Consider the following 288,358-nt stretch of genomic DNA (forward strand, 5'->3'; position numbering starts at 1 on the left):
CAAAGAACTAAAGGAATATGTGGAGAGAGTAAAAAAATAACGTATGAATAAAATAGAACTATCAGTGAAGAGGCAGAAAATGTAAGAAGAAGCTAAAAAGATATTCTGGAGATGAAAAATACAATTACTGAAATGAAAAATTTCATTAGAGAAATTAAAGGGCAGATTAAACAAGGCAGAATAAGGAGTCAACATCTTGGGCAACACCAACACAGCTAATAAACAGATACAAAAAATACTGAAGAAATGTTAACAGAGCCTAAGCTCTATTTGCCAAGACACACTTTGTAGTTCTGGCAATCTTTTGTAGTTTTTATTTTTCTGGTAGTCCAGTGGGACCCCATTAAGCACATTGATATAAACATTGTGATAGATCCAGAAGAATAAAAAGAGGAAAGAACAGAGAGACTATTTATTTTTAAGATTTCATTTAGTTATTCATGAGAGACAGAGAGAGACACAGAGAAACACAGGCAGAGGGAGAAGCAGGAACTATGCGGGAAGCCCCACATGGGACTCGATCCTAAGTCTCCAGGATCATGCCCTGGGTTGAAGATGGTGCTAAACCGCTGAACCACCAGGGCTGCTCAACAGAGAGACTATTTAAAGGAATAATGACTGAAAACTCCCCAGATGTGATGATGGGCATGAACATGAACATTCAAGGAAGTAAGATGAACTCAGAGACCCACACCCAAGCACATTATAATCAAACTTCAGAAAAGACAAAAGGAATATTGAAAGAAACAACAGAGAAGTGACTTGTCATATATAAAGAGATCCTTAGGGCAGCCCCGGTGGCTCAGCGGTTTAGCGCTGCCTTCAGCCCAAGGCCTGATCCTGGAGACCCGGGATTGAGTCCCATCAGGCTCCCTGCATGGAGCCTGCTTCTCCCTCTGTGTCTCTCATGAATAATAATAATAATAAATCTTTAAAAGAAATTTAAAAATTAAAGGGATCCTTAAAAAAAATTATCAGCATATTTCTCATCAGAACTTTTGAAGATCAGAAGTCAGTGGGCTGATATATTCAAAGTGCTTAAATGATGTTCCACTCCCTCTTGACCTCCATGGCTTCTAGTTGACTCACTGATCCTGCCCATGCAATGTTCTTGGGGTGTCCACTAGTGTTTATTGTCCTTGATATTTGTTAAGCATCTTTTATCAGTACATTTTTTCCATTAACTTGGAAAATATTAAAAATTTAGTCTTAATAAAAAAAAAAAAAACTTAGTCTTCAAATATTTGTTCTGCTGTAATTAATTCTTTCCCCAGATATTTCAGTCATACACCTATTTGGGAAAAATTCTTTCCATACTGGGTGTGGAGGCAATGAGAGGCTCAAAGTCATGACCCTGAAATCAAGACCGGAGCTGAGATCAAGAGTCAGATGCTTACCTGACTGAGCCACTCAGGTGCCTCCACCTATTAAAATACTTGACATTATCTAACAGGTTTCAGCTTCATGCTTTTTTAACCTTATTTTCTCTGTTCCTCGTAATTTCTACTATTCTCTCTTCCAATTCAATTACTCTTTTCTTTGTCTTCTCAACTTGGCTATACATCCAGTGAATTTTCTTTTTCAATTTCACATAACACTTCTATTTACTGGCTATGTTTATTTTCTCTTTCATTATGAGTATATTTTCTCATACTTCATTTAAGACAGTTATAAAAGCTGTTTTCAAATCCTTGAGTGCTCTTCTCAATATCTAGTTCATCTCAGGGTTGAACTTGGTTGATTTCTTTTCCTTTGAGAATATGCTATGGTTTTTGTTTTGCTTTTTCCTATGTTGTACAATTTGGGGTTTTATCCTGGATATTATGTATGTGAAGTGGCAGATACCTTGGATTCTGTTATTTTTCCTCTGAGTATAGTTTCTTTTGTTTTTCCTAGAAATTATATTGACTGGATTTGAATTATTCACACTATTTCAGAGGCAGCTGTTCTGTTTTTTAGTTCAGATCTTTTGTTTTTAGTTGTACTTCTTTATATCTATTTCACAAATTTTTGGCACAGGAGTCAGATATGTGCATAAAATAGAATTGATGATCTCTCTAGCTCTTCCCCTCCTGGAATTCTGTTACCCCCTTCAGTTGGCATGGTTTCCACCAGAGTTCTGCCACACTGTTCACACCACATTCACTGTGCTTTGTTCTACCTTAAAACTACAAAAACTAGAAAATTTTTTTTAGTTCTTCAACTCCTCTCTACTCCTCCATGCATACTTTCCCCATCAGTACCTTTCTCTTCTGTTCACTACCCATGGCTTCAAAATTTCCTTGTTGCACCGTGTCCAGGCTTTACATTGTTCCTGGCTTGGAAGAGTCTTATATTAACTTCCAGTCATTTATTCACAGGGTCAGAAATTCCGTTTTAGATTATTTTTGAAGGAATTAAACATTTCTAATCTAAGTAAAGACCTCTGAATAACACTACTCAATAATATTGTCTTCTATCATCTCCTAAATTTTATTTATTTTTGTTACATACATAATAAATATATCATATAAATGCACCTATAATAGGTATATAAATACAGATTTTGTGTGTTACAAAAACACACAAAATTATATTGTTACAAAAATAATATTATACCGTATAGACATTCATCTTTTTTTACTCAATATTGTTTTGAGACCTATATCTTGGTAGTTCTAGTTTATTACAATGGGTATATTATATATTATCTTGTGTAAGTATTTTAGAAATGTATTTTTTCAGTTGATAAGCATTGATGTATTTACACTCTCCCTTTAAAAAAAATACAAAATCTTCTAGTCATGGTTCTCCAAAGAAACAGAATCAATACTGTGTGTGTACATCTATCTATCTATCTATCTATCTATCTATCTATCTATCTATCTCTCTATCTATCTATTATCATCTATTATCTATCTATCCTATAGCACTTGGATTGGTCTTTTGGATATACACATACACACATAAATACACATACATCATCTCATACACACACACACACACACATACACACACACACGATGTAGTTTAAGTCCCAGCCCATGGGCAAGAGAAAACCAATGTCTCAGCTCAAGTAGTCAGGCAGAATGTGAATTCTCTTTCTCTCTGCCTTTTTGCTCAAGTACTCAACAGACTGCATGATATGCCCTCCCTACACTGGGGAGACTTATCTGCTTTATTTAAGCAACTGATTCAAATACTAATCTCATTCTGAAACATCCACACAGACACACCCAGAAATAATGTTTAGCAAAATATCTAGGCACACCGCATGGTCAAGTAAGACACATGAAATTAACCACCACACCAATAGTGCTAGAATATTCTTGTATTGTCTTCTTAACTAGGAATGTACTTTCAGGTAGAATTGCTACGTGGAAGTGTATGTCCATCTTCAGCTTTAGTAACTATTGCCTCATTGCTATCCAAAGTGGTTAACCCAACTTATACTCATCAACAACATATGGAAGTTCTATGTGGTTCTCCACACACTTTGTAGTCTTGGCAATCTTTTATTGTTTCTATTTTTCTGGTGACTTATGGGAATATAAGTAGGACCACAGTTTTTTCTGGGGTGTTTAGCTGAAGTAGAGTAGTTATTGTCTAAACATCTCCTGCTCTGGAGTGCCTGGCTGGCTCAGTCTCTAGAGCATGTGACTCTTGATTTGGGGACTGTGAGTTCAAGTCCTGTGTTGGGTGTAAAGATTAAAACAAAGTCTTAAAAAATAAATAAAAATTAAAAAATAAAAGTCTTCTGCACTGCTAGGCTACCCCATTCCTAACCCTCTAGCTAAGGAGAGCAGACTTTTTATAAGACTTTAAAAAAATCCGTCTGTACCCATTGATATTTCTAGGCTGAAAGTTTCTTTATCACCCTGTCCAAGAGATATTAGGCAAAAAGAAAAACTCCAGAAACACATACCATATGGTTCATGAGGTCCTATGTTCCTAGCTGGTCTATCTTCTCTACCTTTCACATTTTTTAAAAAAAAATGTTTGTCTTATCTATCATCTACAGGATTTTGTGTTGTATTTAGTGGAAGAAACAGAGAGAGATGCATGTACTCCATTTTGCGTTCTTTCATATGAATTGGTTACATTTAAAATTGGTTATCTGTTGTAAAAAATCCCATTGTAATTTTGATTGAAATCACTTTGAAGTATTGATTTAGGTCTTTACTTTTATGTTCCCAAAGTGCTTCATGATTTGTCCATAAAGTTCTTGTACATATTTTGTCAGATATAATCCTTTATACCTTTTTACTTTTTTTCTTAGTAGCTCTTTTTATCTTCTAATTGGTTATTTCTAGTATATAGAACATTGATGACTTTGGTGAATATGTGTCCTATCTTAAACCATGTTGAACTCTCTAACTAATGCTAAAGTTTATCTGTAAATTCTCTTGGAGTTGGTAAGTGGATTATCATATAATCTGCAAATAAGGAATGTTCTGTCTCTTCTTTTTCAATTTTTTTTTTTCTTTTTAATCTTATTTTCTGGACCCCTGGGTGGCTCAGCGGTTTGGCGCCTGCCTGCCTTTGGCCCAGGGTGCGATCCTGGAGTCCCAGAATCAAGTCCCACATCGGGCTCCCGGCATGGAGCCTGCTTCTCCCTCCTCCTGTGTCTCTGCCTCTCTCTCTCTTTCTCTCTCTCTATGTCGATAATAAATAAATAAATAAATAAATAAATAAATAAATAAACAAATAAATCTTATTTTCTAAGATACCCAGTAGTTGATTTGAGGACACCTTTGTCTTACACTTGATTTAGAAACACACTTTATTATTTTATAAAAAACATCTTTCATTAATTAGTGCTTATTTTTCTTCCTCTTAATGTTACTACATGAGATTATAATGCACACATCTAGAAACATTTCAAAAATCATTTAAAGAAAAATATATAATGTTACAGACAATGTAATGAAGGTCACCTAAAGGCACATTATTATAAAATCAGTCTATCACTTTACAGAATAAAGGAATTTAAATTAATTTTAGCTCTAGTCTGTTTTTTTCCTTGAGGGAAGTGATCAAACTCAGCACTCTTCACAGGTAATTACCAGAGCTGTTATCAGATAGACCAGGTGTTAGTAACTAAAATGACGGTAAATCCATATTAATCACCTTCCTGTACTCTTATGTATATAGACTGTATAGCTTTATTTGGAATATTCATATGTATACCTCAAATAGGTAAAATTTATTTATTTTTTAACATTTTTATTTATTTTTTTTATTTTTTTTAAATTTTTATTTATTTATGATAGTCACAGAGAGAGAGAGAGAGAGAGAGAGAGATACATAGGCAGAGGGAGAAGCAGGCTCCATGCACTGGGAGCCCTACGTGGGATTCGATCCCGGGTCTCCAGGATCGCGCCCTGGGCCAAAGGCAGGCGCCAAACCGCTGCGCCACCCAGGGATCCCCCAAATAGGTAAAATTTAATTTTTTGTTGTAAAAAAGAAACATTTTCTGTCCATAGTTTTTAATAGGATGAAGTAGCAACATGTTTTCATTCAACTCAATTTAACTGAGATAGCAAGTGGGGTCTTCTTGACCTTCAGATTGTGGTAGAAATTATTCTATTATTCTAGAATAATTATTGAATTTTTCTACAGGAATTCAACACCTGAGAACTTGCCAAGATTTCTGCTAATCTCTGGTGTTAAAGCATGGTTCAGTTTCTTCATCTTCGCTTGACAGTATATTTTCCCACCAAGTCAAAATTAGCATGAATGCCAGTCTTTCAACTTGGACAGGAGGATTCATTACACCAAAAATTCCATAAATTAGTTGAGGAGTTCAGATCATATCAAATTCCACACTGAATTCCATTGATGTGCACACCTACCCACCACTTTTCCCCTATTTTTACTCCTCATCCCATGCAGGGTTGTTGTAACTACACCAAGTCTCTTCTATGTCTCAGCACTTACCCTGCTTTATATTTTAAAGTCATTTTTTAAAATAACAAAATTACCTATCTCACTTCTCTCATATAAAATATGCATCACTTTGTAAAAATTGATAACTGTTTCCAAGTTAACAGAGGATATTTATAAATTTTTTACATGTGCATCTTCCATCAGTTCTCTTGAACCAATTCAGTTTTGTGGTAATTTCCTAGTCACAGTTTTCAAGTTGCTTAGTACTACTAGAATTAAATCTTTTGACTTCCATAAAACTTTATCATATCCAAAGAATGTGACTCATTAAAACCTCACTGTAAATCATATTTTCAGAACATTAACCTAGAGAAGAACATGGCAGAAAATCAATAGTGTATGCAGCTTGATGCCTTTTCATATATTGATTTACATGTCGTTTGTCTGCAATTATTGTTTAAATACAATTCACTCTTTGCTAATAGGACACTATTATCTCTATTGCATACAAGGATCAGACTTCCATGAAAATGGTCTAAACCTAAGCCCAAGATTATTGTTGTTTTCACTTGAAATATTAGAGTATTTTAATGCAAATAAAACACATATATATTTGAACACTGCAGTCATCTGCATTGAACTCTATAATTCATCTAAGATGTTCTTATATGTAAGATTCTTATATTCCCTTCAAGAAGAAGGGAATTCTGATGGCCTGAAGGCCCCCACTTATGCAGTTTCTGTCCATTGCACTGTTTGTACATAGGATTACTATAACAAAGAGGCTAAATATGATTTCCTACTTTGAAAAATCAAACATTTCACTTGTCTTATTGAAAATAAATTAAAGAGGAATCTCAAATCAGACCATAGATCCTTTTCTCCAGGATTTCTCCCCTTAAATAACCCTACATGGGATGGAGATGTTCATTCATTTTGCTTCATTCTGTATCTTCACACTGGAAGCAGTAATCAGATGCAATTATTGGAAGTCCTGACTTCATCACTTCTACCCAAGGAAATGGCCTAGGGTCAGTGCTTCCAATTAAGCTGGGTGGCCCAGAAATGGACACACTGATTTATACGTGGCTATCCTTGGTTCTATCCCAAAGGCCCCAGAGATGCCTGGAGGAGAAGCTGAATCTCCCTATCAAGTGGCTCTCAGCTCTGTCACTAGCCACAGAGTTAAAAAGAAGGCTGAATTTGGAAAAGAGATTTTTTTCTTTTTTTAATATGGTTCATTCTTAAATCACTCTGACATTAATATGAAAATTCCATAGGCACACTTGCATGTCCTCATTAAAAGGTAGAAATTAAAGAAGTGACAGAGTAATCACTATACCAACTACAGAGGAAATGCCCACAGGAATAACAGACGTAGTCCACATTTTAAGTAGTTCAGTATGAAAATTTCAAAATGCAAATTCTTTTTAGGGAACTGTTATCAAAAGCATGCTAAGCCACAGACAACACATCTCATGCTGTTTTGATCAATTGAAATTATTCTCCTTAAATTTGGTCTTTTCAAACTGTTTGCTGCAGAATTATTTTCTTTGACAATCTTATGAAGGAGTCAATATATAAAAGAGTACAACAAAATAAACTTATGTTGCTCTATTACTGGGTGGAAAGTAGAGCCCTATTTGTGCCCTGGCTCCATTCTGAAGCCCCCTACACACACACCTCTTCAAGGTACTATATATGGAAGTGGACCTTTAAAACTACTCCTTGTCATTTTTGACATAGTGCAGAATCTGGAACTGCATAATATAAAACCTACACCAAAACAAAACAAAACTCATCTACTTTTTTTTTATTTTCAAAGACATCAGTTCTTTTCACATAAAAGATGGAGGCATAAAATGTAAATGCTCTTAGTCCACAGCATGAGAAGTCCCAAATCCTTTTTGAAACCAACCATAAACAATCCTGGCAAAAAGCAAGAAATAAATATCTATATTCAAGTGAATATTTACATGATTTTTAGACCCTATCTGATTAGACTTCTGTTTTTGATGCAAAGCAAAATAATACCAATTTTCCAGAGAGAATCCTTAATGTGAATAAGAGGATGAGGAAATTTAGAGAGAGAATAAGAAATTTATAATGTCTGACTTGTGTAGCAAACAAGAATGTAAAGGAAGCCCTGCATTCCACAATGGAGATGTGATTTACTATCTAAAAACAGAATTTTAAGAGAAAGTGGTGCAGGAAAATTTTTCTCTTACATCCCATCACCTCGATAGCCCTACCTCCAATTTATCCTTAGTAAAAGTATCCATCCACCATAACAAGGGATGCAGAAGAAAGATACTGAACATTTAAGGTGTATAATAAAATTATATTATGCTGCAGGCTTGCACCTGTCATCCTTATCAGGTAGTGAAAATCTTTCCTTTCTTGAGAAAGAGTGTCTCCTATAAAACTATTCCAGAGTAAATATTTTGAAAATGTAAAGTAATCACAAACCTAGAAAACATCCAAAGAGGGTAAGATTCAGGAAGTAGTGTGCAAACTTTGTTTTGGAATAAACCTCAGAATCTAGATTTTTAATTTTAAATAAAAGAAAAACAGCACACTTAATTAAATATGCCATTTCTCATTTTTTGTACTTAAAAAATGTATTTCAATATCATCATCAACTAGTAACATTTAAAACAAGGAACTGGTGCAGCCACTCTGGAAAACTGTGTGGAGGTTCCTCAAAGAGTTAAAAATAGACCTGCCCTACGACCCAGCAATTGCACTGTTGGGGATTTACCCCAAAGATTCAGATGCAATGAAACGCCGGGACACCTGCACCCCGATGTTTATAGCAGCAATGACCACGATAGCCAAACTGTGGAAGGAGCCTCGGTGTCCAACGAAAATGAATGGATAAAGAAGATGTGGTTTATGTATACAATGGAATATTACTCAGCTATTAGAAATGACAAATACCCACCATTTGCTTCAACGTGGATGGAACTGGAGGGTATTATGCTGAGTGAAGTAAGTCAGTCGGAGAAGGACAAACATTATATGTTCTCATTCATTTGGGGAATATAAATAATAGTGAAAGGGAATAGAAGGGAAGGGAGAAGAAATGTGTGGGAAATATCAGAAAGGGAGACAGAACGTAAAGACTCCTAACTCTGGGAAACGAACTAGGGGTGGTAGAAGGGGAGGAGGGCGGGGGGTGGGAGTGAATGGGTGACGGGCACTGGGGGTCATTCTGTATGTTAGTTAATTGAACACCAATAAAAAATAAATTAAAAAAGAAAAAAAAGGAAAAAGAAAAAAAAAAAAAAACAAGGATCTAGAAATTGTCATTGAAAACACCTGCCGAAGATAAGGAGGCGGGTAGGAAAAGTATAGTGCACTGTAGAGGCTATTCTGAAATTCAGTTCAACTGTGTACTCAGCCATCTACAAGATGCAGCTGAGGGAGCTGAAAGGGCTTAGTTTTTATGCACATGAAGTAATTTAAGAACTAAGTATATGTATTATGGCATTAATTATTAGAAGAGCATTAATTATTAGAAGAGCTCTGAGAGGGGTGCCTTAATGGCTCAGACAGTTGGGCATCTGACTTTTGATTTTGGTTCAGGTCATGATCTCACATTCCTGGGATAAAGCCCCCATGTTGAACCCTTCCCGTCCTACCCACTGTGTCAGGCTCAGAGCTCAGCATGGAGTTCACTTCAGATTCTTTCTCCTTTCCCTTCTGCCCCTCCCCACTTGTGTGTGTGTGCACGTACTCTCCCTCTCTCTCTCTCTCAAAATCTTTTTTTTTTTTTTAAGAGCTCTGAGAAAGAAAATATCCAAAGAAATAATTGACATCTGAGAACGTTTTATGGAGAAGGAGGAACGTAAACTAACTGACCTAAAGATAAGTCAAATTTCAATCAGCTAGTAGGAGAGAGGTAAGAATGCATTCTAGATGGGAGAACAGCTCAAAGAGAAAGAAATTACTATTACCTATTTGGGGCACAAGATTGGGCAGGATAGGTAATAATAGATAAGGCTTACTTTAGTGTGTGAGGAGAGATTAGATAGAAGTATGAAAAATCATCGAGTATATTTAGTTTAAATGCTTTATACATAACCTCAAAAACTGTAATAAACCTGTGAGACTGATTGTATTAAACACTTAACTAGCATTATTCCATGCAATCCAAATACCAATTCTAGAAAAACAGGTAGTGATATCATCCCCATCTTACATATGAGGAAACTGAGGCTTAAAGTAGCTAACTAATATGATTTATATCACAGATACTATTTTATTGCCTGATAATAATTTTATATAATACATATCCCTGGTTTCCAAAAATTTTTGAGGAAGAAAAAGCATTGCATTGATTATAATCATATATGTATATGAAACAACGTCAAATGTTGTCTCATGTTAAATGTAGGTAGAAGGAGGGGCAAAAGAATTTGTAGAATAATTAATCAGTTGGAGCTACAAGCAAGAAATAGCTCATGAGTGGCACAGGGTCTTATAAGCCAGGTCAAGGAGTCTAGACATCATCAGGAAGGTAATGGGAAAGCCATTAGAGCATTGACAACATCAGACATGTGCTTAAAAACATGGTCTGGTTACAGTAAAGAGAATAATTCGGTGAAAATGGTGGCATGGTACTAGCCTGAAAATGGTGGCTAGCTATTGAAGGAATGCAAGTGCGAGGTAAAGGTGGCCTAACTTCAGAGACAGAAACAATAGGCCTTGGTGATTGAGTCAAAATGGTATCTAGGTGTGAGACATGGACAATGGGAGGAGAGTAATTGTACTCACAGTCAGAAAACGATAGGGATAAATGAGTTCCATCTGAAACTTAATGAGTCTGAAATGCTTTTGTGGTATTTAAGTGGCAATGTCTAATGGTTAGAGAGAAGGATCTAATACTCAGAAGTGAGGGTGGCCTGGATATAAACATTTGTGATTACAGGGATGGGAATAAGCAAGATTACTAAAGATGAGTGTTTAGAGAAAGAAAGGAAAAGGGAGTCAGGATAGAACCCTGAAGAACAACTACCTTTCAATTATAAAGGAAGACGAAATTACAGAAGGGAGTGAGAAAAAAATGACTCCACAGAAGAAACTCCAAGGAGTATGTGGAGTATTTGAAACTGAAGGTGGGGAGTTCTTCCAAGATGAAGGAGTGATCCCTTGTATCAAATGCTGAGGAGAGCTCCAGTTACACAAAGGAGACAAGTAACCACTGAGCCAGCAACTGAAGACTCGTTACTCGTTACGGATCCTGAGAGGATCAGAGACCAAATTATAGTGAATTGAGGACTGAGTAGTAGTTAATTAAAAAACGAGAAAGAAGAAAAAGAAAGAGAAAGAAAGAAAGAAAGAAAGAAAGAAAGAAGAAAGAAAGAAAGAAAGAAAGAAAGAAAGAAAGAAAGAAGAAAAGAAAAAAGAAAAAAAGAAAAGAAAAGAAGAAAGAAAAGAAAAGAAAAGAAAAGAAAAGAAAAGAAAAGAAAAGAAAAGAAAAGAAAAGACAAAACCAGTGTAAGAAAGAAAAGAGAAGAAAGAAAAAAACCAGTGTGTAGATTAGTGATTTCCAAAGATCGGTGCTGATGCCTTATCCAGTTTCCACAGATCAGAGACAAATCCAAGAAACTAAAACAAAACAAAACAAAAAACATTAATTTAGCTTCGTTACACAAACAAGCTGTAGTCTATAAAACTGTTACACTGGGTTAATATCCTCATTTTTTATGCTAAAATACATTTCTTTTATGAAACTATGGTGATAGAAGATAATAGTTGTTTTCAAATATTATTGCTAGTTCAATCTATATCCTATCTCAAATTGAGCAGCCTGCCGTTGGCTGCTAGCTCTCAACTGTCTGATTCTGAAGGAATGGGTGTCCAAAAGAATGTTTCAGCGGTCCTTGGTGGATAGAAGGGAGGTAAAATAAAGGGGAATGCCACTTGTCTGGCACAGGCACTTACTTCTTTCTAAGTACAGAGTGCAGTTCTGAAGGGTCAGTAGAGAAGTATTTGCAGTTTGTCTTTGGCAGTTTCATTATGTTGTCAATTATTACACTCCAATGTTCTAATAGGAGTTTCATCATGCATTCAAATTGGAGAGAGGATTCATTTAGCCGCCACAACAAATTGAGCTCAGCAGGCTTCATTTCAGGAACTTCTGTGGTGTCAAGTGGTCAGTCCTTCAGTTTTAATTTCTAAATATATGAGATGCAAATTGCATGATCTTTTCTCCTCTGATAGTCAAAGCAAATGGCTCCAATTACATTCTAACATACCCTTAACTGGGAGGTAAATAACATTATCAGCTTGGGATGCGGTAGGATGAATCACAAAGAAAAGATTAATTATCTTGTAAAGGTATTGTATTATCTTAATTGTTCACATCATTCAAGCTTTTCTAATTAGAAAAGTAAATACCAGCCTAGGCAGGTTTTGCCCTTGCACAGTGAAAAAAAGGCTAAACATTTACATGAATTATACCTTTTCAAATATTTAAACTTGATAAAGCCAACCATCAGTTTATACCAGTTTTACTGTCATCAGACTTCTCAAAGGTCAATTGTAATTCTTCCATAAAAAGTTAAAAGAATAACAGTCTACTATTAAATAACATAAATATTTTAATGTATTGATTTCCTCCAAGTGAGTCTACCAATCCACACCATATATATAGTCTACAATTGGAGGTTTTCAAAATCTAAGATGCTTTTCTCTATCAAATCTCTTCTACGTGTCCTTTGAGCCCAGTGGTCCAATTGAAAACACGAGATTATGCACAAGCCCTCTTTTCTTCCTTCAAGCAGCAGCTGCCATTTCTTATACAGAACATTTCCCATTCCATCTCCCTAATAAATGCTTTTTTGTCCCTGGATAAATTTAGTACCATTAAACAATCAGAATCAGATCCTGTCTCCTAGAACTCTATCTTACCTGAGAGAAGTGCATCCGACACTCCTATCAATTGAATCCCACCATGAGCCATGTTCTAGACAGGCTACAGCGACAGTACTCCTACCATTATGAATATCTTTCTTGATTGAGCACCCAGCATATAGTAGGCCCTCCTGAAGTGTTGCTGCCTTCAGACCCATTCCCTCTGTGTTGGTTTCTGGCCTTCAGTTTGAAGCAGTATAGTTTAGTGTATGAAGAACAAGGGCTTTGAAGGGATACAGATCTACATTTGAATATGGTTGTAAAACTAGTTCTATAATCTTGGGCAGGGTGTTAGGCATCTTTCCTCTTCTACAAAAGGAGATAAAAATAATACCAACCTGTTAGGGTGATTTCAAGGGATTAAATGATACCATGCATGATATATACTTAGCTCAGTGCCAGGCACTTAAATACTGAGTAGTTCTTGGCTATATTCTATTTTATTACCATAATTTATAGCCTCTCTACCAAAACTCCGTTTGAAAGCTGTTTCTGAGGTCGGAAGTGAAAAATTCCTGTCATTTAAAAAGGTCACCTGAACTTGCCCACATACCAATTGCTTCTCTGGGTCCTACTTCAGATGTGTCTCTCTCATTCTTACATCTTCAAAGTGGGGATATTTTCAGAGGTCTGATGAGCTGTATCACTGTTTCTGTAGCTGGTTTACCAACCCACTGATCTGCAGCATTTCACTTAGGGCTGTTCTCTTTCTGACAGGAAGGCTGGGGGGAGATGATGATCTTAAATGCTAGAAGGATTTCCTACATGGGCACAGGGGAAGAACATTGCAAGCATCTAGGCATGGCATGCAGAGCAGATTTTGAAGGTTGTGAAACTCCACTTATGTGTTCAGTTAATGAATCCTTGGGCGTGAGCACAACATACTGTAGAAGGGAAAAGGGGTTAATTCATCAGGAGTTTGATTTGTGGAACGAATTCTTCAGTCTCATTTATATTTACATTAGCAGGACATCTTTAACAGTGAGGGGGCTATGACATTGGATGAGATTATGTTAGAGTTTTGGGGTATGATCTCTTTGTATTCTCCAGTTGCCTGGAAGCAACAAACAAATAAGAAAATGGATCCCGGGATCCCTGGGTGGCACATCCTGGTTTAGCGCCTGCCTTTGGCCCAGGGCGCGATCCTGGAGACCCGGGATCAAATCCCACATCGGGCTCCCGGTGCATGGAGCCTGCTTCTCCCTCTGCCTATGTCTCTACCTCTCTCTCTCTCTCTCTCTCTCTCTCTCTGTGAATATCATAAATAAATAAAAATTTAAAAAGAAAAAAAAAAAAGAAAATGGATCCCTATTTGCCCTGATAGGTCTATTCCTCTAGTGTGGCCAAGAATTTCTCCCTCCATTTGTCTCAGTCCTCACTTTAATGCAAAAACTTCTATCTAATCCGAATCATCCAATAGCCTTCCTTAATTTTCTCACCTATCCCTTCCCTACTTGTGACAAAAATTATTTCACTCCTTTGGAAACCAGGAGCAGTGTCTTAGGAGCTTTGCTTATTTCTGACCAGTTGTTCACAGTTAACTTTAAAATCAGGTCTGAAGTATATGAAGTTGATGCTATCAAACCAGTTGTTATGACCCTGAACAAATCACCTAACTTCTGTAGGCCTTAGCTAGCCCTTCAGTAAAATGGGAATAATAACTTACACATTGTATGATTGATTTTAGAAAATCATCTATATGAAGTCCTTGGTGTGGGTTCCTTAATCAATGTGTCTTATTATATGTGTGAGTCCAAACCTCTGAGATGATGCCAGAGAGAATGGTTCAAGAACCTAGATTTCTTGAAACATAGTCTTAACAAAAAAAGAAAGCTGAAAAAACACAAAAAGAAAGATGAAACTTTACCTAATCTTTGGTTTCTATTTCCTAAAGTTTCTTCCTAAGCTCCAGTCCAGGGGCAATTTAGAAGTGAGACAATCTAGAAAAATAGTTGCATGATTTAATCCCCCATACTGACTTCAGAATACTAAGAAAAACAGCAATTGTTAAGTACCAGGAATATTCCTCTAGTGTTTAGGCTTACATTAACATGTGTATATCCAAGTATTATTTTCTCTTAATGACCTCATTCTTAGCCTACATTCTAAGTTTTCCAAAACTTTCCTAAAAGGTAGAGCAAGATGTATCCACACCCAAAATTGCTGTTTACTCTACCTGCTTGTGTTTTTCTCATTATGATATTATTTCCATAAAGTGATATCCTATTTTCAGGCCAACCAGGAATGGAGTATGCTTAGTCTAGCTGTGTCAATAGTGCCTTGTTCTTCTTCATCAAATTCCTTGTGAGTTCTTGGCTACATTTATTCTTACAGTTGAAAGGAAGCAAACCATTCCAAAGTACTGTTTCTAATCTCTTCATGTTTCCCATCTTTCCCTCCAAAGGACTGGGAGGTGGAAGGACTTCTTCCAAAATTATTATATAACTTCTATAGGTTCAACCGCTAATCTTTATGCCTCTCTACCCTCTCTGTACAATAAAGATTCATTCATCAGTACTTCTCACTCAACATTTAGCATAATACCTGACACCCAGCATGCTTTTAATAAAGGACAGACAGGATTACTATTGCCATTCTGTTCCAGACACTATTCCAGGCATTGCTACTATCAGAGTGAAAACCATAGTTCTTACTTGCAGAGAGTTCATCTTCCTTTTGAATTTGTGTTTAATTCACATTTCTGTTAATGACAGAGACTTTTACCTAAGAACTCTTTTTTTCCCAATGTCCCTCAGATACAATGACAAGCATAACACAATGAGTGACTTCTGCTGTTAAGATGATACTCATAACCTACAAATTGAGCTCCAGCAGTGAAACTTTTTAAGAACTCCAACCAGGGGATCCCTGGGTGGCTGAGCAGTTTAGTGCCTGCCTTTGGCCCAGGGCGTGATCCTGGCGTCCCAGGATCGAGTTCCAGGATTGAGTCCCACATTGGGTTTCCTGCATGGAGCCTGCTTCTCCCTCTGTCTGTGTCTCTGCCTCTCTCTCTCTCTCTGTCTCTCATGAACAAATAAATAAAATCTTAAAAAAAAAAGAACTCCAATCAATATTTCTCTTCTTAGATCAAAGTAAGTTAAATACTATTTACAAATCAAGGAAGTAGCATCCAGTATAAACCATCAAACAAGGGAGTCCACGGAGCTGAGGGGCAATGCGCTCAAAAGACCAGTCATATTCCTTCCAACAGACCAATCTTTGTTACACTTTTCTATAAGAAGATAACTATAGCTTAAAATAAATATTCAAGTGTTGCAAAGTCAATTTCTTACATAAGAAATATTCTTTAAAGTTTAAAAATGGTCTTTTTTCCACTCAAGATGAATGGCATTTAGCCTAGGAAATAAGTTTGACTCTTATCACTGGACTGAAATGTCCTTGAGAGGGAGAGTCATGTCTACCTTGCTTATTGTTTCAACTCCATTGTCTTACACAATGCCTGACACAGAATCTAGGCTCAATAAATATTTATTGAATGAATAAATTCATTTTGCTATTAATTTACTACCTAGGCAAAAACAGGTGGGTAGCAAGGAAATTTAAAAGCAATAGGAAATTTGCAAGATTAATGAAAGCTATTCTGAACACAATAGAAAAATAAAATATTAAATGCAACATAACAATAAACTCATACAGCCACCCTCCATAAATTCATATTTTTTGTCTCCAATTGATGGTATCCCCCACTCCCTCCCCAATTTACAGGTATTACCAATGAAGAGAAAGAACTAACATGCTGACTTGAAAGATATCGAAAAGTTGGGGGAGTTACTCTGCCTTAGTTCTTTAAGTTAATGAAATCTTGTTCAAACCCATCCACCATCCCTTCATTCAAATGTCACTTTCCTGATTGCTTTTGTTACGTGCCATTGAGTCATGGAGATTTCACGGCTGACTCATACAGTGGCAAGGTGATAAATCATAACCACCAAATAACGTCACGGAAATTACAAATGATAGACGGCATTTCAGAGGACTGCCTGTAGGAAACCAGGTATTTATTTTAACTTTGTACCAATTTCTAAATAGCCTACACTTGGCAATGAGCGTTGTCAGAAAAGTAAGAAGCTATTGCTAGCTCATTGCTATTCAAGTACATAGGAAGGACTTGTTAAAAGTAGAAAATTTAGCTCTTTTGTTCTAGCATATTAAAATTGAAGTTGAGTATACATTTGAAGAGAAAGCAAAAACAATATGAAATTCAGGCGTTTGGTGTGGAACACTAACTGTTGCCTCTTTTTTTTTTTTTTAAGAGATGCTCCATATATTTTCTTCAGCAAAATGAGGGGGAAAAATGGAATAAAATAGAAGCTTTTGTTTCTATGATAAAAGCTATGCTTTTTATGAATCATCACTTTCTTTTTTTTTCTCCTACATCTTCTCATTTTATTTAGAGCTGTCAGGATATGTTGGAGGTTGCAGGGCAATTCCAGCTTCTCTCATCCCGGAGGAGCCGGAGCCACAGCCAGATCCCCAGCCTCCCCGGGGCCCTCACACCAGCGCCTGGAAAACCTCCACCTTCTCCCGGTACAGGTGGTGGAACTGCTTGGCCAGGCAGTGAAAGGGGGCTTCGTAGTTCTCCATCTCCTTCTTGCAGACATACCCCCATGTCCACTGCAGCATCATCCACAATAGCTCAGTCTATCTGAATATTAGATCACTACAGTCTGAGAATTGTACATAGATTCTGAAACAGCATTCAAGTAAGACACAAATATTTGACACAAACACCAGCTTTTAAATGTCCAATTTAGATAATTAACTCTTATGTCTCTAATGAGCACTTGGCTATATGTTTTGTGTAGTAACTAAGCCTATAGCCATGGTCTCTTAAATACAATTTTGGAAGCTCTAGATGAACATTGATAAAATTATTCTATTTAAGGGAAAATGCTGTGCTTTCCAAGAAAAGAAATTCTAAAATTTCTAAAATTCCAAAATTCTACTGATTGCCTTCTATAACTTGGTATTATGAATGCATTTAAGCACCTTAGGTATCAAGGGACAAGGGAATTTCAAGGAGAACAAACAAGCAGATCTGTGAATCTTTACAATACCTTTATCCTCATATAATTTCAGAGAGCTGGGCTTATATGTATTTTAAAACAAAGAAAATTTGAGTTCATCATTGATTTTGTTGTTGTTTATTGGATTTTCCCCAAGTCTGCTTTTTGTTTCTAACATAAAGTTTTAGAAATTTAAATGATGTGTGAAAGTAACACATTTTTCACCTAGAAATCATATGCACTGCAGATTCTCATCTTTGAAAACACTGGGCAGGAAAAGTCTAAGTAGGAAGTTTGAAGTACAATCTATGCCATTTCACCTTCTGCCAAACTCATCACCTTTTGGGAAGAGAGGAAAACAAGGAAGAGGTGAGCTATTTACTAACTAAGAATATCTAATTAAAGCCACTTGAAGCTTTTACAGGAATATAACTATCTCTGGTGGACATTTAGAAGAATACAGGCTTATACATATTCCCATTCTCTTAAAGAATTGTGCCAAGAAAGAAAAGCTGAGAAGGCATCTTCTTCAAAATTCTGAAGGGAAACTAGCCTTTAAGTAGGCACTTTTGGTGCACTATGCATTAAAGTGTTTTAATAGCATCCATTTATCATTTTAACAGCAAGCATTTACTAAAAGGTGTATGACCAGGTGCAAAGAAAAAAGCACATAATGTATCCTGAGGCTTAAATTTTCAAAAGACAATGTGAACTCATGTCAGAAATGGGAAATGCTGTCCTTTTCCTTTTATTTGCCTAAAGCACGTGATTTTCAAGCCCTAGCTCTATGGGTTACAAAACTTTTGATCAGAGTACTATGGATGTTCTTTTGTATGAGGAAATGATCGAAATAAAACCCAATCACTTCAAGTTAATTCAAGGTTATACGGAAAAGTTTCTGTTAGCCATGACGACATAGTAAATGCACTGATGATAATAATAGGTGCAATTGGGAAAAATCAGAGTTTAGTTACTGCTTTAAAGCACTTGCATTATCTGAGGCAGTTCCCCTAATAACCCTGTATATACAGACCCAACCTCCATTTGACACAGGCAACCTACAGAAAGCTAAACTAATGTGCTGCCCACTTGGTATATAGAACATAACTTAAACGGTCCCACCTCAGCAAACAAAATCACTAAAAAACCATTGAAACCTGTGGTCCTTCAAGAAATAGAAAGACATAATCCCATTGATAAATTTCATCAAAACATAAAAAAAAACTTCTCAAAATCTGCTTTCCTCCCAAGCCCCAATGCATTGAGTATTTTATATACCATGCACGACTGTTCCTGAACAAATAGTCTTTCTTTTCCTCAATCACACACACACACACACACACACACACAAACATGCACCCCATAAAAGTATATTACTGTCATGCTTTCAACAGGTCTTCTGCTTCCAGCCAATAACAGTCATTCTTGTAAATATTTTATATGCTGGTGAAGAGTTTTTACTCATGTATCAACACTCATTAGATCTATGACTGGCCCCTCTGCACATATATAAGAATGTCACATTATATTGTGAAATGCAAGGTTTGTAGCAACTCAGAGTTTTCAAGAAAATGGTGGAAGAATAAATAGTAAATATCTTCAGACAGGAATTGATAGAAACAAAAAATATAAAACATCTCATTAAGCACTAACTGAGTCTAGGAGAGTTGACCAATATTTAATTTGGTGATTAATGTAAGAAAAGGAAACTAGAAATTGTGTGTGACTCCAGAGCTACTACCAATAAGAAGCACTACAAATACATTTTTGCATTTTCCATATGTCCTCTGGTCATAATACAATTCTTAGGAGGCCTTTGTGGGTTTCCATTTGCTGATCCCAATGTATTATGTAAAACAACATAGCTACTCTGGATTTTTTAAAGCAAGGGCTACAAACTTTTTTTTTTTTTTTTGAAGAACTGATAGTAAATAATTTAGACTTGTGAGCCAGATCTCTGTTGTAGTTGTTCAACTGCCATTGCAGGAGGAAAGCAACAAAGGCCATACCTAAATAAACAGGTGTAGCTGTGTTCCAATAAAACTTTATTACCATACAGAAGTACTGGAAACTCTTGCTTTAGATTATGATTGGTAGTGTTGTTTTGGTTTGTTTTCTCTCTGTGATGTTCCCTGCCCAGAATCTGTACAGTAAAGCAGTTCCTGTACTTTTCCCATTTCTTTTTCCTTCAGGTGAGTCAGGTAAGAACAGGTGGATCTCAAATATTGCATAATAGCTTGTCTTTTGTCACTTCCTTTCATGGTTGAATGACCTGCTATATACACTCTTAGATTCTATACATGGATCTCTGATTTCAAGACTCATGTTCTTCCCTTTGGGCATGTAAAATTTATTTTTGGAGGCCTCTGCAACTTTCTTGTTCTTGGAGCTTCTGCGACTGCAGATAACCTATTTAATGGTCCCTTGAGACAGTTCTGGCTATAGGTCAACTAATTTGTATAAAGGAGTTAATAAATGTTATCATTTGGTGTTACATATGTGAGCCTATTTTCTTATCCAAAGGAGACTTCCAAGACTAAAAAGTCTTGAATAAACAGAGGAGGACATCTCTGTATTTTGAATATACCATGTCAGGCATTAGACAAGAGTGTCCAGGAGAAGGATGCTTATCCAGTCACACTTTGTAAGCCTTCATTACCTACTCACAGGCAATGTTTGAAAACATTTTTATCCTCTTTTCTATCATATTTTAGTTTCTGGGGCTGACACAATGTAACCGTGTGTCATTCCACTGTCTCCACTGCCTTTGGAAATTGGAGGCTGTCATTAAGGATCTCTGACTCAGCACTGGAGAACGTTAGTGACTCTTTTCATGACTCAGGCATAAAAGAAAGTACATATCCTCCCTCTACCCCTAGTCTAGCCCTGCCCCGATCTTTGTCTCTAAGATTCCAACTTACAAAACTCTGATCTTCTTATGAAATGTCCAATATCAGAAGGGGAAAAAAGCAATATGGAAAGCAGTACAGAGATTGGTTTATTTATTCTCTGGTCTGACTACATGGTGCTAAGAATGGAAAATTTTATAGAAGAGAGGGAAAAGTGACAATGGAAGATACCAGCATCATATTGATAACTCTGGTTGCTTCAAAACTGTGGATACAGGAGATAAAAAAGAAATGTATGTTTCTGTTAAGTACTGTTAACTCAAATGTATAATTCACACATCCAAATGCTGCTTCTTGGCTGGAAAAGTAGAAGTCAAAATGCATGTATCAAGACAACTAAAGGGTCCAGGAATTTAAAGCCACCAAAAAAAAAAAAGAAAGAAAGAAAGAAATGAAAAGAAAGAAAAAGATCCTTACATATTCTACTCTTACACATTCAGAAACAGATGTGCACCTCTCTGCAGTCCATGTTTTTAAACACAAATAAGAAAGCTGCCAGACAAGGACACAGACCCAAACTAAAAAGTCATTTCCCAGCAAGTGACGCAGCAATCTCTACTTTGACTTTGACTTCAGCTCCACAGCTGTGGTGAAACTCACATTATGGCTGCGGGAAGGAAATTGTTCCCAGGTGAGAAGTAAATTATCTGGCTTGGCACAAACATGTTGAAAAGGCAAATTCCACCTGCTTTTCTCTAGGCAGGATATTTTTGTTCAAATATCTCCCTGCCACCTAGTCAAGCACATGTCCGATTTACATCCTAATTCTGGAAATGATTCCAGTTTTGCAATCTGTATACACATAGTATGTTTGTGTGTGGAAATATACAGGGAACACATGCTTTCTAATTCACTAAACAGAGTTTTAAGAAAACTCAAATATGGTTATCTTGATTTATTGATGGATCATTCATTCAATTCATTCATTCATTCATTTTTTTTTTCATCAATGACAATGAGCAAGTAAATAACAAATCAATTAGACATATGCATTCCTTATTCATTTCACACTTAGCTGGTATGCAGCATTTGAGAAAATATTGTTCTAAGGCCCTGTGATAATAAAAAAGAGATGAGAAAGAGTGTATTATGACTTCTGCCCTAAAGAAACATAGAATTTTATGCGAGTGGCAAGCATTCAAGCCATACACTATAATATTAAACATAACTTTTTAAGTTCTATAATAAAGATACAATAGAAATGGTGGACACTAAGAAAAGAGCCAGTACCCTGACAAATAATAGGAAAAAGCATTTCACATACAGAGAAATATTGTAAAAAGATGATGATGATGATGATGATGACAGATAATAGTCCATGCAGTGCTCACTTCCTGTCATGCATTGTTATAGCTACTCTACATATGTGAACTCTTTCAATCCTGTTACCCTGAAAGATTAACATTTTCCTATCCTAATCATATATACAGTCACTGCAGCATGCAGATATTCAATAAATCACTCAAGGTCACAGATATAGTGTGTATGGGGAGCCAGGATTTTAAACTAGGTAGATTGGATTTGGAGTCCATGTTTTTATACACACAGTTCACTGTGGTCTTTCACAGTAAAAGAAATTTGGAAAAAAATAATCCAGCCTTTTAACACAGTATAACCAAAGGCACAAAAGTTTGAAGATTCTAAACATGTTGGAGAAGAGGGAGTTGGATACCTGGATGGATAACAGAAATGAGAGGAATGTAGTGGAATTTAAGGCTGGAAAAGAAGGAACTGTGGAATTAAGGAAGGCCTCGCAAAGTAATTTTATTATTTGGGTTGGCAATGGGTAATGACCGCAAGTATCTGACGATGAAAACACAATGCTACTATTAAGAAGAGTATTATCATGATATATACTTATTACATCCTGATCCCTGTGCTAAGTGTTTTATGTATATTATTTCTAGTCCTCATAAAATGGTACAAACTATTGGCACAACTTGTAGATGAGAAAACTAAAGCTTATTGCTGATATGAGACAAGGCTAGGATGTGAATCCATACAATTTAGACTACCACATCATTCCCTTTAATTCCTATAAATTCTAGATTTGTAGTGGTTTGGGAAAGGTAAAGAAAACACTGAGAGACTGAAGGCAAGGAGACCAAAAGTGCACTTATAACTCTGTATTATGTTATTTGAGGGGTTTTTAAAGGTTCATTATTAAATATCAATAGTATACCTACATTGTTCCTTCAATGACACTTCCATCTCTTTTGAAGCCATAGAATTGGTTAGTCCAATTGCTGGGACTTTAAGGTCCTGTGAATCTGGTAGTATCATTCATTCTTTTTGCTATCATTCATTTCTTTTTAGTTACTCTTTGTCACACACTGTGCTAGGGAATCCTGTGGGTTTTGTCACAGACCCAGTCTTTCTCATTGTGGAGAATATAGCGTAGTGACGAAGACAGGTGAAGATAACAACAAAGTGGGATACTAGTGATAATAGGGGAAAGCAGAAGGTGATATGGTCCCTCACACCACAGTTATCCAACCTGGTGAAAGATGAGGTTTAAAAAGTGGAGGTGAAGCAGAAGGGAGAGAAAGGGGGACAAAAATTTTCATGGAGAATAAGTAGCCATTAACAAGAATATTTGTAAGAAAGACATATCTATTTCTGGGAAATAGAATAAAGGAAAAGGGGAAGAGCAGACAAGGGCTCAGACTGTGGAGTTAGATCTAGCTTAGAATCTTGGCTTCATACTAGCTAAATAATCTTGGGCAAATTATTTAACCTCTTTGAGTTTTCATTTTCCTATCAACAAGATAATATTATCGTGCACTCACTCCTTGCAGGATTATTATGAAGGTACATGAAATAGTGCCTATAAAGTGCCTGGTACAGCACTCACCACGTAAGTATTATGTAGAAAACTGTATCAAAGTTTAAATAAAGAATGAAATACAAGTATTTTTTTTTTCAATGGCCAGTAAGATTCTTCATGATTGGGGATCCCTGAGTGGCTCAGCGGTTTGGAACCTGCCTTTGGCCCAGGGTGTGATCCTGGAGTCCCGCGTCAGGCTCCTGGGATGGAGCCTGCTTCTCCCTCTGTCTGTGTCTCTGCCTCACCCCCTCTCTATGTCTATCATGAAAATAAATAAATAATATTAAAAAAAAAAGATTCTTCATGATTTAGTCCCTGTTCATCTCCCTGACTCCATCTTGTATCAAACTCCACTGAGTCCATTTATGATCACTATGCTCCAAACTCTATGACTTTCTTTCCATTTTTTAAAATCGCCCTGTGTCAAGGCTATCATATTTGTTCTTTCATCCAGGAAGATCCTTTCCTCAAAATATTGCATGGTTACTTCCTTCTGTCATTCAGATAATTTATCTCCTTGGGGAGGACTTTTCAAAATCAACCTTTTATCTCAAGGACCCTGCTCCGCCCAATAATTCTTTATCATTTTTTATTTGCAGTCTTTCTAACAATTCTTTCTATTTATAATTATCTTCATTATGGATTCATTTGCTTTTTCATTATATGGTTCCCCCACATGAGTGTGAAATGCCTAAGACCATGATCTTTTCTCTGTCATATTCCTCAAAGAATGCCAGACCAATAGTTAGCCTTTTGTACATGCTTGAAGGATAGATAGATAAATATGTATTTCTATATATCTAATGAGAGTGAAGCAAAACAAAGGAAAAGAAAAGGAAAGATTTTAAAAGCACAGCATATGAAATTGCATTTCTGTGGGAGAATAAGACTGACATTTACCTGCTGTCCCAGATTGGAAGGATGCAACAGAAAAGGAACCGGGTGAGTGTTCTCTGTTAGCTGCGGGGGGCTTGCACTGAAGACAGATTTACCCCATGCTGCAAGTGAAATCATAAGTCACCTTGGTCTTTTCTCTGTTGCTCTTTATTCTTTCCCTCAGGTTTTATGAATGTGTGACCTAGGGATTATCTCTCTTCCTTTCACTTCTGGTCTTTTGGGTTTAACTCTAGATATCTGGCTGGATGTCTCTCAGTCAAGAAAAACTGTCTTCCTTTTCCAGGAAGTAGTATTTCAAGTCTCATAAAACAAATGCATTGTACATGCAAATCATTCCTCCAAAAAAACAAAACAATTCTAAAAATTACCCAACTTGCATAAAAATAAATGTTAAATTCATTAGATTGACTATTTTTACTTTTCTGGTCTTTTCACTGGAGCTATCTGGCAATTGAAAATTCATCAGTGTATAAATGAATCCACGAGCTTGTGTAAGAAGCTTCTAATTAGCACATACAGTGAATTGTGAGAGTTTTCCAAACAACGTTCTCTGGCTGAGGTTTTAAACCAAGGTCTGTCCTCTGAAATATGTGGACAGCTGCTATGCACTTTAAAAAAATAATAAAAGGAAAGGAAATAAGTTGTTAACTTGAGACTGTGGCATGGAACTTGACTGTATTTCCAGAACAGATGTTTCAGGTCAGGGACGTTTTGCATGGAGTCATTAGAGACTTCATATCCAAAGTCTCCCAGGAGCTGTCTGTTTTGTTTAGTTAATAGATCTCTTTACAACTCTAAAAACAGAGAGGTCAGGTATAGGTATGTAATATTGCTTTTCCACCCGAAAACCCATTGTGTTTGCCCCAGGTGGCACTGGAGTGATCACCAAGCTTCCCTAGGTCTCAGTTTCCCTATCCTTAACTGAAGAGGATATGAATCCTGCTCTGTTTCACAGGGATATGTCAGAGGACCTGAACTAATGAAGTATACCGGTTGTGTGCTTCCTGACAACCCATTTTTTTTTAATACTTAATGCTTTATTTTTCTTTAAAATCATTATGAATTCAGGCTATTGTAATTTGGGAGATTAGAGCCAAATGACATTCTCACAATTGTTTATGGCACTAAAGAATTTATATTTTTCATCATTTGTGTTCAAACATTCAACAACAAATTTAGTATTAAGCAATTTCATAATAGCTTCAAAGAAAGAAAGAAAGAAAGAAAGAAAGAAAGAAAGAAAGAAAGAAAGAAAGAAAGAAGGAAAGAAAGAAAAGATAAAGAGACTTTCCTCACCTGTGCTCACTGCGCATCTTTGATTCATAAGCCTGGACATTTGGAATACTGAGGAAGTGAATATGAAATCCACAGTAGTGTGTTTTGCACAACAGCTAAAAAGGTACCTTTCTTCCTGTTTTGTTGATTTACAAAGTGACCGATGATAAGCAACATCACTAAGCTCCATGCCTAGCAAAGTACCACTCTCTAGCTATTAAGAGGATATTGTTTTAATATTGACAAGGAAATTAAAATGTTTCCCTGAGTGGTGGTTGCATGTTTTCTTCCTGGTAGAATATGATTTCCTAGTGTCCTTGGGAGGAGAACATTTTCCCCCACATCCTCACCCCACTGGAAAATATCTCCACTCTCTTTGCTTCCTCAAAGGAAGAGACTTCCTATTCACTTAGTTTAGTTCCCTAGAGACCTGAAGTCATTTCACCTATAGAAGACAGATGACTTCAACCCTCAGTGTTGAGCTTGACTTGCAATACAAACTAAATTAGATAAAATAAATCAATAATACCCTTGCAGGCCAAATTCACTTAAGTAACATTTACAGTACAATTGCCCACTTTGTCCATATACTTTAATCCATTAACACTCTACATCTGGTACCTGAATAAATACATTACCCCAACTGAATATAAATGAAGTAAGATTCCATCATTATTTTGTGTTGAGTGAAAGGTTAGTAAATGTTCATTTCTTTTACAAAAATGATTTCGAAATGAAACAAAAAGCTGGTATACTGTGAAGCCCTAAGATTCTGAGTAGCTACTGCAGTACCTTCCAAGTTCATTGATGGTTTATAAGTTTATATTGAGTTTATGGATCATTGCATTCATATATTACATTATGATTCCCCAAATACAAATATGGCCCGATACATTTATATTTGGATACTAACTTAGAAAGTAGACCTTAGACAAGAAACAATAGACATACATGCTGAACTTTGGCATAGAAAATCTCAAAGTGGGTTTTGGGCTGACATAATTAATAAGATACCTGAACATAACTGTGGCAAACATGGACATAACTGAAAGATATCGGTTAGTTTAACTTGTTCCAGTTTTATGTAAATTACAAGTAAATTAGTCCCTCTAATTCCCAAAATACTGGTGAAGTATAGTGTGCTACACTGTGGGTAAGATTTTTAATTAGTCATTGGGTTCAACTTGGGGAGAGCTGTCAAACAATTTTTTTAAACCATTATCAGAGCCATCGTAATGTCAGAACTTGCTCTAAGCTAGAAAGGTGACATTGGAAACCTAGTCCCAGGGGTTTAAGAATTAGAATGAAAAGCAATCAAGGTGTATGGTTAGGCAGATAGATGTAAGACCACTACAGTTACAAGATTGTTAGTGACATAATTCTTACAGAATGTACTTTTCCAGGTGCTAGGCTACCTTATGTTTTTGGCTTTTTTTTTTTTTTTTTAAACCTTACACACTGGTGAGGCAGACTACTCATGGGCATGTTTTATATCATAGCACAGGTGCTAAAATAAAAAGCTTTAGTGTTGTTAGGAAGCTGGATTCAAAAGCTGACACTGCTACTTACTTTCTGAATGACCGTGGGAGTGTCATTAAACCTTATTTAAATTTATTTGTCAAAGACCTAAAGCCTAACTCTTAAAGATTGATAGTGAGAATTAAACAAGAGAGATAAGGATGGAAATACAAAAGGAGGAGGAGACGATGAAGGACAATTTACGTAGGAATTATGTCTGCCTACCATTGCCCTCAAGGCAGGTAGGTCTGGAATGGAAGGGAGATGGTAAATGGGAGACTTGACTCTTGTCTCCTCAGGTAGTCTAAATACATAAGCCTCTCGTATTACTGGCCTACATCACCACTCTGAGTATGATCTTAATATTTGGGAGGATATATAGTTTTGGTCATGATGACCAGTGAACATACTAATATTTTCCCTTGTGCTCAATCAAAAACAAGCAATCTTTCCTGTAATTAGGAGAAAAATCGTGTTATATTGAAATGGATTTTTGGTGGTTAAATGACTTGACTAATCTTCATCCTATGTGATGACTTTAAAATCTTACCCAGAATAACAGAGAATCCACCTCTCTGGGCCAGACCAAACTCTAAAATGTGCCCTAGAATGTTCATGGATCAGAGCAAACAAACTGGCACATACTGGAGATTAAGTGACTCAGAGACCAACAAATGGGCATATCAGAGTTTTGAGAAATGGCTCCTCCATTTAACTGGGTTCTGGAGTTCTCTCATACTTAAAATTGAGTTGTTGATTCAATAGGGAAAGCCCATAATTCAGAGATAACTCACAGTACTTATCTAGCAAATTGTGTTGATAAAAAGGGAAAAATTAACCGCAGAAAGAGAGAAAGTATTTGTGCCACAGCTTAAATCACATGAAAAACAATTTACAAAATGAGCATTTTAATAGACAAAACAGAATGTTTTTACTGGTTAAAAATGCTGCAAAATGTTGGCAACAATAGTTTGCATTCAAATAGTCAAACCTAATTGTTTGTGAATGCAACATAATTGAGTCTTCATTGTAAGAGCTTTAAGAAAAGCAAGTAATACAACATAGGTTTTATGACATTAAAAACAAATAATTTGTGCAGAGTTATTATGTTTGAAGAAACACACACTCACCAATCCATTAGATTCATTAGAGACATACACAAATTGTTCAATGTTTTGTTTTATATCTGCTTTGAACTTCACAAAAGATGAGACTCATTTCTTTGAAACATTTTCTATTCTATATCCCTAGAAATAAACTTTCAAGGTATGCATTAAAATAAAGCCACACTTAAAGTAAACACAGCTCCCATATTGACTAGTAGGTGTTAATTCTATTAATCAACTCTCAGGAGCATTCACAATACTATCAAAATCTCTACAACCAAAATCACTGCCCAACAAACGCTCAGAAAATTTTGCCCTTATTGACATAAGCGCAAATTTATACTATTAATGAAGATACCTCTTTAGTCAAGAAACAGAAGGAGGGATTTGAAATAACCCAGATGAGAGCAAATAGAGTAACATATCAAAAAATAAAGTAAAAGCAACAAATTTAAGCAACTTTCAGGAACTTCAAAATGATTCGTAGCTTCTGCCTTTGTTGAGCCCTGTTGCACATATAACACTGAAGTGAGAAAGAATTAAACAGAGAAGCAAGTTATGGATCACACGCTCTGGTGTAATCAAACTCCAGCAGTTACCGCAAGAACAAAATGTCAACTCTAACTAACTACCTTATTGAATTCCCCAAATCTATGACCCACAAGATAGCCATATTAATTTGGTCATGCCCAGAGCCTAAGGGAAATCAGTCAGGGAATAAAGAATATTTGACAGGGACCAAATGAAATGCAAGGTAGTCTAGCTTCTAAAATAGGCACAGAATCATTTGACCGTAATGACCAATTTGTCCAGGTTTGCCTGGAACTTCCCTGGTTGTTAGCTCCAAAAGTCCAGCATCCCAGAAAACCTCAAAGTCCCAGAAAAACCAGGAGATTTGGTCCCCCTCCCACTTATTATTTTTTTAGAGGTTTTATTTTTTCATGAGAGACACAGAGAGAGAGAGAGGCAAAGAAACGGGCAGGGGGAGAAGCAGGCTCCACGCAGGGAGCCTAATGTGGGACTTGATCCTGGGACTCCAGGATCACGCCCTGAGCCAAAGGCAGGCGCTAAACCACTGAGCCACCCAGGCATCCCCCTCCTGTTTAATCTGAGAATCTCACTACTGCTGACTTACTCACCTGAACTTACATTTGACTAAACAATATAGAGAGTGGTGTTGTCAGACTTTACAGTACATAAGCATCACCTGGAGAGTATTAAAACACTGTGTGTCCTGGGCCCCACCCCTTAGATTCTGATTCCGTAAACTAAAGTGGGGCCAATGAATATGCAGTTCTACCAAACTCACAGGTGATATGAATGCTCTTGATTCAAGCATCACATTTTGAATAACACTGGTTCTAACTTCATATACCTCCTTCATTTCCCCAATTTTTCTTCCCGTGTCCTTGAGTTTAGTTTTCAAGGGTATATATATTATGCAGAAACAGATTGCACAGGTCTTTTAGAAACAGAAATATCTTGTCTCAGCATAAATAATGCCCATATAATTAATGGAAAACTCAACTAATAAAGTGGTTATTATACAACATTAATAGATGTGATGATTTTATTTATATGAGTTCAATTGGTTATTTCACTTGTAAAGTTTTACCAAAAAGCTAATTCACTTTGGGAAAATAATAGAAATAATAGGAAAACAGAGATAAGCCTTGACCATAGACAAGTTTTATACAACTATAAAACTGGAATAACCATAAACTATTTGAAGAAGCTCAGTAAGGAAAATCTCAACTAAGTTATATTAGCAGGCTATGACTTCCCAACACCAACTGAGTATCAAACAATTAAATTCTGACATTGTCAGGATTTAATTCATACTCCAGAGATTAAGGGCTCAGTCGCACAAGACTGCCTTCACTTTAGATGCCAGTCTCAAAAGTCCCACCTGTACTTCTGACCTACCAGCTACAAATTTGGCATGATTCCTTCCTCAGATTCTATAGTTGCTAGAATGACTCACAGAAACCAGGAAAATACTTTATGTACATTTACTGGTTTATTATAAAGGATATAACTCAGAAACAGCCAAATGGAAAAGAGGCATGGGACAAGGTCTTGGGAGAGTGGGCATACAGAGCTTCCATTTCCTCTCCAGGTATACCACTTTCCTTGAACCACTTTGAAGGATTCATTACCTGGAATCTCCCCAAACTTCATCATTTAGGGGGTTTTATTGAAGTTTCATTACATAAACATGACATTAAATCATTGGCCATTTGTGATTTAACCTAATCTCCTCTCCTGAAGGGTATAGGGGCTGCAAAAAGCTCTAACCCATGTTCTAATCATTTGGTTGGTGTTTCTGCTGATCAGCACAGGCTCTCCACCCACCATGGACATGTCACTCACATACAAAAAAGAGTAAATTCCCAGCATCTTAGGAGTTGTGTGCCAGGAACCTGGAACAAAGAGCATATATTTATTTTTTTACACTATAGTAGGACTTTATTTTGCATTTATCTTCCCCAAAGATAAGATACAAGTCACAGGAGAAAAAAGCTGTCACCAGGGATGCAGTTTCAAAAGTTACAGCTTAATCTCTAACACCTTTAAACATAGTTTGAGCCAAAGACCATGAGTGTCCACACCCATGACACAAGGTTATTATGCTACATCTACTCTAGTTACAATGGTAAGAAAGTCAGTGAACACATTTTACAGACTTTTCAATAGTTGAAGCCAAAGCTGAAAGAAATTCTCACGATAAATCCATTTAACTAGAATGTCATACTTCATGAGCATTTCAATTTATTGAATGTTGAATGTGCTATTTGTTTAAAGATAATCTTTACAAATTCAACATCTTTTTATAAATGTTAACATTCATGAAGAACCTCCACCTTATTCATTTGACATTTCTCATATAATAAATTAGAAACCGAGTGCATACACACTCACATTCACATGCACTGTCTGGTCTTCACAGATTGTATATGGAAATAAGCTCCTGATCTTTCCTCTTAAGCTGAAAATATTGCCCAATCCCTTGTCATAGTCGTGTTTTTCTTTTAATCCACATTAATATAGTGGTAAATTTCCATAGTCTTCTCTAAAGTAATCAAAGCAACAACAATCATATCAGCAACGATTTCATATTATTTAATGTTACCTATGCTACTGGCCCTCAGCTGTATAATTTATTTTAATTATTATTATTTTTTAAAGATGTTATTTATTTATTCATAAGAGACACACAGAGAGAGAAGCAGAGACATAGGCAGAGGGACAAGCAGGCTCCATGCAGGGAGCCTGATGTGGGACTCAATCCCAGGACCCCAGGATCACACCCTGAGCCAAAGGTGGACACTCAACTGCTGAGCCACCCAGGCATCCCTAACTATTATTGTTAATCCTCATCAGGATCAAGTCTAAGGTGGGGTGAATGAAGCTCTTGCCTCGAGTGCAAAGTCTGAGGGGCCATCAAAAACTCAGCAATCAAGATAAATAATATTTCAATGCACTATTTTTCAAAAACGAATATTAATAAAATATCCATAATGAACAGAATATGAAAATTTTAAATAAACAATAGATCAGCATCACTGATTTTTGTCTTTTGCCTCAGGTTCTGATATGGCTTAGCACAGAACTGTTGACTTCTCATAACAACCCTATGAAGTACAAAACAGTATTACTTTGATTTTATGAATAGAAACAGAGAAGTGAATTTACTTGTTCAAGATCACATAGTTGGTTAATGGCAGAGCCAGTGTATCTGACTTCAAGGCTCTTAGACCATGATGTTTACTGAGTGTTTTGTATATTTGTGATGTTAGGGGATACAGTAGTGCCCAACCTCAGGTCAATGGTTCCTTAGAAGAGCTAATAATTCACACTCATGGTTATATTTTATGACAGCAAGAGGATACAGATAAGAGTCAGCCAAGGGAAAAGATGCATGGGGGCAAAGTCCAAGAAGTTTCCAAATGTGGAGCTTCTAATTAACCTCTCCCAGTAAAGTCACAGACCAAATGACCTCTCCCAGCAATGGTGTCTGACAATATGCACAGAGTATAGCCAACGAGGAAAGCTCACCAGGCCTCGATGTTCAGTTTTTCCTGGAACTCATTCATGTAGACACAGATGACTGCCTATGTGCCTGACCTTTAGTCTCCAGACCCTCCAGAAGTAGAGAAGATATCGTGTGACCCAAAGTCTTTATCACTAATCACATTGTTAGACTGACTTGTATGGCCTAAGGTCTCAAGGTAAACAAAGGCATTCTCAACAGGCAGGACATTCCAACAGCCTAGAGATCACTTCCCAGGGACCAAAGACAAAGGCCACACCTCTCTTTGGAAAATGTCAATTATTTGCTACACCATGTGCCACCACAAGGAGCAGGAGAGAAGCAGGGCTATGAAAAAGAATATAGACTCTTCTTATTTGGAAAAGAAGATGTAAGTCTTAAGTAAATAGGGTAATATAATCCCATATTTATGAATCAGCAACACTGCCTATATCTTTAGGGGAATGAATGCATTTGGAAAGGAAATATGACCTCACAAATGGCTTTCCATCTCAGTTTCAAGACTGCCAACAGGAAAAAGAGCACTTAGTCTTTAAGCACAGCCTGATTTACTTCCTAAATCCACCTCTCTACTTTGGTGAAAGAAGATGCCTTCCTATAAAAATAATCGGTACTAAAATCAAGAGATTAAAAAGATGCATATGCATCCATATAGTATTTAAAATAACATCCACTACAGACCATTGCTGCTCCACAGATCCTTAATACACTTCCTTATCACCTATAGAACAGTATCTCTTTTGTCCCAACTTGATAACGAGAAGATGTTTAAGAGGCGGGAAGGACACATCCATGTGAGATAATTTAGATGTTATTTAAAAAAACTGGTTTTAATATTAATAACTATTTTTTATTTAATGTATAGCAGAAAATTCTATTACATGCAATTAGAAACATGCCAAAGTATTTATGCTTTTAAAAAATTATCAATTTAAAGAAAAACATTAAGTAACTTGAAAATGAACACAAGCTATACTTGGATATGACAAAAGGAAGGAAGGAAAGGAAATATCCGAAGTTTAGAACACTATACATGATAAGCAGACCTTATCCCATCTCCTTAAATAAAAGGGTTTTAATTCTAAGACTGTTAAAAAACAAGTTTCTGAAACGGAAATCTAGCCATGTTCAATTTAAGTATTTATTCAAAATGCTCTAAATTGAGGAATTACCTCAAACTTCCTTCTTTTGCTAGAGATCAATTTTGAAAAGAGAGGGGGAGCTTAATTCTTTCTAACTGGTCATTCGGAGATATTTTTAGTCCTGAATCAACTAGCAGATAAAAAATTTCTTTTGTATTACAGTTTCCCCCAGTGCTAACCATCATCCTCAAATTCTACAATCTGTCTTTACTATGCCTGCTGACTGGTTCTCTTTACTAGAAAATCACCAGGAGATCTGAGATGGAGGCAGGTGGGCCTGGTGGGAAGGGTACCAGTTCCCCAGGGTTCCTCTCCCACCACAGTATGACCTTTAGAAAAGTGTTCCTACTCCAAATACCTCACTTGCACCATTTGGAAGGGATGGGATGGTGACCTTCTCAGCACATGGTGAAAGGAAGGAGTCCCTGTCTGCTGGCACCCTGAAACTCTTGAAATGCAAAGAGGGAGGAGGTGAAGGAACAGCAGGGTTTCTGGCTGTGTCTGTGATCACATAGAATGAACAGAGCAGGTGGCTAGTTGATGGAATGCAAGGGCCCAGTTCTGAATATGGAGGAAGCTACCGGCTGTACTTGGAACCTCCACACTCCTTTGTTGTAATAGAGCATGATTAAAATGAATGAGCAAATGTTAAACTAGAGGGTGAAACCATTTTCCAGATTTTTTTTTTCTTTTCGTGTTTGGTTTACTTATTTGTTTAAAATGGACTAGGAAAAAAATAGTGTTCTTCAACACTGGATTTTAAGACTCATAAACTAGAAAGGGAGAATAGCATAGTGATTATAGCAGCTTTCAATTGTCAGATCTGGTTCTCCGTCTACTACTTCCTGTGTGACATTGAGGAAATAACCTCTCTGTGTCCTCAGCAGCAAAGTGAATATAGTAACAGTAGCAGCCTCTTGTTTTATTTGAGAGAATTAAATGAGATAATGCAGTGAAGCATATAATGTTTGGCACATAATTCTGCCTCTGCTGTTGTTGTTGTTATTATTAGTTTAATGTAACCTCTCAACATTGCATTTGCTCATCTATAAAATGCTAACAATAAATACTTTGTGCCCACTGTATTATGTTAATTATGTTGTGAGAAAATCAAAAGAGATAATGGAAGTAAAGTTATATATAACCTGACATGACTTGAGGGCCTTCCTGTCCCTTGAAGATTTAAGTAAAATTGGGTGGAATGCTCTAAATTTTAAGATTTAGTGTGTTTACTAACACATGCACACACACACACACACGCACCCCACACAAACACAATTCTGCAAACTTCCCTTACTTTCTCTTCATCCCCCTATCTCCAGGCCTGTTTTCATGGGCATTCCCTGGAACTCCAGCACCAAATCTGGACAAAAGTTCTATTCTCATTTTATTCTCTTAAGAAATCTCACCACTTTGAGTATCCACAATCTCGGTAACTTTACTGAAGATAATGAAATACAGTCTCTTATTACTGTACTCATTCTACCTTATGTTTTGTGCCACACCTCATCAGTGTCAGCCTCCCTAAAGCCTGTCCCACCACATGCCGTCTGCCATCTGGGGAAGGTAATCTAATGCCCCTTAACTGCAACTGCTTTACTAAAGGGACTCCTCCACCACCTTCCCTCAAAATGTCTTTTCTTGTAAATGAAAAAGTAATTCTAAAGTATCAAAACATGCAAATTGTAAGAAAATTGGAATTTTAATTCCAAGTCAATTCAAGATATATTTATTGATGTTCATCCTATGCTACAGGTTATGCTGGTTTCTAAGAATGTGGTAATAATTAAAACATATTTCCCAAAAGCTGTCAACCAGGAGCAAAAAGAGCCAGGAAAATTATACTTTCAGGACAGCTTCATCAGCGAAGGGAAGAGTTCAGGGGAGACAAGGAAACAACAGGTGAAGGCCCCACTTCTGGAGAAGGTGAAAAAGTCACAGTAGGGTAGTGAGATCTTGTACAATGAAGACAAAATCCTGCAAAAAAAGAAAAAAAGAAAGAAAGGGAAGAGGGTGGGAGGAAGGAAGGAAGGAAGGAAGGAAGGAAGGAAGGAAGGAAGGAAGGAAGGAAGGAAAAAAGGAAAATGAAACTCATTTCAGGTAGAGGAAAAGCCACAGCACAAAAAAAAAAAAAAAAAAAAAAGCAAAAAATTAGAAGCAAGATATTTTTTTTAAAAGATTTTATTTATTTATTTATGAAAGACACAGAGAGGAAGAGAGGCAGAGACACAGGCAGAGGGAGTAGCAGGCTCCATGCAGGGAGCCTGATGTGGGACTTGATCCTGGGACTCCAGGATGGCACCCTGGGCCAAAGGCAGGCACTAAACTATTGAGCCACCCAAGGATCCCATAAAAGCAAGATATTTTAGAGGAACATAAAATATTATTTATTGAAGTTAGAGCCCAGTTTAGACACTGAGATTAGATCTCTACTCCATTATGTAAATTATTTCTAAAAACAAAACAAAATTTTAAGTACTATTTCAATAAAAGTTATGGTTAAGTATAGTTCAGAATTATTAATTGGAATAAAAGTAAGTCCCCAAATTTCAGGCTTATTGTCATATTTCTTATAATAAATAGTCTGAATCAATGATTATATGAGTTTTATGAAATCTTGGCATCTGTAGAGGTGACACATAAAAACATCTGTAGAGCTCAGAATTATTAATTGGAGTTAAAGCAAGCCCCCAAATGTCAGGCTTATTGTAATAATATATCTTACAATAAATAGACAGAATCAATGATTATATGAGCTTTATGAAATCTTGACATCTGTAGAGGTAAAAAAAGCGTGTATCTTTCATACTCTGTGCAAGAACCACAATCTATAGGCCCTTCTAGGGCATATGTAGATGCAGCCTTGGATACTAAAATGAGAGACAAACCAAAAATATATCACTTATTACATTGTCCACTTTGGAGGCAAATTTTTTTTTATTCTCTATTATTACCACTCACTCACTTCAATAAAAATAGAATTTTACCAAAATTCCCACTTGAACTATAGAAAAGGATATTATCATAAAGAGAAAAAAGACAGCATGAGGTTGGAAACTACCAAGTCTAAAAAGAACTTAGACTTAACAACACAGAACTCAGAGAAGACCCATGTAACAAGTATAGATTTGGTATACTGCCTTGGAGAGATGAGAACTATCATATGCTTTTCCTAATTATTTCAAATATAACTTAGGTCCTAATTTCTAGGTTTAAGAAGAAATCTAGACTTGTTTGAATCCCCATATTTATTCATTCAAAAAAAATTCAAGCAATGGCCTCTGGTTTTCGGGTATCCCTGGCCTATATGCCCACCCCTACTCCTTTTATTCAAGTTCGGGTGCAAGGATTTTAATTTTTTTTTCCACTAGATCAGCAGCAACTGTATGATGAGCATTTATTTAAAATAACTTTCGTCTACACTATAAGAGTAGTTGAACAACATTTGAAGTACCCTAATCAGAAATCCATACTCCAGGTGTTTCATTAGCACCTAAAGGTTCTTAATCAGTTGTATACACTCCAGAGGTGGCTGCATTAGTACTTCAAACATTACTATATAAATTTGTCAGTGTTTTTTAGCTAACATAAAGGAAAATAAAAATTAGTTTTTATTGTTGAAAAGCCACAAAAGTGGCTTTGTGGAGAACACTGTATTGATAAGCTTAAACTGATGTTGATAAGCTCACCACTGAATGCTTTTGGGTTATTACTCTAGATATGGAAGTGCTTTGAGAAGTTTATTTCCCTGAAAATGGAAGAATTTGTGGACTGATCCAATCAGTAGTCTTGCTGATCTCCCTGCATGCATCCCGTGTAAATAAATCTTTCACACAGTGGGATTTTTTTGAAGGGTCTAAAAGAATGAAAAGTCCTTTCTGAGCATTATTAACAATGTCTGTGTGCCAGATTTTGACTTCAGACTGGATATAATTATAACATAACACCTGAAAGTACTGCTGGGCTAGGTGAAGACATATAGCTCCTACTTGCCTCTAATGGTTGGAAGCAACCAATATATACCAAAAGAACTTGAATTATTGTGAATGCTAAATGATCTTTGCCTGGACTTCAAATTCCATAGATAATACACACTTGAAGGCATCCCTTATCATTAAAGTCCTACCTCTTTAGCTCTGTGGTGATTTTACTCCTCAGGCATTTTTTGGCAATGTCTGGAGATATTTGGTTGTCACAATTGGAGATAGGAGGGCTACCAGCCTCTGATGGTTAGGGGCCAGGGACTCTGCTAAACATGCTGCAGTGGATACAGCACAGCACACATACCTCCAACAAAGAATTACCTAGTCCCAAATGTGAATAGTGCCAATGTTGACAAACCCTATACCAAAAAATATAATTGTAAAAGATAAAAATATAAAATATGGTAACTGTAATCATTAATACTGGATTATCTGGTGAAGTTTTAAATCCTCTAGATTACATGTGTAGATTGCCACAGCACAACTTGTAATGATTTGATCACTTATTGTTTATCCTTATTCTGAAACAGATTTGTTTCTTACCTGTTTTTGCTTGTTTTCTTTATAAGTAATGGTCTTCTAAACTTAAGGAAGAAATCAATTTTACATAGTAAATGTTTAGGAAAAAATATTAAAACTAGCTAAATGAAGGATACTGGGTAGCAAACATTTTATATTCTGTAAGAGAACAAAGACATTTTGTCACTATTCTGAGGCCATGAACTGGGAGGGAAAAAGTTGGCTACTAAATAATGCTCCAATGGATTGTGACATGAGACAGATCATAAAATTGAGATATAAACTGGAAAAGACCAAATAAGGCAATGAAAATTAACTTAGACAGTCAGAAACTAAAACTGAAAAGGCAAGGAAATGAAACTTACAGAGGAAATACAAAACCACAGTATGAAGAACTGCTCCTTTGGATATTAGCATGGTGGAAACTGAGCTCCTAAGTGCTCTATCAATAAACAGAGCCATCATTAATCTTTTGTGACAAGATACTTTGGAGTAACCAAATTGTGATGGTCATAGGCCCTGAATATCCTGTATTATCCTCAGGATTGAAGATGACTTCTATATACAGTAATTGTTATATCATGTTTCTCCACTGCAGTAAATTTTAACAGAAATGGCTTTCAAAAGCTGTCTTAATAAAAAGTGATTTAGGGAAAAAAGAAAGAGTACCCAACTCTAGTTATTCCAGTTATTTCTTTTACAGTGTTAACTTAGATATATTTGATTTTGAACTTCTTTTTAGAGGGGCAGAGCTACTGTGTCATTTAAAGTTGAAGTAAGTAGCAGAAGGTTTGCAGCTGGTTTGGATTTTCTAACACAAGACATGCCCCCACCCCGACTTTATAGTTAGAGCGATAAATCTCATCTGATGACATTTATGCTCTTATTGGGAGAGATTTTCAGAGAGATGTTAAGGTCAAAGTTGGACAAATCCAAATCTAAATTATTATTTCTCAGAGAAAAGCCAGAATCTATATATATGAAAAGGCTTTCCTTAGCACTTGAAAGAGAGAAAGAGGATCTTCATATTTGCTACAACAATTATTGAGCCTTACAGGAAGATGACAAATGGGTAAATAATAATAAGACCAAAATCAGGCCCCCCTACAATGTGCTTCCCTTAGTCAAAGAAGAATCACATTACTGGGAGTACAGATTTAGAGATCACCCATGTTTCATCTCAACTCTAGTTCTTTTCAGTATGATCTTGAGCAAATCATCTAATCTTTCTGAGTCTCAGTTACACCATCTGTTAAGTGTAGATAATAACAGTACCTATTTCATTATTTGTTTTGAAAATCAAATAGTTGAGGTAGAAATGCTTAGTAACTGGTACCTGTCACATGTTCACAATAGAGTAGGAGCTTTTAGTGGATTGAATGGTACCCTTCTTCCAAACATATCCATGTCCTGGATTCTATGAATGTGACTTTATTTGGAAAAAGAGTCTTTGCAGATGTGACTAAGGATCTCAAAATGAGACCACCTGGATTATCCAAGTAGTCCCAAAATGAAATATAATGCCCTTGTAAGAGATAGAAGAGGAGAAAACACATAGAGGAAGAGATAATGTAATGATGGAAGCAAGGATTGGTATGATGCAGCCATAAGCCAAGGAATGACAGGAGGCATCAGAAGCTAGAAAACAGCAAGGAAAGATTCTCCCCTGCACTCTCAAAGAGAGCACAATCCTACTGACATCTTAATTTCAGACTTCTGGTCTCCAAACTGCAAGACAGTAAATTTCCGTTGTTTGAAGCTACGTAGTATATGTCATAATTTATTACGAAAGCCCTAGAAAACTAATACTGAGTTACTTTTTAAACAGCTTTTACTAAAATATAATTCACATATCCTATAATTCATCCATTTAAAGGTTATAATTCAGTGGTTTGGGGGCATATTACATCATTAAATTTTTTATATTGTCATACAATATATATAATTTTTAAACCATTTTTAAGTATACAATTCAGTGGCATTAATTATATTCACAATGTTGTGCAACTATCACTACTGTCTGTTTCCCAAATTTTCATCACTCAAAATGGACACTCTATACCCATTAAGTAATAATTCCACATTTTCCCCTCCTTCCAGCCCCTGGTAACCTCTAATCTACTTTCTGTAATGCAGGGCTTTTTATTACTATTTCAATTACTATTACTTCCACCATAGTAAAATATTTGGAAATATGACAGTGCCTCCCCTGTTACTAGATTGAGGCTATTTCATCAAAATCTAATTGCCAGACAGTGGCCTAAAAATGAAAATATCTGCCAATTCCCCATTTCTGTGCTATATGAGGAACCAATCAGCGGCCAAAGAAAGCTGACAAGGCTCTGAAGGCAATTACACAGGAAGAGCTGCCTTCCTATCCAACACAAATTTCTATAGCCTGATATAGCTTTGCTTTATCACTGAATTTAACCCTCTGTCCTCCTAGGTATACTTGGCAGGCAATTGTGATCTCCAGAAGCCTTACCTATAAAACATAGACTCTGCTATATTGAGAGTGGGACAGGATTTCTAGTTCACTCTCCTCTCAATATTATAAAAATTGCCTGTATTTTATCCATTACTCCACTTACAATTTTCTTTTCCATTTGTAATATGATTTTCTAGAGAGATATTAAATAGTATTTGTTTTATTTATTCATTAATTCAACAAATTTTAATTAGGGGAAATGACACACTATTCTAGGTGCTATAAAGGAGATAAGTATTAGTAATTTACTTGTCTGTACTTTTATTTATCATCATAACTGCTGCCTACCAGGCTTTGGAGCATGTATGAACCATAGAAAATTCTTTCACTGACTGTTTTAAAGACAAAATAGTCGGGGCTTAAGTCATAGAGGATCATATTTTACAGTATTTACCAGGAAAAAAATTCTGTCCCTTAGAAAATGTGATGTCCTTTTTGAGCCAAGATATTCCATTTAAGGTATAGTGCCTAGAGAGATAGTTGTATATGGGTCCAAGTTCTGCTAGTAATAGCAGAGAGCGCTTAGGCAAGATACTTAACCACTCCAGGATCTAATTTTCCTCATTCTTAACAAAGGATAATGCTTGAATCTACTTCTTACAATTGTGAGAATTAAATGAGATAAATTGTTATAAGCTATTAGCATAATGTCTTATACATGAGTGTTTCAGAAATGATACCCTAAGTAATGAGGTTACAAGGCTAGAAGATCTAATACAGATATTATGTAGCCAATTTCAGAAGGTTTCCTTCCTCTGTAAGATGTCTACCATTATTTGTAAGGACATTTTCCTAAGAGTTCTTTTTTATTTTAATGTTAAAGATAAGAATTCTGTTGTTTGAGATTAGGCCTAGATTGAACAGCTAGTTCCCTTAGAAAAATGCTTCCCTCCTTATTTGTTGGTCCGCTGAACATTTATTAAACACTTACCATTCCCAGGGTACCATGTTCCATGTTATATCCCAGAAGTTTATGGTATAGTGGTACCTAGACATATAAGCAAATTATTAAATGATTAAATAAAAGTTATATTAGCAAGGCATGTAGAGTAGTAGAAGAAGTACTCTCTCTCTCTCTCTCTCTCTCTCTCTATATATATATATATATAGGCACTTAACTCCACACTGCAAAGTCAGAAGAAGTGACATTTAAGAAGAATCTGGAATCATATGACAAGTAGGAAGAAAGGGAAGATAAGGTTCAAAGCACAGGAGAGAGCACAGCATGGTTGGGGGACTTGTACTTTTGGTTTATATGCAAGAGCCAGATACTCATGTGAGCATGGCAGGAGATAAGATTGGCAATAGCCAATCGAGGTCTATGGTCCTTGGCTTCTCTCAAGATAATTGAGGAGCAATATCTCAGAGATAATGAAGAGAAATTATACTTTTAAATAGTTAGAAATCTGAATCATATTTCCTCCCTTACTTCATTCTTTCCACAAATACCTATAGGGTATCCATTTTGTGTCAGGTGCTTTGTCTGATGAATGATAGAGCCCTGGCTCTCAAAGCATTCATATTCAAATGAAGAGTGGGTGGATATGGATGTCAGCACACTGTGATACACTAAGTACTGTTAGAGAAGTAAGTAGAAGGTACTCTGTGAGGTGCAAAAAGGTGCCTAACCAAGTCTTGCAAGGTCAAATACTCCAGGAGTATTCTCTAAACCAAGCCTTGAAAGATCAGCAGAGTAAAACATTAAGGAAATATGGATAGAAAAATTCGCCAGGCAGAAGAAATAGCACATACAAATCTATTGTACCAAGGCAAGAGAGAACAATGGAATTCAAGGCACCAAAGGTAGTTCATTTTGACTAGAGCTTAGAGAAGAAAGTTGGAGATGGGGGATGGGAAGTGACTGGGATGAAGAGAAAGATGGAGACATCTTGTGAAGGGCTCTCTAAGCCATGTTAGGTATGTAATTCTGAAGCCAATGCACATATAAGAAAAGATCTGGGCATAAAAGTAGCACAATCATATCTGTACCTTAGAAAGATCACTCAGGTACTTGAGAGATTAAACTGGAAATAAAGAGACCAGATAGAAGGCTGCTGCACTAATCCTGGTAAAAGATACGAGTTTCTTAAATAGGTACTGGGTATAGTTTGGAAAGATATTTAGGAGATAGAACTGACTGGACCTACTGATGTGAGAAGTGAGGTATAAGGAGAAATTAAGGATAATGCCAAGATTTCTGTCTTGGCAGTCAAAGGCTGATTATATTTTCATTCTGATGGGGATCTTAGAAGGAGGAGTTGTGCTTTGGAAGAAAACAAGAGCTCAGTTTGAATGTGTTATACTGGAAGAAACATTCCTATGGAATCTTTAAATAGAGATAGATAAAGAATCTAGGATGGAGCTGATATTCAATATGTTCTGGAAATACAAATTTGGAATTTACCTGAGAAGAGGTGGTCACAGAAGCCTAAGGAGTATTAGATTGCCCAAGGTAGAAGAAATAGAATGAAAGGAAAATATATATGTAGACAGAGACTTTGAAATAGCAACATCTAGAGAATTGGCAAATACAGAGGAGCATACAAAAAGACATGCCAGGGACAGTCAGAGAGTTAAGAAGAAAACGGAAGAGAATATTATTGCATTCTGATGGGGATTTCAGAAAGAGGAGTTGTGCTTCGGAAGGAGTAAAAGGAAGAGAAAGAAATCAATAGTATCATGAGTTACAGATAGTTTAAAATAAGGACTAAAAAAACCATTTAAAATGAATAACTAGACACATGATTAAGAAACTATCAAGAATAAATGTAAGAAAATCAATTATCAAACTGATGCAATTGTTCAAGCAAGAGATGATGAGATCTGAGCTAGTTCAATAGTAATAGTATTATTATTAGCCAGGGGAAGATATATACATCTGGACATATTTGAGAATTACAGATGACAAGACTAGAAATGAAGGATAAGGGGGAAAACAGAGTCCCGGAGAAGAGGGATGGTTCATTTAATCAGGGAATTGTTAAAATTGAGGAATGATTGAAATTTCCAAGTAGAACACTAAGTGAAGAAAAATGATCTTCAGCTCAGAGGAAAAGTAAAAAAAAAAAAAAAAAAGAGAGATCTAGTGCTGAATCACCAATTATCACTGTGAGTGAGGACTATATGCAGAAGGAGAGGAGAAAGACAAGAGGATTTGGGGACCACCATCCGGTGAAGAAGCAGAAGGAGTGCCTGGAAGAGCATTCAGGAAACAGACTCACAAGAATGGTATTGTCCAAATTAGGAAAAACAAAAAGAGAGGTATCCACAACATCAAATGCTACAGAAAGTTTCAGTTACATGAGATGGTTCTGCTGGATGACTCAAAGAATTCTAGTTCTTATTTTATTTTGAAGATTTTATTTATTTATTTGAGAGAGTACAAGCAGGGGGAGGGGCTGAGAGAGAGGAAGAAGCAGACTCCCCCCTGAGCAGGGATCCCGATGCGGGGCTTGATGTGGGCTCTATCCCAGGCCCCCGGAATCATGACCTGAGCTGAAGGCAGATGCCTAGCCGACTGAGCCACCCAGCCATCCCAGAAATCTAGTTCTTATCCTAGTTACTTACAGTGTGAAGTTACAAGAAAAGAATAGCCTGCAGATACCCAGGACTTAGATTAATGAATTAATAGATGTATATAAATGTGACTATGAAATGGATACAAGTATCTGGCAGAAGTTTAGGATTTTAGTTTTGGTAAAGTTCATTGTCAACAAGCGATTCCTTAATGACATGGTAAGAGCTGGGGTAATGAACTGATGGACAAAAATGAGGGAAAAAAATCTCTAAGCAACAATCTGAAGAGAGCACAATATGAAAGGTTATCTCAAATATTATATGGTCATTCTCTAAAATCCCATGGATTTGCTCAGCTGCTTGTCGAAGCCAGATTATACTTAGGAAGCCAACATCCAGCATCCTTTAAGACTATTACATATACCAGAAATGCCATTTATTCCAAAAAAAATAGACATTTTAATGACAGCAACAGATTCTAATTGAATATAAGTTCAAAATAGATACTCCAGAAAAAGTTGAAAATGTTTAAACAACTGTAAATAAGAACTCGATAATGTAAACCAGGAAAAGAGAGCAGGCTTGAATTCCGAGACTATTCTGAAAACCGCAGACATCGTAAGCCACATTAGCGAGATAGTTTGGTTGAACTCAAATGCCTTAAATTAGATAATGATTATATTAATGGATAAATACATTGACCATAATATAGGCTTATCTTCTTCCATACACAAGCAGTTTTCTTTCATGTTAGCTCATTTGTTTTCATATATAATTAAATTGGTAGGTCTAATAAAATAAATGCTCCATAATAAATGCTAGGTTGAATATAAATATATTATAAGTTATCTTGATGTACAATGACTACAATAAGAATTCGGTATATCTCGGTGCACTGGCTCTATGCCCTGGAATGCTACCAGGTTTCTACCCCTCCCCCAGCTTACTCCACTCTCACACCTCTCAGCTGTTTTTGCACTGAAAAACCCAGGATTGTTTGCAGTTCAGTAAGTCCTTACATTATGAATTCAGACAGCCTGAAATCACTTGATATCCAGATTTAACATTCTCCTAGCCTATAATAAACCCACGAATGGAATTTATAAGCAACAGAAACAATAATAGAACATTTTGTTCTTTTAAACTAAAGTTCTGGACAAGTGGCTAGCTTAGTGGACAGAAAAGTTATGTTTTGGCTCCAGACCATTGTAAATGCCACTTAAGGATTCAATAATAAAAATAGAATCTCTAGCTTTGAGAGTAAACTGCCACATTCTGATCTAATAGAGGAGCCATATTTATTAATATCCATATCATCATTTTAATATCCTACTTTATCTTTCCAGGAGAGTGCATAGAGCGCAATGAAAGCCACATTTTACAAGCCAATTTTAAATGCCTTTTAATGATGATTCACAGTGCTCTAATACAGATTTCTCATCAATATCACCATCCTAGAGGCATGCATTAAAGCTGCAAATCATTTCTTGGGTGGTGTTACTGTCAGATTCCAAATGTACTACAGACATAACTCAGAGGTCTAAGTTAAGAATCACCCTTGGATTCAATGGGTATAATCTGATTTCTGCAAACTGGAAATAATGCCAGTCATGCCAGAGACTGATTTAAGTGCCCTTTTTTGGAAGATAAGCCTGAGTCTCTCTCTTTCTCTCTAGAACAGTCAGACACTTTTGAATTCAGAACCACCCTCGACCCCTCCCAAAAGAAACCATGAGTTGAACATCTAAGTTTCTACAATTTGTAAATTGTTTGATTATTTAAACCTTTTTTCCCCTACTAAATGTTAATCAGCATTCCTGCTGGTGGTCCTTAGGGTTGTTACCAGGGAACTTGTAAATTATTTTAAAGATGTAGCTTAGATAAAGGGGGACACCTGTAGATGAGTTCTTTCCATTATCATTAGCATAAACCCTTACAGGCCAATTTCTGCAACATTGTGATAAACTGCTGGAAACAGAAATGCTTGATATAAAACATGGTAGAAAGGCTTAAATTGTTCTGGGTCTTTAGCATATTTTCACATTGGTATTAAGAATGTTAGAAATAATTTAATCATTGCCTGATTATAGCGATGTTAGAAGTAATGAAATCCTTGCCTTATTACATATGGACTCATTCAGAGCCTCATTATTTATTTGGCAAGCATTAAGCATCAAATCAATTTAGTCAGATACTTGAAAATGGGAAATTCAAGATGAAAGTTAAAGTGAAGATTAAGAGGTAAAATTAAAACTATTTATTTCTAACAGGCACAGAGCAATTTCCTTTGCAAGACACCTAGCCCAAGAGAGTTAAATGAGAAGGGCAAATGGTAGAGTCCATCCCAAAGAAGGGAACTGAAAATTAAGAATAGTTGGCAAAGCATTCTCTACTTACATTTGCCTGGGTCAAATGACATAGGAAGAAAAGGGTGATAACTTTGATTTGTAGCTATAGAATATACTCTGTGCTTTTATGCATCTGATTATTATTGGAATGGTTTCCATTTCCAGCTCAATAGAAATGGGAAGAAAGGAAGTGCATGCTAATCATTTGGGAATTTGTAGTTTCATTTTGCGTATGAAGAGCTACTGACATTAGTAGGATGCAATAAATGTATTCAGTAGTGTTTTGGTTTGGGACTTAGAGCAGTGGCCACATCAATGATACATATTTTCACACTTCAATGTATATGGGAAAGTATCCCACCCACACTAGATTGAGGCTGGAGATAATGCCCTTGTAAGCAGTTCTCTGGTTGTTCCTTGTAAGGGAATTTTTTAACGTATTGATCCATGACAATAATTAGTGGATTGGGTCGCAGGAAGCTGATCAAGCTCATTGCGTAATGGGGAATAATTGCCAATAAAGTCACACAGGAAGCCTTAAGGAAAAAAATAACTTCTTCCTTTTGAGCACAGAGGTAATTAGAAGTAGAGCCAAAACTATCATAGGGCAGTATGTGGATTTGTTACCCTGGTTCTAACACACCAGATAGCAATACATATGATCACACACAGAACCAGTGGCAGATGGGAGAAGTTGGACTTAATTCTAGTCTTTCTGAATAAGGTGAGAAGCTAGACATTTAGACTGAATGTAGAAAGTAGGCCAAAGCATTAACTACAGAAAGAAAGAGCCATGTTACTACTGAAAGGGATTAGTATTTAGCATAGGAACAGAAGGAATATATATTTTGTATTAAGGAAATGGAACAAAAAATACAAGAAAATGAAAATCAACAGTCTTTTTTAAGATATATTTATTTATTTGAGAGAAGGGGAGAAAGAGAGAGAGAGAGAGAGAGAGAATGCGAACAGTGGGGAGGGGCAGAGGGAGAAAGAAAGAATTTTAAGCAGACTCCCAGCTGAGGACAGAGCCCAATTCAGGGTTTGATCTCATCACTCTCGATCATGACCAGAGTCAAAATCAGCAGTTGGAGGCTTAACCAACTGAGCCACACAGGTGTCCTGATAATCAAAATTCTTATGCACCAGGCACTGGGTTATAAGCCTCATGTAGAGTATTTTATGTGATCCTGCTAATAACCCTTCAAACTAAAGACGATTCAACTTTAATAGATGAGAAAACAGAATTAGGCAAATTATGTCACTATTCCTGATTATAATTGTTGGAAATGACTGACCTGGATATAAAACCAGCTGTCTGACTCTAAAGCAGCTAAAACATTAAAAAAAAAAAAAAATGTACTTTGATTTACCAGCATGTACCATCAGGTAAAATACACTAACTCCCCCAAAATATCACTCAATTGTAGACCCTATCTTGGCATTTTCCACATTTCTTTCTGTCAGCTAGAGAAGACCTAAGGTCAAACAGCTTCTGTGAAGTGACCCCAAATTCAATAAACAGTCGTTTAATCTGCTGAAGTGGTGAAAGTGACTTTAGTCTCAGTCAGGAGTGGATCAATTCATCCCCATTGGATTTTTTTTTTAAATGCTTAGATTTTACTAGTCAGCTCACTAGAGAGTCAGGGGGAGGGTAAAAGGAGGAAATCCTTTTAAAATCTGCTTTTGTTTCACTTAGGTTTGTTTGAAAATTTTATGTAAAAAGAGACAATATTAATATAAAGAGGAGAAACTAATGAGCTCTTTTGCTGGTATTACCTTTGGAGTAATATTGCCACCCACTGCCAGTCTCTACACTATTTTCAGGAAATACCTATTTGTTTTTCATATGACTTATCATTACTGGATTGCAATATTCTCTTTATCATATCAAGGTTTACTCTGTTTACGTCCTGTCTAATAACATGTAGCCATCCAAGTATAATCAAAAATAATAGTCAGTGTATTAGAAATGCTCTTTGCTCTTTGTAGGAGCCAATTAGTATTTTCAATGCCTTTATGAATAATTCTTTCATTTTTAAGAAGTTTAGTTTCCCTTCTTTAAAGAAAATTTAACGCCCTAGTATTTCATGAATTCATAATTGTTCATGTGATTAAGATAAAAATAGGCTTGCTGCCTGATAAGATTTTCTGTCCCATGTGGTCATTATAACCAAGTCTACAATTGTTTTGTTTTTTAAAATAAAGATTCTTTGCAAATAAGAGACATCTCATTGCCAATGCTACTGAACCTTTCTAAGTAATAAAGGGAAACAGTGTTGTGAATATACTGGAGAAGAAAGATGAAATGCGGTATCTTTCCAAATATTACATTGAGGGATATGCATGGGAAATAATATAAACACAGGTTAAAATTAGAGTCAAAAAATTTGACCACAGGAGGCCCTAGCAAAGAGTCTTAAACTATTCCAAATAGAGATACATTTTTATTTTTGGATTATAAAAGTTGGGAGGAGATGTCAGAAATTTTGCAATGTTTAAATATCACCCAGTCAATGTTAAGAACTGTTAAAGCATTGAGTGCATGTAAATTCAAAGTAGTGAGGGAACAGAGGATGTACTGGCACCAATTAAGGAGGTTATTTTAACTATATTTCTAAATTAATGATTAATTATCAGCTTTATTTCAAGATTCAATCTTCAGTAAAGCAGGTTTGTCTACTTTGGGTTTTTTTCTGCTTTGGAATATTTTAAACTATTTTTTACATCTTTTCAAATATACAGAAATGTAAATACAGTAGTATATTAAACTTCTGTGTTCTCAAAAACTGGTTTTAGGGGCTCCTGGGTTGCTCAATGGTTGATTACCTGCCTTTTTGGCTCAGGGTGTGATCCCGGGGTGCTGGGATTGAATCCCACTTTGGGTTCCCTACGCGGAGTCTGCTTCTCCCCTTGCCTATGTCTCTGCCTCTCTCTCTCTGTGTCTCTCATGAATAAATAAATAAAATCTTAAAAAAAACTGGTTTTAACAATTATCAGTTTATGGCCAGTTTATGTTTTATGTCTATTACACCATACAATTCTATCAATCATACTCAATACAAGATTGGTTTCAGGAAAATCCAGATGCCATATCATTTTGTCTGTACATAATCTGAAGATACTAATTTTTTTCACTTTTCCTTAGCCATAGTACCATTAATACAGAAGCAAAAAGAATAATTGATAATTCTTCAAAACATTGTTCAAACTACCCTGATTATGTAAATACAGAGATAGATGCATATGTCTACATGTGCACTTTTTAGGTGTATATACATTTTATGTATATGTATGTTTTAAGAATATATATTTATGTAAAGGTAAATACATATATTTCATATATGCATGTATATATACTTGTATGTATTATTATTGTTTATATATGTGGGCTCATATACAATTTTTATGTATATATTTTTAATGTATATGTATTTGTGAATGTATATACAATAAACAAATCTGAATACTTGAGGAATTATAGATCTTCTGGATCACTATTGGAATTCTAGGAAAAATTATCAAATTTAGTTCTTATAATGAAATAAAAGGTGTTTTCCACAGGTAAAATGTGGCCAGTAGTAGGATGCTTGTAATTGGTTCAAAGGCTTACCATTCAGATAATTTTAAAAGGTCCAAGGACTATAGATTGGCTTTAACTTCTATCAACACAAGGATCTTGTCCATTTTGTTTACCACTGAATACTGCAGTGTCTGACATATGGCAAATGTTTAATGGATATTTTTTATTGTTGAATGAATATGAAATCATATTCTGACATCTTATTCTACTTGCTGCCTGTCCTTCATAGCCAAGAAGGATATCTATCTGTAGATCAGTGACCTCAACCATGAACTTTTTATTTTTCTCTAGTAATTCCTGCTTTAACTTTCTAGTGAATGGCATAGAACAAACTATTAATATTAGAATTATGTATTAAATTTATTTATTTTAGTACAGCTCAAATTATAGTGAGAACCACAGAAATATTTGTACATTTAAGAAATATGTATTTTCTTGATGTTTATTCAAGCATTTCATATATTCTCTGGCTTCTTAGTATCTGAATGGCTGCCAGAAGTCTGTATCTGTCTCAGATAGGTAGCCCAGTTTGTGTTATCATCAGAGACAGGTTGAACTGACAAACCATGAACACTTACCCTGCAACCTGCCGACAAATGCTTTACAGCTGTTAAATGTCTTGGAATCCAGATTGAGTGACAGTAAACATTGATTTCGACAATTCCCAATTCAACAGGTGAAATTATATTATGTGGTATCTATTGTATAGCACCTTGCTTCTTCACAACAGAATGAGATGAGGTTCAACATAATTGTGTACAAGACGATGGGTTGGATTTGCTGGTAACTCAGGAGCAACTGAATCTGTCCAGCTCATTTCTGGCATTTTGTCACAGGCTTTTCCACCTGTGTATATTTTGTTCCCCTTCACATCATATATTCCCTTTCCTTTTTTTAGGGAAGGAAATAGTAGTAAATTCTAGATCCCCTCTACATTACTTTTACATGTCATTTGTGATGAAGTAATTACAATATTGATAAACTCTTCTGTTATTGCTACAGAGAGGGAGAAACCCAGGCACCTAGATTTACCAGTTTTTTCTTTCCCAAAATCATCTTGTGAAGTCAACTTTAGAAGAGTATGTTAATTTTAAATTAGTTTTCAATTAGTTTAAAAGCAGTAACATGAATAACTAAACTAAAATTTCATTAGGAACTTGCAAAAGCAGAAGCTTACTTTACAATGTTAAAAGGCATCTTTGTAGGTAGAGCTCTGGACTATAAGCTAGGAGGTCTGGTTTATCTGCCTTGCTAGACCATTATCTAACCTGAGACTGTGGATAAGATTCTTGAACAGTGTGTATTTCATTTTATAGTTGAATAGCAATGATATTATACATATGCTCATAGTTTTATATGAAAAGTAAGTTCTTCTAATATATGGAAAAATGCCTAGGAAAGTATTGTGCAGTGTACAAATATTCTTTTATGTACACACAGATTCTTTTATGTACACAGAACATTGTGCTATATTTGATGCAGAAGTGACTCAGGCAGATGAAATCATCAGGGCTAGTCAATGTCCCTTTCCCTTATAAATCCTGTTACCATGCACCAAAGAGCAAAGAATGGCTTATATAATTTCAGCTTCTAGTTGCTGAGTATGTCAAAGACCTGAAAGAGGAAAAACTAATTGAAATTTAGTGCTTTAATTGAAAAGAATGGGAGAAGTGACTCAAGATATATATTGAATATTAAATATAATACTGTCCCTTGAAATCATGGAGTTTAGTATTTAGCATTTTTCATAGAACTAGAACAAAGAATTCTAAAATTTGTATGGAACCACAAGAGACCCCAGATAGCCAAAGCAATCTGGAAAAAGAAAAGCAAATCTGGAGGCATCACAATTCTTGACTTCAAATTATATTGCACAGCTGTGATAATCAAAACAGTATGGTACTGGAACAAAAACAGACACGTAATTAATGGAACAGAATAGAAAAACCAGAAATAAACCCACAAGTATATGGTCAATTAATCTTCAACAAAGAAGGAAAGAATATCCAATGGGAAAGACACAGTCTCTTCAACAATTGGTGTTGGGAAAACTGGACAGCAACATGCAAAAGAATGAAACTGAACCACTTTCTTACACCATATACAATAATCAATTTAAAATGGATTAAAGACCTAAATGTGAGATAGGAAACCATACAAATCCTAGAAGAGAGAATAGGCAGTATGCTATCATCATAGCAACTTCTTTCTAGATATGTCTCCTGAGTCAAGGGAAACAAAGGCAAAAATAAACTATTGGATCTACATCAAAATAAGAAGCTTTTGCACAGCAAAGGAAATAACTAACAAAATTAAGACAACCTACTGAATTGAGTGAGATATTTGCAAATGACATATCTGATAAAGATGGCTATATCTTTAACTATAGAAAACAAACTGATGGTTACCAGAGGGGAGATGGGTGGGAGGATGGATGAAATAGGTGAAGGAGATGAAGGTGTACATTTGTCATGATGAGTACTAGGTGATTAAAATAAAAATATAAAGAGAATATAGCAATTACAAATATATATACACCCAACATTAAAGAAACTAAACATCAAAAAAACTATTAATGGAACTGAAAGAAGAAATAGATATTAATACAATAAAAGTAGGACATTTCAGTACTCACTTTAACACTGTATAAATCATTCAGACAGAAAATTAATAAGGAAAAATGAGGACTATCCATCAAATGGACCTAAAACACATGTGTAGAACATTCTATCTAGCAGTACTAGACTACACATGCTTCTCAAGCACAAAGAACATTCTCCAGGAAAGGTCACATTGTGGGCCACAGAGCAAACTTGACAAACTTAAGAGAGAAATCATATCTGGTATTTTTTCCAACCACAATGGTATGAAGTTAGAAATCCATAACAGGTAGAAAACTGAAAAGTTCACAAATAACTGGAAATTAAACAAGACACTGCTGAACAACAAATGAGTCAAAGAAGAAGAAAAGTAGGAAATCAGAAAGTACCTTGACAAAAAAGAAAATACAACATATCAAAACAAAACTTATAAGATAATGCAAAAGCAGTTTTAAGAGGGAATTTTACAATGAAAAATGCCTACATTAAGGAAAAGGACATCTCAAATAAATAACCTAACTTTACACCTGAAAGAAATACAAAAGGAAGCCTAAACTAAGCCAAAAATAAGCAGATGAAATAAAGAATAATGTAGAAATGAATGAAATAGAGATTACAAAGAAAATAGAAAAGATCAATATAATTATTGATTGTTTCTTGAATAAATAAAATTGACAAACTTTTAGCTACACTAACCAAGATGAAAAGAGGCAGTACTCAAATAAACAAAATTATGAATGAGAAAGGAGACATAACTGACACCACAGAAATACAAAGGATCACAAGAGACTAGGAACTATTATGCACTAGCAAATTAGGTAATCTAGAAGAAACGGAAAGATTCCTAGAAACATACAACCTACCAAGACTGAATAATGAAGAACCAGAAAATCTGACAGACCAATTTCTTCAGTAAGAAGCTGAAGCCATAATCAAAAAGCTCCTAACAGAAAAGCCCAAGTCCAGACTGGTTCATCAATTAACTCTACCAAATATTGAAAGAAGAATTAACGACGAACAAACTTTTCAAACTCTTCCAAAAATCAAAAAGGAGAAAATACTTGCAAGCTCATTCTTTAAAGCCAACATTATCCTGATGTCAAACCAGATAGGACACCATAAGAATATCAGGCCAATATCCCTGATGAACATAGATGCTAGAATTCTAAAGAAAAAAAATCTAGAAAACTAAATTCAATTGCACATTAAAAGGATCATACACTATGATCAATTGGGATTCATCTCTGGGATGCAAGGATGGTTCAAAATACACAACCCAATTCATGTTATATTTCACATTAATAGACTGAAGGATAAACATCATATCCTTTCAATAGATGCAGAAAAAGCATTTGAAAAAAATTCAACATCCTTTCCTGATAAAAACTCTCAACAAATTCAGTATAGAAAAACACATGTCAACATAACAAATGCCATGTACGCTAAGCACAAAGCTAACATCATATTCAATAGTGAAAAGTTAAAAGCTTTTCCTCTTTAGAGACAAGACAAGGGTGTCTACTCCCACCATTCTCATTCAACATAGTACTGGAAATGCAAGTGAGAGCAGTCAGACAAAAAAGAAAAAAAGAGAAGAGGAGAAGAGGAGAAGAGGGAAGAGGGGAGAGGAGAGAAAGGGAGGGAGTAGAGCAGAAAAAGGAAAGAAAAGACATCAAAATTAGAAAGGACGATAGAAAATTTTCTGTTTACAGATGACGTGATCTTATACATAAAGGAAGCCTAAAAACTCCGCCAAAAAAACTGTTAAAACTAAGAAATGAATATTGAATTTCATAAGGTGGCAGGATACAAAATCGACATACAAAAATTAGTTTTGTTTCGATTCACTAACAATGAAATATCTGAAGGAAAAATAAAACCCGCATTTACAATAGCATAAAAAGATAATACTTAGGATAATTTAACCACAGATGTGAAAAATCTGTACACTGAAAGGTGTAAGACATGAACGAAAAAAATTGAAGAAGGTGCAAGTAAGTGGAAAGACATTCCATGTTTGTAAATCAGAAGTACTAATATTGTTAAAATGTCCATATTATCTCCCCGAAGCCACCCACATTTTCAATGCAATCCCCATCAAAATTCCAATAGCATTCTGCACAGAACCAGGAAATGCAATCCTAAAATTCATATGGAACCACAAATGATACTAAACAGCTAAAACAATCTTGAGAAAAAAACAAAACTGTATGCATCATACTTTCTGATTTCAAACTATACTATAAAGCTACAGTAATCAAAACTGTATGGTACTGGCATAAAAACAGAAAGACACAAAGATCAATGAACAGAATAGAAAGCCCAGAAATAAGCCAAGCATATATGGTCAACTAGCATTTGATAAGCAAGCCAAGAATACTCAATCGGGAGAAGATAAATTTTCAATAAATGGGGCTGGGAAACTGTATATTAACAAGCAAAAGAGTGAAACCAGGTCATACCTTATACCACTTATAAAAATGAAGTAGAAAAGGATGAAAGATCTAAATGTAAGACATGAAACCATAAAACTCTAAGACGTAAATCCAAGAAACCCTCCTTGACATTGGTCTTGGCAATATTTCAGATATGATACCAATAGCAGAGTCAAGAAAAGCAAACAAGTGGGATTACATCAAACTAAAAAGTTTCTGCACAGAAGGAGAAACAATCAATAATATAAATGAAGAAACAACCATAACTGACACCACAGAAATGGTGCAGAATGGGAGAAAATATTTGTAAGATACACATCAAAGGGTTAATATCCAAAATGTATAAGGAACTCATACAACTCAATAGCAAAAACAAAAAAACAAAGAACAAAAACAACACGGATTTAAAATGGGCAAAGGACCTGAATAGATATTTTTCCAAGGAAGACATCCAAATGGCCGATAGGTACATTAAAAAGATGCTCAACATGACTAATCATCAGGGAAATGCAAATCAAAACCATAATGAGATATCACCTCACACCTGAAAAATGGAACCCCTGTGCCGTGTTGATGGGAATATAAACTGGTTCAGCCCCCTCCATCCCCAACCAGTCCCACTTTCCTGAAATGGAATCTCTCGACTATGGTACCTATCCAGTGTTTAGTACTACCCTCTAGTCATCTAATACATATATTTTCACTCTCCCTCAGCAACTCCCAATCCGTCACTTCCTCAAATCAATCAATCACCAGATATATTTAATTCTACTCAATAAATAATACTGGAATTGGAATCTGTCCAGTCTTCTCCAGTCCCACTTCTACTTCTCTAATTCAATCACTTATTCAAAAGAAAACAACAGAGGTGTATGGGTAGCTCAGTTAAGCATCTGCCTTTGCCTCAGGACATGATCCTAGGGTCCTGGGATTGAGCCTTGCATAAGGCTCCCTGCTCAGTGAGGAGGTCTGCTTCTCCCTCTGCTCCTCCCCCTGTTTGTGCTCCCTTCCCCTCCCTCTCTCTCTTAAATAAATAAATAAAATCGTAAAACAAACAAACAAAAATATCTCTTAAATGCCGAGGCCATGTTAGGCATTATACTACAATATAGGCACTGGGGAAATCAAGCCAGATATTATTTGAGGCTTCACAGAGCCCTTATCACCATTCATGAATCGGTACCATAGCTTCATCATTTGTATCCTTTTCTTCAGATATATCAGCTTCCAAATAATTTTGTCATAGAGGCCAGATATTTTTTTCCTAAAATAAAATTTCAGATATGATACTCCTCATCATAAACTTTTCAGTGGATCTCTAATGCTCTAAAACAAAGCCTAGGCTCCATAACATGGCCTACAAGATCCAGCCTGATTAGGCCCCAATTCATGTTTTTGGACTTATGTCACTAATATTGCCTCCCCCCACCCCAGTTTCCTCTTTACTTTGAACAACATGATCCAACCACACTTCTAATTTCCAGAAACCACAATACTATTTCTACCAGAACATACTACTTTCTTTTCATGAAATAACCATACACCCTCTTGATCTAGCTTTTCACTCCTAGCAAGTATGGCATGACACATCTGCTCATTAATTCCAGGCTCATGGATGGGAAAAACAAATTTTATTAAAAAGTTTATATTACCCAAAGCAATCTACACATTTAATGCAATCCCTATCAAAATACCACCAGCATTTTTCACAGAACTAGAACAACCCTAGAGTTTGTATGGAACACAAAAGACCCCCCAGATAGTCAAAGCAATCTTAAAAAAGAATAGCAAAGCTGGAGGCATCATAATTCTGGACTTCAAGTTATATTACAAAGCTGTAGTGATCAAGACAGTATGGTACTGGCACAAAAACAGACACTAGATCAGCAGAACAGAGAGAAAACCCAGAAATGGAGCTACAACTATATGGTCAACTAATCTTCAACAGAGCAGGAAAGAATTTCCAATGGGAAAAACAAACAGTTTCTTCAACAAATGGTGTTGGGAAAACTGGACAGCAACACGTAAAATAATGAAACTGGGGCCTCTCTTACCATATATAAAAATAAGTTCACAATGGATGGAAGACCTAAATGTGAGACAGGATACCATTAAAACCCTAGAAGAGAAAACAGGATGTAAATTAGTTGACATTGGCTGCAGCAGCTTCTTCTTAGATATGTCTCCTGAGGCAACAAAAAACAAAATAAAAATAATTATTGGGATTTCAGCAAAATAAAAAGCTTCTGCACAATGAAGAAAACAAACCTAAAAGGCAACCCATGGAATGGGAGAGGATATTTGCAAATGGCATATCTTATAAAAGGTTAGTATCCAAAATACATAAAGAATTTATAAAACTTAACACCCAAAAAACATATAATTCAATTAAAAATGAGTAGAAGACATGAACAGACATTTTTCCAAAGACTTACAGATGGCCAAAATACACATGAAAAGATGTTCAACATCGCTCATTATCAGGGAAGTGCAAATCAAAATCACTATCAGACATTACCTCACACCTGTCAGAATGGCTAAAATCAACAATACAGGAGACAACAGGTGTTGGCAAGGATGCAGAGAAAGGGGAACCTTCTTGCACTGTTGGTGAGAATGCAAACTGGTGCAGGCACTCTGGAAAACAGTAAGGAGTTTCCTCACAAAGTTAAAAATAGAACTACCCTGTAATCCAGCAATTGTTCTACTAGGTATTTACTCAGAGGATACAAAAATACTGTTTTAAAGGAATGCACGCACCCAGATGTTTAGCAGCGTTATCTACAATAGTCAAATTATGGAAAGAACCCAAGTGTCCATCTACTAATAAAGGGCTAAAGAAGTGGTATAGATATATACAATAGAATGCTACTCAGCCATAAAAAGGAATGAAATCTTTTTTGCATTAAATTGTCCTTTGCAACGATGTGGATAGAGCTAAAGAGTATTATGCTAAGCAAAATAAGTCATTCAGAGAAAGCCAAATACCAGATGATTTCGCTCATATGTGGTATTTAAGAAACAAAACAAATGAGTAAATGGAGAAAAAAGAGAGACAAACCAAGAAACAGATTCTTAACTATAGAGAAAAAACTGATGATTGCTAGAGGGGAGGTGGGCAGGGGCAATGGGTTAAACAGGTAATGGGTAACAAAGAGGGCACTTGTGATGAGCACTAAGTGTGGATAAGTGATGAAGCACTAAATTCTACACCTGAAACTAAAACAAACAAACAAACAAACAAAACAAAAAGAATTGAGGGAAGAAAAAAGAAATATTAATAATTAATTGGAATTATAGTTTGAAGTAAAATCTGTGATTCTTACTGTAATTTCTTACAGGATTCATCCTATTTCTCAGCCTACAGAAAATTGTTTAGAACATATACAATGGAGGAGAGAGGGTCAGGCATGAAAGACATGAACGTTTAGATACTCTTGAGAAAGGAAAAAACAAACAGGATGGTGTGAAGGAAAATTTCTGTAAAATGAAGGGGGAAGTGTTGGAGGTAACAGGAGAGGGAAAACCAGATAAACAAGAAATTTAATAGGGTGTAATAGATAGGAGGGAGTCCAGAATGAGAGAGTTTTTAGCTACTATAACTTTAAGTTCAGTTATATTAATGTATAACAAGCCTCGTAACTGAAGACATAGTACTGGGTTTTGATATAGTATCATGGCAGAAATTTTCCTAACTGGTCTTATTGAAGAGGAGAGAGGAGGCAAATAAATACTTTCAAGTCAGTTAAATCAAAAACAGTATTTCCAAATAGGAAATAAGGAATTTAAGACAATTTTGAGAATTTTTGAGTTTTTAAAATGTCATTATAATGAGTTTAATAAATTAATACTAAGGCCTTTCAGCCCTATATTTTTATTGTCATTGTAAAATCTTTTTTTTTTTTTTTTGATAAATGGCATTACCTGTGAGCGAATAAATGCTCTTCTTTTTTGAGAGGAACTGGATATTTTATGGAAATATCCACGATTTTTATTTATCCAAAACATTACATATGAAACTTCAATAGGTCCAAAGCAATGTATAAATAGGAGTAACCAGAGTTTTAAAATATACTTAGAGGGTCACTAATTGTACACCTGATACTAAATATGGCACTGTATGTTAACTAACTAGAATTCAAATAAAAACTTTAAAAAAGAAACTACAATAAATAAATATATATATATATTTATTTATAAGAGCCCCATTTAATAAATATCCCTTTATTGTCCATTATTTCACAAATATTTTGAAAGCTTGAATAGGTTCATTTGAATATACAGTTCTCTGCTAGAATCTGTGTAACTTTGCTGTCACCAACAGGTTGCTACGTGAATTAAATGTTTTTATCTCCGTATGTTTTTATTGTATCTAACAGTTAAAAATCAAGGAATAAGCTCCACTGTTATTTTTCTTAAACTTGAGATGCTCTGTAGAGTGCAATTAAGCATTAACGTATTACATCTGGGAAAGTAATTATTATTTTTTGATTTGCCCGAAGAGGATAGTGTGGACATATATCAGCCAAAGAACCATTTGTATTTTTTTTCTCTAGCAGTAGATTTATTTCTCCATTAAATGTAGAAAGATCATCAATATCCACTACATGGCTTCAATTAACTGAACATTTTGTCAACCACTGCTATTCTCCAGCTGCCAGATATACCATATGAAATAATAGAGAACCTGTCCTGTTTTCTCATCTTCCTTCTCAATTAAACAAAAGAAAATAGAATAATAAGAGAACATTAAAACTAAGGCTATCTTTTAGTTGGCATCTGCTCACTTACAAAAAAAATTATAAAAAGTTGTGTAAAGGAAGAACCAATGTAAAAGCAAGAACACAAATATTACTTCCCTTCCCCCTACATCATCCCATTTTCAATCACCTTGGTTCTTATGCTTCCCAAAAAGTCTCAGCATCACCAAAATATGAAAGAGAGGGATTCAGATCCTTTTGGATCCTCTGACCATGACAGAAATACCCAAGAAAACTACTGGCCAATCATGAATAATACAAATAGTTTATTCATGTAATTCCACATTACAACAAACTGTTATTCTTTTATTTTTTAGCAATCCAGACTGTTTTATTATTATTTTTCAAGATTTCATAAACCTAAAGTATCCCAGACAGAAAGTACTAAAGCATGTATTCAACTTAGGTTCATTTCTTTTCATTTTTTTAAAAGATTTTATTTATTTATTTATTTATTTATTTATTTATTTATTTATTTATTTGAGAGAGAGAAAGAGAGAACACAAGCAGGGGGAGCAGCAGAGGGAGAAAGAAAAGCAGGCTCCCCACCAAGCAAAGAACCCAACATGGGGCTTCATTCCAGGACCCAGGGATCATGACCTGAGCTGAAGGCACACACTTTACTGACGGAGCCACCCTGTCATCCCTAGGTTTATTTCTTTTTATTAAGGATTAAAAGAATTTAGGATCATATACATGACAACATGAAAGTAAGAACATAAATTATTCTTACTCTGTCACTTTCAAGTGTAGCCCATATGGACAGATTGATTTGGAGTATCTAAAAGAAGTGCTCTATTTTTCATATCCATATTCATTTATTCAACCACCTACAACATGCCTGGTAAAATTCTGGACAACTGGGATGCAGATCTTCCACTTTAAGGCTACTGTCCAGTTAAGAGTGGGTCAAGATCCAAGCCAATACTTATAATACAGTGTGACAAATGCAATAATATATGTGTGTGTGTGTGCTGTGTGTGTGTGTGTAAAAGGGAAAGTTTATATGAATTGGGAATAAGAGGGAAATGGTCATGGAAGCCTTTCTAGAGACAAAACTAATTTGAAATGAGTTTCCCAGAATTTAGTTAGGACACTTCAGGATAAAAAGCTTTTGGGATCAAGACATGAAGATATTTCCTTCTTATTTCTATTGTAATTGAGCAACTATAAATCAGACCTTATGCTACATGCTTTAAGGAGGACATCTACTTTAATCCTCCCAACCAACTGTGAGGCATTTACTATTAACAGCTTTATATAAAGGGTAAAAAGTAGACAATCTGCCCAAAGTAAAACATACTAGATTTTATCTCAGAAAGTCTGATTCCAGAGCCCATTTGGTATAACACTAGAGATAGCATGACATTTTCTAGAAACATCCTATTTTTCTCCATGATTAAGAATTTGTAGTATTTGGAAGTGGAGGGAGCTATAAGAGGTGACACAAATCAGAAATGAAGGTGTGAATAAGATGCTCTTCTTATATGAAAATACTGTGTTGGGACTTTATCCCGTCGACTATACAGTATCACAGTAGGATTTAAAGAAAGGATAGATAAAATTATGTACTAGTTTTATAGTAGCTAATTATTTATTAATTTTATAATAACCAGTACAGTAGATAGAAGTAATCATGAGAATTAGTTGCGAGTTATCTCTATCTCTATCTCTAGCTTATATCTATCTCTAACTTAAGAAACTATGGCAATATTTCAAGTAGGAGGTAGTAATTTGGACAAAATGAGTGGGAGTTGAAGAAAAATGACAAATTTGGGAGATATTTAGGAAGGATAATCCACAGGGCTTTTTTTTTTTTTAATAGATTGGATGTGTGGAGGGGGCAGAAAAAGGAGGAACCTGGAGTGACTCTCACATGTCTAGCTTGAGTAATAATTGGAGTCTAGTGGCTTCTGCTGATAGAAAATATAGAGAGAAAACATATTTAGGAGTAGAACGAGGGAGGGACACCTGAGTGGCTCAGCGGTTTGGTGCCTGCCTTTGGCCAGGGCGTGATCTTGGAGACCTGGGATCAAGTCCCGTGTCAGGCTCCCTGCATGGAGCCTGCTTCTCCTTCTGCCTGTGTCTCTGCCTCTCTCTCTCTCTTTGGAGAATGACATCACTGAAATACCTCTAGACAGTACCATGGCAGCTGAATACAATGATCTTAGATGCAGAGAGAGGTTGAGGCCAAATGTGTATCTGTGTGTAACTAATTTATAGACTATTGAACTTGTGTCAGTTGACAAGATCAATCAGGAGGATAAATTGAAGTAGAAGATAAATTGGCTTAGATATAAGGAAAAACAGGGTCCCATGAGAGAGGTTAAAAAAAAAAAAATGCCAGTAAAGAGAGACAGAAGCAGAAAAAATCCGTGGAAGGGATGATTTTAGAGTAAAGGCAATGTCATCAGTGTTAATTAAATAATACAGTATAAGTTAAAGAAGGACCCAAATGTGTAGCTTCTGAAGGATCAAATTTGGTTGCACTGTAGGGCAGAAGTTAGACTACCATTAGAAGGGAAAGAGATTTGAGTGTCTAGGCAATAGAGGGGCAGAACTGATGCATCGTGAGGTCTACAGGGACTAAAGAAGAAATTACAGTCAGGTAGAGCCTAGGAACTGGAGGTTATGATGAAGAACAGAAGTTATACATCATCAAAGTACTAAGGAAACTGAAAGCTGGATGGTTATGTTGAAAATAGATGCCTCTAACTTTTACGATTCCGGAGATAAGACATCCCCAAGCAATTATATCATCTGAGCATCCTGCCACAGACTGAAAACAGAGAATGTAAATTAGTCATTGGAGAAGAAAAGTTCAGAAATTTGGGTAAATGACCACGCAAATGTTCAAAGTACGTGACAGCAGTTGGAATAGAAGGTGAAACTAAGGCAGAAACCATTCACAAAATATCAAAGATTAGGGAAACAGGGTTGGATAAGAGACCAGCCAGATACCATGAGCCTCATGTGACAATGGCTTTCCCCAAAAGGTGAATAAACACTAGGTAAGGCAGTGGAAGTGAGGAATTGAAGAAGGTCAGCATCTCCTACCAGCTTCAAGTTATGCAGACTATGGAAAATCAGGGTATCGCCATCAAAGAGAACAACGGAATAGAAATTAACTTCCTCCTATAAGCACCTGGTAAACCACAAACTCACCACATAGCAATCAGAATTTCCTTTTGCATAATAATCACTGTACTTGTGATTACAACAGCATATTTGTCTTTGTCACATATGACTTCTGTCAGAGTTATATGATATGTGTGTTAGATTATCACACAATTCATTACATGCTCATTGCACTTTCCATGGAAAAGCCATACACATAACCTTCTAGGAAGTACTGTGTGAATGAAGGGATGGGTAGGTATGCTGATCAGAAATGCTCCTGTGTCTTTTCCAATCGATTAACATAAGAACAACAAAAAATGATATCTCTCCCCCACGTTTGTAACAACACATTTGCATTGTTACTTATATCATCAGTAAGCAAGCCAACTAGGGCTTTGAGGTATTTATTCCAGCCTGAATGATTATCCAACCCACTATATATTTTGACCAAATTAATTGGTAATACGGCAATAATCCTACTTCAATTTATGTTGTGCATAAACAGTCACAGAGATGAACAAACCACACTAATTAACTTTGAAAAAAATCTAGATACCAAAAAACACATTTATGAAAAGAGAAAAAATCAGAGGTAATATTGCCAAAGATGCATTAAATATTCTAGTTTTGACTTCAGGCTCCCAATTTAATTCTCTTTAATCCGTCTCACTTTTACATTTCCTGATGATGCTTCGACTTGCAGTTTCAGAATCTGAAAATTACAACACCAAGGACAGCATCAGAATACTCAACCCTCCGAGTGACTTGTAACAAGCAAGGCTACAGGTTCAGTCACTGTTTCAGTTAAAGGATCAATATTTGTATCTTGTCCAAAGTCCGCTATCTTTCCTTGACAATAACTTCTACCATTCCCTTGAGGAATAACCTGTAAATGGCTGCAATTTTGTATCTAAAGTCCTCCTTTCTCTCTCACTAACGTTGTCTTGGCAAAACACTTTTCTTTCTCACTACTTCAGAGACTGCCCTTAACATTCTCTCATCCAATCTGGCATTGGCACTACTACTACTGGACAGAAGAGCAGCAGTCGGTAGCAGCTCACCTTAAAGAGGCCAGGTAGTCAAACTAATATTTAGACTTTTATACATCAGCTAGTGTTCATCACAGTAAGTGCCCTCCTTATCCCCATCACCTGTTAAACCCGTCCTCCCACCCAACCCTCTTCTGGTAACCACCAGTTTGTTCCCTATAGTTAAGAGTCTATTTCTTGGTTTGTCTCTCTTTTTTACCCTGTTTGCCCATTTTTTTTTTTTCTTAAATACCACATGAGTGAAATCATCTGGTATTTGGCTTTCTCTGAATGACTTATTTTGCTTAGCATAATACTCTCTAGCTCTATCCACATCATTGCAAAGGACAATTTAATGCAAAAAAGATTTCATTCCTTTTTATGGCTGAGTAACATTCTATTGTATATATCTATACCACTTCTTTAGCCCTTCATTAGTAGATGGACAGTTGGGTTCTTTCCATAATTTGACTATTGTAGATAATGCTACTAAACATCTGGGTGCATTGCCTTTTAGTTTTGTTTTCTTCACTGGGCAGAAGCTTTTTTATTTTGCTGAAATCCCAATAGTTTATTTTTATTTTGTTTTTGTTGCCTCAGGAGACATATCTAAGAAGAAGCTGCTGCAGCCAATGTCAACAAATTTACATCCTGTTTTCTCTTCTAGGGTTTTAATGGTATCCTGTCTCACATTTAGGTCTTCAATCCATTGTGAACTTGTTTTTGTGTATGGTGTAGGGTCCAGTTTCATTATTTTGCATGTGGCTCTCCAGTTTTCCCAACACCATTTGGTTGAAGCGGCTGTCTTTTCTCATTGGAAAGTCTTTCTTGCTTTTTTGTTAATTAATTGATCACTGGATTTTCTTTATTATTTTTTAATGGACTTTCTTTTTTTTTTTTTTTTTTGGATTTTCTTTAAAGGTATCAGTTTTATTAACTCAAATCCAATAGCTGAAACAGCCGATCTTTCCTATCAATTATGAAATCACATAAGTAAAAGGTAGGATTGATTTCCTTTGATAAAGCAGAGTTCATAATAATGGCTGACACCTGCTTTATAGCTTATAAAGGATTTTTTAGGATTTATTTTTTTATTTGAGAGAGACAGTGTGTGAGTGGGGGGAAGGGGCAGAGAGAGACTCTCAAGCAGACCCCCACTCAGTATAGGGCCCACATGGGGCTTGATCACCTGACCCATGAAATCATGACCCATTAGATCATGTCTTGAGCCGAACCAAAAGGTTTAATGCTTAACTGACTGAGGCACCCAGGCCAAGGCTTTAAAAACAAATGTGATAAAAAGATAAACATCATATATCTGTTTTTATCAGGAACTTCATAATATTTAAATAATACATTCCTTCAGTTTGATTTTTAAATATGAATTATTGAGAGCTGGCAAGGAAGAAGAATCATTAAATGCAGAAGAAAGCACATAGTAGCAGAAAACAACTGGGATTAAAAGATAAGATCCTTGGATTCTGGCCCTGCTCTTTTTCTCTGCTTGTTTGACCGTAGGCAAGTTATTTTGTCTGTGTTTCTTTGCTTCTTCATTTGTAAAATGAGGGATATAAATCATATCCTTCTCAGTTTACTTCCTACTTGTGACTCAAATGAAAGTGTACAAAATATTATACTGTTAGCGATATCACACAGCAAATGCTTCTCTAACTACCTACCAAGATCTATCTTCCAAATATTTTACTCCAAAGCTTTCTCCAAAAGATATCAAATTCTAATCATTTTAAAGAATAATCTATGGAAAGATGTTGAGAAATACATTTAAGCTTTCCTATATATTGCAAGACTTGTCTTTTCATAGATACTTTGTCAAAACAAAAGATGCTGAAACTCTTGTCACATAATTATAGTTTTCTAAATAATGTCATCAAGTATAAGCCAATTAATGAGAGATTTACTAATACATTCAGTGCTAAACTTCAGGGATCTTTCAAGTGCTCTGTCAAGGTCAAAATCAAAAAACTGTTTTAGAAATCATGCATGCTGTCACTGGGTTTTCAGGCATGTATTACAGCATCCAATTAGCTAAGCCAAAATCTATGTCATTCTCCATATTAGTATATTTTCAGTGATTGGCACCAGATAAATTCAATACAGATATTTCATGTACCACACTTTGGGAAAAAAAAATATATGATTGAGTGAACAGATAAAAAATTATAAGCTAGGACTATATACTAGGTATGTTTCATGCATGATTTCATTTGATCTTCACAAAACTCAAAAGCTGCCTATTATTATTATTATCTTTCCCAGTAAAAGCAGACTTAAAGATAAATAGCTTGTTAAGGAGAGAGTAGGAAAGAAAAAAAGTGAGTCCATGAAACCCATCTTCAGAGCCTACACACTTCACCACTAAGTTGCTACAACTACATCATAAAAAATAGTTGGCATTTCATTACATAATGCATGGAAAGTGGTTAGTAGAGTGTGTGGTACATGATATGAAATAGAAGAGGTAGCAGTGAAGAGTGTGGAGGGAGTCAGGTGCAAGAATGCAGGATTCAAATCCTAACTCTGCCACTGACTAGTTGTAAGACCATGGGTAAATCATTTAACCTCTTTGTGCCCTAATATGCAAAGATGTAAAATAGGAAATAGCAAAAGCACCCATTTCATATGGTTGTTGTGAAGATCAAATGAATCAATACATGCAAAGCCCTAACACAATGCCTAGTCCATAAGAACTGTAATTATAATTATTACAATAAATGTAAGCTAGTATCATTTCCACATTTAAAAATAACAAAGTATTTTGTACAGCACTCCAGAGATAACAAAGAATCTACTCAGAGAATCTTTCGTTGTTCTTCATTTTATTATAATCATTATTTCCATTTTGCTGTTGAGGACTTTAAGAATCTGAAATATAAAGTTAGTTTTCGAAGTCACATAAGTAAGAAGTGCCTCAAACTCAGTACTTTATATTCCAAAGCCATTTACTATAGTATATGTCTTATTGCTTTGGCCAAGAATCAAAACCAGGTCCCCCAAAAAAAAAAAAAAAAAAAAAAAAAAAAAAAGACCAGGTCCCTCCCAAGAGAGGTAAGAATTTTTTTACTTGACATATAACATGACCTACAATATCCTAGTAGTTTCAGGTATACATCATAGTGATTCAATAATTTTATACATCATGAAATGATCCTGATACAGTTATTACGATATTATTGGCTCTATTCCCTATGCCATTCATTATACTCTCATGAATTATTTATTTTATAACTTGAAGTTTGTACTTCTTAATCCTGTTCACCTATTTTGCTTGCCCGCAGCTCCTTCCCTCTCTAATAACCAACAGTTTGTTTCCTGTATCTATGAGTCTGTTTCTGTTCCATTTGGTTTGTCCATCTGTTTTGTTTTTTAGATTTCATATGTAAGTGAAATGATATTTGTATTTCTCTGCCTGGCTTATCTCACTGCATCTATTCATGTGTCTGTCAGCCATCTGAAGGTCTACTTTGGAAAACTGTCTATTCAAGTCCTCTGCCCATTTTTCACTGAGGGATTTTTTCATATTAAATTGTGTAAATTCTTTATATATTTTGGATAATAACCCTGTATTGGGTATATGATTTGCAAATATCATTTCTCATTCAGTAGGTTGCCTTTTTGTTTTGTTGATGCTTTCTTTTGCTGTGTGAGAGCACATTAACTTGTTGTAATCCCATTTGTTTATTTTAGTTTTTGTTGCCCTCCCCTGAGGAGACTGGCCCAAAAAATATCATGAAGACCAAAGCCCAAGAGCTTACTATTTATGTTTTCTTCTAGGAATTTTATGGTTTCAAGTCCTACATGCAAGTATTTAATCCATTTTGAATTTATTTTTGTATATGGTATAAGATAATGGCCCACTTCCATTCTTTTGCATGTAGCTGTTCAGTTTTCCCAACGCCATTTATGGAAGAGACTATATTTACCCCATTGTATATTCCTGCCACCTTTGTGATAGATTGATTATATGTGCATAGGTTTATTTCTGAGCTCTCTATTCTATTACATTGATGTATGTATCTGTTTTCCATCAGTACCGTACTGTTCTGATTACTACAACTTTGTAGTATAGTTTGAAATCAGGGAGCATGATGCCTCCAGCTTTGTTCTTCTTTCTCAAGATTACTTTGAGTATTCAGGATTTCTGTAAGGGGTTTTTTGTTGTTGTTTAGAAGGAAGGTAGACAGTCTGTGGTTCCATACATATTTAAGACAAACCATATAAATGGAAAGATATTATGTACACACTGATTTGAAGAATTAATATAATTAAAACATCTATCTTACCCAAAGCAATCCATATATTCAATGCAATCTTCATCAGAATACCAGTGGCATTTTTCACACAACTAGAACAAAACATCCTAAAAATTTTAAGGGAGGTAAGAACTTAGATACCAATTCTTTTTTTTTTTTAAGATTTTATTTATTTATTCATGAGAGACACAGAGAGAGAGGCAGAGACACCGGCAGAGGGAGAAACAGGCTCCATTCAGGGAGCCCGACGCGGAACTCGATCCTGGGTCTCCAGGATCATGCCCTGGGCTGAAGGCCGCGCTAAACCGCTGAGCCACCTGGGCTGCCCCTTATCTACCAATTCTTACTCTAAACACCATTAGAAAGAAATATGGGTAGCATCTTGATATAAACAAATAAATTAACAAATAAAATAAATCAACCAATCAATCCAATGAATTAAAATTGAAAATTTGACTTCTCTTGTAGAAATCAAAGAGTGCTTAGAAGAGCAATGTAGGTGTATGCAAACTATAGACTGTGGTACAAATCCAGACAGCTACCTAGTTTTGTAAAGCCCATGAGCTAAGAATAGTTTTCACATTTTTAAATGGGGAAAAAATCAAAAAAAGAATATCCTGTGCTATGTATATATATTACCAGAAATTCCAAATTAATGATCCATAAATAAACTTTTCTTGAAAGACAGCCTTGTCCATTAGTTTACATACTATGGCCACTTTGCACTACAACAGAGTTAAGTATCTGTGACAGAGACTGTAATGGCCCACAAAGTCTAAGACAGTTACTTTCTAGCTTTTGTAAAGAAAAAATGTTTATTGCTTTCCTTGCCTCTACATCTTAGTGTTAGTGGTGCTGGACTACCCAGAAGAAATGCTGAAACAAATGTCTTCTGCTCCTCTCATACACTCAGCCAATTCCCTATAATAATGTTTGACTATGCTATGCTATGCTATGTTATACTAGGTTTCTGAATGAGGTTACTTGGAGTTACTGGAATACAATATTGAAATACTCACTTTTTGATTACAGATTTTTATACCATGTCTGGTTTTAACAAGTTCTCATATGAAAGTCTGATGAAAGTCAGCCCACAATGTTTTGGGTTTTTTTTTTTGTTTGTTTGTTTTTTGTTTTTGTTTTTGTTTTTTCACAGAGAAAAGAAGATAAAGGCGATGACTTGGGTTCACACCTAAGCCAAAAACTAACATCCTGCCATGTGCCTAGGATGCTTATTGAGCATGGCATTATAAGATGGAGAAAAGGACTGGTGTATCCTAGAAAAAAGGATGGCATACTAACCCTAGACTCCCATTGTAGAATCGGCTGACTTTCTCACTGAGGGCTAAGGAGCCCCAAAATGGTCAAATGTTCAGAACCCTGGGACTGATAAATGATTGGATTTGGTATCAGCTCAGGCAATGGTGTTCTGTGGTTTAGCATTTCTAATGACCTTTTGAAACTATAAGCTCAACATACTTTTTAATGAATTTCCTTCGTCCTATTCAGGAGCCCTCAGCACTCCTTGGTTACACTTGGGTGACTCATAATTAGTTCTGCAATACAAACACAGATTACAATTTTTAAAAAGAGAGTAAAAACAAATATGCTTTCAATCACAGCAGAGAGGGACAAAAGGAATTGTAGCAAACTGTGTTGGTATTGCAAATTACCTAGTTTTATTATTTGTTCTCTTATCAATCTATTTACTTATTTATTTTATTTAAGATTCTAGGGTCCTTTAACTCAGTCCTATTCTTTCAATGACATTTTGTTTTCTAAGTTTTGAAGAAGAGATTTTAAAAATATTCTTCAATGTTTGTAACAGTTTGCCTAGATAAGCCACACTGGTCATTAAATTTGATCTTCAAGTAAACAGTAGAGTGACTGCTACATGGCACATCTAAGAATCATAGACTTGAGTATCCAGGAGCATCATAGGAGAGGCTATATTGGGTTAAAATTATGGAATATTGGGCCTGAGAAATCCTGGCTTGAAACATATTCTTGCTATTCACTAATTTGTAATCTCAAGCAATTTATTTCAATTCTCTAAGCCTTGGTTTCAAAGGACTTGTCCTCATAGAATTGTGGTCCAGTGAAATCTAGTAATTCATGCAAGGTACCCAGCACAGAAAGTGCTCATTAAACATACTTATTCTTATTCTATTATAACACAGTCTGACAACCCTGTACCCTACTGAATCAATGCACGGCAGTAAATGCATGAGTGTTCTATAGTGTCCCTGAAGGCCTTCTGGCTGTGCAGTGTCTACCTGAACTTAATAGACACCCATTTTTGTTTCACATGCTCAAATTACCATGATTCTTCTTATATTTGTCTTCAATCATTGTCTCTCCTTAGTCCTACTCAGCTTCCTAGAACTACACAAAATTAATCTGTCCTTTGATCATGCACATAAGTTTTCTCTTCCTCAAACTAATTAACCCAAGCTATCTCAACAGCTTCTCATATTTTATCAATGGTTCTCAACACTAGCGGCACATAACACTCATATGGAACTTCTAAAAAAGTCTGATGCACAAAAAAACATCAGAAAAATTAAACCAGAATCCCTGAGACCAAAGCATTGGTATTTTAAAAGCTCCCCAAGCAGATTAAGGAATGCACTTTGATGAGCACTGGGTGTTGTATGCAACTGTTGGATCACTATATTGTACACCTGAAACTAATATTACACTGTATGTTAAATAACCAGAATTTAAATAAAAACTTAAACATAAAAAAAAGCTCCCCAGGCTGTTCTAGTAAAACAGCCATGGTTGAGAGCCACTGTATATACATTTTTAAATTATTTCATTATACTGATTACTTTATTCCTAAGTAACTTCAGTTTCTAACAACACTGCCTAAATTATCAGTCTCAGATAAACAATGTGCTCTTGATGGCCTGCAGTGGATCACCATCATTTTCCCTTTTCTCAGTGCAAGAAACATTTCACCTTATTTAAGCAAATGCAGCCTAATACTTCTCAGACATTACTGTGCATAAGATTAACTTGGGGATTTCGTTAAACTATAGGTCATGATTCAGATTATCTAGGATGGCACCCAAGATCCTGCACTTCTAGGAAGCCCTTTCTTTGCTGATGTTGCTGAACCAAGGACCATACTTTGAGTCATAAATGTCTACCTGCTGATAGAATCACATTAGTGACATGCTAGTACTGAGAGAGAAAGAGAACAAATACTGTCTTGGTCATATCATATGTCATTCAATTCATTCTTTTATCATCTGTATTTGATGAGTTTATAAATTGGTTGACAAGCTGCCTGTCTCAAATACTGGCTATTTTCTCAGATATTCATTTTGGTGCCCAGTTTGGAAATCAACATCCATTTGTCTTTGTGGCAGCTGTGATGGTGAACTTAGCTAGGTAGAGGAATTCACAGAAATATTAATTTTGTACTTCTAATTTTCTAAAATAAAATTTCTTAAACATTTATATAATTTGAGAAAATAAACATCTCTGAGTAAAAGAATTATGTCTTTTCTTAATAATGTCTCTTATTACACTCAGTGTCTTCAACAGGATAGACATAAAGAAGATGCTAAATGAATACTGGTATGTTAATGGTTTGATGAGACATACTGAACAATAAAACATGCTTTTTATGACCATGGAATAACTAAGGAGGGAGAGACTATGCAAAAAAAATGATCAGTTGCACAGCATAAACAGTAAATGTAGTTTGGCTAATAAATGGGAAAATTGAAGGGTTGAAACAAGGCTTTGAAAAGACTGATAATCCGTAAAAAGGTAGAGAAAGAGCACAGGGAAAAGATATTTCAACCTTTAATATGTATAGTTTTACATCCAGAATCAACATCATGCTTGACTTAGGATATCTAATGAGACTGCAGACCTAAATGGTGTACTTGTAGGACCTTCTGTCACATAATGTCAGGGATAATATATTAAGCCAAGGAACATGTGAATTATATTACAACTGCAAGGGAATAAAAATTAAAACCCCTTCATGTGGAAATAGACATAATCGTGCTACATTTCCCTGTAGAAGAGCATACAGTGGCAATTTTTCTTCATATAATATTACATTAGTTTTAATTCTTATTAATAAGATACAAGAGTCATTAACACTATTAAAAATCTAATTATGTTAGCAATTTTCCATCATGTCATATTTGAGCAGTTAAGTATTGGTATTTGTTTTTCCTAATGGGATTCAGAAGTCTAATTAATAGGCTTTCTTTTGTGGTTAAGTGGAATGAATCTCTATGAGAAGCAAGCCATTTTTAATATCTGCAGGCAGCTTATTTTCTCATATAGTATACTAGCAAGTCATCTGCCCATCTGTGGTATAAATAACTAGATGCAAATTATGAGATTATCCTATGAAATTGAACAATGCTTCTCATTATATGTGATGTTACAGCTACTACATTCTAAAAATGTTGGTATATTTAGTAGACAAGAATTGTAGAAAAAGAGTATGCAGTAGATTATTATTTAAGAAATTTGTGGAAACCAAAGATGGCATATTGAATGGGTCAATGCTGTTTCTGTTTGAGCTGGTATTTGGGGGCAGTGCACATCTAAATAACTAACAGTTATGTATCTTAATTCCAATCTTGTTTAATTTAATCTAAAGTTAATGTCTTACTGAGAAACATTTTTGTATGAACTATGGCACTTTATTATTTAGTAGTATGCTAGCGTGTGTGTATAGTATATGATATAATATGATATATATCCTATAGAACATATAGTATAAAATATATAAATAGTATAAGTAATACATATACTTCAGTATATGTATTATATATAGTATATATAATATCACAGGCAATATACATATATTATACATAGCATATATGTAATGTAATAATATATGTAATATAATATGATATACTTATAATATGTATTATACATATAAGCATAGTACCAAGGAATAAATAATACTTATAAAGGTAGCTCTATATTAGTGGCTTTTATTATTAAAAATGTTTCTGTGATATGCTAGTCATTTTTTATTGATTATAGAGTCACAGGAATTAAACCATTGTCTTTTTCCCTTCAGATAGTTAATTATAATTGTTTTATTAAGACTTTATTTTTTACAGCAGTTTTATGTTCACAGCAACATTTGTGGGAAGGTACAACACAAATGCATAGCCTCACCATCATCAACATCCCCTACCAGAGTGGTACATGTGTTCCAATTCATGAATGTACATGGATACATCATAATCACCCAAAGTCCATAGTTTACATATGGCTCATTCTTGGTGTTCTACATTCTGTGGGTTTGGACAAATGTAGAATGACATGTATCCATTATTATGGTATCATACAGAGTATTTTCACTGCCTTAGAAGTTCTTTGTGCTCTGCCTATTCATCTCTTCCCACCATCCAACCACTAGCAACCACATATCTTTTTACTGTCTTTATACTTTTGCCTTTTCTAGAATGTCATATAGTTGGAATCATATAGTATGTAGACTTTTCGGACTGACTTCTTTTACTTAGTAATAGGTACTTAAGCTTCCCACATGTTTTTCCTGGTTTGACTGCTCATTTCTTTTTTTAGCACTGAATAATATTCCATTGTCTGAATATACTACAGTTTATGCAATCACCTACTGAAAGGCATCTTGGTTACTTTCAAGTTTTAGTAATTATGAATAAAGCAGTTATAAACATCTATGTGTAGGCTTCTGTGTAGAGTAAATTTTCAGATCTTTTGGGTAAATTCCAAATTTTATAAAAATTAGTAACTATCTTCCAAAGTGGCTGTACCATTTTTGTATCCTTGCCAGCAATTTTTTTTATAGTTTTGTGTTTTGCATTTATGTCATGGCCCATTTTGAGTTAATTTTTGTGAACAGTGTACTCTCTATATCTAGATTCTTTTTTTTTCCATGTGAATGATCAGATATTCTAGCACCATTTGTTGAAAAAGATTTCTTGGCTCCACTGTATTGCCCTTGTTCCTGCCTCAAAAACCAGCTGACTTTATCTATCTGGGTCTATTTCTGAGCTCTCTATTCTGTTCCATTCATCTATTTGTCTGTTATTTCACAAATACCACATTGTCTTGATAACTATAGTTATAGAGCAAATCTTAAAGTCAAATAGTGTCAATCCTCCAACTTTGTCCTTCTCTTTCAATGTTGTCTTGCCTATTCTGGGTCATTTGCCTCTCCATATAAACTTTAGAATCAGTTTGTTAGGATGCCTGGGTGGCTCAGCAGTTGAGCACCTGCCTTCAGCCCAGGGAGTGATCCCAGAGTCCCGGGATTGAGTCCCACATCTAGTTCCCTGCATGGAGCCTGCTTCTCTCTCTGTCTGTGTCTCTGCCTCTCTCTCTCTCTCTCTCTTTGTCTCTCATGAATAAATAAAATCTTTTTTTTTTTTTAAAGAATCAGTTTGTCAATATCCATGAAATAACTCACTGAGGTTTTGATTGGGATTGTATTGAATCTATATATCATTCTAGAATCTATTTCTTTCTTTTTTTTTAAGATTTTATTTATTTGAGAGAGAGAGCATGAGCGGGGAGGGGGGGCGGGCAGAGGGAGAAACAGACTCCCTGCTGAGTGGGGAGCCTGATGTGCACTAGGTCCAGGACACAACCTAAGCCTGAAGCAGACACTTAAAAAAATGAGCCACCTAGGCACCCCTCTATCTTTCATCCTTTAGCGAGACTTGATACTACTCTATCTCATATTATAATTATGTATATACTTATTCTAGTAGTCCTAGTAAACTGTAAATTCTTTAAGATTATGGGTAATTTGCTTAGTTATTTTTGAAAATTGCTTTTGTTTGGAGTATATAAGATGTACTCTCAGCCCAGTGGAGCTTTTTAGAAATATAAGGAAAAGGATGGGATTTGTTAACATATTAACATACACAGTATTTAAATATATAAAGTAGGATTAATTATATCCATGCCTCATCCCCCTAAAACAGACCATCTCTACCTTAGATATCTATTTTGTATCCTAATCTTCTGTATTTTTTAAAGGGCTTTATAACTTCAAAAAGATTCAAAAATCAAGGTTGAGATTTGCAGGTAAGATGGTAGATTGCATACACACTTTTATTTCTGTTCCCTTTCCAAAAACCAAGAGAACAACAACAACAAATGATTTTTAATGCCTAAAACCATGAAGATAAAATGAAAAAAGAGAAAGCAGCCCTAATTTTGAGAACTAGAAGGCAGGTAGATGAGTGCTAAGTGGCAAAGAAATCATTGATTACTAAGCAATCATGGAGGAAATCTAGGAAGCACCTATACTTCACAACTACGAAAGCTCAGGAACTGGTTATACCACTACTCCTGGAAGTGGGGATAAAGGTGGCATTAAAAATAGGAGGCTGGTTATGAAGCAGTTAACTGCCAAATCTCTCCTAAACCAGCATGAGTCTAGAGGGCTACCCTCTTTTGAGAGGAAAAAAAAGTCTTTCTAAAGAACACTAAGTACAGTTGGGTGTGTAGTATCATACTGAGAAAAGGAGGAGGAGGGAAAGTGAGGCAAATATTTATACCCAGAAAATCAGGTCCCCTAGCTTTTTTCTCACATAAAACTTCCAGAATGTTTGCATTTTAGGGAGGAGTTAGAAGAGATCACTCTGAACATTCCAAATAAGAAAGAGAGAATATAACAACACTGACATTTTATGTTCACCAATATAACTGCCCAGCAATTTACCTTATGTTAAAATCTCATTTGATAAATCCCCGAAAATTCAGAATCTCAGATCAGCTCTTCTGTTTCCCACTGTTGAAATCAGCAGAAAGCCAAGGATCACCAGATATGACAAAATTTTTGTAATGAAACACAGAAATAAAACAGGCATGCAAAAAATACGAAAGAATTAGAATCACATAGAGAAATTTTTAAAAGTAGAAAGTCAGTAACATATTTGGAAAGATAAATGAATATATTTGTTAGATAAAACAATAACAGATTGCTATAAAAGAGGAATGTTCATAAAATAAGGAAAAAATCTTGTAATAACTATGATAGCAGAAATATCAGATTCATCAGAAGTGTTAATAGTAGAACCAAACACACAAAAAGATGGAAAAATAGCATTAAAAATATAAGAAAATTAGAAAACTAGAACAAGAGGTTCAATACCTGTACACTTGGAGTTCTACAAAGAAATAACAGAGAAAGGGGAGAAGAAAGATTTTAAAAATCAAAAAAATTTCAAGGAACTTGAATTTTGAGATTATACAGATCCACTGAGTAACCAGCCTAATGGGGACAATACACCAGCACTAATGGCAGATATTCACTATAATATCATCACAAAATTTTATAACACCAGGAATTGAGAGAAGATGCTCCAAACATCCTTATGGAGAGAATGAACAGAGTTCTGATAATAGGAAGAGTCAAAATGACATCGGAGTTTTCAGCAGCCATGTTACATGACAAAGCCAGAATACCTTCAAAATTCTGAAAGAAATATATTTTCTATTTTTGGACCTGGCTGAACTAAAATTAAGTATAAAGGGAGAAGAATGGTTTCTACAGATATGCTATAACCAAGTTAATTAATTAAGAAGAAAAAAAACACTTCTCATTAGCTCATTCTCTGAAAACTACGAGTGTGGGCTTCTCCCAGAATGAATAATTCAAGAAAGAGGAAGGCAAGGAATCCAGGAAACAGAAGGTCCAACTCAAAAAGAGAGAAAAAAAAAGAATCAGTCCCCAGGAAATCATGAATAAAACACTTAAGCTCACAGCTGAGTAGATGCTTGGAAAACAAGTCTAAGCGGGAACACGTGAAGGACCAGGAGAAGCTGCTTTTACAGTGAGACAGATAAATTACCTGATGTTCCATATTAAGAAAAAACACACATAACTAGGGGAAGAATTTGTAGTTGAATTTGTGATACCTTCATGGAGAGCTAAGCAAATAAACAGCAATGAAAAATTAATTCCAGGGAAACAAAAATTTGCCAGAAAGGACAATTAACTATTACCTTGCTCAACCGAGAATAGCATTTGTGTAGTCAAATAATGTAAATGCTTAATAATGATCTAAAGAAAATTATGACATAGCTGTTTGGGGAAGCCAGGAGGATTGGAAATCTGCTTGGAAAGGGGGAATATATGTGTAAGTGTGTAGGCATGTAGGTAGAACAGGTTGGAGGATAGAAAAAGGAACAGATGAAATGCTAATATTTAGAGGAAACTCAATAGAGTTTAAAATGGGAAACACAGCATATATTATTTAGAAATATGATTGAACAGATGGAAAATAATTACCTTGAAGAGCAGAAAATAATTGAGTGAATTAGGTGAGGGGACAGTTATTTTCCATAAAATTGCATATACTTGATAAAATTACATATATATTTAAATACTTTAAAGTATATGTATATCCTTTCATAAACACAAGAACTAATTTTAAATATCTAAAGTCAAAATCAGTAATAAAATCAGTTTCCTAATGTCTAAAATATGGAGTGTCTTCAATAAATACTGTGATTTAAATAGCCTGAACTAAACTCCATTTAACTGAAGATACTGCAGTAGAACATAATATACCACATAAGGATGACAAAAGAATTTCTAAACTCATGCCATCTTTGATCAAAAGTAGTTGTTTACACAATGATGTGTTGAATAGGATTTTGAAACCAAATGTAGGATTAGTGGAAAAGAATACTATGATTAGCTATGTCTGTTATGGGTAGAAGAGAGGAGAATAAAGCATTTTCTAACCTCAGTTAATGAGACAACAGTAAGTTCTAAAGAATTTTCTACACTGTTCAGTGTGTGGTTTTATCCTGATCAGCAGTATTATAAATGAAATGATCATACAGTCTATCAAACAAAGAGAGGTATTTTTCAAAGTAAAATAAAGGGGTTGGGGTGGCCATTAATAATTATCCTGGGACAATAGGTATAAATGGGGACTATCCCAGGCAAACCAGGGCAATCTCCATTTACACCTGTTGTCCCGGTGTAATTATTTATGCTCACACCATGTATAACCTATAATATGAATAGAAAAGATCAGTTTGGTGCTGAAGTTATGATTCAGAATTATTCTTAAATTGTTGTTAAGAAGGTATTGATATGATGAGACATCTAGAAGTCCTAGAAATGGCATAATACACAAGCTTGGAGAGCATGGATGAAGAACAGTGGTATTAAAGGACATTTCTCTGTCTGAAATATATAATATTATGTGTGTATATATTTTTTAGTTTATTTGTAACCATAAATCTGGTAAGATCTAAAAAAGAAAATACTAATATTTGACTTTCAAGTTGCAAATAACAACATAAATGAAAATATTATAATGGCTATAACATATTCTTTCCATCTTAAAGCAGAGAAAAGTTCTGAGATGGAAAATGTGACTTCTTATCTGTTTTATCACTTATTATCTGTTTTATTTTACCTGTTTAAGTAGATCTGTTCTTAGTATTTTATAACTAAAGAAGTTTGAGATTTTTCTCCATGCTTTTTGCTCTTTCCTTTTGAGAAAAATTGTTTATTTCACATTTACTTGCATATGTATTATTTCTCTACATCTTATTTTGCTTTTCTATTTGTTTTATCTTTAGTTAATGGTTTCTTCATATTATAGTTTTTGACTAATTAATTTTGGCTCTTGTACTTATTGCTTTCTTTGGCTTTCTCTGTGATATCTTATTTATTTCCTAAATTCTTAAATTAAATATTTAATTTATCTTAATTGAATCTATTTTATTTCTTATGTTAATGTGTGTTTAAGGCTGTGAATTTTTATCTGAGCATGGCTTTTGTCATTTCTCATGTGGCATCTTCATTATTTCTTTTTAATTCAAGTTAGTTACTATATGGTGTAATATTCGTTTCAGGAATAGAATTTAGCAATTCATCACTTACATATAACACCCAGAGATCATCCCAAGCTCATCCCAACAAGTGCCGTCCTTAATGTCCATCGCCCAGTTACCCCATTCCATCACCTATCTCCCCTCTGGCAACCCTCAGTTTGTTCTCTACAGTTAGCGTTTCTTAGGGTTTGCCTCCCTCTCTGTTTTTATTTTCCCTTCCCTTCCCCTATGTTCATCTGTTTTGTTTCTTAAATTCCACATATGAGTGAAATCATATGATATTTGTCTTTCTCTGACTGATATTCTGTAATCTTGGCTTCAATTGCTTCTGTGACTCAAAAATGTTTGATTTTTCATTTTCTTAATTTTCATCTGTTAAGTAAAGGTGTTACTTTTTGTTGTATTCCAACATTGATCAGAGAATGTTGTATTTTTTTAAACACCCTTTTCTTTGAGGCCTAATATAAAATCAATTTTCATGATTGCTTTCTTGCACATTTGAAAAGACAGTATGTTTTTAGATTTCTGGGTATAAAAACCAATAAATATCAATTAGATCTGTATTATTAAATTTTATGTGATTTAGGGCTCTCATACCCTTACTTATTTTTTGGCCATTTGTATGTCAAAGAGTGGGAGAAGCAAATTAAAATGACTATAATCTTAATATGTTCCTGACTATTCTTTGTACTTTCTGTATCTTTGGTTAAATCAATGTCAATGCTTTGGTATTGTATATGTAGATGTTTACAAGTGATAAATCTCTATTTTGTTTTTTCTGTGAGAGGAGGGATGTCTCTTTTTTAAGATTTTATTTATTTATTTGACAGAGAGAGAGAAAGAGGAAGAGAGAGAGGACCACAAGTAGGTGGAGCAGCAGGCAGAGGGAGAGGGAGAAGCATGCTCCCTGCTGAGCAGGGAGCCAGATGTTAATCCCAGGACCCTGGGATCAGTTTGGTATGATCATGATGATCAGGATCATGACCTGAGCCCAAGGCAGATGCTTAAGCAACTGAGCCTCCCAGGCACCCAAAAAGGGATAAATCCTAATTCAGTTTGTTTGATAATAATATCATGACACTGTTTTCTCTGGCTTGCCTTGATTAGGTGTATCTGTCATTACTTCTTTTAATCTTTTTGAGTCAGTTGTTTTATATTTCTTATACTTAGTTTACAGGTTAATTTTCTTTTATGTAATTGGAGAGTATCTTTTCAAGTTAAAAAGTTTATGAAGCTACAGTTTTTGATAGGACATATGTATCAGTAAAATTTATGTCAAATGCTTTCCATTTTCATGAATATTTTGTTAATATTTGTTTCATAATAAAATATTTTATTTATTCTAATGATTTTTAAAGTTTATAGTTAAAGTTTATAACTAGAAAGCATTAATGCTTACTTTTACAAGTATAGCTTTACATCATATTAAGTATAGACAATATTTACTATTTTTAATATTTACTACTTCCTTATATATATAGTGAGGAATCTACTATTTTTCCAAATTATTTTGTACCATTTTAGTAGATAATATTTTTTTCATGTTTACATTTATATTTTTTAGTATACTTATAGCTCCATTCTTTGATACTTGGTTTCAAATTTTATTTCTATCATTTTCTCTGCTACCCCCTCTATAAAAATTAAAGATATTAGTATTCTGATGACCATTTTCTCCATCATTCCCTTCCCAGATAACATTTGTTAAGCTCACTTTCTATCTTGTTAGGGTTTATAATGTTCTGTTTGTAACTATAATCTTCACACTTCTTTACAATTTGTCCTAAAATTGAATGGACAAATCAATTCTAACCAGCAGTCATTTTATTATAGTTGCTTCGTTAATTTTATCTTTGGCTTAAATTTTTCCTTGGGAATTTATTTCTTAATAAATGCTCATGAAATAAATAGTCCCTGAGTTGTTAAATATTCAAGTTAGTTTTAAATTATCTTTATATTTGAGTGATATTTTAAATGGATACAAAATTATTCAGTCACATTTTGCTTTTAGACATTATACCTCTGATTTCTGTCATTAAGACCTGCAAATGAGGTGATATCTCGTTGTATTTTTAATTTGCAGTTTCCTGATAAGTAATGTTAAGCATCTTTTCATGTGTTTCTTAGCCATCTGTAGGTCTTTTTTTGGGAAAATGTCTGTTCATGTATTCTGCTCATTTCTTAATTGAATTATGAGATAACACCTCACAGCTATCAGAATGACTAAAGTCAACAACACAGGAAACAACAAGGGTTGGTGAGGATGCAGAGAAAAGGGAACCCTCTTACACTGTTGGTGAGAGTATAAACTGGTGCAGGCACTCTGGAGAACATTATAGAGCTTCCTCAAAAAGTTAAAAATAAAACTACCCTAAGATCCAGCAACTGCACTACTAAGCATTTATCCAAAGGACACAAAAATACAGATTCAATTGGCACTTGGGTGGCTCAGTCAGTTAAGTGTCTGCCTTTGGCTCAGGTCATGATCCCAGGGATCTGGGATGGAACCCTGAGTCATGCTCCTTGTTCAGTAAGGAGTCTGCTTCTCCCCCTTTGTCTGCCCCTCCCCTCCACTTATTCTCTCTCTCTCTGTCAAGCAAATAAATAAAACATTTTATTAAAAAATACAGATTTGAAGGGACACATGCACCCCAATGTTTACGGCAGCATTATCAACAATAGCCAAATTATGGCAAAAGCCCAAATGTCCATCAGCTGACAAACAGATAAAAAAGAAGTGGTAGATATATACAATGGAATACTACTCAGCCATAAAAAAGAATGGAATCTTGCCATTTGCAGCGACATGGATAGAACTAGAGAGTGTTATGCTAAGCGAAATAAGTCCGTCAGAAAAAGACAAATACCATATGATGTCATTTATATGTGGAATTTAAGAGATAAAACAGAAGTACATGGCGGAAAAAGAGAACAAACCATAAAATAGACTCTTAACTATAGAGAACTGAGGATTGTTGGATGGGAGGTTGCCAAAGGAATGGGTTAAATGGGTGATGGGTATTAAAGAAGGTACTTGTGATGAGCAGTGGGTGCTGTATGTAAGTGATGAATCACAAAATCCTACATTTGAAACTAATATTACACTGTATGTTAACTAATTGGAATTTCAATTAAACTTGGAAAAAAAGAAAAAGATCTGTGATTAGTAGTATGGGGCTCATCTGATTACTCACTACCCCCATATATGACTTGATCATTACCTGTTTGCCTAACAGATTTTTCCTCATTGAAATCCAACAGGTATTAGTATTAGTCTTCCTACATAAATACCTTCTCAAACACATTTTACTCTTTCAAACTATAAAGTGAAGTCCTCTTTTATTTATAGAACATTTTCATGTAATATCTATGTATTTTTCCTACCCCATTACTTTTACTCACTTCTTCGAGAACACCAATTATAAAAATGTCATATCTCCCTTTATAGAGTTTCAGCAGTATCTCCTTTACCTTGTTTTCAAACTGCATTTATCTGTTTGTTTTTTTCTCCTTCCCTTTATTTCCTTAGCTTTGAAAGCTTACATTTTAACTCCTTCTATTATCTTGATACATTTTATCTTAATTCTTGAAACTCTAGTTGGGGTATTTATTTTATACCATTGACTGATCCCATAAATTTTTAAATATATTTCTTCACAATTCTTACATGCCCCATTGCAATATGTTTATGAAGAATATTCTTCATGTCATTTTTTCTCTTACTTTCTTCATGGTTCCTTATATTATTTTCATATAGACAACTTTTATTTATACTAAAGTTTCATTATTATGATTTCTTTTGGTGAGATGACTTCTTGGGGCATCTACTTAAAGGAGATCCACTGGGAAAGATGACCAGGGATATGTTACAGACTAGCAGCAGATCTTATGTACTAAGACAGTAAATACTCTGAGTTCCTTTAATATTTCCCAACAACTCCATATATCCAGTTAGCACTTCTCACAGTCCAAGATTTCTCTCCTTCCCTCCTCTGTTACTGATATACTACTTCTTACAAAACTCTTGTTCACTCAGCTTCTGGGGATGCCAGGCTAAGAGGGCGTTCTAAAATGATTCCATCATGTCCTTCCTGTTCCTAATGGATCTTGTCCTTATAGGAAATGCACTTTACTTTGGAGTACAGTCCACTTCTGGCTTTTTCTGAGTTCTTCATCCATTTTCCTCTTTTCTCATCATTATCCCAGTGCTATCTGTGAGACTTACTGCATCTGGCAGTATTTCCTGAAATATTCAAATATTGTTCATGGCTGCTTTCACTGAAGATACACTTATCTTTTCTTTCTCTTCTAAAAATGTTTGTATAAAAAGTGGGGTGGGATCTCTTGGTGGCTCAGTGGTTTAGCACTTCCTTCTGCCCAGGGCATGATCCTGGAGTCCTGGGATGGAGTCCCACATCAGGCTCCCTGCATGGAGCCTCCCTCTGCCTGTGTCTCTGCCTGTGTCTCTGCCTCTCTCTCTCTCTCTCTCTCTCTCTCTGTGTGTCTCTTATAAATAAATTTTAAAAATATAAAAAAAAGAAAAAAGGGGAACTGTCAGTCTTTATTTCAATATGTTAAAACTAGATGTGAGAATAGAATTATTTTTAAGTCTTAGGCAGTAAAAAAATACCTTCCTCTTCAAGAGATTAGCAATGTAGAATTAGCATTAGGATTCAAGGAGTATGTGTTTATCTCATCATTTGCCCTATCTAGTAGTGTACTATTAGACTTGGAAGAGTTTTATAAATGTGAAGAAACCTCAGAGAAGCATTTGTCTTTTCTCTATCTGATTTTAGGATCCAAGATAAGTATCTTAACAGTATATGAGAAAAAGATTTAAAAAATACTTATTCCTAAAAATGAAGTATTTATAGAATTCTTCCTTGCCTTTTATGTAACCTTGCTATTTTAATTTTAAAAAACAACTGGCAAATGGAAATACAATTTTAAAACACTTTTATATAATGCAAACCTCAATTCCATTTCTATGAATACTCCTAAATATATGAGTTTAAGATGTAATTTTAATCTTACAATGAAATTATTAGAAGGATGCCTGGGTGGCTCAGTCGGTTGTTGATGAAGCCAACATAATACTCATAGCAAAACCTGATAAAGATATGACAAAAAAGAAAAGCATCCCCCCAAAACAAATATACAAATATAACTTAAAAAAATGTCAAACTGCTTTCAGCAATACATAAAAATAATACATCATTAGTAAACAGGGTTATCAGGGTATCCAAGGTTGGTTTGACATTTGAAAACCTAATACATAATTTACTATGTTCACACTAAAAACCAATATTCACATGATCTCAAGAGATGTAGAATAAGCATTTGAAAACAATATCACACTCCATCATAACTAAAACCATCAGCCAAGTAGGACAGTATCTTCCTTCATCAGATATAGGGAGCCTATGAAAAACAAGGAACTGACATCATTCATAATTGGAAAATATTGAGCACCTTCTCATTAAATAAATAAAGACTAAGACCAAAATGTCAATTCTCACTACTTCTATCCTAGTGGTGATCCTAGCTATTACAATAAGGCTTCTCCCTCTGCCTACTGCTCCCCCTGCTTGTGCTGCAGATTACTATACTAGTAACAAATACATATTAAAGCAAAAATTAAAAAAAAATTTTTTTAAAAAATTAAAAAGTAAAAAAATAAAGCAAAAATTACTGGAGAGCTTCACCACATTATGGAAAAAGTATAAATTCACCAGGAAGATTTAAAATTTTAGATTTATATGAACCTGGTATCATAATCTAAGAATTCATAACACAAAAATTGACAGACCTACAATAAATTCACAGTTAACATTATGAGGTTTTAATATTCGTTTCTTAATAATTGCTAGAAGCAGCCACAAAAGATAAGCAGAAATAGAAAAAAATTTGATTATTATTAACACTCTTGATTTACAGATAAGCATATGGCTTCCAACCACAGTAGAATGTAAATAATTGTCAAGGACAGATGTGATATTTTTAAAAACTTTTGTATGTTGACTTGTAAAACAACTCTCAAAAATTTTCAAAAACTTGAATTATACAGAGCATAATCTCTAACCACAATATTCCCTTAACCATAACTGTTAAAAGTTAACCCAAAAATAACTAGAAATTCCTCATATGTTTGAAGTTAAGAAATAAACTGAGTAATCCACAAGTTAAAGAAAAAAATAAAACGGAGATTAGAAAACACTTGGACCCAATGATAATAAAAACATTGCATATCAACACATATGGGATGCAGCTAAAACTGTACTTGAAGAAAATGTATAGCTCTAAATATATATAATAGAAAAAGGAAGGAAGGCCTAAGATTAAGAAATCAAACATCATCTCAGAAACAAAGAAAAGAATGGCATAATAAATCCAATGAAATTAGAAGAAAAGAATTTTATTTTTTTGGTATGTAAATTTTAATTGAAAAGTGTATTTTATGTATGGAAGAGTATTTTATTTATTTTAATTCCAGTGTAGTTAACATACAGTATTATATTCATTTCAGGTGTACAAAACAGTGATTAAACAGTACCATATATTACTTAGTGCTCATGAGGATAAATGCATGCTTAATCTCCTTCACCTTTTTTCTCCCGCCCTCCTACACCCTCCATTCTGGTACCCATATGCTGCCTGCTTCTTGGCTTTTCTCTCTTTTTTTTAACCTTTGTTCGTTTGTTTTGTTCCTTAAATTCCACATATGAGTGACATCTTTCTCTGACTTATTTCACTTAGCATCTATCCATGTCATTGCAACTGGCAAGATTTCATTCTTTTTTATGGCTGAGTAATATTCCATTGTAGTTTGTATAATATATATATTATATATATCACTTCTTTATCACTTCTTCTTTATTCATTCATCTATCTATGGAGGCTTGGGCTACTTGCATAATTTAGATATTGTAAATAATGTTGCAATAAACATAAGGATGCACGTATCCCTTCAAATTAACGTTTCTGTATTTTGGAGTTAAACACCCAGTAGTGCAATTCCTGGGTCATTGCAGAGTTCTATTTCTAATTTTTTGAGGAACCTCCATACTGTTTTGCACAATGGCTACACCAATTTGCATTGCCACCAACAGTGCAAGAGGGTTCCTTTTTCTCCACATCCTCCGCAACACTTGTTGTTTCTTGTGTTGTTGATTTTAGCCATTCTAACAGGTGTACAGTGGTATCTCATTGTAGCTTTGATTTGCATTTCCCTGGTAATTAGTGATATTGAGCATCTTTTCATGTTGGACATCTTCTTCCAGATGTCTTCTTCGAAAAAATGTCTCTTCATATCTTCTGCCTATTTTTAATTGGATCGTTTGTTTTTTGGGTGTTGAATTTTATGTTCTTTAAATATTTTGGATACTATCTCTTTATTTGATACGTCATTTGCAAATATCTACTCCCATTCAGTAGTTTGTGTTTTAGTTTTGTTGATTGTTTCTTTTGTTGTGCAGAGCTTTTTATTTTATTTTATTTTTTTTTATTTTTTTTTAGAGCTTTTTATTTTAAATACCTATAGTTTATTTTTGCTTTTGTCTTCTTTGCCTCAGGAGACATAACTAGAAAAATGTTACCATAGCTGATGTCAAGAGAGAATACTGCCTGTGTCCTCTTCTAGGATTTTAATGGTTTTTTAATGTCTTTAATCTGTTGTGAATTTATTTTTGTGTATGGTGAAAGAAAGTGGTCCAGTTTCATTCTTTTGCATGTTACTGTCGAGTTTTCCCAATACCTTTTTGTAGGCCCTACCCTTTTCCGATTACATATTCATTCTTCCATGGTAGAAGGTTAATTGATCATGTAATTGTGAGTTTATTTCCAGGTTTTCTGTTCTATTCCATTGATCTGTGTGTGTATTTGTATGCCAGTACCATACTGTTTCAATTACTAATGCTTTGTAATATAACTTGAAATCTGGAACTGTGATACATCCAGTTTTATTTTTCTTTTTCAAGATTGCTTTGTACCAGGGGCTTTTGTGGTTTCATACAAATTTTAGGATTGTTTGTTTTAGCCCTGCAGAAAAATACTGTTGGTATGCTGACAGTGATTGCGTTAAACCTGGAGATTGCTTTTTCTAGTATGGCATTTTTCTTCTAATCCATGAGCATGAAGTGTCTTTTCAATTCTTTGTGTCCATCTTGAATTTCTTTCATAAGTATTTTATAGTTTTCAGAGTACAGATCTTTCATCTCTTTGGTTAAGTTTACTCCTAGGTATTTTATGGTTTTGGTGCAATTGTAAATGAGACTTTCTTAATTTCTCTTTCTGCTCCTTCACTATCAGTGTTTAGGAATGCCACACATTTCAGTACATTGATTTTGTATCTTGCAATCTTACTGAATTCATTTATCAGTTCTAATAATATTTTGGTGGAGTCTTTCCAGTTTTCTATATAGAATATCATCTCATCTGCAAATAGTGACAGTTTTACTTCTTCATTACCAATTTAAGGAATTCTTTATCACTGTCTGATTCTAGTATCATGTTGAATAAAAGCAATAAGAATGGAAATCTTTGTCTTGTTCCCGACCATAGGGGAAAAGCTTTCAGTTTTTTCCAATGAGTATGATGTTAGTTGTAGGTTTTTCATTTATGGCTTTTATTATATTGAGGTATGTTCCTTCTAAACCTATTTTTGTTGAGGGTTTTCATCATGAATGGATGTTGTACTTTGTCAAATACTTTTTCTGTATTTATTAAAATGATTGTATGGTTTTTATCCTTTCCTTATTAATGTATAACAATTGATTTGTGAATATTGAATCAACCTTGCATCCCAGGAATAAACCCACTTGATCATGATGAATGATTCTTTTTACTGTATTGCTGAGTTCAGTTTGCAAAATTTTGTTGAGGTTTTTAACATCTATTTTCATCAGAGATATTGGCCTGTACCTCTTTTTTTTTTTTTTTTTTTTTTTTTTTTTTTTTTTTTTTGGTATTATCTTTATCTGATTTGGGAATCAGGGTAATGTTAGTCTCATGGAATAAATTTGGAAGTTTCTTTTCTTCTATTTTTTGGAGTATTTTGAAAAGAATAGATATTAACTCTATTTTAAATGTTTGGTAGAATTTGCCTGTGAAGTTTATTGGGAGTTTTTGATTACTGATTAAATTTTGTTGCTGGTAATCAGTCTGTTCAAATTTTCTATTTTTCAATTTTCAATTTCAAATTTTTCTATTTTTTCCTGCTTCAGTTTAGGGATGTTATATGTTTCTAGGAATTTATTCTTTCTTGTCTGTTGTCTAGTTTGTTGGTATATAATTTTTGGATGAGTCTGGCTAGAAGTTTATCAATTTTGTTGACCTTTTCAAAGAAGCAGCTCCTGGTTTCATTAATCTATTCTATTACCTTTTTTTCAGTTTCTATATAATTTTCTGTTCTAATCTCTATTATTTCCTTCCTTCTGCTAGTTTGGGGGTTTTATCTGTTTTTTTCCTAGTTCCTTTAGGCATAAGATTAAGTTGTTTACTTGAGATTTTTCTTGCTTCTTGAGGTAGGCCCATCTTGCTATAATCCTTCCTCTTAGAACTACTTTTGCTGCATCCCAAATATTTTGGATTGTTGTTTTTATTTTCATTTGTCTCCATGTATTTTAATTTCCACTTTGATTTCTTGGCTTACCCATTCATTGTTTAGTAGCATGTTACTTAACTTCCATGTAGCTGTGTTCTTTCCAGATTTTTTTCTTGTGGGTGATTTCTAGTTTCATTGCACTGTGGTCAGAAAAGATGCATGGTATAAATTCGATCTTTTTGAAATTGTTGATACTAGTTTTGTGACCTAAAATGCAATCTATTCTGGAGAAAGTTCCATGTGCACTTGAAAAGAATATATATTCTGTTGTTTTAGGATTAAATTGTTATGAATATATCTATTAAATCCATCTGGTCTAGTGTCATTTAAAGGCACCATTTTGAGTTGCCTGAGTGGCTCAGTGGTTGAGTGTCTGCCTTTGGCTCAGGGCATGATCCTAGAGTCACAGGATCAAGTCCCACATCAGGCTTCCTGCATGGAGCCTGCTTCTCTCTCTCTGCCTATGTCTCTGCCTCTCTTTCTCTCTCTCTCTCTCTCTCTCTCATGAATAAATAAATAAAATATTTTTAAAAAATAAATAAAAGCACTGTTTCCTCTTTCATGTCCTATTCAAATGATCAGTCCATTGATGTAAGTGGTGTGTTAAAGTCCTCTACTATTATTGTATTATTATTGATTAGTTCCTTTAAGTTTGTTACATTTGCTATTAACTGTTTTATACATTTGAGTACTCCCATATTAGGTGCATAAATATTTATAATAGCTACAATATTTGTTATGTCTTCTTATGCATTGTCCCCTTAATGATTATATAGTGTCTGTTTCTTGTTACAGCTTTTGTTTTAAAGTCTATTTTGTCTGATACTAAGTATTGCTACTCCAGCCTTCTTTTCACATTTATTTGTATAATAAATGTTTCTCTATCCCCTAGCTTTCAATTTGCATAGCTCATAGGTCTGAAATGAGTCTCTTGTTGGCAGCATATAGATGGGTCTTTTTCTTTTTTTAAATCCATTCTGTCACCATATGTCTTTCGACTGGAGCATTTAGTCCATTTTACCTTCAAAGTAATTATTGATAGGGGCACCTGGGCAGCCAGTTGGTTAAGTGTCTGCCTTTGCCTCAGGGCATGATCTCAAGATCCTGGGATCAAGCCCCTCATGGGGATCCTGCTCAGTGGGGAACCTCCTTCTCCCTTTCCCTCTGCTGCCACTCCCCCTGCTTGTGTGCTCTCTCTGTCAAATAAATAAAAAATAAAAAATAAAATAATTATTGATAGTATGTACTTATTGCCATTTTGTTATGTGTTTGGAGTTTGTGTGGATCTTCTCCATTCTGCACTTGCTCTCTTCTCTCACCATAAGGTGGCTTTCTTTAGTGATATATTAGATTTTTTTCTTTATTTTTTGCATTTTTATTACTGTTTTTTGATTTGTGATTACCATTAGGTTATGTATATAACATCTTATGAATATGTTCAAACATCTGAGGTTTGAACCCATTCTTTATTCCTCTCCTCCTCCCATTTTAGGTATGTGGTATCATACTCTACATTCTTTTGTGAGTTTCTTGACTGATTTTTACAGATACATTTATTTTTATCACTTTTGCGCTTCCTATTTTTCTTACTTAGGATATTTCCTTCCACTTAGAGTGGCCTTTAACATTTCTTGCAGGGCTAGTTTAGTGGTTATGAACTCCCTTAACTTTTGTGTGTCTGGGAAACTCTTTATTTCTCCTCCTATTCTGAATAATAGCCTTGCTCAATAGAATATCCTTGGCTGCAGATTTTTCCCTTTCAGCACTTAGTTATCCTGCCACTCCCATCTAGCCTGCAAAATTTCTGTTAAAAAATCTGCTGATAGCTTTATGAGGTTTCTCTTGTATGTAACTGTTTTATCTCTTGCTGCTTTTATTTATTTATTTATTTATTTATTTATTTATTTATTTATTTATTTAAAATATTATTTGTTTATTCATGAGAGACACATAGAGAGAGGGGAGAAAGAGGCAGAGACACAGGCAGAGAGAGAAGTAGGCTCCATGCAGGGAGCCTGATATGGGGCTCAATCCTAGGACTCCAGGATCATGCCCTGGGCCAAAGGCAGGTGCTAAATCGATAAGCCACCCAGGGATCCCCCTCTTGCTGCTTTTTAAATTCTTTCTTCATCACTGCTTTTTGTTATTTTAATTATAATGTGTCTTAGTGTCGACCTCCTTGGGTTGATTTTCTTGGGGAATATATCTGTGCCTCCTGGAGCTGAATTTCAGTTAAAGGAAGGATATTTTGCTTTTCTTTTTTTTTTAAGATTTATACATTTATTTTAGAGAGAGAGAGGGAGCAGGGGAAGGGGTAGAGGGAAAGAGAATCCCAAGCAGACTCCTTGCTGAGTGCAGAGCCCAATTTAAGGCTCAATCTCATGAACCATGTGATGATGACTGAGGCAAAATGAAGAAACAGATGCTTAACTAACTCAGCCACCCAAGCACCCCAAGAAAGAACATTTTAAAAACAATTAAAATTGACAACTGTACTGTTTTAGGTACAGTTGGATAAATAAATTCAAAATGAAAAAAAGAGTTGATCAAAGCTGTCCTTTTTCTTCCTTTGTGAACAAATTAATTTCAAAAGGACTGCCTCATAATTCAAAGTAATAATAAAACTCTTGATATTCATACTGCCTGTATCTCGATATTATGATGATTTGGCTTCTTCTAATTCTGTTAAATTGCAGAAGTAAAACAAGAAAGATTGTCTTCTGAAATTGAAAGTATAGAGCCAATATTCAATAAATCAACTAATAACATCACCTTTAAGATACTGACGGGTTCTCAGGCTTACAAAAAATTGAATATAACTGGATTGAAGATGACAAAGTATGTCAAGAGAGACTTTGGAACAAAAGAGAGCTTGAACAGTCATGTAAACCTTAGAAAAGATATATCTCAAAACCAAACACTTGGGAATGTATACATGGAAACCTGTTGAGGGAAAAGGATTCCTTGCCAGGCAGAGTGGTCCTGTCTGCCCTGGAAGGTGCACCTTATGATGTCAGAATCATTAAACATTTACCTTTTCTATCTTCCTTTTTCCTGATTCTAGGCTTGTCAAGAAATCCTTGAAGAACTTGTTTTCACTTGCAGTCACCTATTTTATGGGTTTTTGACTTCAGGATTTAAAGAAAGCTCTGGCCCACTCCACAAGGGAAAAAAAGAAAGCGCACATGTATACATGCAATTTTTCGTGTGATTTTTGGGGGTGACTGTGAAGACCATCCTGATATTTCAAGTCCTAATTGGGAGAAAATGCTAAATCAGAACACTATCTGGACCTTGTGATGGTTCCATTTCCAAAAGTAAATTAATAAACCAGCATTCTGGTTTGACACTTCAGTCTCTTGGGGGCCTATTCAAAAGAAATCAATATCTACAAGTCTGAAAAACTCTGAGAAACTGAAGAAACTAGGATTCTGTGTCATCAATGGCCAGACAGAAGCAGCTGGATTTAGTATCTTACAGACAACATTTGAACTTATCCAGTTTGGATAGAGGGATTTCAGTTATCAAAATGACTTAGAAAAATAGGAATACACCCTACATTACCTGCATCCCAGGCAGGTAAACATCAAGCAGCAAGACCAATTTGAGTGAACAGTTTAAAAACAATTTTCATCTTTAAATTCAACTTTTGTTACATCTAAAACTAACAATAAGAGATTCATTCATATGATTCTGGACATTTCTCTTACTTGTTAATTCACACACAAACTTAGATTTGTAGCCAGACAGCTTAGAAATGGAAGTGAAACCAAAAATACAGATTGTTAGGTAATAATTTGTTGGGAGTTCTTGAGAAAAGAGTGAAAAATTGAGTGAATGATACTATATATATATGAAGAATATTAAACAAAAGGGTGAACAAAGGCTTCTCACACAAATATTTTTAACTTAATTAACTAATCAAGTTTCAAGGATCTCAATGAATATTAATAGTGAAAGTTTAATGCCAATGCATAATAAATAATCTTTAAAAATCACTGTTGTGTACTCTGAAATAGCAAGGGCAAAGAAAGGAAAAGGTAACAAGTAAATCAGCAAACTGAAAGAAAACGAAGTGAGAGTGACCTAATCAAAGCTATTAGTTTTTCTTTTTTTCTCCCTACAAAAAAAAAAAAAAAAAAGATGTAATAGGACTAGATTTGCCCAAATTTGCCAAACCATCATATAAATTAAACAGTACATAGATTTCTTGAAAGAACAGTAGATATGGGAATGTTCTTCCTTCATGCTTGCTGTGGCATTTGTAAGATATGAATGATCAAATACACCTCTAACTTCAAAAGTTTAGCCTATATTTAAAATAATCTAAGTAAAGGAATTGATTTATCATTTTTCTCAACATTTTTATTCACTCATATAGAATGAACACATTCTCATAAAAGTTAGTTCAAGGCCCAAGACATGTCTCTACATTGGGACCCTCAAGATGCACACTTCAACAACAAATCATTTATTTGTTGTTGGTTGTGATCTACTTGGAACTTAATGAAAGAAAACTGTAATATAAGTTCTTGGGTACCTATAGGGAGGTGTTCCCTGTGGAACAAATATTCTTTTGAAAGTAAAATTCAGAGCTTGAACTACTGATAATCGATATGCTGGTGACATTTCACATTATAAAAGGCTATCATCTAGGTTTGCATCAAAGTTCTCAAATATAAATGCAAATCTCCAAATATTTAGTATTCTACTCAAAACTATTTTAAACTAAAACATGTAACAAAATTCTCAAGAAAACTAAAAATAATAAACATAATCTTTAAAAAGTTGTCTATACTTACAATTTCTTCAACTCTTGCACTTTCTTTTACTTATTATACTCCAGATTACACTTCTACTAAATTTTTATGGATGTGCCACCTCACTCCCATTACAGTTAATTCTAATAGACTTTTTTTAGTCCTTTCCATACTTTACTTCTAGATAATATTTGATACTGCAGACCTCTTATTTTCTGAAACAGTCTCTCACTTTTCTTTTCCTTCTGTTTTTGAATCTTTTCTTCTCCAGCTCATCTCTAAATGTTGATGTTCTTCAAGGATTAAGACAAAGGTCTCTTCTCTTCCCACTCTAGACCCTCCACCTACATGATCTCACTCATGCTGCTGATTTCCAACCTATGTCTACAACCAAAATTTTTTATCTGAGCCTCATATCAATATATCTACATATCTAATGAACTCTGAGGTCCCTCTAATGTCCTATAAGCCCATAAATTACAATTAGCCTAAGGTGAAACTTATCACCTTCCCCACAAATTTACTCTTCCAGTAATATTTTTTTAAGATTTATTTTTGTTTTTTTTATTTGAGAGAGAGACAGAGCCAGGGGCCGAGGCACAGAGGGAGAGAAGGAATCTCAAGTAGACCCCTCGCTGAGCACAGATTCCCCACACTTCCCCCCTCTCCCACTGCCTAATATGGGGCTCAATGTCATGACTCTGAAACCAATGACTTGAGCCAAAATCAAGAATTGGATGCTTAGCTTAACCGAATGAACCACATAGGCACCCCTTGCAGTTATGTTAGGTAATGGGACTTCTAATCAGTTGTTCACAGCAGAAATTTGGATTAATAACAAGTCTCAGATTTCTCCAACAGAATCCCTAACATAATTAAAGCCTCCATAGTAACTTTCTGAAGTGTGTATTATGATCCTACCTTCTTAAAAACCCATTTGTGAATCTCCACTGCCCAGGAAGATGGCTCACTTTAACATCACATTCAAAACCCTTCACTGACTTGAAACTAAGTTTCCAGTCTTGCCTCCTTTCTTCTTCTCAACTCCTGTGCTCTCATCATGCTGAACTACCTACCACCTTCCAAATATGCCAAGAATTTTTACACCTTTATGAATTTCATTTCTATTCTCTCTGCTTAAAACACAGGTATAACCCCATCACAGTTTTATTCATTCTTTAAGACTGAGATAAAACATAGAAGCCACAGACAGAGCTAATTCTGTTCTCCCATATGATTCCAAAGCACTCTGCTCAATTCTACATTCAGCACTTCTGTATATGGTGTGCTAATATATCTGCTTCATAAGCTGGAATACAAGCTCCAGGAGTGTAGGTCCTCTGACACCTATATCCTTAACACTGCACCATTTTGCAAAAATTCTTGATACCCTCAATTAACTTAACAAATACAGAATTTCAGTAGTAGCCTCCAGTTCATGTAAACATAGGCCTATCATGCTAGCAACAATCACATGTCAGTGTTGACCCTAAAGTAAGCACTCGGGTTCTGTTCTTGTTTCTCATTCGTGAGTTCAAGTTGTATGTATCTCACTGGACTTTTTGAAATAGAATATTTTTATTATAGAAACCCTATTTTCAGGGAAGCAATGACTCCACCTTAAGCTGATTTATGTGGCTTCAGGGAGGCAGGGCTTACAGAAGAGTTCTAATGGCACTTTTTGCTCACTCATACCACATGTATCATTCAGCCATGGCTCACAATGCTATAAAAATGTCTCTGCTTGGATGATGAAACATATCTATCCCAAGGTATGCCAGAGATTTGAAAATAAAAAGTAAATCTCCTCCTTGGGTGGGATCCACATTATCATGCAATTTGTGAGCTTGCCCACGTGAGCCCATTTCAGGCACTTTTAGATCAGTAGAGCTGCTATTAAAGTGCCATCAAAGCATTTTTGACTCCATAGAATTAATCATGAAATCTGTTCCTGCCAGCTCACTTATCATATTCGAAATATTAATTTAGAGAAAAATTAAATCGGACACCCACCGACAGCAACATTTTGCCCTTCAGAACTCCCCTTCATATTGATTTATTAATGGCTGCCAGAACAGTGTACTAGAACAATTTATTACTTCTTTCTGGATGTTTCTATATGCTTACAAATAGTCCTTGGGAATGAGAAGTGTTATCTGACAGTTTTTTGACAGGGGTATTTTTCAATTTGCATAATATTTGGGGTATATATTGAAATTTAAGGAAGAAATTTCATCTTAGTATCAGTGGCAATGGATGATTTGCTTCAAGAAGTTTTAAAGCCAGGGTGGTCATTTGACTGTGGTACAAGTCAGAGATAATATAAAACTTAGTGCATCATGGAATCCACTCTGCCCTGTGATGAGGAGCTGTAAAATGCACAAAGAAGCACAGGGTATCCTTTTATGAACTATGTAAATATTCTTTTTACTTTTGCTATTAAGATCTTAAATACTCACATCAGCACTTGAGTTCCATGAAAGTTTAAATGATCAACTGTGACAGTATATATTCCAGGCAGTAAAAATAAATAATTCTCTAATCCTGAGACAACTTTACTCCCTGGACCTTAGAGAAGAATCACATCGAGCAGAGCCACTGAACAACTCTTACAAGGCCCAAATTTGCCATCTAATTTGTATAAATCATATCACCAACTCAGATACAAATAAGAGATAATCTTGTTTGAACAATAGGCTTCATCCTTCATTTGCATTCTTTAATGGTGACCTTTATTCTGAATCCTTCATCCTGTGGCAAATATTTATGGATTTTTTTTTTCTTGATCTCTGTGGCTAGAGAAATACATGGAGCAAAACCACAGGGGACTCCAGAGGTCCATGTGTGGTCCAAAAGAGGAGAGCATGGCACTGGTATTGGTCTCATAATGCTAGTGATTAGTACTGAAACCAGAAATGTCCCTTTTCTGTACCACAGAGTTCTGGGAACGACACCAGAGCTCTGCCTCTTATTTCCCTGAAACACATCTAAGCCTTAGGCTACCTGAGATGTACACTGTTCCAATGCACTGAATGCTTTTTTGGAGCTTTGTGCCTTTGAACTTGCTGATTTCTCTGACTGGAACATCCTTCTTTTCTCTGACAATGTTCGTTGATCTTTAGAATTGTTCAAAAGTCACTCTCTCTAAGAAGCTGCATTAGTTCCCTAATACTGCTGCAGAAAATTACTTAAAACAATAGAAATTTATTACCTCACAGTTCTAAAAGTGAGAAGTCCAGAACTGGTCTGCAGACTCTAGAGAAGAATCCCTTTCCTCTCTTTTTCTAGCTTTTTGATACCACACACATTCTTTGTCTCTTAGCACTTTCTACCATCTTAAAAGCCACGAAGGTACATCTTCTCATCTCTTTCTCTTCCATCATTACATTGCCTTCTCCTCTGTGATCTCTGCCTCTGTTTTATAAAGTACTTTTCTATTATATCAGGCCCACCCAATGTAAACCAGACTAAACTTCCCATCTCAAAAATCTTTAACTTAATCACACATGCAACGCTCCTTTTGCAATATATAGTAATATATTCATGGGTCCTGGGAATTAGAACATGAACATCTTTGGGGAGGAAGGGATTATTCTGTATACCACAGAAGTCTTCACAAATTTCCTGCCATCAAGTAAAACTCTGACACCCTCTGGGTACAGAAGAACCTTAGCTATGCACTCCCCTGAGTCAGGTACTGATGATTACCCAGGACACTGATATATATAACATGTTAGAACACATTGCAAATGTAGTAAATTGGAGGAAATTGTGTTTGCCAGAAAACCTCCCAGAAAAGAAATTTGTTTAGTTAGAAGGAGTACTTCAATAAGCTACTTAACAGGGGAGAGAGGATGGTGGGGCTCCAAAGGAATATACCTGCCATCACTTTGCTTTCTAAGGAGGATTCTTATTTATGGAGTGGGGTCTGGGACACCAAGGCCATCCTTCTCTGCCTCGTCCAACCATAAACTCAAACCCCTTTCTAGGGATCCCTGGGTGGCACAGCGGTTTAGCGCCTGCCTTTGGCCCAGGGCGCAATCCTGGAGACCCGGGATCGAATCCCACGTCAGGCTCCGGGTGCATGGAGCCTGCTTCTCCCTCTGCCTATGTCTCTGCCTCTCTCTCTCTGTGTGTGTGACTATCATAAATAAATAAAATTTTTTTTAAAAAAGTTAAAAAAAAAACCTCTTTCTAAATTAAAATAAAACAAGAATACACATTTAAACAATATTTGTTGGAAAGGAAACCAAATTATCAGCCAATGTGAAGGGGCAACATATCCCAGACAGAGACCTATCCGTATTTTAGTGCTTACCACTTTGTTATAAGTGTCTTCATCTATAAAATGGGGATAAAAACTTTCACATGTTGTTGGGAAGATTAAATATGTAAAATTTTCAGAACAGGGCCATATAAATAGTGAAAACTTAATGATCTTTAACTATCCTTGTCAAGCATTACTGTGCTTACATGATAGCCCCCTGGTTTAATAGGCTGTATATTCTTCAAACCCCAATATTCATAACTTCTGCAATGGCTAAAGCTTCACTGTCCAATACAACAGCAAGCAGCCACATTTGGTTTTTTGCATTTACATTTATATTAATTAAAATTTCATAAAAAGTAAAAATCCAGATCTTCAATCACACTAGCCATATTTCAAGTGTTCTTTGCCACATGTAGCTAGTGATTACCTTATTGGACAGCAGAAAAAAGATCACTTTCATCATCACAGAAAACACTACTGCATTCAGTGCATACCTCAGTATCAAAGAGTATTATAGGATTGGGGGGTGGTTGGTAGAGGAAAGTTTAATGTCTCACAGAATCATACATATGTGGCAGTCATAGTTTCTTTCATGGTAAATCTTAAAGACATAATATAGCTGAAATCAAATAAACGCAGCATTTTTTAAACTTTAAGATGAATACATAGTCTGGGCTTCTGATACTGGGAAAATGACATCTTTTTTTGGTATCCACTCTCTAGCACCAGCCAGCCAAAAACTATTAACCTTCTTGTAATGACACCATTTTCCCACAGTTTTTAAAACTTTGGCTAGATTAGAGGAACCAAGAAAAGAGGACACTTACAATTCAGACCATCTACACATTATCAAGGATGAACAATATGCTCCAATGTTCTGGCTCTCAACATATCACCTGTCACTACTCTAACATTTTTTAATATTCCACTCATATTTTCTGTAACTGGTCCCAATAGTAGTACAGAATTTATTCTTATCGTGAGTTCTCAGTATGTAGAGTTCAAAATGTAGGCTAAAGTAAGAGTGGCAAGTATGTCATTGTTCCAAAATTCTTTGCCCACAGCAAACACTGTTAATCAACCTATAATATTCTCCCCATTGGCCTGAATATAGCATCAGAATCCTTCTCAACACAAGTTTCTAGGTAGCATCCATCAAATGTTTGATACTGGTATTTGAATTGAAACCTACCTTTCATTCCTGGGTCAAAAGGTGGCTTAATGGACAAAAAGAATCAAAGAAGAAGAGGAAAGTCAATTGTCTTATTTAAATAATGCTTTCTTTAAGGTGCAATCAAGCTTCATTTCTTTTCTTTTTTTTTTAGTATAAGAGAAATGGTCTTTAACCAAGAACTCAGTGGAGCAACAGTGCCACCCAATGGTTGGTTAGGTTAGTTTTGCATTTAGCTGTTCCCATTTTAACAGACACTGTCTTCCACAGATAAAAATGGGAACTGGAATTGTCTATTAGCTGCTTGAGCTTCTATTCACCGTTTTTCTAAATGATAGATACACAAAAGGTAGGAGGCATCCTGAGAAATGGAATTGTCTTAAAACAAAACCCTCAGCACGTTTCTGCTATCAAATCAAACAGCTCAACAACAAAAAAGGCTCCGTGTGAATTGATAAATGAACAGGATGGATTTTCACCTCTCATTTATAAGTGGGTGGAATGGGCAGCAGTTCCCCAACACCTCCCCCCACCCTCAGGTGAACATGGTTCTTTTTTCCTATTTTCTAATAAATCAGTGTGCTAAACATAGCCTACTAGAAACATTAGAGTAGGTGTATGTATTACAGCATTTTATATGCAGAAAAGGTATAGAAAGTCTATGACAAGTGTTATAAATAGAACTATTATTTAGTTTAAAGGGAAGCAGAATTTACATTTCCCAAATCGGAGACCACTCAAGCTTTGAGATTCAAGTAAGCAAAATAAATCTGAGCTTTTTGCAGTGTGAAATCGAAGTTCTAACTCTATTAATAGAAGAGGTGAGTAATAGATTTCCCTGGTTGGATGGTGGTGGATTTTTATTACCCAATCTTCGTGATCTGCATAGTTCACCAAATACTTTCAACATGAGGTGACACAGAGTCCCCAGGCACTGAGGTTGCATGTTGTAAGTGCTAGAGTTTTTCTCCCTTGGAGGGACTTATTTGAAGATCTAGAGACATCCCCACAGGACATAAGCCCAAGGAAAGGAAAAACCCTGCTCTTCTTTTAAACTCCCAATCAACCAGACAGCTCATAAAGTCTTTTTTAAACTAACTGATATTCTTTAAAAAATATTCAACAAAGAGAAGGAGTTTGGGCTGTGATGATCCGATCTTCATTTAATGCGGAAAGAGGTGACATGCAAATGTGCATTACTGTTTACTAATGATTGCTATGATTAATCACTTTTGAAAACCAAATCCCCAATCTGGCATCCATCCATTTGTGGCCAAAGGGCTTTTGTTCAGAACTCTTTTATTCAACCTTTGTCCTCTTATTTCATTTCATTTTTATTTTGGTGACTTGGGCTGTGTTTTGCTGATAAATATGATTAAATGGAAAGTGACTCTGGCTTTGAAAATGAAATGTATAGCCTGAACAGAGGCACACAGGAAATACTGTAAGCAAAGACGAAAACTATACCCCTAGTGAATCTGTGAAGAATATTCAATTAAGTTCATGTTTCTTCACTGAGTCAGGCAGGAAGTTCAACTGAAAGAAGTTCCATGGATTATTTTAGGGTTTCCTTTGAATAATCATAATTTGCCCTTAAAGCCATGAAAGTGTAGAAGTTAATTCAATGCGAGGCAGGTTAATATGAGCTGTGAAGGTGTGAGATTTTACATCAAATGACCTGTGCTTGAATTCCAGTTCAGCCACAAATTACCTATGTGAATTGAGTAAATTACTTAATGTCTGTGGGTCTCAATTCCATATGTAATCTGTTAAATGGAAACATCAATAGCACAAATCCATAATATTGTTATGAGGATTAATGAGCACTGTCTACTGCAAAGGGATGAAATAATCAGAGACCCTCGAGTCCTCCAAGGTAAACTGCAGGGGCAACAGATGTGAGGGGAGAAAAAAAAAACTGAAATTAGAAAGTGGTCTTAAAATATAATGTAACTTGAGCAGCATCCTAGAAAGTAGTCTCTGAATAAAATCAGAGGCAAAGAAGGAAAACAAGGAAGATTGTGGGCTATGGGGTCAAGTCACCTAAATTTTAAGATAATTTGGATGCCTGGGTGGCTCAGCGGTTGAGCGTCTGCCTTTGACTCAGGGCGTGATTCTGGGTCTGGGGATAGAGTCCCACATCGGGCTTCCCGGCATGGAGCCTGCTTCTCCCTCTGCCTATGTCTTTGCCTCTCTCTCTCTCTCTCTCTCTGTGTCTCTTATGAATAAGTAAAATCTTTAAAAATGAATAAATAAATAAATAAAAATAAATAAATTTTAAGACGATTTCACCACTTTCTAGCATCATAATCACACATCTCCCAATCTCTATGTGTAACATGGGAATAATAATAATATCTCTCAAGAAACTATAGGGGGTAAACTCAGGTAAGACATACATGGCTTTTATACTACATAGCTCAGAGTAAACATTTAACACATGGGATCCAAAAGCAAAATTAATCTTCACTATAGTTGAAGTGATAACATATATGGTTGTGTCTGTGCTTATTTTCACCAAAGGAGTCAGAGTTTAGAAATTGTCAAGTCATGCAAAGTCAAATAAGCTTTGTAGGAAATAGGACAAAAGGGAGCATAATCTATAGAATTTATATAGTAAGTTCCTGAAATTCCTAACTCTTTAACCTATTGATTCTGTAGTACAAAGGCTGCTACGTTCACCTTTTCCAGAGAGAAACCATCAGGGAGACAACCTTTGCCTTAAAGGAGCAGGAATTCTAGTGCAGGAGACAGAATATTTATATATTAAAGGTCAAGTAAGGGGATCCCATAACAAAGACTTAGAGAGACTTTTGCACTGTGCTTAAGACTATAGACTCTAATCCAGACTGCCTGGGTTTGATTACTGATATTACCTACTGGTGCCACTCAGAAACCGTGTGACCTTGGGCAAGTTACCTAACTTCACTATGCCTTACTTTTCACACCTATAAAAGAAGGTAATAATAATAATACTTACCCAATAGGATTGTTGTACAGAATAATGCAGTTAAAATATGTAAAGCATATGAAGCATATTTACTGTTAAATAACTATTTACTACTACTACTTCTACTAGTAGCAAGAAAGACCCATTAATAAAGGCCCTATTGGAGCCAGATGTGTTTCATAACTTTTCCTATATTAGAAAGATAACATGGTATGAACCTGATATATTACACAACTATCCCAGTGGGATCTCTGACAACACTCATATTCAAAAGCATTGTTATAAGTACAGTCTGAATTTACACAACTGTTAGCTAAGTAAACACCTATAGATTTACATTCAGCAAAGTCAAATTTTCTAATAAAAGAATTCAAATCTGGTAAAATTTTATTACCAGACAAGTTTTTAAAAGCTTTTAGTTTCCAGAGCTTTTTGAGTTCTGGCTTCATGGATCTGCAAGGCTAGGAACATTTGAGACAAATTGAGGAGTCTTCATAGATGGGCATTTCTTCCCAACTGGTAAATAAGGATAGAGTTGCCAGCACAGGGAATTTGTGACAAACTCAAGCAGGATCCCCCATGGGGGGGGGGGGGCAGAGGGCGAGTGAGGCTGAGTTATATCACCTGATCCCCAATACTGGCAAAGATCAGACAGGACTAAACTGTTAAAATCCAAAATGTTAATTCTTTTGGAATAGACACACATATTTAGGCTAGAGTGTGTGGCCAGAGACTGCAAACCAATAGGTCTGGACACCAGTGGTGGCTTTACAGATTTGTTTTGTTTGGTGGCACAGTGCTTGGTTTGAGGAATGTGGAAACTTCAAGGAGGGCATAGACTTGCCATTTGCCACAGATGGTCTATTTCATCACTCTCTAATGTCTTCACCCAAATGGATTTTCTTCTTTCTATCTCCCTAGTCACTCCTGGCGCTGGAATTTTTGACTCCTCGTGGCAAATAAAAGAAAAAAACTCTTTGAAATAAGTCCTTAGATTTCAAATGATCAATTATGTGATGAACTCATCTTATGGTCTCTATGCAGATTGGCAGAGAGGTTTCATCCTAGAAGCCAGCTTTCTTGATTTGGCAGTGACTGCCCCAAATGCTGTGTTATAAAGATGTTTTAGGATGCTGTCAGGCTCAATGTTATAGAGGAGGAGAAAGCATCAATCTGTCCTGTGTCCTAAATTACTTTTCTCAAAATATAATCCAGTGAATAACCCAATTAAGTAACATGGACGTTCCTTACCTGTACTGTTCAATATCATAGTCACTAGCCACATGTGGCAACCGAGCACTGGAAATGTGATTAGTCCAAGTTGAAATCTACTTGTATGAATAAAACATACACCAAATTTCAAAGGCTTTGTACAGAAAACAATGTAAAATACTCCATTAATAACTTTTAATATTGGGGTATCTAGGTGGTGCAGTAGGTTAAGCATTCCACTCTTGGTTTTGGCTCAGGTCATGACCTCCTGGCCGTGAGACTGAGCCTCATGTCAGGCTCCACTTGGGACTTTATCCAACTCTCCCTCTGCCCCTGCTCCCCAACCACTTGCTCGCTCACTCTCTCTCAAATAAATAAATCTTTAAAAAATAATAACAAATTTTAATTTTGATTACACAGTATAATAATATTTTTATACTGAGTTCAATAAAACACATCATTCAAGTTAAGTTTACTTTTTTTGCAGTAGGCTCCATGCCCAATGTGGGACTTGAACACAAGACCCTGAGATCAAGAGTTGCATGCTCTACCAACTGAGCCAGTCAGGCACCTCTTTTTGTTTTGCTTTTTTAATGTGGCTGCTAGAAAATCTCAAACACATGTGTCTCATAAGACATTTCTGTTAGATATCACTATTTTATATTATACATATTAATGTTGTACTAGTATTAAAAGTGATTTCTGACTGTCATTTATATAATTTGTCTAAGTTTTAATAAACTATAAACCCCACCAAACTGTTGTTCTGGGTAAAGAAGGATTTCTGGTTAACTCTTATTAGGAAAAAATGAGTTTCCAGTACAGAATCTCTCAACATTTATCATCCAATGAACTTCCCAAAGTTCCTCCCCCATCACACACATGCACCAGTTCAGAATCATAGCTCTAGAACAGCCTATGGACCAATTATACCAGCCACATACATATTTGTATATTGTCTATGGTTCCCTTTGCACTAAATGGGAGGGTTGAGTTATGGTTAGAGAGAGTCCATTCTGGAACAGCAATTCCAAATGGGCATTTCTAAATGAATCCTCATAATGGATATCTAGATCAGTTTACAGATAGAAAAGATGGCTTAGGAAGAAGAAGTCTGAATCATCACTGCTACAAACCACTAATACATTCAGAAACAAAACACTATTTTCCAGCTTTAAAAATATTCAAAAACAGGGGATCCCTCGGTGGCTCAGCAGTTTTGTGCTGCCTTCAGCCCAGGGCGTGATCCTGGAGTCCTGGAAGTCCCACATCGGGCTCCCTGCCTGGAGCCTGCTTCTCCCTCTGCCTGTGTCTCTGCCTCTCTCTCTCTGTGTGTGTCTCTCATGAATAAATAAATAAAATCTTTAAAAAATATATTCAAAAACAGTTTTTGAAACCATGCTTTAAAAAATGAGATGGTGGGGGCAGTACTAAGAGATAGGTTATTTGAGGCTGAAATAAGCAAATGATAAGGGGGGGACTACTTCTTTTCATTTGCTCTGCCAAAGATTCCAAAGAACTTCATGCTTTGCTCTCATGTTTCCTACCTTAGAATGGACTTCTGAACTAATGGCAAATAACCAGGAATTTCCTTACGTTGATCATAAGCATCCTAAGCTTTGGGCTGCTTAGCTAATAGGTATTTTCCTAAGTTTCCATGACAAATTAAGGATATCCTATTACTAACCTTTGTCATAACATGTCATTTTTATTTCCTATAAGTTCAATCTCAATCTCCTGGTTTTTAGAACCTATCAGGGAAAACTTCCAGTTCATGCCTAATGGGTCATCATACAAAAAGTACAGAGCTCCTATGTCAAAACTGGCATTACGCTTATTAGCAAAATAACCTCTGGAGGTTGATAAGGCATTGTTTCACCCTTCTAAAGCCTAGATACCATATTAAAGGTTGCAGATATTCATCTCCCAATTTTATTAGTTTTCTTCACAATTGGTTAAAAATGGAAAGAAAAGAAATTACAATTCTAATTGTGACTCTACTTAACTAGTTCAAACTGATTTAAGTCTGAACATCTGAGAAGTCTGAAAACTCAGCAGCCATTTAAAAGTCTATTTGAGCAGTAGATCACAATTCCTTAGAGAAATGGAAAGGTGCTTTATAGTCTAATGCTTCCTTTTGAACTGTATATCACTTTTTCTATTTAGAATTCATTTGAATGCAGAAATCGAGTTAGGTTCCTTTCGTTGGAGACACTCCAAATATTTTGACAGTTATTTGAATACCATATTGACAAGCCCATTATATTTACTGGTCCTAAAACAAATAATTTCCACATATTCTAAGCTTTAAAACCCTTTAGTACAAATTATTAAAAGATTATAAAGTGTTTGTCTGTGCATTTTTAAAGGGAGGGATTTGTGACTTCTTAAAAACGGAAAATATTTGAATAGCAGCTATAATTCTAGTATATTCACAAATCAGTCATTAAAATGCATGGAGCAGAGTTGTTGCAGCTGTATACAGCTTTTATTATTCAGACTGCTAAATGGGTGAAACATATATTTTAATTTAATGTATAATGCACAACTCAGAATGAACAGAATGATTCTTCCTCCCCTCCCTTTCCTAAGGAGAAGCCAGAGATCCTTCAAAGGGCTGGTGATAATTTCTCCTGGACAGCAGCCAGCTAAGATTTATTGAATATGCCAGCATCTCTTCATAAAACATAGCAAAAGCTGGCAGAAGTTTAGTCAAAAAATCAGCCCATAACATTTCTACTTTTATTCATATATTTTCATGGGGGATTTAATTGCTAAGCCTTCAACTCTGGTTAGCAATTATGGCCCAATGGGAACTTCAGTTCCTATAGAAAGTTAATAAAGGAGTGTCTTCCCATATCATTATTACAGGAATAAAAGACTTGAGTTCGAGGCGGAGGAACACTTAAAGTCTGGACTAAAGGAAACTACGAAGCACTGTCTCAATACTATTGATAAAGGGGAGGAAGAGATGGGTAGGGGGTGTTTATTCTCATTTAGTGACTGTAGTAAGTCGGTGAAGGTATGTTTGAAAGCAAAAGAAATTACATGACATGACGATATTGAAAGGGTGTTGTGATTCCTCCATTTTAAACAGGCCGGACTCCTGTCTGGAGAGTTCAAACCTGGAGAATCCTATTGTCTACTGAATGGTTGAACTTTCTCTCAAGCCCTTAGAATGTTATTTTGAGCCTCCCTGCAAAACAAAGGCCCTCCCCTTACATTTTCAGAACAAAAAAATCCCATTTATAGCTTCTCTTGTCTCTATAAATACTTGTAGTCTATTTTATTTCTTTGCAGAAATGTAAGGCTCTCTCCAACGCAATTTCTTTCTTTCTTAAGATCTCCAACAAGCTCTCACTGGAGTTCTGAACTATACTTCTACAGCACAAATCTCTATGGTAGCACTTAACTAATTTATTGTGTTTAATCAGAGACTCTGAAAAATAATTTTCTTATGTCTTTCCATGTCTAGAGATTTATACTGGTACTTAGTCTCTTAGAAAGGACAGTGCTAAACTTCATGTCAGTTATGTTGGCTTTTGGATTTAGTCAATTCATGACCATATCAAGGGGGGATTGTATCTTTTAGCATTATGGGTAATTTCATCATGGAGAGGAGCAAATTAGGGCTGAGAGTTTAATGGTCTTAGGAGATTCTGTACTTGGCTTACTGAATTGCTGAAGCAAACCATGACACACAAAAGGCTTCAAAGCTGTGAATGCCACAGGATTTTTCTGTGCCCAACTAGTATTTTTCTGTGCCCACTGCTCTGTGGCAGATGCCTCCCAGAATCTAAAGGCTGTTACTCATCTTCAAGAAGCTATCCAGACTGTACACAGAGGCCTTATAGTAACCCCTCAATATTTCATCATTTTTAAATAATCAGTAATATGACCCTATCTCTCTCATAACTGAATTATTTTGAAAACATCTTCAGTATTTACTCATGGTTCATTTGCTAATTTATAAAAGAGTTTGAGGTGTCCTTATAATAAGGGAGATAAATCTTATAATTTTAATAAAATATTAAAGGAATGCAAGACCATGGATTGGTAGAATATGTAAATATGCTATCTCTTGGGGCTTACATAATTGAAATTGTACTTAACACATGACTTGATGCTTCTTCCTGACAGTACAAGAAGAACACAAGCCATGATCTATGCTGTTTTGGTTTTTGTTTTTGCTCACTTCTAAAACATATTTATCCTTGTCATTCAAATGTGGATGACTCTGTAGACCAGTTGCCTTATATGTTCAAAGTTTATGATTTCATCACATCAATTTTATCACAAAAGAAACAATGAAAGAACAGGGGAGGTCGGTAAGATTACTCTTACTAACATTTTCATTCATTTTCCTGTATTTATTAGAGAAAAATCTGATCCTAATGTCTTTCTAAGTCCTTGCCTGACACGTGTGCTACTGGTTTTATTCTACTTCCCCCGAAGCCTTCTTCATCCATTAGCTACTTTGTCTTGCAACCTAGCTTCCCAACTCCCTTGCATCTCTTCTTTTCTGTCTAGAAATATCACAAGTCTCCCCTATGAGGAAAAGATTGCTTCCAATCAGCCTCAAGTTTTCTTTCTGGGGATACCCAAATAACTGGCCTCTGTCTAACCTCTCTCAGAGCACTGATGAATATGGCATACTAGAGCCATCTGGGACCAGTAAGAACAGTGATGACGGTTTGGTCTGGCAGTCACTGTGCCTACTCCCTCGGCTCAGTACAGACTGAGCAGGAAAATAAAATAAATTGATTTAAAAAACAAACAAACAAACAAACAAAAAAACCTGGCTCATAGCTTCTTCCCTAAGGAGGGGAAAGAGTAGAGCATCCAATGACCCAAGTTATCTGAGAGCTGCCTCAATTGGCTTCAATCTTGCTTATTTAAGAGTGCTAAAGGGCTCCAGCAAAGTTTAGAAGGCTGGGGCCACTAAGAACAAGGAAAGCAGACTGGACAAGCAAAAAGGTTTGAAGCCCCAGAATCTCTGGCCAGGCTAATAGCTGAGGGTCTTCTCCTACATGAGGCAAGCCCACAAAGACCAGAAGTGACTATTTTGTATGACACACACACCAACATGGAGTCAAAGAAAGTGAAGAAATAGGGAAATTGTTTTAAACAAAGGAACAAAATAAGTTTCGAGAAACTGACCCTAAAAAATAGAAATATATTATGTATTTCACAGAGAATTCAAAATGATCATCATTAAGATGATCACTGAGATCAGAAGAACAATACAAGTTTGCAAAGAAAATTTACATGAATTATTTACCTGAAGAATACAAGCCCCTTCCAATCACATCTGAGTGTATGTTAATGATGTCACTTTTGGAAATTCTCTAAGAATGGGAGCATGTTGCCAGAGGAATTAACTATATGATTCGAGCATTGGCTCTTTCAGCCCTGCCCCCCAATCTCCAGGAAAGAAAAAAGGTCTAGAAGTTGATTTAATCACCTGAGCCAATAATTAAATCAATCGTGTTTGTTTAATGACACCTCTATAAAAATCGAAAAAGATGGGGTTTAGATAGCTTTGTATTGTACACAGGTGGAGGTGCTCGGACGGTAGCACACCTGAAGAAAGCATGGATACTCTACACTCCTTTCCCCATATCATACCCTACGCATCTCTTCCATTATGGCTGTTCCTGAATTATATCCTTTCAACATAAATGAGTAATCTGGTAATAAACTGTTTCCTGAGTTATGTGAGCCACTATAGCAAATTAATCAAACCAGAGGAGGGAATCATGGGAACCTCCAATTTATAGCTAGTTGGTGAAAAGCACAGATAACTTGGATTTGTGATGGGCATCTGAAGTGGGAGGGAGCAGGTTTGTAGGACAGAGACCTTAACCTGTGGGATCTGATGCTAACTCCAGGTAGATAGTGGCAAAATTGAGTCAATTGTAGGACACCCAACTAGTATCAAGAAGTGGTTGGTGTGAGGAACCCACACCTCAACACATATACACATTTGCAGTACAGAGTATTCCATAACTAGACAAAAAAAATTGTTTTTCCTGTACATTTTGGCATCAGAATATACACAAAACTTTCCATCCTACAGCAGTAAAATATAAAAATATACACTCTTTTCAAGTGAGCACAGAACATTCTTCAGGACTGATCACGTTAGGTTACAAAGTAAATCTTTACAAATTTAAGAAGACTATAATCAGAGCACTTGGGTGGCTTGGTCGGTTAAGCATCTGACTCTTGATCTCAGTTCAGGTCTTGATCTCAGGGTTGTGGGTTCGAGCTGTACCCAGTAAGGAGCCTACTTTAAAAAAAAAAAAAAAAAAGAGAGAGAGAGAGAGACTGCAACCATTCCAAGTATCTTTCCCAACCACAATGGATTAAACTAGAAATCAGTAGCAGGAGGAAAACTGTGGAAAATTCACAAATATGTGAAAATTAACACACTTTTTGAACAACCAATGGGTCAAAGGAGAAATAAAAAGGAAAATTAGAAACATTTTGAGATCAAACGAAAAAGAGTATACAACATATAAACACTTACACAATGAAGCAAATGTAGTACTAAGAGGGAAGTTTATAGTGATAAATTTGCCTATATTAGAAAAGAAAGATCTCAAACAACCTAATTTTACTTCCCAAAGAACTAAAAAAAGAATAAACTAATTAGTAAAGGAAAACTTAGCAGAAGGAAAAAAATAATAAAAATTATAATAGAGATAAATGAAATACAGAATAGAAAAACAAGAGAAAAATCAACAAAATAAAAAGCTAGATATTTGAAAAGATACACAATATTGACAGACTTTTAGTTAGACTAAGAATAAAAGAGAGAAGATCCAAATAAATAAAATCAGAAATGAAAGAGTAAACATTGCAACTGATGCCACAGAAATAAAATTAATTAATTAATTAAATATAAAAAGATCTCGAGAGATTACTCTGAACAATTATATTCCAAAAAACTGGATAACCTGAAAGAAAAAAATAAATTCCTAGAAACATACAACCTACTGAGACTGAATCATGAAGAAACAGAAAATCTAAACAGACCAATTACAAGGAGGGAGATTGAATCAGTAATCAAAAACTTCCCAACGAAGAAAAGCCCAGCACCAGATGGCTTCATTGGTGAATTCTACCAAACATTTAAAAAAGAATTAACCCCAATCCTTCTCAAACTCTTCCAAACAATTAAAGAGGAAGGTCCAATTCCAAACTCATTCTCTGAAGCCAGCATTACCCTGTACAAAAGCCAGACAAAGACATCATAAGAAAAGATAATTACAGGCCAATATCCCTGATGAATATAGATACAAAAATCTTCAATATTACCAAATTAAATTCAGCAGCAGGTTAAAAGAATCATATACTATGATCAAGTGTAATTTATCCCTGGAATGCTTGATGGTTCAACATTTATAAATGAATTAATGTGACACACCACATCAACAAAATGAAGGACAAAAATCACATGAATGTTTCAGTAAATTTAGAAAAGGCACTTGACAAATTCAACACTCTTTCATGATACAAAAAAAAAAAAAAAAAAAAAAAAAAACCTCTCTACAAACAAGGTATAGAAGAAATGTTTTCAACATAATAAAGACTATTTATGACAAGCACAACTGTCCAAAGACACACCCATGGCCACAGGTACATGAAAAAATACTCAACATTATCAGTCTTCAGGGAAATATATATCAAAACTACAATGAGATATTTATTATCTCATGCCTGTTAGAATGGCTATCATTAAAAGACAAGAGATATGCTAGTGAGGATATGGACAAAAAAGAACACTGTGTACTTCTGGTGGGAATGCAAAATGGTGTAGCCAGTATGGAAAACAGTATAGAAGTTCCTCAAAAAATTAAAAATAGCATTACCATATGATACAAAAATTCCACTTTTGGATATGTATCCAAAAGAATTGAAATCAGGATCTTGAAGAGATGTTAGTGCCCTAACGTTCACTGTAGCACCATTCTGAATATCCAAGTTGTGGAAATTTCTAAAGAATTACTTGATAATTTCTAAATGTCCACTGATAGATAAATGGATAAAGAAAATGTCATATACCATACAACAGAATATTATTCAACCTTAAAAAAAGGGAAATCTTGCCATATGCAACAACATAGATGAACTTTGAAGACATTATGCTAAGTGCAAGAGCCAGTCACAGAAGGACACATACTACATGATTCCACTTATATGAAGTATTTGAAATAGTTAAACTCACAGAAGCAGAGAGTAAAATGGTAGATTCTATAGGTCTGGGAGGGGAAGGGAGGGTAAAATCGGGAGTTGCTTATCAATGGGCATGAAGTTACAATTATGCAAGATAAATAGGATCTGGAGATCTTCTGAACAACATTGTACCTATAATTAACAAAACTGTGTTGTATACTTAAAAATCTGTTGAGAAGATACGTCTCATGTTAAGTGTTCTTACCACAATAATTTTTTTAAAAATGCTAAAAGAATGGCATTGGTATCATTTTCTTATTAGGAACCCAAGACCTAGTGAGATTAAATACTTTGCCTAAAATTCCATGGCCATTAAGTACTCATGTCCATTAAGCCAGCATATATTGTATACACGTACCCATTTGGCTAAAAAGGAAATGGTAACAACAGAGGACTATTTCTTCTGTTATTTCTCTATTTGTTTTGTTTTGTTTCTTAGCAGGAGCAAGTTGAAGGTGTTTGGGGGAAGACATTGCCTAGCACTGTTTTCTGACATAAAGGTCTGCACTTTTTTTTTTTTTAATTTATTTTTTATTGGTGTTCAATTTACTAACATACAGAATAACACCCAGTGCCCGTCACCCATTCACTCCCACCCCCTGCCCTCCTCCCCTTCTACCACCCCTAGTTCGTTTCCCAGAGTTAGCAGTCTTTACGTTCTGTCTCCCTTTCTGATATTTCCCACACATTTCTTCCCCCTTCCCTTATATTCCCTTTCACTATTATTTATATTCCCCAAATGAATGAGAACATATAATGTTTGTCCTTCTCAGACTGACTTACTTCACTCAGCATAATACCCTCCAGTTCCATCCACGTTGAAGCAAATGGTGGGTATTTGTCATTTGAGGAACCTCCACACAGTTTTCCAGAGTGGCTGCACCAGTTCACATTCCCACCAACAGTGTAAGAGGGTTCCCTTTTCTCCGCATCCTCTCCAACATTTGTTGTTTCCTGCCTTGTTAATTTTCCCCATTCTCACTTGTGTGAGGTGGTATCTCATTGTAGTTTTGATTTGTATTTCCCTGATGGCAAGTGATGCAGAGCATTTTCTCATGTGCATGTTGGCCATGTCTATGTCTTCCTCCGTGAGATTTCTGTTCATGTCTTTTGCCCATTTCATGATTGGATTGTTTGTTTCTTTGGTGTTGAGTTTAATAAGTTCTTTATAGATCTTGGAAACTAGCCCTTTATCTGATACGACATTTGCAAATATCTTCTCCCATTCTGTAGGTTGTCTTTGAGTTTTGTTGACTGTATCCTTTGCTGTGCAAAAGCTTCTTATCTTGATGAAGTCCCAATAGTTCATTTTTGCTTTTGTTTCTTTTGCCTTCGTGGACGTATCTTGCAAGAAGTTACTATGGCCGAGTTCAAAAAGGGTGTTGCCTGTGTTCTTCTCTAGGATTTTGATGGAATCTTGTCTCACATTTAGATCTTTCATCCATTTTGAGTTTATCTTTGTGTATGGTGAAAGAGAGTGGTCTAGTTTCATTCTTCTGCATGTGGATGTCCAATTTTCCCAGCACCATTTATTGAAGAGACTTTCTTCCAATGGATAGTCTTTCCTCCTTTATCGAATATTAGTTGCCCATAAAGTTCAGGGCCCACTTCTGGATTCTCTATTCTGTTCCACTGATCTATGTGTCTGTTTTTGTGCCAGTACCACACTGTCTTGATGACCACAGCTTTGTAGTACAACCTGAAATCTGGCATTGTGATGCCCCCAGATATGGTTTTCTTTTTTAAAATTCCCCTGGCTATTCGGGGTCTTTTCTGATTCCACACAAATCTTAAAATAATTTGTTCTAACTCTCTGAAGAAAGTCCATGGTATTTTGATAGGGATTGTATTAAACGTGTATATTGCCCTGGGTAACATTGACATTTTCACAATATTAATTCTGCCAATCCATGAGCATGGAATATTTTTCCATCTCTTTGTGTGCTAGAACTCATACAGCAATTCGGTAGCATGGCAGGATACAAAATCAATGCCCAGAAGTCAGTGGCATTTCTATACACTAACAATGAGACTGAAGAAAGAGAAATTAAAGGTCTGCACTTGTAGTTGACCAAAGAAGGGTGGAAGGCACTGACTATGAAAAGGAAGGAATTTGAAAGCATCTCCAATCTTTATACACATGGTGTGGAGTTTTTCCTACTCAGATTCCAACTGAAAGCATTGAGACTAGGTTTCATTTTTTAAATTTGTCTCTTTTTAACTCTATACTGTACAAGTACCTACTTTGGTGTCATGCTTAATGTTTTGTTATAATTACTAATAAAGTAGACAAATCAGAACCTTGAGATTTAGATTCTCTACTCCATTGTCTCTTCTCTCAGCCCGGTTGAAATTATCCTCATTATCTTTCTGCAATTAATTCCTTATTCCTCAGGCTCGTTCCTGTTATCCCAAGGGATGAACCTTCTGGAATAAGGACTTCATCGAGATGATTAGGTCACACTGCATTTACCAATTAAACATTAGTTAGCTATGGATTTCTGCTGAGAGATGCAATCCTTTACAAAGACAGCTGTCATTCTAGGAGGTTACCATTTTATAGTTCTATTTCTAAAGAATTACTTGGTATTTTCTTAAGGTCAATTGGGATACCATAGCGCTAACTACTTAAGAGGATAAATCTATAACTTATCACCATTACAGAGTGTTCTCATGGCTACTGCTGAAGCTCATATTATAGACACAAATGTTAAACATTTTTCCTGTATGAACCATGTGATATTACAAACAAAAGTACATCATAATCTCTTCTCATTTTCCTGTCTTTAAGGCCTCATTAGAGATTTATCTCTGTCTCTATCACACACACACGTACATATATGTATATGTGTATACATATATATACATATGTATGTTATGTTTTCTCTATATGAACTATATTTCATGGGCAAATACTCTTATGTTCTCAGGACCAAAGTGTCTAATCAATCTATAGGGAAAATTATTTCTGAATAGATGAGCAATATGAATATACATTGACCTTAATAATAAACGGCTATAATTAGTATGACTTTATTTATGGCACATTTCTTTCTCTCACTGTCTCTTAATATATATTCCTAGTTTTGCATAATACTGGAAATAGTTTGGGGTTGGATTTGAAGCTTCAAGCAAATGGCACAGAACTGTAAATAAATGTGGTATATATAATACTGGCAGAATGTGAGGGAATTTAAGGTAATACCAGACAACTGTTTTTATAAGGTTATATATATATATATATATATATATATATATATATATATTTCATGTACAATGATAAAAATATGTAAAGCACAAAACATTCATGACTTTATATCTATAAATGCTCAATATAAAGCTAAATAAAAATTGAATTTAAGGAAATATTGTAGGTATGCAAAAAACATTGTAAAAGCAGTAAAAATATATATATATGATATAATATATATATATTAGTGATATAATAGTGATATAATATATATATATATATATATATATATATATATATATATATATTAGGGATAGATACCAGAATGGAAAACAGATTTCATTCAGGAAGAGAGTACCAATAATAGTTAACATGTATGTAACACTTCCTATGTGTCAAGTACTATTTAGGGGGCCTTATGCCATTAATTTATTTAGTATCTGCAACAAATCTAAAAAATACATACCATTAATGTTTTCATTTTCTAGATGAGGAAACTGAGGCACACATTTCATCTAAATGACTGGTCGAAGGTCACACTGGAAATATGGCTCCAGATTTCTCATTTTTAACTTCTAGATTATACTCTTTTAGTTTTTAGTAATAGTCAATGCATTGGGGAAGTATAAAAAATTGTAAAATTTAATGCCTAATCATAAAAAAGAAGAGAAACAATAAGACAACAGAGGAGACATTACTGGGTCCCCCGTGCTCCATACATTCTTTTCATTCCTTATTTGATCTAAATATTGAACAGATGGAACCCTGCCCCTAGAGTGCTTATATTATTCTGTAATTTTCAGAGACAGTTAGGAATACATTAGGGAAAATGGCCCTTTGTGGACATACTCTTTGTTCTTAAGACCAAAATGTGTCTAATCAACCTAAAGAGGAAACTATTTCTGAATTCATAAACAATATGAATGTGATTGTCCCAAGCTATAAAGGACTATCATTATTATGACTTCCATCTACTGTGCACTTGTTATACAAATCCTTTATGTGCATAATTGTCTCTCCTTCTCACAAAAAGTAAGTGGATATTATAGTCCCATTCTATAGAAAAAGATTTGGAGGCTCTGAAAAGATTCCACATATGAGAAGTGGGTGGGCTCAGAATCTGAACTTGGGCTACCTGATTCTAACTTATATTTAAACAATAATAACTTTGCCGCATACCTTCAGAAACAATCACTGCTTATATTACAGTTCAGATCAAAAAAAAATTTTTTGTAGCTATCCAGATGCAAAAGTGTCTCCTTGTAAAGATTTGGTTTTGTGTACCCATAAATTAAGAGCAGCTCTCCAGCCTATTACTAAATTCAAAATTACCTTGTTTAGGCTTTTTAAAACATAATTTTACTAAATCAATTCAACAAATGCCCAAGTGTCTACCAGTTCCTGATGACAAGGAATCTATCATCTTTTTGGGGATAATTAACAGGTACAATGACACAGTTCAAGGCTACATGCTACAGAATAAACTTTGTGGGATAAAAATATAATAATGGCATTTTCTATTAATCCTTCGACAGCAGAAAAAAGATCACTGTGCCTCAGGTAGATAAGAGTAATTATAGTAAAAATTAATTTTCCTCTTAACCATCTTTAGAATTATTTTTCCTCTGTTTTAGCACACAGTTTATATCACAATAGAGTTATCTGGATTGTGTCTCTTTCCCTCTACTATTAGATGGGAATACTTAGGGAATACAGACAAATTCTCACTCATCTTCATATTGCACTTGATAATAATGACTGTTAACTTTCATTGAGTATCGATCATAGCATCTAACACATCTAATTCTTTAAATCTGCATAACCACCCCTTGGGTAGGCACTATGACCATTGCATTCTACAGATGAAGAAAGTAAACCACTTGCTCAAGACACAGACTTAGTAGAGGGCAGAAGTCGGATGTGAGCTCAGACAGGCTGCCTCTCGAAAACAGATGCTCAATAAATGTTCATTACAGTAATTTAAGAAAAATTCGTTTCAAGATGGTACTCAAAGACGAGGTCAGTACCTTGTATTAAATAAATAATTAACCAGTGACATACTCAGGGTTAGGTAGCCTTCCTCTTCATTTCCAACTAATCAAAGTCATGATATGTTGACACAAATATGGCAACAGCAATGTATTCTACAAAGTTAGCACTGAACTCATGTGTCATCATGATATTGTAAGACATCTTTTGCTGTCCCCGACAGGTGCTTGAAGGTATAAGTAAGTATGCTAAAATGGCCATAACAATTGCATGACAGGAAAAGGAAGGAGAGAAAAGGAAAGGAAGGAGCCATTTATTATTGGGCAGCTATATGCATTGTACTCTGAGATAGGCATGTCACATATATTAATTTATAAATCCTACCACATCCCTTCAAATTTTAAAAACTGAGGCTCAGTGACATTGAAATTATCCAGGTCCGTATATCCATCAAGATTGGAAGTTAAGCCTGTCTGAATACTAACCTTTATTCTAGCCACTAAAAACAGAGAAACTATGCTTAGACTATTTCTCAAATCATTAATATATATCCTCCGCTTAAACAGCCACACATATTAAACAGCAAGTATATATAAGATATGAGACTTACTCAACAGCCATCATATTTTCCTGAGAATACCACCAAAATTCTGAGAACATCTATCACTGTTATTAAGCATCTGAGCAGTTTTTTAAAGTGTGGTATCCGATGAAGACTAAGGATGCTTGTTTGTTGACTTATTAGAAAAGAAACCATTCTAATTATTTTGAAATCAAGATGTACTTACTAAATTCAGAAGCAGAATATAGAACACTGTATACATGAAGGATATTTGTGCTGTGACTTACATTAGTCAACCTGCAATGTGCACTATCCAAAAGAGGAAGAAAAGACGATCTTTACTACTGAGATGCTCATTATTTTATTCTGAATTTAAGAAATAGGCACCAACTGCACAAATGCATATTAATTTCCTGAAAGCAATGATTCAGACTATACATGTTATTTTTTATTGAGGAGAAAACAATGTTAGCCCAATGGATAAAAACTTTTAGAGAAGGGAGCACTTTAGTTTGAAAGGGATATAATATAGCATTGTTATCATGAGCTTAGATGTAATATAATAATAATAATAATAAATAATAATAATAATAAAACAACCTGGGTTCAGATCATGTTGGCCTCCCTAGTACACATCTGTGATTACTGGCCTTCCTGTGTCAACTCTCCATTCTTCTGGTAACAGCCTCCCAATCTTGTTTAGATCAGCCCACCTTTATTCTAACTCCTGTGTTAAGAGAAAGGAATGTACCTGACCCCCGCTTCAATGACCCAAGCATAACCCTCTCAGAATATTCTACCCTGTGAATATCAAAGATGGCTGTGTGACTCTAATTGGTCCAGTCAGAGGAAGGCCCAGGACTTTTCAGGAACCTTCCTTTTTAGAAAAGGAAGTTTTCACTTTTACTGGGGATATTGTCCCAGTCTGTCTGTGGCAACCATCATTCTGCGACAGGAGGGACAGTCCGCCTGAGGATGGAGCCAACACAAAGGGAAGCAGTGATAGGTAACACAGAGAAAAAAAGTACTAATGAACATCATCTGGGCTCCTTGAATCAAGCCATTTCCAAACCCAGCAGTGGCTCCTGAGTTTTTGATTATATAAATCAATAAATGACCTTTCTATTTTTGTCCTTAACATAAATTTAACTTACCAAAGCTAATACAGCTAATTACCACTGGCATGTCCTTAGATAAATTATCTATTTCTTCAGATTTTTGTGAGGAGTTTTTATGAAATAATACATATATAAGATTCAGCTGAGGGCCCAGCACAATTTATTGCTGGCTGACTGGGGAAGTATTTGCTGAAGGATAACGAGTTGAACCGAGAGTTCAGAAACCCTCACTAATACCAGTGCCAAACAGGAGTGCTACAGAGGAAGGAGCCAGCAAGTGTGATAACCTTGTTTTCCTACAGCTCCTCTCGTTTCTCAGGCCTGGAGAAACTAGTTTGTGGAGTCTGAAGTGACAAGGTTAACAACAGAGAGGAGAAATGAGTTAGGTCATGTCCATTCACGTCAATCACTTTAACATTCCTAAGTTGAGTATTTCAAATGAAAGGCCTCAGACATACAAAGAAAACAAAATAGATCACTTGGTCCATAGTGAGTCTTTCAGGAAAACTTGTTATGGCACAATCAGGCTAACCTGACTGCATTGTGTAAAGCTAACATATGACTTGAGAATACATTAATGGAAGTGATTTGGGACTTTTCGTTGTAGTTCTATTTTTCACACCTCTCTACTGCAAAGAGAAATTAATAATGACAGAAATTATTCTAATTATTTCCTTCTGGTGCATAATTTCATAACCAGCGATTTAAATAATGTATTTATATCAAAAAATTGTTATATTTAAAGATATTTTTGAAGTTCTATAGAATTTAAATCTCATTCTTACAGGTTTATTTTTCATAAATAAGGTCAATCTCATTACAGAATCAACGTAGAGAGACCAGGAAAAAAGAAAGAAAATTCACTTACATGTTTTTGAATTAAGATTTAGCATATATATTTGAAGGAAAATTTGAAATTGCTGAAATCTAGCTATTAATAGTACTTTGTTTTGTGATTCCTCAAAAAACAAGTGGATATGGTCTCCTTTTTTTATATGTTTGTAATTGACCTAGGAAAATGTAAAACTTTATGTGTGCAATGCCAACAAAAATGTTTCTGGGACTTCAAATACTAGAATTAGTTAAATACACTATAATAATTCTTGTCATTTCTATTTTTGTAAACTTAATTTCAGTAGCATAGCAGGACATTCAAATGGAAACATCACAAGGCACATTTTTAGGTTTGGCCATATCACTTTAAAAAAAAGAAATATGAGTACAAGCAAAATGATTCAGGGATAGTAGGATTTACTTACACCTGCTAAAATAACTTAAAATATGGGGAGAATAAAAGAACAAATTGACGGCATTTCAGTTTAGTAAGTATTTTACAAAGATTATTCTATTAAAGAACTAGGTTGTTTTAAGAAAGATCTTGAATTAATCAAACTAGGACTGTCAAATATTCAGACCTTTAACACACACATAAATACTGACATGTTCGCATACACATGTATGCATTTGTTTCCTGAGTAGCCAGAGATAGATAAGCTGAGAATCCTTTCGTTTTTGTAAACCATTCAACTGTTGTATGATTGACAGACAGAAAGCTGTACATATTTAATGTATACAACTTGACAAGTTTGGGATAAATATATATACAACTGGGATTCTTTTAAATCATGATTTTAGAATTTCCTCTTTAGTCATACAATAGGATTAATTTAGTCTAACTCCCAAATCATTCAGGACTCAAACTTAACCCCAATTGTGACTTTTTGTAACTCATTAAGTATGATAATTTCTAAGCAGCACCCTCCAAGAAAAATATAATACTAGATGTGTAATTTAACAGGTTTTAGTGTTTAGGTTTTTTTAAAGTCAAAAGAAACAGATAAAATTAATTTTAATATATTTTGCATAGTTCAATCTATTCAAAATATTATAATTTCAACATGTAATCAATATAATATTAATGAGATATTTTACTTTTTTAGGTACTGTATTTGAAATGCAGGGATCCCTGGGTGGCGCAGTGGTTTAGCGCCTGCCTTTGGCCCAGGGCGCGATCCTGGAGACCCGGATTCGAACCCCACATCGGGCTCCGGGTGCATGGAGCCTGCTTCTCCCTCTGCCTATGTCTCTGCCTCTCTCTCTCTCTCTGTGTGTGTGACTATCATAAATAAATAAAAATTTCAAAAAAACTTTAAAAAATGAAATGCAGTGTACTACTGTACACTGAGCATATTTCAACTTAGGCCAGCCAAACCATGCTAGTGGATTTTTATTCAACAGTACAGTTCTTTTTTTTTTTTTTTTTAGATTTATTTATTTATTTGAGACAGAGAAATTGTACTCATGAGTAGGGGGAGCAGCAGAAAGGGAGGGAGAGGAAGAGGGAAAGAATTTCACAGATTTTGTGCTATGCGTGGAGCCCAATTGGGACTCGATCTCACAACCTGAGATCACAACCTGAGCCAAAACAAGAGTATGATGTTCAACTGACTGAGCCACCCAGGCACCCCTCAACAATATAGCTCTAAATTCATCAGTGGCTCTTCCTCTGACAATCTCCTTCCTTGAAAATTAGTGTGCTATTGCAAATGCAACATATCTACTCTTGCCCTGCATCCCTTCTCAACTATGCTCAGCATGGAAAGTCATTAAGAGATATCAAAATCTCAAAATTCTAAAATATAATCTGAATCCACAAATCTGAGTATTTGTGGGAATAAAAAGGTCCAACAAATATAGACAACTGAGAGCAAGTGAAATGAGGGTTTCAATCTATATCCAATAATCTACCCAGTCCAGTGACTTGTCACATCAGCAGATTAGTTGCCCTTGCATTTTCACTAAAACATACAAAGCTGTTAGAGGAGGTGTACATTCATTAAATTCTACCAGGCCAAGAAATGCAGGTCTTAACTGAGTTTTATAATAAAGCAATTTGAGTTTCTAATTATAACAGCAGTAATTTTAGGTAATACTTGCTATGGAATAGTTCTAAACTTTTTTAACACATTAGTCCAATATTATATATACATTTAGACTACAAACAAATAGGAGAATGCTGACATAGCCTCTCCTCTCCCCGCCCCTTTCCCATCTGCAAGTTGGAAAAGGTGGTCAAGGAGGCTTTTACAGATGTTTTTCTATCTTGGATTGGAAATAATGATGCTGTTTCAATATCCACGGTCCTGTGTCAAATTGCTTGTAATCCCATGTGGAAAAATCACATAACCAATTACTTGTAATCATAGCAACCGCTCCAATAAACTTACATTATTCTTTCTTTAAAATATTATTTTGTAGATAGTCTTAGTTAATATTCCTTGAACTATCTATTTAAATTTCCTTTTTTTTTTTTTCAGTGCTCTTTGACCCTACCTGTACATCTACCCATGAGAAGCATCAAAGTTCAGTAGGTGTAATGAAACACCGAGGGCTGTGGACAGAGCTGACCTTAGTTCAGAATCTGCCCCTGACATTCATAGTGAGTGACTTAGGGCAAGGTACTTAATTATTCTGATTTGCTTCTTATCTTTAAAATGAGGATGAGATCTAATGGATTCAGAACATCCATCAACAAGTCATGGCACAAATGCTAATTTTGGCTATTTTTACCATTGTTCTTATCAATATTAACCCAATAATCTCATTTCTAAGAGATCTCAAAGTCCTTTGAAGAAAATTATTAAAGGCTTAAAAAATATCTCTGTATTATCTATATAGATATATGGATATACAGATATCTATACATTGATATCTCTATGGAGATATAAAGATAGTGACAGATATTCTCTTTCTCTGTGTCTCTCTCTAACTTCAAAATTGGTCAGTAAATTAGATAGCTATTTCATGTTGCCCCCTCCTACCATATTCTAGGAAAGTAGTTTTTAGGAATTATTCTCTGAGATGTTAATAGTATTTTTTAAATTCTATTTCAGAAAGGTTGGGAAATACATTTTATTTGCATAATTTTTTACTTTCTGGTAAATTTTTCAAAATATTTAATATGATTAAGGACTCCAGAAAAGAGATATGTTATCAGCATTTTCTAAATTTACATGACCACAGATACTTTTATCTCAAAGTATTTTGCAGCACTGCAATTCCATAGGTCATACTTTGGGAAATGTTACTAGCATCTAATACTTTTTTTATCCAACTGAATCATAAAACTGACTCACCATCTTGGTCTGCATATACTTTACAGTTCTTCCACTTTACTCTTCCTTCAAAATCAGAGAAACAAATCCTTTTCTTGCTTCAAATCTTCCTGAAACAATTTTGTGCCAGGTTACAAAATTTTATTACTCCATAGCCTTGTAATGTTCTACTGTGTAAATAGAATTTCAAGTGAAGAAATAGTAATTAGAGACACAAAAGGAAGAAATCTAAGTTTTCAAAAAAAATTCTCAGAGCTTCTAGTTTAAATAAAATCAAATATCTCATGTTTAACTTAAAAGATTAAAAGTTGCTAGTAAAAATTTTAAATGCAAAAATTTAAGTCACATGACAAAACCCATCATATGTAACTGATTATCCACTTTCAATAAAACTTTATATAAAAATATCATTGTTTATTAAGTATTATTATTTAATTACCAATCACTCAAAATCACAATTTTAAAAGGCACCAGTAAACTAAATGTATGCTAACGCATTGAACAGTATTCAAATTACTTGCAAAAGAATATTTTTTCAAATCAATTTTAAGATGCCACACATTTGGAAGATATTTAATTAATTGACTTTTTTCCTAGAAGATACTCAAATGGAATGCAAATAGCCTAATCTACATCTTAGTATGACAGCCTCACTCTTTTAGTGTTTTTGGCTGGGAGAGCAGGGTGGGGGGAAGGGTTGGGTTTTTTTGAGACAGAGAGTGCAAGCAGGGAGCAGGGTAAGGTGAGAGGAAGACAGAGAATTTTAAGAAGACTCCATGGCCAGTGCAGAGCCCGACTTAGGGCTCAATATCACAACCGTGAGATCATGGCCTGAGCCAAAATCAAGAGTTGGATGCTTAACTGGCTGAGCAACCCAGGCGCCTTTCTCTGAGTCATTTTTAGTCTTTCAATAAATATCAATTACTTTCTGAGTCATAAGAGAGCAATCATCACTGGATGAGATAACTCTTGTTCATGCTCTTCTTGGAAACTATGATAAACCCCTGGGTTTTCCAAGGACTTCTTTCTTTCAATCTTTTTAGAAAGAATTACAGTTTTGGAATTCTCATTATGCAAATTATAAATGAACTTAAAATCAGTAAGAGAGAGAAAGAGGAAGACATAAATGATTTGAAGGGAAATTACTCTCCTTTAATCAGGCATTTAAAGAAGAGACTCAAGCTTTTGTTTTAGTATAATACAATCACCAGGAAAGGACTGTAATTTTTCACAATTTAACTAAATTTTGGATATTAGCCTTTTCCTACTCTATACTGTCTGCTTCAACATAAATGCAATGCTAAGTAAGCATGAAAAGATAGGTAAGTAGACAGAGAGCTAGACAGCTATAGAGACATGGGCTTCAAAAATGAATCTATTATTTAATTAATTTAACTATGTTATTTAGAATAGAAATCTGAATGGGATAAGGACAGCAAAATAGTAATCTATAATTTTGTAACAACTATCTCAGAAGACGTCAAAATATTTTTAATCTTTGAAATATATAAGCCCATTTTTCAGATGGCAGATTGAAGGCAAAACATGTATATAATGCCAAAACCCTGTTTGAGATGCCAAAACTTTAATCAATGATTTGTCCACCAAATGCCTGGAAAACCAAATCTAGGAGCCAACCAAATGAATTCACGGATTTATTATTCACTTATTTTAAATTACTAGCTCTTTTAAAAAACTCTCTTATTTTCATATCTTATTTACATGACAAGAATTAGCCAATATTTAATATTATAAAAAGCATGCGATATTCATGTGGAACTGAGCTTCTGACCTAAAAGATAACTCAAAGCTAGTCAAATATATATATATATATATATATATATATATATATATATGAATACATATTTTTTTAAGATTTTTTATTTATTTATTCGTGAGAAACACAGAGAGGGAGAGAGAGAGAGAGAGAGACAGAGACATAGGCAGAGGGAGAAGCAGGCTCCAAGCCCCGGGAGCCCAACGTGGGACTGGATCCTGGGTCTCCAGGATCAGGCCCTGGGCTGAAGGCGGCACTAAACTGCTGAGCCACGTGGGCTGCCCGGAATACATATTTTTAATATATTTTTAATATTCCAAATGGTCAATAGTACCAACATTTTAATTGTCACTAAAAGGAGGCACAGTTCATATTGTGCTGCTTAAAGTTAACAGTTTCAATCTAAGAATCTCTAAAGAGATCCAAACTCAAAAGCTTCTGGCTGCTTCTAGAGTTCAACTGACACATAGTCATGGAAGCTGAGAGATGATTGCCAAAGGTTACTCTGAGCAGCAGTAGGGAAAATCAAATACAGGAGTCCCATGCTCTTATAAGTGTTTTCATCTCAAAAACACCAAGAAAAAAATTCTTTGCTATATGTCGTTCTCAAGTGTATTTATTATTTCAATTTAATAAGTATTCATCTGGGCAGCCCGGTGGCGCAGCGGTTTAGCGCCGCCTGCAGCCCAGGGTGTGATCCTGGAGATCCGGGATTGAGTCCCGCGTCGGGCTCCCTACATGGAGCCTGCTTCTGCCTCAATCTCTCTCTGTGTCTCTCATGAATAAATAAATAAAATCTTAAAATAATAATAATAATAAGTATTCATCTAGTAAGAACCCAAAAGCCCAAATGAAAATAAATGATACTTATTAGTGAATAATGGTTTGTTCCAGTTTCTGGGTCTAAAATAAAGTAACCTCATCAGAAGATAAATACCAGCACTGCCCTTGGAAGTCAGCAGGTAATGGTAAATAAGAACAAATGGAAAGAAACAAGGAAAACAGCTTAGAGAGCTGGGAGATTGATTTTCTTATGTCAATGATATGTTTCATTTGTTTCTAGCTCCTTCATTGGCTAACACAATTACATTAAATATAAGAATTTATCTCCAGTAGATTTTGGTATATTTGAGTCATACATACATGAGGCCTAAAAGAAGAAGAAAAAGAGAGCATTTTCTGATAGGTTTAATTTCTGGGAATGATAAATTATGTATTTCCATTTCTACAGATATTGTGTGACCTTGTACGTAGTTGTAGTTTGGCCATGGCATATCTCTTTCAGAGAAGTTGCTTTCAGGCAATAGGTTGGCCTCAAGCCAAATATATCTTCAGAGAAATGTCAATCAGAAATTTCTAATAGAAATTATATTATAGAATTATATTATATATAATATAAAATTATATTATAATTTCTAATAAAGACATCCTGAGGTCTTGCTCAAGGTGTTTCTAATTGCCTTATTGTCATGTAGCTGAGGAGAAAGATAGACTGCATTTAAAGATATATGATTATCTAATGGAGATGAAGGTCAAGCAATAAGGCTGATTTTCATAAAAGTTGAGAATCAGGAACCAGAGATTAGTCATCCACCTGGTGTCTTCTCTTTTCCTCCCTTCGTGTATCTTGTGTCTGCTTCTATAAATTATTTTCTTCATGAAATGCCTCATCCTGTATAGACTCGTCCTCCCCATACCCTGCAAAATAAAACCTGCTCCAAAAGTCAACAATAATTCCAGAGGTTATGTCATTTCCTAAATCGAGACTAATAACTACAGTAGAAGCTAAATTCTCTTATCTGACCTTGTTCAGTTATGAACATGAGCTAAAAAAGTCAAAGTAGAGAACTAAAAAAATATATGTAACTTATAACCTGTTATATTCATATATAATACACATTCATAAATATGTAATACATAAATATGAAAATATGAATATGCATTATAAATATATGAAATATATAATTCTTAACTTAAAATGATTATATGTAAATCAAGCACATAAGATCTTAAACCTAGGGCAGCCCGGGTGCCTCGGAGGTTTAGCACCGCCTTCGGCCCAGGGTCTGACCCTGGAGACCCGGGGTTGAGTCCAACGTGGGGCTCCCTGCATGGAGCCTGCTTCTCCCTCTGCCTGTGTCTCTTCCTTTCTCTCTGTGTGTCTCTCATGAATAAATAAATAAAATCTTAAAAAAAAATAGATCTTAAAGCTAGAGAGAAGGGGTAAAGCATAGTTTGCACCTCTCCCACCTAGCTGCTGGCTCACCTGCGTGGAATGCTGACGTAGATAAGGGTCCAAGGGTGATATCTCACTTCCTAACTGGACAAAAATATGGTCTGATGTTATACTGGTTGCCATTGCTTCTCTGGGTAGCTTACAGGTAATCTTTGAAGGGTGGGTAGAGGGCCTCCCTTAAGCACAAGTCTCTGACATGGGAGCTCCTATTTCATTTCTTCTTCCTTTCTCAGTCTCCTACTAAGGTAGCCCAACTCAGATTCTTACTGCTGGGGCCATTTCTCCTGACATATAAATATATTTAATGTAGTTTTGGCATAGTAGCTCAAGTCCAACCATCATCTACACAGCTACCTACCACAGGAAGGTTACTACCATTGATCAACAGCATGCGATTGGGGGGATTAGAGGTTGGGATTAAGAGGTGCAAATTTTATTACATCTGCTTTTAGACCATTTAGACTAAGTTTGAGAAATTCTGTCAGTTATTTCCAAGTATATCTTGTTCTACCAGAAGGAAATCACTTAACATTTTGAAGTTACCTCATTCTTATTTGAAACATTTGTGAAAAATAACTTCACATACAGGAAGAGAAAGTAAACAGAGATAAATCATAGAAATTTAATCTGCCACAGATGCAATGAAAACAGAAAAGCTGTGGGGGAGGGGTTGAAGAAACTTGCAAAATATTTCAATCAAATTAACATCAAGCGTAAGTTAGATGAGACTGGGAAGATAATTACCTGCCTAGAAAGGCAATTAGATTAAAGTTTTGTCCTTTTTCTTTCTTTTTTTTTTTTTTTAACAGCATATGCTGTTGTTAGAAAGAAGTAGTGGAAGCATTAATTCTGGAAATATATTTTAAGATTGACTTTTTCTGGAAATACTTATAAATACAAAAATATGAATGTGTGGTGTAAAGGTAGAGCCATGCATAATCAAATATTGTGGAAGCAGTCCAACCTCACAGAGCTATTCCATCTCACTAGATCTTGAGTAGATATTATTATATTACCTGCCCGTAATAAAATGGTTCTTTTGAAACAAGTGTTATCTTCCAACACTTCCTCTGCTTTATTGGAAAAGCAGAATCTGTGAATCCTTTCTTGATAATTTTAGGCTGTTCATCTCAACTGATTATTCATTTTACTTGAGTCCTTCTTCAAGAGGGTGTCAAGGACTTTTATTTTTGTCATAGAAACCATTAATTTGCATTTGAAAGATGGGAAGTTTGAATAAAGTCTTCAACTAATTATAATCAGTGGCTACATCTCTATGCAGAAGGCTGTGCATAGCCACAAAGGATCTAAGAGGACTAATGCATCTGTTTTACTTCTCATTGTTTTCATCAAAATTGTAGAGATTTTTATGTTTCCTCCACATTTCATTTCTCACCATTTCCTCTTATATGTGAAACATGCTTGGCCTTTCAATAGTCAATATTTCTAACTTTCTCCTTTATAATTAATTGTTCTTCTCATGCTATAACTTTGTTGTTTTACTTTGCTTACTGTGAGAAAAAGTATAGGATAAAAGACGTATCTAATGAAGATGATAAAAAAGTATATGTTATAATTTATATTTGGCAGAAAGTGAGATATATTCACTGAATATCTCTACTGAAATAAGCATAGTAAAAGCAGCTAATTAGTATTTGAAATCACAATTAGCTTTTACATCTATTATATCTTTGAAAGAAAACGGTATTTCATATACAGTATTGTTAAAAGATAAACAGAGGTACTTGGTGAAATACCAAAACAAAACATCAAAGATAAGTCATCTATAAAGTAAGAAAATTGAAAGATAATATGAAGGAAAATAATGCAACAATGAACGGAAGCCATACAATTTCCAGTAGAAGAGTGTTGAGTGATGGAAACAATCTAAAATAAAAGTGATTTCAACAGGGTGCCTGGGGGGCTCAGTGGTTTAGCATCTGTCTTTGGCTCAGGTTGTGAACCAAGGGTCCTGGGATTGAGTCCTACATTGGGCTCCCTTCAAGGAGCCTGCTTCTCCCTCTGTCTGTGTCTCTGCCTCTCTCTCCATGTGTCTCTCACGAATAAATAAATAAAATCTTTAAGAATAATTAATTAATTAATTTAAAAAATATTTTTTAAAAAGTGATTTCAACAAAACAGGTTCAAACTTCAAAGGTCAAAAGACAGAGAAAGAAACATCCCCATAACTGATAAACAAAATAAATTAACATAAAGTTTGGTGAAAACGCAAAAAAAAAAAAAAAAAAAAACTGAAAAAATCACAAATGTTCATTCAAATTTAATCATGCCATCTTGAACTCAATCCAGATCTCTATTTTGTATCTTAATAATGTATACAGACGCTTTCTGGATCATAGCAGATTTGAATTTTTGGCACTTTTTAAGAGCAAAGAATAGGGACAATATGATCTTTTAATTAAATTGCCAAGATCAAACTACAACAAACTTCAAGTGAATTCCTGAATGTAAAAATAAGTAGCATTTTAGGGTTGATTTCATATAATAAATCATCCATCAATATATCAGCATACATTTTCATTAAAAATGTACCAAAAGAGACTTTGGATCCAATATCCAAAAATATCTGTGAGATCTGCTCTCAGAATATGCTAGTAGCATTTGACCAATATTTTCACGTCAGAAGTGCCTCTAACTTCATATTTAATTACTATAAAATAAATCTAAATTGATTCCAAACCTTTATGTTTTATAGTCTAATTTTCATTAAATGAAATTTTATTAAATGAAATTAAGAATAAAAAACATTTTTCCTCTTAATCTTCTGGCTCCATAAAGAGTCCCACTGAAATTCATAAGAAAAAAAGCAACTACAAGAGAAGACATGTTCAAACACTGATTGACTTCTTATCTTTGGGATTAGATTGGCAAAGCCAACAGCAAGTGAATTGAGAGAACCACTGCACTAATAGATACTTCAACTGTTTCCCTTGGAAATGCAATGAGACTAATAATAGCCTGCAATAACAATAATGAATCCTATTAGCTTTTCATGATGATGACGATGATGATGATGATTACCCTAGGTTGAAAATAAGATTACAAGAAAGAATATTGTGCAAGATGTTCTCTGAAATTAAAAATGAAATATGTTCTCTTCCATATGTACATTTCTTCCAGACAGTGTGTAAGGTAGTAGCTATTTCTTTGGTACGTAAAAACTGAAAGATCATTACAATCACACAAATTAAATTCTGGTTATTGTTTCTGCGAGGTATATACTAGAAACAGCATATATACTTTCTCTTCTCATATCTGCAATATTACTTCTTATCTGTAAATCAGACAGAAATCCTCTTGCCTCTGTCACAGATAGAAATTAGCTCATACCTGACAATGGATTTAAGCCATCTTAAAATTTCGGGTTTTCCAGGGTAAAATTCAGTATGTTTAATTCTTATCCTCCAATTTGGAGATTATATATATATATATATATATATCCAATTCTAAACCCCCTAATGAGTAATAATTTTGCTCACCTCATGCCATTACATTTGTTTAAAAATAGTAGTCCTCTGTTTTCAATAAAACTGATGTAAACCATGCAATCCCTGAATGTAATTACTTGGTAAAACAGCAGGTGGTTTTACAGCATTATCATAAAAAGTCACTGGTAGAAATATTGATAAAAGTTCTTGTTTCAATAGCATAAGTTATTTTCTTCCAAACTGACATGCACTGTGCATAATTAAGCAGTCTTCAATATTATGAAAGTCTGAAAAACATTATGTATAGCTTTCTATCTTGATTGAACTCCAAAACCAGAGAGTGGATAATGAAAAACAGAAGCCGATGTTAACAGTTTGGGTAACTAATGAGAAATGTGTCACCTAAACTTAAGCCAATATTTGTCCCATAATTTGAAATCTCTTCCTATTAAACGAAATCATTTAATGTAAATAATTGTGGCTTTCCCTATGGTCACATACAAATCTCCCCCATCTATCCACCCTCAACCATTATATACATCTTTCAAATGGTATATAATGAGGCTTGTCTGCCTTTCTCACACATCAGAGGAGGGCCATCCAGTTTAAAATGAAAGGTTGGAACTTGTCTGGGGTAAATAATGATTCCTTCATCCAAAAAATGTCTCTAGGGTGCCATTTCTATTTCAGGCACTTTGTTCTGAGTGCTTATCTCTTCTAGATAGAGCTCAACCCTAAAAGGGCTTATAGACATTTTTTTTAGACCCTTAGAGCTGCCCAGTACTCAGTTTGTAGTCTACAGAGGGTGTGACTGTCTTTTAGATGGTCACGTGAAAGAGAGAAAAAGGAGTGGTACAAAAGGAGATGGACCAGAAATTAGTAAAAATGAATTCAAATCCTGTCTTTGTCTTGAGCTGTATGGTTTTGGGCATATCATTTAACTTACCTGGGCCTCAGTTTCCTCATTTGTTAAACCAGTGAATGAGGAAGATGACCCGTCACCTTTTTTTTTTTTTTTTAGATTTTTTATTTATTCATAGAGACAGAGAGAGAGAGAGAGAGAGAGAGAGGCAGGCAGAGACACAGGCAGAGGGAGAAGCAGGCTCCATACAGGAAGACTGATGTGGGACTCAATCCTGGGTCTCCAGGATCACACTCCAGGCTGCAGGTGCTGCTAAACCGCTGCGCCACCGGGGCTGCCTGACCCCTCACCTTTGAAATTGTAACCTGCTTTTTTTCAATCACTTTTATGCCATCTTGTCTATGATTCTAATTTAAGCCTTTTTCAATGAAAATTTATATAATAGATTTCCAACTAGTCTACATTTTCCATTCCTTCTGCTGCTCACCATTTTGTCTAATGTCCCTATATTTGCTTCCCAAGGCACTGTTTTCACTATGCCTATACCAGTGGTTCTTAATATTCATGATTTCAGGATGGGTGAGCACTTGCTCACATGTAAAGGGTGGGGGTGGGAAGTAGCTGTTATTAGGCTGAAGTCAACCAATGGTTAGCAGACAATAATGTGGACATATTGCTCATTTTTAAAATAACCCAGAAATCTATATTTTAATATGATATCTACTAATTTTAAAATCTTATCAAATGATTTTTACAAAATTGAACACCCTATATGGATCAAATAAAACACATCTTTGAGACAACTATAGCCCCATGGAGTAGATAAGTGCTTGAAATCTCTACTGTAAGGCTCCTAGGGCACATCAGTACGTTCCCAAGAACCCAATGTTTTCACTCTGCATTCTTAGAAGCATCAGCATAAATATAGCAGAAGACTGCAAGTATCCAACTTATCTCACAGACTGGCAGTTAGTTCAATCTACTCATTTTACATGTATGTAAACTGAAATTTAAACCATTGAAATATCTTTTCCCAAGAAAATTGGTAAAAAAAAAAAATTGAAACAAGAATCCAAGTCTCATACTTCACAGTAAACTTTCTGTACCTTCTAGCCTTTGCTCTCATTTTTTCAATATGTCTGACTGATAGAAAAATTCCATGCTTTCAAATTGCAAACACAATTTTCTCATTTAAGGAGCTACCTTTCCTAGGATAATTCTGTACATTATTCATCTTGTTCATTTACATAAAAGTTACCATGGAATATCAAATTATATATAAATTGTACTAAAAAGTTCATTCATGATATATATGCACTCTCTATATATTACATGAAGTTTATTTCATTTCATACACATGCACACATACACACACGCACAATGAGGCTTTTAATAATGTGACTTCTCATAAAATCTTCAACACTGTGCCCACATAGGACAATACCTCTATCATGTTCTCCATTCTTATGAACAACATCTTGCCCTTTCCTAAGTTCTCTGCCTGAAATATGTGGTTACTCCCACTTTGGCACTATTTAAATCGCAGTGAAAGAATGCTAATTCTGAGAGCCCAGTAATTACTTGGATAAGTCAAAACTGACCCATTCTTTCAGATTTCTTATCATTTTTAACCAGTGGTTTGAATTTGACTTCTCAAATACATACCACTTTGAAAAACATAACCAGTTGATGGTTGTCAAAAAGAATGGAGGAAAAAAAATAGCACGGCAACATGAGAACATGAGATGATCTTTATTTTTTCTTGTAGCAACAATGTATTCAGTATTTTTTAAGCCATAGTTATTCAAACACTACAAGAGAAAAGGTATACATGGATCCTCTTAATAGCATTGCTTAACAATAAATAAAAATAATGAATTAAATAAATATTAAAAACAATAAATAAAAAATAATGAATAGTAGAAATGAAAATGAGTATGTCCAAGAACATTCCATTTACTTGAATCCTTGTAATCTCATTAAACCACATGAATGTTCTCAGACCTAGGAGATCTGGAGAGTGTATTCCATTTCTTCTCCTGTTTCTCCTGTAGAAATTACTAAATCAGAGGATGAAAAGTAGGAATCTACAGGCCAAGTCTGGTCTATACACATTGTTGTGTGTCATATGTATGTTCATATTTATTAGTATTTATTATAATATTATTGAGTTATTGTTGAAATTATTAAGTTGCCCACTTGAAATATCAAGAGATTTTACATATGCACTGGATCTTTTCTTAATTAGAAAATCTGGAAACTAAGCTCCTGTCTCCAACCCTGTGCCCAATTCACAGTTGCCTTAAACCCAAACCTCATCACTTATTTACTTTACTTATGAGACATTTGTAAAGATTCATAACTGAATTTTTGCTCTAATGAGTATATGCTTTAATGAAAAGACAATAATTAGGCAGTGTATATAGAATTCCAAAGCCTTTATTTCAATATACAAAAATAAGAGTTCACACCAAATTAAATACTTCTTTAAACAATTTTCCAATCAATTCATTCTAAATGGTAAAGTTAAGTGATAATTCTCCAAGGACCTCTTGCATTTATGCATATTTTATGAGCAAGGCATTGATTGCCCTTTCTGGACAATCACATCAAAATATTTGTACAGTGAATAACTTATGAAGATAGAATATCTTTATCCAGAGCAAAAAATAGTTAGGCTTAATGCCTATTATAAAAGATAAGCGTCCCCCAGCTCAGAGTTTCTGTCTCATAAAACAATCCACTGTGTGTTGTGTGCGCAGATATCAATTTGGGACTATTTATGTTGCTCCTGCCTCAATCTGCAAACATTCATGAAACTGTTGCGGGCTAACTTGTTATCCTATAAATAAGATAAAATCTCAGACCCTTCACAGCTCTTGGCAAATTACACTATTCACTAATTTTTATGGATTATCTAAACTTATATATGCCATATGATTTCAAATGTGTTCATTACTCTTATGTTCATATAAGGAAAAAAATTATAAACTTCCTATAGAGGTGTTCAAAATATTCTGGGTGAAATGTTCATCATCAGAATACTGACACTGTAGAGGTGGTATGCCATGGTGACAATGAACACAGGCTTTCCAAACTAACAGATCAAATTTGAAATCATGGTTCTCCACCTATTTGCAATGTGAACTTTTGACTGTTGCTTCCATTTCTTAAGCCTCAGCCTCCTCATGTATGAAACTGGGCAATAATTCCTATGTCATAATACAGTTGTAAATATTAAATTAAATAATTATAAAACACAGTAGAAAAAATTTTCTTGAGAAATTCATGTAGTAGGATAACTTGTTGACAAGTTTCTTGCTACTAAAGATGTGGTAGGAAGGAACAAAATAGGATGTTTAATTTCCTCCCCCCACCTTGCCCTCATCCTCTCTTCCCTCCAATATTCAGGAGAGTATTCAGGTATATATCACCAAGTTCTAGATTTTCCTCATCTCTAGAGGGTATTTTTTTTTAGTTTTTTTTTTTTAAAGACCAAGAAGTCAAACCCTAGCAGGCCTTTAAGCCGACTGCCAATGGAATGTCATTTAAGGAATCTAAGCTGAAAGAATAGAGGCATCGATTCTGGAACCTGACACTGAGGAACAGCTGAACCAGTCCAAAAGCTCTTTTCTTAAGGTAGCAGATGTAGCAAAGATTTAAATTTGGTGTGGAAATAAAGACAAGAGTATGCAGTCTTGGCATCTTTTTAAAGGGCTTCTGGCAGATTTGTCCTATAGAAACAGATGCACCAGTGGATAAGTCCACCCCTAAATGACCCCATGGCCCAGGAAAAAGAAAAGTTGCCAAAGTGTCAAGTGTGGATTTAAAAACAAAACACTTCCCATTTTCATGTACACAGGAAGAGAAAAGATTACCAGTGGAAAATGGCTGATATGGTCTTCCGACCAATTTTAGAAGTGAGGCCATCAACCTAGATTTGTTGAGTAGAAAAATACTTTAACTTGGCATTTATTTTATTAAGATCATCATAGAGAAATTTAAATCTATTAAGCAAAGTGTCTGAAAAATAGCATGTGCTAAACAAACTGGAGCTTTTATTAGTGTTTTTCTCCTAATCAGTCTAGTCCATTATTGTTCAGATATCTAAATTCTGGAACACATATCTATTTTTTTCTCAGACACTTGGAGTTTTAAATATTCTAAGGAGATGATCAAGACCAACATCTTATTCAAGGTGTCAACTACTTGTATAGCTTCTCTGACAGATGGGTACATAACCTTTGCTGGAATATGTTTGTTGACAGGGACTTCATGGTTTTTAGTAAGTATTCTTTGTTCCCATCCACCTACTTTAAAAAGTATGGAATATTTTCATAAGGGAAGAACATCAATGTCTCAGATGAAGATGGTTTTCATAACTATACTTTGTCCTAAAATATATTGAGTAGTTGTATCTACAAAACAAGAAATCTATAGGAAGAATGAATTTCAGTTCACTTATTAAATGATTTGTATATTGAATCAAAGTATAGGTAAACTTGTTCCTTTTTTTTTAAAGGGGGGTGGGGGGAGGCAGACTCCAGACACAGGACTCAGTATCACAACCCATGAGATTATGACCTGAGTCAAAACCAAGAGTCTAGACACTTAATCAGCTGAGACCCAGCTGCCCCTAAACCTGTTCTTATTTTTAATGTTCCATAGCCACACGTGAGTTTTTATATGCACAGAACTTGGGGTTCTCTCTAAATATAACACTAACTTAAAACATGTTTATTTTTATTTTTTTTTATTTTTTTTTTTATTTTTTTTTTTTCTTAAAACATTTTTAAATCTTAAGTATTATAAAATAGAATGAAACATCATGGTATCTGACAGATCATCCTTGATATAAACTAATAAAAATCTCAGTAATAATTGAGGAGAAGTCTAAAAAAGAACGAAACTATCTAATTTAAAGTTTATTAATTAGCTCCCCCAAAGTGTTCTGTGTCTTGAATCTAATTCAAACTGAATTTGGAACAAGACTTCAGGATAACACATGGGCATATTGGATATGAAGTGGTTTGGAGTACAAATGTTCACCTCCTAGGTCTTGGTGACAGATCCTATCTACTCTATGCTAAATGGTAAAAGAAGTCATATTTAAAACTGAAGGAAGCAGAAATCATTCACATTACATTAACTTAATTCACACATGCTCTACTGAAACCTTGTGAAGTCATTCTATTGGGGAAAGGCTTAAATTATAGGTGGCGTGTTTTCTGTACAATGAACTCAAGTTATTAAAAGCACTAACTAATCTTATCAGCTACCTATTGTTAGCTAAATTGTGAAATCCATTCTATTTTCCCACAGAAAATTTTCAAGCAATTCAACCAAATGAAGTTATTTCAATTCACTTCATTTATTACCTATTTTTACTCTTGCTGAGGCATTATGGGTCATGCACAAATGAGTAAGATTTGGCTCCTCCTTTCCCTCACCTTTAAAGGGTTTTAATCTCTTTAGGTAGAGTTTAGAGGGACTTTCATAGGGACACAAAATACATTAGAAGGTACGATATGGAAAGGACCATTATCTAAGAAACTATAGGTTTCTCCAGGAAAAAAACCCCTTGGTTTCATACACCAATCTATTCTCTTCTCCAAGCATAAGGTCCAATGTGTCTGTTGAATGAAGAATTTTTTATTTAAAACTGGAAAAAAGATGGGATGCCTGGGTGGCTCAGTGGTTGAATGTCTGCCTTTGGCTCAGGGCCTGATCCCAGGTTGGGGGATTGAGCCCACATCGGGCTTCCTGTGGAGAGCCTGCTTCTCCCTCTGCCTATGTCTCTGCCTCTCTGTGTGTGTGTCTCTCATGAATAAATAAATAAAACCTTTTTAAAAAAACTGGAAAAAAAGAAAGATTGACCAAAACTGGGTACAAAGTATAAAATGGGGGAAATGTTTCTAAATGTGACTGAGAAAAAAAATCACACAGTATTTAGGCTGAGTTTTGGAAGAGTAAGGAAGATTTGACAAGTTGTTATTGAGAGAGAGGGTATTTAAGAGAATTCAGCATGAGTGAATTCCTATAATGTGGGGAAGGATAAAACTAAATGCGGTGGGGACTTTACCTAACAGAGGTCTGACCAGCATCCATTTACCGTATTTCAATGAGAGTGTTCTATTCTACTATGTCTGGGAATACCATTTCTCCCTTATATTTGCTTAAAATTTTTGAGGTATAATTTAAATTCAGTATAGCACTAAGTCATTAAATAGTGAATGGTTATACATGTGTAAATGTGTAATTACTATCCAGGTCAATACATCTAGGACCTCAGAAAACTTTCTTATACCCTATGCCTATAAATATTACAACAAAAGACATTATGCTCACCTTTATTACCATATACTCTTTTTGTCCATTTTGAGTATCAGGTAAGTTTAAACTGTTCTTCAACTCAACCTGTCTATGAGCTTCATCCATGTTGTTGCATGCAGCAGTACCTCATTCTTTTTGTATAGTAGTCCATTATATAAATACATCACAACTTACATATATAGTCCACAATTGGTGACCTTTTGGTGATTTTTAGTCTGGACAAATCAAGTTAAATATAGATTTTTATTAGGACTAAATATTCACACACAGAGTGAGGTGATTAACTCCTGCTCTACACCTATTTTTCTATCATAATTATAAAAAGTGGCCCCTTCTATTTTACTCTCAAAAAGTGACATGGTTTATATGATGGATTATATGGTAAACCTATATTAAAAATCAGATGATACAGCTTACAAATACATTATTTTCCGAAATGAAAGACCAAGAATATTCACCACTTATCACAGCAGTTGACTTGATCTGTAAAACAAAATTTAATTCGAAGAAATTCCAAGAATTTCATGTACAGTACGGTCATCTTACATAATCCATTATGATCATGGAAAATTGGCAGTGTTTTATTTGAGAATAACTTTATAACTTTATTACATAGATTTTGATTAAAATTTTAAGACTACAAGAACAATAGTATATAAGTAGAAATCACATTAAGAGCAATAGAACGATTTCTTTTTTTTAATAAATTAATTTTTTATTGGTGTTCAATTTACCAACATACAGAATAACACCCAGTGCTCATCCCATCAAGTGCCCCCCTCAGTGCCTGTCACCCACTCACCCCCACCCCCCGCCCTCCTCCCCTTCCACCACCCCTAGTTCGTTTCCCAGAATTAGGAGTCTTTATGTTCTGTCTCCCTTTCTGATATTTACCACACATTTCTTCTCCCTTCCCTTATACTCCCTTTCACTATTATTTATATTCCCCAAATGAATGAGAACATATAATGTTTGTCCTTCTCCGATTGACTTACTTCACTCAGCATAATACCCTCCAGTTCCATCCACGTTGAAGCAAATGGTGGGTATTTGTCATTTCTAATGGCTGAGTAATATTCCACTGTATACATAAACCACATCTTCTTTATCCATTCATCTTTCGATGGACACCGAGGCTCCTTCCACAGTTTGGCTATTGTGGACATTGCTGCTAGAAACATCGGGGTGCAGGTGTCCCGGCGTTTCATTGCATCTGAATCTTTGGGGTAAATCCCAACAGTGCAATTGCTGGGTCGTAGGGCAGGTCTATTTTTAACTCTTTGAGGAACCTTACGGTTTTCCAGAGTGGCTGCACCAGTTCACATTCCCACCAACAGTGTAAGAGGATTCCCTTTTCTCCGCATCCTCTCCAACATTTGTGGTTTCCTGCCTTGTTAATTTGCCCCATTCTCACTGGTGTGAGGTGGGATCTCATTGTGGTTTTGATTTGTATTTCCCTGATGGCAAGTGATGCAGAGCATTTTCTCATGTGCATGTTGGCCATGTCTATGTCTTCTTCTGTGAGATTTCTCTTCATGTCTTTTGCCCATTTCATGATTGGATTGTTTGCTTCTTTGGTGTTGAGTTTGAGAAGTTCTTTATAGATCTTGGAAACTAGCCCTTTATCTGATATGTCATTTGCAAGTATCTTCTCCCATTCTGTAGGTTGTCTTTGAGTTTTGTTGATGGTATCCTTTGCTGTGCAAAAGCTTCTTATCTTGATGAAGTCCCAATACTTCATTTTTGATTTTATTTCTCCTGCCTTCATGGATGTATCTTGCAAGAAGTTACTGTGGCCAAGTTCAAAAAGGGTGTTGCCTGTGTTCTCCTCTAGGATTTTGATGGAATCTTGTCTCACATTTAGATCTGGATGCATTTTGAGTTTGTCTTTGTGTATGGTGTAAGAGAAAGGTCTAGTTTCATTCTTCTGCATGTGGATGTCCAATTTTCCCAGCACCATTTATTGAAGAGACTGTCTGTCTTCCAATGGATAGTCTTTCCTCCTTTATTGAATATTAGTTGACCATAAAGTTCAGGGTCCACTTCTGGGTTCTCTATTCTATTCCATTGATCTATGTGTCTGTTTTTGTGCCAGTACCACACTGTCATGATGACCACAGCTTTGCAGTACAACCTGAAATCTGGCATTGTGATGCCCCCAGCTATGGTTTTCTTTTTTAAAATTCCCCTGGCTATTCGGGGTCTTTTCTGATTCCACACAAATCTTAAAATAATTTGTTCTAACTCTCTGAAGAAAGTCCATGGTATTTTGATAGGGATTGCATTAAACGTGTATAGTGCCCTGGGTAACATTGACATTTTCACAATATTAATTCTGCCAATCCATGAGCATGGAATATTTTTCCATCTCTTTGTGTCTTCCTCAATTTCTTTCAGAAGTGTTCTATAGTTTTTAGGGTATAGATCCTTTACCTCTTTGGTTAGGTTTATTCCTATGTATCTTATGCTTTTGGGTGCAATTGTAAATGGGATTGACTCCTTAATTTCTCTTTCTTCAGTCTCATTGTTAGTGTATAGAAATGCCACTGATTTCTTGGCATTGATTTTGTATCCTGCCACGCTACCAAATTGCTGTATGAGTTCTAGCAATCTTGGGGTGGAGGCTTTTGGGTTTTCCATGTAGAGTATCATGTCATCAGTGAAGAGGGAGAGTTTGACTTTTTCTTTGCCGATTTGAATGCCTTTAATGTCTTTTTGTTGTCTGATTGCTGAGGCTAGGACTTCTAGTGCTATGTTTAATAGCAGTGGTGAGAGTGGGCATCACTGTCCTGTTCCTGATCTTACGGGAAAGGTTCCCAGTGCTTCCCCATTGAGAATGATATTTGCTGTGGGCTTTTCGTAGATGGCTTTTAAGATGTTGAGGAATGTTCCCTCTATCCCTACACTCTGAAGAGTTTTGATCAGGAATGGATGCTGTATTTTGTCAAATGCCTTCTCTGCATCTAATGAGAGGATCATATGGTTCTTGGTTTTTCTCTTGCTGATATGATGAATCACATTGATTATTTTATGGGTGTTGAACCAGCCTTGTGTCCCAGGGATAAATCCTACTTGGTCATGGTGAATAATTTTCTTAATGTACTGTTGGATCCTATTGGCTAGTATCTTGTTGAGAATTTTTGCATCCATGTTCATCAGGGATATTGGTCTGTAATTCACCTTTTTGGTGGGGTCTTTGTCTGGTTTTGGAATTAAGGTGATGCTGGCCTCATAGAACGAATTTGGAAGTACTCCATCTCTTTCTATCTTTCCAAACAGCTTTAGTAGAATAGGTATGATTTCTTCTTTAAACGTTTGATAGAATTCCCCTGGGAAGCCATCTGGCCCTGGACTCTTGTGTCTTGGGAGGTTTTTGATGACTGCTTCAATTTCCTCCCTGGTTATTGGCCTGTTCAGGTTTTCTATTTCTTCCTGTTCCAGTTTTAATAGAACAATTTCTTAACCAAAGCCTTTTTTTAAGAAGTTCTGAGGGTGAATCACATTTCTGAAACTTTTATTAAGTAGGCTCCATGCCCAGCACATAGCCCAATGCAGGGCTTGAACTCACAATACTGAGATGAAGACCTGAGCTGAGATCAAGAGTCAGATGCTGGAACACCTGGGTGGCTCAGCATTTGGACATCTGCCTTTGGCTCAGAGTGTGATCCTGGAGTTCTGGGATTGAGTTCCACATCAGGCTCCCTGCATGGAGCCTTCTTCTTCCTCTGCCTATCTCTGCCTCTCTGTCTCTGTGTCTCTCATGAATAAATAAATAAAATCTTAAAAAAAGAGAGAGAGAGAGAGAGAGAGAGATCCTTAACCAACTAAGACACCCAGGTACCCCGGAAGAATCACATTTCTAATTTTCTTTCCCTGTGACCTTTTCATTTCACATATACATACTTCAGACCCAAGAGAACAGAGCCCACATCACAATATTTCACTGAAATCAACAGCAACATCTACATGTTTACTTTTTTTTCTTCATAAAGTTCTATTTACTTTGGAACATCTCACAACTAGACTTGATTTGGCTATTTTCCTTTTATTCAATGCATTTATTATTGATGCTGTTTTAAATTATTGATTGTGCCATTTATTTGGTATTCCCAAGACACTAAAATAAAAGGATTTCCTCCCTAAGTAACTCACATTTAACTTCATCTCTATCTCCCCTCTAAGCACTACTTTAATCAATTATTTCTATATACATTATGTATTTCATTCATCACCAATGAACTGTGTACTGAAATATCTGTGTTTAATATTTTCTTAAATATATTATATATCCTGGATCCCAAACTTAAGTGTTGATGATTTTTACTGTTATACAGGAGTGTCACAGATATAATTTGTTACCATTAAAATCATATTACTAAGGATTACTTTTCAATCAGTTTGTGAAATTTGGCCTATACACACCAGAAGGCATGAAAAATTGGCAAATAGTAAAAGCTTGATGGTCTTACTTAACAAGGTGTTAGTGTGCATTCAGAGCAAAGGTATTAAATGGATTTAGTGCTTCAAAGAGGTGTTCAAAAGAGGCCACAGATAAAAGCAGGAAGACTAGTTAGACATAAAATTATGAATGATATCTTCCTGTCTTCTGATGAAAGAAAAATAATTTGTAAAAGTCTTAAACCAACAATGGAAAGGAAAAGGTGCTATCTAAATTTAAGTCACTCCTTGAATTCATAGTAGTCAAGTAGGAAAACTGGTGGTAAGATTTGCAAAAGCAACAACAAAGAAACCTTCTGATCTCTGTTAGGAAGACACTCTCCTGAAAAGATGTATGTTCTAAAGAAGAACTTTGCCTTTAGCATAGTGCCACATCATATTTATAGATAAGAATAAACACCATCTCATAGTATCTGTTTATGCATTTATTATGGAATTATTTGGAGATCATTTTTCTTTATTGTTTGCTGTTGCTTCTGCTCTTTTCTACCTTGCAACAAAAGTAACCTTGTAGTATCTCCAACTTCAAAGAATAAAAATGTACAATTTGGTCACTGCCAGACTTCAGAGCATCTAGAGACAAAATTATTCTTTCCTTGTGGGTTTTTACAAAAAAAGCAATGTGCCTATGTTCTGCAGTTTGAATTTCATTAATGTCATTTTGCCCAACACTCTTTTAAGTTAATCCAATTGATCAAGCTTCCAATGATGGATCTGGAAAATAAACTGTCACCTGCATCTTAAGGTATTCTGTCCAGGAAATTTTCAGACAACCATGGTCAAAATGCTGAGGTTTTATAGAATACATCTGGAGTCCTCACTACAGATAAACTTGTAGGCCCCATCTGTGCTTAACTTCAATCAACAATATTTCTAGACCTGCTAATGGCTATTAAAAAACACTGCAAAATTCCAAGGTGTTTTTTTTCATAGGAATATTCTGACATAGGTAACTAAATCAAACCCTACCTCTCTTCAAAACATGAGCATCATCTAGATTGTCTCCATCCATGAATGCTTGCTCTTGGCCATTCAAACATTACTTTTTTTAAGGGGTCAAGGAATGCTTTATTTTTTTTTTAATTTTATTTAAATTCAATTTGCCAACATATAGTATAACATCCAGGGCTCATCTCATCGTGTACTCTCCTTAATGCCAGTCACTGCTTACCTTATTCTCCCACCCACCGCCCCTTCTGCAACCCTTTCTTTGTCTCCCAGAGTTAGGAGTCTCTCATTCAAATATGTCTTTGGGCATTTCAAAGCCCTCCTCTCAAACTCTCTTTAGAAGACTCAGTCATTCCTGATGTTTACTGATTGATTTCATTAGTCAGAATCCTTTCCTGACTGAACTATGACTAACCTACATTTTTTCCCCACAGGGAGAATAGCTTTACTTTCTAGAAGTTCCTCCAAAATGTTTACAGTGTTTGCTGGAAAGCACATATTTAACAATAAGCCACACTAAAACAATAAGGAATAGGACCTTCATTCACTGTTCGTAAGAATGGAAAGCACATGCAGCAACTTTGGAAAACAATCAGGCAGTTCTTCAAGAAGTTTAATACATAATTACTATATGAATCAGCAATTCCATTCCTAAGAATAAATCTAAAAGAAATAAAAACATGCATCTACCCAAAATCTTGTATGTGAGTGCATTATTTACTACACCCAAAAAAGCAGAAACAATCCAAATGTCCATCAACTGAGAATGGATAAATAAAATGGAGCATATCCATACAATGAAATATTATTTGGCCATAAAAAAAGAATGAAGTGTTAATTGCGTACTATAACTGGGATGAAACTTGCAAATACTATACTAAATGCAAGAAGCTTATTGCAACTGACAACATATTGTATAATTTCATTTATATGAAATATCCAGAATAGGAAGATTTACAGGATCAGAGAGTAGATTAGTGGTTGCCTAGAAAAGGGGGACAAGGCGGGGGAAGGAATGAGAAGTATCTGCTAAAGAAAAGGAGTTTCTTTTTGGAATAATGAAAATGTCCTAAAATTGATTGTTGTGACAGCTGTACAAGTTTGTGAAGATATTTGAATTGTATACATTAAAACTAAGAGAATTACATGATAGCTGAATTATATGTTAAGTTGTTATACTTTTAAAAAGAGTATAATTAGCATGAGATATATATGTGCATATGATATATATATATAGATATATATAGATTCTATATGCCCAAAATAACCAGATTGAACAAACATTAATTGAGCACCTAGAAAAACAAGAAGAAATACTAAACATAAAAAAAGTAGAAATAATAAAGGAAATAATGAAGTTTTAAAAAATGAAGTAAATAAAATCCAAGCAAATCTAGAGAGTAGATATAGGGTGGATCTTAGGCCAAATTTTTGCTCTATCAGTTAACAGCATGGTAACCTCAAACTGGACACTTAACCTCCCTCAGCCAAAGGCTACCTGCCTCAGCTACCTGCCCATCTGCACAGCAAAAACAGATTGTTCTAACCTGTCTTCCATTCTAGAACATTTGAGTTATTTTTAATGTTTCTGACAATTAGTTTTTTAAAAATAACAGAACTTTTAGAAATTAAATTTAACCCATTTCATTAGTCTATATATTTTTAAAATAGAAAAAGGAAGAATATATAAAATATTTGCCATACCCGTGTGTCTACTACAGTGGAAAAAAATAAGTGCTTATAGCAGAACAAGATATAGTGTCAAATTTCTGAGTTGCATTTCTAATTTTGTTCTTATTACCAATGTTTTAAGTAAGATATTTTACTTCCTGACCCTGTCCTGATGAATAACATTTATAAGTCAAATTTGTTTTTTTCCCCAAGAGTGTTTGAATTCAACAATTTTCATATTTTTGGTCAGGTGACTTCATTTTCAATTCACAAAGCAAGCACAATTTGCAGAGAGCCATGCTCTAGAATTCAACAGACCTCTGCAAAGCCCAGGTCTGCCTTCTTGTCATTTGTCTTGTGACTCTGGCAAGTTACTTTATTTTAGTTAGTCTCGGTTTCAGTGGCAAATGCTATAAGGAGCCTTCTCAGTATCTGTTCTCCCCTGTTCTCAGCTATAAATGCCAATTAGTTTCAGGTATTGACGTTACCAGTTAATACTCAACTTTAGCTTTTGTCATTGAGAAGAGGAAGTGTCAGTGTGGGACTTCCAAGAGAGCTTTGAAATAGAGGCCCAAGTCAGCTAGCATTCCATTCTGGTCCTGTTTTTCACCCTTCTCCTGTGTAGCTTACTTAGAATACACACAATACTCAGAGTAGCAGCCATATTGTGCATGAGGAAGCACATCATACACTGAGGATGGCAAAGCAGGAAGATCAAAGGACTTCTTATAAGACCGTATAGCAAATGCATCAGCTCTGGACACATACACATAAACTACACCTCACTTGTTTGAGCTTCTGTTTTCTGGGTTTACCACTGCTTGCAGCCAAACACATTCTAATAGTTTGATCTTCTGATACTATTTGAAGACAATAATTGTACCAATCCCTATGTTTTTTGATTAGCACAATGCTTAGTACATGGTAAGTGCTGGAAAATGTTTACTATTAATGTTATTAGCAGGAATTCTATCATAAAACCTAACTGATAGACATTTCTGAGATATCTGATATCTGAGGCAAGTAATGAGTGGGACAGAGATATGTAATATGTGAAACCAAACACAGAGATGTATATTTTAAAATCTGATTGGTTTCTAGGTACTTTCATTCAGCTAGGGAAGGCTTCTCTATAGTTTACACTTAACCTTGGAGCTACTGCCATTTTCCCATGGTCTCAAAGAAGTCAATAAGTAATTGATAAATTTTCTGTCACTGTGAGCAATTAATAGGAGTTACACAGCATCGGTTACATCAATTTTCCTGTATTTGAGGAGCAAAAAATTGATTTCACAAACTTACTAGTGCATATTGATTCAATGCCTATCCCTAGGCCATTTCTATTTAACGCTTTTGTGCAGTCATTGAAAAAAGTCTCAGGACTGTCAAATAAAATCTAGTTCTGTGGAGTTTTTATCTATTACTCTGCTTTGCAAGTATTTTTGGTATCATAATGCTTTTAGGCTGGGGATGTGGATATTCTCTCCTTTAAAATATTTTCATATCTTGAAAATAAAATACTTAATAACTAAAAATTACTCATTAAGTCTGTAATCTCAGGTGACACATTCACAAAGGTATTACAGTATGGGGGCTCTGTTTTTTTTAAGTAATAGGATTTGTGTGTTTTAAGCCTCCCTCTTCAGTTTAAGGAATACAAATATATTTCCAACACTTTGAGGCTACTGTGCTAACTCATCTTCCCAAGGAGACTTGGAATGGCATCCAAAGAGAAGGAAGGTATACAAACATTTATCTGAATATATGTTATATTCAGTAACAATAGACTTTAGGAGATATTCTATAAATGTCTTTATTCAAATATTTCCCTGTGAATAAAGGTGGAAAAAGTGTCCATTCTGTGTCAGGTGCATCCTGGGTCTTGAGAACAATAGTATAAATAAGACAGACAAAATTCCTGCCCTCATATAGTTTATATTCAAAAGATGTACAGATAAATGGAAAGATAGAAAAGAAATAAGCAAGCAACATAATTTCAAATAGCATTAATGCTGTGAGGAACAGCAATGGAATCTAGCAATGAAAGAGACAGTTTAAGTGGTGGGAATTTGACATCTAAATAGAATGGTTAAAAAAAAATGATTTCAGAGCAGATGACACTTGAGCTAAACCCTGAATGATAAGAAGGGAGGTATACAAAAACTGGGTGCAGAACATTCTAGAAAGAAAGAATAGCTTGTGCAAAGCCCGTAAGAAAGGAAAAGGCTTGTGTTGTTCAAGGATCAAGCAGAAAAGCTAATGGCTAAAGTGAACAAGCAGTTAATGGTAAAGGGTAAAATGAGAGCTATCAACAAGTGTCAGACCATGAAAATCTCACACTTATAGACTGATTTAAAAAAAAAACAAAAAACAAAAACAAAAAACATGTGGATGGGGTACCTGAGTGGCTCAGTTGGTTAAGCATCTGCCTTCAGCTCAGGCCATGATCCTGGGATCCTGGGATCCTGGGATCAAGGCCTAAGTGCTAGCTCCCTGCTCAGCAGGGAGTCTGCTTCTCTCTGTCCCTCTGTCCCTCCCCCCACTCATGCTCTCTCTCTCTCAAATAAGTAAAAATAATTTTTTTAATGTGAATTTTATTTTATGTGACATAAGTAGCCACTACAGGGTACTAGGCAGGGGAGTTAGTGGACCTGACTCATATTTTGTTTCCATTCTAATGGCCTTAATTAGTCCTTTATCCATAGGAATTAGTTAAAATGATTTAAAAATATAAAGAATGTAATTGTTAGTTATATCCTTCAAAATTCAAAAACTGTTAACCTTTTCTGTAAAATAGTGGTTCTCGGGGGGGGGTACGGAGGGGGTAAAGGGGGGGGTGGGTGGCAGGGATTTTGTCCCTAGGGACATTTGGCAATATCTGGAGATATTTTTAGTTGTTGCAGTTGCAGGGTACCGGCAACAGGACAGAGGCCAAGGATGCTTCTAAACATCATACAATGCACAGCCACCCCCGCAGAAATACCTCATTTGGCCCAAATGCCAATAGTGCCAATGTTGAGAAAAACCCTGCTTACTGTAAATAATTCAAAAAACACTCATAGCATTTTTGTCTAATATGTAAGAAGTGCTTTTTGTTTGGACTTAATATTGGTCTCAGTTTTACTCAATGTCTGAACATCTCTCTTATACCTAAATACATACACAGAAACTGAACAAAAGCAATCAATTCTTGGTGTTATAGCCTGAATTGTGTGCCCCCAAATTCATATGCTGAAGCTCTAACTCCCAATATGACCATATCAGAAGACAGAATCTTTAGAAAATAACTGAGGTTAACCAAAGTCATAAGAATGGAGTCCTAATTTGATAGGACTGTGGCTTTATAAGAAAAGAGAAAGACATCCCTCTTAGACGCCTTCCATCCCTTTCTCTCCCCTATATGAAGGCATAGCAAGAAGGCAAGCCAGGAAGAGAAAAACCTTGATATTGGACTTTTCATCCTTCAATATTGTGAGAAACTAAATTTCTGTTGCTTAACCTAAATAGTCTGTGGTATTTCTTATACAGTCCAAGCTTGCTAAGATATCTGGATATAAGCTTTTCAAACTGTGATCAACATGGAGAGAGAAGAGCTTAAGAAACACTAACCTATGTGACACATTTCAAAGTCATAGTGACTTATCAAAACATTCAATTGGATAGATCATCAAGAAATTGTTTTCCAGGGGCACCTGGGTGACTCCATTGGTTAAGTGTTTGCCTTTGGCTCAGGTCATGATCCTGGGGTCCTGCAATTGATCCCCATGTCAGGCTCCCTGCTCAGTGGGGAGTCTGCTTCTCCTTCTATCCTTTCTCTACCCCCATTTGTGCTCTCTCTCACTCACTCTCTCTCTCAAATAAATAAATCAAATCTTTAAAAGAAAAAGAAATTGCTTTCATAACTTTGCCCTAGGATAAAAAATCTAGTGTATACAACAACAACCCTTGACTTATCCACAGCAGTACTCTCCTGAAACTAGTTATCTCCTTGATGACGAAGTAAACATTCAAACATATGGCTGCATTCAATAAAGTAGCAGTCATGCTAGGTATATTTTCATTTAGAACAATCAAATTTATAGTGTGGGATTTATTCTCTAATTGAAATTTACTATCATTTCTTCCGGAGACATTTTTTCCTAAAGATGTAAAAACATTTTATGTTTCAGCAATTGCAATTTTATTCTTCATAATTAATAACAAAATAGCTGTGTATTTCTCATTTTGATGCATTACAAGAGATTTGACAGTTGGAAGAGTTTGCAAAATGTGTTATGTTGTGCTGCTTAATACCTTACTAGGAAAACTGTCTTGCCTCCAAGTTAGTTCAGCTTGCTACATTACAATGAGACTGTAAGTTACTTTGACAGGGAAACAGGAAAAGGAAGTCTATACTTATAAATAAGAGCCCAGACAAAAGAGAAAATGTAAAATTATTCCATAACTTACATGATGATTGAGAATCCTGATCAACATAAACATAAAATTCAAACACAAGGCTATTTTCTTTTTCTTCTGATATCTTTATGCACATAATCAAGACTTTGATACAGTTCTTACTAGCCAGTATTATAAACACCATTAATGTTTATGAATACACATACACAGGACTCATTTTCATTTTTACATTTATATATCCCTAAAAATAAATGCCCTATAGTTACGCTCAACTTAAATATTGTTAAGAATCTACCAGAACCTATTCTCCTCTGTAAGAATGGTAAAACAAACTTAGTTCATGGGGGCACCTGGGTGGATCATTCCATTAAGCATCCAATTCTTGATTTCAGCTCAGGTCTCGATCTCAGGCTCATGAGTTCAAGCCCCATCTTGGGCTCCACCCTGGCTGTGGAGCCTACATTAAAAAAAAAGAAGAAGAAGAAGAAGAAAGAAGAAAGAAGAAGAAGAAGAAGAAAGAAAGAAAGAGAATAAGAAAGGGGAAAAAACTTATTGCATGGTTATGTGTGATTATTCTAGCGTAAAATATTCATAAAATTGACTGAAATATAGGACTCCCTTCTTCAACACATAGTGTAAAAACATAAAGAGGACAGGGACAGCAAATTGTTGCTCACAATGGAAATTTGTTATTGAACTGAAATAACACAAAGTTCAGCAAAGTATTTTCAAGGCAAGAGAAACAAAACATCCCACTTTCCTGATGAATTGTTATAGTATTAAAGTTAATCAGTTTTGTTTTGTGAGTGCTCTTGTATCACATGTATTTAACATCAATTAATCATCTCTACCCTTGAAAAAGAATCCTTAGTTTCTGCTTCTCCTTTCTCAAAAGAAAGAAAGAAAGGGGGGAGGGAGAAAGAAGGAGGAAAAAAGATTGAGAAAAAGAGGGAGGGAAGGAACCGGGGGGGGGGAAGGAAAAAAGAAAAGGGGCGAATAAAATAAAAAAGAAAAAACTGAGAGGGCTGGGAAGAAGAGTTGGCCATAGGTTGAAAAAAAAAAAAAAAAGCATGTAAGCTTCAGGTTGCTTCAGGAACAAGAAAAGAAATGATGGAGGTCATAAAGTTAGACCGCACACACCCTCCCTTTCAGTAAGGGCCATTGCAACACATGGTTTGTCAAATCTCACACCCCCTTGGAAGCAATAATTACATTAGCCATAATCAGATGTGTGTCCTATGAAGCCAATCTGCTTGGAGAGCTGATAAACCAGGTCTTCGCACTCAGCTTCAGGTAGTTTGGATAGCAAAGTAAAATCTGGCCTGCTTACCTATAAGTGCTTTTTGAATATCTTGCATTGCAGCACAATATGTCACTCTTTAAAGATAAAGACATAATACTATCCAGCAATCATCTTTCATCAATCATTTGGGTCTCAGTAGAAACTAAGTTCAGGATGCCAGTTCCTGGTGTGAATGTTCCTTTGTAAACATACTTGGGCTTCCCGCTGCTTTGTTATGTGGCTACTAACATGATTTATTGCCCCAACACTTGGCCCAGGATTGTAAGAAATCTATGCCCAATGCCTACATTCTGTTCTTTTATTTGGCTGAGCATTTACTTTAAAGAGATAATCTTAATAATTCTGTTCCCACTTTTCTTCAAACTGTTTTTTTAAGTAAACATTTAGTGCCAAAATAAAAAAATAAAAGGAGGACTTTATTCCCCTCTTGACTCTTTGTACTTTACTCATCTTGCCTTAGTCCCCAAGGTAGGCAAAAAGAAAAATCTCATTTATTCATGTTGCACATTGCTTCTTTTAACCACAGGCTGATTTTTGATCTTCATAGTGCAGGCCCCCTTAGAGAACAATATGTGTCTTTTTATAGGGAATTACATTGCTTCAAACATCCCACTTGCATTTCTCAAATATCTGTTCTCTTTTAAAAGTAAAAGTACTACAACTCATTGCCAAAACTTTAAGAATTAAAGGAGAAGCAGGGCACCTGAGTGGCTAAGTAGGTTAGGCTTCTAACTCTTGGTTTTGGCTCAGGTCATGATCTCAGGGTCATGAGATCAGCCTCCAGCATCAGGCTCTGTGCTCAGCAGAGTCTGCATGAGATTCTCTCCTTCTCCTTCTGCCCCTCCTCATGGCACATGCATGTTCTCTCTCTCTCTCTCTCTCTCTCTCTCTCTCTCTCTCTCATAAATAAATAAATAAATAAATAAATAAATAAATAAATAAAATCTTAAAAAATAATTAGAAGAGAAGCCCCAAAATGTATACATAAAGTGGAGTAGGTTTAAAATTGAGATATTGCTAATATATATGTTACTTTGTTCAGTTTGGGCTGCCATAACAAATTTATGATAGACTGGGTGCCTGACGTAACTAACATTTACTTCTCACAGTTTGCAATGCTGGAAGTCCCAGATCAGGATGCCAGCATGGTTGGGTTCTTAGGAAGGGTCCTCTTCCTGGTTTAGATGGTAGTCTTCTTGCTGTGTCCTCATACAGCAGTAGAAGACTTAGCTAGTTCTCTCACGTTTTCTCATAAGAGCATTAATCCCATTCACAAGGGTTCCACCATCATGATTTAATTACCTCCGAAAGCCTTCACCTCCTAATACCATCACACTGGGGTTAAGGTTTCAAGATAAACATTTTGGAGACACAAATATTCTCGATAGATAGATAGACCTTGATTCCAAGTGCAGTGAGGAATAAAGGCAAAATTATGAAATATTGGGCAGCCCTGGTGGCGCAGTGGTTTAGTGCCGCCTGCAGCCTAGGGTGTGATCCTGGATACCCTGGATCGAGTCCCACATCAGGCTCTCTGCATGGAGCCTGCTTCTCCCTCTGCCTGTGTCTCCACCTCTCTCTCTCTCTCTCTCTCTTTCTCTGTCTCTGTCTCTATGAATAAAAAAATAAATAATCTTTAAAAAATTATGAAATATCACCGATATGTTTAATGTCTCATAAAATTTGTAGTCAGTCCTTTGCATGGGCTCTCCACTCCAGCCTTCTCATGTTTATTACTGCTTTAAAGGCATTTAAGAAAACACTTTTAAAAAGTACTGAATCTCACAAATGAATGTCTCTTGGTATAATTCCCGGTATTTGCAAGCTGACAGCAGAGGAGATAAAGTTTTTGTAAGAATCCCATATCTTCTCAACAAAAAGTACATAATTTGAATATCCATTTACACTATCAAAAAACACAAGGCTGAATAGTTATTAAAATGAACTTATACATTTTATACACTCTATATAATTACAGACTGATGCACACTGTTAATGAGATAGGCAAAACGAACTGCTGTTATGTGGCTATTAATGTATCAACACACGTGTGTAACTACTAATGTGAATTCACAGAAGAAAATAGAGCCCATTGTTAATCTTGATTTTCCCCCTAAGATATAAAAAATAACAAGCTATCTTAGAGAGAAATACAATATGCCATAAGTGCCAAATTGTTGGACTTTCTCCAGACATCTGCCACCATGGCACTTTCTATAAAGATAGAAGTGTATGCGCTGGCATAATCAAGATTCTTTAAAAAGCCATCCCTGAAAAAGAAGCAAGAACTACAAGCTTTCTTATCATTCTCTTCCCAGGGAATGAAAACATGACCACTGTGGCATGTTTCAGCAAGATTCCAGGTAAGTGGCAAAACTAGTCCTAAATATACAACTCCACAACAACTTCTCATTTAGTATCCTTCTGAACAAAGATGGCATATCATATGGCATTTTTGCACTTCACCTGCTACTCCCTCTGAAGAGTGGCACTTGACATTCAGTGACAAATCACCTCGCTTAAGGCCCTTAAGTCACCTATCAACTACTGCAGATTTGAAATTTAAGTTCTCTGTGAGAGTATCACTCTCTACTAAGCCCAAAATGTGCTTTCCAGGAATTCCCACCTTCGCTTCCACAGCCCCCTGTAACTGGCTTCCTTGAAGGAGGCCTTTAAAATAAACATAAAATAGTGGTGTTGTTCCCCCTGCCACCCAACCCTGTCTCACAGAAGAATTCAGTCTAAGATAGTCTTTAAATGATATTCGCAAGGGTCTTCTCATAGGGAGAAAATGCATATTATAATATGAATCATCTATATGTTATTTTCTCTTGTAGGAAATGAATCAAAATTAATTAAAACTACAGAATTCTAACATTCTTTCTAAGTGATCAATATAAAATTAAAACTCAAGGTAAATACTTCTCTTTTTAAGGTAAATACTTAGTTCTAGAAAAGAGAGCACCATTAGACATCTTTTTTGCACACGTCTAGTGGTGGAAAGGAAGGAGATACCATAATCTAAACTTTTTCCTCAAATTGCAGTTTGAAATGTAGAAGCACTTAGCAATGTTAAGTATATTCTTTCTAGCATTTTTGTTTTGTTGTTTTTATTAATGTTCCCCATATTCTTCATAGCATGTGGCTCAGTAGACTTTGTGTCTAAACAATTTCAGGGGATCCCTGGGTGGCACAGTGGTTTGATGCCTGCCTTTGGCCCAGGGCGCGATCCTGGAGACCCGGGACCGAGTCCCACATCGGGCTCCCGGTGCATGGAGCCTGCTTCTCCCTCTGCCTGTGTCTCTGCCTCTCTCTCTCTCTCTCTCTCTCTGTGACTATCATAAATAAATAAATTTAAAAAAAAAATCTAAAAAAAAATAAAAAATAAAATAAAATAAACAATTTCATATCAAAACATCCAATCAGTCCAGCAATTCCATTGGTGACATAACACAGATAGGTTGGATAATTTTGTGAGCTTAGAAAAATAAACCAACTAAATATTTTAGGTCATTTACCAAAAAAAGTCAATTAGGGCCTTAGAAACATAACAGATAGGAGTTTCTGACAGGACTTCTGTAGGCCCCACCCTCTAAACAGGCAAAACTAGGAAAACATTTGTATGATAGAGTTCCTAGTCTTTGCATCCTTCTCACAGCTACCACCTTGCTTGATCATCTGTTACAACTTTCTCAAACCAATCTCTTTCTTATTTGTATGTGGAAGGGAGGCATCCCCTAAGGATATATACAAAATTGAGGTATTTTATGGGTGCAGTCAGCATGTAACAGATGACTTATGGCAACCATCTGAATGTAGTAATTTTGCATTTCCTAAGTCCATTTACTATACTCCCGCTATACTTTTGAGACATAACCAAGACCCTAAATGTTTCATCATGTCCGGAAGACACTCAGAGATGAACTTTTTATAAAGTAATAAGTTTCCTTGGCCATATCTGTTGCTTCCAGGTAACCATAACTATGATGGTCATCAATATAGTGGTTGGTAGAAATGTCCTGAATGTCTCAGTTGCAATTAAAATAAATAAAAGGATGCTAGGAGTTGCACACAATCCATCTTAGCCTTTAGGGTAGACCACTGTCAAGATTTGCCTGGCATATTCTGTCATATGTACCTCTGTCTTTGGCAAGATAATTATATGTAATAAAGACAGTTTTTAAAAATAGTTAATCGCAAAATATAAACATTTCACATATAATAGCTGTAGCTACATTAAAATAATGAAATACTATTTCATTAATATCCTACTGTTTGTTGTACCTCTGATAACTTCAGTATTTCATTATTAAATTAATCTTCCTAATGCTTAGGATTTATCACCTCCTACTCAGAATCTAATGTTTCTTCACTAGACACTGGATAAAGTCCAATCTCCTCGCTGAGAACACAAGATTTGACAAGACTACCTACCTCCCTAAATTTATCCTCCATTGCTACACTGGATAAGCTGTCTCAGTTAAATTTTTTTACTTGTTGCAGGAACAAGATGTCACCATTCCCTTGGGAACCCTGCTTACACCATTCTTCCTGCCTCTTCACTCTTCTCTTCTGAGTTCAGAAGCATCACCCTTTCTTCAAGACTTCCACAGATGGTGTCAGAGTTTGGTGATGATAATGATATCAACTTCTCAATAAGTAAAGTTATTCTGCTTATCTACCATATATTGTGCTAGGAATATCCTCATATAAGAATTCTCATCCTCAGCATTAAAACATCAAATTTTAAAATCACTTCAAATTTTCATAATTTTTATTCATTCAGTCTACATATCAGTACCTACAGTGTGGTGATAATAATACTAACAGAGGCTGTTGTGGACCTTGCCCTCATGTAGGGCATTGTGGCAGATGAGGAGGGCAACAAGTAACTAACTACAAAGCAGACATTATTGGAGTGCCTGGGTGGCTCAATTGGTTAGACATGAGACTCTTGATTTCAGCTCAGATCGTGATGTCAGGGTTGTAGAATCAAGCCCCATGTTGAGCTGTGCACAGGGCTCTGTCTCTGCAGGGAGTATGCTTGGGACTCCCTCTCTCTCCCTCCCTCTGCCCCTTCCTCCACTCAAGCTTTGTCCCTATAAAACAAATAAGTAAATCTTTAGAAAAAATAAGGTAGGCATTTTTATTATTCAGTGTTACAGAGGGACAAACTCAGGCCTAGAACAGACAAGTAACTTAGCTAACTCCACACACTAAGCAGAGTTGGATTTCATTGTCCATTTTTCAACTTGTTGCTCATTCCTGTCTAACTCCTTAATCTAAATTCTTACCCTGTTGTGTGCATTCACCATTCATTCAGCATTCACCATGTGTTATTTTGCATTGAATTTAAATTTCCTATGTATATCCTTTCTTCCTAAATAAAGTGTTAAAGCCCTTGAAACTAATGACCTCATCATGTATCTTTTGTAATCTTGAGGCCCAGGGCAGTATCTGACGTGAAAAGCAGACATTCAATAAACTTGATGATAATATGAAGTCTTTCACTTGTAGTTATTCTCAACAGATATTACAGTAAGTTTATAATAGTGGCATTTAACATGTAGCACATATAAAGAATACCTGCTCAGATACACTGCCAGTTTCAAGCATGCTATTTTAAATCATATCAAATGTTCTAAGGCATATAAAATTATTAAAGAATGAAAATTAACAATGATATAAAACTATTATCTAACCTACAGACTTCATTCAGATTTTACCAATTGTCTTATTTGCAACAAAAGAATATCCAGGACAACACTCTGCATTCAGTTGTCATGTCACTTCAGTCTCCTTTAATCTAAGTAGTTACTGAGTCTTTATATTTCAAGACCTTGATATTTTTAAAGAGTACAGTTAATCATTTGTAGAATGTCCCTCAATTTGGATTTCTGTAATGCTTCCTCATTATTATATTCATGCTATGGATTGTTGGAAGGAGAACCTCCCAAGGGGATGTAAAGTTCTTCTTAAAACATGGTATCAGGAGGTATATGCTACTGATTAGTCTCATAACTGGAGCTAGTTGGTTAAAGTGGTGTCTGACAGGATTCTTTACTGCAAAGTTAGTTATTTTATCCTTCGTAATTGATAAGTCTCTTATGAGGAGATAAATACATGTAATACATATATATGTAAATATTCTATTACTCCTTAAACTTTCAACCATTGGTTTTTATTCTATGAATAGTTCTTGTCTGAATAAATTATTATTATTACAATGGCCAAATGATAACTTGCTAATTGTGAGATTTCTCTTTCATTTATTTATTTAGTTAATTACATCAATTTGGATTAATGGGTTCATGTTATTCAATAAGTTAAAATCCTTTACAATCATTCTTTATTTAGATGTTCAAATTATCCAAGATTTGGCTAGTAAGTTGTCTCTTGCTCCTATGTCTTTTGAAAACATCAATCACTGAGTAAATCGTCACTTTTTGCTACATAATATTCCAGGTTCATCTTGTACTTTTTGTATCTGGAATCAGGTATTTCTCTAGAGTCCTGATTTGGTCCTTTTAGTGGAAAATGGTATTTAGAAATCAAGGCAAGGACTATTTTTTGAAATATCAATAGTCAGACTTAGTAAGAGATTCCATATTGAAAATCAAATGATCCTTTCTCAATCTTCATCACACATGCCTCAGCAGGAGTGTGTGACTTAATGATTCACTCACTTGAAATATCCTCCTTACCTGGCTTCATACACAACATTTTCTGAGTTCTCTTTTGACTTCACTAGTGTTCCTTCTATGTCTCCTTTGAAGGTTCCTCCTCATTTTCTGACCTTTGTTTCCTGGATCACACTAAGAAAATTCTTAGAGCTCTAAGTATAGATAGTTCCCAGAGAATCTCACATGGAAAGTATTATATAGCATAATTCTGGAAGTCAGTCTGCCTGAATTACATTCCAACTGCACTACTTACCAAGTGTTAAGTAGATTATACGGAAGATACATAACCTCATGTGCTTCAGCATCCTCATACATAAAATGGAAATATTAATATTATGCCTACCTTGTAAGGTTTTTCTGAGAATCAAAACTATTTCTGGTCCATAGTAAACCCTATGTATCATCAAGTCCCCATCAAGATGGTATTTTAAATACCATCTTTGTACTCTCCAGCATCAACTTCCCCTACACTCAGAAATATTTCATCCAGCTGGTTGTATAATAGTGACTGGGTATCTACTAAACATTTCAAAATTAACATATGCAGTACCAAATACTTAACCTTACCCATAAGAGCTCATACCTATTGTTCTCCCAATCCTCCCCATCTCAGAAAATAAGAGCCAGAGGGATCCATTTAAAAACAGAAATCATATTACCTCTCTATTCAAAACACTCCAGAGGCCCACCTTATTATTAAAAACTAAACCTAAGCTGCTTACCATGACATATGGGACCAATACAGCTTTGCTTCAGATACCTCCACCCAGCCTCACATCTCCTCTTTGCCTCCTGATTCACTTAGCACCTCAGAACTCTGATTTCCCCCTGTCTGAAGCTCTCTCTTCCTGTCCAGATCCAAAGTCTCACTTGCTCACAGTCTATTAATCCAGCTTCTCTAGGAAAACAGAACTAATAGGATGTATATACAATATATACAAATTGCTGACTCAAGACCCAGGAAGAGCCAATATTTCATTTGAGTCTGAAGGCAAAAACAAAACAAAACAAAACAAAAACAGGTCCTGGATCAAAAGGCAATTAGGCATGAGGAATTTCTCCCTACCCATGGAAAAGTCAGCTTTTTGTTTTATTCAGGCCTTCAACTGATTGAATGAGGCCCACCAACATTAGGGAAGGCAATCTGCTTTACTCGGCCTATTAATTCAAATATTAATCTCACCCAAAAATATCCTCACAGAAGCACCCAAAATGATGTTTCACCATGTATCTAGGCACCCCATGGCCCAGTCAGGTTGACACATAAAATTAATCATCACACAGTCTTTCACAGTTTTGCTGAAATATTCGATCAGATAGGACATCTCTAGTGATTCATATAAAGTCACAACCATATTCTGTCTTTATATCCTTTGCTCTAATTTTTCTTTCTAGAACTTTTCACCAACTGATACACTGTATATGTGTCCTCCAATTATTTCCTCTTCCCTCCTACCCCCCACCCCAATACATATGATTAAAAGCTCCATGAAAGCATGGACTGTTTTATTCATTGCTTTATTTCTAGTGCTTAGAACAAAGAAGAAATCATTAAACACTTGCTCTTTGAATAGACAAATACCTTCCTCACCTGCCATATTATTTAAAAGGTAAAATAGCTAGTTCTTTTATCACAAATAGGAGTAATAACCACAGAATTTAGTCATCTGTGTGTGATAACCTAGAGACAACCTCTGTAAGGCAGCCACTGGTGACATGTGGAAATTGCTTTTTGTTTTCGAATATACACATTATGTGAATTATTATCATCACTCTTAAAAAATAGATGCTTACTTCTCAGTATTCACCAAGGTAGAAACAAAATCTTTTGATGAGCTTTTAAGAGATTACTAAATTCAGCATAATTGTGAGAATCATAGAAGTAATGATTTTTATCTTAAAGCTTTTTCATTTAAAAATATAGTTAAATTTCTTAACTGCTCAAATAATAATTTACACCAGATAATTGTCAATGGAAAAGTTGTGATGACTACATTTCTGAGTTAAAATAAGCTAGCACAGTGATCAGTTGACAAAAAGTATATATAATGTGCCTTCAACTCTGATTTCATGTTGTTTATCCTGACAACCATCTCCATTCTGCTGCCTAGACTCATTTTATAGATAAAAGAAAAACATTTTTCTTTTCCATTTTCCTTTTCCCAGTTGCCCTCTTTCTCTTATTTGATCTCATTTCTATTTTTGACTTCTGTTAGGAAATGGAATTTTCTGTATTCAATCTATAATACCCTGTATCTTCGTCAATTTTGCTTCAATGATACACAAATCTAGAAACTGATAACTGCAGCCTGTCAGAAGGCATTTCTATAATAAGGCAGAAATTTCGTTGATTCATTTTTATGGGAGTTTCCTAATGAATTTTTTAAGCATATATTTTTTTTCATTCTTAGCATCAAAGTCTATTATTTTCATAAGCAGTTTTGGGAATGGTATATCCACATGTGAAATTTTGATAACATCCTTTATTATGTTCTTAACAAATGTAGAGCTCAATTATTTCAAATCTGTTCAATTAAAGCTCTACTGCTTTTTCACGCTGGTCAGTCAGTCTTCTAAGCTCTTTGCAGAAATAACAGGAGCTTAAACCACATAATACTTGGTGTTTGAGGAGGGGATATGCTTTGAAAGGCTCAATTCTCTAAGCAAAGTAGTTCTGTGAAAACTGTTTTCATTTCCTTGATGATAATCCATCAATTTCTACAGTCCTTAAAATAATATAAAGTAGTTAAGCCATGGGGTTTCAAGCCTTACCTACCACTGGAAGTAAGCTTAAGTCCTGTTTGGAAAGATGTAAAAACATTTTTACACAAAGAAAAATTAATAACCTCAAGCATTTGGATAAGGACAAAATAATCCATATACTCTAATGTTTTGGTTTACTTGGGGAGCTTTCAAAAGCGTCAAGAAAGGAAAAAAACAAATATCTCAAAGATACTTTGAAAGGAAAATCCTAGAAATTAAATCTATTCCCCCCAGTGACATATGTATTCAATTATTATAAACACAGTTTCAAAGAATCAGAATCAAAATAGAGTGTCCCAGCAAAACGATTCCAAAGAAAAGTTCTTGGTTTGATATTTATAGAAATGATTCAGGAAGGTAGGAAAAGAAGTTGTGATTCTCTTATCATTTCTTAGAAATTTTAACAAAAGTGTGTTTTAAGGCAGCAATAATGACAAGCTCATACAGCAGAGGCAAAGGTCAGCAACCTACAGTCCTGGATCAAATCCAGCTAAAGACATGCTATGGAATGGTCTTTACATTTTTAAAGGGCTGTTTAAAAAAAACGAAAGAAAGAAAGAAAAGGAGAGGATTATGCAAAAGATACTGTATGTAGACAGCAAATGTTAAAATATTTATTACCAGGCACTATACAGAAAAAGTTTGCTGTTCCCTGTTCTGAAGTATAAACTTATATTTATTATTTCTCTTTTCCTTACTAGGAAAGCAGCAAATTAGGACAAGAGAGCTAGAACCAAGAGAAAGTGAAAATGCCATATCTACCACAGAAATTATCCAAGAATATTGATTAAATGCAGAGATGTGCTGGAGCTGGCAACAGTGGTTTCCAAGAATCAATTATTATATTTTCAGGAATTTTTTGAGTTAGTTGGTAAACTGTTGATAGTTTGAAATCAGCCATTTGTGAGGGTATCTAAGCCCACAGAAATTAGAAAGCACTACAAAAGGACTTTTGTGATGCGTTATTTATTTTGGTCTGTTTTCTAACATACCAGTGACTGAATATCTTCTTTACATGAATTTTAAAGTAAGATTTCTGTCAAAGAATCCCAGAGTTGAAATTATCCTGCTCAACCCTTTATATATTTCTAATGAAGTAGCCCTTTGCTTTTTGCATACAATTCTTGTGACTAAGAACTTGTATTTTGTCAAGTAGCCCATTCAGTTTAAGATTATATGACTGCCACCACAGACTAGAACTTCTATAGTACTACTGACTGAAATTCTTCAGTTATAAAGTATGAACTCTAGAAGAAATATAACAAGCAGTCCTTTAAAAGTTTACCTATGTATATATGTTTTCTACTTGCATTTAGTTTTTCCAGGGATAGAAACCAAAGGAAAACTGGAAAGCAGAGAGGGTAGCAAATGAGCTAACTCCACAGAAGATGTACAGAGTGTTTCTGCTCTCATAACCAAGGCCAAGGACTTTGGATTTAATGACCATGATGACACAGAAGAAGAAGAAATATTATCACACAGATTCTCAGATGAAGGCAGGTCATTTAAATAGTTACTAAATCAGTAAAGTGCTATTAAATGAGTTACTACCCCACAAATGACACGAGGAGGTGAGAAGGAAATTTAAGGTTGAATTCTGATGAAAAATAAAAGAAAGTCTTTCTTGAAAATCATAGGCCACAGGTTCAGACTTAAACTATTTACTTGACAATTTACACATTTAATGCAACCCCTATCAAAATACCACCAGCATTTTTCACAGAGCTAGAACAAACTCTTAAAATTTGTATGAAACCACAAAAGATCACAAATAGTCAAAGTAATCCTGAAAAAGAAAAGTAAAGCTGGAGGTATCACAATTCCAAACTTGAAGCTATATTACAAAACTGTAATCATCAAGACAATATGGTACTGGCACAAAACTAGACACATAGATCAATGGAACAGAATAGAAAACCCAAAAATGGACCCACAACTATATGTGGAATGAATTTTTGACAAAGCAGGAAAAAGTTTCCAATGGAAAAAAGTCTCTTCAACAAATGGTGATGGGAAAACTGGATAGCAACATGCAGAAGAATGAAACTGGACCATTTTCTTATACCATATACAAAAAACAAATTCAAAATGAACAAATGACCTAAGTGTGAGGGAAGAATCCATCAAAATTCTAAAGGAGAATGCAGGCAGCAACCTCTTTGACCTTGGCTAATAGCAATTTCTTACTAGACACATCATCAGGGGCAAAGGAAACAAAAGCAAAAATGAACAATTAGGACCTCATCAAGATAAAAAGCTTTTTCACAGCAAAGGAAACAATCAACAAAACTAAAAGGTAGCCTACAGGATGGGAGAAAATATATGCAAATGACATATCTAATAAAGGGTTAGTATCCAAAATCTATAATGAACTTATTAAACTCAACACCCAAAAAACAAATAATTCAGTTAAGAAATGGGCAGAAGACATGAACAGGCATTTTTCCAAAGAAGACATCCAGATAGCTAATGGACACATGAAAAGGCACTCAACATCACTCATCATCAGGGAAGCACAAATTAAAATCACAATGAGAGGGGATCTCTGGGTAGCTCAGCAGTTTAGCACCTGCCTTCAGCCCAGGGCATGATATTGGAGTCCCAGGATCTAGTCCCACATCAGGATCCCTTCATAGATCCTGCTTCTCCCTCTACCTGTGTCTCTGCCTCTCTCTCCCTCTCTGTCTCTCATGAATAAATAAAATATTTTTTAAAAATCACAATGAGATATCACCTCACACCTGTCAGAATGGCTAAAATTAACAACACAGGAGACAACTGGAGTTGAACAGAGGAGACAACAGGTGTTGGTGAGGATGTGGAGAAAGGAGAACTCTCTTGCACTGTTGATGGGAATGCAAACTGGTACAGCCACTCTGGAGAACAGCATGGTGGTTCCTGAGGAAGTAAAAAATAGAACTACCATATAACAGTCGCACTACTAGGTATTTACCCAAAGAACACAAAAATACACATTCAAAGGAGTACATGCACTCTGATGTTTATAGCAGCAATGTCCACAAAAGCCAAACTATGGAAAGAGCCCAAGTACCCATCAACTGAAGAATGAATAAAGAAGATATGGTGTGTGTATATATATATGTATATATGTACATATACATATATATATATATATACATATACATATATGTATATATATAATGGAATACTATTCAGCCATCTAAAAGAATTAAATCTTGCCATTTGCAATTATGTGGATGGAGCTAGAGTGTATTATGCTAAACAAAATAAGTCAATCTGAGAAAGAAAATATCATATGATTTCACTCAATGTGAAATTTAAAAAACAAAATGGATGAACATATGGGAGGGGAGAAGAGAAAGAGAGAGGGAAACAAATCATGAGAGACTCCTAACAATAGAGAACAAACGGTTGATGGAGGAAGGTGGATGGGGGACAGGATAGATGAGTAACAGGTATTAAGGAGGGCACTTGTTATGATATGCACTGGGTGTTATATGTAAATGATGATGCACCATTTAACTCCTGAAGCCAATACTGTACTGTTTGTCAGCTAACTAGAATATAAGTAAAAAAAAAAAAAAAAAAAATTTGTGGGCAGCCCCGGTGGCTCAGCGGTTTAGCACCGTCTTCAGTCTGGGGCCTAATCCTGGAGAGCCAGGATCGAGTCCCACGTCAGGCTCCCTGCACAGAGCCTGCTTCTCCCTCTGCTTGTGTCTCTGCCTCTCTCTCTGTGTGTCTCTCATGAATAAATAAATAAAAATCTTTACAAAATAAAATTTAAAAAATTTTAAAAACCCATTTGCTTGATATGGACCCTACCTAGATGAAATATTAACATCAGAGGGACAATGATAATCATTAAAGGCATTTGGCAGAAGCAAATGCAAATCTCCTTAAAAGACAACCAGAGATAAAGGCCTTCTAACAATAAGACTACATGTAGAACACAAAGTTGTAGAAAAGTCAAGGAAACAACAGACCATAAAGAAAGTAGATTCAAAAAAAAAAAAAAAAAAAAAAAAGAAAGAAAGTAGATTCAATATAATTTTTTAAAAGTAGAACAAAGAAGGCAGAAATCTGGCAAAATTGAAAAAAAATAAAAACAAGCTTCTGAAAATGAAATCACTGTAAACATATTTAGTAAACTGTATAGGTAAAAAAATTAAAAAAATTAACTAGGAGTAAGCACACTTAAATAGAACACTTGAAAGAAAAGTTAAGAAATGTAGAGGATAAAATGAGAAGGTCTAATACATCCTTAATAGGAGTATACAAATAATAGAATCCAAAGAATGGAGAAAGGTGATATACTGAAAATTCCAAATGAGAATTTCTCATAATTGAATAAATGCAATCCTTAGCCTGAGAAATCATACAGAATACAATAGAAAAAAAAAGTAAAACAAAATCCACAGTTAGAGATATTGAATATAAAGACAAAAAACAAGTCTTAAAAGTGGCCAAACAGAAAGAAACAGACCCCCCCAAAAAAAGACAACTATACCTTCCAGTAGCAACAATGAAGTCCAGTAATATTAAAGTATTAAAATAAATTATGGATAATTATTACTATTAACTGCTATTCCAGAATAAGAAAAAAATACTTTATTGCTAAAAATACTAACCATCATCTGAGCATTCAGGGAATCAAAATCTTTTTGCTGGTGGAGGGTCTTACCTTGATTTTGACAGCTGCTGACTGGTCAGGGTGGTGTTTGCTGAAAGCTGGAAGGCTGTGCCAATTTCTTAAAATAAGACAACAATAAAATTTGTCACTTCAATTGACTGTTCCTTTCACAAACCATTTCTCTGTAGTATGCAATGTTGTTTGATAGCACTTACCCATAGTAGAACTTCATTCAAAATTGGAGTCCATTCTCTCAAACTGTCCATGCCTTAACAGTTTATACACACATTAATCTCATTGTACATCTCCATCAGAGCTCTTGGGTGGCCTGGTACATTATCTCTGAGCAGTTATTTGGGAAAGAATCTTTTGTTATGAGAAGCAGATCTCAAAAGTGGGTTTATTTTTTTATTTTTTTTTTAAGATTTTATTTATTTATTCTTGAGAGCCACAGAGAGAGAGAGAGACAGGCAGAGGGAGAAGCAGGCTTCCTATAGGGAGCCCGATGTGGGACTTGATCCCAGGACCCCAGGATCACGCCCTGAGCCAAAGGCAGACATTCAATCACTGAGTCACCCAGGCATCCCTCAAAAGTGGGTTTAAAATACTGAGTAAACCATGTTGTTAACGGATGTGCTGTTATCCAGGCTTTGTTGTTTGATTTATAGAATAGAAGCAAAGTAGATTTAGCATAATTCTTAAGAGCTCCACAATTTTCAGAATGGTAAATGAGCAGTGACTCCAACTTAAAGTCACTCATTTCATTAGCACCTAACAAAAGAGTCGGCCCCCTCTTTGAAAGTCTGAAGCCAGGCATTGACTTCTCTCTGGCTATGAAAGTCCTAGATATCATTTTCTTCCAATATAAGGCTGTTTCATGCACATTGAAAAATCTGCTGTTTAATATAGTCACATTTGTGGACTTCTGGATAACTTGCTGCAGCTTCTACATCAGCACTTGCTGCTTCTCCCTGCATTTTATGTTATGGAGATGGCTCCTTTCTTTAAACCTCATGAACCAACCTCTGCTAGCTTCAAACTTTTCTTCTGCAGCTTCCTCACCTCCCTTAGCCTTCAGAGAACTGAAGAGTTAGGGCCTTTCTCTCACTTATTCTTTGGTCTAAGGGAATGTTGTGACTAGTGTGATCTTCTATCCAGGCCACTAAAACTTTCTTCAGAATAGCAATAATAATAAAGCTGTTTTTCTTTCTTATCATTTGTGTGTTCACCAAAGTAGCACTTTTAATTTTCTTCTAGAATTTTTCCTTTCTATTCACAACTTGGGAAGCTCCTTGGCTTGCAGAAGAACACCCTTTTTCTACATCCTCACATGGTCTTTTTCAGTGTATGCATACTAATGGACTAGACTTGGCCCAGAACACCCAATGCCATTTACAAAAGGAAAACTCAGGGAGCCTGGGTGGCTCAATCAATTGAGTGTCCCACTGTTGATCTTGGCTCAGGTCCTGATTTCACAGTCGAGAGTATGAGCCCCACACTGGGCTCCACGCTGGGTGTGGAGCCTCCTTAAAAATAAATAAATAAATTGGGGATGCCTGGGTGGCTCAGCGGTTAAGCGTCTGCCTTTGACTCAGTGTGTCATTCTGGAGTCCCAGGATCAAGTCCCACATCGGGCTCCCTGCATGGAGCCTGCTTCTCCCTCTGCCTATGTCTCTGCCTCTCTCTCTCTCTGTCTCTCTCATGAATAAATAAAACCTTTTAAATAAATAAACAAACAAAAACAAAATAAAATAAAAGGAAAGGAAAGACTCATGCAACCATATAAAGAAGATACTTGAAAAGTAAGGGTCAGAAAAGAAAACCAGCTGTTAGAGAGAAAAGTGTAATACCATTAGTATGGTCCAGTGAGGCAAATGTATCTCTGAGAAAAATGATTTCCAGAATGGTGGAAAATGGAAGCTGAGATGTTTGTTCAGGAACACCTGGATGCTGACCTTACTACTCTTCCTTATATGATAATATGGATCTAATGACATGGAGCTTATACAGGGGAACTGGATGTGTCTATTTATTTCCAAAAATTAAAATGCCTAGTTGTGTGTGCTCATTTTATGGGAGGGTTCAGAAAAGCAGAAAGTCAAAAAGGCCTGCAGCTTGGCAATCAATAAATTTTCCAAATCCAGCTAACCCCACCAACTCTCCTACCCCACTGCCCCTCCATGCTTGTACATACTTTCCAGTCCACATGAATCAGGATATGCTCATACAGTTTAATATAGGTGTTAAAAATATCGAACATAGCAAGTGTCAACAACATTTTCTGTAAAAGCCCAGATAATAAATATTTTAGGTTTTCGGAACCAAAAGGCAAAATCAGGAACATTATGTAGACAGTAACATGATAAGAGAAAAAAAAAATTCTGCATTTTTTTTTAGAAAATTCAAAATAGAAAAGTCATTGAGTATATTTTTTATAATAGAGGTCTAAAAAAGAAAAGAATAGAATTCTTTTTTTATGGAGCACCTGGGTGGCTCAGTTGGTTAGGTATCTGCCTTGGGCTCATGTCATTATCTCTGGGTCCTGGAATAGAGCCCCACATTGGGCTCACTGCTCAGTAGGGAGTCTGATTATCCTTCTCCCTCTGCCATTCCCCCCACTTGTGCTCTCTCTCTTTTTGTATCTCTGTCAAATTAATTAATTAATTAATTAATTTAAAAATCATTTTTAAAAAAGAAATTCTTTTTTTATGAGAGACAGAGAACATTTCATTTAAGGAACGTTCAAAGTTGGCATCCCTATAATAAAAATCAGTTGCAAAATTTATGCTAATGCTAATATTTTACCAATTTCATCTTTAAGAATGTCTTCTCACAAAGATAGGTATTGTCAAGTACCAATACTAATTCATGAGCATATAATTTTAATTGAGGATATTTGTCATTTGGAAGACATTTACAATTCTATTAGATTCTTCTCTTGGTATTTGTCTTTCAGTATGTCATTGCAATGTAGATTAAATACTCCAAAGAAGGTTTAGTGGAAGTTCTTCAGTTGTACAGTTAAATGGATTTTGCAATATGGAAATTCCCTTGCTTTGAAGTCCAAAAAATTGATACGGATCTTTAGGCTGAGCTTAAAAAGCATATCTACTGTAAATGTGTATGGAACTGTATATCTTACTTCTTGTTTTAACTCAATAGTATAAAGAAGCATGACATCACTTGTGATTCAATGTTCATTATTATCAAGATATACTGTAGCATAAATTTCAAATGTAAGTGCTACTTTGTCCTATAATTTTAATTTTAATTTTTTATACAAATTGTCGTTTCACTAAAAGCAAGTTAATTTCCAATATGTACCCTGTTCCATAACAACTGAAGACAGCTCTTCTTATTCAAAAAAATTTCAATCTCATTCCTAAACTCAAACAATTGCAATGAAATTGTATTCCTGTTTAGTCACTAGCCTAAGCCTCTGAGTGGTGGGGTAAGCCATGATTATATTTAGCTTCTATTTTTGACAAAAATTCACAGAATTCATGATGGGTAAGTCCAGGAGAATAAATAAAGTTCACCACGGACACTACCAGTTCAATAACACATAATAGATTCAAATATTTTCTGCAAATTACCTGCTAACCAATAACATGATGACTAACTATGGGCTTTAAACACTTCATATTTTTATAAGCTTTGTCCAGCTAAATCTACTCCTACTCTACACATTTTTATCCCTTCTGTTATAACACATTTTAGCAGATTCCACTTCAGATGGTACTAGATTAGTGCTTTCTTAAAGTCTTTGAAAGAATTCTTACCTTATAAATGTTCCATACTAATCCTCCAGTGTCTTCAAACTTAGTGCTAGTTGTTCAAATAACTTAGCAATATGGTAACATCTGTCAACTCCCCAATAACAAAAGAAGTCCAATCAAAATTATTTGTCTTGTTTTACAATTGACTATTGATACCATTCCAAATGTCCTCAATTCTTTAAGCAACAGTTCCTGCTTTTAAAAGCTAACAGTTTTATACAAATTTTCTCTGAATTTATTTCTTTGGTTATTTTAATCAAACATAATTTTGTTTAACTATCAGTAGGTGACTTTTTTTGCATAATTAACAAATGGGCCATTTGAAAGTTTACCTTGTTTTCAGCTTCCTGTTTAGTTATTGTTGTGAAGAATTCTGCTGAGATGAGATACACTCATAAATTTTTAAAACCTTCCTGGCTATTGCTTTCTTTTGCATTAGGGATATTGTGACGTGTGCTAATTCTGGTAATATCATCACATATTTTAACAGTGTTTTTAGTATATCTATATTGTCACCGCATAACAAACACAATTCAGGTTATCTATTCAATAATAAAGTATGATATTATGTATTAGTTTCCTGTGGCTGCTGTAACAAAATGACCACCTATTAAGTGGCTTAAAGCAACACAAATTTATTCTCTTATAGTTCTGGGAGTCTAAACTCTGAAATAAGTCTACAGAGTACTAAAATCAAAATATCAGCAGGGTCAGTTCCTTTCGAAGCCTTTTGGGGAAAAATCCATTCCTTGCTTCTTCCAGTTTCTAGACCTGGCAGGAATTTCTTGGCTTGTGGTGTGCAATCTTTCCTTCTGTCATCACTTCACCTTCTATGTCTGACTTTCTTACATCATTCCTATAAGGACCCTCATGATTTCACTGGACACAGCCAGGTAACCCAGGATAATGCCTCCATCTCTAACTTTTTAAGTCGATCTTATCTATAAAATTCCCTTTACCAAACAACATACAGTTTCTGGAATTAGGACACGGACACCTTTGAGATATTTTGCCTACTGCACAAAATCCACTTTTGCCTTCTAGTTTATATATTATTGAGTGTGCACTGATGATAAAAAGTAAATAAGACATATGCATTTTGAGGGACACCTGGGTGGCTCAGCGGTTGAGTGTGTGCCTTCAGCCCAGGGCATGATCCTGGTGACCCAGGATCGAGTCCCACGTTGGGCTCCCTGCAAGGAGCCTGCTTCTCCCTCTGCCTCTGTCTCTCTCTGCTTCTCTCTCTCCCTCTCTGTGTCTCTCATGAATAAATAAATAAAATCTTAAAAATAATATGCATTTTGAAATGCTGTCAAGTTATAACAGCATCATTGCAATTTGTGGTACAATGAACATGACAAGAATATGGTCTATCCTACAAATACTCAACTCTGCTTTTGTAGCATGAAAACAGTCAGAAACTATATGTAAATGTATAATCATGGCTGTATCCCACACTACAAGTTAAATTTCATATAATTTCCACATCACGAAGTATTAATCTTCTTTTGATGATTTCAACCATTAATAAAGTTAAAAAAGTTCCTATCTATCAGGCCAATACAAAATTAAATGACAGGCTGGATTTGGCCCTTAAGCCAAATTTGCTGACTCCTGGCATAAACCAACAGACAATGCAACAACCAGACAAGATCTATGGATATACTTTGGACCAAGTGGTTAAAAAAAATAATAATCTTACATTTAAAATTCAGGAGAATTCACATAAGAATCTTACTTTCTGTCTCCTCTTATGGAATCTGAAGATCTGGCAACACTGGGCACATATGACAAAATTGCCACGATGAAATCATTTCCTACCTTAGATAGAATATGATCTCTTCATTTGGTCTATTTCAATCTTACATTCCTTTGAGTATGTGATCCAGATTTCCTATCCTTCTTTTTTTTTTTTTTTTAAGGATTCATTTATTTATTTGGAGAGAGACAGACAGACAGACAGCAGGGCTAGGGGCAGAAGGAGAGGGAGAAGGAGAGAGACAACCTCAAGCAGACTCTGCTGAGCATGGAGCCTGACATTGGCTCAATACCATAACCCTGAGATCATGACCTGAGCAGAAATCAAGGGTCAGATGTTTAACCAACTGAACAACCCATGTGTCCCACTTATTGAATTTTTTAACAGTTCTTTCTTGGTTGTAATTTTTCAACTTACTGCCATCTCAAATCTTTTCCTTTGTACTAGCTCCATACTCTCCTAAATATAGCACCCAATAGAAACTTAAACACTTAGCACAGACCATAGTAGTAGTGGTTCTTAATTAACCCAGGCTATGTATTAAAATAACCCAAAGATACTTTGGGAGACAATTCCAATACTTGGATCCTACCCAAAACCAATTAAATCAGAAAAGCTGGGACTCGGGCCCCAATGTAAGTATTTCAAACACTCCAGGTGATGTTAATATGAAAGCAAGACCCATACGTAGTGAATTGGAGCAATAACATTGTATTATTTTATCTTATTATGGGGCTTATGTATTCAAATTACTTTTGAGATTTTGAACGTAAAAACAAATGTCCAGTAAACTTCTATTTATCGTGAATAGTTAGAAATTATGGACTATTTCTTTTTAATTTCTTTTTCCATTTTCAATCATTCAGTCTTTCATTCAACAGGAATTTATTAAACACTACTATTTTCTATACAGTTGGCTTGATTAGACAGTTACAGTGAGGATAGCTTGGTAATTCTCACTTAAGTTTTTTGACCTGAACTGAATTCATACTACATCAATAATTACCAGCTTCCATATGTGGCAGACTTTCTACCAGGCACCTCTCCTGGATTTCTTAGTTTCTTCTTATAGCAACACACACTACACAGTACACTCTTACTATCTCCATAATATAATTGTTGATCCTGAGACTTGATGGGGCTACAAACTTCTCCATGATTCCACAGCTAACAATTTGTACACAGAGGAATCTGAACCAAGACTCCAGAGCTAAACTATCTACTCTCCACTAAACTGCCTTACACCATGTGACAAAACACACACTAAATACAATGTAATAGTTTAAGGATATAAAGTGCTTCAGGGAATTCCACTGCTTCAAGTTCAACTCTAAACAAGTAATCATTATTTGCAGGGAGATCATACATTCTAGTTTGCCTGTGATGCACTTGGTTTATGCCTATTTTGGAACAAGGCAAATATATTAATAGACCCAGCTTCACCCTATATAGTGTCCTAGTTTAGACAAATTATATAGTCACCTAGTTTTACAAGACTATACCAAAATACAGTGCCAGTGAACTCTAGGCATTCGAATGCATTGTTAAACAATTAAAAAAATGATGGCAAAGCCAAGAATTTATGTCCTGCCTATGGCTTGACAAGTTTATGTTTAAGGAAAGTCATCCACAGTGGTGTTTATCATGTCCTGCTCTCAAAAATTCAGTAGAGGAGAAGCACCTGGGTGGCTCAGTTGGTTAAGCATGCAACACTTGATATGGACTCAGGTTATGATCTCAAGGGTTGTGAGGCTGAAACCCACATTGGGCTGCATGCTGGGCATGGGGCCTGTTTAAGATTTTTCTCCCTCTCCCTTCTCTTCCGCCCCTCCCTCCCAAAATTCAGTAGAACACTCTAAGTATTTTCATATTCAGAAAAGTAAGGTTTTACAATGAGAAGAGTTGCTTTAGTTATTATGACTACTTCTTTCTGTTGAAATAAAAGTTATTGACTAGCACTAAATTTTAAACATGGCCTGTGAGTAAAGGGCAAAAATTTTTGCCTTTACGCTGTTTTCCATGTGAGAAAAGGAATTTGAGTACATTTCTCCTTTCTCTATAGTAGCCAAGGAGACAACTGAGTAGGGACAGGAATTTTTCTACTTACAAGGGGCCTTCTGTCCTGAGCTATGTCTAATACTTCCATTTTAAAGTGAGATGTAGTCAGGCATAGGGGTGTAAGCTCACAACCATAAGCTAAAGAAATTTCCTATTGATAGCTTTAATCAATCCTCATAATTTATCCTATATGCTACTGGACTACTTATGAAGGTTCACCAAATAAAAATCACTGTCAGTGTACTTTTAAATTCATAAGTAGGTGAGAGAGGAGATGAATCTGCCTATGAGTCTACATCATTCATGCTGCAGGTGTTTGTTATGTAATGAGATGGTGCATTTTTTTCTGAATTCTAATGTCATTGATGCAAATCTTTTCTCACATCATACTTCTTTTTCCAAGATTGTCCATACTCTTATTTGACTTGCATTTTCTACCCTGTGACTATAATTACATTATACATTAAAAAGTAATAAAAAAAGTGTTCCCACTTGAAAAAAAATACAGAAAGTTACGTTTCTCTAGTCACTTCTGATTAGCTCTAATCTGGCTCTCCAGAGGGAAAGGACACGACATTGAACATTGAGTTTCTCTATTCAGAAAGCTGATCCTTAATAGCACTGAGGAAAAAAAAAGATTCTTTTGATCTTGTATTTTAATCTTAAATTTTAATTTGCACTATACAATTTTAATAACTGTCCTCTAGGTTTCAAAGTGAATAGAATTAAGTATTTTGCGCACGTTGCATATTACACATGTAACTTCAGATTCCTTTGTATCTGCAAGAGCTTTGAAGACTGCTTATTAAATTAGTAATGACCACTAGTCAAGGGCTGTCAACCCCTTTTGTACACTCATGAGCCTTGGCCACAAATCAAAAATAGAGGTTGAACTCCTTTTTGTTTCCAAGCATAATACAATGATGTGGCCAGTGATTAATAAATTCCATGTTTCACATGGGATTGTAAATAACCATATCTTTTGCTTTTTCCAGGCTCTTCTTAATACACACAAATGAATAAAGATGTCAATGAATTGCTTATATTTTCCAAAAAACTGATCATCAAATTCTAACACTAACAAAAATAGTACCACTTCTAAGAAGTATGTTTCTATCCTTATGATCCTATATAAGCAAAGTTAATGTTCCAAAATGCAAAGACATCAGTAGTCCTAGTCTATTTAAAAGTGGTTATTTCACTTTTCTCTTTTGGTTTTTGTTTTGTTTTTGAAGATTAGATGGTGTTTAGAATTAGAGAATACATGTTTAAGAAGTTACATCCTATACTCCTTGAATGTATGTGAGAGAATATGAGTCTAAGTTTATATATTTACAATTCCATTTGGAAGCCAACATTAAAAAGACACAAACATGTAATACAACTGGCAAACATTTTATATTTTTTCAAGCGAGCATGTTTTTGTTCATTAGTTCAGTAAAGGAAAATACACTGAAAACTCACTATATATTTCATACTCTACTAGGAGCTGAGGAGATACAAAATTTTATAAAACAATAAGTTTTGTTCACTAATCCGCTATTTATTAGGAAAGATAAATATTGACGTTTAAGTGCCATAGATCAAAGAGGCAGAGTAGTATGCTAGAACAATAGTGACTGGGCTCCGTCTTGAGTGGCAGGAAGCTTCAGTGAGGGCAGAAAGCTTGAGCTGGGTGTTGAAACATAAGGAGGAACTCACCAGACAGGTAAGTGGAGCAAGGGCATTCCAGGCTAACTTCAAGGGAGGATAAGAAACAGAGGCTTGGAATATAAGGCCCATTACAGGGATCCCTGGGTGGCGCAGCGGTTTGGCTCCTGCCTTTGGCCCAGGGCGCGATCCTGGAGACCCGGGATCAAGTCCCACCTCTGGCTCCTTGTGCATGGAGCCTGCTTCTCCCTCTGCCTGTGTCTCTGCCTCTTTCTCTCTCTCTGTGTGACTATCATAAAAAAAATAAAATAAAATATTTAAAAAAAAAGAAAAAAAGAAAATTGCTTTAAAAAAAAAAAGGCCCATTACAGGCTTTTTGAGTATTAGTATTACAAGAGTACAAGGGAAGAAATAGGGGATGATGCTGGACAGGAAATCAGGATACTATTGTGTGAGTATGGAAGTGTGTGGGTGTGCGCAAGCCCATGAGTATGGGTATGCAGTTATATCCTAGCTTCTGAGATTTAAAGTGGCTACCTAAACTATGTGTCTACTTAAAACATACTTAAAATCATGTGGGAAAGAGAGTGATTGCTATTATGTTCTCCTCCAACTCTCAATGCCTCAATGCACCCACTCCCAAAATATACATAAGAATATGTAAAACTGGCCCCCAGAATAAGGTATTCAATGAGTACTATCCATCTCTATTAATGATCTGGTAACATACAAATTATAATAGACTCAAGTCTTTATTACCATGATGATTAACATTAATGTCGACAAATTGTCTCATACACTCGTTTATTGAATTATAATTTAAACATTGTAAAATCAGATCTTCTTACTGTAAGAGTCTATGAGTTTGAAAAAAATCCATAGTTGTATAATTATCCTGTATAATTATCACAATATAGTACATACAATTCCACTACCCCCAAAAATTGTTCTTGAGACCCTTTTAATCAATTCCTTCTCCACCCTGCCCCAGCCCCTAGCTAAGGTCAATAACTAATCTGTTTTCTGTTCCTATAGTCTTTCTTTATCCAGAATGTTGCATAAATAGAATAACACAGATTGCAATATTTGGAGGCTGGCTTCTTTCAGTTAACCTAATGCATGTGAGATTCCTTCACATATGATGTACATTGATGCATGTATCAAGAGGTCATTCTTTGTTGTTGCTGAGTACTTTTCCACTGTATGGATACACCACACAGTTTGTTTATGCATTCATCAGTTTAAAGATACTGGGTTATTTCCAGATTCTGTTGAATACTAGAAAACCCACTACAAACATTACATAAAAGTTTATGGATGAACATTAAGTTTTACCCATACTTTTTAGGTAAGTATTTTGGAGTAGGATTGCTGGGCCATATGTTTTTTAAATTTTTTTAAATTTTTTTTTTTTAATTTATGATAGTCATACAGAGAAAGAGAGAGAGGCAGAGACACAGGCAGAGGGAGAAGCAGGCTCCATGCACCAGGAGCCTGACGTGGGATTCGATCCCGGGTCTCCAGGATCGCGCCCTGGGCCAAAGGCAGGCACCAAACCGCTGCACCACCCAGGGATCCCCATATGTTTTTAACAACATATGTAACTGGCAGTTTTCCAAAGTGTTCCCACCAGCAATGTACGAGAAATCCAATTGCTCTGTTCCTCACCAGCACTGGCTTTTGTTGTATTTAATTATTTAAGCCATTTTAATAGGTACATAGAATCACAATATCATTTTAATTTGCGTTTCCCTAATGACAAATGATATTGAATATCTTTTCATGTCCTTTTTTTACATCTATTTATCCTCTTTGGTGAAGTACCTGGGCAAAACCTCAGCCCATATTTCCAAATGGACTGTTTCTTGGTATCATAATTTGAAGTTCTTCATATATTCTGAATATATATCTTTTATCAGGTATGTGTTTTGTAAAGATTTCTCTCAGCCCATAAATTCTAATTCTCTTAATAGTGTCTTTCACAGAGCAGATATTTCTAATTTTGAGGAAGTCCAATTTATCATTTTTTTCTTTTTTATGACTGTCATTAATGTCATATCTAAGAAATATTTGCCTAATCCCAAATCACTAAGACTTTATCCTATATGTTCTCCTAAATATTTTATAATTAGGTCTAGGAAACATTTTAAGTTACTTTGTATGTAAGATATATAGGTCTGGGTTCAGTTTTTGCAAATGGATCTCCTATTATTCTAGCAGCATTTTTTTGAAAAAATGCTTCCTTCTCCACTGAATTTCCTTTGCACCTTTAACCAAAATTAATTGTCCATATAGAGGGGGCTGTTTTGGAACTCTTTGATAAACTTTTTAAAATAGAACTTACAAAACAATGGAATTTATTATAGTTCTTCTAGGCAAGCTACCTAAAATACACACATGAGAAATGGGAAACCCAAACGAATATGTGAAGAGATGGGAAAGAGAGGCTTGACAGAGCACCAAAGAGCTGCCCTCTACAGTAACACAGAGCCATCCTTCTTTGTTAAATTGCCACTTCCACTGGGACACTTTTCTTGATTAGAAATAACAGGTTGGACTCTTTTCCCATGAATATGCTGACTTAAAATGAAGCGGACTCATTGTCCAGGAAAACAGTAGGGAGAAGGATCTGACCCATGGTGGGTAAGTCCATTAGGAATCAGCACACTGGGGCACCTATGCAGCTCAGTCAGTTAGGCATCTGTCTTGGGCTCCAATCTCTGGATCTTAGGAGGGAGCCCCGCATCAGGCTTCCTGCTCAGCAGGGAGTCTGCTTCTCTCTCTCTCCCTCTGCCCCTCCCCACCATTCATTATCTCTCTGGCTCACTCTCTCAAACAAATAAATAAAATCTTAAAAAAAAAAAAAAAAAAAGATCAGCACACCTCAGTACCATAGGGTATATAAAGAACACTTTCATAGCTGTGCAGAGATCTTGCAAGAGGTTTTTTTTTTTTTCCCCTTTCTTTCTTCTGACTCACTTAACATACATCTATAGCACAGTCTCTCAAAGAGCTATCCACTGAAAGGAGATTTCTCAGATGCAAAGCCTTTGTTCTTAGGCAAAAATTCTTTATGCTATAACTATCCAAATCCAAATCCAAATCCTCAGCCAACTTCTTCCTGTATGCCATGTTCCTTTGTGTGGTAAAAGATGTAATTAATACAAAAGTCATCTCTCTTTTACAGGCTGTAATTCTCCTTTAATTAGAATATAATTAAAACCAAATAAGGAAGCATGCAGATGAATAACTTTGTAACTTTTTATCTTGAAAAATGGTTATCTTTTTCTTTGATAAAGAAAATCAGCCTACAGTTGGAAAATGGTTTTGAGCATTTTGATAGTAAACCACTGGGGCATGTGCATGTGTTTGTGTGTGTGCGTGCATGTGTGTTCCCCTGAAAGGCACTCATACAGAGAGCATTTTAATTTTCCGTGGTATTGCTATTTTGACCTCTGAGACCTTGCAAAGTAAAGTATTTATGATCCTGGGCTTTTTTATGGTATTGTTTCAATATTTTTGTAACATTTGTATTTCTTGCTGATGTTTTTGGCATTAAAAATCACTCAAGCTGTGCTGAAATATAATGGTATTCACTGAACCATACCATGGAAGGATAATTCAGTTCAGTGAGGTTATTCTAGCTCATCATGTACACAAAGGATTGAAAGAAATTGTAGAAGATTCTCAGTTCTCTACATGGGCAGCATTGAGTGGTTTTTTTCCTCTAATAACTTGACATAGAAAAACCTTCACTTGAATATAAAAATATCTAGTTTTAAGTCTTTAGAGCAAACCAAAGGAACAATGCAATGGCCTAAGGTATAAGGAAGCAAAGTACTGGTGAACAGTTGCTCCAGATCACTAATTTCCTTTACCTGTTACCCAGACAAAAATCAAACCGCAACATGCAGCTTTTCATTCCCAGTTTCAACACATCCTTATTAAGCCCACAAAATGATAAATCTCAAACTCAATTAGAGTAGTGGAATGTACAATTACAAGTATAAACCATTGGTGATTTTATTTCCATGTATGTAATGTTCCTAACTATAGATATTCATAGTGTCTGATATTGACTGCTTATGCTTGTACTATTTGTATCTATTTTGCAATTTCTATCCCAACAATAGATATATGCTCTCAGTCTCCTCGCTCAGCTTTAGATGTCAATTACATGGCACCCAATATTATTTGACCTTTTTAATTTTCACTTCTGATTGGCTGGTCATTCAAATTTGGCCTTTATTAATACAACATAAGCTCCTAAGGGATAAAGTACAAAAGCTGACTGGTCAAAACACTAATATTTGCATGTCTAAAGAGAAAGACAGATAATCTCCAATAGGCATGTCTTTTCGTCAATTATACAGGATAAATACATTTTGAATTACAAATGATTGAGACCTTAAATTGAGTGTACACACCTGATAGATGAAAAACAGATCTTCCAATTTTACTCCCTGTACATAAGTAAAGGCAAATATTGTTGCAATATTCAAATGCAGAACACTGCTTAAACAAATGGGCTCTGGAATCTGACAAACCTAAATTCAAACGACGTCCTGTTATTTGTCTGCTGGGGACTTTCAGCAACTTCCTCAGTCCCTCTAAAGCTGTTTTGTCATCTGCAAAATGGGTATCGTAATTGTTTGGTTTCTGGTTCAGTTGCTATAGCACAGACTATAAAATAATACTAACACAAACAAAATAGAAGTTTATTTCTCTTTCAAATGACAAGCGAAGCATTACACTCTAATATAGCAGGTTTATGGTTACTGGGTTGGGGCTCATTCTATAATGTTGCTCTGCCATCCTCAAAACACAGCTTCAATATTTTAGTCAAAAAAATGTCGTTTGTGCTCTTGTTATCATATCCATTTACCAGTCAGTGGAAGTGAATAAAGAGGAGGTACACTACAAGGTACACTATAAAAATAATCACATTGTCTACTCTTCCCTGTGTCTATGTCTCTTCACAAGGTGACTTTGCAGTAACTCCCATAAAATAGTTTATTTTTCCACCCCTTGAATGCATGGGTGTCTTGTGAATTACTTTAACCAAAAGAATGCACCAAAAATGACATATATGAGGTTCTAGATCTAGATCTCTATAGGTCTTAAGCTATTCCATTTACTCTCTTAGTGCCCTGGCAGGCACTGTGTGAACATGCCCAGATTAGCCTGGATGAAGAAAGACGTGTAGCCTCAGGTGATGGTCATCTGCTAACCAATCTGATAGCTAATCATAGATGTAAACTCAGATAACACCACAAGACTCCATAGCTGATGCCAGGTCAAACTGCCAACCTGCAGAATTATGAGTTAAATTAAATTATTGTCGTTTAAACTCACTAAATTTGGGGTGGCTTACTAGGCAACATGTGATAAAAGAAAAAAGAAAACCTTCCTTTTAATGCTATGACCCAGAATCCTCATATATAACTTCTACTCTTATTAGTCATATGGCTATAGTAGCTGCAAGGGAAACTGGGAAATGTAGTCTTTCACTGGATGGTCATGTGTCCAGCTATAGCTAGGTTACTATTACTAAAGGAAAAAAAAAAGGCGGGGTGGGGGGGAATCTAGAGAATTTATACTGGCAGACAACTACTTAGTTAGTTGCTACTTCTACCTTTTTAGCTGGTTGAGAAGATTAAATGTGAAATTAAGTACAACAGTCTTGTCTCAATAAAAAGAACCTCAATAACAAGAAGAGAAAGACCCCAAAGAATGTTTGCTGTCATTTATACTCAGAACCATACATAGACGACATTTGCTTAAAGTGTCCCAAAGAATAGTCAGGAGTATCAAATTCTCTGTACTTATTTTTGGTTTGTCCATTATTTTCCAGCAATCTTTCCCTTGTCCCAAACTAAAGTCAGGAACCACAATGGAAGAAGATCCACAAAGAGAATATAAAGAGTGATATTGAACCACTGCATCTACTGATGTGATGTGGACAAAGCTTAGATTTCTATTAGAAAAGATTAGATAGAACTTATGGCATAAAGCCAGGGGATAGGACTAAAGGAAGTCCTTTCAATTTTATCATCTGTCACTGTAAAATAAATAGAGAATGTCACTGGGCAACTGCCAGAAATCAGAGTGAGAAGGGCTTTTCTGTTTTTCTCTTTTTTTGTGTTGCTGGGAGTTTTGTTAAATAAATTTTTTAAAAAGGGGTAGTGGATGTGGTAGCAAACTCTCTTGGCTCTGAGGAGAGAAATAAAACAGGTGTCCATTTCCTGCAGCCAATTCATGTGTCTCTTTCTAATTTTAATGGAAAAGAAGTTAAAGACAAGAGCAGAATTGGAGATAGGCAGTGGAAAAATGAGAGAAAAGAAATCTAAAAGGCAAGCTTTAGAGTCTGATGGATGTGCACAAAGCCCACTCCCATAAAAGAAGATCATCACTTATTAACCAGCTACATCATTACCTAATGGTAACCGGAGAACAGCAATCATTAAGCAAACTTTAGTTCAGAACACACGTTCCCCTGTATTTTGAAATCTGATGCTTTGAGTTACCCTCAAACTTCTGGGTAACCTCACATTTGGTAAACAGTTATTACTGTTGAAATCCGTGTGGATCATCTCTCTCTCCTTCCAGATTTTCTATCAATTTAGAATTTGTTATTACAAGTCAAATGCTGAAACAACCTGAAAAAGTATAACTAAGGGACCCTGGACAGAAAAAAAGATTAAATAATCAATAAGTAAAGTGACACATGCACAAAGGAATGAGACAGCAGTGAGATGCAGGGCAGGTGTGGGCCGCCGTGTGAGTGGCAGCACTTACAGAATATGTCCAATTGAGACGCAAGGAAGGGCTCAAGGTCAACAACAACTAGAAAAACAGAAAGCCATAACAAAGAAGGCTTTGTCAGAAGCCATATACGGATAAGGTCTAACGGCGGAGAGTAGTGTGTGTGTGCTCAAAGGTGAGCCAGAGAATACAAAGGACATTCCAAAGGAAAGCAACTTCAGAAATGGGAGAAAGATCACAGACCAAGATAATAGCATTGAGAAAAGGAAGATGAGTAGCTCCAAAACATCATCTTTAGAAATATCTGTTTTATTCAAAATGATTAAGAAGCAAATATCCACACCACCTAGAGTAGTTGGTATTTTAAAATATAAGACATTGTCAGATAATTATGAAAGGATTAGGAAATTGTAATATATAGTGTAAGAGGAACCCAATCAAAGATTAAAGTGTGATACCTAAGAGACACTCAAGTCATCATTTCTAGGGAACATTCAAAGGAGTACTAGTCTCTCCTGAGGGTAATCAATATTACATAAAAACAATAAATATGAAAAAGAGCCGGAATACATGTGGTTCTATAAGTTTCTTTCCTGCAGAGAATATTGAAAGCTAATATGCATTGTGATACTCCAAAAGGGAGGTGTGTGATAAATACCTGTCTTTGTTCCCCATCATCACCTGGCCATTTTTCATTTGGGAAGCAAAATAGCTGCTTGTATTGGGATTTTCCACCTTGGAGTGTTCAGGTTATATTCCCCTCCTAAACTATAGTGGACATGTGACCAACCCCAGGCCACTCAGTTTCTTTCTCCTGAAAATGTGCTGCTTAAACAGATGGATACAAAGATTTTTTTTAAAATGGTGCTCTGAAGCATCACTGCTCTATTCCAATGAATGGGCTTCTCCTGACTTGCAAGGTCTGGTGATGCAGGTTTCCTTGGATGTTCTGAGCTTCCCAAATCCTTCTATGAATTCCACTCAGGCTTGGTAGCCAGAGGTCCTTTGTTTGAAACCAACTCACTCCAGGAGGAGCAGTGTTCAACATTTCACAAATACATTTGACTATGGATTTTTTTCTCTTTTTTGGCAAAATAACATACTACACAGGACATACACTGCTGTAGATAATAATGGAGGGCCTGTGGTACATATTAAGGGAACATAAACTATACTCTACGCTTATATTACCCATCATAAATCACCAAGCAACAAGTCACATCCCTCTCAGCTGTTCTCCCACAGAGAGCATTAAAATGGTGATAATTATGGTGAAACCACCACACAAAAATACTATACTGGCACCAAGATAATCAAAGGTCAGGTGACTCCTAGTCTGAGGAGAAACATAATGTCTTCGGCAATATGTAGGATTTACCAGTACATCATATTTAGAAATGACTATTAAAGGGAATCTTGGGCTTACCACAAGGCAGGACCTTCCTGGAGAATAAGCCCTAGTTAACTGAACAACGTCTTTCATTCTCAAGGACTGTGAGGGGTGGGGGAAATACCTCTCACACATCTCCTCCCAAAGCCTAGTATTGTGATAGAATCTCTGTTTTTAAAGAAAACAGATAGCTCTTTAAGATATTCACTAATGGAAAGCAAAATTTCCACTCCTCAAAAAAAAAAAAAAAAAAAAAAACGAAAAGAAAAACTAGTAGGGCACAAAAAGAAATATTCCCAAATAGGAAAATAGAAGGAAGAGAAAGGTCCAAATAGAAAGAAAGAATAAAAAGGTGCTAAAAGAATATATCCAAGTCATATGAACTCTATCTTTCTATTTCTACAATAGGTCCTGAAACAATAATAGTATTCATAAAATTCATGGCTATTTTGGATAACATGATTATTATTCATGACATTATTTGGGTTCTATTCCATATATATTACAAGCCATTATCCTCATTATACAGATAAGAAAAGAATTTGCATTCTATTCTATTTACATTACAAGCCATTATACCATTACAGAGATGAGAAAACTGAGACATGAAGGTAGGCTGTCTAAGAGTCTGCCTCTTTAACCAATTTAACTTCCCCTCAGTTCATTCTCTTGACCTAATTTGTTTTTCTCTCTATCCCACAAAAAAATGCAAATTTAATACAATCCATAGTGATAATGATGATTCAAGGAAATTGCATATAGATTTGTGGGCATATACATATATACAAATATACGTACTCATAAAAATTCTAAGGGATGCATGAGAAGAATAATAGAAGGAATAAATAGCAAATGAAATAAGGCTCTGAACAGGATAAGAAGAAATGAATAGTCTTGAAGAGTACTTAGGAACATATCTTTCTCTGACTAGATAACAGTAGAAATATAAATGTTTTGTGGTAGGTATTAGGAATTTTGAGGAAATTCATGCTTGAAGCAGATCTTAGAGAACTATCATACAGAGTGATTGGGGAAGGAAAAAACATGTTTTCTATCTGTTTATTGAGTATATAGATCAGGACTAGTTTCCCCTTTTCCAGTAACCCATCCTTTATCCACATAGGATATAGACATTTATCTATGATGCAAATTATATGAATGCTTATAGAGCAAATCAGTTATGTATGGTTGCACTGTGTTCACATAAATTCTAATAGTCCTTTCCAGCTCTCACAGGAATACTTTTTACAATTTTACAATTTAAATAATTTTATCATGAACTTTCAGTTTGGTCAGGCTTTTTTTTTTTTTAAAGATTTTATTTATTTTTTCTTGATAGACATGGGGGGGGTGCAGAGACACAGGCAGAGGGAGAAGCAGGCTCCATGCCAGGATCCCGATGCAGGACTAGATCCCAGGACACCCTGGGTCAAAGGCAGGCGCTAAACCGCTGAGCCACCCAGGGATCCCCCAGTTTGGTCAGGGTTTGTCAGGAGTTCTAATGTCTTTATTTTACCTTTATTCTAAAATAGTGAAGAATGTTCCAAATTCGAAGTCATCTGAGTCAGGTACCTCAAATTCAGATGACCTCAGAATCTAGGCAAACCACATAAACGAATGAAGTGATCTATGTGTGAAAAAAGTTGAATGGCTATCTTGGTCCATCTCTCATTTTCCCACTTTTCATAATGGCCTGGAGGCAGAAAAGGATCTCCCTAAGACACATTACCTCAAAAGTGCAAAGATAATGAGAAAACAACACTGGTCTTAGTCTCCAAGAGATAATAAAGCATGTGTAGGCACTGTCACAAACTGGCAAATGCATGATCATCTAAAGCTGGCAGCTGCTACCCTGACTTACCTATTACTGCTATGCCTGAAACATGATTCCAATACTGTCAGATGTTCTGAATTTTTAAGCAAAATGTGATAGATACCAAAAATATCTCCCTTTCTATCTATGTCTACCGTGCTCGCTTTGGCAGCACGCATTCTATCTATGTCTATGCCCTTTGGCCTGTAACTATATAGTGCCTTCATACTCTAACTATGGGATTGCCTATATCCTTTTTTGACCAACAGAATGAAATACAAGTGACAGTAATGCCAGAGCTTCTAAGCCTAGAGCTTAAGGGGTCTTAAACATTTCTGCATACTCTTATTTTATTTTTACCATCCGCATGAGAACATATGTGTATGAGAGCCAAGGATGTAAAGACAAACTGACCCAGCTGAAGCCAGATGTGGAGCCCACCACGACCAAAGCCACATAGCTAATCCTCAACTCACCCTAGACACATGAGCAATTAACTTAGTTTTGTATGCCACTGAGGCTTTGTGGTTGTTTACTATGCAGTATTATCATGGTAGCAGATAACAGATACACAAATCTAGGTTCTTGGGTGAAATCTTCTGACTTTTAAAATTTATGCCTGAGGGAAGTTCTTGAAAAACTATCAAGCAGAGTAATCTAGGGGAAAAAAAGGTTTTCCATCAATATACTGAGTCTATTGGTCTGAACTAGCTTCCACTTTCCTAACAACGCATCCTTTACCCATGTAGGATATATAGATATTTGTCCATGATGAGAGGTTTTTATGTTAGCAACCAATTCATGTTTTTTAAAAACATAACACATTTCAAACACAATATTCTGTGAATCTGATCCAGACCACAGACCACTATTTGGCATTATTTATTAAAGTCTAATCCCTTCATTTTACAATTAAGAAAAGGCATTTTTAGAGACAAAACAGCTTTTCCGCCACAAAGTAGTTGGACTTCAGATGCAGATTCACCTAATTTGGCCACTTAAAAAGCGTCTTAGTATCTTTCTTTGAGTGCACAGGTATTTCCAGAATCACTCAGGTCTTCCCTCCCCATCCTTTCTGCCACTTTGTTCTTGTCCAGAGGCTAGATCCACATCAAGGACCTACACTGCATTCATCTCTGCAAACCTCATCTGAGCACTGTCAGCTACTATCTTGTGAGTAGAGGTTTGAATTCTCCTTTTCCCAGGAAAGGTAATACTTCTAAAAATGTGCTTGAGGCCACAAACTTAGCATATTATTTCAGCATTAAACTCACACCACTTCTCTCTGCAACAGAAATGAATCAATGATGCTTCTGCTCTAAAATGGAATCATTTTTACACAATGCTGACTCAGGCAAAATTCCCGTGAAATCTGGGCAACACTAGTCTTGGCCAAGCAAAAACAATCTTAGGATAAGAGCAGACAGGCAAATTGTAATGAGGTATGTGTCCATTCACTTAGAAACAACACAGTTTCTCTTTCACAGAACTACTGAAGGAGAACCCATATTGAAAGTTGTGATTATTGTTTTAGCCGGGATTCATAAAGAGACTGAACAGCTGCACACTTTATTAGATCTAATCTAAATACCTGCTCCTTGTATTTTGTGCTGGGAGATATTTATGTTATCAATTCGACTTTATACTAACCATCAAGAAGAATACTCCCTGCAGCTCTGCTGACTCAAAATAATGACTTGTAAGGGAGCCCTAATGACAGAACAAGGGGCAATTATAGACCCAGCATGAGACTTAGAATAACTGCAGGATGTATTTTGTGCACTTGATTGACCTCATGTTCAAGTTCGTTTGTGCCTCACTGTTGTAGATAGGCCTATGCCTCAGGGTATATGCCTTGTTAATTTCAATATAAGAAGACAGAACAGATTAGATCAGATGGCTCCAACGAAAAACAAAAGCGCATCAGTGCTTGGCGGAAAAGTGATGGCACGTTGGGGTCTACCAGAAGGAACCATCAAATATCTTTCAGGGAGGGATGAGAAGTTAGAATAATCAATATGGAGTGTTCATTCATTTCTACTCTTGGGAGAACTAAAACAATGTACATCTTCTTGTGTCTTTACATAATTGTGGTAGCTTCTGGGAGGACTTAGAATTTATTGTGAAGTGAGAGAGGGACAGGAAAACAAAGAGAACAAGAACTCAATATAAAATAAGGTTACTGTGAGATATTCATAGATTATATTGCTTTAGAGCAAAATCATTTGGCAGGCTCTTCTGTACTTGTTACTTTGAAATACACTCTGGCTATGCTGTAATTCACCAAATAAGAAAGGGGGAAAGGGATTCTTTTCCAATGGGTTGTTTATAATCCTAATTCTAAACAAGCTTACTTAAATGGGAAGGGGCATTTAAAAAAGAGAGGCAGGAGAAGAACTGCTATTTGTTTTTTATGGATGTTAGCGTTTACAAAAAAAAAAAAAAAAAAGAACAAGAACAAGAAGAACAGGAACAAGAACAAATCCTCTTGATTTGTTGTGTACAAAATTATAGAGGGAGTTCAAGCACATAACGATATTGCAGACTGACTTCAAAACAACACAGAATAACTGGTACTTATGCAATTTCTCAGAAACATAGCTTTGATTCTAAATTGGTTGAAAAGAGGCGTTCCAAAATCGTCATTTCATCAGTCTTGGTTGTTTGCTAATAGTACCATCTAGTGAACTCCGCCTACACTTCCAAAGTGGTTGTTAGAAAAACCTACAAAAGCCTTGGTGAAAACTTGAAATCAATGTTTTCTGAATGATACTGGGAACCACATCTTTTCTCTACTATTGTCAGCCCTGTAATCTCTGAGATAGTGCATAACTAATATCTAATATTGTATGAGGAAGCTCCCAACTCAGAATATACAAATAAACTGCCAACCTAGCAGGCAATAACACACACATGCCGCCAAGTGATTAGAAACTGAAGTATGGGAATCTATTCCATATTTATCTGGCTTAAAAAATTTAGACTGGAAATGGTTCATGCCTGAAACCATAGGAATGTAAGAGCTATTATCGAAAGAGGTAAAGTGTTGATGTTTTCCATACCTATTTTTACCTCAGGTGTTAGAGAAAAAGAGTAGAAAATGTAGGTTCAAGCATGCAGCACTTTTAAAAAAAATTATTTTCAATAGGCTGCCGAGTTTTAAAAAACAAATATTAGTAAGTTCTCTTCAAAACACTAGTCAGATAAAATATACTGATTTTATTTAATTTTTTTTAAAATTTTTATTTATTTATGATAGTCACAGAGAGAGAGAGAGAGAGAGAGGCAGAGACACAGGCAGAGGGAGAAGCAGGCTCCATGCACCAGGAGCCCGACGTGGGATTCGATCCCGGGTCTCCAGGATCGTGGCCTGGGCCAAAGGCAGGCGCTAAACCGCTGCGCCACCCAGGGATCCCCTGATTTTAAATTGTATGTAGAAAAATAGATTTTCAGATTTCTCTAAGAAAACAGATTTCTGACTGAAAGCTAAAGATTTCTAGTAAATTTAGTAAAGATAATTCTTCTCCACTGAGGCAATATCCTCTGATAACTCAGTAACTACTAAGATTCAGGCAATCCTAATAAAATAACCATAGCGCATGTGATTGATTCATTCATTTTAGATAACTGACTTCCAATTCTATGTAACAATGCTAGTATAATTTTTCCCCAAAAACTAAACCAAAGGAAAACTCTCAGAAATAAGACAGAAAATGGTATTATTTTATAGTACATGATTTTTTAAGAAGTATAAATGCACTGACTTTAAAGTCATTAAGTTAGAAAAATAAAGTTACTTTCATGTTATCAACAACTAGAAGTTACAGATGTAGATATAAGCCTTGTCATATCAAGCCTTTGACTTGATGTATTTCATCCAACTAAAGCTGAAGAACATTGGGTGAAAAAATGTCTATGACTTGGATATATTTTGGCCAGAAAGCATCTATTCATCATTCATCCAGTAAGGTGATTTTCCTCTGGAAGACGCCTACCCAACTTTTAGTTCAAGCATTTAGGGATGTTTGTAGTTTCACCCAACTAAATGTGGGTGGCATATGACTCAGTTCTGGCCAATTAGACTTCCTTATTTTTCCTGGCAAGAATAACTGCTTCAAAACAGAGTATCTGATACAGTTGAGATACAATTCAAACACTGTGCACTTTTTTACAATTATTGGGAAAGTCACTGGATTTGAATCTGGAAGTATTTGTCCCAGAGCTATTTGCAGCCATCCTAACATTATATAAGGCCCTGAAAATTACTCCAAAATAGAAGATAGGTCCACAAGATAAAGTGAAAATCAATTCTGATGCGTTAATTTATTTATTCAATAAATATCTACTGGACACCTCTTATGGACCAGGACTTCATTGATAAGCTAGAAAATAAAATAACAAATACTCTTGTAGTCACGATGGATGCTTGTTTCGCAGTAGGAAATAACAGCAATTTTTTAAACAAATAATTTCAGAGTGATATTGAGCCTTGTAATAAAAACAGTAGAGTAATAAAAAGTGATGAAGTAGATATGCTATGTTGTCTAAAACATGTGTTGGCAAACATGTCATAGATCAAATCTGTTTTTTACGTTTCTAAAAGGTTGCTAAATAGATGGAGAATATACATTAGCATGGCCCTTTATAGAAAAAAATTGCTGGTCTTCAAAGGTAGTTGACAAGAATTCTTCCTGTCCTTCCGCAAGCATGCCACTGAATTTACCAAAAACTAGAGTCTATTTTCCCACTCCTTTTACCCTGACTAAGCTTGTAGATATTTTTAGCCATCAGAATTATGCAGAAGTAATATTCTGAGATTTCTAGACCTCCATCTTAAGAAGCCTTGTAGTTTTTTTTTTTTTTTTTCACTCTTGAAAACAAGACCCCAGGTAAAGAAGTCTAGACTATCCTGCTAAAGAGAGAGGCCAAAAGGAGGGAGACTCCTTGAATAATAAGAGACTACATGGTGGAGAGGGGTAGCTACACAGAGGAGAACTAAGGTATTATAGACAGTACTAAAGCCCTCAACCCATTAGTGAAGCTGTGTCTGGTCCTCTGACCCCAGTCAAGGTACATTGGCCAAGAGCTACCATGAGAAATAGAGATAAACCATTCTCACTAAACTTACTGGAATTCCTGATTCACAGAATTGTAGACAATAAAATGATTGCTGTGTTAATCCAGTAAGTCTTGGGGTGCCTTGTTTTGCAGTAAGAGTAAGTGAAACAAAAAATGGTACCAGAATTAGAGTGCTGCTTTGACAAAAATCTAAAACACACAGTATTGCCTTTGGAACTGGATGACAAATGGAGGCTTGAAGAGAGATGAGAACCATTATTAGAGGTTCAAAAAGCAATGAAAAAAATGCTATTAAAGACTGGAGAAAGGATAGCCTGTGAAACATAAAAGTGAAACATTTGGCAACACTTGTGAATCTAGCTAAGATTTTTAGACATAAGTCTAAAAAGTGCCAATCAGTTTCCTATTATGTTATGTATGATAAACTATAGGTGAGAGAGAAACCAAAGAAGAATTGCTCCATATATAAGCATAATTTAGAGGAAATATAGAGGACTCAGGACAGTTTTTCCAGTAAGAAAAATGTTCTTAGAGTAAGAAATGGCCTCCAGATAAAAATAAAATCAAGACTGTGGCCATATGATCCTTTGTTAAAACCTCAGAAGAATTAAACTTATGTTTATTACACCCTTTGGTGAAATTAAGACAAGGATAAGAATTTTAAGGCGCTGTCCTACATCAACCTGGTATGCCCAAAGTGGAGGAAAAAAAATTACCAATATGACTTTGGCATACAGAGTGAATCCCTGTAAGATATATGAAAAGTCCACAAATATTTTAAGAAAGCTATATTGGTAATAGCACTACTAGTTTGGATTGAATGGGATTAAGATACATGAAAATGAAAAAGGCCTATGGGGCCAGGGCCATCAAATTTATGTGGGTGAAAAGCAGGAGGAGGTGGGAGGGGTTAAACTGCAAACAGGGATGCCTGGGTGGCTCAGGTGGTTAAGCGTCTGACTCTTGGTTTCCTTGGTTTCAGACAACTCATGATCTCAGGGTCCTGAGATCCAGCCCCAAGTTGGAGTCTGCCCTCAGAATGACAGACTCTCTCTCCTTCTCCCTCCCACTCACTCTCTCTCTCTCTAATAAAATCTTAAAAAAAAAAAATCTGGAAACAAAAATTCTCAGTGCTTAAAGCCATGAGCCACAGAAAACAATGTGCTAAAGAACCTCTGTCAGGGAGCAGAAAAACCAGGATCTGCTAAAGAAACATTCTCTTGAATAGGGAATCAGGTGACATGTGCCTAGATGGTTTTAGAATGATTATGGACCAGTGACTGCTATGTGTCTTCCTTCCTCCCAGTGTTGAAGGGGAGTATCTACTGCAGTTAGCCTGCTCCTGTTTCACCATTGTGCTTGGTGGGGGGAGATGATAACTTGACTTTTAGTTCACAAATTCTGCATCAAGAACTACTTTCAAAGAGCCTTATCCCTCTAGTGCAGATGTACGTCACAAGACACTGTATTTTGGGCCTGATGCCAGATGGGAGTTGGGCTGAGTATATTTTGCATGTGAAGCAAATGAGAAAGGCTATAATCAGAAGGTGGAATGCAGTTGCTTATCTACAAAAATCATCACCAATAAGTATCTAATCCCTGTACACATGACACATTTCCCAACAAATGGTAAGTCCATGTATGGTGATCTTATGACTCGTTTTGACTAATGGAATGAGGTGAAAATGACATTCTGGGACTCCTAACATAGCTTTTAAAGGCCTGATATCTTCAGCTTTCACTCTTGGAAGAAAGGGAAAGCCCAGAGAGGCCACATGATAAGACAAGACTCAAAAGACCAGAGATGATGTGAGGATAGAAACCAAATGGAGAAGATGTAAGGTGCCTCATCTGACAGCCAACACCAAGACCCCGGCCAGTGAGTAAAGCACTTGGGGTTCTCTAGCCCCAAATAATCCACCCAGCCAACACTCCACAGAGGGGAAGACATGCTACCCACAGGGTCTTACTTGATTCTGAAACAGAGAATCATGAGTGATAGTTATTTTAAGCCACAAGCTTTATGGTAGTTTGTTATGAGGCAATGGATAAAAGACACATCGTCTATTTTAGATAGAGTAGCCAAAGAAGTTTATTGAAGAAGTAGCAGTTATGAATGAAGATCAAAATGAGACCGAAGAGAAAACCATAAGATTGAACATTCCAGGCAAACAGACTTAATCTATTCCAGAAACTTCATGAAATTTACTTCATGAAAATTACTTACATGAAACAAGTCAGGTGACTAAATAGGAAGAAACTGGAAAAAAATCAGATGTTGTAAGATCTTTCAGTTTCAAAGGCATATGTGACTTCATTTTATTTTTAATTTCACAATTTCACAGGATGGTTAATTAAGTTTAAGAGGGAACAATAGTTAGATGAATCAGCATATACTTTATATAGGTGTTACATACCCACACACCAGCCTACTTAAAACATTTGAAAATATTGAAAAAAATTATTTTGAGAGTCTCAATATTTCAGATGCCTCTACCTCCACACACAAGAAATTTTTATTTTCATCTTGTTTTCACTGGAACCATCCTTACTCGATTTACAATGTGAATTACAACTTATATTGCTACCCTCCATGCCTGAAAGTGACTCAGTAGGGAACAGAAGAGGGAATCACTGTAATACAGACAAGCTTAGTGATCTTGTGAAGCAAACAAAAAGAGCATCCTGTGAATACTTACTGCCTTCCTTTTATATGCTGCATCCCATTGAACAGTTGAATCAAAAATTACTATAAACAGAGATTAAAAATAACACAAAAGCAGTATGATACGATTATGCTAAAGTAAAACTGTATTTAATAGCAATTTTCATTGCTGACTACAAATACAAATAATTAGGGTTCATACTTTCAACATCAGGAATGTTCGCCAAAAAAAAAAAAAAGAGGAATGTTCGCATATCCTTTATGTTTGCACACTTCTAATTCCTATGTCTAAGAATACTGAGTTAGTCAGAATGACTTCTATTCCAAGTTACAGAAAATGAACTCAAGTTGGATTTTAGGGAAAAAAGCAAAAAACAAAAACGAACAAAAAAAGTGTGGTAACTTAACTAAAGAGTCTAGAGTTTCAATTATAGATGGAGCCAGATCCCTAAATGACCAGATCCCTACATCGGCCTCTTTCTGTATCTTAAATTTACTTTCCTATACAGTGGCTTCATTCTCAAAAAAGGCTCCCTCCATGATGTATTCCAACAAATCCTGGATTACAGTCTTTCAGATTTAAACCCAGTAGAACGTAAATGTTTTTCTCCTGAACACTTCATCAGAAGTCTTAGGTTTATTTTGGTAGAAGCGTGTGTTCAATCCTAAACCAATCACTGCAGGGGGAAAAGATAAAATGCTCTGATTGGTTAGGACTAATACACATGCCAGCCCTAGAAACTTCAGTGAAGTCAACCCATCATTGATGGAAATTTTGATTAATCCCTTTCATTTTCACTATAATGAAAATTTCATTATGATCTTATTTTCATCATTATCATTGTATTTCATTCTTCTTCAAGGAATACCCTTTCTTCCACATATCTCTCCATTATTTTCTGATTATTTTAATTGAATAAACTTGAAGAAGCAGTAATATATATATATTAATATATATACATATATTTTGAAACTTTTTTTTTAAATGTACAAAATTGCTTCTCAGGAAAGTGATGTCAATTTCTATTTCAATGAGTAATGAATTTGCCTTCATATGGCCTCATTGTATTTGGCTATTATCATTTTTTCTAATCTTTCCCACAGTGGAAAATAAAATTATTTACTTCATGTTTATACATCATTGAGCACACATATGACTTTTGTTGAAACTTGTGAAAGCTGCAGATGTTAAAACACTTTACCTCTATATGTTTCAACAAATATCTCTTCTATAACCACAATATCATAATCATAACCAAGAAATTTAATTTTAACATTATTTAATAAAGTTCATATTCAAAAATTTCCAATTGTCCCCCAAATATCCTTCATAGTTTTCTTAATTGAGGTTCCAATAAGAATCACACCATTTAGATGTCATGACTCTGTATTTCTTCCTCCTCAAACCATATGAATATTCTTTTTCTTATATTGAATTAGCTAGGGCTTCTAGTATGACACTGAAAAGAACTACTAAAAGGATACATCCTTACTTTGTTCCTGATATTCAAGGGAAAGTTTCTAGTTTCTCACTGTTAAGTATGATGTTGGCTGTAGGTTTTTGTAGATGTCCTTTATCAAGTTGAGGAAGGTATCTTCTATAACTAGTTTACTGAGATTTTTTATCATGAATGGATGGTGGATTGTGTTAAATGCTTTCTCTATAACTAGTAGCATGATCATGTGCTTTTTCTTCTTCAGCGTATTGATGAGATTCATTGCATTAAATTAATTTCTGAAAGTTGAACCAGCTTTGTGTATCTAAGATAAATTTCAGTTAGTCCTGGTACATATAATTCTTTTTATATATTGTTGGATTTCTTTTACAGATTGTTCAGTTCCTAATATTTTGTTGAGGATTCTTGCATCTATGTTCATGAGAAATATTGGTATGCAGTTTCTTTTTCTTGTAATGTCTTTATTTGGTTTTGGTATAAGAGTAATGCTGGCCTCACTGAATGAGTTAGGGAGCATATTCTCCAATTCTATCTTCTAAAAGAGATTGTAGAGAATTGGTATAATTTCTACCTTAAATATTAGAACAGTGAGCTAATCTGGCCTAGGGCTTTCTAATTTGGAAAGTTATTCATTATTGACTCAAATTCATTATTGACTCAAATTCATTATTGATTCATATATATATGAAATTGAATCCAATATATGTATGTATACATATCTATCAAATATATACACACACATATAGATGACTCTTCACATTGTCTATTTCTTCTTGTGTGAGTTTCAATAGATTGTGTCTTCTAAGGAATTCGTCCATTTCATCTAGGTTATCAGATTTGTGGGCAGAGGGTTATTCATTATATTCCTTTAGTATCTTTTCAATGATCTTAACATCTTTAGTAATGTCTCCTGTTTAATTTCTATTACTAGTAATTTGCGCTGTCTCTTCTTTTCTTAGTTAACCTGGCTAGAAGCTTTTAAATTTTATTGATCTTTAAAAAGAAATGGATTTTGGTTTTGTTGATTTTCTCAATAACTCTGCTTTCAATTTCATTGACTTATGCTCTCATTTTTTTTTATGCTCTCATTTTTATTATGTCTTTTCTTCTGCTTTCTGTAGATTTAATTTGATCTTTTTTTTTCTAGTTTTCAAAGGTAGAAGCTTAGGTTAATGATTCTTGATCTTTCATCTTTTTCAATATATGCATTCAATGTTCTACATTTCTCCCCAAATATTGCTTTAATGCATACCACAAATTTTGATAAGTTGTATTTTCATTGTTTCTCAATATTTATTTTATTTTCACTTCAGATTTCTCTTTGACCCATGTCTTATTTAAAAGTATTTTGTTTCATCTCCAAGTTTTTTGGATTATCTTTCAGTTATTGATTTCTACTTTAATTCCACTGCAGGCTGAAAGGAATAATATATTTTCTACTGTTTTAAATTTGTTAAGGTGTGCTCATGACACAAAATGTGGTCTTTCTTGGTGAATATTCCATATGAGCTTGAGAAGAATGTGTATTTTGCTGCTGATGGGTGAGGTAGCCAATACATGTTGATTTGATCCAGTTAATTGATGGTATTGTTGAGTTCAACTATGTCCTTAATGATTTTCTGTCTGCTGGATCTGTCCATTTCTGATAGAGGGATGTTCACATCCCCAACTATAACAGCGGTTTCACGTACATGTCCTTACAGTCCTACCAGTTTTTGCCACACTTATTTTGACACTGTACTGTTAGCTGCTCTCCCATTAAGAATTGTTATGTCTTCTTGGAGAATTACCTCATTATCATTTCATAACGCCTCTCTGTATCCCTGATACCTCTTCACAGGTTAGCGCAAGTACTTCATAAGAGTAAGTTATCCTAATTCTTCCCTCCCACCATCCCTTGTATCATTGCGGCAATTCATTTTACTTATATATAAGCAGACATAAGTAGATGATCAAACACATTGTTGCTGTTATTTTACTGACAGATCATCTGGTAGATCATTTAAGAGTAATAAAAATAAAAGTTTTATTTTGCCTTCATCTATTCCTTCTCTGATGCCTCTTCCTTTCTTTACATAGATCAGAGTTTCTGACCTATATCACTTGCCTCTTCTCTAAAAAATATTTCTTGCAAAGCAAAGCTATGAACAACAAATTTCCTCAATTTTTATTTCCCTGAGAATCTTTATGGCACTTGTGTTTCTGAGGAATAATTCAGTAGGGCACAGAATTTTAGATTAATGGTTTGTGTTTTTCTTACATAAAGAAAAGTGTAAGAAGAATCACACTTCTTGCTTACATAGTTTCTCAGAAAAAGTTGGATATAATTCTTACCTTTGTTTCTTTATAGATACAGTGGTTTCTGCCGCCCCTTCCCCACTAGTCCCCCCACCCCCCACAACAGCTTTTTCAAGATTTTTTTTCTTTAGCTGTGATTTTCTGCAGTTTGAAAACAATACGGCTTTTGACATTTGTCCTGCTGGTACCTTGAGTTTCCTGGATAACTCGTTTGGTATATAACATTAATTTGGAGGAAATTCTGTCATTATTGCTTTAAATATTGCTTTTGGTCCTTTTCTTTTCCTTCTGATATTCTAATTATGTATACACTATATCTTTTATAGTTCTACTGTAATTCTTAAATATTGTTCTTTTTTAAAAAATATTTTTCTTTTTGCTTTCAGTTTAGGAAGTTTTTACTGTCACATCCTCTCAGATTCTTTCCTTAGTCCTGTCCAGTCTATTAATGAGCTCATTTTTAAAACTCTTAATTTTTATTGTAGTGTTTTTTATCTCTAGTATTTCCTTTTCATTCTTCTGTAGAATTTCTATCTCTCTAAATAAAAATTTAAAAAAATAATTTTTATCTCTTTGCTTACGTCATTCCTCTGTTTTTATGTGGCATTGACTTTATCTGTTATAGCCCTTAGTATATTAATCATAGCTGGTTTTAATTCCCAATCTGATCATTCCAACATCTCTGCCATATCTGAGTCTGGTTCTGATTCCTGCTTTGTCTCTACAAACTGTTTGCTGTTGCTGTTGTTTGCCTTTTAGCATGTCTTAAAAATGTAGTATGTCTTGGTAGCTGGACATCATGTACTGGCTAAAAGGAAGTGCAGTAAATAGGCCTTTAACAATGTCATGGTAAAGCATGGAGGAGGGGGAACAGAAGCCTTCTATATGCTGATCATTAGGCCTCTGGCTTTGTGCTCTCTGGACTGTGACCTTTTCAAGTGCTTCTCAGGATTTTTCTCCCTCCTTTGATGGACAAGATAGCAAGAGAAGGCTATAGTTGAGTATTTCATTTACTCCAAGTTGGTTAGACTGAAGAAAACCCAAAAGGTTAGGGTCTAGTAAAATAGTTGCTCTTGAGGGCAACTCTTGTTAAGAAGAAAAGATTACTCTGGTATATTTCAAAATGGTTACTTTTCCCTTCCTAGGCTGAAACCATGAAAGAATTTTCTCTATGACATTCACTAAGAGAACCTGGTCAAACTCCTACAAGTAAAACTCATGTATCCCTCATGACTGTCCACCCCTTCCTGAATTCTTAACTCTCACACGAACTCCATTCTCCAGCAATTCAACAATTATAATTCTGGTTTTCCAACCTGACCACTGGTTCCATGATTTCTGCTCATGGGTTTCTGCTCCAGTAAATTATGATTCTTTATATTCGTTTACTTGTCTCTTCAGGGTTGGGGACAGGGCAGACCTCACTTCTCTGGCAAATCTAAGAAGAGTTATTGATTTTTCAGCTTACTCACAGTGATGATTTCAAAGCTCCTTACATGCCAGACTGAAAATCAGAAGTCCCCCTTTTTTTCTCCAGTTTACAGTTCCTTCATTTCTAATATCCATCCTGGAGCTCAAAGAAGACCTAGAATATGCTCAGCCATTTTCACAATATGTTCCCCCTTGGCATACAGCCCCTGAAATAATCCATGAGTTTGCTTACACTCATCAAGCATTTTTATGTTAGAGTTCTCTTTTTGTTCTCTTAGTTGCAGTGACAACTTTAAGAATTATCAATCCCTATATGTTTGCTTCATATTCCCAGAGCATACTGGATTTCAGCTGTAGATGACAGAAAGTCCAAATCAAATGATCTGATGCCAAAAGGGAATTTATTGGCTCTTGTGAATGGAAAGAAGAGAGTGGTAGCACTCACTTCAGATATAGCCTGATGTTATATAGACACTCTTCTGCCTCAGCTCTGCTCTCTTCTATGCTTTTGCTTTGTTCTCGGCTCTTCTTTCATGTATCTATGATGACTACTGCATCAAATCCAGACAAGTTCAGGAGGAAAGAATGAGATACTGTCTTCCAGGATTTCCAAAAAGGTTTCATTGCATTATTGGTTCTGAATGGTTCTGAATAGGCTGAGGGCAGCTCCTGATCCAATTACAGTTGCTCAGGGAATGCAAAACATTGGTTAGTTATGTCCCAGGCCATGCAATCAATCCATTCATGAACGAGGAATGGAGCCAACTCCCCTAGAAACCCTTCGAAAGAAAGCTGGGGATCATGGAGAGTTCAGAGGAGAAATGGAATATTATTAGTAGAGGATGGATGAATGGATACCAAGCAGCCAAATCAACATCTACTGTCCACCCTGGAAAATCAGACTTAATCTATGGTTATTCACATCAGCAAGTCTTCAGTGAACAACTCAAAAGTAAATTTTACAGATTGTGATAATTTAGATTTGTGTTCTTTTTCTCCAGGTCATATTTACATGATTACAATATTAGAATTTTGGTATTTATTACTGGTATTTAATTTACTTTGGATTTTTATTTCTTATCTCTAATAACTCATAATTTCACAATTAACTTTGGAGGAGATCTTGATACCATGAACTGAAGGTTATTTATAGGTAATAAATAAATAAAGAGTAGGAACCAAAAAGAGAGAAAATAAAAGCCCTGATTTCATGAAAATGCTCTTTCTACTCTCTGTAATGAGACTAAAAAACACATTTTAAATGTGATTTGTGATTTGTTGGTATAATTATTTTTAAACAAACACACACACACTTCACTTCATTTCCCCTCTAGGACATGCATATGGTTGTCATAATAGTTAATGATGATTCTTCAATGTTGAATTGCTATGAATTTCATTTACACTATTATTATTCTGAATGAAAATAATAAATACAAAGTTATTTTATATGTATACAATTGTTTGTCTAAGACAAATTACAAAGTTGATGAAATCGAAAGTTAATTTGATAAGTCATGTAGTCAGTGAGAAATAACTGTATAATAGGTGGTATGCACAGGCAAAGACTACAGAGTATCAATTTGAATTCTGATAAAGAGGGTGAGGAGTAATAAACTACATTAAAAGGCTTCTTACATTCAGTATCACTGACATGGCTGTAAGTCACAGAAATGATAGAGTACAACAAAAACTCTATCTGACAAAGGAAGTCCTGAGTGGGGGGTCATTAGTGTTAAATAAATATTCAACATTCACTTTCCACAATATTGAAATGCTGGCAGGCTGAATCCCAAAAGCCCCCACAGACCTAACTCTCACAGTAGTGTGGTTTTGAATTAACAAAATATTGGAGGTCTGTAAAAGTACTTTAGTTCTCAGGCCCTGGGGCTATATGAGGAAAAGGGGGAGATATGCTGAGATGTAAAGTATTGTTTCTGTTTTCATATCATCCAATGAAGAAAAATGTAAAAATCACACTGCATCCTTTATAAACCAATGAACTATGTGCACTTCACAGGTATTTACTGAACTCCCAATAATGTCAGGTGCAGTTTCTAAATGTGGTTTAAAGATTGAGTTCTCAGAACACTGTAATCTCCCCCAAGATCTCAAAATGATTTTCTAGATAACTCTCATTATCAGACATTAGGTTGACCACAGAGAAAGAAGGAAAAGGAAAAAGGCAGCTTTCACTCTTGGGAGGTCTTCTCTAAATATCCAAAATCCCAGTATATTGTACTGGAACAGAAAGACTATGACATTTGAAATTAAGCAGACCTGAATGTGTCTTGACACTCACCAATGGCAGATTGTGGACTTTAGTCAACTTGCTGAATTTTTCAGAGCTTGAATATCCATAAATGGATATTCACTACAACTTCATAGGTTTGCTTAGAGCAAAACTCTTAATCTAACTTTGGGGAGATTTCTTCACTGATTTCTTCTTTATGCAGAAAAAAATGTATCCGCATAAGTATTATTTTGTGTGGTTATCTGTAATATTTGTCTTACTGATACACCACTATCAAGCAGTGCAATACACTAGCATATTTAATCTTGTATATTTTTAGATTTCATTTTTAAATGATTTTATGTGTGTGTGTGAATTCACTACGTATCCCTCTATTTTCAGAAAAGAAAAAGATTGTAATTTTATTCTCACTATGCTTTCAAAAAAGTCCATGTATCTCTGGGTTTCTGACTATCAGTTAAGGATTTGGAGCACAGGATTTCCAGGAAGCATCTTGCTTTACCTCAGCACCCAAGAGATTATTTTCACTAGGTCTAAAATACCTTATCCTGTAAAGAGGAGAGGGAAAAGAAACTTTTCCATTTAATTGCTTCTTTGATTTGTATCAGCTGCCTTAGCTTTGTTGCTGATGCCAAGCATAGTTAGAAGAGTTGGAAGGTGAGAGATAACAGAAGAGTAGCTTCTGTGTGGCTTACAAATGCAAAGCAAAGCATCTTTATTGATATTCTGTTTAAAAAGTTCACTGAGGTGCAGCTCACAGTTGTCGAATGGAATGGAAAACAGAAATCCCTTTGAAAATAAGAGATAGAACTCAAGGTCAGTCTCCCACAAGCCAGTATTCCCTCTACCCTCACCTTTTTGGAAATGGTAAATCATTTATCTGGGTTTGTTCACTGCACGTTGATGCTATCACACCTTATCACTGTCTAAAAGAACACTTCACTAGCATATTTTTAAAACAACAATTTATCTTCTCTTGTCCCCTAAGCTAATTTGAACCCCACAAGTCTCATTGGAAAAAATTCATAAGTTGCAATTCTTTTGATAAAAGTTAAAAACTTTCTTAGATCTGTCATTCAGGGACGCCTGGGTGGCTTGGCGGTTGAGCATCTGCCTTCGGCTCAGGGCATGATCCCAGTCCCCAGATGGAGTCGGGCTCCCTGCATGGAGCCTCCTTCTCCCTCTGCCTGTGTCTCTGCCTGCCTCTCTCTCTCTGTCTCTCATGAATAAATAAATAAAATTAAAAAAAAAAGATCTGTCATTCAAAGTTAATGAATAGCAGATACATTTATAGATCTTCTCTTAGATGGGCCCAGTGTGTCTACTCCAATAGCAAATTTCAGAAAATATTCATAGCACTTAAAACAAAAGAAGAATTATTATATTATTCCCATGTGGATAACAATATGTTTCTGGTTATCCTTTGCATTTCCTTTATGCTGGATCTCTCAAGAAAGAAAATATTGGTGATGAATCACTGAGAACATCATATTAGCCCAGCACATGATATCTAAACCAGAAGTACTCAAACTTTAGTTCCACCTAAATTTCAGGAGGTCTAGGATGGGGCCCAAAAATGTAGATTTCTAATTGTGCCAAGTAACTCTTATGCTGCTAGGCTGGGGACCACACTATGACAATCATTGGCTTAAGCCATAGAAAGATAAATTCATTATCATCAGCACTAGAATTTTAAAGTATTATTTCATCGTGGGTTGAGGGATTTCTAAAAACGTGAACTGTAAAAATGCTGAATAAAAACAGCAAAATCTGTATCATATCTATGACAAAATCAGTTCAGCAGCCATGATATTTTGAGACTATTAAAAAACAGGTGTGCTACAAAATGTAAACTGTACTTTCTGCCAGTGGGCACCTAAGGTGCAAACTATGTTCAGTCACGAAAAAATAGTGTTTTCCTGCACACCTAAATCACATGGCAAAAAAAAACATTGTTAAAAGGTAAATGGATGCACATTAAAATCTTCAAGAGTTTATTTGAGCACACATAAATTTAAATCAGGCAGCACCAAACCAAAGGGGAAGAGTTTTTATAGAGAAGATATGAAAGCAAAGCAAGAAAATTATTTGATTGACCACAGTGAAATTAACTGGCTTCTTTGGGAGAGCCTAGTTGGCTATATGTGATTGGTTGTTTTTAAATTTCATTTTCTCAAATTTCAGCACATTGACTCTGGTTTAGGTTCTGGTTTACTTAGGTAGGCTACCAGGGCATTAGAGCCATTCCAATCCAATAGGACCCCTGGTTAAACTACTTTAAGAACATTACAACTGTTTTGTTCATTTTTAGGGCCCAAATATTTACTGGTGTTTTCCTACTGATGACTAACAAAATGATTTTCTCTGAGCCAAATTTAATTAATATGTAATTTCTAAATTTGCATCATCAAATCTTGACCCAGGTATAAATTTTACATTTTCTACAACTTGAATATTCATATTAGATAATTTTGAATGTTCCTATGACAGTAGAGACCAGTGAAACTTTAGTGAAAACTAAAGATCCTTGGATTTTTTTTTTCTCCCAAAGAATTTGCTACATTAATTTGAGCAGGCCCAGGAATCTGCATTTATAAATGACAATAACAAGGACCAAGTTAGAAAACTCTGAAAGCAAGTGTAAAGCTAGAAGATTCTTTACTCTTCTATGCCTTGTTTCTTACTCTGCTGTGATTACTTCTCCACCCATGATTGCCCATAAGGACTCACGGCTGATTATTAGACTTTAATTAGCTATGTTATTGAAACTAAATGTTACATTCTATATATACTCTTGTATACATTTTGTAGACGCTCTACCAATGGAAATGACTAACCATCAACTTCTTATTGAATATTTCCTTTAAAATAAGGCATTTAATGATATAAGCACTTCGAGATATCTCTTTCTCTAAAAACCTTGGCATTACGCCATTTGTGGAAGACCTTCCTGGTTTAAACACTGAAAATCCTGGTTATCAGTTGGATCAGTTGATAACTCCACTGATCATTCTGTGACTGAATGTTCATATTTCATCTCCAGATGCCTACATAGTAGTTGAAGCAATGAAAACACACACACAGACACACAAAACCCTTCAATCTAGAGGTTTTTTTCCTCTTTTTCAATTGTACTCTTGTCCTATTCTGCTGATATTCTTCACCTATTTTTCAGAACAAGAAACAAAACATCAAATAGCCATCATATCCATGAATGACTTGATGGCAAATACAGCACCATATTCAATTTTTTATCCCCATTGTCTAACCTAGTGCTGGACCCTGTGAAAGGTATTTGATAAAGTTTTTGTAGATGAAAGAGGCCAGACTTTAAAATATTGTTTCCCATACATAAGAAAGAAATCATTTCCTTCTGTGAAAATGCTCAGAGGCAGGTCTCTTCATCCCCTAGTACCAACAAATGTATTTTGCCATTTGCAAACTAGGTATATGCTCCATTTGCAAACTAGGCTTGCTCCTTCAAATGCTCCTCAGAAAGTAGTAGCTCTCAAATTCATCTGTCAGAAGAATTGCTGAATGCCAGAGAAGAAATCTGTTATCTGTTGTGAAGTTTGCTTTAGGGAAATAAAGAAATGCAAATATTTGCACAATCAAAGATTAGGACATTCATCCCAGGCCTTTTAATGTGTATCAATAAGGATACCAAGAAAGTCAGATTAAGTTCAGTTTCATTTCTCCTGATTCCTAGTGACAGCTGGGAGGCATCTGACAGCCATCTGACAGTGGAAAAATTTCTTCCTATGAAGGAGAAAATTATAGGACCACATATCAAATTAGGACACCAAAATGAACACTCCAAAGCTTTCCAGAAATTTTTCAATCAAAAGGCTTAGGAAAAAGTTCTGATTTTTATTTGAAACATGTATCATAGAAACATTGGCAAAAATCAAAAATTCAGAAATCAATAATCCACTGTTTTCACCTCACATCAAATGAAATTATGCAGACTCCCAAATATCCTGGGGAGAGAAAGGCAAGGGAGGGGACAGTGTATGTGTGTACACATATCTGACCTGGTGGGCTTAGGTCTGGGCAGAAAATACAAGACTATGAAGAAGATACAGATCTCACACAAAGAACAAGTGACTTGGTAGCTGGCAGGTCACATTCATATAGCTAATTTGAAAACTGCATGTGACTCTTCTATCCAAATCTTAATCTTCATATTTGTACCAAGCACATAAACTCCTTTACACTTTTCAGTCACCCATTAGTAATGAGAAGCCATTGAAAAACAATCTTTGAGCCACAGCCTTTCAACATGATCTTTCAATATCCCCCTGTACCTGACCACACAACTCATACTTGCCCATTATGTCTGCCTGAAACTTCAAGGTCAAGGTTCTCCCTCCCCCTACCACCTCTGCTCCATCACTCTGAAGCCTTTCCTTCAGCATCCAACTCCTCATACTCTGACAGACTGAAGAAGGACAGGAGAACATGGCTTTTACAAAGTCTTTTCACTTAGGCAAGAGGATGATGTATCCCAGACAAATTCTTCAAAAGAATTAAATAGGCACTGAGAATTTATTTCCTCCATTTCACACCCTTCTCTCTGGGGTTTCTGTGCTGACAGCTGACTTTTACAGTATGTTCCACTCTGATGTCACCCCAGGCATATAAAAGTTAGGTCAAAGCTTCAACAAGAGTAATTCAATCCAGGTGAAGAGGAAACACAGAGGTGATAAAATTTTGCGTACATTTATCACAGCCTAAGATGATGGAGCCATTTATTTTTAAACCTAAACAATTACTTTAGTAATGCTTTCTACCATTAAGAGCTTTGCATGTTTTGTTTTATTTTGCTTTTGCATGGTGTGTGTGTGGGGGGGGGGGGGGGGAATAATTTCGTTTTGTTTTCCTTTGCTTTTGGCCTTAGCACCTGATAGTTAAATTTTGTGATTTCCTTGGAGGAAACTAACATGACCTACCAGAATTGTTCCACAGATTATTTTTAAAGTTTCCCTGGCAAAATATGCCATTTGACCTCTCATAGGGCATTTACCTAGGTGAATAGTTTTGGTTAAATAAATAAAGTTTATATATACTCTGCAAAGGACACTGTACTTGCACATATTAGATATTTAAGAGTAAATCAATAATTCTTTATTGTTAGAACTATAAAAATCATCACGAATAAGAACCAATCTTAGTTGTAACACATCTTATATAGGTTATAAGCTTGTGTGAGTCATGAATTTTTATAGATTTAAGCATGAAACCTTTTATGGTTTCATGCAGACTGGTTTAGGAAAACAGAAAATGTCAGATCACATAAAAAAATAACTGCCATGGATGAAAAGAGATATAGAATTTTGTAATCTACCTGTTTACTCCTCACCATTCTTCCCTCTAATTCCGGTTCAAATCCAAGTTTATACATTCCTGGGTCACGATGTAAAGTGATGAAGACTCCTTGATGAAATTTAGGTTCCTCTGAGCTCTTTTTGAGTTGGTCCTGTCCTTGGGCCTGTTCTTAAAATCCCAATTTCAGCAAGAATCCTGTCACGTCAGATTAGCCAGAATCGTCCAACCTTGATATTTGATCACTCTTCTTATCGCCTACTCTCCCTCAGGTGATGTCTGATCACCCTAGCTTGCCTTTAGCAAGAATCCTATGAGGTTGGTTTAGCCAGAATCTCTCCTTAACCCTAATCGTTCCTCTTAGTAATTTTTCACTTCACTTCATGGCTATAAATTCCCATTTTCCTTTGTTATATTCAGAGTGGAATTCAATCTCTAACCTCTACTGCAAAACCCTAAAGCTATTGTCCTTATATCTATTGTAATAGTCCTTAATAAAATCTGCCTAACTGGGCAGCCCAGGTGGTTCAGCAGTTTAGCACTGCCTTCAGCCCAGGGCCTGATCCTGGAGACCTGGGATCGAGTCCCACATCGAGCTCCCTGCATGGAGCCTGCTTCTCCCTCTGCCTGTGTCTCTGCCTCTCTCTCTCTCTCTCTCTCTCTCTCTGTGTCTCATGAATAAATAAATAAAATCTTAAAAAAAATAATCTGCCTTACTGTCCTTTAACAAGTTCCACAAATAATTCTTTCTCTAACATTAGGCACTCAAGAGATATTTTAGGAAGCAATGATTCTTTTCTTAATGTTACATCAAATTGTGGAGTTCATTCATCTGTGAAGAAAATATGCCAATCTCCATGGGTGTACTTTTGTTGTCCCAGAAGAAAATGTAGTCCTATCAAGAAAAACAGACCTAGAAAAAGAGAGCACCCTACCCCTGCAAGGTGTCAAATGAGGAAATACTAGATGAACAAAAGGTGGAGCAGCAAAGCTATCCAAAGGCAGAAAAGATGAAAGTTTATGATCTTAAGGTTAGAGAAGTCTCTCTTACCATACACATTAGGACTTGTGTTATGTGGAAATGATGCTGCTTTGGAAAACAAGGGCCATTACTAAAATGCAACTGATATCTCTGTCACCACCTTGTCTAGGTTTATCAAGTGATTGAAATGGTCCTTTTGCTGATTTAGCAAAACTCTAGTTTTGAAAAGCTGTTTTAATTGTTTTATTCTCTTTCACAAATGATCCATGAACTATATGGGTTAGGAGGGACAGAGATTTTTAGATTTGGGGTATGAGAGTTAAGGATTTAGGGAAGGTTTTTTTTTTTTTTCTAAGTCACATAAAAAAGTAGTGGACCACATCACTATTGAGTTCATAGCTACTTTTTCACATTGTACTCAAATTAGATTGGGAGGGAGTAGACAGGGGACAATTCTTCATTTAATTTTAAATAATATTTGGATTTCAAAAGTAAGATTTGGATTTTAAAAATTGGAGTCAGCTCTTGTGGATAGGTGAGAATAAAAATGAGATCACTGAAGATAAGGCATTCAGTCCTTGGCTTCTCCAGTCTATCACTATTCTGAGTTGCTAGGTATACCATAAAATAATAATTATCCTACACATATTATACTCCCTTCTTACCAAAAAGAAGCTTTGATTACGTTCATTACTCATTCTTACCAAGGCCAATATTCAGAGGCAAGATTTTTGCTGATTTATCACAGCTTAAGGTTCCTCTAATATTTTCCCATTTCAGCTCTTTTACAATATGTAATATTAATTTCACTGGGTTTTCTGGGTCATTTTAGGAAAGGAAGAGAAATAAATGTAAGGAAATATTCACAGGTGCTATAAAAGTTCATTAAAGAGTGATAATTTTCATATACATGAAATACACATGTATATGTATTTAAATATATATGTACACAATCTATATGAAATACATACATATATGTATGTGTTTGGGTGTATATCAGTGTGTATCCCATTCAAAAAAAGCCATAACATGGGGGAATTAAAATATATTACAGAAATAATCTTTTATATGACCAAAAAAAATTATCCATTTTAACTTTTAAATGGTTCTTTTACTGCTTTTTCCTGAAGGCTTTTATTTTATAAGTGCCCTATACTCTCTCATTAGGAAACATAAAACAAAAAGCCATAGTTCTTGATCTAGAGTTGAGTAGAAAAATATACACATATAATACAATTGAAGAACAATAAAACAAGTTCAAGTTTCTATGATACAAAGCTCAGAAGTGTGCATAATTTTATTCCATAATGACCCTCCATTTTGTCAAAGTCATCATACAAAAGGATTTGACTTGGCTGTCCAAAGGCCAGTGCAAGTAAGAGATACCATATATACAAAGGCATGGAAAAGGGCAGAGGTATGCATGCATATTTCAATATACCTATTGTACTATAGTATAGGAACAGTATAGTAAAATGAACAGAGGCCTGGTGAAGAAACAGTAAGAGAGAAAGCTCAGAAGGAAGGAGAATTGGTATCTCTATCTATAGATTAAACATATTAAAACCAAATATTAAGTTGAAATCTTTTCATAAATTTCCACCCAATTTAGAAGCATGAAAATCGGTTTGTCATTTGTAGAATTTACCATTTCCAAGTGTGATTTTGTTTTTCTAAGTCTTCACTTAACTAAAATACACTGGGCACCACCAAAACAGAGTGTAGTATATTCTTTTTTGTTTTAATTGTTTAACTGACAGCTAACATAATGCTCTCATTTCTAAAGAAATCAAAGAGAAAAGTTGTCCATTCTTGCTCTGATTCCACAGTCAAAAGCAGCTGGAGTTTATACAAAGGTTCAGACAGTTCAGACCCAATTGGAGCAGGTTATTTTCCTTTTCCACTTCTGACTGTGAAAGACCTGGTGCCAGGTTATCATTTCCAGAAAACATCTATGCCAGAAAAACCTGCAGTTAGAGACGTTTTTTTTCTTTTTGAATTGTTAGCTGGTCTCGCAGCACATTTTGAATGTAACCTTTTTAATCCCCGCATTTGCAATTAGAGATTAAAATTCCATTCCAAGAGCCATTCGGCAGATGGCAAAGCATGAAAAAACTGAAGGTAGTTTAAAATTGTATTTATACAGAACACCAGATGAATTTGCCAGGCTGTTTCTTCCTGAGTTTATATATTCACTTGTGAAAATTGATTGTTTAAGATGTAGATTTCATTTGCAGGGATTTAGCATTTTTATAGGATTTTAAAGCATCAATTAATCCATCTCTTTTGTTCAGCACAGCTGCTTTAAATATGGAAGTAAAATCTATATTTAAAGCAACGGCTTCTTAAGAAGATTAAGTCACCTGTGCAAGGGTCACCAAGGTAGGTTCAAAAAGGCCACATGGTAATAAAATGGACAGGCCACTGAACCAATGCATCTATTAAGCGGAAACCCCATCACATCTTAGGCCATGTAGGCAGTTTGATTCTTAATTAAGATTTTTCCTTTAGGTTTCTCCAAGAGCTTTTGTGAAAATCCTTATTGCTTTTAAATGTTTACTGACATATAACAGATTTGGAGCAGTGCACAAATCATAAATATATAGCTTAAGGAATTTTTTAAAAGTGAGTATATCCAAGTAAGCACCTCCCAGAAAAAAAAAAAAAAAAATTATTCCTGCCCCGGGAACCTTCCTTGTGCTCCTACCCAAGTTATTTCCTCCCCCATTATAACCACCATTCTAATTCTAGCACCAAAAATTACATTATACCTTACTGGTATTTATGTAAGTAGACACAGTACTGACTAATTTGTGTTTGGCTTCATTCACAAAACATTTTGTTTAAGATTCATCCACTATACTGCATGCAGGGATATATTTGTTCATTGTTACTGCTGTATGTAAGTTTATTTTATAAATATTTCACAGTTTGTCCATTTACTATTGATGAGCTTTTGGGATTTTTCTAGTTTGGAGAGATTAAAAATAGTGCTTCCATGATCATTTTTAATACATGATTTTTGGTGAACAAGTGTTTGCAATTCTGATAGAATTAAACCTACTTGCGGAATTGGTCACAGTTTTCCTTGACAGCACTAGACATTGTCAGTCCTTTTCACTTTAGCAATCTGGTGAGTATATAGTGGCTTTGTATTGTAATTTTAATTTTAATTTATGTACTTCTTTGATAACTAATTGAGCACACTTCCATAGTGATTTGTAAAGTGCCTGTTGAAGCCATTTGGCTATTACTAATTCATCTCTGTAAAAGAATTTCCACTGGATGCAAATCTCTCATGAAATAAATGTATTACAAATAATTTCTAATCTGTAGTTTGCTTTTCCACTCTCTTGGGTTAATAAGTTCTTAATTTTTAAAAGATATGATTCATCAATATTTTTTTTCTGTAAGCATAGTGCTTTTTATGTTTTGTTTTATAAATCATTGCTTCTCTCAAGTTCACAAAGTGAGCCATGCTATATTCTAGAATATTGTTTTAACTTTTAAATTGAGTCAATACGGATACCTGGGTGGCTCAGTGGTTGAGCGTCTGCCTTTGATCCTGGGGTCCTGTTTTTTAAAAAAATAAAATAAATTGAGTCAATAATCCAAATTTATTTTTGTATATTGTGTCAGTACAGATTAAAATCATTATTTTCCATTTAGATAAGCCATTGATCCAGAACCTTTTACTGAAAAGACGACCCTTACTCCTAACCCTCAATGCATGCAGTGGCATCTTCTTCACAAATCTATTGATCCTATATATATGGGTATATTTCTGGACTCTATTTGTCTATCCTGTGTCAGCAGTATGCTATTTGTGCAGCTTCATAAGTCTCAATATCTAGTGGAATTAGTCTTCCAGTTTTGTTTTCATTCAATAATTCCTTGACTGTTTTGGTCCTCTGCCTTTCCATATAAAGAATCACTTATGGATATATACAAAAAAGTATAATCTGCAGGGATTTTGACTGAAATTATATTGCAAATAGTTATTTTGGTGAAAACGGATATCTTTGCAATATTTTCATTCAATTAATATGGTATACCCATCTATTTTTTGACAACTTCCATTTCTCTCAATTACATTTTATCATTTTCTTTTTTTTTTTTTCGTAAAGATTTTCTTTATTTATTCAAGAGAGACACAGAGAGAGAGAGGCAGAGACATAGGCAGCGGGAGAAGCGGGCTCCACGCAGGGAGCCCAATGCGGGACTCGATTCTGGGACTCCAGGATCACGCCCTCAGCTGAAGGCAGACGCTTAACCGCTGAACCACCCAGGCGTCCCTAGGTTTTGTCATTATCTGTGTAAATGTACATCATTTAATAGGCTTATTCCTAGTTATTTACTTTGTTTTGCTATTATGTATGCTACAGTTTCAAAATTTTTTTTTTGATTGTTTACTGCTGATATTTAAAAATTTGTTTGTGTGTGTGGGTACGTGTGCGTGAATTTGATTTCAGAGAAGCTGCTGCTAGATCCTAGTTACTAATTCTAATGGTTTTCCTGGTAGACTTTTTTGGATATTCTAAGTATACAATCCTATTTTGTAAATAATGACTTTTTTCATTTATTTCATAAGTGTATACTTTTATTTCCTTGTCTTTCATTATTGCTTCTGGCTAGAATTTTCAATAAAATGTTAAGTGGTCATGGGGGCATCTTTGTTTTATTCTGGATCTAAGGGGAAAATAGTTCAATAATTCATACTAAATTAAGATGTTTATTATAGGCTTTTTATACTCCATAAAACGGTGTAAGCTCCCTTTTATTCTTTACTTATGTTGACATTTTATTATATGTATGTGTTCACTTTTATCAAATGCTATTTTTTAATTTATTGTGATAATCATGCCTTTGTTTTCTTCTTAATGTGTAAATGTGAAGCTCAGTGATTATTCTTGAAATTTTAGACCTTGTATTCTTGAATCAAATAATTTCACTATACTAGGTAATATTTTATATATTGCTTATTTTGGTTTCCTAATATTTTTGTAGCATTCTTTACTTATGTCATATAAAAAAGATTTCGCCCATAATTTTGCTATCCTGTAATGCCCCTGACAAGGGGCATTTGATACCATGACTATGCAGGTTTTATAAAATGAGTGGATAGAAATTCTCTCTTTTTCTATCCTATGGATAAGACTAGTGATATTTCTTTCTTGAATTTTTTGAAAGAATTTACTGAAGACCAATATCTCTAATGTTCTCTTTTATAAAATTTTAGTCTTAATTTATGTGTATATTTACTTTTTGAAAGTTCATGTTTTTCTTGACATAGAAATAGTTAAAATTTTATATTTCTTCTTGTATCATTTTTGACAACTGTGTTTTTTAGGCTTTACTCATTTCACCTAAATTATAATATGTATTGTTGAAGTGTTTTGTTTTGTTTTGTTTTGTTTTGTTTTGTTGTTAGGTAAGCTCTATGCCTAACAAGGTGCTTGAACTCACAAACCCAAGATCAAGAGTCATATATTCTACCAACTGAGCTACCTCTAAAGTTATTTTATATCTTTCTTTATATTTTAATGTCTGTAGGCTCTGAAGTGCCTTAGTTTTCTTTATTGCTGATACTGACAATTTGTGCTTTCTCTGTTTTTCTTGATTAAAGATATTTTAATTATATTAGTTTTTTCAGAAAAGAAAACTTTGGCTTTACTTATTTTTCCCTATATAAATTTACTGTTTTATTACTTTTTCTCATCTATAATTTCCTTTCCTTAGAGTTTCTCTCTTGTTTTCTTCTATCATTTTAAATTTGATAATAACATTATTCTTTTCAACTTCTCTTTAGGAGAATATATACATTTTAGGCTACATATTTCCCTAATGTATAGCTATAGCGGTACCTCACATGTTTTTATAAGTACTATTTTTTGTCACTTAGTTTGATATGTTTTCTAAATTTTATTTTAATTTCTTCTTTGACCCAAGGATTATTTAGAAATATAAGTTATCATTGATTTTTTTTGCTATTGATCTCTCACTAATTTCAGTCTGGTTGGAGAACATACTCTGTATATGTAATTGTAATCTTTGGAATTTGTAAGGGCTTGCTTTAGATACCAACATATGATCTGTGCATCTGAAATAAATGAACTCTATAGTTGTTGGGAGAGTGCTCTACAGATATCAATTATATCATGTCATGTATTGACAAAATTTTATGTATTTCTACTAATTTTCTATCATGTGTATTAAGAGAGGTACATCACATCAAAATCTTCAACTATCCAACATGAAGTGGACTTTTTTTTAAAAGATTTATATATTTATTTATTTAATTATTTAATTAATTAATTAATTATTTATTTATTTATTTATTTGAGACACACAGAGAGAGAGAGGCAGAGACACAGGCAGAGGGAGAAGCAGGCTCCATGCAGGGCTGAAGGCAGCGCTAAACTCCCGAGCCACCCAGGCTGCCCGAAGTGGACTACTTTTTAATGCTTTTCTTTATTTATGTTATTGTATACTCAAAAAGAGAACAGTTGTATTTTTCTATCATATTGATCTTTTTGCAATTATGAAGTATCTATAGATCTGGCAATTTTTTTATGGTCTACTTTTTCTGATGTATGTATAATTATGACAGCATACGTGGTTTTCTTCTTCTATTTTATTTTAATCCTTTTCTCTCAATATTTCTCTGTCCTAATATTAATGGTACATTCCCTATAAACAATATATAATGATGTCTTGCTTTTTAATCCTCTGACAATGTGTCTTACTTGGGTGATTTAGTCTACCTACGTTTAATGTGACTTAATATACTTAGGTTTATTTACTCCTTTATTCTTTATTTTCCAATGACCCCATTTTTTTGGTCGTTTTTTCTTCTTTCCTGAATTCTTGTAAAGGAACCAACCATATTTTATCCCATTTTCACCCACCATGAGCTCTTTAGTTATACTTAATTTTTTTTATTTTTTAAAAGTCACCTTAAAGAAAACAAAACAAATGAGCAAAGGGAAAAAGAGAAAGAGAGAGACAAACCAAGAAATAGATTCCTAATTATAGAGAACAAATTAATGCTCACCAGAGTTCAGGTTGGTGCAGGGATGGAGGAAATAGGTGATGGGGATTAAGGAGTACCCTTGTGATGAGCACCAGGTGTTATATGGAAGTATTGAATCACTATATTGTATACTTGAAACTAATATTACACTGCATGTTAACTACCTTGAATTTAAATTAAAAGTTCTTAAAAATTACCTTAAAGATTATACTACCATTTGACCAATAAATTCTACAAGTTAGTACTTTTGTACTACCAGTACAATGTAAGAATATTAGAACTCTTTAAATCCATTTACTCCTCTCCACTCTTTTTTTATAATTGTCATCTATTTTTTATTCCAATTTATTTATTGTTTTGTAAGCCAATATAGCTTTAGATTTAGCCATATATTTACTCTTATTGTTCTTCATTATTTACTGAATTTTCTTACTTTTTTAAGAGATGATTTTCCTTCTCCCTGAATAACTCCTCTGAAGTCTTCTTTTACTATGAGTCTGCTGACAAATTCATTTTTTCCTAAAAATATTGTTTTCTTCATTGTTTTCTTTCAAGTTTTTATTTAAATTCTAGTTAGTTAACATAGTGTAATATTAATTTCAGGTGTAGAGCTTAGTGATTCATCACTTTCATAAAACACCCAGTGCTCATCACAAGTGCTCTCTTTAATATCCATCACCCATTTATCCATCCCCCCATCTATCTCCCTTGAAGGAACCCTCAGTTTGTTCTCTATAGTTAAGAGTCTCCTTTCTGGTTTGCATTTTGTATTTTTTACTCAGCTTTTATGACTGTCCTCCATAAAACATTGGCCATATACAAGCTATTCTATCATAGCCAAAGTGACAAATCACCTTTCTTAGACTTTGTAAAATTTTGCCACTTTATTTTTTTAATTCTAGAATTTCCGTTTGATTCATCATTATTGATTCTAATGTTTTATTCTCCACATTCTTATTTATTTTCTTGAACATAACATTCTGTTTTAAAGTCTTGAATTCCAAATTTTGTACTGCTAAAATCAAGATTCTAATAGAAACTCTGCTTAGATTTTTAGCTTCCAATCCTTTATGCTTGGCTTTTTAGCCTTCTGGCCTACCCAAAATATGTCTCCCTTGGGAAAGAACCACAGAATCCCAGGTCCATTGGGTTGTCATTGTTCTCTTCCCTCTAGAAACTTGGTCTCTCAAGTCCTGACTTCCTTTATGGCCCCAAACTCCATCTTTTATCTACTCAACCAGGAGACATGCAAAAGGTCTAGCCACTGCTCTCTATTCAAACCACTTATGAACCAGAGGGCCATTTTTAGGAGAAGTGGAAAAGAATGTTAGGCTTATCTCACCCTTTTCAACAGGCTTTGTAATACTCAAGTCCTAGATATTTTGGTTGCTTTAAAATGCCTTTTGTATTTTTTATTCAGCTTTTATGACTGTTCTCCATAAAAGATTGGTCACATACAAGCTATTCTATCATAGCCAAAGGGAGAAATCGCCTATTGTAGACTTCTGCAAAACTTCAAAGTTTGAAGCTGTAAGATAGACTGGGAGAAAAATTAGTATCTCTGGTCAATCCTCATAATGGCTGGAAAAAAAACAATATTACAGATTCAAAAGTGTAAATTGGTAATCAGTTTGGGGGAAGGGAGGAATTATAATACGTGGAATAAAAGACCTGTTTTTTAAATCCCAGCAATGAGATTCAATAGCTCTAGGACCATGACTAGTCACATAAACTTTCTGACTATTGGTTTTCATCTATATATAAGAATAAAAATTAATGAGATTAAATTATGTTTAAGATGAAAATCATTTGTAAATTGAAATGATAGATACCAAAGAAATTCAGAAAGTTTCAGACATACTTTTATGAAAAAGGATCAGAATTTGACACATATTAATCTGTTCCACACACAACAGCAAGCCTTTTGTGGGTTCTGACAAGTTATTTTTCAATGGGTTTTTTTCCTAACTAAAATATAATGCATGTAAACGGAAAATAGGAAAGTGAACAGACTATGACAAGTAAAGATATTAAACTAGTAATTAACAAAAATACCCACCAAAAAAAATCCCAGGTACAGAAGATTTCACTGATGAATTCTACAAAACTTAAAGAATCAAAAAGATATCATATGATAGGAAAACTATGGACCATTATCTCTTAAGAATACAGAAACAAAAATCTTCAACAGAAATACAAGCATACCAAATTCAACAACATGAAGGGTTATACACCATGACCAACTGGAATTTATCCCAGGAATGCAAGGTCGGTTTAAAAGAGAAGACTATTAATGTAACAGATCATATCAACAGATAAAATTAAAAGCCGAAAACCATATAATCAACAGTAAACTGCAGAAAAAGCATTTGACAAAATCCAACACTATTTCACAATTAAAAAAATATCTAGGCATAGAAGGAAACTCGCTCAACATGATAAATATCCATTAAAAATCCACAACTAACATCTACTTAATTATGAAAGACTGGATGCGTTCCTCTAAAAAATCAGCAACAACACAAAAATGTCTGTTCTAAAGTTCTATCAAACATTGTACTGGTATGGCATTAGAACAGGGCATTAGGACAAGTAAATAAAATAAAAATATATCTAAATTAGAAAAGAAGAAATAAAATTACCCCTACTCACAAATGATATGATCTTGCACATAGAAAGTTCTAAGTAATCTACTATTAGAACTAATAAATTATTTAAGCAAAGTTGCAGGATATAAAAATCAATATAAAAATCAATCATATTCCTATGATCTAGCAATAAACAATACAAAAATAAAATTAAGAAAACAATTCCATTTACTATAGCATCAAAATTAATAAAGTGCTGCTTAGAAATAAATTTAACAAAAAAGAAAGAAAGAAATTTAACAATGAGAGTTGCGGGAGAGGAGGTAGGGGGATAGGGTAACTGATTGATGGGCGTTAAGTAGAGCATGTGATATGATGAGCACTGGGTGTTATACACAACTAATAAATTATTGAACACTACATCTGAACTAATGCACTATATGGTGGCTAATTGAATTTAAATTTTAAAAACTAGAAATTAATTAATTTAACAACAGAAGTGTAATATTCATATCCTGAAAACTACAAAACACTGTTCAAAGAAATGAAAGATGTTTTATGAGTGGAAAGACATTCCAAGTCATGGGTCAAAAGGCTTAATATTGTTAAGATGGAAAGATTTTCCAAACTAATTTATAGACTCAATGCAATTTCTATAGAATCCCAGATAGCTTCTTCACAGAAATCAACAAGTCGATCCTAAAATTTATATTAAAACTCAAGGAACTCAGAATAGCCAAAACAGTCTTGAAAAGGGAAATCAAAGTTAGAAGATTCATACCTCTGATTGTAAAAGTTACAAAGCAAATGTAATCAAAGCAGCATTGTACTGGCGTAGGACAGACAGATAGATGAAAGGAATACAAGTGAGTGTTCAGAAATAAGCTTCAGATTTGGCAGAGGTTTCATAGGCATGATACCAAATGCAAGCAGCAAAAGAAAGAACAGATATATTAAAGTTCATCAAAACTGAAAACATCTGCACTTCAAAGGACATGAGTAGGAAAGTAAAAAAACGCACCTCACAGGATGGGAGAAAATATTTGCAAAGCATACATCTAATATGGTACTCGTATCTAGAATATATAAAGAACCCTTACTACTCAAAAATGAAAATATAAATAACCCAATGACAAAATAGATGAAAGACTAAACGGAAATCTCTCCAAAAAAAGATATTAAAAAGACCAAAAAGCCTGTTAAAAAGATGCTTGATATCTTAGTTATTAGGGAAATGCAAATCAAAACCACAGTGACTTATCACTTCAACCCAGTAACATGGCTAGAATAAAAAGTTAGGTAACAGGAATTTATAAGATGTAGAAAAACTAAAACCTTCTTCATACATTGCTTGTGGAAACTTGAAATGGTACAGCTGCTTTGAAAAACAGTCTGTCAATTCCTCAAAAAAATTAAACATGCAATTACTATTTTACCAAGAAATTTTACTCCTCAGTTTATACTCAAGAGAAATAAACACATATAGCCACACAAAAACTTATTCCCAAATGCAGCACTATTCATAATATCCAAAATGTGGAAAGCATCTAAGTGTTTATTAATATGGGGTATATGTGAATAAACAAAATGTGGTAATAGCCATGAAATGAAATATTACTTAGCATTAAAAAGGAATAGAATACTGGTACGTGCTTCAACATAGATTAACCTCATGCTAATTTTTTTAGAAAAGGTCACAGAGGATCATACATTATTTGATCTGATTTTTATGAAATGTTCAGAATAGGCAAATCTATAAAGATATAAATTAGTGTCTAGAGATGAGGGGCAGATGGAAATTAAAAGTTACAGCCAAAGGACACAGGGTTTCTTGTAGGGGCAATTCCAGTGTTCCAAAATTGTGGTGATTCTTGCACAACTCCGTGAATACACCAGAAACCACTGAATTATATAGTTTAAATGGGTAAACTGTATGGTATGGTAAATTATGTCTTACGAAATAAAGCTGTTACTCACCTCTACCTCCAAAAAGGGTAGATATATTCAGCGTTAGCACTAAGTTCTACAAGGATTTAAAAGATACTAATTCCTGGTTTCCATAAATATAATAAGACCTATAGAGAGAAGACATATATTCTTTTTTAATTAAACACCACACCAAGAACATATTTGCCTTATTTTTAGACCCTAAATTTCGTGGTTTTTAACTACTTATATATACAAAAGTAGGATAAAAGTAGGATATATCTTAAAATCAAGGTATAATTTAAGGTAGGTCATCACTTTTCATAAAAACTATTAGTTATCCTTCTTAAGTGACTTAGAATCAAACAAAATGTAATGGAAAACAATTTGGGTTATACAGGTCAAAGTGCATTGTAAATTGCTTTTTTAAGAGGTCTCATATTATTGAGATCTGAAATGGTCAGAGAAGCCTTTGTCAAGATTTAGACTCAAACAAATCTTTGAAGAATAGACAATGTGCAGATTATGAGAAAGAGCAAGAAAAAACTTTCAGCCACTTTTTATGGGATTTCTGTAGATGTCTTACATTTTTAAAATTCCCTTTTGCTTCTACTTCTATGTCCTTGTCTTTAAACATCCTGGACACATACATCTGCTGCATGTAATCATTCAAAGAATGAGGTCCAGGTCCTTTCTTTTTATAAGTCACACATACTACCAATACAAATACTTGACACGATTCAAGAAAAAATAGATTAAAATAAAACATGCTTAAATAAAAAATGAGGGGGAATCCCTGGGTGGCTCAGCAGTTTAGCACCTGCCTTCGGCCCAGGGCGTGATCCTGGAGTCCAGGAATTGAGTCGCACATCAGGCTCCCTGCATGGAACCTGCTTCTCCCTCTGCCTGTGTCTCTGCCCCTCTCTGTGTGTCTTTCATGAATAAATAAATAAAATATATAAATAAATAAATAAATAAATAAATAAATAAATAAATAAATAATGAGGGATTATAATAATTCTCTGATAGTCTATTGTCTTACACATGAGTAACTGTATTTATAGAATATCTAAATTCATATGGTGATTTTACATTTTACATAATTTGTTTTATCTTCCTTGAATATTGTATCACAGCCACATAACTAACTAATCCCACAAAACAACAGGATTAGCCCAAGCATTATTTCCTTTAAAAACTAAACAAATAGTGTAAACATTAAAAGAGCCTGGGCTGATTTCAAAGCCAAAACCCCGTCATTACTACCTGTAAGACCTTGTTCCCTAATCTCTGAGTCTCCATTTCCTCATCTTAAAGTAAGAATAATAATATCATCTGGTTAAAAAAAACATTTTTTTCATGGTTCTCATATGAAGTGAGTATCAGAACCACTCAAAAAAAGACCATTAAGCCAGAGGTAGACATCACAGAAATAGACTTACATAGTTGATGAAAACTGGAGAAAGCTGTAAATCTACTTTCTGCTTCTAGATAAGGATATAGGCTTGAGATATTATTAAATTTGCTTTCAGAATCATGTGTTCCATTATTCTAAAAATTCCTTTAAAAGCCAATACAGATATTGTTTGTGCAACTTTCTGAATAGTGACACAAAAATGTGGCACAGCAAAGACAATACTCTCAGGTCTAGCAAAATTGTTCTTTTCAGTACATCTGGGCAATCTCTTATTTAGGGATTATGGAACACAGTGAAAGCTGTGCTAAGATGTGCTGAAACTGGGCCTGCTGTCTCTCAGCATCCACTTCACTTACACAAAGATTTTGCATCCTTGACTAATTAACTCAGGATCACAATCTAACCTACAGAGGATGTTTGTGTAAGTGCCAGATCTTCCCAGGATCCATAACCTCATAGGCTGTTGTGCGCACATAATCATATAATACATTTAAAACGCTTAGCAGGATGTCTGTTACAGAGTAAACCCTAAATAAACACTAGTTAAGGCCAGATGAAGGTGGTGACGTTGTTTATGAAATGAACAGATGCACAGATGATGTCACATTCTATTTTGATGGATGATCAATAAGAAAGAGTGAGGGGGGATGCTACTCTAACTCCTCTAAAGGCTACTGACTTGAAAGAATAGGGGCAATTAGTTTAATCTTGCTTCTCCTCATTTTAAAGAATTTTAAAGTAAGATAAAGGGAAATGTGGTAGTCCAGAGATTACATCAAGGAAAACTTTTTTTTCCTTTGTCTCTAAACTAAAAACTGAATGACAGATATTAAACTGGAAAGCCAACATTCCAAAAGTGTTAATTTTTATGATTCAGAGCCAGTCTGTGTTCAATGTTTAATATAACAATGGTTCAATGACTTAGTAGACAACCCTGCAAGACCATCCGGAAGAGCTAGATATAAAATCTAAAGGCCCCCCAGAGTGAAAGTAATACATAGGATGAATTACTACAAGATTCTGCTTCCGTCTCCTCTTAATACTAAAGTTCTGCCATTACCAGCTCTGTGTCCTCAGACAAAATACTTAATCTCTCTATGTCTCATTACACTCATAAAATGGGGCAAGTAGAAGCTACCTCACAAGTTGTGTGGGCATCATTATTATTATAATTTTGCCATTGTAAGCATTATCAAAACATCTTAATTAAAAAAAGATGGAAGGAAAGGAAGCAAGATTATTTAGAACGCATGACATTATATCTATCTTCCCTTCTAGCTTCATCTATAAAACAGCCCTCAACTTTTCCTATATTTCAGATACATCAAAATGTTAATTTCTCCTTAATTACACCTAATTAATTGATTCTCAGACATTAATTAAGCACCTACTATCTTTCAGAGCTCTGAAATACAACAATGAAACAACATAGACTCTGTTCTCAGGGAATTTACAATCTGGTAAAAAGCTGTTATTATACCATAACTGACATTGCTCCCTTAACCTAAACATAATTCTCCACCACCATCCTGAATAGATATAGGAAACATCTTCCAATACACTGAAAAAAATCTGGATCTATCTGCCCTCCTTCTCCTATTACAGTCTTTTTAAATCTTGAATTTGGTACTTAAAACCCTGGATCAAACAGTTATATAAATGGAAAAGTCCATTATAGAAAGGATGGTGTGGGTTTTTTTATATAGGATCTTATGTCTGTTTATCCCACAACACTACCAAGTTGTATCTATCACCAGACATTATATATAAATAAATATACATGTACATAATAATAATACCTATGTTCCTTTGGCATTTTATATTTTCAAAACACTTTCTCACAAATCTCTTCTTTTAACCTCACAGAAACTTTTAACATGTATAAATGTCAAAGAAGAAAAAAGAGTACTTTAAGTGAGTTCCTAAAATATAGAACTGGAGAGTCTAGAACAAAAGACTTCCAACTCCAGCTGATTTTTTCTACCATGATCCCATGACCTCTTCTAAGAGATATCCTACAATTTGTCAATTTTCAGATGGGCTTTGAAGAAATATTTAAGCAGACTGGAAGTCAGAAAGGAGAAAGATCAGGAGAAGGAAAGATTTACAATGTTTTTAGAAAGGATAAAAAATTACTGTTAGCAAATGACAAGCCTAAACGCAAAAGCCAATTCTAAATCAATAACTTCTGGCACTATTTACCTACTAAAATATAACTTCGGTCAAAATTTTTCACCTATAGGGGCTGCCAAAATCCTTGACTTTGTATCAATAGCACTAGAGCAATGTTCATCTCCCAAGAATAAACCCTATGATACTGGTTAATGTACTCATAAAATATATGGTTTGTTTTCCTATATATACATGTACATACACATGTCTATGTGTGTAAAACTCTGTCATTATGAAGAAGTACTAGACAAGCTCCTAGTTCACAGAGCTCTCTCACAAATATTCTACACTTTCAACATTCTCACTGAAGAAAGGTGCAACTGGAGAGGATCCAGTAACCTGAGCCCATAATTCATGAACTACCATCTTACATCTGGACAACTCTTTCTCTTATCCAATCTTTTCTTTCTTTCTTTTCTTTTTTTTTTTTTTTTTTTTTTTTTTTTGGAAAATGAATAAACAGTTCTTTTTCAAGATGTATGCTTGAGCATTCTGATCAGTGTTGGTACTCAAAATGTATGCTTAAGGAAGCATTTGAGTCAGTCAAGGGGAATATAATTGCCTAAAACAGACTAGGTTGAAATCATCATATTCTACATTTTCAAAGATAAAGAGATATAAGACTTTCCTGATTTCTGTCAACCTCTGTTCTTTTACCTGGCCACTACTTCCATAGTCATTTGGACGAACTCATACAGTGAAGCAAAAACTTTCCACTGATATTGAGCTTACCACTTTTTCCTAAACTCAGGATTGATAACAGAGTGAATGATATGTTATTATCTGAAAAAAAAAAAAAAAAAGGCTTTGTAACTGGGTGGGGGGAGGTGGGTAGAGGGAGAGACAAAAGGACAAATTTTAAAGCAAGAAGGGATTCCTATCTGTTGGAAATTTCCTAGGTTCAAAATGTAACCCACATACACACTAAATGTTGCCCTTTATTCTACCTCCACAACTTTGCATATACACTTTCTGAAAGGATCTTAGTCTCCAGGCATTTTTGTCAAGCTCTCTCAAGTTTTAATTATCAATTCACATGATAAGTCTAAAACCAAGTGTAGAACCAGACTTACTGCAGTGTGGAAAAGGGTCTATGCATAAAACAGAAGTCCTGTTGGCCAACTGGCAATTCCCTTTGTTTGTAGACTCTTGCAATTACTTCCAGGTCATTAGGCCCGTCTTGAGTAGGTATTTTACTGTCATTAAGAAAAGTGGTGTAATGACATTCAATGTTATGAAATTATAGCAATAAAAGGAGAGAAGTGATGTCAACAAAGAAAAGTTACAGACATTGAATTTTAGCTAAATTTTGAAAAGTTTGACTTAAGTTTTATAAGAAAGAAATATTAAGAAGAAAATTAGCATTTCCATACTTTATCAGTAGATTTATCTTATTCAACAAAAGTATATTGAGGGCCTTAGTGAGCCAAACACTGTTCTAGGTGCTAAAGGATAGAGCTTTGGATAAGATAGACAAGGCCCACAGTTCATAGAATTTATTTCTAAGTGAGACAAAAGAGACAGATAAACACATGTACCAGAAGTTATTCACCAGTCGTGCTATGAAGAAAATAAAAATCACCTATTTTAGGTGATAAATAGACTTAATACAGAAGCTCTTCCTGAGACCTCACACTAAAACTTAAATGACAAAAGGGACCCAGTCATTTGGAAACAAGTAAAAGTTGGGACAGCTCAAACAAAGGCTTTGGAGACAGGAACAAATTTAGCATGTTTTAGGAATAACAACAACAAAGTCAATGTGACTAGAGAATACTGACCTTTAGAAAGGGTGGAGAAGCAGCCAGGGACTAGACTGTAAGACCTAGTAGACCCAAATATTATAGTAATATTTATTGAAATCCTACTATATGCCAGGCACTATTCTAAACTCTAGGGATTGTATCAGTAAACAAAAAGGGCAAATTCCATGACCACAGAGAGCTCACTTTCTAGTTGTTAGAAACAGATAACAAGCAAAGTTTTAAAAAAATATTAAGCACTATGGAGAAAAACAGAATGGGATAAAGAAAATAATGTATGCAGTGGAGCGGGAAGGCATACTCTATTACACACAATAGTGTGGTAGATGACAGATGACTGAAAATTCATTGCCACTCTTTATGCTGAGATGTTGAATCTGATTCCCTTACCCTTAAACCTGAGCTAGTTTTGATCACTTACCTGACCAGCAGGATACAGTGAAAGTGTTTTTCTGAAGCTTATGAAGTAAGAACATAGACTCCTAGCAGCTATGGTCTCTTAGAACACTCTCTCTGGAAACCCTGAGAGTACCACGCTGGAGATGGCATGTGTTGACTCTGGTTGTGGTAGGTCGCATCTCAAATGGCTCCCAATGATCACAGCTTCTTAATATTCATATCATTGTGCATTCCCCTTCCCTTGAGTATGAATTGGACCTAGTGACTCACTTCTAACAAAGAGAATACCACACATATTTGGATGTCACACCCAACATTAGATTACAAAACACTGTCTTCTGTCTGGCTTGATCTCCCTTGCTCTCCCTTGCCCAGACACCTCATCACAAGGAACCAAACTGTTATGTTGTGGTCAGTCAATGAAGAGGCCCGTGGAGCAAGGACCTAATGTCTGTGACCAACAACTAAAAGGGCCTAAGACCTACCAACTGCTGCCTGAGTTTGAAAGCTGTTCCTCCCCAGCTGAGTCTTGAGACAAAACCCCAGAAAACAGTGAGACTGCAACTTTGTGAGAAACCCTAAGAGAATTTAACTAAGTTTCACTTGATTTTTTGACACACAAAAACTGTGATTTATTAATATTTGCTATTTTAAGTCACTATGTTTTGGGATAGTCTGTTAAACAGCAACAAACAACTAATATACTGGAAGACAATCCTAGTTGATGCCAGCCTCCTGTTCATCCCCGCCAAAGTGCCAAGCATATGACTGAAGCCTCCCTATGAGTGAATCCCCCAACAAAGCACCACTAAATGACCTGTCAATGCCAAATGCAATAGAAAATTCCTCCAGCCAGGCACTGCCCAAATTCCTGACCCACAACATTATAAGCTATAATAAAAATGGTGGTTATTTTAAGCCACTGTGTTTTAGGGTGTCTAATATCCAACAACAGACAACTGGAATGGGTGGTCAGGAACACCTCTTTGATAAAGTGACATCTGAAGAAACAACTGAAAGAAAGAAGGGAGTGAGATATGCCAGTATCAGCCAAAGGGAATAACTGGTAGAGGACCTACATGAAAGTATACTAGGCACATTCAAGGAACATAAGTGGCCCTCTGGATAACATGGAGTAGGTAAAGAATAGAGGAGATGTGGTGGTAGGAGAAGAGCTCAGAGAGGAAGCAGCATGGCAGATGATGAAGGCCTTTTAAAGGACTGGCATTTACTGTGAGTGAATTGCAGAATTTTGAGCTCAAAGTTTTGAGTAGAATATGTTATCAGGAAGTTCTTTTAGTCCTTCTCCCTTCACTTATAATAGCTATGTCCGAATAGTGAGAGCCACAAACCTTCATCAAACGCCCTTCATAGCATCAAGCATTCAACAATAACTGATCATTTTAAAATTTATCCTCAGAGAATGACTCATGGACTCTGGAGTCTGTGTGTGGCCTGTGCCTTCACTTCTTCCCATCCTTCTTCACCCGGTCATATACAGCACCAGTGCTTTCATTTTTGGAGTATTTACATTAACTTGAAGTTGTTAACCTAGCTGTGTTGCAGAATGTTTCAGACAGTGCCAGGGGCTATAAATAAATAACAGTTATTTCAGGTTTGCCTGGCAAACAAGCGCTTGGATTCTGTTGAGACCCCAGAGACTATGACTGCTGCGGTGTTGAATACCTCAAACAAGGCTAAAAGCAGGTTTCTCAAGAAATACTAAGCAGACACACTCCAAGTGACACAGTTATGTCTCCCATCAACATACATCTCCTGATTGTCACCGAGACCAATAAATAGTTCTCTCTGTCATCTGTACTTGGAATAAACCGCAGCTAACCAGAGCCCAATTATTTCTTATTACCAACCAGATTTCTTATCTCTCCTCAAACTTTAGCAACTGACAAATAACCAAAACAAAAATTTCAAGATTCTTTTTTTAATTTATGATGTCATCTACAGCAGTGAGTCCCAAATTTCTCAGTAAGGAAGACCTATGTTTTAACGTCTTAATATCTAGCTATATGCACTTGAACAAGTATTTCATTTCTCTGTACCTTGGTTTCTATATTTGTAAATGGAAATGAAACTACCTATGTCATAGAGTTAGTGAGTATTTAAATGCTTTGGAAAGTACCTGACATATAGTTAACAATCAATATATATTAGTTCATCATAACTTAACAAAAGTACTGACTACTCTCTCCACACAGTAGTAGTTATAACCATTAAAAAAAAGTCTTGATCATGTTACAATAAATTCAGTAGGACTTATAAATGAATTTATAATTCATTATCCCTTACGGAGTTACATATACTTGAAGCATGGTACATATCTGACAAAGACCCAGTGATGACTGAGTTAGTTAAGCCTCAAGAGTATGTGATCAACATAGAGTTTATGAATCTCTGACCCAGGGAAGAGAGCACTTTTACTTCCATCCACTTTATCATTTATATTACTAGTATTATACAATAAAAAATGTTCAGAACTGTGACACCCTGCCCTATAAAGAGTCCCAGTTACCAAAGAACATAATTTAAAAATATATTAATGTGTTTTAAGAGAAAAGTGTAAGTAATTTGAATTTAGAACTCTGTAGCAACAAAACTCAAAACAAAAATGTCCTTCTGATTCATCTTCCATTATGTAGAAAATTCAGCTAATCAGAAGTCCTCTTTCTTTGGCACAGTAGCTGGTTAAAATTTTATAACAATGCCATTTCACTGAAATACCTCAGTATGCAAACTGGCAACCCACTGCTTGGTCTATATACATATTATTGTAGGTAACTCCATCTTCTGACAGAATGTTGCCTAACACATAGACTATAAGCCACGGGAAATGGCTAAGAGTGGTCAATTTTCTCCTCTGGCAGATTTCTGATCTCCTTATAACAAGTAAACCATGCATGGAAAAATAACATCTCTCTCATCAGATCTAATTGTGTTTATACACTAATTTCAAATAAAAGCAGAGATACTACTGATTTACTGAACATTTACTATATCCTCATATGGAAGGGAAAGTAGAGGAAACAGCAAAAAATGTCACCCAGTCATATTTGCAAGTTCAAAGGTGAAATTACATAATATACTGTAAATCTGAATTACAAGAAAGTTTTCATTACTAGATAACAATTGCCTTTACTAGTTTAACTTCATTAACATGTTTTTGGACTTTACATAGTGGGAGAGAGAAATACTCTCCAATGAACTACAATAGAACAAGTTTGTAAAGCAGCAAAATACAATATTTTAAGAAAAAGGAAAAAAAGGATCAATGAATGTGGTTTTGGTGTGGGAACTGTAGTATCATTAACAAATCTACCCATCTTTATTAATTTTTCCTTCATAACCATTTTCACATTTGCTTTTTCTCAGTAACAAGAGGTTCCTTATAAACAAGCCAAAGTACAAAATGAAATGCTATTGTGACATCTAATTGCTAAGAATCATTCTGTCTTATGAACAAGAGAACATATTATTGCTAATCTTTATACTGAACCTGGATCAAAATGCTATTTTTTTCTTCCCCAAACTAGCTGCTCACACCCATGTAAAGTCCCTGCCTATTATCATGCTTGTCTTGGAATTCCCTATTTGTAGGCTGCTATTTGCAGGCAAAGATGAACCAGGGATGTCTCACCTAGGTATTACTCTAAGAAACTCTTGATAGTATGGGTTAATTATATCTCATCTCACTTCCCATTACCACTTACTCAATTAAATACAAATCTGAACAGAAAAAGCAGTTTTCTTCCCACACAAATGTTTGCTTTTAGCCTAATGCTCTTTCCAAACAACTGGCTGCCATGGTAGCAGGTATTTTGTATAGAGTGCCTCAAAGTGAGTAAAAATCATTAAAAATGACTAATTAGTCATTAGCCAACAGACAGAAAGCTATTTCCATGCCCAGATGAGAACCAGAATTCTCCTTGCAGATTCCATTAATGCACATAAAATGAGAGAGAGGTGAAGGTCAAAGAAAACAATGTTTCCTTTTAACCTTATTCCTCCCTGATCAAAACTTGTTTCAAAAGCATATTGTTGGCTCCACAACTTGCTCGATCCTCTTGGTTACCTGAGTACCAATTACTGCTGCCTTTCTAGAATATCCATCCAGTATCTGTCCTTTCATGGGTCAATTGTTTGTGATGTATATGAAGAGTGTAGTCATTGGTGCGTTAGCCATAATTAGATTCTGCTACTCCCCTCACCAAATCAAAACTCATGATTGTATTTCCAGAGAAATGTTTCTAAGCACAAGGTCATAAAGACACTACCAATTTCAGTTTAACCTGTCTGTTCAATTGACTACTTAAACTGACAACTCTAATTGTCCAATACTGGACACGTTTATGCATTAAAATGTCTGGTTACATTGTTCTAAACCAAAGATAATCTGACTTCGATAATCAGGTCTGAATTTAGAGGCTAATTGCACATCATTCTTTAACCTTTAAAATGAGTTGCCCTTATAATTTAGAAGAATCCTCTGTGCATTTGTCTAAAACTAAAGATTCCAAAGGAATGAAAATGAAGAGATTATTCTCTGTGACTGAAAAGTGACAAAGAAATGACACCCCAAGTCTTCAATTTCAAAAGGGTTATTAAATCTATGTTCATACTGCATACTTGCTGGATTTATAATTTGTTCACTGCCCAATGCTTTCATTTGCATGAAGAAAGGAAGGAAAGGTCAATATGTTCCTTTTAAAGTGTCTAAACTTCAATTGCAGAAAGCACTATTTAATGGATAGTATCTTTCTTTTATTTTCCCCTTCTTTCACTCTACTTCTTTCCCAAAGACACAACTTCATAATGTAGATTCATATTTGGTTTCAGAAAAATCTGAGTCTTGATCTAAACTCTACCCTAAGAAGCCAAATAACACAGGGAAAAAAATCTTTTTTTTTTTCACTACTGTTTGTTCCTGGAGTGTAAAGATTATTTTACAACCTACTCAGTTACTAGCAGCATCTTGCATTTTTTTAACAGATAGTCATTAGATGTCTGCTTGCTTGTATATTGCTACATGCATTTATAAAAGCCCAAATAGAAATGAAGTAAATTATGTATGTTTACTAGGGACCACAGTCACCACCTCAAAGAGATTATAAACATATACCTACCCAGCTTAAGGAAACAATAAAAATGTGCCCTCAGGGAAAGACAACCCATAGGTAATTATTAGTTGTTATTGGTTGTTTAGATTTCTCTATCACTGGTCTACTCTGCTAACCGAAGAAACAATAACTCACATGCTTTTCTTCTGATTCCTGTACTGACTAAATTGTAGATTCGATCACTCACTTTTATTCTTCCAACATGCACACATTTTCAATCAGGTAATATTGGCGTAAAAATAATTATAAGGAGAATAAAGTATATGTCTCTTTTCTTTCTATTTCACTAGACCAATGAATTGAATGTGCTTTTTTAATCTATGACATTTACACCTGTTTTAATTAAATGAAGGGAATCTCTACCCTCCAATCAGAACTGCTCTGTCAAGTCTAGAAAAATTTAGGAGAAGGGATGCCACTGTTTAATAGGTATGAAGTTTCAATAATGCAAGATGAAAAAGTAATACTGTATAATATTATGCTTATAGTTAACAATATTATACTGCACACCAAATTTTAAGAGGGTAGATCTCATATTATGTATTTTATTACAATGAAAAAATTAGAAGTCTAGAAAAATCTTTATTTTGTAGATGAAGAAACCATTGAGATTTGAAAAAAGCATCTGAATAATCATCTATTTATCACTAATAGATTCAATAATAATCTGCTGACCTCAATAAGGAAAAATGCTATTATTTTTGGTCTGCCACAATGAGTAGACTGACTAGGTTTGCTTGTCTGACATGCAGTTTCTAGGACTCCCAAAGATTCTAACTCAGCAGTTCAGCCTTATGATTCCAAAATCCACATTTTCAACAGTACTTCAAGTATTCATAAGTAGAGGTCTACAGATTACACTTTAAGAAGTCTGAGGTGATCAGGAAAAAAAGAAGTTTGGAGTAGTATGCTCCCTTTTCCCAAATGCTGAAGATGATTTTGATCATTCATTTATAATTCCTTACATGGTTTCTGTTGAAATATGCACTTCAAAAACACTGGCAAAGTCTAAAATCGTGTAATATTAAGGGTTCAATTCTGGGAACAAAATCCATGAGTCTGGCACTATTAATACCAAAAACTGTTTGCCATGGTGACAGAAACTATAGTCAAAATACTTCAAATATAAGTAAATTTCATTAAAAATGATTTATATACCAACAACAGGAAATTTACTAAAACAGTTATAAATCATGGAAAGAAACTATCCTTGAATCTGTCAAATCTCAGAGCCTGTATTTTTTTTAAAGCTCTTTAAAAATATAGTGAGACATGTGAATGGTGAGCCGCAAATTTAGCCATTCATTTTTCTCTTTTTAGTATAGCACCACTAACTTTAATTAGAACATTAAAATTCCAGGAGTTATTGCAATTTTAAAAAACATATTAAGAAAGGCTTATGAAAACAAAGACATGGATAAAATATACCACCAGGCCACAAGATATTTCAAGATTACAATTCTCTTCCTTTTCCTTTTATTAGAATAAGAACCTTTTTCCACTCAAAAATCTTTAAATTGTGCTTATGACATCTTGGTATTCTTGGAATATCCTTCTTTTCTAAGTAAGGTCCAATGGTTATAAATCAAAACCATCAAATAGGATCATACTCGTAGACAATAATTTCCTGGATAACTAACCTTGTATATTTTAAGATGTCTTAGAATATGTAAAAATCCTCTTTCCCTAATCAGACCTGCTTCGGCAGAAGTCTAGGAAAGTCTTTCATATCATGGGTGATTAAGAAACCATTGGAATGTGAAGGGAGGATTTAAATAACACAATCTCTATAATGCTGGAAAGTTGTCAAATCATTCACAGATCGCTTGCATTTGTATTCTTCTTTCTTTGCATATATAAGCTTCAACAACACTCACAAGACCAAGTTATCAATTAAAAAAATCAGTCTCAAGCAAAATTTCTATCTAGACAATGATGGATACACTAGACTGATTAATTCATATCTTTCAGCCATTAAAAAAGTTTGCTATAGTCGTTTACTTGTCAAAAATACAAAATACCATCAAAAGTGAAGTTGCAAACCATAAATATTGTAAATGGAGTCCAAAACCATGTTCCATCTTTGTAATCCAAAGAAACAATTTCACACTAAAGGCAATAATTTGAATAACTTAATGATTTTGTCTCCATTAATGTAGCAGACACTGATGAGGTGAATATGAGTCTCAGATCACATGTTAGGCAATAGAGACACAAAGATAAACCACTGCACCCTGAAGGAGTCTGCATTTTATTAGACCTGACCATCACAGGCCAGTTTCAGTCAAACTGATAAGAAACTCAATCTAGGTATCCAAAATTGTGTGGAACATAACTAAACTTGAGAATAGCTCTGTTTAAGGCAGTCACTATTTAGTGAAACAATTACTTCATAAATCCCACTCTGTCCCATGAGCAAGAGTAGACCTTGGGCAAGTAGAATAGAATTAAATGTAGAAAAGCATTTGTGATGGAGGAACAATACTTGTCAAGAGCATGACCACTTCACAGAGTTGAAGGATGGAGCAAATGTGGGCATTGGCAGGTAAAAAAAAATCAAAGATGTTTAAAACAGAGATGTCTGGGTGGCTCGGTTAACCACCTGATTCCTGATTTTCGCTCAGGTCATGCTCTCGGGGTTGTGAGATCAAGCCTTGCGTCTGGGCATGGAGCCTACTTAAGATTGCCTCTCCCTCTCCCTCAGCCCTTTTCTCTCTCTCTCTCCCTCTCTAAATAAATACATACATACATACCTTTTAAAAATGTTTTTAAAAGATTTAAAACGTTTGTCTTTTCCTTCAATATACCAGCATTTTGCGAAGGCCATTCATTCTTTTTTCCAACTGTTTTCTGTTCTAACACACACACACATTTGCGCACACACAAATGAAAATACTTGTATGAAAAAAAAAAAAAAAGAAAATACTTGTATGGCACAGTGAAGTAAAAGTCCCTCCCAGGACTGAAGGACTCAAAATTTCAGCATACCAGACACATTCCCAGCACACTGATGAGAAGCTCCAAATCAGAAAAGTACATGCCTTCATTAAGAATTGGACTTCTCAGAACTAAACTCTCTAGATTCAAATCGTGATTCACTAGATGCATGAACTTGGAGAAGTTTCTTAGCCTAGCTAAATCTCTGTCTCTGTCTCTGTAAAATAGAGCTGATAATATTAACCATGTTGCCAGAATTTGAATAGATTATGGAAGCAAATAAAGTAGATCTATCAGTTCACCAAATGATAGCTCCTAATATTATCATTATTTCTTACTGTAGGGAATACTGAAGAAATAACAATAAGAATAGTAACAGCTATTATACACTGAACTCCTACTAAAAGCCAGGAGCTTTTAAACTTGTTATAGCATTTTAATGAGGAAGGTACTTATTATTCTTCCTTTACAGATGAGGAAACTCTAGTGCAGAGAATTGAAATAATTGCATAGGGCTGCACAAACAACAAGTGAAAGTCATATGAAACCTGTTAGGAAAATTGCTTTTCAGGATGCCCTCCAGAAGCAACTTGTCCTCTTCTTTAACAAAAACTAATAGTGTATTTCCAGCTTCTCTTAAGAGGCATCATGCCATTTCTAAATTTGTCTAAATTCTCTTAATGTTCATTTATGTTTTCTGCCTCAGCTATCTGCTACAGACTCTGTAGTGTTTTCCTTTATTTTTTCTTATACTTGCTTCACTCAAGTTACACATAATATTTCCTTGGGCTGATATTTCCAGATTTGGACAGAAAGTCAATTTGCTCCTTACAGTAACGGTTCTAACTCTAGCTTTGTGCAATAACCCCTTGTCCCCAATCTTTACTAGATCATTTTTTAAGTAGTATTATATCTTTTCAAGATGTGATGGCTAGAATTTTGCCCAGTATTTCAGGATAATTTGGGAAGCTGAGTCTGGTTGGTAGTACCATTTTTGTTTTTAAACAAGCCCTGCTCCCAAGAAGCTCAGAAAATAGTTGAGAAGAGAGATTAATACATTGACATAATGCTTGTTGAATGATGTAAATATATTTATGTTGTTCCCAATCCCACAACACCCTTCCTCTTTTCCTACTTACCTCAATGCCATGACAAGTTTTCATCTTGTGGATGAAAAGGATTTTCAGAAAAGGCAGTGAAAAAAAGTTAGTGAATATTATAGACAAGGGAACAGCATGAAACTATGCATCTACAACTGATTAACTGCTCATCATTGTTTTGTGGGCTGTTAATAAGGGTGCTACCAACATGCTTAGTTCAAACAAGCTGGAGAAAGGCTGCTTTCAACAGAGTAGAAGGTTTCTCGTGTTGTTGTTGCTGTTGCTGCTGCTGCTGCTGCTGTTGAACATCATAGGAATTTTCTAAATCTTCAGTATGCTCCTGAGTATTGTGAATCTCCAAGGAAGGGAAAAGTGTAGTATTTCCCAAACATGCATGACCATGGATTCTAGTTAATACACTCTGGAACTAGTGCACTATAGAACAATTATGGAAACATATGTAAAAAAAATAAACCATGGAGGTAAAAAAGCATTATTTAGGGACACAAGAAAACCAGCCAAATCTAATTAGAGCATCTATCATGAGGATTCCTGGACTCTGAAAGTTGGAGGGCAAGGAGGAAGACCCAGCAAAAGGATTTAATCTCAATGCCATATGCAAGAAGAGTTCATTTGCATGGAGTACACTAACATAAGTAGTCAATCACATAAAGAAAAATGAGTTTCACTATAGTATAACATTCACAGTCAAGATTGTTTTGCTTAGCAAAATAGAGCTCCTAGCATATCAGTATTGTTCTGCATGGTACAAACATAAAAGGTAAAACATTTGGCCTTCTGCTATCATTAATTTCCTACTTTGCACAAAGTTCTATAAATTAAATTGACACCTAGAAAAAAATGGTTGTCTGTTCAATGGACAATTGCATTATGATTTTATTCAGAAGGTTGGGGTATAAATTAATTTTTCGAATCCCCAAATGAAAACTAGTTATTGTTTTCTGAAAATGGACCAAAAAGACATTCAGAACAAAAAACTTTCCAAAGTGTCATCCTTGGTATAATTATATCATTCAAATAAAAAGTATGCAGGAGGGGGATCCCTGGATGGCTCAGCAGTTTGGTGCCTGCCTTTGGAGTCCCGGGGAGGGGTCCCGCATCGGGCTCCAGGCATGGAGCCTGCTTCTTCCTCCTCCTGTGTCTCTGCCTCTCTCTCTCTTTCTCTCTCTCTCTCTCTCTATGTCTATCATAAGTAAATAAATCTTTAAAAAAAAAAAAAAGTATGCAGGATAATCTTGTTAAAGACTTGGGAGTTAAATCTCAGATAAAATAGTTAAAATGGAAAATGATGTAGGGGCAGGAGGTTGGAAAAGAAGGATCAGGGGACAGCTGTTTGTAGCTATGCCTCTTTAGTATTGTTTGATGTTTGAACACTTGTATAAATTACTTTATCAAAAAGATCAAATACTTTTTACAGAAAGTACATACCTTTGCCATTTAATGCTCATTTGCTGAAATATACAAGTGCAGAAATAAATATTTAACCTGAGGATGATATGGCTACAATATACAGCTAACATTGTGATATGGGGCCTATTTAAAGTTTGATTACTAATAAAATATCTACACTCTATTTACCAAGCAAAGTAGAGAGTTAAAAATAAAGTTGATGAAGGCAGTCTGTTCAATAAGTAAAAATTTAAATTTGAATCATTTAAATTAGGTTTTCTCCCTTCAAACTGAAAATATAATTTACTTTTTTTCCTCACCATAGCATTTATTACCTGTATTATTTATCAGGCAATTAATCCTTCACAGCTAGTCCATAAACTCTTTAATGAAAGGTCCATATTTTCTTCCATTTTTATCTCAAATAATCATTTCACAATGAGGATGCATGATGAAGGAAGACAGGAGGGAGAGCAGGCAGTAAAAGAAATAAGGGAGGAAATTCTTATGCAGGGTTTTTACAAACGAAAGTGTTTTAAAACCATCTTGAACACTAGTAGCATTGCTTTTCTGTTCTTTGGGTGTTTTTATTTAATTGCAAAAGAATGATCTCAGAAATTCATGGTTTAAATTTATCTGATAGAGAAAGCTAGAGAATTACCCTTCATAATATTTAATTAAACATTTCTATCAATTACATTGAATAAATATACAGTCACAACTACCACTGGTTCAGCTGGCACTTAAAAAGATGGCATATATTAAAGCCCCAGTTTGGCTATGCAACACATTAGATAAGGTTAGCAAACACAGCAATTGTTTTTCCTAAGAAAATTGTTTCTTTTAATTAAAGCATTTGCTCTTCTCTTAACACTTTACAATGTGTGATGCAAAATAAACATAAAATAGTTTGTGCAGATTTTTCCTCAGCTTTCTCAGTCCAGCATCAGAATAATTTGATTCAGAATAATTTCTTAAGTCTTTATTTACTTGGAGTAGGAGAAAAAATACTACTGACAATTTTGATAATCAGCAAAACCATTTTATCAATACAACTTTATAATACTAGTTACAAAACTCCTATAGAAAACATAATGAGACAGAATGATTGGGATCTTATATCTCCTTTTCACTAAATGACTAACAAATGAAATCTTCAGTTATATATTGAGATATATGTTGAAAAAAATTGAGTCACGTGAGAAATGACTGTTTCAAATACTGCAGTGTTTAAAAGATGAGGTAGAAATAAAGAATATGGCTCTTGATATGGTACGTATATACAATGGACTACTACTCGGCCATCAAAAGATGAAATCTTGCCATTTGCAATGATGTGGATGGAACTAGAGGGTATTATGCTAAGCAAAATAAGTCAATCAGAGAAAGACAATTACCATATTATTTCACTCATGTGGAATTTAAGAAACAAAACAGAGGATCATAGGAGAAGGGAGGGGAAAAATAAAACAATATATAATTAGAGAGGGAGACAAACCATAAGAGACTGTTAACCATAGGTAACAAATCTGAGGGTTGCTGGAAGGAAGGATGGGGGATTGGGTAAGTGGGTGATGGACATTAAGGAGGGCATGTGATGTAATGAGCACTGAGTTTTATATATAACTGATGAATCACTGAACTCTACCTCTGAAACAAATAATAGACTAAATGTTAATTAATTGAGTTTAAATTTTAAAAAAGAATGTGGATCTTAAGCCTAAGGTATTTATCAGAGCTAGGTGGGTTTTTTTTTTCTTTAAATTACTGCAATTAGGTAAGAAGGGGGAGCTACTTTTGTTTTGATTTTTCTTGCCTAACCACTGATCATAATATATTTTGACCTATTCTTCAATTACAATTTAGAGATGTAATCCTTTTGGTCTTCTCTTTTAAAAAAACAAGTATTATATGAAAAACTGTTCATCTAGTATGTCTGAGCCATCAAAAAAAAGTGTGATTCTGCTGGATTTTCTCTTCCAGTGAATATTAGCAGAGCTTTGGAAGCTCTAGAATCAACTCCTCCTACAGAACCACTTCCAATGGACACTAAGTATAGAATTATCAGTCTATACACAAACCTGTGTGACTGAACTTTAAAAAAAAAATTAAATGAAACCATTTTATGGTCCCTAAGTGATGCCAAATACAAGTTTTATTTTTTAATCAAGTGTTTAGGTTTGAAAAAAAAATGCTCATCTCACTCTCTGAAAATGCGTGTGTGTCTGTGTGTGTGTACATTAAAAAGGTCTGTCACAAAACAAGAGATACAGTTCACCTGTCTTCATAAGAACACAGGATTAGGAACTAGAACCAGAAACTATGGCCTCTACTCTTCCCTTATAGGTGCAAACATGACCACCACCTGCCTCATATCTTTGTCCCTTTCCCCGCATTCTGACTCTCCTCTCTCCTCCTTCAACTCAATAGAAAATAGAGTTTCTTTTTAGTCTAAAGAAGGTCCTCACTTTCCCTCTCCCATTTAGAAAAAAACAAAATTAAAATGTTTAGAATTTGTTTTATCAACCAATACAAAAAAATTCTGTCAAAATTCCAATGGAATTGACTAAATCAATGCACATTTTGGGACCCAGTTGACAGTCACTTGAAACAGGGACGGGGTGATATATTCTGGTCCTTTCAGGAATGCATGTCCTGTAATTATGGGTAAGCAGGAAAGGTGACCAGTTCCTGTTATCTATAGAGCCCTGAACACTAAACATACCTCAAAAAGAAATAAGGGTACTTACAGATATAAAGCACTAGAACAGGAATAAAACAACAGGAATCCAGTTTAAGGCAAGAATATTATCTTTGAAACTAAAACACTTTGGATTCAATTTTTGAATTATTGTTAGCCAAGTAACCCTGGGAAAAAAACGTACCCTCCATCGGTGTCTGTTTCCACATTTATAAAATAGAGATATTATTATCTACTTGGTAGGATTCAAGAAATAATGAGATAATGCATATATAAAGTTTGTGACACAGTGACAGTCTTACAAAGTATGTGTATGGCTCAAAGGGTGGGAAAGGTAGGTGATCAAATATAATTCAAAGAAAAATATAGAAGAATATCTGTTATTCCCCAATCTGGTCAGGACCTTCTGCATTGTCTTAATCCCTAAAATTTCTTCTCCCAAGTGTAGAGTGCCAGAATAAAGGGCACTAGTGCAATGGGAAATTTAAAGCCTGCATGGAACACCTGTATTCATTACTGCCACCACTGGCTAAACTCTATTTATCCTTTCATTCCAAGGTTTAGTGATCCAAGAAGCATTATCTTATTGACTGGTATGCCTCCCAAATCCCTCTAGTTGGTTCAGAAGCTATGCCCTATGCCATTACATAAGTACTAATTTGTCACATCTTTTTTTTATCATACTGGGGGACTCCTCAGAGCAGGGAACTTTCTTGTTGACTGCTGGCTGAGTCTAGCAATGAATACAGAGTCTGACAAATCAGTGGCCAGAGTTCACATTTGCCATTTGTTTTTTAGTACTCCAGCATCCAAAAACCCTTCTAACTTTTCGTGAAACTTCTAGTGGATGAGTCTCTGTAGCAATTAGGGCTGATTCGATGCCAGAAATTCTCATTTTCTGACACCTGGAAGTTAGTTAGGGCTTGAGCATGACACTTAGACATGGCCAATTGGACACCCCTACCTAATACTCTGAATACGCAGAAAACAAAACATATGAGGGTGTGATTCTTCACAGTGGCATGTATACTATCAGTAGTTCAGTACTGGCAATCATAGGCATAAAAAAACATAGGCAAGCTCTGACTCCTACCTGGCTGTGGTCTGTGTTATTTGCCGTGTGTCCAGGTCTCTGATTTTCAGAGCTGCAGTTTTCTACAAATAAATTAACTCTGTACTTAAATTAGTCAATTAGTAATTTAAATAAAGAAAGAATTCAAAATTTCAATAACTCAATGGTCAGCTGGATGAATACAAAAATAATTAAGCCAACAATGAATGAGGAAAACAAAGAATCAAAAGAAGACTAGTCTTAATTTCCATATCTGCCATTCTTTCTCTCCCTCTTCCCATCACTTGGCCTCCCAATCTTTTCCTTAGAGCAACTAATTTTTAAAGCAAATAAACATTCCAGTTTCCTACAAACTTTTAGGATTCTTACATAACTGATAATAATGATTCCTAAGATATTGGTTTAATTACATTCAACAAGACTGTAAACTGGTTAAAGTAAGAGCTCCATGTCCTCTCCTTTAAGCTCATTTAGTTTTTTGAAACTAAATAAAAGATTAGAAGAAAGGAAATAACATCTTTTAATTTAGAGAAACCAGCTGAGCTTAGTACTATATTAAAGCTTGAGTTTCAATAAATAATTCTATTCAGGATTCTAAATAGCAATTAGATATCTTCCTGAATATCCCTCAGGTACCTTAAGTTCAACAAGTCTTCAAAAATTAATTTACCTTTTTAATTCTAAACGTGCTTTAAAACTTTGTTCCTCATGTTCCAGATGAAAACAAAGCTCTATAGATAGACCTCCACCACTTCTTACCTTCAAATTTCCTTAAAATTAGTAAACAATGCAGTAGAAAAAAAACCTGTATTATGACTGGAAAAAAATATTAATCTGTCCCAGCAAAAGCTAGATGTTTTGAGGCAATTCCATAATAACAGAAGGAAGAAATAGAAAATGGAATTTTCCTGATGCAAAGAAAATGTCAAGATGGGGAGTAGCACCCAACAAAACTATAATCATACCTCATATTCTGAGAAGCAAATGAGCATACATACAAAAGAATTGATCCTATTAGAGCAAGTTTGTAACACAGCAGTAAATTCATTAACACTTCTCTCATTAACATGTGGGAATCTATGAAATGTCCTTTTTAATCAGAGCAGGCTTATGAATGCCTTAACAAATAGAATAAAACAGATATGATTCTATGACTACCAAGACTTTTAAAGAGTGAAAACACCATGCAGTTTGTGCTCTATTCAATGGTACACTCACTAAGAGAGCACTGGACCTCCACATTAAAAGTCTTGCTGCTCTGAGAAGCCCATATTGGGAAAGCCAGATGTAGACACTCAGGTCAGCACTCTCAGCTGAATCCAGTCTTCAGCCACCACGTCAAGGTGCCAGACATGAGATTTAAGCCAATATTCCCACCCAGCCTTTTTGGCAGCAGGATGTCATGGAGTGACCTCCATCAATGTCCCCTTAATCAGAAGAAAACTCAAGTCAAGCCAAATGAATGCCTAACCCAGCTATAATAAAATGGCTGGTGGTTTAAATCCCTATGTTCTGCAGTAGTTTTGTATGCAGCAACAGAATTTGATAACAGAGGTGGTAAAAGTAAAGGTATATATGTGGCATGGATTTAGGGAATGGGTAATGAACCAAAGTATGATGGGCTTCATGCTGGCTGTCAAAGGGTTTAATGGAGAGAGAAAAACAATGTTTTTGGAAACTGGAAGAAAAGAAATTCTTGTTATGCAGTAGCAGAAAGTCTGTCGACTCTATCACCTGGGATACTATGGAAAATAGGAAGTACACTTCATGATTTCAATGACCTAACTAAAGAGATTACTGGAAAGGGCTGGAGATACTAACGGACCTATTTTCAATGCCTATAATAAAACGAAAGGGGAGAGCAATGAATCAAAGAATGAACTCCTGAGTTTTTGAACAGAATTTGGAGGAAATGTAAAGAGCCTAGGATATGCATTCCAAGCAACCCAGTGTTCTCAAAGATATATAGCTTTAGGGAAAATATCAAATTCAGAGTACTGCAAATAAAACACAGCCTCAAGGAATCCAAGTTTTGGCTGTAAGATCCTTTCATAAGATATAAGAGATTCAAGTCAGCCCCTCAAACACCCTTTCATTTACAGAGAGGCTTCTAAGAACATTAAGACCATGACTCACAGTCCCTCTCAACTAGACAACAGTGCTTCTAAGACTCCTAAGAACCCCCAAATCTATAGACAGAAGAGACTAAGAAAGTTACTCAGCTGTGATATTGGCTATGCTTTAGGGAAATACAACCGAGAGGGCAGGGCCAAAAACTGCAGAGCATCAGTCAGAGAGAGCAGGAATGAGCCCCAGTAATGAAAGTGACAATATGTACACAGCTGAATTTCAGCTTAATAACTTAATGCTTAATAACTTAATGCTTAATAACTGTCACATAACTGCCATTTTCCCCCTCTTGCAATGAGGGTATCTAGCCTATCTCGTTTTCATCACTATATCTTGCCTGCACGTGTCTATTAGAGAAGGGAGGGAGGCAAGGCACTACTTAATTTCCTAAGACACCAGAACAAGGAAATTGTACCTAAATAATTGAACTTTAACAGCTTCATCTACTGCTGGAAAACATTTAAATGAGATTCTGGACCCCAAAGCAGACTGTGGCAGTTTAAAATGTGTATGCAAAATCTATGATACTTCTCTCAGAAAAAGGTGAGGCATACATACCCTCCCCTGAAGTAAGGTAATAAGCTAATGGATGCTTCAACTAATACAATATAGCATCAGTGTATGCTAAATGACTTCTGAGAATGGCTCGTAATACGACATGCAGCTTCCGCCTTGGTCAATGGGAGTCTGACCACTGTGAGCTTCCAGGCTGGAGAGACCATCTGTTAGCACTTTGGTTGACAGTTCCAGCTGAGACCAGCCTTCCAACCATTCTCAACAAGGCTGTGTAATGTCAGTAAAGCCATTCTGGATGTGCTAGGGCGGCCTATAAAATCAGCTGAATACCATGAGGTGACCTCTATCCATAACATAGAAGAATCACCAAGCTGACCCTTGCCTGAATTGTCAACTCCAAAAATCATGAGCTATATAATAAAATGTTTGTTTTTTTTAAACTAACAAATTTGGGGTTCATTTATTATGTAAACACAGATAACTGAGAAGCTTCTAGAGTATTTATCAGGCACTTGAGGCCAAAGTAGCAGGAATCCACTGTGGGGATTACAACTGGTACCTGTTACAAACAATAAACTAAGTAGTGTGGGGGCTGCTGCTGCTGATGTCACCAAAAGGAATTAGTTCCAGCTAATTTCAGCAAGCCACAAAAGAAAAAACCTCTTTCTCTTTGAAGAATTACTCCCTCACAGATATTTCTTGCCAGCCACAATATTTTCCTTACTCTTTACCAAGCTTTGAGCTGGGAAAACTAAATTACAGTGACTTTTTCTCCCCAACCCCCCCCCCCTTTTCTATACATACATTTTTCCTATAGAATGTTTGTATAAATACTCAAAAAAAAACAACAGAATTGAGCTTAAATCCAAATTCTAGACAAATGTAAACGTAAGTAAACAGAGTAATCTCTGGGTATATGGAAAAATTTAGATATTGAAAACAAAGGGAATAACCTTCTCTGATCTTATTGGACTAGCTTGTTTTGGACAAAGCCTCCTCCTGAGAACTAGAAATATAGATAAAATTTTTTATCCAGAGCAAAACATATAGTGCCACTTATCCAATCACCCCAATCAAGAGCTGAACAGAAATTTTTGTAGTCCTTTATCCATTCATATAGAAAAATGTGATGAATTTTAAAATTAGAATATAAAAAAGAGGAAAAAACCCTTCTAGAAAAAATGTAGAAGAATATTTCTGTGACCATAGGATAGGATTTAACAGGACACAAATGATACTGGGGAAAAAATGATAAACTGAACTTCAACAAAATATCTGTCCATACCAACTAAGAAAATAAATAAGCCATAGACTTGGAAAAATATTTGTTGCATATTTATCTGACCAAGGACTTGTATTCAGAATAAAGAACTCCCACAAATTACCAATAAAAAAAATGCCCCAAATTCCCAATTTTAAAAATGGGTACAAGACATAAACAAAAACTTTACAAGAAAATATATTTGTCAAAAAAAAAAAAACAAAAACAAGAAAATGTACTCAGCATTATTTGTCATCAAGGGAAAGTAAATTAAAAACCACAATGAAATACTACTTCAAGGTTGATGGATGGTTAAAAAACAGAGTGTTGGTGAAGATGTGGAACAACTAACATTCTCATTCTTTGTTGGTTAGGAATGTGAATGAAACAATCATTTTGCAAGACTATGGCTACTTTTGATAAATAAAACATACATCTACCTCATGACCCAGCACATCTACTCTTAGGTATCTCTTCAAGAGAACTGAAAATATATGTCTATACCATGACTTATACAAGAATGTTTATAGCAACCTGCTTCATAATAACTCAATACCAAACAAACCAAATTGTCCATGAACAAGACAATGGACAAAGTTCAGCCACACAAGAGAAATACTACTTAGCAATAAAATATGCATTAAGTATTGATATATGGATAGCCTTTGTTCCATATGTTTGATTTCTAGAAATTGCATAGGAAATGAATGAATTAGGTAGGTGTGTAAAATTTAACTACAAGATAGTTATTACAGATTGTGTATAATAGTAAATAATTAAATCAACTGAAGTTCCTCAATTGGAAATATGTTATCTGTAGTTTATATATTCAATGAGAAAATATCAAAGATTAAAACTGGAATACAGTTTTATAGAAAATTAATCACAATATATTAATTGATCAAACCAGCTTACAGTATAATACATATGTTATAGAGAACAGATGCCCACATAAGCTTATACTCATGATAATATGTATTTGTATATATGTGTACCCTTGTGTATGATGTGTGTGTATCCCACATACATGCCTAAGTGTGTGTACATCTGTGGAGAGAGACTAAAGTGGTAGAGGTAAGAAAGAGTCATGCAGAAATAATGTTCTGGAATTTCTTTCTTCAATGACATTGCTGAATTTTATTTTGTTTTTAACAGATGCTACTTGCTAATATAATAAAAACAAACCATATACCAATAAAAATTTAGTGTTCAAATAAAATAATAAAATATGCTTATTTGAATGTTTATATAACTTATTCATTAAAATGAATCACAACCATTCATCAGATACTTTTCATACAATCTGTGTACAATTATCATTTCTCCTAAATCTGATATGAAGCCAGATCATATTTCTACTGAGAAACACCTAGAGGAAAAAGCCACGAATATGCTTTTTGTTGGTTTGCGAAACTACATAACTAAATTCTAGGACAGTATGCATAAGACCCTCCTCACCATGCCCCAAACTCTCCTAGATATAACAGGTAGAAGATAGTGTTTCCATTGACTAAACTCTCAGAGCGCTTTTTAAATCACTTTCCCCCACTTTAAATCTGAGGGTAAGCAAACTTATTCTGTAAAGGGCAAAATAGTAAATTTTTTTGCCTTGCAGGGTACTGGTGTCTATCACAACATAAAACCTGCCATTGTAGTGTAAAAGTATCCGCAAATACATAAATAAATTATTGCAGCTGTGTTCCAATAAAACTTCATTCACAAAAACAGGGAGTGGGCTGATGTAGCATAGAGATCATAGTTTACTGATGCCTGCCCTATAAGATATAAATAATCATAATAATTATACAAAGAGTAATGAAAATCTGGAATGAATGGAATAGAAATGACATGGACAATGTAAGACAAGGATTGATAAATTAAATAGATATTTATGCACTGAATACTGATGCTGATATGAACTATTTTCCCCAAATGTTAGTATATGTTTTTTCTTATATGAATAACAATCTCTGGCAAGTATCTAAAATTTTTATCAAAAAGGAATCTTGTAGTAAAGAGAAGAATTACATTTGAAGAACTTTTTTTTTTTAAGATATATCTTGGGAAAGATGTATACAAATTTACTAGTGGCAATTATCTCTAAATGTTAAACTGATGAGTTGAGTGACCATATAATTGATAAAATTGGGGGAACAAAACAAAGCTAAAATAATTAAAATATATGCTTTTTGAAATATGTATATATTGACTAATAATCTTGTTTCATTATATCGTCAGATTTATAAAATAGTTCTATTCAAAACTTACTGCCAATAATGAATAGAATTCTTTCTAGAAATAAAAATATGTGCACACATTTACTCAAGCAAAATTTTTTCTACTAATTAACTGTACATTTAAAAGCAGCATAAGGGGGTGTCTGGGTGACTCAGTTAGTGAAGCATCCAACTCTTGATTTCAGCTGGGGTCATGATCTCAGGATGGTGGGATAGAGCCCCACATCAGGCTTCATGCTGGGCATAAAGCCTGCTTGGGGTTCTCCCTCTCCCTCTGCTGCTCCCCTCTTCTCTCTTTCTCTCTCTAAAGAATATTTTAAAAATTTTTTAAAGTTTTAAAAAATATATAAAATTCTTCAAATAAGCTCTGTTGTATATATTCATTATATCTTTCACCAAATATAAATGATGAAAACTCATAAAATTATCCAAACTCAGTTGTTTCCAGTATTAAATATAAATTTTATCAGTTAAAAATAGGAGCCCCATCAAAAAAAATCTTCCCCACAGTTTGAAATATTCCCAAGTGCAATTATAGAATTTCAAGTTTAAGAAAAAGAGTGTTTCATTTGTTCGGATCTTCCCTTGCTTTTACAGGGATGCATTGCAACAGTTTCCTGTTCATAAATTTTGTTTTGAACAATTATGCTAAAAGCATTAAGAGCTGATATTTCTTGGGGCACTGTGTGGCTCATTGGTTAAGCATCCGACTCTTGATTTCAGCTCAGATCATGATCTCAGGGTTGTGAGATCGATCCCTGCATCAAGCTCAGTGCTGGGAGTACAGTTTGCTTAAGATTTTCTTTCCTTCTCCCTCTGCTCCCTCAAACTTCCCTCTCAAAAAAAAAAAAGAGCTGATATTTCTTGGTGTTCCATTCATAAATTCATTGATTAAATATTTCCACTTGATTTTGAATAAAATGTAACAAAAATTTTAAATGATTCATTATCAAAAAAGCTCAATATCATGACTGAGCACTTAAGTTTATTTTCAGTTTTCAGAACCTAAAACATTTCTATCTGATAGTGGGCAACAAAGATTGAAAGCATATCTGCCAACTAAAATTTTTTGTTCCTATTTTTTTGTTTTTATTCTCCATAAAAATTATATAGTTCAGTTACTCTAAAGTGTGTATATATTTAAACTGTGTAAATTTGACAACTCTTGCTTCTTTTACCACTAAAAGAAAAGGAACAATGATAAATTATGTGCTTACTATGATGAATACCAAGTATATTGCTCAAGTTTTCTTAATTTAATAACAATTGTTTTCCAGTGATCCTATGATCCACTATTTTTAATAATACAGCAAACCAAATAATTGTACTTTGAATGGTGAAATTTCTAACTGAATTTTACAAAAGTTATCCACCATAATATCAGATATTTCACTTTTGACAGAATGAACATCCAAAGCCTTTACTTAGATTCCACAGATTGGATGAAGAAAAAATTGATCCATTATTAGAATTAACTAGTTTTCTTTTTGAAGAATGTGAACATTCTGATATAAGCCTGCCATTATTTAGTAATTAGAGATACTCTTCTGCTAATACAGCCAAAACATTTACAGCTACTGTTCAAGTTTTCACACATGTACAAGAAAATCTGTATAAAAACTGAATAAGAGCTATTTTAAACAGCCATTTTATCTAAATGATAAGTGATATTTCACAGAGTGATATGTAAACATACCATCTGCAGCTGCATATTAAATCAGTCTTCAGGCACATTCTTCTTAATATAATTATTAACTTTTGAAGTAAATTCTGATGCTTCCTCATCATATTTGTCTTCTGTTTCCTGGGTAGTCATTGATATCACTATGGTCCTTATGGCAGGTAGTAATTGTCAACAAATATTTTGCATAGGCTAAATTTCTTCATCTACTTTTTTGAAAAAAAGAAATTTAGTATTTAATTTTAAGTATGCACTTTCAGTTTTTGAGTTAATTATACCTAAAAGGATTTATCCCAAAATTAAATGTATCCCCAAATAATTTACTATATTTATATATTTTTCTATACAGTAAATACTAATATCACTGTAGCAATAATGTTCAGAACACTTTCAATATTCTCAGCATCTGTTTCCTGCTATGTCACGTACATTTAACTAATAAATGTCCATGTTACCCACTGATTCCTTCACCTGGTTATCTGGCAACTTCCTGCATTTCACTGGTCACAGCACAGTGTCTTTCTGGTACAACTAGGGAAAACAATGAGTATTTCTTCCATTGACACCAAATAATGAATTGGCAGTTACTAGCCATTTTATAGTTATCAGGTAAGTGAAGAGCATAAAAATATAAACAGTTCATAACTGAGTGTTTGGTCTTATTTTGCTTTGTTTCCCAGATTTAATCATGTGATGAAGTGAAACCTCTGATTACTGCATGGCAGAGGTGGAAGGTCAGAGTGGAGGTCTACAAAATCTTAACAGGTGCACTCTTCCAATAAACATTTGGAAATTGGAATTAGAGAAATAATACTATATGCAATATCATCAAAATGAAATACTTAAAGATACATTAAACAAGAGTGTACACAAAATCTACTAGTATTGCAGAGAAAAAGCTTTAAAAACCTAAATAAAGACATAAAAAATCACAACCATGATATAGAAAAGGCATTACTAGTAAGATGTCAATGCTTCTAAAGTTAGTCTATAGATGCACTACAATCTCAAACAAAATATCAGCAGATTGTTAAAAGAAACCGAGAAACTGATACTAAAATTAATTTGGAAAGACAAAGGAAATTTTAAAAATCCAAACAATCCTGAAAATGAAGAACAGAGTTGATGAACTTATGAGACTAGATTTCAAGACAATCTAGAAAGTAACAGTAATCAAGGTAGTGTGGTACCACAGACACATAAATCAAGAAAAGAATAAAATAAAAAAATATGCATATACACACATGTATAAATTCATTAGTGTGACATTCTGAAAAAAGCAAAGCTACTGGGCCAGAAAAGAAGTCAGTGACTTTCAGGGATTAGGAGTAAGAACAGAGGCTAGACTACAAAGATGCACAAGAGAACCATGTTGTGGTGACAGAAATGTTCTATCCTGATTATGATAGTGGTTATGTGACTGTATATGTTTGCCAAAGAAACTTGAGACTACTTTTAAAGGATGGATTTTACTCTATGTAAATTTTACTTCAGTAAACCTTACTTTTAAAATAAGAATAATAAAAAAGAAACCTCTACTGAGCTGTCACTTCTTGGAAATATTTCTTCCCTTTATTATTTTCAGCCTGGCATCACATTCTAGCAGTTAAATGGCCACTCTCTCTGATGTGTCTCTATCCTCATGGTTACCATTCTAGGTTAAACTCACCGATGTTCCTGTCTGTTTTTCCAACAGATTGGGCTCCTTGAGCTCTTTTCCCCCAAAGCTGCATCCTCATGCTTAAAGTCACATCTAACATAAAAATAATAAAAAATTATTGGGAGAGACAAAGAAAGAAAGAATGAAAGAAGGGAAAAAAGACACTCTTTTTTTTACTGTTTTCTTCTGCCATTCTGTAAACACCAAAGCTAATCTTAATTACAAAAAAAAAAAAATCCTGAATTTATGTTTTCGAATGAACTTGGGATTTTGCTTTCATTCTATACGGTGAGGTCAACAGATCAGGAGATGACTGCCATTGAAAAGACAGTTTATTACTCACAGTTCCCAAGGGCTGGTTGGAGTAGGGGGTGGAGCACTCCATGCTTCACAAGACCATGCAGAAAAAAAGCAGGGTCAGTCAGGAAGCAAATGGAGTAAGGGATGGGCAAAAGCCTTTATTGAGGTTTTCATGAGAAGAAATGGGTATAGCAGAGTAAGCAGCTGAGCAGGTTTAGAATGAGATAGTTTGAATAACTTCAGTGGGTTCTGGGGTAATGGGATAACCTCTAATCTTCCAGCACCTGGTTTCGGAGTAATTGGGCAAGAGAATTATGTTCCAGGCTTTAAGGGCCTGATAAAAGAAGGCAGAAGAGAGTATGGACTCAGGATTGGTCAGTTTGCATATTAAAGGCATACTCAAAAATATAAAATAAAATAAAGGCATACTCAGAGACAAGTGTTTGCTATCTTTAAGAATGACCATGTCTTTCCCCTTACCACTCCCTCACACTCTACTCTCCCCTCACCCCTAACATGCCAAACTTTAAGAATACAGAAAAAGGACGCCTGGGTGGCTCAGTGGTAGAACAGGTGCCTCAGGCTCAGGTTGTGACCCAGGGGTCATGGAGGAGAGTCCCACATCAGGCTCCCCACAGGAAGCCTGCTTCTCCCTCTGCCTATTTCTCTGCCTCTCTCTCTCTCTCTATCTCTCATGGATAAATAAAACCCTTTAAAAATAAAGAATACAGAAAATTTAAAAATGTAGTTAATACAATTTATATATATCATTCCTGTATGTATTACAGCTCATTCTATAACCTTAGAATAATAGTGGGTGTGCACTGCTGGTTATCTAGGTGTTAGTGCTATTTTTAGTCTATAAAATCAGTCTAACCTTTTGCTAAATATCAAGTGAAAAATTGCTAAGATGATGTGCTAAGGCATATTCCTCTATATTCTGCAATAAGCACTATGTAAACATAGAGAGAGAGATTTAATTTGTGTATGGAAAGATGGATTACACAGTCAACTTCTTTAACTTTTATTTCCTACTGTGAATCAACAAAAGCCATGCTTTAGTGCCTCCCGGGATAAGTAATAGAAAATGCCACAGACGCAAACTGCTGAGTTATCTTCACCCTTGTTCTTTTATTTAATATTATGTCCATGTTATTTCATTTAATAAAAGATACGAGGGTTGAGAAAACACAATAGTGTGTCTGTCCATGTAATGATATAGGAAAAATCAATTACAATATAATAGAAAGCATTATATTTTCTTACACACATTTTGTTTAAAGTATTAGGAAAGGGCTACACTATATTAGACTCCAAAATATATTTACCTTAACAAAAACTCCACTCTAACATAAGAACAAGGCATTTATCACTGTTCTAATACCACATCATTTCTGATGTTTCTTCTGCATGACTGATTTGGGCATTATACAGGGTTAAAGTTGGGAACAACAATAATTAAATATAAGACCATGAAATACTTCCATCATAATATTCTCAACTGCTACATAAATGTACAAAACAACATATTCATTAAAGAAATTGTGTTTTGTGTTTCTAATGGCCTTTCTCAATTGCCTTCTCACTTCCAAGAATATAAGCACTGGCTATCTCTAAAAAGGATTTTTAAACACAATCTATAATAACAATAATAATATTTAACAGCTAATATTTGGAATCTTACCATGTGCATATTAAGTGTTTGACATACATTGTTCCATTTATTCCTCCAAACAACATAAAAAATATATTTATGCCACTCATTTGCAGATGGAAAAACTGAAGGACAGACAGATTAAGAAACTCAGTCACTCAGCTAGTAAGTAGTAAACCCTGGGTTTAAATGCAGGGCTCTCTGACTCTGAACCTGTACTTCAAGCCACTCTGTTATGCCGGATCACAAGTATAAGCTGCTTGGTTGGAGCGCTTTCCCTTAGAAACCATGTTACAGTGTTTATAGTACTTTGAGTACCCAAAAGCATACTGTATTCATGTAAAAGTATGAATTCTGTTATGCAGAATCTGATCGTAATGTGCAAAGTTAGCCTCTGTGAGACAAAGCATTCTAAGATTTCTATTTTTGGCATAGCAAGAGTAGATTTTTTTGTACTTATGTTATTGAACTATGAAGTCTCTCTATCCCCTGTGTCCTCTTAAACCTAAATACAGCTGATTATGTGGGGTTTTGTGATGTAATAAGAGAGTGAAATAAAAATCATCTTCACTATTGGGGGGCCACAGGTAAGTAATTTTACAAAGACTAAAATAACTATTATGGGTATAGTAGAAGATGAGAATCTATTCCAAATTTGTTTTAAGAGAATACATTCCTATCATATATTATGTACCTATATTTTCTAATACCTTTCTAGGTATTTTAAAGAAATTACCTCTAACCCTCACAGCAGCCTTGTGAGATAGATATAGTCTTATTTTACAGTTTATTGTCAGTTGAAACTAAAAGTGGTTCACACAGCCAGGGAAGCAGTAGAACTGCCTCTGAATTTCTGGTACGTCCAGATCCCAAGTTTCCATTACAGTGTAGCCATTGCTGATAAAAGATGTCTGAGAGGGGTAGTAAACTACCAGCCAAAAGGTTAAAGTTGTTCCACGTTTATATTTTACTTACAGCACTAAGTGTTTTAAGTAATTTTTAACTTAAGTTCCTTCACTCACCAATTTGTTACAGTTCCCCACACACACCACCTCTTACACTTCACTTCCAACACCGTTATATTAATTTTATGGATCTTGAAAGAATATAAGAACCTTAGTGGAAGATGATGATGAGAACATCAAGGTATTATACAGAAGCACTTCACTAAATGTTTTTAGTGCATTATCCCAAATTTAATCATATCGCCCAATGTGTTAGATATTGGTATCACCATTTTACAGAAAAAAGATACTTATTAATTTGCTTAAGGTGATGTACTCTCTAGTAGTACAGCTTGGATTTTAATCCAAGTCTAGGCTACTCAAAATGTGTACTCCTATCTACTAGTTGTATTGCTTCTACTAAAGGATTATGTTGCATATGTTTCTATTAAGAACAACTCCTGGACAATAGCTAAAATCATCAGAATATGCTCTAAGAACCAGCAAATGAAGCTGATTAACTTGTTCATCAGTGGACTTTCCCTTTAAAAAAGAACCAGCCAACTCAACTGCAAAAACCTGCTATTGAGAAAACCTTCAGCCTCGGAGGTTGAATTAATTGTCCAGAGATTTGAGGCTAAATAGTATGTCCTTTGATTTCACTCTTTAATCAATGGCCCTCATGTCCTTCTGTCAATGTGAAGACTACAGCTTCTCATCTCTAGACAGCAGAAGAGCAAATGTACTATATGGGAGGTTCGCTGATGTATTAAAGAGAACTGCAACCTGGGCGGAGGATTGATGGTGGCTTCAAGAGAATGTGCTCTCCCATCCACTCACAAGTGTAATTTAAAGAGGATTTTTCAAGGCATGGATAGACACCATTACTCACATCAGTTCCCACTGCCTTCTCCCTCTATAACTCTTTACCAATTCTGGTCCACAGCTACTCTGCCCTGTTTAATCAACAGCATGCATTTCAGAAGTATTCTCTAGCATCCCCAAATGAATTTCTTATAACACAAATTGAATGAAGTGGTGAAAATGATAAATATGTCTGCAGTGTAACATATTTGTTTCAAGCTGTATGATCTGCCTGAGGGTAAAAGGGACTCCCCAAACAAACTATGCCAACTTCAGGTTTGAAATGATCTATTTGACCATGATCTTACTCTCAGTTTGTAGCCCATGATTTATTTTTTTCAGTCAAAGTTTTCATCTACAATGTTTTACGATATTGAGGTCAATTCTCTGCTTTGAAGGCAAATATATAAATAAGTTCAAGGACATGAGTTTATGCAAGACAAAGATTTCATAAACTAAAATGCATATTTGCTTCATGACTTTTTTTTTACACATTCCCCATATGATAATTCTAGAAGTCAGAAAAATATATTCCCAAAGATGTCCATGTCTTAGTCCCTAGAACCTGGAAATATGTTATGTTACATGTCAGGTTGCAGATAGAATTAAGGTCACCAACCAGGTGCCCTTGAGATGGAGAGATTATCCTGGATTATATGAGTGGACTCAATGTAATCACAAGAGTCCTTGTAAGTGAAAGACAGAGGCAGGAAATTGAAAGTCAGAGGGATATAAGTGGCTATGAACCAAAGATAGGTGGCCTACAAAAGCTGAAAAAGGCAAGGAAAAAGATTCTCCCTTGGTGTCTCCAAAGTAATGTACTTGCCAACACCTTGATTTTTACCAAGTGAGATTCTTTTAGTGTCGTTCTGACCTTCAAAACAATAAGATAACAAATCTGTGATTTTTTAAGCCACTAAGTTTATAGTAATCTGTTAGAACATTAAAAGAAAACCTAATACAGATATTGGTAGGTGGAAGTGAGACGGTGCTATAACAAATATCTAAAAATGTGGAAATGGTTTTGTAACTGGGAAATGGAAAGAGAATGGAAGAAATTTGGGGACCATACTAGAAAAAGCCTATACTGCCTCAAGCAGAGCAATAGACATGGATGCTAAAGATTCTGCTAATGAGGAAGCAGAGAAATGAAGGGAATGGTAGAGAAAATATACATTATGTCTCAGAGTAAACCTAAATCATGAACAGACTTCTGGTAAGGAAGCTGTATTAGTTTGTTATATGCCCATCAAACTTGGGAGATAATGGAGATATATACTTTATATATATAACCTCATTAATTCTTTCTAAGAATTATGGAAAGACCACTAGGAATATTGGTGAAACCATTAAAAAATAAAGATAAAAGTATTCACAGGGTAAGTAAACCACAGGTATAATTAAAAAATAAAAACCCAGATATGTTGCATTATAAGAACTCCAGCTGCTCTTGAAGAGAAGGCCTCCCTTGAGCTCCAAATCCAGATAGTGGGAACCTTTGGAACACATCGGAAGGAGCAGGAAGGGGGATATTGTTTGGGCATGCTGGTGATGATCAATTTCTTGATTTGAGGAGCAGTCACACAGGTACTCATATTTGTTTTGTGTTTTTAAATGCATACAGATTATACTTCACAACAATAATGGCAAAGAGTAAATTCAAAGCTGCAAGGAAGGAAACCACAGTGCTTAAGTTCCTCAAAATCACCGCAAACAATCCTGTTTACATCTCACCTGTCTTTCTAAGACAACATGGTTATGAGCTCAAATCATGATGTTTACCCTGAGGATATAAATCATTACCATTGGGCATGACAATGCATTTGAAATTACTTTCCATAAACGTGCATGTATGTCTTTTTGTCTCCTTTTAAAATCTTTAATTCAGAGAGCATTCCATACTTGCAAGCAGCAGCAAAGAATAACAGAATTCTAAGAACACATCACTGTGTCCATTATTTCCGTGATATTAGACTTGGCCACTGTAGTTATAAACCCCTACCCATACTAGAGAGAGGGGAAAAGAATGTTTTTTAAGCAACAGCTCTTCCACATATAGTGTGTATGAGTAAATAATTATTGACTAATGGTATCATACTTATTTGTCCTAAAAGTTACTACAACTAATTCTTTCAGCAAATGAATATTACATGATCATTATCATCTTTAGTAGCAGTTTCAGGTGCCAAAAACCTAACCCTCTGATGAGACCTTTAGACATATTTCCTTGGTACAAGGAAATGCAGTATCAGTATTCCATGTGTAAATAAGTTCAATTAACAACGAGTTATAATTGCACAGGGAGATGAAAATTAGTTTAAACAAGTCAATTAAATCATAAACATTTCAGAAATAAGAGGATGTGTTTGTAATCCAATTAGTGTGTTAATATACTAATAAATTTACTGATTTGAATAGTATCTTAATTGTACAGTAAAGCACCAGAAGAAAAAAAACAGTATATCTTAATTGTCATAAAGGGAGCTTTGGCTGCAGTCTGACTACATAAGTTTGGAGAAAATTATCCATGTTAATGAGATCAAAATGTTTCTATCTAGAATAATAAATAAGGTTACTTGATGGTTTGGCTAATAAAAATGCATCCAAGGGACAGGGGAAATGACTGAACACAGTGTTGTCTGCCAGATGCTAATTACACTAAGTTCCTGATGGGAGAGAATGGGACATTTTATACTGTGACCAAAAAAACCACTTCCATAGTTTGAACACTCACATAATCATGGGAATAAAATATTCCAGGGATAATTCTTTATTGCTACCTCAATTACCACAAATTAAGCTGATATTAATATACTTTACTGCTGCTCAGCCTTAAGTGAAATCAGTAGCACTTCACATATAACTCAAGGGAATGAGCTGATCTCCCATTTCTGTGTAATTACCTATAATTTATGGAACACAGAGCAGCCTAGTCAAGGTCATCTAAGAATGTTGAATTTCATTGTTTTCAATCACCATCTGTGATCTGGGCTAAGGCTGCCACCTCCTCAATCGCCACAAGAGGAAGAAACTGCTCCCCAGCACAAGGGTCAGAGAACCAAATCCTCAGGCCAAGGGGCAGAATAATCATGAGCTGTACACAGTGTTCATTTTAATGAGTATATGGCATTTGAATGAAAATACTAGCTTTATAAGTGATTAATCCACTACTTGTACTGTCTATTTACCTTTACCACTGAGATTTTTACTTTCATGTTTTCTTGTTACTAGTTAGTGCCTTTTCAGCTTAAAATGGTCCCTTTAAATATTTCTTTAAGGCCAGTTGAGTGGTGATGAGCTCCTCTGGTCTTGCTTATCTGAAAAACTCTTTATTACCAGCAATATCCACAATAGCCAAACTGTGGAAGGAGCTTAGGTGTCCATCGAAAGATGAATGGATAAAGGAGATGTGGTATATGTATACAATGGAATATTACACAGTCATTAGAAACGACAAATACCCACCATTTGCTTCGACGTGATGGAACTAGAGGGTATTATGCTGAGTGAAATAAGTCAATCAGAGAAGGACAAACATTATATGGTCTCATTCATTTGGGGAATATAAAAAATAGTGAAAGGGAATAAACAGGAAAGGAGAGAAAATGAGTGGGAAATATCAGAAAGGGAGACAGAACATGAGAGACTCCTAGCTCTGGGAAACGAACAAGGGGTGGTAGAAAGGGAGGTGGGTGGGGAGTGGGGGTGACTGGGTGATGGGCAGTGATGGGGGCACTTGATGAGATGAGCACTGGGTGTTATGCTATATGTTGGCAAATTGAACTCCAATAAAAAATTTTTAAAAATGAAAAAAATGAAAAATTCTTTATCTCTTCTTCAATTCTGAATGACAACCTTGCTGGGTAGAGTATTCTTTGTTGCAGGTTTTTTCCTTTCAGCACTGTGAATATATCATGCCACTCCTCTCTGGACTATAAAGTCTCTGCTGAAAAATCTGCACATTTTAAGTTATTTTTTTCTTTTTGTGGCTATTTAGGTGAGTTCCACTGCTCTGTCTTCTAGATCACTGATTCATTCTTCTGCTTCTTCAATTCTGTGGTCAAACTGCTCTGTCTTCTAGATCACTGATTCATTCTTCTGCTTCTTCAATTCTGTGGTCAAACTGCTCTGGTCTGTTTTTCAGTTATTATATTCTTCAGCTCTGTGACTTCTGTTTGGTACTTTCTTATATTTTCTGTCTCTGAAGTTCTCACCCTGTTCTACTCTTTTCTAGCATCTTTACAACCATTACTTTGAACTCCTTATCGGGTAGATTACTTACCTCCATTTTACTGAGATATTTTTCTGAGGTTTTATCTTGTTCTTTTGTTTAGAATATATTCCCTTTCTCCTTATGTTGCTTTACTCTTTGTTTTTACGTATTAAGCAAGAGTTACCTCTCCCAAACTTGAAGGAGTGGCCTTGCATAGGAGATGAACTTTATTATTCAACCTTGCTGTAGCTCTTGAATGTCCCTAGAATCTTTGTGGTTTTTCTAAACAGCTTGATTTATTTTTGATAGGTCTTCACTGTTGAGAATGTGCCAAGACCCGTCAGTGTTCCAAAAGGAGAGATCTCAGCACCGAGTTTCAGGCTGACTGGAAGCCAGGCCCTTGGGCAGCAGGTCTTAAAGTATGCAAATATATACAGGTTTGTGGTGCCACAGACCTGGAGATCTTAAAGTGTCCTCTGGGTGACAGTTGCCAAAAGTAGGGCTCCAGATGGATATATAAGCTCCTTTCTGGGGAGTACTGGCCAACAAAGTGTAGCCTGGGGAAAGCACAAAGATCGTATCTTGCTGCCTATGTTCCTCCATAGTCTCTTAGATGTGTGGCAAGTCTGAAAGCCATTCCTCAAGCTAAAGCTTCAGGAAAAATAAAAAAGCCTTTTTCACAGGAGGACTGGGGGCATGTTTCAGTCTATTACTGTCTGTGCAGTGCCCTGGAGGAGGTAGCTTGCCAAGAACTGTCTTTCTGATTGATATAGTCCTATAGAGCCCAGAAACTCAAGCCCCCTGGCACAATAGCCAGGCAATCAAGGTGCATCCCCTATGTGGATTACATATGCCTGCCAGCTTTAGCAATGCAGCTGCAGAGCACAGAGGGTGTGAAATGTCCACAGCTTTTGCAAAGCTGTGGGATAATGTCTTGGCTACACATACCCATGAGTTTTAGCAAGGCAGCTGGAGAGCTTGAGGCAGGGAAGCAAGGCATGCCCACCCGTGTTAGCAAGGAAGCAAAGAAAATCCCTTGGCTGTATGCCCACCAGCTTCAATAAGATGGTAGGAAAGTGTCATGTCTGCACATGCCTGCAACTTCTACAAGGAAGTGGGAATGCCACAACCACTTGTCCTCACTGGCCCTAGCAAGGCAACAGGAGAGTGCCACATCCTTGCATACCTCTTGCACTAGCAGGGTAGAGAAAGAGTGCCAAAATAGCAAAAGCATTGGCATTTTGTAAGCCAATATCAGGAAACCAAGATAGAGAATGATTTAATATTAATTAATTTAGCAAATATGTAATAAACACACACTTTGTGCTGACCACCAAAACACAGCAAGGCCCTTAATAGCCTGGGGTTCACAACTCCAAGTTTATTGCTTGGAAGACAAATGGCAAACAAACAAATAAGAGTATAAAATGATAAATGAGGAGAAAACTAAGGCAAGATAAAGAAGGGAAAGCAGCTAAGAGAAGGGAGAAAGTTTGTAGTAATAAAAGAAGATTTATCTAACAAGAAATAGATGACCACAAGTAAGAAAGAGAAAGCCAAGTAACTATTGAAGAAGGAATGTTTCAGGCAGAAGGAAAAATATATGAGGTTAGGCCATGACAGGTAAGTGTGTGCTTAATATGTTTGAAAAGAAGAAAAAGGCCAGTATGGCTGAAACTTAGGAAACATAGGAGAAAGTTGCAAAACATGATATCTGAGAAATTACAAAAGCTAGATAACAAAAAGTAACCTGACATGTTTCAAAAGAATCATTTTGACTATTGGATTGCAAATAGTATGTTAGCAAAGGAGAGAGAACAGTTAGAAGGCTATTATAATCCAGGTAAGAAATTATGGTTGTTGAATCAGGAAGAAAGCAGAGGTAATTCGAAATTATCAGAATTTGGTATATATGTTAAAGGAAAAAACAGGTTGGAATGGAGAGAATTGACAGGTAAACTGTTAGGCATTTTATGTGTGAGATGCCAATTCATCATCCACATGAAACTGTTGAAAGAGCATATAAGTTCATATTGGTCCAGGCTGGAGATACAAACGTAGAAATCATGATTTTTTAAAAAATAGGTTTAAAAGTAAGAGCTGGATGAGATCACTCTGGAGTAAGAGTGAATGGAGAAGGAGAGATCAAAGGACTAAGATGGGGAAATAAGGAAACACTAGCAAAGGAGATGAAAACGAAGTATCTAACTTCTAGGAGGGAAACAGTAACTCAATGCAAGTATTATATTTGAGGTCAAGAAGACTGACATGTGACCACTGGATTAGCCACATGAAAGTCATTGGTGATTTCTGACAAGTGTTTTCAGTGAAGAGGTGTCAACAAAAACTACTCTGAATATGTTCAAGACAATATGAGAGCAAACAAACAGACACCTATTTCAAGGCACTTTGCTGGAAAGAGGATCAGAAAAACAGAGTAGAAGCTGCAGGAAAATGTGGAGTCATGAAATATTTTTTTTTCAGATGTGAGAAATTATAGCCTACATGCATGCATGCATGCTGTAAGAATAAATCAGTAAAAAATAGAGTAGGAGGGGATTTGGGAGAACAAGTGTTGAGTTTGGCATTAGAAAGGAGATTTGGGCAGCCCAGGTGGCTCAGCAGTTTAGTGCCGCCTTCAGCCCAGGGCCTGATCCTGGGGACCCAGGATCAAGTCCCACGTTGGGCTCCCTGCATGGAGGCTGCTTCTCCTTCTGCCTGTGTCTCTGCCTCTCATTCTCTCTCTCTCTCTCTCTCTCTCTCTCTCTCTCATGAATAAAATAATAAAGATTTTTTTAAAAAAAGAGATTTCATGGGTATGTTTTCAAGTAAACTGGCTTATGTCAGTTTTTACATGCTTCTACTTTTTCGGTGAAATAGGAAGCCAAGTTATCAAATGAGAAGGTAGATGAGAAACCATGGGTTAAAAGTTTGGTAAAAATTAGAAGAAAATGTAATAGTCATCTAGGAGTATAAAAGAATAATTGAGGAAAATAAGATAGAGTGGCTCAAGAGCAGACAGGCCCACTTGAAGAAAGTGGCCATGAATTTCAAGAAGGCTATTCAGTATAGCTTTGTTTTTCTCCAGTCCTATTCAACTATATAAGTCCAGAAGCAAAGTAGAGAGTTAGATTCAACCAGGGTTGAGTGTTATCAGGTAAATACAGTGAAAGAACAGAAGAAGAAAGGCAAGGTAGTTGAGAGTGTATGCAGGGAAGTACTTAAAATGGCAGACCTGTTAAAGAATAACCAAATACTAAAAATATCAAAGATGAATTGATTACTCTCTTGGCAAGGGAAGGTACCTCTGAAGTGGACAGTGAGTTTCTCCAAGTGTGAAGTCTAAAGATGGATATAGTGCAAGAAAAAAGGAATTCTATCCAAATAGGACAGGATTCTGAAAGGCACTCTTTGATTACAGAGGAGGGAATTGAAAGCCTTTCTTAGGATTGATCATTATCTTTAAGATTGGTCATTATCTCAAGCATGATTGGTCACTTGTGCAGGTATAAAACAGAGCCTGAATCTCAATGAAATGGGATAAAGTAATTTAGTGTCAAACTGGCTTTGGATAAAGCACAATCTAGTCCTTATGAGCAGATGAAGGGATATATCAGAGTTAGGACACCTGGATGGTACAGTCTGGTTGAGCTCGGTTTCGGCTCAGGTCATGATCTTGTGGTGCTGGGATCAAGCCCCATGTCAGGCTTCACACTTAGTATGGAGTCTGCTTGAGATTCTCTCTTTCCTTTTGTCCTTCCTATTTGTACTGTCTTTTTCTGTCTCTCTAAAATAAAATAATAATCTTAAGAAAGAAAAGAATATATCAGACTTAGGTCAAACAATTATCAATCAGATTCTTAAGTACTAGTACAAAGTTTGAGCAAAAATATTTCATAATTAGACCAGAAAACTCAAACTAAGTAAGATATATTGGAGAGAATAACCATGAAAATGTAATATTAGCAGAAAGCCAATGGAGTAAAATAATTGTTTGAAAGTATACTTGAGGAAGTAAGCTAGAAAGATAAGAGGTGGTGGTTGGAAAGCGAGATGCTTAAAATTATGGAAGGGGTATAATTTTAGAGAATCTTAAAGCCTGGGGTTCAACTAATGGAGTATATGGCTATAGTAAGCCAAAGGACAAGATTCTTCAAAGAAAAGGACGTATAAATCAGAATGATTGGAAGAATTACTAACACAGAAACTAAAATCAGTCACAATGGTGACGGGAAAGTGTTGGAGAAAGTGACAATGAACTAGGAGCTATAATCTTTGTGAAATGAGGAAGTGGTGTGTCTATGAAGACTGCAACAAAGAGAGGTAAGCAGTAGTCTGACTCCTTGGGTTTCAAGACTGGAGACTTTTGGGGGAAACAGAGAGACAATGATCTCTAATTGACAATGATAGAGGCACCACATTTTCTGGAAGAGAATGAGCCAAAGAGGGGGAAGATGAAGTCAGATTAGGGGATGTGCAGAGCCTAATGAAGATGAGAGTGCAAGTCATGAAACATAACATAGGAAATCTTAGGCCTCTTGAAGAGACTGAAGCATATAGGAATGAAGGACATACAGGATTATTTCTGGTGGATTCTAAATCAAATTACAGAGGAGAAAATGAGTATGGGAGAAGAAAGAGTAGCAGAGCTCTTGCCAGGAGCCCAGGAGCCCAGGAGCCCATTATGAAGCCTTTCAGCTCTTCTCTTAGTTTTCTTTTTTTTTTTTTTTCTCTCTCTCTTTTAGCTTTCTATATAAGCTATGGAAAAAATGATTATATGCTTTATTATGAGTTTCTCATAGTACTTGGTAACCAATCCTGCTTTAAGAAAACCTTTGCATAAGAGACCTGGCCCTTCTGTGGCAGCAGATACTATATATCATTGGCACAAACCTGAATCACATATCACTTCTGTACAGAGACCCCAAATATGCATTACTAAACAAGGTGCATCTTATTATAAATATTTATTTTGCAATAAAGAGTTCAGTTAAAATCTGAAGCTATAACTTCAAGACTTCTGTCTTTGCCTTATGAGTACTCCCTCAATTCTCAACAAAACTTTCTATTTCATTTCTGTCTCTTAAACCCTATCCCCAGTTTATCACACCCCTGAATTGATTCATTCAACAAAAAGCTATCAAGTATTTGTTAAGTGTTACGTGCAACAAGAGATACAAAGATAAGTAAGATGTATCTCTGCCCTGGAGTTGCTCAAAGCCCCAGGTGAAAAGCCAACATGTAAAAAAAGTAACATACTACTTTCTAGATATGGCCTCGTAGAGGGATATACAAAACACAGTGCTGTTTCCAGACTCCAGAATCCACTTTAGAATTCATAATGAGAGTTTTTATTTTGTCTTTTTTACGTGTTGGCAATTTTCTAAGTCAAAATGGAAGAGATGACTTTCCTCTTTTTTGTATTCAAAGTCTTGCTTAACTCAAGCAAGAATTCAGAGCTCCTATTCCTCCAACTTTCCTTCCAAGACAATTTGTTAGCAAGTACCATCTACCCTGCCCTGTCATACAGATATGAATACCTGCAGGGAAAAAAAAAAAAACTGGAAATTGAAAACAGATGACTTGAACCAAGAATTCTTTATGTGGCAACTTATTCACTCCTTCATTCATTCACTCACTTATTCAGTATAAATACTGATTAAATAAAATCTAAGTGGTGGGAACTGAGCAAAGTTCTGCTTAGTATCTGATGAGAACAAATCAGGAGACAGGGAAGCCTGGGTGGCTCAGTGGTTTAGTGCGACCTTCAGCCCAGGGCGTGATCTTGGAGTCCTGGGATCGAGTCCCATGTCGGGCTTGCTGCATGAAGCTTGCTTCTGCCTGTCTCTGCCTCTCTTTTTCTGTGTGTCTCTCATGAATAAATAAATAAAATCTTTAAAAAAAATCAGAAGAAAATTCAGATGCCTTATCAAGCTTTCATGGGACAAATATCTCTAAGTAGAAAGACAATGGGGGAAGGAGGAAGCTTCATCTATCCTCTAATAATTCATTGCACAGGGAAAAGAATGTGCCTGTCTGGAAAGAGACAAATGAGAATACCTCCTTCCTAGGTCAGTCTGGAAGGAAGTATCCTTATAAGAGAGCGTTCAGCAACAGCCTAAAGTTCTACACAGGGAAAGAGTTTTCCCTTGTCTGTTGCTGGGTTTGAGCCATATAAAAATGATAATTGGTGTCTTCATGGCATGGGCAATACAGGATTCTAGGTTTAAGGGTGGAAAGTAGTGGGAATTTCCACTGAGTGATTTCCATTTTCTCACCATAATCACTTATGCCAAAATAATAAATGACCTTCTGCTTTTTTTAAAAGATATTATTTATTTATTCATGAGAGACACACAGAGAGAGAGCCAGAGACATAGGCAGAAGGAGAAGCAGGCTCCTCTTAGGGAGCCTGATGTGGGACTCGATCCCAGGACCCCAGGATCACACCGTGAGCCGAAGGTAGATGCTGAGCCACTCAGGTGTCCCTGACTTGCTCTTAAATCCAATGGTCACTTGGCTATTCTTATCCTCTTTAAGGTCTTAACACCATATGACATTTGGATTGTTTCCTATTTCCCAAAATGTTCTTATCTCTTGGCTTTCCTGACAATTCACTCTGCTAGATATTCTGCTGTACTTCTTCATTTCTTCCAAAATGGTGCGCCAATTAGAACCACAATGAGGTACCAATGCACACACTAGGATAGCTAAAATTTTAAAGAGCGCAGTGGAGTGTTGGAGAGGATATGGTGCAGCTGGAATTCTCAGATTCTACTGGGGGATGAGGGGTGTAAAATAGTATAGCTGCTTGGAAAAGGTTAGCAGCTTCTTAGAAGTGAAACATACATACATACATATCACTTAGCAATTCTATTCATAGGTATTTACCCAAAAAGAAATAAAAACACTGGTCCATTAAATGATTTGCACACAAAAACTCATAGCAGCTTTATTCATAATAACCAAAAATTGAAGAAGAATAAAGTCACCAACACATGAATGAAAAACTAATCATGGTACACCCATACTGTGGAATACTACCCAGGAATCAAAAATAAATAAATAAATAAATAAATAAATAAATAAATAAATAAATAAATAAATAAATAAACAAACAAATCACTAATATCTGATTTATGCAACAATATGAATAAATCTCAGCAACATGCTGGGAAAAAGAAGCAATACACCAAAAAGTATTATTCCATTTATATGAAACTAGAACAGGAAAAACAACTTAGAGTGACAGAAAGCAAATCAATGGTTGCTTGGGGCCAAGCATGGGGATATGCAGCAAAGGGCCTGAGGGAACTTTAGAAAAGGATGTATGATCAGTTCTGTGCTGGTAAATGCTTCAAACAATCAATTCTCTGGGGGGAAAAGTATGTATATATGTATATATACAAATGTTTTTATAAGTTTTACTGACACAAAAAACATATAGTACACAATTTACAAATAACAAAATATACAATGCATTTTACTATAAAGTCCACATAGCCAATTAATTTTCACAGAATGCTTCCATTGCTTTTTCTCAAACTCTTACATGTCTAAGCTACCTGTTTCCAATTCAAACAAATTTTCACAAATAAAGTTGTATCCCAATTCTCTAATTCTTTTCTCAATAAATTTATTTTCATTAAATGATATACAAAATGTTCTTTTCATTTTCTTGAAAATTACATTTATTATGCTTCAGTGCAATGGATATTGGAACCTAACTTGTTCATCAATGACATGAGTGATTTCCTTCCTGAACCAGATAATAATTTTCAAAATTATTATCTTAGGAAGAATGTATCCTCAAATATCCCCAATTTTTTGTGCTATTCATAAAGTAACAGGTACAGACAGAGCACTTTTAAATTTAATTTATACTACTGGCATTTTACTCTTTACTTACTTATATTGAGACAATCAACTAAAAAAATAAGTCAATCCCTGATTTGCAGTGTTTGCTAAATTCTGTGGTGTAAATACTCTCACCATGGCTGATTTCAAGTTACCAATACAATATCACTGAATACATACTAATATATAGTATTTCCTCCATTGAAACAAAACACATGAAAATAACCCCAAAGGTAGTGTAGTATTAAGTACAGTAAATAACTATTGTGTGTTTCATTTTGAGTACAATTTGTTTTTAATATAATTTAATTATAAGAACACATGACATAATTTTAAACTAATAGCTTCTATTTAATGACTAGCATCTAAAATTACTAAAAATTAAATAATCAGAATTTGCAAGCTAGATTCAACACAACACTAGATATTTCCTGTATCTTGATTAGTTTATTAGTTATAGGGGTATATGCATGTGTCAATATTACTGAAATGTTTACTTAAAATATGTGCACTTTGTTGCATATAAACCATACTTCAATAGAGATGATTAAAAAAAAATAATCGGTATCCCTTAGAGTTCTATGTTGGGTTTCCTTTTCACTCCACTTGTACTTGCTAAGCCAGTTTATTTCCTCCCCTTGTTCCAATATCCATATCTTGATGGCTTCTGATTGTGTATCTCCACATTTCTTTCTCTGCTAATTGCCATTTTCATATAGTCAATCTCCACTTGGATGTTACAAAGATATTCCAAACTCAGTGCATCTAAAACTGTACTCAACATTAAACATTACCCACACTATTGTCCTCACAGCTCCCCATTTCAGAAAACTGTACTTCTACACACTGAGGTGCACAGCCACACATCAGTGTGAAACTTAAATCTCCTCCACTACCTAATGCCACACCTCTATCAATTCACACCTGTCAAATCTACTCCTAAATATCTCTTATGTATATATGTCTCTAGATCCCTACTTTCACTGCTCCAAGTCAGACTACAATTATCTCTCACCTGGATTACCCCCCAAAGCCTCTTGGCATTTACTGTTGGCCCTTCAAATCATTCTGCAAAATGTGCAGAGAGGGGTTTTTATACATGCAATTCTGACTTTGTTATTTAGCTTACAAGCACCTGCATCATTGGGCCTTGATTATCCTCCTAGATACTTCCTTGACATTTACCTTCCAACCTCACTGATTTTACCTTCCAACCTTACTGAAAATGTTTTCACTTTCTCTACCCAAAATAGTCTTATCTCCTTCTTTTCTGCAGCTATTTCCTACTCATCCTTCAGGTATCAACCTATGCATTACATCCTTGGGAAAGTCTTCCCTGACCTTACACTGGATGCCCCATCTGTATAATCCCATAGCTTGTTTCACACCAAAATATTACATACAGAATTTTCTGCCTCCCCTACTAGACCAAATGCTCCTTTAGGTCAGAGACCATTTTTTATTATAATTGTTGTTGAAAGACTAGCTCCTTGCGAGGTGCCTGGAAAACATCACTGAATGTTTACTGAATGAATCTTAGGAATATAGCAGACTGAAACGTTGTCAGGTACTGCTAACCCTTCTCCTTGTCTCATACACTTCAGATTTCAAGTCATATGCAGTCAAATTATACTGTAAATTCCTTGATAGGTTTAGGGTTCACTTTAAATTTACTGAAACCCATGCAGGCTTCATATAGCACTTCATAATTCACTAAACACCTGATCAATTATGTGGACTCCTATTTATTCCCAAAACTCAAATTCCTATCAAATTCTCAATCTGACATTGAAGATCTATCTTATCAAGAAAATACGTAGGCTATTTTGAGAACTCTTCTTAAAATACAGATGTTATGTTGTTTTCTAGCCTATTTTCAAATATGTTCCCTCCTCACTTACCCATAGTTCACCCTCTTTTTTCTTCCTCCCCTCTACCCACCTCTGGCCCCTGCTTACTCTGTTGCTGCTATCCTGAATGTCTTCTTCTTTTTTTTTTTAATTTTTTTAAATTTATTTACGATAGTCATACAGAGAGAGAGAGAGAGGCAGAGACACAGGCAGAGGGAGAAGCAGGCTCCATGCACCAGGAGCCTGACGTAGGACTTGATCCCGGGTCTCCAGGATCGCGCCCTGGGCCAAAGACAGGCGCCAAACCGCGCCACCCAGGGATCCCTGAATGTCTTCTTCTTGCACTTACTCTTACATACATACATACAATATCACACAATCTCATACAATCTTCAAAGGACCAATTCAGTTCTTGGACTTTTCCTGCTTTCTGTTCTTTGTTTTTAGAACATTTTTCAACTCTCTGTGTTCCAAGAATAGCTGTAGGTGCTGAAAAAAAATTAAGTGATAGACTATGCCATGTAAGAGCTTGCCTGTTGGGAGATGAGGGTGGCTAGTATTTAAATACCTAGTTTTAATATAATGTACTAAAGGTACTGTAGAAGGTACTGAGGCAGCTTCGAGAAGGGAATGAACACCTTCTGATTGAGCATGGGATGGAAAGCAAGAGGGTAAGTCATTAAAAAATTGTTATTTCTCTTTTCTTTAGATTCCCAAAATAAAATACCACATCACATTCATTCCAGCACTTTCTGTGGCTAATAACTGTTGAGCACAACCATTATTTCATTTAATTCTCATTAAAACTCTACAAGTTAGAATGACATAGATACTATTATGGTCAGCACTTTATAGCTAAGAAAACATACTTAAGAGATACTGGGTCAATACCCAGACTCCTAACCATGATGCAGCAAATCCTCAATCTTTGGTGGGTGATATAAAATACCCTGGGGGCAAAGGGAAGGGGTTAGATGTGTCACATGAATCCTAGGGACAGTACTAGGCATACAGTAAATTGTTTGCAAGTATTTGTGTGTGTGTGTGTGTGTGTGTGTGTGTGTGTGTGCCTGTTACATATATTGGACCAAGGACAATCTATATATCAAGTCCAGGGAGAGAAATTAAATCCGTAGCTGCTAACCTTCCACTCCAATATGTTCACAAATCAGACCTAGATTTTTCTCTCTTGCTCTTGTACATTTATTTGTTTAGTTTGAATTAGGGTTTGGCATATGTTTGTTTAATGGAGAAAGTCTCTCAGGAAGAAGTAAAAAGAAATACAATACCTGCACCTATAGGAAATAAGCCAGATGTGAGAATTTGCCATTATTTCTCCCATTTTTATTAGAAAACAGGACTCTGTCTTGCATTTCTCAGTGTAGACACTGAAGCAGTCAGGCCAGCTCACAGATTCCCTCATCTTCTGTGCACACCACTAGGTAAGACTAGTGTCCAACTGCCCTTCTGATATTTCTCTCACTGTTTGCATGAAAGAAAAGCTTGAAATAAAATTTACTCTTTGCTCTCAGCAAGAACTAATACTTATCAAATGCCCTGGTCAAACACAATAAAATCATACTGTGTAAGGAAATTGCTTTTGTAATTGATTTACTAGTTTTCATAGAGGAAAAACATTTCAGTAGCATTTTCATTAAATTGCTTGTCTACAACAACCAAAAAATATCTAGTTTTCAGTTTTTAAAGACCCCATATCTCTGTCATTTGGACTTTAAAAAAAAGAAGTAATAGAATGAGGAAAAATACTAAACCTAATGATGCACTGTATGGTAAATAAAAGATCCAGACAAGTCTTTCATTGCAGAAAAATACAGAATTACAGATTACTCATAGGAAAGACAGTGCTTTTGTTTTTGCTGTTTTAGTTTGGGAAACAGAAAAATAAAGGGAGAGGGGAGTAGTTGGTTTTGTTTATATTCAAATATGCCTTAACCCACTCCCCTGAGGCTCAAAGGAGGGTCCAGCAGGCAAAGAGTAAATTCAACTGCTCAGATTCTGCTCCCTGGGGTTCTGTATGTCACTCCAGGCCACACAATGAGCCCATAAGCACCAACAAAAAGCTTTTATCACTTAAAATACACTTGGTTCAAAAGAGATCAAGGTAATAAACTGCAATGGTGAAATGACATAAAACCAAAACACTGAGCCTTTGGCTAAAAATCTGTATTTTGTTATTGCCATATTAAATTGTAAGCACCATAAGGACAAGGTCTGTATGTGTCTGCAGCTGTGTCCCCAGGGCCAAGCACTGAATGTAGCTCACAACTAATATATGCCTTTTGAATAAATAAATTAATTTTAATTTCCTACTGAATCAAAAAGTGCCTTCAAATGGATGTCAAAACAATATCTTTCATTATTAAATTTCAGGGCAAAAATCTTCCCAAGCTCCCACTTGATCTACCATATCAAAGGAAGACAAAGAAATTTGGGAGCAGGGCAGAAAAATGGGAATGGAAGAAAGAAAAGCTATAAGAAATTTTTTTAAAAAAATGTCACTTGGCACAATCAAATCGAAAGCCTGAAGTCCAAATTCCAAATGGCCATCTTTGCTTCCCTATAAATACTGTTGATTAAGTTGTGACTACATTTTGCGGGCACTACAAGAAACTAGGCAAAGTAAAAACATTTCCCTTAGACAAACTACAGTATTATAGGAAACTTATTTGACATGCTGCAACAATCTGAGAATGTTCATTTATCCAAAAAATATCAGAGGACTGCCAATTGCTAAGCACTGTGCAAGGTGCCATGGATTCAACAGTGAATCTGCTATGAGTATGAGTTCTTTTTTAAGGTCCTGGGTAAATTTAAGAAACTGATATACAAACCCTCCCCCAGAGGAATGGGTAAGCACATTCAAACCATAAACATGTTTTGCATACAATTTTAGGAAAGTTGTAGATTCTCCAAAGGTAATTCATACCTTGTGTGTATGCCGGGTATGTATATGCAGTGCAGTCCTACAGATTCCATTGCCCTCTGCCCAAGCAGCAATCTAACACACTGTCGTATTTCATCTTTTTGATTTAAATTAAAGTCAGGTAGGTTAGGGGAACCTGGCTGGTGCAGTCGGTTGAACGTCCAAGTAGGTTTTGGCTCAGGTCATGATCTCATAATCCTGAGATCAAGCCACCTTGCCATTGGGCTCTATGCTGAGCATGGAGTCTGCTTACAACTCTCTTGCCCTCTCCCACTGCCCCTCCCTCCATTCTCTCTTTCTCAAGTAAATAAATCTTTTTTAGAAATCAATTAGTTAATTAATTAAAGTTGGGTTACCTTCTAGACTGAAGCCTCTTGATTAGAACTGGCTATAAAAGGAAGCTCCTACAGGCAGGGCAGGATGGCAGGTAATCTCAGTCCCTTCCCAACCTTAGAGAGCTTCCTGAAGTAACTCACAGAAATTAGGTAAATCATTTTAATACAGTTTTTAGAAACCTTCCCTAACTTGATTAATCAACTTAGAGCACTATTTCAAAAGTTTTACTCATTCAAAACACTTTCATATTTTCAATATGTAGATAGCAATCTAGATATGTTGCACATTCTTTAGGAAAAAATCAAGCCAAAGTATCCAATTCCACACAGAAAGAGTATGCCAAGATGACATTTAAAATACTTGTTTGCACAAAGGACACTCTGGGGTTTTTTTTAAATTAATTATCCTGCTCTCACTTGCTTTATGTATTATATAATTCTTGGATTACTGGAATTCATAATTGAATAATATGTAGATGTCACCTAGAGGTGCTAAACCTATTCACTTACTTGGAATTGCCTGTCTCAATAAGAATGACACTAACTTTAGCATTTTCTCTCTGATTAGAGACACTATAGATTTGCAGTCGCCTCCATGTAATATAAATCAATAAAGAATAATTTTCCAGGCAGTAAATCAATTGTCAGTTCACAGACCCTAATACCCCTGTGCAGGATTTATTGAAAAAATGAATGGCAGTCTTGTTAGGAGATGTACAGCATGCTTTATAGGGACATAATAGTGTAAACCCCAGACTATTACATTCACTACAGCAATGAATCCAACAGAAATAACCCCTTCCTTTCCATGGGACACACACTCAACTGGGTCTTCTTTTAATGACAAAATGAAAAAACTTAAAAGAGACTAGAACGGTAACTTATCTCTGTAGTGGAAGGGTATATTAGTCTTGGGAACATCTTAACTCCTTTGCGGGGACTTTCCGTACTTTGTGTGTGGTGGATCTGAAAAACTAATATTCTAAATCTTTGCCATCCAATAGTGTATCCATTAATCACATGCAGTTTCTGAATCCATGTGATACAGCTAGTCTAAATTGAGATGTGATGTAAGTATAAATAAACACTAGATTTAGGGGCACCTGAGCGGCTAGTTGGTTAAGTGTCTAACTTGATTATGGCTCAGGTCATGATCTCAGAGTTATGGGACAGTGCCCAACTGCACTGAGCATGGAAGCTGCTCTCCCTCTCCTCTGCCCCTCCCTTCCCTTGTGCTCATGAGTGCTCTCTTTCTCAAAAAAATAAAGTATTTTTAAAAACATTGGATTTCAAAGACTTAGTACAAAATAAAAAATATAAAATATCTCAATAATTTGTATACTAATTATACGTCAAAATGATAGTTATATTGGATTAAGTCAAATTAATTTCAATTATTTATCTGTTTTATGTGGCTACTAGAAAATTTAAAAGCATTTATGTGGTTCATATACTATTTCTATCATAGAGCACTGTTCTGCACAGTACAGTGACTCAGGTGACAGATTGAAAAATTTTATGGTCAGCCAATGATACACCAGCAAATCCTCAGAGAACTAGATAGTTAATTAAGGGAACAACAACAAAAAAAAAAATAGGACTCCACCCTTTAAAACAGTGGTTCCTCTCCAGAAGTATGTGGTTCCTCTAAAGAAGTGGGAGAAGACAATAACTGGATGCTCATGGATGGGAAGGTGGGTACCCACAGATCATACAGTAAATATTTAAAGTGCTTGTCAAACAAAATCAGAGACTCTGAAAGGAGAGAAATATCAGACCTGCTAATGGTGACATAACCAGATTTCAACAAATAAGGGGTATAGGAAAAAGTAAGCCAAGAATAGTTTGATCAATGCCCTACGAAGATATTTTAAGTTTGTATCAAAAGTTATCTTTGGTTTGGGGTGCCAAGGTGGCTAACTTGGTTATGTGTCAGACTCTTGGTTTCACTCAGGTCATAATCTCAGTGTCTTGGGATGGAGCCCCACATCAGGTTCTTTGCTCAGCAGGGAGTCTGCCTTAGGTTTTCTCTCCCTCTTCCTATACCACTCTTTCACTCTCTCTAAAATAAATGAATAAATCTTTTTAAAAAGTTATATTTGGTTCAATAGTTACCAGCAGTCTCATTTATTACTAGATGCCCAGAATCTTGCACAAGGCCTGACTCTGGAAAATACCTAATAAATACTTGCTAAATGAAAGAATGAATTAGATGATTAAATACAAAAAAAGATCTAATGCACCTAATTATGATGCAAGCCTCCCAAAAAAGTATACTAATTTTTTTACTCTAATGCCCATGAAGCAGAATGGAGACGCTGGAACTCTAGATAATGAAGAAGGAAATTCTGAAAAAAAAAAAAAGGTAGATAAAGACAGAAGAGACTTTTAGACATAAGAGTAAAGAAAAATTAAAATGCATAACAGCATTAATGAATCCTAAAATCGAGGGAAAGTAAACAGGAGTATAAGATACAGCGTGACAGAGTCTAGACCAATTGCTATCAGTCTGTGGCTCAATAAGGTAAGTCATATAGCTTACTGAATATCAAATTTTGAATTTGTTTAAAGAAGCTTTGGAATTAATTCTAAAATTCCAATAGTCTGTAATATCAGTGATATGAGGCAAAAATCAAAGGATGCAACCAACTATTCCCAAATCTTCAGGAAGTCCTTTGAGAGATTTAACATCAAGGAGAAACTATATAAGCAAACTTGAGTGCTTCTCATTCAGGGGTGATATTCCTCCTCAGGGGTCATTTGGCATTATCTGGAGAGGTTCCAGGTTGTCACTATTTAGGGAGTGCTACTGGCATCTAGTGGGTAAAACCAAAAATGCTGCTGCACATCCTACAATGCACAAGACGGCACCCCAAAACAAAGAATTACCCGGTGTAAAATGCCAATAGTGCAACGTTAAGAAATCCTTATCTAGAATAATATATAAATAATATTTACAGAAACCAATGAGGTAGAACAAGAAAATATAAAAAATTTCAAAGCACTCCACTGATAGTACAAATAAGCTAGTACAAATCTTAGGCTTAAAAAAAATTAAAGAACTCCTAAATTCATCATTCACCCCTAGTTCTCCTCTCTCACTATCACTTCAGAAGTTTTGCTAGAATTTTTCTTAAGAAATCACCATCTCTAAGAAAATGAGAAAAATAATTCAAATTTATATGGGAGATGTATGTGCATTTTATGCAGAGGAAGTAAAAATTATGCTTTATTCTATTATGAATAAAAAGACTTGTCATAAATTTAGACCGGGTTCATTTCTTTATGCTTAATAAAGCCTGCACACAAGCACCTGAAGAGAAAATAGATAGAAATTGTACCCATTAAAATATTTACCCTTCCAAGTAACCTAAAGTGGTAAGAAATATAGGCTTAATTATCTTCTCAGATTTTCAGCTAGCACATGAATTTGCAGTCCTACTATACTTGAAAAATAGAGAACACATTCAATACTAAATTTAAATCTACTGCTTTTAAAATATCTTCCTTTGGGCTGCAAACTATAATCAAGTATTCTATATCACCATGAGTTTCAGTACATTAATATGATATAAAATATGCTTTAAAGATATATCCATGATTTATAATAATTGCAACTCTCAGAAACTAATAGCCAGAAGCATTTGACTTTTACCTTCAAATATCCTCCCTCAAATCCTGTTAAAATACTGTCTGAATCAGCTATAAGAGCTTCTATACTAAGATATTAAAAGTAATCATCATTTTTTTGGAGAATTCTGCTATTACATTAATACTTGATATGTTACTCTTCCCAGGTAACATATTTTTACTTTGATAGGAATCTATTAAGAATATACTTCAATAGTATTCAAGTGGTGATATTTCCAGGGACCCAAAGCTATAAAGCATATACATATATGGGTGAGTGGGAAGGGGAGGTGAGGGAAAGGCAGACTTTTTAGAATATCTCACCATTTAGTTTCCTGAGGCTGTTATAACCAAGTACCACAAAACTGTCCAGCTTAACACAAGAGAAATTTACTCTTTCACATTTATGAAAGCTAGAAGTCTGAAATCAAGGAATCAGTAGGGTTGCTTCTTTTTAGAGGCCCTCAGGAATGATTTGTCCCTTACCTCTATCCTAGCTTCCAGTGGCTGTTGCAATCCTTGGCACCCCCTTGGCATCACCTGGCTTGTAGCAGCACTTAACCCCAGTATCTGCTTCCACCTTTACATGGATGGCCTTCTCTACATCTCTACCTCCTTTGTGCCTGTCCTCTATGTGTCCTGTGCTCCTCTAAGGGCAACAGTCATTGGATTTAGGGCCCACCCTAATTTTAGGATGATTTCATTCTTAGAAGCTTAACTCATTATATCTGTATTTCTAGATCCTTAACTAATTGTAGTACAAAGTCCCTATTTCCAAATAAAGTCATATTCTGAGGTTCTGAATGGACATGAATTTGGGGGGACACTATCTGACCCACTACACTCACCATACCTTATTTGTGGGTGAGCAACTATTTTGTTTAAATGAGCATCTGACTCATTTGAGTCTCCCTCTTTCACTTTCCTTGTGTCACCAAACCTGAAATTATATATAACTAACCCTCCCCCAAGGACCCAATTGTTTCATCTATAAAATGGCACTGGCATCAACAGATGTCAATGAAAGAATCCAAACTGACTTGGGCTTTTTCAAAAACTACCTGGAAGCATTAGATAAATGATACAATTTCTTAATGTCTGTGTTATCAGGAAGATCAAATAAATTAACCATGATACAGTGTACTTGAAGTTTGATCCTAAACTCTTCCATTGAATAGTAGCTATCAAATAGATGCATTACGCAACTTCCCTCAATCTTGAGTCCCTTATTTATAAAACCAGAATAATGTAGTATTGGTTTTAATGATAAAATAAAAATCCTGCATATGAATATGCCTACTACAATAGATTCAGTGCTTAGCCAAATGACAAGTTTTGTTTAGCCAGCACAATGGACTTTATTTTTATTCAAATCTCAATAACTTTAAGCAGAGAAGGCATTTTCCAATTTTCCACTGGCACCATTCCTTCACTGCCTTAAGCTGTTTATCTGTCCTCAGAAGCCTATGAGTTTGTTACTATAACAAAGATAAACATCAAATACTCAATAAATGAGAATGATATCAGGGCTACCTGCCCCAATACTTACCATCCAATTTAGCAACGAGGAATTCACTACCTAGAGGGAGAACTAATTTCATATTTTTTTAAATAATTCCACTTTCTGGTAAATTCTTCCTTCCATTTCTGTAAGTTTTATTCACTGACCTTCGTTTTTACTCCTAGGACAATATTAAATAAATCTAGTCCTACAGGGGTGCCTGGGTGGCTCAGGTGATTAAGCCATGGACTCCTGGTTTGAGCTCAGATCATGATCTCAGTATTGTCATGAGATTGAGCCCCATTTTGGGCTCTGCACTCAGCATGCAATCTGCTTGAGATTCTTTCCCCCTTCCTCTCCTTTCTCTTCTGCTCCCTCCCTCTATCTCTATCTCTCTCAAATAAGTAAATAAAATCTTTAAAAAATCTAATCCTATATCTAGTCAACTGTCTTTCATTTATATGAACACATCTATTGTGATTCCCCAATATATAAGATAATTTCTATGACAGCATTCAAAGGCATAATTGTAAATTACAATCAGTATACATCATTAAACCATTCATCTTACTGTTGTCAGAAAACAGCCCAAGGAAATTTTCATGCCATGAGACTATTATATTCCTAGCTTATAAACAATCAGCACTCCTTTAGTTTTTTGACTTTGTGAGATTTGATGTGAAAACCCCAAAAAGTCACTCCCAATGTTTACTTAAAAAAGAAGAGAACTATACTATCATGCGAATTTAACAAGGGTTCTTTGTCCACCTTTCTTGGGCCCAAGGATCACAGAATCAGATGCATGGGCAATTTTGCTTCTTACAAAAATAATTTTTAAACCAATCTTAATTACTTTCATATTTACTAACATATTATTATATGCTTTCTTCCCATTGTCTCACCTCCAGGCCATTTTTCCAACTCTAGAAGCCCAACAGAAAAACTTGAAACCTGGAGGTACACTGAAAATGCTAACTTGAAACTATTGACCAATGGTCATATGTCAAAAATCTAGAGAATTTGACAGGAGCTCTGAATCAGCCCTGGCGTTCCCGGTATTTAGAATGCATGAAGAAGAAATACCAATCACCTTTGACAGCAGCTTCTCGTGTGAAGGCTATAATTGCCAAGTGACCAGATGTCAATATAATCAGCTCCCAGCAATGGCTATAGGAAATCTATGGGGCCTGGAATGCTGAGGTACTTACTTATCCTGCTGACAGTAAAATAAACTATTGTCACCAAGCCTTAATATTTGGGCTCTGTAGAAGCTAAAGATATGGCAGTCTGAAGTGCCATAGATAACATACATTAACTACTGGTGATAAGAAAGACAAGGATAGGGCATTAATTAATAAAATATATCGTATTTATATTTCTTTGCTATTTCTCCATTCAAACCAATGATAAACTTACCCAAAAAATCCTTTGATTAATGAAATGATCATATTTAAAATCTTTTAAAGCCAATGTCTATAGTTATTTGGATTATATTAATGTGTCAATTACAAATTTAGAAAATATATTCTGTAAGTCAAAAGGTTGTTAAATTGTTTTTTTTTTTAAATCTACAGAAAAACTCCATGTGCATTATACACAAATGCAGCAAAGCAGGGGGGAGGAGGATAAAAATAATTAATAATCTTAGCCATCAGGAGTAACAGGTAGTGAAATTTGGATTTTGTGAAGTACCTTTCAGACAACCAGTGACTTATAATTATGGAAGGCAAGATGATTGTATGGCATGACTACCATAGCTCTGTTCAAGGCAGCATTTTCCACAATCATCCTATCCAACTAGATCTTCTGCCATCAGGTCAGCCTTAAGAATTTCTCCTATACTGGCAAACTTAAAATATTCTCAAAACATCCTAACCCTTGTTGCCATGTAATTCCTCATACATTTAGATGGCTAGTGAAGTTAGTCCACATGATAACCATTTTTTATTATATGTAATAACTAAACCCATATAACTCAGCTTTAAAATTCCTCATGTTTAAGAAATCCAGTTCAATAAAAATGAGCTTTCTGAAGCTTGATGTTTAATACTGGATACATTTATATCTAGTCCTTAGAATTAAGAGATTCTTATTAAGTAAATATAGGCAAAGTAGGAAAATATAATCAAATACATTTTAAGAGATTTTAAGACATTAAAATAATAAATGTATATTCATCGTATTATCCCTGAAAGACACAAAAATAAAAAATACACTTAACCAAAATTACTCCTCATTCCCTTATGCTGATGAGCTCTGAGTCCCATAGTGTGAAACTAGGAATAAAACAAATGGCTAAAAACACTCGGTAATTATAGCTAAGAAGTTAAGGGCTTTTAGAAAATTATATATCCTATAGTTATAATCCAAAGACAAGATGAATCTACCCTAAAATGTTATTAAACAGTATTTAATAAATGTCAACCCTGGTTAAGAGATAGAATGAATAATCAAAAGATTAGGCCCCAGCAGTAAGGTAGCAGGAGGCTAGGACTGGAAAAGGTAGATCAAAGGTACAAGTTGGGGCATCTCCTATAATGGGCATGGCCTCTGAATATGAAGAACAATCACACTCAATAAAGGTAAAATCTTATGCCCACACAAAAACTTGCACACATATATTTATAACAGTTTTATTCAACACTTGGAAGCAACCACTATGTCTTTCAGTAGATGGAAGGATAAATAAACTATGCAATATTATTCAATGCTAAAAAGAAATGAGCTATCAGGCAATGAAAATGCATAGAAGACCTTAAATGCATCTTACTAAGTGAAAGAAGCCAATCTTACATATTGTAAGATTCCAACTACATGACATTTTGAAAAAGGCGAAACTATGAAGACAGTAAAAAGATCAGTGGTAGACAGGGGCTGGGGAACGGAGAAGTAATCACAGGTCTTCTAGAGCAGTGAAACTATTCTGCATGATACTGCAAATGATAGATACATGTCTTTACGTATTTGTATAAACCCACAGAATTTGCAACCTCAAGAGTGAACCCTAATATAAACTAAGGATTCTGGGTGATAATGATGTGTCAATACAGGTTCATTAGTTGTAGGATATGTATCCCTCTGGTGAGGAATGTAAATAACAGGGGGAGGAAGTCTACATATTTAGTGCAGGAGGTATATGAGAAATCTTGTACCTTCCCCTTAATTTTGTTGTAAACCTAAAACTGTTCTAAAAAGTAAAATCTATTTAGTTTTTTTTTAAGCAAACAAAGTCTTTTTCAGACATACAACAGTTGAAAGAATTTATCACTGACAAAACTGTACTAGAAAAATGTTAAAGAAAATCTTTCAGGCAGAAATACTAGCAAATGATACCAGATGGAAGTAGGAATCTATACAAATGAATGAAAGATAACAGAAACAATAGCTACATGGATAAACAATTTCCTATTATTTACCCATATAGAGAATAACTGACTGTCTAAACAAAAATAATATTTAGCAATGTAGCATGGGATTTATAACATATTTAAAAAAAAGAGGTATAACCAAAAAATATCACAAAAGCTGGGAGTCAAAAATGGGAGTATACTATTGTAAGGTTCCTTTAGATATGTGAAGTGGTATAATATCATTTGAAGGTAGACTGTGGTTAAATACGTATATCATAAATCCTAAAGAAACCATCAAAATAATAAAGCAAAGAATCATAGCTATAAGTCAACAAAGGAGACAAGTGAGAATCAAATATTCTATCTAATTAGGGAAAGAAAGAATAGGTGGAACAAAAGGAAGATGGTAAATTTAAACTTTATCAACAATAATATAAAACATAAATGTTCTAAACACTCCAATTAAAGGCAAATTTTGTCTGATTGGAGACTAAAGCAATACCCAATTATGTGTTTCTTGTAAGAAACACACTTCAAATAAAAAGACACTAACAAGTTAGGGGCGCGTTGGTGGCTCAGTCAGCTAAGCATCCGACTCTTGATTTTGGCTCAGGTCCTGATCTTATGGTTGTGAGATCAAGCTCCACATCAGGCTCTGTGCTCAGCACAGAGTCTGCCTAGGATTTTCTCTCTTCTTTTCCCTCTGCCCCTCCCCCTCCTCACTCTCTCTCTAAAATAAATAAATAAATAAAATCTTTTTAAAAAAGACATCAATAAGATAAAAGCAATGATGGAAAAAGATACACCATAGTAATACTAATCAAAAGAAAGCTGAATTGACTCTGTAATACAAGACAAAATTGAAACCAGAGAAAAGAATATTACCTAGGATAAAGAAGTTTACTTCAAAAACATTAAGAAATAAGTTCACCAGGAAAACCTTATGTGTTAAGCAATTTTACACTTAAGGAGAGAACTTCAGGAGAAACTTCCAGGGAAGACGGTAGAGTAGGAAGACCCTAATAAAGCTCACCTCATCCTGCAAATACAACTAGGTTACATGCACATCGGTGTAAATAACCCAGAAAATGACCTGAAGACTGGGAGAACAGACTCCACAACAAATACACAGAAAGAAGAAAGAAGCCACATTGAAGATGGTAGGAAGGACAGAGGTGGATCAGGAGCTAAACATACCCTCAGGACTGTCCTGGGAGGAATACCACAGGTATGAAAAAGGGAGAGGACCTGAGCCTCACACCAACCACCCCAGGCATGAGGAATCCACATGAAAATGAGAGGTGTATAATTTCCTGAGTTCTTACCATCAGCAGGGCTTAAAACCAGGAACTTTAAAAATCAGCAGCTCAGCTCTGGGAGAACCAGAGGGAAAGAGGACACAGAGTCTCCACCTTAAAGAGACAGGACAACAAACTGCCCTGCAGGGATACAGCACAGAAGCAGCAGTTTTAAAACACCTGGAGTAAACAGAAGAAAGATTTATTTACTAATCTAATAGCATGTATTAGAAGAGCAGGGTTTATTGGGAGACTTCCCAGGAACAAAGCAGCTGGCCAACACTATTTTCCTGCCCCCCAGCCAAGACATGCAGACCCCATGGGAACCAGCACAGCACCAACACTCACCACCTAACGTGTTAGCACCACACCCTTCCCCCATGTTCTCCTGTAGACCTGCCACCTCCAATAGGCCCTTGGCCAGAGCCCATCCAAAGCAGTGTCACAAACATGGCAGGGTGATAATAGCCACAACAGGGATCATCACCATTACAAAGTGGCCCCTGCCCAGGGAAGAGGGAAAGATAATCACACATACCAGTCAGACTGCAGCCCCAGTAGTGGGCTGGAAGTATACAGCTGGTCTGACTGTAGGCCCCACCCACCAAATAAAGCTTCTCAAGGAACAACATAGGGAGAGCACATTGTAGTTCTTCTGACTGCATTTCTGGTTAACAGCTAGTCTGACCCAAGTCAAGCCCAAGGTGGCCCTAGACTGGTCAATTTACAACACAGGGACTAAAACCTGCCCACAACACGTAAAAAGGGGCATTGCAGATGACTAAAGGCAAAAATGACTCAGCTGCAATATTAGGGTGTACACAATGCACACAAGAGACAAACTTCAAGTGCCAGGTTCTGACGAACAGGAGACACTGCATTTCAGGGCACTAAAAACCTCTTCTTTATAAGGCTACTACTTTCAAGTGCAAAAACATAGCTGACTTTCCTAATACAGAGAAAGAGACACAGAGAGTTAGACAAAATGAGAAGACAGAGGAACATGTCCCAGATGAAAGAATAGGACAAAATTACAGCAAGAGAGCTAAACAAAATGGAGATAATATTCTTGATAAAGAATTTAAAGTAAAAGTAATAAAGATACTGACTGAACTAGAAAAAAGGGGGAGGATCTCAGTGAGACACTTAAAGAGATAGAAAACATTAAAAAGAAGCAAAGATAAAGAACTCAATAACTGAAATTAAACAATACACTAGATTGAATAAATATCAAACTAGAGGAGCAGAAGAATGGATAAGTGACCTGAAGGACAGAGTAATAGAAAGCAATCAAGCTGAATAAGAGAGAGAAAAATCAGCAACAAATGAAAATAGATTAAGGGAAATCAGTGATACCATCAAACATAATAATATTCACATTATGGAGATCTCAAAAGGAGAAGACAGAGAAAAGGGGGCAGACAATTTATGTAAAGAAATAATAGTTGAAAACTTCCCAAATGTGGAGAAGGAAACAGAAATCCAGACCCAGAAGGAACAGAGCACCTCCAACAAAATCAGCCTAAGGGGGTCCAATCAAAACACATAATTAAAATGGCAAAAAGAAGTCATAAATAAAAAAAGATTTTAAGCAGCAAATGAAAGTAGTTGGGCACCTGGTGGGGGGCCCAATTGGTTAAGTCCAACTCTTGATTTCGGCTCAGGTCATGACCTCAGGATGGTGAGACTGAGCCCTGCACTGGAGTCTGTACTTGGTATGGAATCTGCTTAGGATCCTCTCTCTCTCTCCTTCTGCCCCTCCCACATTCCCTTTCTTAAAAAGATTAAAAAAAAAAAAAAAACCAGTTACATACAAAGGAAACCCCATAAGACTATCAGCAGATTTTTCAACAAAAACTTTGCAGGCAAGAAGGGAGATGCATGAAGTGCTAAAAGAAAAAAACCTGCAATGAAGCATCCTCTATCCAGCAAGACTATCATTCAGAAAGGGAGAGAGATAAGTAGCTGTTGTTGATAAAGACAATCAACATGATTTATCACATCAATAAGAGAAAGGATAAAAACCATATGATTATTTCAACAGATGCAGAAAAAGCATTTGACAGCACAAACATCTATTCATGATAAAAACCCTTAAGAAAGTAGGTTTGGAGGAAAAATACATCAATATAATAAAGGTCTTATTTGAAAAACTGAAAGCAAACATCACATCAATGGGGAGAAAATAAGAGTTTTTTTCCCTAAGGTCAGAAACAAGACAAAGATATCCACTCTCACCATTTTCATTCAGCATAATACTGGAATTCCTAGCCACAACACTTAGACCAAAAAAGATACAAAAGGCAACCAAAATGGTAAGGAAGAAGTAAAACTTGCTATTTACAGAAGACATGATACTATATATAGAAAACCCTGAAGACTCCACCAAAAAGCTACTAGAACTAATAAATGAATTCAGTAAGGTCACCATATATAAAGTCAATATATAAAATCAATTGCATTTCTATATGCTAATAATGAAGTGACAGAAAGAGAAATTAAGAAAACAATCCCATTTACAATTAGACTAAAAAAAAATTCAGGAATAAGCTTAACCAAAGAGGTGAAAGACCTATATTCTGGAAACTATAAAACATTGATGGAAGAAATTGAAGACAACATAAACAAATGGAAATATATTCCATGTTCATGGATAAGAACAAATATTGTTAAAATGTCCATACTGCCTAAAGCAATCTATAAATGTAATGCAATCCTTATCAAAATACCAACAGCATTTTTCACAGAACTAGAATAAACAATTCTGGAATTTGTATGGAACCAAAAAAGACCCTGGATAGCTAAAGCAATCTTGAAAAAGAAAAGACATGCTAAGGCATCACAATTCTGAACTTCCAGTTACATTACAAAGCTGTAATAATCAAAATAGTATTGTACCTGCACAAAAATAGACACATAGATCACAAAAACAGAAAAGAGAACCCAGAAATAAACCCACAATTATATGGTCAATTAATCTTCAACAAAGGAGATAAGAATATGCAATGGGAAAAAGTCCTTTCAACAAAAGTGCTGGGAAAACTGGACAAATACATGCAACAGAATGAAAGTGGACCACATTCTTACACCATACACAAAAAATGTACTTAAAATGGATGAAAGACCTAAATGTGAGACTGGAAAACATAAAACTCCGAGAAGAGAGTACAGACAGTAATTTCTCCAACATTGACCACAGCCACATTTTTCTAGATAGGTGTCCTGAGGGCAAAGGAAACAAAAGCAAAAATAAACTATTGGAACTATGTCAAAATAAGAAGCTTTTGCACAGCAAAGGAAACAATCAATAAAACTAAGACAACTTGCTGAAGGGGAGGAAATATTTGCAAATGACATATCCAATGAATGGTCAGTATCCAAAATACATAAAGAACTTATAAAACTCAACACCCAAAAACAAATAATCCAATTAAAAAACAAGCAGAAGAGATGAACAGATATTTCTCCAAGGAAGATATAAAGATGGCAAACGGGCACATGGAAAGATGCTTAATGTTACTCATCATCAGGGAAATGCAAATCAAAATATCACCTCATGCCTGTTAGAATGACTAAAATAAAAAAAAAAGAAAGAAATAACAAGTGTTGGCAAGGATATGGAGAGAAAGGTACATGTGTGTGCTCTTGGTGGGAATGCAAACTAGTACAGCCAGTCAGGAAGATAGGATGGAAGTTCCTGAAAAAAATTAAAAATAGAACTACCCTTTGATCACACTACTGGGTATTTACCCAAAGAATACAAACACACTAATACTATGCACCCCTATGTAAACTGCAGCATTATCTACAATAATCAAGTTATACAAGCAGCCCAAATATCCAATGATAGATGAATGAATAAAAAAGATGTGAGATATATATATATATATATATATATATATATATATATATATACACATACACACACACACACAATGGAATTCAGCCATTAAAAAGAATGAAATCTTGCCAATTACAATAATACAGATGGACCTAGAGAGTACAATGCTAAGCAAAATAAGTCAGTCATAGTAATACAAATACCATATGATTTCACTCATATAGGGAATTTTAAGAAACAAAACAAATGAACAAAGAGTAAAAAAAGACAAACCACAAAACAGACTTGCAACTATAGAGAACAAACTGATGGCTACCAAGAGGGGAGGTGGGTAGAGGAATGAATGAAAGAGGTAAAGGAGATTAAGAGTATGCTTATCATGATTAGCACTCAGTAATATACAGAATTGCTGAATCACTATATTGTACACCTAAAACAAATATAACACTGTATGTTAACTCTAGTGGAATTAAAATTTTTAAAAAATACATGCAAAAGAAGAGTAATAAAATCTAATATGAGAAAACTAAAGGAAATAATGCAGAAATAAAAAAATAATAAACAAAAATTCAATGAAATTAAAACTGGGCTTTTTTGAGATCAATAACACAAATAAACATTTAACCAGGTAAAGAGAAAAAGGCACAAGTTAGCAGTATCAGGATTGAGAGGATGATATTACCATAGATTTTACGGATATCAAAAGAATAAGGGAAGTTACAAAAGAAAAAAATGTTTAAATTGGATGACATCAAATTAAGAAATTTTTACTGCAAATAATGTCACTGAAAAATGAAAAGACAATGCAGAGAATGAGAGAAAACATTTGAAAACCATGTATCTGATAAGAAACTTCCATATGTAAAGAACTCTTACAAGCCAACAGTGAAAAGGCAAAAACCTAATTTAAAAATGGGGCAGCAGGGGGACCTGGCTGGCTCAGTCAGTTAAGTGTCTGCCTTCATCTCAGGTCATGATCCCAGAGTCTCCCTGTTCAGCAGGGAGACTGCTTCTCCTGATTCCTTTGCCACTCCCCCTGCATGTGCTCTCAGGTTCTATCTCTGTCTTAAATAACTAAAATCTTAAAAAAATAAAATAAAATAAATAAAAATGGAGCAACAATTAAGAATCATTTCTCTAAAGAAGATACACAATTAGCCAATATGCACATAAAAAGATGTTCAAGAAAAAAAAATGATGCTCAACTTTAGTCACTAAGGAAATATAAACACAACTACAGTGAGATACCATGTCACACCCAGTAATAGCAAACAATAAATAACACATCTGGATGAGGATGTGAAAAAATTACAACCATCATAACATTGCTCATGGTACTGTAAAATGGTATGGCCACTATGAAAACCAGTTTGACAGTTCTGCTAGAAGTTAAACACAGCAGTTAAGACATGATCCAGTAACTCCACTCACAGGCACTCAAAAGAAATTAAAACATATGTCTACACAAAATGTATAAATAAATGTCTGCAGAAGCATTATTTATAATAGTCAAAAAGTGGAAATAATCCAAATGTCCAGTAAATGACACATAAATAAAACATGGTATATCCAGACAATGGAATATTACTTGGCTATAAAAAGCATTAAGTACTTACATTTACTATAACATCAGAACAGTATTCTAAATGAAATAAATCAATCTCAAAATATCACATATTTTATTATTCCACTTAGGTAAAACTTCCAAAATAGGCAATTTCAGAGAATAGATATAGACAAAAAGTGGTTGCCAGGCCTATCAAGGAGAAGAGAATAAGGAGTAACCACTAATATATATGAAGTTTATTTTAGGGCAAACAAAACCTGTTCTAAGAATAGATAGTGGTGATAGTTTTAAAACCCCATGAAAATACTAAAAATCACTGAATATTACCTTTTAAGTGGGTGAATTGTATGGTATATGAGTTATGACTCAACGAAGCTATTAAAAATTAGAAAAGAAATATTACAATCTTATAGCAATAAATGTGGCAGGTTAGATGAGATGGGCAAATTCCTTGAAAGACACTAACAAAACTAATAAAACTCACTTCAGAACAAATAGATAACTTCAGTAATCCATTTTCTGTTAAAGAAATTTAATTTATAATTAAAAATCTACCCAGAAAGTAAACACTAGTCACATATAGCTTCTTTGGTTAATTGTATCAAGCAATTAACAAACAATACAAATGCTACATAAAATCTTCAAAAAACTAAACAAGAAGATATACTTCCCAGCTTACATTATGACATCAGTATTCCCCTGATATCAAAACCTGAAAGACATTACAAGAAAAGGAAATTATAGACCAATATCTTTCACAATCATAGATGCAAAAATTTCCAAACAGTAGTAGCATATCAATGCCCACAATATATAAAAAGAATAACAGACATGACTAAATCCAATATGCCTAATGTTCATAAATCAATCAATGTAACCTGTGATATTAACATATTAGCATATTAACTGCCATATTAACATTATAAAGAACAACAACAAGAAAACATGATCTTATCCATTGATGCAGAGAAATCATTTGGCAAAACCCAACATTCATTCCTAATAAAAACTCAAAACTAGTAATAGACAGCTTCCTCCACATTTTCAAGGGCTTAATAGTGAAAGACCAAATGCTCTCCTCCTCAGGTGAGGAATAAGACAAGGATGTGCATTCTTATTATTTCTATTCAACAAGTGTACTAAAGGTTCTAGGCAGTGCAATCAGGGAATGGAAAGAAATAAAAGTATCAAGATTAGGGGGAAAAAACACATAAAACTCCTTATTCAGTCAACAAGATCACTGATATAAAAATATCCAGTGAAATCTACAAAAAGCTACTAGAACTAATAAATGAGTTTACTGAAATGTAGGATAAAAGATCAATATGTAAAAACCAATTGTATTTTTATATACTATCAACAAATAATCGAATCTGAAATTAAAAAATAATACCATTTACAATAGCGTAAAAAGTATGGAATATATAAAGCTAAATCTGACAAAGATGTGAAAAGATCTATACTGAAAACTAAGTAATTCAACATAGTACTGATGTCCTAGCCAGAACCATTAGGTTAGAAAAAAGAAAGGAATCCAAATTGGAAAGGAAGAAGTAAAACTGTCTCTATTTGCAAATATATATATATATATCATATTTTATATAACATGTATATATATGCATATATATGCCCCTAAAGACTCCATCAAAACAACTGTTAGAATTAATCAACAAATTCTGTAAAGTTTCAGGATACACAACTGATATATAAAAATCAGATGTGTTTCTACTCAAAAATAAAAAGTTGTTAACTACTGTTAAACACTATACCATGGATAAATCTTAAATATACTAAGGGAAGAAACCAGACAAGAAAGTGCATGTACTATATGACTTAATTTATATAAACTTCTAAAAAAGGCAAATCTATGCTGACAGAAAACAGATTCGTGTCTGCCTTTGGGGATCTGGGGAGAAGGAGAAGGGTTAGAGGAAACACAGGAATGAGAACATTTTAAGAGTGATGAATATTTTCATTATCTCAGTTGTGATGGCTTCACCAGCATATACATATATTCCAGTGTATGAAGTTTTATACGTTAAATGTGTGGTTTATTTTAGGTCAATTATGCCTTAATTTTTAAAATTAACCAAAAACAAAGAAAAAAAAAGTTCCTATGGAAAGTTAATTTAACAGAAAGTATTACAGTCAATGTCTGGAAATAAGCCAGGAACAGATTAAAATCCAGTAATTTTTTTAATTGATAAAAATGTTGAAAGGCTAGAGTTCACTTATATTTACTTTTAAAGATTATTCTATTAGAAGAATCTGCTTCATCCAATTAGGGCTTCATAAGTCCAACTACATTAAATAAAAAGCTAATTATTTTACAAATCAACATCTGGTTTTACACCCAAACAATTATAATATTATACTCTTGGCTCTAAGTATTAACATGTATTTCATAAATTACATTGTAGTTTAGAAATATAATTCTAATTTTTATACTTCATTTTTATTTTTTTTATTTTTTTTTTTAAGATTTTATTTATTTATTCATAGAGACAGAGAGAGAGAGGCAGAGACACAGGCAGAGGGAGAAGCAGGCTCCATGCAGGGAGCCTGACGTGGGACTCGATCCAGGGTCTCCAGGATCACGCCCTGGGCTGCAGGCGGCGCTAAACTGCTGCGCCACTGGGGCTGCCCCTATACTTCATTTTTATTAAGTATTTTGTATCAGGAGAAATCTGAAGTACAAGCACCTAACATTTTGTAATACAGATTATGCTTTAAATAGCATAAGAAATTCAATTTACATGTTTAATACCATCATTCAATATAAAGTGAGTACAAACCTCACCATCTCTCATCACATTTCTGTATTTTATATAGGCAGGAAAATGATTATGCAGTGCAAAGATTCCCAAAGGTAAAATTCAGCTCTCATTAATTTCTAGGTATTTAATATATATTTTATATTAAATATTGTGGGTTGGGGCTATAAGGTATATTCAGTGGTGTAATGTATTCTCTGCCCTCAAGGAGTTTATAATCTAATAGAGGAAATAAGTTGAACACATAATAGTAAAATCAATACATAAGACAAAGATGAGTAATGTAATTAAGTGGCCAATAAGTAATTTCTATCAGTTCAGAGAAGCCAAGTGGTTTGGGATGGTTTCTAGATGTTGATGAGATGAAAGTTTATCCCACTGTACCATAAATGCATTTACTTATCAGATTCCCCATTACAATGTAAGCTCCTTGAAAGCAGAGATCCTGTCTTATTATGAGTTAAGCACTAAAACTCAGGCCTGCAAAAGCATGCACTCAATATATAGTTGGCAAATAATATATGAAAAATAGAATAAATCTTAAAAGACTTAGGCATGTAGGTTCTAAATACATAAATAAGAAAATTCAACTTTCAGCAGAGCTAGTAGTATTAAGCAAAAGCATATAGCTGGAAAAGTGAAAATGATTCTGCAAGAGTGGGGTAAGCCAACATACCCAGAGGGTGGTATGCATGCAGAAAAAGCAGATGTAGTTAGCATGACCTCAACAGAGACTGAGAGTAAAGACCAACTAGGGGACTGAAATAATACACATAGAAGTCAAAGAAGACCTAAGCCAAGAAATGGGCAGTGGAAAACGAAACTAGTTACAACCCAACAGTCATTAGAAAGGAAAAACTGTACTTCTTCAGGAGTACACACTAAAGTTAGAATGATAAAAAGAAGATCAGCATGGCCACTCAGCAAGATGAAACATTCCATATTTTGTCTTAAAAAATTGCCAGCATATGTTGATTGAGTTCAGGAGGAGTGTAAAAAAGTGTGGGAAATATGGATGACTTCAACTTTGGGTAACAGGAAACACAGTGGTGCATTTTCAACACACGATGGGAGATTAATTTTTATTAATCAAATTATAAGTTGTTTAATATTAAACTTGGATTTTTACACATCAAACAAGAAATTTTGAGGAGAAAGTGTGAGATTTTCAGACAGACCATTGATGAGATAAGGATTAGATAGATATATTTCCTTAAAAAAAAACTTAATCAGAGCTCTTGGCTGAATCTAAAAGAGTAAACCTGAACTGTAGGAAACATCCATCGTTGATGCCTCTGTGTGTGTGTGTGTGTGTGTGTGTGTGTGTGTGTGTGTAAAACCAGGAGGGGGAAGGAAGTAACAGGGGAGTGGAAACTGTGCACATTTAAACATGAGAAAATATACCAATAATTGGAATCCAAGAATAAAATAATCAAACTGGCAGACTGCATACTCAGTTGTTGACTTTTAAAAGCATTTCCTCAACATCTCTTTAGATCTATTCTAAGATAGTAGACACCAACTATATGTGGCTATTTAAATCAATTAAAGTTAAAAATTCAGTTCTTCCTTCACACCAACCACATTTCAAGTGCTCCACAGCCACATGTGGATAGTGGCTATCATACAGGCCAATGTATATACAAGATATTTTCAAAGTCTATGAAATTTTTACTGGACAGCAATGCTTCATATCATGGACTTCTGAAGCTATGTAAATTAACTCCAAACTTTTCTGAAATGTATTTGTATTATAATGGAAAAATGTATTCACCCTCTTTGGTCCTTCTCGAGGGTAAGCACAAGCACACACGCAGCATTTTACTGAGACAGACATAAATCAAACACAGAACTCAACTGGCACAGAAAAGTAGCATTGATTACAAATCCTTAGAAATACTCCATGACCGATGAATGTCTTCTTTTTTAGTCGTCTTTCCTGACACATAAATTCATCAAGCATTTTCAGTAAATACATTTTACAGCTCGGCAGACTGAGGCCTATCATGAGGAACAGTTATGGGGAACAACGATGAGGAAAGTCAGTTGCTCCAGTGTGATTCTCTCTCTGAGGAGCCTCTTTTCAAAAGCCAGAGCTTAGTCGGCTCCCTCCCCATATCCTTCCAGAGATAGCATTTCCTTTCATCTCTCTGATAGGTGGCAAAAAACCTCACCCATGGGCTATGTCAAATGCCAGCTGAGAAATTAACAATGGACCAGATACCTCCTACTAGATGTGTACTCCATATGTAGGTGGATATTTCATCTGAGACAATTATCTACTGCACTATTATGGCATACAAGTGTACTTGAATGTCTAGTTCTATACTGCTTTTCTGCCAAGGGGCCAAATGAAAACTGCTCAAAAGATCTTCTTCAGTTCTCCTCTGTATTCACTATAAATGTCACTACTCATATTTACCTGCATTTAATACAGTTACATTCATAAATGCATCCACAGTAGACTGCAGCAAGTCACAAAAACAGATGTGAATAATAGAAAGATGCACATTTTGAAGGCACAGGAAGGATGATAAACATGGCAGATGAACTAAGAATAATTCTAACCTTCCCTACTTTCCACAGTGGAACACTGGATATTTCTGGCATACAACTCCCAATGAAGTTCTGTATGGCATTTCAGGAACTTGCAAGGATAAATATTATCAACAGTACTCAACAAATTTGAATTATGCTTCCTGGTGATTTTTTTTAGACTTTCTCCTTTTGTCCATTGTTTTGGCATCACTTCAGCCAGCTGGGTGTATGTGTGCAGTTACTAACAAAAGGGAACAGGCTCTACATTTCACTTGATGTGATTGATCAAGACTTCTCACCAACCCCCGTCCAATAACTCACATGATTAGCCTCCTAAAATTTTCAAATATTTCCCAAGATTTTCCTTCCTTCATTCAACAAACTCATGAAATTTGACATCCTCCAGGAAGTCTCTGTTTCAGTCAATGGGTCTGGCAAATTGATATTCTTCAGCCCTCTCCCTATTTCCTGTTATTTCCATTCAGATTGCAGCTCAAATATCATCTCCACAATGAGGTCTTGCTTGATTATCCCGTCACCAGCTGTCAGTGAGTCACTGTCACGTCATCATATTTAATTTCATCATAGCATTTACCATTAGGGGAAATTATCTTTATATAGGTTTCCAATATGTCTATTTAACATATGTTTTCCCTAAATAGAATTTCAGCTTCATGGAAGCAAGACTGCTTAGCTTAGCGAACTGTGACTGGGATGCTATAGTCATTCAAACATCCATTGGATGAAATCCAACCAAGCCTCTAGATCTAAATTTCAGTGCACAGTAAATTCAGGGAATAGAAGTACACACTAAATAACACCAAGAGGAAACAGATAAATCAAGAAGAATCTGGGAGATAATACATAGTAACCAACTCGAACCCTTCAATAAATCAATGTTGTGGAGAAAACACAGTGGGGGGATTTTGATTGTGCAACTGTTATTTTCTTAGGAATGATAATGACATTATGATAATTTAGGCAAATGTCCTTATTCTTAAGAGATCCAGACTGAATTATTAATGAGTGAAATATTTTTAATATGTGCAACTTAAACTTTCAAACAGAGTGGCAAAACAGTATTATGTGGGGGAGAGAGAAAGTCAGCATGGATGGTAAATCTTAAAGGATATTATATAGGTGTTTATTGTACTTGTCTTTTGATTTATTTGCATGTTTTACTATGAAAATTTTCAAAGTTGGGAAAAAACATAAGATGAAAGGTAATCTACCTGATACCAAATGCTAGTCTACCTAATACCAAATGCTCAGGATCCACTATTCCTCCAATTTTTCATGGTAAGAATGTTTATTCACGCTTGTTTCATAACCCAAAGCATCTTTCTATT

The sequence above is a fragment of the Canis lupus genome, chromosome 4 (genome assembly GCF_011100685.1).
Source record: "Canis lupus familiaris isolate Mischka breed German Shepherd chromosome 4, alternate assembly UU_Cfam_GSD_1.0, whole genome shotgun sequence".
NCBI classification, from domain to species: Eukaryota; Metazoa; Chordata; class Mammalia; order Carnivora; family Canidae; genus Canis; species Canis lupus.